Raw genomic sequence first — 234,455 nt, 5'->3', positions numbered from 1 at the left:
CGATGATAGAGTCGCTGCAATGACAGCTAGATATTATTTAACATTTTAGTGTTACCATATAATTAAAAATATCCTGACGGGTTGGAAAAGTATTGTCTGGTATTATCTTTCATTGTAGGTAGGTCGCACATTCTGAACCGAAGTAGGGGAAAAAAGTCTCCTAATACTGGCAATCCTTTCATAATATATCGCAGCGCCATTACAGTTCAAGTTATAATTTTCGCACTCTAGTCCATTTATTATTATCAACTTGTGTTTTTTTCTTGTTATTTGTATTACTTATCTACTACATGAATATCCTCAAGTTTGCCTCTTGACCTGCAGAGCCTAAAACATTTATTATTTGGTCCTTTACAAAAAATTAGGTGATCTAATGATGAAATAAAACATAACGGAGTATGAATAAACCATGAAAAACTTTATTAAGACAAATCTTTATAAATTATTGACGTAGGTAACAAAAGTCCCAAACTAATTCTAAAAGGCCAATCAATGCCATTCAATTTGTTACCAACTAATTATACAAAACCATTCAACAATTGTTATCATTCGCACAAATACAATTTTTTAATAATGATTCAAGCATAGTAATCACTTTAAAATACATAACATTACTGGTTGGTAGGTCTAGGGAATTTTTTTAAAGAAATCGGTAAACTTCTGGTTAATTCAAATTTAAAATTTATTTTGAAATACAATAATTAATAAGTTGATACCAGCTAGTAATCAAAATTCGTATAGGTACAGTGTAACTTTTATATTCTGGTCAATACATTAAGAATATCATGTTTGGATGCAGTATAGATAAATATGGTGAGGTTAATTAGGGGATAAAGATGTAGATAAAACAGTGGGGGATTTTAATTTCTCAGAGGGTTGTGATGATGTGTCAGCCAGATTAAGTCACAAATGTCGACGCCTACTATGATGTCAAATAATAATTATTGGTACTATTTCAGATTTTTGTTATAAAAAAATAACACAAATTTTATTGCACATTCTAAATCGGAAACCAATTTCTAAGCAAATGTTGACACCTTTTGATGTGTGTTAAAATACCAACACTGTGTCGATAGATGGCAAACATTTGCTGACCAACACGTATGTCGCCCTCTTCACAATGGTGAGCACCACTGACATTTGTCAGACTTGTGTCATTTTGAAGGCTAGCATTATAGTCTAAATAAGCTAGAATTATTGCCAGTGTATAAATCAAAAAGTATTTAGGTATACTATATTCCAGTAGCGAAGGGTGGAGGTAGGCTGTTAAGATCTTGTAGTTTTGGTATATTTTGGGTGATATGGCAAAATTCTGCACACTTTTTCATTCATAGCTACTCATTTGTTTTCGTTGGATTAAGAATACGTATTACACATATTGTTGGTTCTTTTTTTTAAATTCATTAAGCCACGCCTAATCCAAACTATAATAGATACAAATAGTATTCTATCTATAAAATATCGAAAGTTATGTATGATTTAATTGCATAATTTTAGATATTAGATAGGATCATAAAAACCTACTTCCAACCTTCGCCACTGCTATATTCTGTATAATAACTATGTTAGAATTCACATACTTTTCAAAGAATCAATTTCAAATATATTTATATAATTTCTGGTCAAATTTTAAATTAGATTATTTTACATTACATAATATGCATAGAATTTATTAAATTTTATGTAATACGCAGAACAAATCAATATCTCGTATATGCTATCATAGACTACAATACCTATGTCAACAATTAATTGGTAGGTATTGCTTGAATCAATAATTATCATTGCCATATATTTCGTTTTCGCGTTGGCGATACAATTCACACAAATAATATTTTCATACTGAATCACTCATACATTATACTAATGAGCGGGCAGATGTCTTCATACATTATTTGAATTGTATGAATTCATTTATTCTCCTAATAAAAACTAGCAATCTAAAAATATTCAACATTGTTATTTCTTATCACAAATACAGTTTTACACAATCAAAATAATATATTTCATTGTCCATTATTATTTATACAGAAAATATCATAAGTATATTTATCACTATTACTTATTTTAATAAAATATTAGCTAATATAAATAATGGAAAATTGAAAAGACAATGGATACAAAGGTTTTAGTAAAATAAAATAAAATAATTTTCTGTTTTTTTTTGTTGTTGTTTTGGAATGTCCTCTATTGTCCAACAAGAAAATTTAGGCACAAGCCGGAAGTCGCTGTAGGAGGAGCATGTTTAGTTCACAGTTTTAACACATGGATAACTCGTCGCTAACCGGAAGGCGCTATAATCAAAAATGGGAGGAGCTTGTTCGTTCGCAGTTTTAACACGTAGCCAAGAAGATCTTGTTGGACAGTATGTAAATTTACTATGATACACTTTGTATGGCAAAATAGTTTTGTACAGGTAGAATTAGAAAACATTGTGTTTTATTTAGATTATAGCGTCTTGTTTATTAGTATAGAAAAAATAATTTATGTTCAAAAAGCTACTAAAAAAACATTCATTAATGTTTGTTTCAAGTAATCATATTTCAACATAGCTTTAACTTGTGAGTGGAATTTTTAGTTATAGAGTTTGAACGTTGAATCCAAAAATATAGGTATGATGTTGGATTATGGCTGAGTAGAATTCTGTTAGCAAAGACTTGGCTGATTTATAAAATGTGGCAATGTCATTTGAAGAGACACCTAAATTACATACATTTGTGATAACTGATGATGATTATTAACATGTATTTTTTTTTTAGAAACGAGATAATGATGTGTTCATTTGTGGCTGTTGAAACAACTAATTAAGAGCATACATCAGTGAAACAGCAAATAATTTTCAACAATAGGTGGGATGAAATTTCGCACTCGTTGCCAATCGGAGAGCGGTAGTCAAGATGAGAGCACGTCAATTTGTTTTGTGATTGCGTCGGAGGAATATATTCTTAAATCGTGTAAAGATGACTAAAAAACATTACGCATGTACTCGAAAAAGAAAACATGTTATTATTACTAATATAATAATAAACATATTAAATGGACGCATGTTGAATTTTTATGACAAATTATGTTTTGTTCGGCACGCTTCGTTTGCACAATATGTGCGTCGCGTAGTCACGATCTTTTTAGACCATGCCTCAGCTGAAGTATAGCTTTAATGCCCTTAATGTTGCAATGATTTGTTTTGTATGATTATTCTAACCTTGAATTTATTTGTATATGGGGTGAACATGTTTTTGAAAAGAATGTGTTCTAATGTGGAAATTGCCATTACAAATAAAATTACAAGTTTTTTGATAATTTAAATACTTTAAAACTATCAACCATATATGGACACTTAATCAATAAAAATACACTACTAAATAATAATAAAATAGTAATCATGTTCTAAAAATGGAGTATTTACAATGAAAATTTTTATGAGTTTTAGATGAAAATGGAAGAATTTTATTTTTATAACCTACATAGCTTCAACCGCGACAATAATAATTATAGTAACACTCGTATTGCCGGTAATTTTCTAATTTAAGATTACAGTAACCCCCTAAATCTGGCCTCCGCTTACATCCTAGGTCAAAATAATGGAATCATAATATGGTCGATACGTTGATTATTTACATTATACCTATTTAAATATTGTAATGATAAAATGAGTGAGCAGCGTAACGCGGAGACTATAAAATAAGGCACTGAAATTACATAATATATTTAAAAATGTCCAACATTTACATTGCGCGATATGATAACATAGCGACTTGTAAACGGGTAATCATACCCAAATTCTCCCTCGAGTCCTTTTATAAACTTCTTAAACAGTTAACAATGTAACATATAGATGAAGAATATCTTCCACAGGGAGGGCGACAGGAAGCTGTGGAGAATTAGTCGGTCAGTCTCAAGGGAACCTCATTTCAGCGACGTATTTGTGCTGAAGGTTGTGGTGGGAAGCGGAGCGTTGTGGGGTGCGCGGAGTCTGCAGGGCGTGGGTGGAGTGGGAGCGGACGGGCCGCTCTTCGGGTGCAGACTTGCGCCCCGCCCTGGACCTATCGTCGTGCTTCCTTCCCCTCTCGTCGTAGGGGTTCCTCTTGGCATCGTCATGGGGCGCTCGGCGGTTACCCTCCTGGCGCTGGCGGTGCCAGGCGCGCTCCGCGTCGTACCCGTACAGGTCCAGCAGCTGGGGAGTGAACTGGCTCTGGGCCGGGATGTGGTGGTGCGAGCGCCTCCATCCTTCTTCATAGCGTCTGCGGGTGCTCTCGTCTTCAGCCGCTCTCCTCCGCTGAGACTGGCTCGAGCTGCTTTCGCTCGAGTCCTCTCCGGACGTTCCGATGCCCAAATCTTTTTCATCACCGTAACCTTTAAAGGCGGTGCCCTTGAAGCCTTTTCCGTTGTACATGGCGTCGTTCATCACGAGTTGGGGATGCGGAATGCAGTAAGGATGAGGGAAAGCCTTTTCCACTTTGGACATTTTTGTGTCCTCGTCTTCTTCGCGGGATGTGCAAGATCCTGGCCCGAATAGAGACAGCAGCACCGGAAGAAGGAACAGGCCGTGCATGGCTCCGAAGAAGATCACCAAGAACACCATTTTGAAGAACACTAGGAAGATGTAGCTGTCAGCAAGAATCAGTGCCACCACGCCGAGGATGGTGCTTGAGGCTCCCTGGATAATAGGTAGCCCTAGAGAGTAGAGGCACTCCCTCACTTTGCCGTCGGGAGTCTTCGCCTTGGATGCCATGTACGCATAGCAGATGTGTGCGGTGAAATCCACCGAAAATCCGATGCACATGATGAGGTTGATCATGGAGATGGAGTCCAGGTTGACATCCCACAGCGCCATGTATCCGACAACGCCCGCCTCAATAGAAATAATGCTGAAGGCCACCCACAGAGAGCAGAGGAAGTTCGGAATGAAAATGAATGATATTATCATCATGATGATTGCTCCGATTACCATATTTTGCAATGACACCGGACGGACGAGCTCAAACTGAAAAAGACAAATCATAAATAAATTGTTTCAGCTCATTTTCAGGTAAGTACCATAATAATTTCATAGACATTGATTAAATTATTTTTTATTCAAGAAATTATGATACCCTTCCTATTGAATATACCATTTTGAAAATCCTCTATTCGAATATAATATGCATTTGAAAAATCATAGAAAAAAATTTGGTCAGAGTGGGATTTGAACATAACATATTTAATGGAGGAAGTATGGGAAAAATAATATCCACTTTTGTAGGCAGGCAGGCGGTCCTCGATTTTTGTACATAATTGGTTCTTGAAAATGTATACGAATGTTGTACGAAAATGCTAAATTATGGCAATATCTTTTTCATTCTTATGGCCCCGAAATTTCCAGACCATGTCCGATCCTAATAGGATCATATGAGTCTCCACAGAGTGGAGGTTTGTATTAACAGATTTTGTTTTTTACAAGAAATGGATGTCAGCCACTTGCTCAACCTATTAGGTGCATACTCTACAAGTACTGTGTACTTGCCAGACCCAGGATTCGAACCTGGGCCCACGACGCTTAAGCCGCGCGGCCATCGTAGGTGTGAACACTATTATCAATTATTATTCCACAAGAATAGGTAGCAAAAGGATCAGTAGGTAGCTTAGTAGTTCAAAAGACGTTTCGAAATCCACTCGAAATCACTCAGTAATAGGAAAAATTATCCATGCAATAAAGAAAGACATTTCCATCAGCGATTCAATCCAATTCTGATAAGTTTTTACAGTCCAAAGTATGTAAATTAAACAAATCTAACCTGATCAAAGAATACAAAATATGGATGGAAGACACTGGCATTTAGAGGCGAGTCATCACAGATTTTTCTTAAAATCTTCACCATGTCCTTTTCACTGTTGGTATCGCTCACGTTCACTGCTTGTATGAGAAATCTTGACGCTATTATTTGAGTCTCATCTTCGTTGAACTTCACATCTAATGAGAATGGATTTGCGGGGTATAACCAAATCTAAAAAATAGTACATATTAATTAAGATATAGTACATTCTATACGACTTAGTATTTATTTAAAGCAATTTTGTGCTTGGACAAAGTCAGTGTTAATTCCATCAAAATCAAATATGGATAATGGTTTAAAAACAAAGCATAAATCCATCGTTATAACGATCCAACCATATATGTGGTTCTGATTATAATAGGTTTATAGCCCAAAGTATTTTTCAACATGAACAACTCTGGATGGTGTTTATTGCCAAGTTAATCCAGATGGTTCTGCATCATGCTCTCTTATGTGTGTTAATCTCTTGGAATATTATGATTTCACCCTTAGGTAATAAGTATCTTATCATATTTATGTCAAAACGTAGTAACAAATTACATTGAGAAAATAATTTATTATGAAATACAATGAAACAGGGATTTTAAAAACTTACTTCTTTTAATGATTCTATAAACGACTGTTCATTGTCTATGGTGTAATTGAGATAGTCGTTGTTTCTCTCAACATAGTTTACAAAAGAACGGAGCCAAGACTCAGTGTAAAGTGGAGATGAGATGTACGATGAGTTTTCCAAGCTTTGTGTCAATTCTTCTACTTGGTCCTGAACTTCTGGATCCGAATAATTGTATGCGCCACTGATTATAACCTGAAACAATTATTTTGATATTGTGTCAAATTCAATATTAGGCATCTATCTCAAAACGACACAGATTTTTTAAACTCTAAGTGAACAAGGGTGTTTGAAGAAAGTTAAATTCATAATATCTCACCTGTATTCTATATGGGAATTCTCTAAAGTAGTAATCCTCTTGATCGAAAAAGACAACCGAATAAGAATCAGCCTTCGACAGTTTCCTTCTTTCTAATCCTTCCTTAATGTTGGTCACTCCGTATCCGGCGCCAGCCAGGTACAGCGCAAAGGTAATCACTACGAAGAACTTCACCCAACCTTTGTTAAGAATTGATGCTACGACATCGCGGAAGAAAGCCATTATCACATGCTCCTTGTTGTCGATAGGATTGTCTGGATCTGCCGGGTCAATACCGCCCGTGCACATTGTGCGATATAGCCAAGATCGTTCTTCTGTAATGCAAAATTAATGAATTTATAATCTTGACAACTAAATAGAAGATTTGTTAAAAAAATCCTGCTTACTGTTTAAAAGAATCAGGAGCACAATTTTTAGGATATCTGTAAGTTAGGTTATTTGCTCAATGTAAAATTATCATGCACCAACGAAGTGACTGATATCTTGTAAGTTGACAGTAAGAGAGAAGGCAGGCAAAAATAAGTAAATAAATAAATAAATAAAAAAAAAGAGTAGCGAAGAGAACTTTTGCATTTTTCTAATGTTTCTAATAAAATAAAAAGTAATAATTTCATTCATATGTAAAATTTTCTACCAACGGTGCACAACCTATTTGACAGAAGGGCCAATTTATCCATTTTCTAATCTGTTCATGTGGGTAAAAGTGTTAAAAAATATTCATATATTACTAGACAAGACATAATATTATATTTTATTATTTTAAATTTAATAGTTGCACAATATCAGAAGTACTCCAGTCACACTGCATTCAAAAAATATTCATATTCAAAATAAAGAAAAAATAGCACTGTATGGTTTTGAAAGTGATTTGGTGATGAATTACTTGTCATCACTGGATTAACAAAGGCAAACAGATTTACATCAGAAAAAGCACACACAATCTCTATCAAAAACATCCATATACTCACACCCACACAGCTGGTATGGTGTTGCGCATAGTCACCACACCTCATAGTTATTTGAGCATATTTGAAACATGTAATCTATTAACATACCCTATCTACTATATTTTGGTAGGTAATATCAAAATGTTTTGATTTTATACCTTTGATAGCTCTGGATACTGGCAGAACTTTGACGCAAACAATTGAATGCAAATTCTTTTGCTCACAATATCCAGATATTGCCATACAAGATGCGAAGAATGTCAAATGCCACAGGAATGTGAAGGCAACTGCAATACCTGTAAAAAAGAAAAAAAGTTTTAATATAATATACCTACTCTATTAACGGGTGTTTTTTTTTTCCTTCAATAAAACTTACGCAAGAGTTAACTGTCAAACCAAGCTGTGATACTGCACGACAAATCATCATGAATAGAGTCAAACTTGAACAACGCTACCAAATTATCTAAATTTACTTTGATCCATACATTCACAAAAATTCACCGCTTGGTTCGGTTTACACGCTGGTGGCATCATCGGACCTTATTTCTTTAAAAATGAGGCTGGAGCTCGCGTTACAGTCAATGGAGATCGTCACCGGACAATGATCGATGATTTTTGTTTAAATATGAACGACATTGATCCAGACAAGATGTGGTTTCAACAGGATGGCGCCGGCGATAAGTTGATTTCAAGAAATGGCTTTTAAGATTGTGTGATTTGACATCTCTGTATTATTTCCTGTGGAGATACATGCAGTGATTGGTTGATGCTGATAAACCAGCAACAATTGACGCATTAGAAGCTAATATTGTCCGTGTTATTCATGATATATGATCAGCAGTACTAGAAAAGTGACCCAAAATTGGACGTTAAGAAGGAGAAAGCGCTTTGTGAAGAACAGCTGCGGTGGCCATATGCCCAAAATCATTTTCAAATGTTAATGTCATATTGTATTGATCTTTCCAATAAAAAAATAGAGATTAAAAGTAAATTTTTTGTGTTATTTTTTACAATTTCAAGTTCTATTGGACTTACAAAAACAACCTTTATAATAATAATAAACATGATAATGAATAGATGTTCAATAATATTGGTAGGTAGGCAGCGCTCCTACTGAACCGGAGCTCACCAGAGCACGGTCCCGGTTCGAGAAATTCTTGAGACAAGTGCTCCGTCTCTTAAAAAAATAAATAAATGGTTCCTGTTTGTGAAAAAAAAAATTGGTAATTATCATGTCGTTTACGAGCAATAATGAGGTTTTTGTGTTATTTTGCTACATTTTTTTTTGTTTCATTGAAATTAGATTTTATTTTCATCAGCATCTGAGAGACGATACCTACTTTAACTTTCTGTAGATATGCATATCAGAAGTATATTTAATTTAGTAGGTTTATAAAAAAACATCAAAAACATTTGAGTATTTTCCAAAAATTATTATCGAGCACTCCAGTTCGTATTTTTTTCCATTTCGAGCGCTGTAGGTGGGTATTCAGCAACACTAATAATTTTAGATCGTGTCGTGGAAAAGCATCTAATATGTTTTTTTGATAAACACTTACTCGAATATGTGCAGAATATCCTGACTGACGGAAACGGACTGATGATACCGATCCAAAAGGAGACCATGTCAGTTACGGACGTGATGGTAATGGAGACTGCTGCTTCAGATAATGTCTGCGCCATCCTCTCGGGGACAGAAAGTTTAACAGAGGTTCTCCTCCAGGCAGCCAACATGACGAATGTGTCATCGATTCCAATACCTGTAAATATGAGAAACTTTTATAAACAAAAACAACCCTAGTGGTGTTAAAATTCACTAAACTTGCCTAATGACTATGTAGAGAACAGTAATATAGCCAGTGAAGTCCAATGGAGGTAGGCAAGTAAAGCACAGGATAAGGGTTGCGCTTTTTGCGGGGTGGCAAATCGAGGCAAGAATGCAAACATAATGATCTTTTGCATTTTTATATGACATTCATTTATTTGCAAATTATTTACATATATTTTTTTTTCTAATAGGTAAAAATCGTAATTTCGAAAATTTTCTAGTACCCACGTAAATTTCTACTATTTGGCACTACAGTACCAGACATATTAATAAATAAAATGACAATGCAGTTACCTCCAGACTATAAACACGTCAAGATGTGCACTTGTTTGATCTTAGTGCTAGAACACAGTGGTCGAGTTGGCGGTAGGGTAGCAGCAGCGTGCGCAACTCAAACGTATAAACTGTGTGTGAAATGTTCGTCGACAGTGTCTTTTTCGGGTATTTTACACGGTTACACGTTTGAATTTTACGCGCCACTGTCGCCCCACTGTCCGCGCGTTCACTCTGGCCAAGCACTTAGCGTTATCACAGAAATAATTCCATAACGAATTATCGGTTCGTCCAATGCCGCATAACGTACCGTAATTCATAAACAATCAAACTCGTTACCCGACCATCTATTGAACAAACTATAAAATGACTCGAGCACATTGTAACCGGGAGAGTGGTAGTACTAGTGAGTGAAAACCAGACCAGGGAGCCAGCCTCATCATCATTAAAGGTCAGTGCCTGGAATCTTTGGTATAACCCCCTCCCCCAGCATCCAAATCATCCCGTCCTATTACAGTCCACTAAAAAGCGCAACCATATTTAATAAAGTTTAATCATTAGTGTCTGGGTACAAGGAACAAGCTTTCGAATTAGTGTACGTAAGTACAATTAGTGTTAATAGACTTTTTTATTGTTTATTTTAAATCATAGGTGTCCAACCTTTTAATTTAGATGGGCCACAGTGAGTGAATAGATTTATTTTTCTTGCCAGACAGAAAATTCGTCTACCCAGTTTTCAAGCAAAATAAGCAGGTTCGAGAGGATTTTTGATCTTTAAAAAAAACGGTCCTCAATGTATCAGCTTTTCCACCGAAAATTAGAAAATCCATCCAGAAAAATGCCATTTTCTTTTATCTTCTTTACTTCCCTAAAATCATTTCTCTCACTTTCTAAAAAAAAAGAATAAAACTGAGGTTTTCAGAATAAAAAAATCTAAAAACATAACACCATTCTCAAGTAAAAGGCTGTCCTCTTAAATTTAAATGAAGGGCGAAGGCTACATATATTTCGCTGCTGACTTTTAGGGCAGGATTACTAGCTTGCTGTCTAAAGAAACATGCGGCCCACGGGCCGTGAGCTGAACACGCCTAATCATACATTGTAAGAAATTTTAGGATCCAAAAATGAAATAAGCACATTAGTTCATCCTCAAATTATGGAATAAGTTCCATTCAAATTTTAATAATTCAAAATAATATAATTACTTATTAACTTGACAGTAGATCTACTCTTTGAAGGTTTCTAATTGTAATGAATTATAATTTTTATTATGTATAATCACTACTACTAATTAATATACAAGAATATGCGGCTCTCGTGGTGGAGTGCGTGGCGCTTGGCTTCCATCCGGGAGCTCTGGGTTCGATCCGGACACAATATATGAGGACACAATATATTTATGTGATTTTCTCAAAGCCTGGGTGTTTGTGATTGTTCAAAATTACTAACAACCACCTTGTACGAAAAAGCAAGGACGTGGTTACTAATAATTAAAAAAAGAGACCAAAAAATGTAATATTTCCCCCTCCCATTTTATTAAAGATGACTTCATAACAATTATTCTTTGTATGTAGAACACAACATAACATTCAAATTCAAGGGTCGAGTCCTAACTATGTAGCTATAATATATTTTGTTTGTACGTGTGTCGGTGGCAACAATGTTTAAATTAGATAAAATAAAAAGTTGACCGCTTGCATTGTTCAAATAAATTAAATAAGTCGCGACTGTCGCCAACATTTTTCCTTTTCATAACTCGACCCAGACGATTTTGTATAGCAATTTGATTGGCGGTAGGTACGGGTCTAGGACAATTTGGCGCCGGGACAACTGGACGTCACGCAATTCGAAAATAAATAGACGTTAAGTACTTATACATACTTAAAAAAAAATATTTACTTAATATTATTATTAAATAGTTGGTGAGAATTTAAATATGCACACGTAAATAATGATTTAATCGTGCATATTTTTAAGTTCCAACGAAAAAAGAGTTTTTTATTTTTATATAAAGCCTTAGGCATGGTAATTCTCAATCCGAAATAAAAAAAAAACATTATGTTAAGAGTAAAATGAATTAAAACTACTAAATTTCTAGTCAACATAAACATTGTTTGAAAGATGAAATATAATAATATATATGATGTACCTATCTATTAAACTTTGTCAACGCAGTAAGAATTCTGTCTGGTAGGTACTCAGGTATAAAGAAAATATAAAAATATGACAAATAAGAGTCAAATTTTCGGTAATATCACATACATCGAAAAAATTAAAGTCATTGTGAAATAGTATTCGAAAAAATAACGCAATATAATAGATTGCCAATAACATAATACCCCGTTTACACGTGCATGGATTTACAGCTGACAGTACGTATTATCGCGGCCATAACAATAAAATGCACGTATAAACATGTGTTATCATGCAAATTGCAAGATTGCATGCATGAATCAAAAAAGCTCGGAAGCTTCTAAATTTCCACGCGACAGTTGGGATTTGTTATAATATAATAACGATAATATAATATATAACGATACTGGTAAAAAAACGAACTACACCGCGAGCTATTATATTTTAATTGGCATACAGTTATTTTTGTTTTTGTTACAATTCGAATATAAATTGAATAAGTATAATATATTCTTACATATCAAATGATAAATAAATAAATAATTTTACAATCACTAATAATACTGAAATAATATCGTTGAAAATTAAACAAAGTGGTATTTATGACGATGTTTTGTATAAAAGTGTGTGGATAAGGATAACGATTGCATTCTTGATTGGACGGTCGCGTGGGCCAAACTATGGACAGCTAAGTAATTCATCTTTCGGTACACCATGTCTAAGTTATGACGTGCCAAGATGATTTGATTTAATCTAATAAATATTGCATGACAGTATAACAAGAATCGTTATACCGTGATGATGGATTAACTAACATGACGATTGACACCGGTGTAGCCTAATAGTAGGTAGTAGGTATTTTTGGACTCCATGCAGCTTGCATAGTCATGTAAAAAGTGTCTTAATCGGAATACATGACGTAGTAGTATTGTTGCGGGTTGTATTGGCACACACACATACACACAGCACTCGAAATAGAAAAGTTTACGAACCGGAGATTTGAGGAATTAATTTTCTGAAAATATTAACATAGTTTTCTAATTTTATTTGTGTTTTTAGCCATTTTCTAGCTTTTCCACGAGACAGGACGACAATATTGCCGATTTTACAACCCAGAACGACGCTCCGGTGCGCTCCAATCCATTTCGAGACCTGCATACACATAATTAATAAAAATAATGAGACAGAACTGAAGCATTTCATTAAAATGATCTCCACTTCGGGTTTTTGATAAAAACACCATTGCTATTTTGGATTACAATACCGAATGAAAATATATCAATACCAGTATTCATCAAAATATATTATAGATATTAAAAAGAAGTTCCTATCAATAAACGTAACTACTAAAATCTATTTAAAACACTATTATTTTATGGCAACCTAAAGTACTTATTTTAATTTAATTTTAATTATTTAATGTTATTTTCTCATGCCAAAACGCAATTATATAACAGTGCTCGAAATGGAAAAGTTTACGAACCGGAGCGCTCGACATTTTTCTGAAGATGTTTACATATTTATCAAATTTTATATGTATTTCATAAAAATAAGTGTGTTTGATTTTCTATTTATATGGATTATCTAGTTCAGACATTCAAATTATTTTGTCCACGAGACGGAGCGATAGTCTTACCGATTTCACGAACAGGAACGGCGCTCCGGTCCATTTCGATTTAAATTCATTTTTGAAAGACATAATAAGTACGTGTTTGCTTTCTTGATACCAAAAATACCGATATTTTGGGTTTTTGAAACCGGTATCGATAAATAATTGAATACATGTTTAGAATTACCGGCATTGCAATCCTTAGTTATCATCAAGGTTTTCTCTAGAGCAATTTTGATGTTATTTCAGGTATCCATAAGGGTATCAAATCCTCGTTTACAAAAGTAGGTTATTGCAAATAACATCAGCATCATTATCGGTTCCCCACGAATTTAAAAACCGTAATCACTTAGCAATGTTTTATTTTTAATTCCAATACCTACACATATTTTTATTTTGATTTGTTATACCTTCATTGAATACTCATTGCCCCCATTGAATTGCATTGGTAAATATTGTTTAAATAATAAAGTTTGCGTTTACCGCATTTGGGATATTAAATACATTTTCAACATTTATTATAATATTATTATGATACTCACGGAAAGTTACTTTCGTGCTATATTACAACGTTTTTATTAGGTCGTATTCTTATTTGTCCGGTGGTTGTTTATCCGGTACAAATCTTGCAATCGATTTTTAACTAACTTCCAGACTAGCTAGACATTTGAAACTTTTAGAATATATCAGAACACGATGCCAATGCATTTTTTTAATACTTTTAGCCATCTTTAAGTAGAATTGAATTCATTTTCAGTTAATTCTGTTTTGTATGAAAAGTTATTTCGACACCATTATTGGTTGCTAGGGGTCTGGGGTCCTAGCAACTAAATTATTAATATATACGTGCGTTACTATGGAAATCAATGTGACATGTCAAGTACAATTTTTTTGATCGTTTAAGCTAGTCAAGTCAAGTTTATATGATTCAACAGAAAATTTAAAAACGTTGTATATAAAAAGTTCTTTTTATCTTGTAATTATTTTATGTTTAAGTATATTGGCTGTAGAACGAAGCTTGAGAAACGCTGTAGTTGAACCATGGGCGTCAGAGCCTCTGTGAGTACCCATATTAGTTATGTCGGCACAACTTTTACGCGACATCTCATTATGTATTGTAGTCAGGAAGACAGTGCTTATTGCGTGTCACATCTCCCCCTAAATGGAAGCGAGCTCGCATAGCCGCATGAGTACCAACCAAGAATTGGGTACCCATCTCTGTGTTCCATGGTAGTGACAGTGGCGTCACCGCACACGCACAAATTGGAGGGTTTTTACTGCCGTAAACTACTGTTGACCCACCTGCATACATTCAAATCCCGGATGTAAACCAAACCCCAATACTAGCAGTGGCTAAAGGTGGAGGTAGGCTGTTAAGATCCGACATAAATACACCACAATAAACTTTGTCAGTCGTAGGTATTTGTTTTCATTGAACTAAGTCTACAATATACAAATAATGTTGGTTAGTTTTTTTTAATTCAATTAAACACTGCGAAAACCAAGCCATAATAGATAATAGTAAAAAAATAGTCGTCTATCTATAAAATATCTAAAATTATGCTATTATTAAACCATACATAGTTTTGGATATTTTATAGCTGATAAAATAATATTTTGTATCTACTATGGTTTGTCTTAGGCCGGGCTTAATGAATTTAAAACAACTAGTCAACAACATGTGTAATATGTATTCGTACTCAGCAAAACAAATAATTATGAATGAAAAAGTGTGCACTATTTTGTCGAATCGCCCATAACATACCAAAACTATTATGGTTTGGTTTAAGCAAAGTTTAATTGATTTTTAAAAACAACCAACACCATCTGTACATTGTAGTCTTAGTTCAATAAAAACAAATACGAATGACTGAAAAAGTTTAATGTGCACTAGTTATGTCTGATCGGAACAGCCTACCTCCACCCTTCGCCACTGTACTATACACAGTATTGCAAAGTATTTGGCAAAAAATTATGATAATTCAGCGTTTCTGAGTAATGTTGACCTGTGAGTCCATGAGGTGCCCGAGAAATCGACAACATCAGTTGTTTCTACTAATAAAATATAGAATTAATTAACCTGTTAAAGTAATAGAGTGGATGCTGCCCCCATACTAGTGGATTTCAATTCCCGGGAGCTATTTCAAAATTTGAATAATTCCAGACACCAGAAATGTGCTGATGCATAGCTAAAATGATAAATTTAATTATTGCACTAATTTGCTACATCCAACTCATGGTATAAAAATTATCCTTGAACAGCACATGTCTTAACTTAGCAACTAGTTTCAAAAATATTGTAAAGAAAATGATAATATAATATATTGACGTTCACATAGATTAAGGTATGAGAGAAATGAAAGTAGCTACAGTGACGTACTACATTGGTAGGTAGATTATGTGTTGTTTAGGGGCGACACACTTTAACTTTTAACAGTATGTAGATTCAATGGAGATGGAAAAATTGTTCGATTATTGTGCTGGTAGAATGTATATTTTTGTAAATGTCTATATAAAAATACATGGAACATTTTGAGACAGCGAAATAATAACAAAAATAAGCAATTAATTTCAAATAAATTTTAAACTAAACATAAAAGCGCGGCATTTTGATTCTGCTTGAAGACACTTTACCTAAATATGGCACTAGTTGGATTTTTTTACATAGTTTGGTACTAATATTTGAGAAACCACGTTGTGAATAATATGCTTGGCATCCCACTGGCTGGCATTTTAGAGCACCGGACATTCCACAAGGACACGCCGTAATACGAAAAAGTTTGAAAACCACTGCTGCAGAGTATCACACTGCCTTTAACCATAGCGATATGTACGAGGCCCGACAAAGATCCTAGCCTGTGCGCCCGCTTCAGGATGTGGGAGCCATGCAGGTGACTGCTCTATCCCTTGAGATACTAACCTGACTATGAGTCATGCGAATTACATCTCATATAAGTATACACGATAACAATTAGTTAGTCTAACTACTTTATATAATTGTAAAACAGTGGTGCACAACCTATTTGAAAGAAGGGCCAATTTATCCATAATTTTTCACGGGCTGCAGTGATAAAGGTTTTGGAAAATAATGATATAATTTATACTAGACGAGATATAAATTTTATTATTTTAAATTTAATAGTTACATATCAACTATTCCAATATCACTCTCCACTCTGCATTACGTACATATGTATTTACACGAGAGAACTTAGTATATAGAAAATTAGAATTTTGTAGTATTCAATGAAAAATTTAGTGATGAAGTAGGTACTTGTTACTTTGCACCGCGGTTTGTGCAACACTGTTCTAAAATACACGCATCAGTTTAGGATCTTTGAATGACCACCATTGATTTATGTCTTGTATTAGTATGTAAAATTCTTTAATTATAATAGGCCCAAATTGTACTGAGTATGTAATGTATTTTATTAATTCTAGCGACGCTATTGTGGAAGTAATGGATCTGTATTTTTGACTGCATTATTTTTTTTATGTTTAGATTGATTTACAATAATGCATAACGCGGTCCAAGTGTTGTTACGCCACTGTTGCCAACTTTTGCCACAGCAACCAACGCCAGACATGGCGGTCGCGGCGGCTGTCAGATATCGTTAAGGGGGGACATGCTCGTCGAAGGTCAAAATTGAGTTTTTATTGTATTTTCAAACCATGATTCTGGACACTCTTTAAGCGTTGTAGATAATCTATTTATATAATTTTGAAGTCTTATTATCCTTTATAGTTATTTTGAACATTTGATGACTGCATAAAGTATTTTTGTTACATAAAATAGTATTCTTTTAAACCTCTCGCTCTAATGTTTTAGAATATAGTCATATTTCGGTACATATCTGTGCAGCGGTGTTAAGATTTTTTACATTTATTAATTTTTAAACGCATTTATGAAACCATTAGTATAATTTATTACGAGATAATTTTTGTAAAATATTCACGATAAAAAATTATATTGATAATCTCTGTGATCCCAAAATTGACAAGAATTAGGCATTTTATTATTCAAAAAATGGGCAAGATTAACACATTTGAAGATGATTTTAAAGATATTTATTATAAGCTATGTTTTTGATCATTCAAGTGTGATAAACATCTTATGAATAATGATTGCTTTCTAATAATTATTGACCTAAGAATAAGGTAGTGTTTTTTTGAAATACGCCATTTCTTTTGTCATTCCCCAGTGGTTAAGCTACAACATACGGCCGTAGCCATAAATTGACAAACTATAATTAAAGTTAAGAGTAAAATTATGTAAACGCGCGTGTTTGAACATGTACCTAACTGATTTTTTTTTTAATTTTTTTTTAAACGGTACATGTTCAAACACGCGCGTCAATATCATTTTACTCCCTACTTCAATTATAGTTTGTCAATTTATGGCTACGGCCGTATGTTGTAGCTTAACCACTAGGGAATGACAAAAGAAATGGCGTATTTCAAAAAAACACTACCTTATTCTTAGGTCAATAATTATTATAAAGCAATCATTATTCATAAGATGTTTATCACACTTGAATGGTCAAAGACATAGCTTATAATAAGTATCTTTAAAATTATCTTCAAATGTGTTAATCTTGCCGATTTTTTGAATAATAAAATGCCTAATTCTTGTCAAATTTGGGATCACAGAGATTATCAATATAATTTTTTATCGTGAATATTTTACAAAAATTATCTCGTAATAAATTATACTAATGGTTTTATAAATGCGTTTAAAAATTAATAAATGTAAAAAATTTTAACACCGCTGCACAGTTATGTACCGAAATATGACTATTTTCTAAAACATTAGAGCGAGAGGTTTAAAAGAATACTATTTTATGTAACAAAAATACTTTATGCAGTCATCAAATGTTCAAAATAACTATAAAGGATAATAAGGCTTCAAAATTATATAAATAGATTATCTACAACGTTTAAGGAGTGTCCAGAGTCATGGTTTGAAAATACAATAAAAACTCAATTTTGACCTTCGACGAGCATGTCCCCCCTTAATGTAATAGAACAAAGCAAATCAATTTTGACGCGAGGTGACTTTATTCAAAGAATATTGAACTCTAAAAGAAGTCAGTTGGACAGAGATGGTTTATCGATAGTTTGAAACTGAACCACGAGAAGAAATAAATATAATGAACCTTTTATATGCTCTTTTTCCCTCTTCTTGCCTTTTGTCTTAGCACTCTCGATTATCATACTTATATTAGTGGCGAAGAGTAGGAGTAGGCTGTTAAGATCCGACATAAATAGTGCACATTAAACTTTTTCAGTCGAACATATTTGTTTTCATTGAACTAAGACCAGCGCACGAAATGGAAAATTTTACGAACCGGAGCGCTCGATAATCGTCCGAAAAAATGAACATATTTATATAATTTTATGTAAGTATATTTTGTAAAAATAAATGTGTTCGATTTTGTGCTATAATATGGCCAAACTAGCTCAGACGGTCAAAATAATTTTTCACGAGACGAAGTGAAGATAATCTAATGAATTTAATCTAAGAATTTAATGAACCGGAACTACGCTCCGGTGCGCTCCGGTCCATTTCGAGCTCTGACTAAGCCTACAATGTGTAGTTTGTTAGTTTTTTAAATTCAATTAAACCCTGCCTAATCCAAATCATAGTAGATAATAGTAAAAAAATATTTGTGTATCTATAGAATATCTAAAATTATTGATTAAATTATGGATAATTTTAGATATTTTATAGATAGAAGATTATTTCGAGTATGGTTTGGTTTGGAGTGGGTTTAACGAATTAAAAAAAACTAACCAATAACATCTGTAATATTATGTGTTCTTAATTCAACGAAAATAAATAAGTATGACTGAAAAAGTGTGCACATGTTCTTACTGTGCACAGTAAATCTATGCATGTGTAAACGTGATATTATATTCGCACATTATGGCACGAAAAATTATCAATTTTGCATGCATCAGAAAAACCATTCGTAGTTTAAATGTGTGCAATATCATACGGAAAAGGCGAATATTATGTATATTTAAAATTTTGTAAAATGGAGTCCCTAATATGTATTGACCCAAGCCCCCTTCAAACGTAAATCAGTCCATGTTCATATTTTAACATGTTGAAAAATATAGCCTTCGGAACTCTTCTAATGCACACTTATTAGCAATTATTGCTATTGTGCCCTAAATCAGTTATCGTTCGGGGCATCTAAGTGTCTTAAGCCACCACTAACTTGAAGTCAATGTCCATCCATATATAGACGAAGAACACCCATAACACGATTTTAATATACAGCTAGGTGGTAGGTACAAAGTGCTTTAGTTTAGCAAGTGAGTTTGTCGTATAGGCTGTCAAATAGAAAACATTAACAATGCTGTAATTATTTATGCAGGTGGTACTTTAAGTGACCCCCATGGTCTAGTTCAGGGGGGGCAAACTTTTTGGATGGAGGGCCAAATTCAAGAATTCAAAATGAGCGGCGGGCCGCAAGTAAAATACCATTTTTAGATATACACTATTTATTATTACGAAAAATAAACATTTCAAAAAAATTAGTGAGAAGAATGAAACTGTTGTACATTTTTTTAAATTCAGGTGTTAATTTTGTAGTTGATATTCTCAAAACTGCTTGTAAATGGCCATCAGAGATATTTGATCGTAAAGAATTTTTATTGAGGTTCATGATCGAAAATGTTTGTTCACATATATAAATTGATCCAAAAATAACGAACATTGTAAAATTTGGAGATTTCTTCACGACGATGCAATTCTCTTAAATCAGTATCACACTGCAGATCAATAATCTCAAGTTGTAGCTCTGTCGGTACACTATCAATATCTATTGAAATCGATGTTCAACGTAGAAAATAGTGGTTACATAGTGTGAGACGAGACGCAAGGAAGACGTACTGAGATAATACATTTACGAAACAACAATTTCTTCAAATTTTAATCTATTGTCAATATTTTTTAAAAAAAGAAAATCAGAAGTACAATTAATGATGGCGGGCCGCAAAAAAATACCCGGCGGGCCACATGCGGCCCGCGGGCCGCAGTTTGCCCTCCTCTGGTCTAGTTGGACTCTGATTCAAATCCCAACGGTACTAATAAAATCACTCTCCTTTTAGTATTTTACCACGTTTGTATTAGCTCGTATTCTTGTTTGTCCGGTACAGATTTTTTCTTGTGCAGAACAATTTTTTTAATTAATTTCCCGACTACCTAGACATTTGAAACTTTTAGAACATATCAGAACACGACGACAATGCATTCTTTTAATACTTATGGCCATCTTTAAGCAGAATTGAATTCATTTCCAGTTAATTCTGTTTTGTATGCTTCGGAAAAAAATTCGTTAAAAGTAATATTTACTACTCACTATTATTGGTTACTAAGTGGGTCCTAGCAACTAAATTATTAATATATACGTACGTTACTATGGAAATCAATATGAAATGTCAAAATGACATTTCTGTATTCTATAATATTTAGTCAGTATTTCTATTAAGTACAATAAAAAGTTTTTATTAATACATAGAATTGTCAAGTTTATATGATTCAACAGAAAACTTAAAAACGTCGTATATAAAAAGTTCTTTTTATATTGTTTATTTGTATCTGCAGACAGACGCGGACTGGTGACTTGATACAGACTCTGGTTTATTTGCTAGTCAATAAATTCAAAATTACATTAAACATACATGTAGATAACGGTAAAAAATATTTAAATAAGACAATGTGTCAAATATGAAAATCAATTAATCCTAATGCCGAATATTAAACGGCTGGAATGGCGATAAAAATATGATAAAAACACAACGATACAGCGCCAGAAATAATCATGACGTATGATCTGATTTAACAGCATCGTAACATAATTTGGATCTGTGATCCGTTTGCTTACGATTTGTAATAAGCATACATATTTAATTTGTTTTTTTTTTTAACATTTGGGACTTATTTGACTTTGACAATTCTCGTGGTGTCTTAAAAGGCTAATTCGCCCATGGTTAACATCATGGCCCCACAATGGGGGGGGGGCTGGGGGCCCGGTGTGGCGGTTCGACAAGATAAATAAGTTCAACGACATCACAAATTTGCTGTAATTGTAAGAAAAAGTTGCCTTTATTTCTTCAAGGTTATTAATGTTATTAAAATATGAGGTTATGCAATGCAATTTTTGATTGTTATGTATTGATGTGTGTGTGTGTGTGTCGACAACTCCATAATACAAGTAGATGATAAAAAATACACCGAATTCCTTTAATTTTCCATCGAACACTATTTGGAAAACACTACTGTTGAGTGTCACAATTTCTGAGCGATAGGTTCGGGGGCCCACCAAAGATTATGGCCTGGGGGCCCGTTTCAGGATGTGGGGGCCATGGTTAACATACTCGTTTGGAATGGTCTACCTTTCCTCCCCTTTATCTATTTCCCTAAGCAATGGATGAGCGAATGTTTATAAACAACATTAGGACAAACTATTTTGATTAACTTCCCGCATTGTTTTATAAGTTTGGGTCTGGAAAATAGTGGTGGAAAAATTACAAATGTTTTTATTGCATTGTTTTTTTAAGAAATTCAAATGACCATGAGATTTAATAATGTAAGTAGCTATAAAATTATTAATGTGCATTAATAATTTTAACAGGCAGTTTGCGTGAAAGCTTAACGGGTTTACAGTAATATTGAAATCACTTTAAATAAATTAGTGTTTAAATTTATTAATTAATTAATGATTCTTTGCAGTGATCGAAACTTTTAGTTTTATCCTTGACCCATTAAAAAGTAACCAGCGGAAGTAAAATTCCGAAAGGTTTCTTAAAACAAGCCTTAAATATTACGAGAGTTGAATTAATATATTATGTACTTTATTTTGCGCGCATGCGCCGGTCAATTATTTACGTTTTTCCTTTTAACCGAGGAAGTTACTCAAGAATCAATTCAACAGACACGAAATAACCAATGCGCGGAAAAATTGAAATACCTGACTAATATTTATTTTATTACCAGTGGCGCATCAAATTTGTTATGTGACTGGTGGTATAATGTAAAAACTTAGTCAATCTTTTAAAAAACTTACTTAAATAATATAAATAGAGATAGCCTAGTTAGGCATTGTAACAAGTCAACAATTTAAGTATCATTAAATCGTATGATGCCATTTTGATGTAGAAAGATTTTTTCTTTAGAAAGTTAAAGATATTATCATAAATTCGAATAACTCTGTCTTGGATAAATTATAGATAATATAGAGAGCTTTAGATTGTTTCCTTATTCAACTATAAACTTTCATTGGCGATTGCTTAAATCTATAATCTATATATTATAACTACGCCCAAAAATCTAATTTATAAGATATCGCTTTTAGAAATCATGACTCACTTAAAATGTCCAAGCTATATCACTCCAGCGATCAAATCTGTAATCTTATACGTTTCGGAACCAGGATATTATCTATGGGAAATAAACGACCATACTAATATTTCCGAATAGAAAAAATACCCTACGCCAATCAGGGATGGTCACAATTATAAGTAAAACTACAATGATGTGTTATATGTACAGTTTGGACGAACATTCCAGGATAGTTTAACTTATTAAGATTGGTGAACTGCGTTGTATAGGTCATAAACCGCCAAAGACAGTAATTTTGAGTAATAAAATAGGGCAGGAGAAGAAGCAGGCCAAAATATAATAAAGATTTTTGTTAGCTAAGTCGAGGTACTGGTGACTGTTGTACATATTTGCTGGAATGAAATGCCAATAGAAATGGCGTATTTCAAAAAAATAATACCACAAGAATAATCTCAGGTCAATAATTATTATGCAACAATCATTATTCGTAGAATGTTTTATCACATTTGAATGGTCAAAGACATAGCTTATAATCGGTATCTTTAGAATTATCTTCAAATGTGTTAATCGTGCCCATTTTTTGAATAATAAAATGCCTAATTCTTGTAAAATTTGGGATCACAGAGATTATAAATATATTTTTTTATCGTAAATATTTCACTATATAATGTTAACAACAATTTTACAAATGGTTTTATAAATGCGTTTAAAAATTAATAAATGTAAAAAATCTTAACACCACTGCACATGGATGTACTGAAATATGACTATATTCTGAAACATTGGATCGAGAGGTTTAAAAGAATACTATGTTATGTAATAAAAATACTTTATGCAGTCATCAAATGTTTAAAATAAATATAAAGGATAATAAGGCTTCAAAATTATATAAATAGATTATCTACAACGTTTAAGGAATGTCCAGGCGTATGCTCTGAAAATACCATAAAAACTCCATTTTGACCTACGTGGCGCATGTGGGCCGCAATCTTAAACAATCAGCGTATTGATTCTAGCGATGAAGAACCGTGTCCGGAAATTTGTAAGTATGCAGTTCGCCGTATCACACAACCGTGAAATGGTGTATCGGAAATATGTGGTCGTATATTAAAGTCTGCCCAACCTCTTTGGGTGGTATAGTACTGAGATAAAATTCATTTCTAAATAAAACACGGTTATTGTTGGTTTACTTACAGGAAACCAGCGGTAAACAAATTTTGAAAATAGCCGATATACTGGATTATTTGTTACGTTAGGTTAGGTTACGTTATGATCTAATAAAATTGGAAAATTATTGTCTGCAATGTTGAACGAACAACGCGTATTTTTTTCGGTTACATATAAATTGTACGTATGCAGTTAATCGTGGGACACTTATTCGTACGCCGCAGTACGTGAAACATGAGTTCGTATAACATTTTATCAAATGACGAGTTCTTCGTTGAACCGTGGAATACATTTCTACGTATCTTACAAAATGCGGCGATAGTTTGCAAATAGTACTGTTCCAATTAGATTAACCTTAACCTAACCCAACCTAACCTAACCTAGTAAAGACATCTCCACATGTTACAGCATATGTACAAATTACTCCACGGTGAAATGTTCAACGAAGAACTCGTCATTTGATTAAATGTTACACGAACTCTTGTTTCACGTACTGCCGCACACGAATAAGTGTCCTGCGGTAAACTGTTTACGTACAAATTTCCGGATACGATTTTTTCATCTCGGTGCTATAGAGATGACCGTATAGTACACTGTTATCACGGCGAACTGTGCTACGATGAAATGTAATACGTACAATTTACATGTAACCATGAATACCTGGCTGGTGGATATTTCACCTATAAGTCGCTGCGACAATAGTCAAAAGAAGTTCCATATTAATATGTTTATTCATTAGGAACTAAGATCAGTATCCACGTACGGAATAAATATAACATTATTATTAAGTGTATGTGTATGTACGCCTCTTAAGATATGATTACCTGGAATTCGCAAACGAATTCATGACATGGTGAGTGCATGCATTTCATTATTTTGTACGCCGGATAGTTGCATAACTTATGATGGGTGATTATTGCAAACCGCAGTGGAACTCACCTGCCCGTGCCGTGTTGCCTGCGCGCTAAATTACGTAAACAAATAATAATAAAGGTACGCCGTAGATAGATTGCAGATAGGTAACACTTACTAGAATAATCGAAATTAGTATTCCGAGACGAACGCGGCACCAATAAACAAGTGACCAATGACATCGTATCGATCGTGGTGTGTTCGATTTATAAAATCTGAAGGTACAATCAGTTCTCTCATATTAAAATTATTCAATCAACTTTATTTGTCCCATGACAATTATTATGCACGTATAACGGCCCTAATTTTTCACATTTTCATCCAGTTTACCGTAGCATTGATTTTTCAAGACTTCTTCACGTTAATATTCAAATCGACGGAAGAATAATTGTCGTGCAACCTGTCGATTGTCTCTTGAATGATCTCAATTAAGCTGTATCAAACACTCATATCACTCAGTTTAAACCAAATACTGCTTGTTCGATGCTTGACGAAAGGTCAGATTAATCGCATATTGAGTTTAAAGAACGGATACTTGCGGAGGATACTTGAGAGTATCAACGTTGGACCTGGCTCGATCACATACAATAGAATATAGATGCCTCAATAGACTGTTAACTTGACCTACCTTGAATCCAACAGAATTGTATTGTCCTGAAATATGAAAAAATATGAAGCTACGTGATGCTGGCATAGTTTGAGAAGAAACAAGAAGACTAACAAGTGACAGAGATTAAACATATGGTTACAGTCCTACAAACGTATCTAAAGAACGGACAAAAATGGAACTACGAACTACCATATGGACGCCATTTTAAAAACGTCATTCAAATGTCAGATTCTGTAGTTGCGAGTCTTGATTAGGTAGTTTTCGACAGTGGCTCCCCCATCCATTTTTTGATAAATAAGTTTGTAGGTTTGTAGGTACTCTAAACCTGCGCGGGCATTAACTCCACCTTTGGTTGAGTTTTTGTGTATGTATGACCATCTATACCCCGCACAGTCATACCATGGCGACTATATTCTACACTTGCTACGGTGGAAGGGTCGTCAGGCGAGCGGGGGGGGGGGGATTAACGCACCGGTGGTTTATGTAGGCGAATACAATAAGAAGCGAACATGGACTAAGCAGGTCAGGTAATTCCAAGATGTTTAAAAAATGTTTAAAGCAGGTCAATATATTTTTTAATATTTTCACTTAAGTACGTAATTTAGATTCTAATAATGATATTTCATTAGCCTATTCCGTAGACGAAGTATATTTAATGATGTTTATGGGGTAAGATCAGAGGGTCGACTTTTTGTACCATTTCCGATCCTATGGGCCTCCACAGAGTGAAGGTTTTTGTATTAACAGATTTTTATTTTTACGAGAAAAGGATGTTAACCACTTACTCAATCTAGTATGTCAGACTTCCAGCACAAATTGAAAAACGATATGTGCATTTTGCCAGACCTAGGATTCGAACCTGGGACCCACGATATTATAAGCTGACGTGTAAACCGCTCGACCATTAAAGGCGTTCGAATATTCGATGTCTACACGAATAGAAATACAAAGATCACGTTAACAAAATGTTAAAAAGGTACATATTTCTTAGCACCTACTTTGTTCTAAAATTAAGTCAAATTCAGTACTAAAGTCGTAAGACTTTCTGTCACTTGTATCATTATTTTTCGTTGTCCAAAAACAACTGGATTGGATGCACAGCAGATATTTTTTTTGAAGTTCAACCTAACATTAAATTTGATGACACCTGACGTTATGACATGTAATTTAGGAGTGACACGTACAGTACAAATACCTGTAGACTTTTGTAAACCAAAATGTTTTGACGGCTACAATCGCGACACACGGAATGTGTTGAAATATAAGCTCCATAATATTACTATCTAAATGGACTGTTGTTAACGTCCTTTGCCCCCAAGTTTAAACATTTTGTTTATGTAATAATTAGTGTATGTACCTCGACAGTTACTTGATGAAAAATAGTGTTACATAAAGGATGAACGTAAGACGTTATGTGAATAGAAAGTTTCACAGGTTGACACCCACGATGGCCGCGCGGCGTGGGTCCCAGGTTCGAATCCTGGGTCTGGCAAGTACACATATTGTTTTTCAATTTGTGTTGGAAGTCTTGATGAACTTTTGAGGGCTTCAGTTAAAATTATCAATATATTCAAATTATTTGTAAAAAATCACTAGTTCTACAATTTTGATTAATACATATCTTTAAAGGTCAACATAATACATGTAAGTATGTAGGTTTTTGCTATAAAATAGTATTTTAAAAATATATTAATAGCTATATTTATTAATAAGCATCTACTTCTGTTTTTTAAATGTTTAAGAAATATCGGTATTAATACCGGTATTCAATAAGAAATACCGAAAAACCGGTATTGACATTTTCATTCGGTATTGCAATCCCTAGTCGTTAGTATGCACCCAAATTTTATGTGGGAGACGGTCCGAATATATCAAATCAAATGAAGATGCAATTGAGAGATAAAATGAAATCCGTTGAATTATCATTTTGATGTATTATTATTCCAATACACGTGTATTCTAATTTGTAATTTATGATGACTGCTGCATTGTTAAATTCAATATTTTCAAAAATATATATAAAATTTATTAAATCATTGGACCAGCTGTCAAGACCATCATCCACGTCTCTGTTTACGCGTCTTGTCGTTAATTAGGTAGGTATCTATTTTTTTTACAACGTGTAGTGGTAACACTAGTTATTTTACATATTATGTTTCATATTATGGGATTCAAGTTCATTATTCATGCTGTTACATGACAAGTTATATCTGCATTTGTGTGCAATCTCGAAAGCCACAATCTTGTCACCAATTAGTGGTAATGGCCCAACACTCATAAACATCACTCACGGGGAAAATAATTACTCCTTTTCACGTCCGATAAATTGTGAGGAAATTATGACAAAAATGGCAGGTGTTTCTCTGATGCGACATTTTATTCCAGGGAAACATTTTGCCGCTCAAAGTTTCCTCACCTTTGTTTTAATTGTATAAAATTTGCCTAAATGTTCAATATAGTTCATTGTTCTTTTCGGTGTTATGACTAAGTATTATTATTTATTCTGAATCAAACCATTTTCTCACAATACTGATGATGACAAGTTATTAGTTACTCTATTGTACATTGTTTATTTTGTCTTCGATTGTTTCACACATATGATAATATGTTATGAAGTTACGATACATAATCGTACGTACAACACGTGCAAAATGAAAGGTGAATTACATTACATTGATAAACTGGTTACCTGGGCATTTTAAATAAAAGCAACTTAATATATTATTATCTATATATGTATTATCCTATTCTTAACTTAGGTACTTACATAGTATTAAAGGATGTACTATTGTTGAAAATGCATACCTAATAATTTTCAAAAAATCTCAGATCATAGATATTATGGACAAAGTGAGATGAAGTGGGAGAAATGGTAGTGCTATGAATTTTTTAAGAATTTTCGTTTATTTATCTGTATAGTGTTCAAACGTTTTTAAAGTCATGTCAAACGAAATAACAATATTTTTAATTAACCATTGTTTGAACATAGATAATTTTGAAAACACTTACTGAGAAAATATATTATAACCTATAGAAAACAATCTTTATGAAAAAAGTAAGACACCCCACCCCGTAGGAGTCGGACCTGCATCTCTCGGGTATCGCGCCCATGCACGTACACCACTATGCTGAAGGCGTCATACTAGGCAATTTTATTAGATTCAGTATGAACATTAATTCAATTTTCATACCTGATTTTAGCAAAATTCATGAATTCAAAAATGAAAATTTAATCTAACCTAACAAATAATCCAGTATATCGGCTATTTTCAAAATTTGTTTGTCGCTGGCTTCCTGTAAACCGACAAGAACCGTATTTTATTTAGACGTGAATTTTATCTCAGTAATATACGCCCCATAGATATTTGATGGTCTTTAATATACGACCATATATTTCACGGTGAAGTGTGATACGGCGGACTGCATACGTACAAATTGCCGGACACGGTTGTGGATAGCCTTAAAGGTGTCCCTTCGATGGACAAGTTGCTTATTTAACACACTATTTCACGCAATACTCTTGTGGTTAAGTAAAAACATATTATTGAAAGCCTTGCAAACGAGTCGTTTTGTAGAAAGTTGATCGAGTATTGGATATGATATCCTGTTTACACAGTTCAACTTTCACTGGACATTTAACAATGTAAATATTATAAAAAGGTATAAATATTTTTAGTTTTTATTCTTCAGGTTCACAGTTTTGATGATTCATCCTTCATTCATATTCATAGAGTATAATATATAAATATCCACTAGGTACAAAGTAAAATTAACATATATATACTGTCATAATATTATCTTGTCGCCATAAGCCAATTTTATTGTTAGTTACGAGAAATCTGGAAAAAATTTCTTCAAATTTTATGATAATTTTCATGTTATAACAAGAAGAGTGACTTCATCATTAGATGAAGAGTGTCGGGGTAGGTTATGGAGATCCGCCATAAATAGTGCATACTAAACTTTGTCAGTCATACTTATTTATTTTCATTGAACTAAGAATATAAATTACAGAGTGTGTTTTACAATTACACCATGCTTAAGCCATCATAATTAGTATCTACTCACAGTGGCGGGTTTAGGGATCAGACGCACTGACTGATTTTGAGCCCTCCCACCAAAAAAAAAAAAAAAAACCATAAATCAGAGCCTTTATCTAAAAATGATTATTATTGAGAATGTAAGTGATGAGTTATGACACATAATATATAGTTAATTTTTTGTATATAATTAATAAGCATATGTTTGAGTGGTTATATTTGAAGGCTATTCGATAATATTAGCAGGAATTTTGTTATGGTTTGGGTAATATTGTATAAGAACTAAATTTCTGAGAAATACCTACGCATGTTTTTTAAGTTTTGCTATATTTTTTCTAAATTATAAGACCAGCTTGAACTCTTTCGAGGTCCTTTTTTAAATCTTCTGACGAATCAATGGAATTATCTGCGTCAAAGAAAATCACCCCTGCCTACCCATGAGATACAATACCTTAGGTAAATATTTTTTTGTGTATTGTCCATCCATACATACATTGACGAAAAAAAAACATATTATTAATGCAAATATGAATAATTCAATCGTTACAATTAATGTTATTGATACGTTATTATAACTGTGACTCAGTGGCGAAGGGTGGAGGTAGGCTGTTAAGATCTGACATAAATAGTGCATACTAAACTTTGTCTGTCAAACGTATTTGTTTTCATTAAACTAAGACTACAATGTGTAAATGGCGATTGTTAGTTTTTAAAATTCAATTAAATCCTGCCCAATCCAAGCCATAGTAAATAATACTAGTCAAAAAATATTCGTTTATTTATAAAATATTTTTTATCGATTATTGTTTGGTTGGGCAGGGCTTTTAATTTTGGGCAATGAATTTAAAAAAAACTAACTATCACCATAATGTAATATGTATTCTTAATTGAACGCAAACAAATAAGTATGATTGAAAAAGTGTGCACTATATTTATGTCGGATTAACCATAGCGTACCTAAACTATTATGGTTTGGTTTAGGCAGGGTTTCATTGAATTTTAAAAACTAACCAACACCATCTGAAAAAACCGATAAGTATGACTGACAATGTTTAGTGTGCACTATTTACGTTGAAACTACACAGCCTACCTCCGCCCCTCGCCACTGCAGTGTGGCTAGTACCTTATGGTATTCGTTCCCAATGAAAACTTTTCATAAAATTGATTAATTGATATTCTATTTTATTTTTTGATTAAAATTGACTTACCTATCATCAAGAACGGTGCAGCAAGGTTGATTCCAATGAATTCAATCCCTAGATAAATGGCAACCCCAAAAGCAGAAGCTGTGGCCATCACTGCTGATATGTTCCCAAGCAATCCCAGCCAGGGCTTCGACCGCACCTTTATTTCATGAATAAATCAAAAGTCATTAGTTTTTCGCTCCAGGATTGTAACGACAAATAAATTTAGCATTAAAGTAGATTTGAAAACTTTCTATTACGGCATGCGTTGAAAGTTTAGAAAATTTACACAGTGTTAGAATAATAATATGATACCTACATTTTAATAAAAATCATTAATCTGTAGTAAGATGGCTAAATACGACATGTCAGTTTTTTTTTCTAAATTGTTCAGGAGAGCAATTTTAAACTTCGAAATAACTTCAAACAATGGACATATCACATACTGACACAGCTTATTTCTCCCAACCTATAAGACATAGACATACCATATTTTGATATCCTGTAGATCTCACTGAGACGAGTTTTATGGTAGGTATACATAACTTAATTTGCCAAAAAAACTGACATAGCATGTTTTGCAATCTTACTCGTACTACAGAAATGAGGTAACTATATGGCGGAGACCAATACTATTAAAAGGCTTTATGACAAGGCGCGCATATTGGGAGGAGTTTCGAGTTCAGACCCCCCCCCCCCCAGGAACGGAAAAAATACAAATTAGTTAGGTGAATGGAATATCACCTTTTTTCTCTTCGTCAGACATCACTATGAAGGTTATACTGTTCGAGTTCGATAACCACTTGTATATGAGACAGTTAAAGCAACATCGTAGATGAGTAAACTTTGGTACACCTGCTGGACATTTTTTATCGTTCCACTTAAAATTCTGAGTGTCTCGGTAAGGAGAATGTACCCGGAATAGGCGAGATAAATGTGGAAGTTTATGGCACCTGATAGATTTTGTTAACCCCGCCCACTCCCGTCATTTTAATATTCAATAATAAATTATTATAGATATTTTTTGAAATTCTCTCTTTCGAAAATCGACTTGTGGATGCGACAGTTAATGCAACATGCACAATAAATCGTAGATGAGCAAACTGTATTACACCTGCTAGACAATTGTTATCGTTACACTTAAAATTCGAAATGTCTGGGTAAAGGGTATGTACCCGGAAACTGCTATGGTTGAAGCGACGGGAAGTCATAACTAGTAGGCCTTGTAGATTTGGTTAACCCCGCTCACTCCCGCCACTTAAATATTCAATAAATTATTGTAGATATTTTTCGAGATGGACCCCCTCCAATTCATTTTTCTATGTGCGCGCCTGTGTCAGAATGTACTATTTTTATTACTTACCCAATCAGACATCATACACGTGAGGATGGAAAAGAGTCCCATGATTACGAAGGTGGACATGAAGTACGGCACTACGGTTCTGGTGTTCCGCTCCAGTTCGTGGTCCAGAGTTCGTGACGCGAATCGTGCTATGGAGATGTGCTTGAACATCCCTGAGTCTTGTACGCGACCAACAGTCTCTAAGAATGTTTCCTCCCATTCTGCTCCCCTAAATAGAAAAAAAAAATATTTTTAGTAAATATTGCCATAGCACAAAAAATAAAAATTAATAGTAAAACCACCAGAATCATTGACTACCGTGGAATATTAAGCGCAGATTATGGTTGCTGCATTAAGTATACAAGAATAGGCAAAAAGAAAAATCTACATAGTTTAATTGGCTGTAAACAAGAGTTATTCAATTCAGCGCTCGAAATGGAAAAGTTTACAAACCGGAGCTGTCGACAATTTTCTGAAGATATTTACATAGTTATTAATGTATATTTTATAAAAAATAAGTGTGTTAGATTTTTTATTTCTATTATATGGCATATCTATCTCAGACAGAACTCCGGTGCGCTCCATTTCGAGCCCTGATACAATTATGTCAATGAGTTATGATTAGGTAATAGGTATTTTAACAAGCTTGTGAATATTGTTTGCGCTGTCTTATCCGGGCTTGGAATGATGTACTTATATAAATATATATTCAATATTTAATGTAGTTGTTTCTTATTTACATCGCAATGTATGATATTTATAACACAATAATTAAAAATGTAACATTCTTAATTCTATTTTTTTAAATTCCAATTTTTTTTCAATTTTAATTTAATATAGGTTGAGATGAAACTTTGAAAAAGGTTGTTAAGGCATTCATTCGAGTAGTAATAAGATATGCTTGGACGAGAAGATGACAATAGTTAGCATAGCTTTATTGTAAAATAAATGACATTATAAAAAATCTTTCGCTTCGACAAAGATAATAGAAAAAGTAGGTTAGTAAAATTAATACATGACTATCCGCGATGGAAGTTTTTGAATTCCCGATCATCTGGCAGATTATTAAATTATATTTTTTTCAATGTGATCGACTGCCCGAATTGTTAGCAGTTATTTCTTGTAAAAATCTTCTCAGAAACCTCTTCGGTAGTCGACTAAGATCTACACCGCATTGACGGATTGTAGAACCAATAATAATGTAGTTATTATTGTCATCATTGTTCTCATTTCACTACATTATATCTCTACAATAACAAGACAAAAACTTTTTATAAACATTGATGTAAACAGATTCGCAATTGTATTATCACTCAGCAGTGATACATTATAAATAATGTGAAATGTAACACACTGTGTGGATTGGTTGTATACATACAAAATAATCTTATCATGAGGAAGCAAAACAATTTACGATTCAACGTTTACGACATACGAAACATTGTTTTATTTGGAAATGTTATGGATGCAATGTGATGTGATATCAGAGCTCATTATTTAACAATACCAGGGGTCGAAATAGACCGGAGCGGACCGGAACGCAGCTCCGGTTTATGACATCCCCGAGACCATCACGACGTTTCGTTTAGTTCTAACTTATGAAGAATATAACTAAATTCATTTCATCTTTTCAGTTATAGCATATGGACATAACCACCGCCATCTTAAGATTAATATAGCCTGAGCATAACTTTTTGCACAAGTAACGAGTGGTCCACTTTTCAGCTGTTAAAATCAGATCCCAGATTGCTTCATATATCGATTCGCCCTTTCTCGTTTCAAATTGAATTATAGAAAATTCTCAAATGAAATATATTAACTATCAGTGTTATTAATAAATAATATACATTCCTGTTATTCATCAGCTGTCAAAGTCAGACTAGTCTTTCAAACAAAAACCGGTGGTTATATCGATTTCCAAAAAAATAGTAGCATTGATCTATGCATTACATTTGTAGAAGGAGTGATAATGCTAGTGTATTATTTATCTTGTAAATTATCTATTCAAATCAAACCATTCCCTGTGTGAACACGACAAACGCGTGAGTATGAGCACTCTATAGAACAATGACAGGCAATGACAGTTCGTACATAGACAACAACGGGAGGGGCGGAAAAAGTAGGACCAGTCGTTGTGAATGTATCGGCTTTCTACTTGTGTTGGCAATGACATAACACATCGCCTCCAGGAATCCCTATCGCTAGCCAGTATTCCTGCATCATTTCAGGTCATACCAGCACCCGTAGCTCCGCTGTATACACTGTATAGATGGTATTTAGCAGCCTTCCAGGACGCCATAATCCACTTGGTTTGAAGAACGGGTATACACTTTTTTAATGTTTTCGGAAAAATATCGATTTGTAAAATATTACACTTTATAAAATGTATCAGACTACTGTCGGACTTGTCGATAACCGGAAGTCGCTGTAGTCGCATATGGAAGACTCCTCAGTGACGTACCTGTCATGGTGGCAACGTGTGTTTAAAGAATGTATCGCCTCTCTTTTCAGATGTGACTACTTTTCTTCTTCGCAATAAACCAAAAGATTACTAATAATAATTTTAATATTACTCCAGAAAGTTTTATATATAATATTTATTATAAAAAGCGTACAATTACGTAAATTGATAGTAATGATAAATTTAGGGACGTTCCTCATTTAAAACGGAAGTGCAAAGAGAGGCTTGTTAGTTCACTGTTTTAACACGTGGACAAGAAGTTCTTGTTCGACAATATTTTATAACGTAGTACCTATTGGCATGAAGTTAGTTAATCATAAAATGAGAAACACATTTTAAATGGGTTTAGTAAGTATTGAAAATATCACATTCAAGAATAATTAATATTTATACAAATTAATTCCCTAATTAGCCATACTAGTAATTAAATAAATAATAAAGGAAAATATGTAAACAATTCGAGAATCAATATTGATTATTTGTATCTATAATGGTGGCAAAAATTCTTTTGCATTGTTATAAATTGGTTTAATGACATATTAAAATCGATACAACAAATTAAACATGCCACTTAAGGCGTTGAAGCTTGCCATTACGAATCAATAAACAATGGATGATTTAACAAGTATGGAGTCTTAATAACCCGTATCAAAATAATCAATTAAGATACATAATAAAGATGCAGTATTAGAGCTTATAGCAGGGTTGGCGAACCTTTTTACGTAGGCGTGCCAAAATTTCCCTAATACTATTTTTCAACTGTCTGACGTGCCGAGCAGTTGTGAGGAAAATTCTATTAAAAAAATGATGATGTTCTTGACAATACTCATAGAACATAACACATAAATGTAGCTTTAACACTTTTTTAATTACGCCATAAATTTCGGTTCACCAATTTTGAAACTGTCAGATTTACTATTACTGGTTTCACCAAGTTTTTGTTTCTTATTTGATGGAGTCATTTTTGTGGGTGGAAATGTTTTTTTTTTGTTATTGTATTAATTAGTTTGGTTATTTTCGCATAAATTGACAGCAGAATTGCTCCGATCAGGTGAGGTATTCTCTCGCTACAGTGGTCTCAACCATTGTAAATTGATCAAAATTAGAGGTTCGCGGCGCGGCATTCCCCGCCGCCTGATGAGGTTAGTGCGATAATATTATATGTGAAGCATAAAGTCTAAGGACCGACCTATCCAATTATATATTTAAATTATACCTAATGCTTATTCTTGAAGAGTATTTTTCTGCTATTTTTTTACAATGTGATCTGTCATTTATTATTATTAGGTATTTTTCTCTTCAAACGCGTGTCATAAGTTTGCCACCACTGGCTTATATGATTGATGATCGAAATGCTTCATTTATACCACTATAAAATGAAAAATTTTTGTTGAAAATAAATCTTTTATTATATTTTTGAGGTTGTTTGCATTATAAAGTTATTTAAAAATATTTATTTATTCAATAAATAATTCACAAGATTTGATAGCACATTCGCACGAATCCAGTGGATACAGGTACGAGTCACATTAGGCGACATATTTTTTTTTCAAAAATAATTATTCTCGAATGTATTTTTCCAAAGGTTATCTAGAGGTTTTTTTTCCAAATTATGTATACAACATAAAATTGTTAAAACAACCACCTAACCTTAACTAAGTACATTAAAAAAAGTTATTCATTCTGAGAGTATAGAAGAGCAACATCAAATAGTTCGACCACATGATTAGAGGTTGTGATCGATAAAATTTTCAAGAAATAATTAGAAAAGGTGAACCTCGAATCTCGAGAAATCATCAATGAGAATCTCGAGAATTTGAGAAATTCTTACATTTTAAAAAAATAACAAAGGGGTAAAATTCGCCATAAAAAGGTAAAACACTCGACTCTGAAACGAAAATTTTCCGGCAAAAAAAAATGGCAAGAAAAGCTAAAGAAAAAATAGCTCTCGGCTTTGAATTGGGACCGATTTTTTAATTCGCCGGTGATAATAATGATAAATACGGTATATATATAATTTTTGGTAAAAAGATCATAAAAAGGGTCTAAAATTTTAACTTAAACAGATTCTGCCTGCAGAATTCTCGAGAGACATCAATACGTAAACCAATCGTAAAAGATTTTTCGGTTGTCACCGCGTATTATTCCTTCTTCTTTCCACGTCGTTTCGGGCTCGTTGCAGAGGTCATTCTTAAGAGATAATGTATTGATGTGCAATCCAAAAATCCACGATAAAAAAAACGGCGAAAAGTTTCAAAAATTATATAAGTACCTACCTAAACCAATTTAATTCTCAAGAAAAACAATCTTGAATCCAAGAATTCTGGAGACGAAAAAAAGTCAAAAAATCACAAGTTCTACACACGACACACAGTAAGCATCACAGATGCACCGAGCAAAATTTGCGTTGATAGGAAGGTAGGAATATTTCAATTTAGTATAGAAATATTGTAAATTTACACGCGAATAAGTAAAAAGGAGAACAAGTATGTTATATTTATAACAATAATATATAATATACAATACAAAGAGCTGTAATTATTCTGACGCATTCATATGGCATTTATAATTGTTTCATTTCATTCCAGCGATGTGTGAAGCATGTACATAAATGAGTTCTGTAATAAATAACTCGGCAAAATTGAAACCTGTTACTTAGGAGAAAGCCACACATTAAAATTGCATCTGCAACCAGCGGCATATAGATAGAACTCAGCTAATCTAGACATTGTGTATGAACATCTACGGTCGGGTGGTTTTAGTCTTAAATAACTTAATACATATAACGTTAGTAAAGTAACAGAACAGTTGTTCTTTTTCAGGTATCGTCATAATCGTAAATCGGTAAAAGAAATCTATTAATGAGCCAGAAAGATTACCGATGCATATTATGTGTTTTAGAAAAGTATGCATAACATATAGATACAATTGAGTATATATGTTATTTCCCCATTTATATGCTAAGGCATACTAGCCTTATTGTCCCGTAAAAAGTTAATTCGATCAAAAGATTTAAATAAATGATTTCCCTGGAACAATCCCAACATACCTTCACCAGGGGAGGTTATCTTTTATTTGTCACGCCACAGAATATGTCAATATAACGGGTATGAAATTCAGACAGGTGGTGAGAGTTAAATATTACTGAAGTAACTGACCGTGGGTCCCAGGTTCGAATCCTAGATCTGGCAAGTACACATATTGTTTTTCAATTTGTTGAGTCAGGGTATGGACCTAATAGGTTGAGCAAGTGGCTGACATCCATTTCTCGTAAAAAACAAAATCTGTTAAGGGGGTACATGCTCAGCGTAAGTGAAAATGCAGCTTTTGTTCTATTTTCAATGCATGATCCTGGACATTCCTTAAACGTTGTAGATAAACTATTTATATAATTTTGAAGCCTTATTATCCTTTATATTTATTTTAAACATTTGATGACTGCATAAAGTATGTGTATTACATAAAATAGTATTCTTTTAAACCTCTCGCTCTAATGTTTTAAAATATAGTCATATTTCAGTACATAAATGTGCAGTGGTATTAAGATTTTTTACATTCATTAATTTTTAAACGCATTTATAAAACCATCAGTATAATTTATGTCGACATTATTATAGTGAAATATTAATGATAAATAATTATATTGATAATCTCTGTTATCCCAAATTTGACAAGAATTAGGCATTTTATTATTCAAAAATTGGGCAAGATTAACACATTTGAAGATAATTCTAAAGACACTAATTATAAGCTATGTCTTTTACCATTCAAGTGTGATAAACATCCTACGAATAATGATTGCTTTATAATAATTATTGACCTAAGAATAAGGTAGTGTTTTTTGAAATACGCCATTTCTTTTGGCATTCCCCAGTGGTTAAGCTACAACGTACGGCCGTAGCCATAAATTGACAAACTATAATTGAAGTAGGGAGTAGAATGATGTTAACGCGCGTGTTTGAACATGTACCGTTTAAAAAAAATCGGTAGGTATTCTTTCTTAAAAATCTCATTTCTAGATTTTTAAAAAATACAACAAAGCTACCATAATTTCGGTATGTCCATACCATAGTTTGGTTCGAAATACTATAAATTCGTAATAGAGGTAAATTTATCGAGCCGAGAAAACAAAAGTTTCTTTAGAAGGAAAAAGTCCCTAGTAAAATATTTTCTCACTCAAAGTCCCCATTACGTTTACGTGACATACAAAAACCTGTAGGTATATACTATAATTTTTGGAACCGTGTAATATATTTCGGTGACAAAAACATGGCAATACTGCCCCTAGCATAGCAATAAGTAACTTCTGTTTTTATGTCTATTTACTTTATACGTATTTTTTGTTACATGTAATTTAATATGACATTTATTATTACAATCAAGGTTATAGTAAAATTATTAATCGAAACTGTGAAGTCTAGCAAAAACTTAACAAATCAATGAATCCATTTTATTTGTCCCGGTGTGTATTAATTTAATAACTGACTAATGCATCTGAAAGCTTGTTTCAACATTAAGTGAGATCATCAGCTAGTTTCTAACTGCAGTTTTTTTTATCCTGCATTCAATTAGTATGTGTTCTCAATTGAAAATCAAGTAGCCTCTAAGACGTAAAAACATATTATAATTATTTAATCGTGTATATATTAGTATATTTTATTATTAATAAGTGAACGGATCTGCACGTCTAATTATTAACACGGTGCATGTCTAAAAAAATAGAAACGTGTATAAATTTGACTAAATTATTAATATGAATGATTCGATATTTTGTAACGGTACTAATGCATGTGCAACGTCTACTGTAAATTCCCGTAAACGTTGTACAGTAGTTGAAAAAGTTTGGCAAGAAAGAACGGCTGGTAATTGATATGATTTATAGCAATCATTGAGTTTAAACAATGTGAATATAACTTTCATTTGTAAAATCCGCTAAATTTATAAATTTATCTATTACACATTTGAAAATGGAACGTGTCCATTTGACAAGGCATTTATCAAGGAAAAGGATCATCTTCAATATACAGGGAAGGAAGAGGATGATTGGGAAAACTAAACTAAGGTGTACCTATGGTATGTGTATACACTATCCTTGAGACGAGGTACCATAGACATTGAAGATGTCAGAAAGCGTATACTGGAATATCAAACGCAAAATCCTATGGCATTCCATAGGATTTTGCGTTTGATATTCAAAAGTACAAAACTATAATTTTATGTATGTTATATTATTAAGAACACAAAACAACACAGGATCGTATCATTGTTTGTAGAAATAATTGTATCCGACATGGTCATGTCACGTGTGTCTTATTAAACTTATTAAAAAATGTTATTTAATATTATGATTTTCATATTAATTCCCGAACTGAAGCGACATTTTTATGTTTTCCAGAAAGCGGTAGTGTCGAATATTTCATGAACCGAAGCAGCGTTCCGTGCGTTCTGGTCCATTTCGAGCGCTGTAAGCAATTATAAACTTCTATAACAATTACTACGTGTTAATTAATGCTTCATAAAAATTACTCTGTCTCTTTCTAATGGAATAAAATATAATAATGTGTCTTTATAAAATGTTAAAAATGAAAACACAACTTTTTTTCACTATTTTACTAGATTTTAAAGATAACTAAATTTTGTTTTTCTCGAATTTTCGTATTCTTTCGCAGTAATTTATGGCGTTTAGTATTTTAATATTGTTAAGCCCTGCTGGCAACTATAGTATATACCAGGCCTGGGCAAACTTTTCGGATGAAGGGCCACATTAGGAATATACAATGAATGTCATACATTATTTATTATCATGAAAAAGGCATCTCAAGATAAAAAAAAAAAAAAATTATCTAATAGCCAACACTTTAATGAGAAGAATGAAACTGTTTTACATTTTTTTTTAAATATAAGGTGTTAATTTTGTAGTTGAGATTCTTAAAACTATTTGTAAATAAATGTTCATCGGTGATGCTTGATCGTAAAGAATTTTTATTGATATGGATAATTAAAAATGTTTATTCACACATTATGTAGGTTGATTCAAAAATAACATTTTTCGAGAAGAATATTTAAGTTGTTTTAATTTGTCCGAATTAAGAGTGTTAGATAAATTTGCAGATTTCTTCTCGACTGTGCAATCCAGGTACTTGTATATTCAAATTTTATTTTTAATAATTACAAGATAAAAAGAACTTTTTATATACCACGTTTTTAAATTGTCTGTTGAATCATATATACTTGACAATTATATGTATTAATAAAAACTTTTTATTGTACTTGATAGAAATACTGAATAAATATTATAGAATATTGAAATGTTATTTTGACATTTCATATTGATTTCCATAGTAAGGCACGTATATATTAATAATTTAGTTGCTAGGACCCCCTTAGCAACCGACAATAATAACTTTCCATACAAAACAGAATTAATTGAAAATGAATTCAATTCTGCTTAAAATGGCTAAAAGTGTTAAAAGAACGCATTGTCGTCGTGTTCTGATATATTATTTTAAAAGTTTTAAATCTCTAGCTAGTCGGGATGTTAGTTAAAAATCTTCAATCGTCCAATACAAATCTTAGACAAACAAGAAAAAAATGTACTGGACACACAAGAAAAAATCTGTACCTACCGGAAAAACAAGAATATGAGCTAATAAAAACGTGGTAAAAAGGCTTTATTCAGAAATATGATTAAAGCTCGCGGCCTCCAGAGAAATACATGCGGTCCGCGGGCAGTAGTTTGCCCATGCCTGGTCTATACCTACATAATATGTGGGTGTCACTTATCTATAGAACGAACGCATTCGTATAAAGTAATATTAATCTAATGCTACCTTTCAGCCGAACGTAGATTTGCTTCGATAGTATACGAGACAAGGTGACTATTCAATTAATTTTGATTCCATTTGGTACAATATGATAGCTGGAGGGTGATTTTGCACTTAGAATCATTTAAAATAATATCTATTAATAATAATTAAAAAATGACAAACTTAATCTTTCACTGTCATTAATTAAACTCAATAATTATTTATTTATATTATTAATACTGTAAGAATTAACATTCAAGCCTAGTTTTCATTGGTCTAATAAACGGTAGAGTACTTACAAACTCGATTGCTCGACTACATTGTATGGAGAAGTCGAGTCATCGAAGGTCGAATTTCTCTTTCTCGCTCGAGTGTAGGGTTATGAGTGCGAGTGAGACGAGTATCGGCCTAATATATGTTTCGATCCCGCCCAGAAATGTAGGGCTGTATAGCATAAAGATAAAAAATACGCGTTATTTGTGGAGCATTTCGTCGTAAAGTAATTTGAAAGTATTTTACAAAAAAAAAAATAGATGATAAACTTGTTTGCAGACAGTACTGTTCAAATTTTATTAGATTCAATAAGAACATTAATTTAAGGCACGGATTGATACTTACGATCACCTATTTGTTAACCTAATTTTGAATTATTCAGAATTCTAAATACACATATAAATATATATACGATATGATTGTATTTCTAATTTACATACCTAGATACCTATTTTCTTTTGACTTTTCCTTGTATCCAGGTGGTTTTTATTAAGTAGGTACATATTTTTTCGTTTCCGATACAGCAACTCACGGTGTACTATGATACGGCGAATTGCATACCTGCGTAGGCACAATTTCCATGACACGTCATAAGATATCTCTAGAGCGTTATGTAGTTATTTGGTTACATAGCCAGAAGGCAATAATATATGTCAATTTCAGCAGAAAGATAGAGGGTTGATGTGAAAAAGGTCGGTGATATACTCGATTTTATTTAATACCTAGTCAGACCATGTATAGGACGATAGGGGGTTTAAATATCTTCAGACATCTAAAAATCAGAATGCACACCCTCGTATAGATATAATGTTGACGGATTTTGGATGGAATAGTTGCCCTCAATAGTGAGGAATACGACAACAACGAAGAATAAGTAATAATTAATATAAGGTAAACGATTTATTATTCTACATATTGTTTCATTATCTATAATTATTTTACTCTATAGTCAAATTAATAGGGTTTTGCCATCAGGAGCAGCTCGTTTTATTATTAATTAATTATTTAATAACAACTAAAAAAACATCGACTAGAATTCCATTCACTCAGCTAATTGATCAAATTATCTATTTTATTACTACAATAATTGATTTTTTCATAAGTTTTATAGAGATACAGCTGATTATAATACTAATCCGCATTTCAATAATTTTATTATCAGTGCAATTTATAAAATTATATTTAATCTCACAGAGAAGTTGTCTAAACGTATCGACACGATTTCTTCTTGACTTTACTATAGAAACACAATTTAATAGTAATTGTATTCCTCAGTAGAGGTCATACAAAATGTCAGTTAATAAACCTCACAAGTGTGATATTATATTATAATTCACGATAATATAGACACCTACTATTGTTTTTTTTTTATATAAAATTGAGCGTTCGTGTCTAAAGGAAGATAATAAAGTAGACCAACAACATTTTTCAGGTTTAATTATTATTATTTATACCTGTAATAAATACATGATTTCGATACTTCATTGTTGATTACGTTTATGTTAGGTAATTATAATAAAAATTGCATTTATTCCAGTCAAATTAGATAATCATAAAAATAATTACATGCAATACGTTCATTATAAAATATATAAGATTGTTTACGTAAAATTGATCTGACGGTGGATTAATATACACAAATGCGCGTGCGCAGAATGTATGCGAGGTTATTTTGATTATGTTTTATGGTTGCTATTGCAGGTTTTGTTAATATCATGCAAGATATCATGCATTTATCTCACCTTGGCACGTCTTCCACTCTCTCGTGTTTCCTGCCCAATTTATCAAACATTACATACTGTTTGGGCGATAAGCATTTAGCGCTGACAACGTGACTGGCGCGTGGCTATTAGATGGCCATTCGATACTATTACCATGATAATTAAATGTGGTAATTAACTGGTTAGCAGTGAATGACAGTGACGTCCCTAGACTAAATGCCGCCCTTTTTAATCAGAAACTTTATTTAAATTCCTTGAAAAACCAATGGTATTACTCTTTCTCAGATATATTAAACGGAAAATGTTTAAATCAATTAGACCAACAAAATATCATTATTACGGTATCGATTGTGAAAAGTTTGTATTATTATTTTTTTATTATATTTTCATGTCCTTCTTAATTTTCGGCTCCTTAGCAACGCACGATCTGCCTTACTCCACGCGACATCACTACTTTATTAAATGACAAAGAAGTTGTTTAAACATACACAATATCTACCGATAAAAAATATTTTGAGAATATATGACATCATTTTCATCCTAGAGCTGGAGTGCAATGTTATGAAGTGGCAACTCTACCCATTGGAGAGAGGATCATATGGAGGGAAATTTAAAGAAAATAGTAAATAACAAAAGCTGTAACAAAATTCCCGAATAATATAAGTAACTCGATGTTGACAGTATGACGCCGCAAATTTTCTAAATGCAACAAAATTGACCTTTGTGGCGACCAAGTTGGACGGTCCGATGAGCCCAATAGCTGATTGAACCGACTTGAGCAGCTCTTCCCTTTCTATATACAATTTAGGACATTACCAGAGGATGTAGTTTGCATTCTGTATTTCTTCTCCACATGGACATGTTAAACGGTATATTAATATAATAATGGAAATAGTATAATCTAGCTATATGGAGTGACATGTATTACGTAGTAGGTTAATACTCACTTGGCGTCTTGTATCTTGGTATCAGCCGTAACGAAATACACCAACTGGACAGAAGGTGCACTGATGATGAGGCCATCTTCACTGACCACTGTTCCGCCGAAGAACACCGGAAACACATGCGTCTCCCATGTCTCTGGGTTGAACATCACTGGAAACGTCAGGTTTAATGCGCCACTTTCCACCTGTATGAAGGGATTTAATTTACCAATTAAAATTGATTGACAATATTTTATTTTCGATCATATTATTATACACATTCATAGGTACTGCAAAAAAACATGTTAAGTTCTGACCAAATTGAGATGCATGTCGCCTACATGTCGCCTACTGTCACGCTATCGCGGCGACAAATCTAGCTATGGTTTCGTTATTTTGCACAATATTTTGAACGATCACCATCTCTGTAAATTCACTGAAGAATGACACTGATGAAGAGTGCTAAGTATAATGTATTAGTAATTTGAATCATTATTAATCATTAAAAAAGTCAATTAATTTTAACAGTTTCTACGTGCGCGTATGTTAAAATTACTTGCGACATGACATCCATAGATAATATTTTGAACAGAACCCAACCTGCAGACAAAAGATAATAGACAACATTCTTATAGAAAATACACAGAGCCAACTGCTAAAAACAAAAAAAACGTGATTTTGACATGACAGTCGAAAAGTGTAGGCATGTAAAAGATGATAAAAACGTTCATTGAGTCATGCATGTGTCGATGCAGTCCAGTTCAACATGAGGTGACCTCATTGTAGTTCTGGTGATTTCGGCAGATTTTTCCAACTGACAATGTTAGTTTAAAAGTTCAAAATCTGCTACGGGATGGGAGCTGAGTCTGATAACATTTTAAACACCAATAAAAACGACGTTACACACTTTTTCCCCGTAGCAGCAGCTTACTGTGACGTCACGTGATAGTAGGCGACATGCACCTCAATTTGATCAGAGCTTTAATGTTAAATAAGACCTATCAATTTATAGACATTACATTTTTTTATAAAAAAAAAAAAAACACTAACTACGACATGAATAGCAAGTGCAGGTTATATTACGAGGATTTATTATTAGTCATTGGGTCCTTGCCCTGGATCATTGAAAAACAACACGTAATTTATGCCAGATGCTGAATTCGAATCTGCACCACGACTTCCGAGACGGGTGCTCCACGAAGTATTCTTCAACGATGTGAATTTGCTTGAAAGCCTCAGGGTCGATGAGTTATACAACATTAAACCAAATATAATATCACGCTCACGACTCATTCCCATTTTGAAAAACTAATGTACACATTATGATTATGTAATATTAAGTAAGATTAAGAAACACATATTATGTATTTTTAATTGAAAGAAAGAATTTTTTTTTAAATGCTATTTCATTTCATTTTATTATTACATTATTATTTTATGACTATTTTTATCAATTACATATAGTTTGATAAGTTCTCTCAGATGTACCGGTGATATTATTAAATAATGTATAATGATATATAAATTAATGTACCTATTGTATCTATCAGTGGCGAAGGGTGAAGGTAGGCTGTTAAGATTAGCCATAAATAGTGCACACTAAACTTTGTCAATCATACGTATTTTTTTTCATTGAAATAAGACTACAATTTACAGATGGTGATAGTAAGTTTATTAAAATCAATTAAACCCTGCGAAACCAAGCCTTAATAAATAATAGTCAAAAAATACTCGTCTATCTATAAAATTTCTTAAATTATGCAATTAAATTATACATAGCTTTGAATATTTTATAGATAAATTAATATTTCTTATCTAGGCAGGGTTTAATGAATTTAAAAAAATTAACCAACAATATGTGTAAAATGTATTCTTAATCCAACTAAAACAAATAAGTATGAATGAAAAAGTGTGCATAATTTTGTTGTATCGCCCAAAGTATACCAAAACTATTATGATTTATTTTAGGCAGAGTTTAATTGTTTTTTAAAAACTAACCAACACCATCTGTAAATTGTAGTCTTAGTTCAATAAAAACAAATACGTATGACTAATCAAGTTTAATGTGCACTATTTATGGCGCATCTTATCAGCTTACCTCCACCCTTCGCTACTGGTATCTATGTAATTATTGCATTTTCCGTATTCCGTCAGTAGATTACCATAGTAGCATTACACCCCGTTTACACTCCATAGATTTACTGCTGACAGTGTATATTATCGCGGCCATTCAAAAAAATGCACGTGTAAACACCTATTATTGTGCAAATTGCAAGATTACATAGATTACAAGCTTCTGAATTTTCACGCGACAATTATTGGACTGTGTGATATCTGCACCTGCGCAGTAAAACGATAGTGGCGAACCTGCCGTTAAAAAAACAAGCTACACCACGCAGACTAATTTTCCGATTTTAACGACCTGTCAAATAGTACCATACAATGATGACATCAATACATACAATACTCTTGAAGAATGAGATTGGCGAGACAGTCAGCACGTTTACGTGTAAATAGTTATTATCGCGATAGTTTAAAATACACACTGTTGGTATAAGTAAATCCATGCATACACAGGCGCTACTATTGCAAGTTACCATACCTATTTAGTCTGCATCATAATATCCTTCCTATTCAAATTTGTACATATTATTGTGGCACTGTGTTTTTATTTATAAATATTTATTAAACATAATGCCTTAAAACGATTATCAAAGCAATAATATTGATCAATGACCATTAATAGTAACTAGCATGAAATAGGTGTTTAATTTACTCAAAATTGTATTAATTACCCCATTAGTAATTATAATTATTATTGTAAGTCAATTGATTTGTAGATTATGCGCATTGATTCTATACAATAACAGATTTTGTTTTTACGAGAAATGGATGTCAGCCACTTACTCAACCTATTGGGCACATACAATGTATGTAGTTTGCCAGACCCAGGATTGGAACCTGGAACCCACGACGCTATAGGCCTACGCTTAAGGCCGTACCTCAGTTGAGGCATGGTCTAAAAAGATCGTGGCTAGGCGATGCGCGGATTGCGGTTCGCGGGTGCAAATGACGCATGCCGAACGAAATATAATTTGTCATATAAATTCAACATGCGTCCATTTAATGTTCTGTTTATTATTCTATTAGTAACAATAATAATATATTCATTAACATGTTTTCTTTTTCAAGTAAATGGGTAACGTTTTTAGTCATCTTATCACGATTTAAGAATTAATACTCCCGTCGCCATCACGAAACAAATTGACGTGGTCACACCTCGACGTTCGCTCTCCGATTGCCAGCGAGTCCAAAATTTTGTCGCTCCTATAGTTAAAAATTATTTGCCGTTTCACTGAAGTATCGTCTTAAGCCGCGCGGCCATCGTGAGTTTAGTGGACGTTGTTTTATGTTCTTAAGGGTAGGCCTATTCAGTTTACCTGTGTACTTCCTTGTACTATTTTTTTTTCGACCATGTCCGATTCTAATATGATCATATGGGCCTCCACAGAGTAGAGGTTTGTATTAACAGATTTTGTTTTTTTACGAGAAATGGATGTCAGCCACTTGCTCAACCTATTAGGTCCATACCCTGACCGACACAAATTGAAAAATAATATGTGTACTTGCCAGACCCAGGATTCGAACCTTCATGATATGTATCATTTCATATGTATACGCAATAATATCTTATTTATTAAAATAAAACGTAATATCAAGAAGCAATCTCTCATAAAATAATTATTGAAGAAAGATCATGAACTGTCTGTTTGCTCCAATAAAACATTCTCTATTGATATTCTATTGAAATGGACAACGCCGTCCCTGAACACTATTAAAATTAGAAAAATAAGTAGTACACATAATATTATTGTGTTTCATTTTATTTAATACAATGTCTTTCCACCAAGAATAAAATTAACACCATTCCAGTTATTATATTATAATTGTGTTTTAATAATCTTACTTATTTTTGTAATGTTCGTTCAAGTTAATAAATTAATAATTTACTCATATTAGAATAATCACCAAACATGCATGCATACATTATATTTAATATATATTATGCAGTCAAGCATTTGCTTAGATAATATTTACCTTTCAACCGGCCATTTTGATTTATTTATCTCTTTATAAAAAATATTTAGTTGGTAACTTGTATCTATATGAAAAAGTGCACCAATATACAAAAACTTATTTATGATACATAAAGATTTAACTTCCTGGATAAAAACACTTGCTCTATTTATTTGTTAAGTATCAAAGGTCAATATAATTTGCGTGAGTGAGTAGGTAATTGGTCATTAATTATTATTTAAGTTCAATAGTTAATGAATAATGGTAAAATATGTATATTATGTTACACCGAATGTGTGAAATTACATATTACACGAAATCGACAATATTATGCATAATTCATGAATAAGGCAACGGGCTTGCATTATTCATGAATTAGGCAATTTATCTGCCGAGTGCGTGCATTTGGCAGGGTGTGGAATTCTTAAACTGTGAACATGACAGTAGAAAAAGTAAATTTAATACGGATGGTTTTATTAGTTATAATTGGACATAATATAATATTATTATTATTAGGTTATGTTAGGTTTGGTTAGGTTTTTTAATTCTGAATTCAACTGAATGTCCATTTTGAGGTTAGCTAACAGGTGTCAAAAAACTATCAAATCATACTATCACAAACAAACAATCGACCATTGCCTGAGACCCAAGCACGAATCAAATCGCGAAAATACCTTTTAATAAAACTCTTCCGTTATCATATTATAGTTCTAGATTTTTTTTTGGCATAGTAAATGGATATAAACGTCATTGTAGTTATTTATTGGTATATTTTTATATATTCAATGACGTTTGACACATTTGGTTAGTTTGATTAGTTGCAAAAAACACCACCGGAGCACGACCATCTGTTTGACCAATGCTTGAGCATTTGACACATTTGGTTTAGTTGCAAAAACACCAGCGTAGCGCTACTATCTAATTTCCCAAATGCATGAACTAGGCAGAAAAATTACTGCCGAATTCACGCACTCGGCAGATATTTTGCCTAATTCATGAATAAGACAACGGGCTTGCATTTTTCATGAAATAGGCAAAATTTTCCCGATTTTATGTAATACGCAATTATACACTTTCGGCGTAACATAATATACAAATACTAATATTATAATAATAACGACTTCATTATAATATCTTCAAAATTTACTTCATGTACTAAGAATAATATATTAATTATCTGCACCATACCCTAGAATCAGTGTTACCGTTACTTGTGGACCGGTGAAAATAAAATAAATATTTCGTGAAGGCTAACGCAGAAATAAAAACAAAAGGAAATAAGTACCCACATAATTAAATTAATTGATAATAACATGTTGTGACTTGTAGGGAATTATTTAAATTACCTGAATTGTTTGAAATGGATTAGAATTAATACAACAATTTGAATGAGTTTCAGTATCAAGCTACTGACAAGTTTTACTTGGTTGAAATTAAGATCAATATTTAACTGAGTATTGTATTTCTTTACTAATTAATTCTGTATTATAGAGACACTGCTACTGGTTTGATTGGCGTCAACTTTTATTTATTTTGATTCTTAATCTAGAATAACTTGGTCAGTTTATTATGGTGCTTTCAAGAATTATTGTAAGGGTGAATTTGCTGTGGTGCCGAAAGGTCATTGTGCCACTTAATTCTGATCGACTTTCAGTTAGGCCGTCTCGATTTCCAACTAATATCAACGACAGATGATTTGTTTATGTTTTAAGAAACTTTCATTGTCACACGAATGTTTCTCGTCTTAGTAACTATGAATCTTGCATGCTTTTATAATTTACATTCTACGACTCTACCAGAACACAACCTTGAAAGGTGATTCTCATCGTCACGCCATGATATAAGTACGGCCAAAAAGGGTACTTAGACAGCAAACGTGGAGGAAAATCATATATCGTCTCTGTTCTGGCAGAACACACTAACTGGAGAATACTAGTTTTGAGTAATTTTACTTTGAAGTTGTTAAAATGTTTGAAATGGTCTATCATGTGAGTTTATTAAGTAATCGTAAAAAGGATGACTTTAAAATAAAGACTATTATTTATTAAGAAGGTTTCCAGACGGTAAAGTTTGAAATAAGGAACATTTTGGTATAACTAACTCAATATGTAATTTTTTCGAATTAGTGTATTCTGCGAGAACAGTGACGATATTATGTATAGGTAAAGAAAAACAAAAATAGATTAAAACCCGACTTACTAATGTCTTTGACTTACTTACTTACTAAATTGACTTACTAATGGAAATATTGGCATGGCATTGATAGCAAGATCGAGCTCCGAATCTCCATCATGCTTAATTCCAGACCAAGATCCATCAGTTCTGTTGAACAATGTACACAAACTATTCGAAATTTGTATAAAATTCACTACTGGGTGTGCTGCAGAGGTGGACACGAGCTTTTATAATTTTTTTTTACGAAAACAGTTTATTCCATGTAGACAATTATAATAAATACCTTTTTCTGTTCCAATAATCGTTAATTGAAAATTTGAAATTTTCATACATTATACACCATTATTACAAACTAAGATTATATGAGGTAATATTAGGTTGGGGTAGGTTAGATTAAGTTAGGTTAGGTTTGGTTTGGTCTAAAAAGAAAGTTATAAAATCTCATGTCCACCTCTGCGGCACATTCACCCACTACAGAAACAAATTAACATGGATATTTGCTTTCCAACGCAGATGGGGAACAATGTTCATATGCAGATGTCCTTGGTCTAACTTAGGTTTAACGCTTAATACATTACTTTCAGAGCCTGTCATTGGCTTATACTATATAGATGTTTTGTTTCAACAAATAATTATATCTTTTTATAACCGCCCCGTGGCGATTTTATATTTTTTACTACTTTTGTTTACCGCGCCAATATGACTTTTTATCAACACTCAGTAAAAAATAGTTATTATTTATTGCATGTGAAGATTTGTTAAGATTGTTTATCTCTTTGACGCCAAATTATAATAAAATTGCTGTTTTTTTATTATTACATTACGGGTTTCGTGAAAAACCTCACTTTCAATAAACTGGATTACTAAACGACCAGTTTATGAGACCCTATAAATATTACACAGGAGTGAAAGGAAGGAAATAAAAATAATGAGAAACTCGTGGCCTCGATAATTTTATTTCTTCGATTCGTGGTACCTACACACTTTTTTGCGAGCCACGATCGAAACAAGACATTTAATTTTGTCAGAATATATTAACACCAAAAAGAGGTAATAAAAAAACGGTAGCTGCGGTAACTAGGGCCGCCATATCGAAAGAAAAACTATTGACGCCAAAGTATTGACAATTTTTATTTTATTTAAAATGCAATATTTTCTTGAAAAACTATAAATCATTATATAATACAAGTTATCTTACAAAATGTAAGGTAAAAAACAATAATTAAGTGCAAAATGTTTTGAAAATAGGATTGGTCTAAACTCATCCCATTTCACAGCACACATTTACTTTGTTATAATCCGTCTACACGTGCATGCATTTACTGCTGACAATACATATTATCGAGGCCATAACGAACACATGCACGCGTAAATTGCATTGTAAATAGGATTGCATCCATATATACAAAAAAGTTCAGAAGCTTCTGAACAATTGGATCGTGCAATATCTGATAGTAACGAACCTGTCGGTAAAAAAACTACACCGCGCAGGCTCATTTTGTGGTTAACCGATATTCACGACTTGTCAAATAGTACCATAAAATGACAACATCGAGTCTCGCTTACTCTTGAAGAATGGGGGGAGACAGTCAGCACTTTTACGTCTAAACGGCTATTATCTCGATAGTTTAAAATACATACTATTGGTGCAAGTAAATCCACACGGCACGTGTACAGGCGCTACTGACATTAAAAAGAGATCGCGTTACTGACTACCCTGCGGGATTTGAATGTTAATCCAAACAACTACTAACTGTCAAATTATTAACTTCAAAACCGTGGAAGTAGATCAATTTATTATTATATATATTATATTGTTATGTATATTTATTGGCCAACAATAAACTAAAAGATATTAAAACAAAATACTTTTTATTTCACTGAAAATAATGGTTATAATATTTCTAATGTTTTAATGTTTTTTAATTGTCAACATTTAAATATTCAACTATGAAAAAAGTATTGAATGATTCGATTGTCAAAGTATTGAAGTATAGGTCAGTTATTTTGAAGATTGGTTACCAGTAAGTTAATATTATTTGCTGATTGCTTCTGCAACTATTGTTCAATAACTAAGATACACTGATCAATAAAAAGCCCTTTTGCATTCCGTAATACTGCAAAAAAAATATTTTAAATTGCACTAATATAAGCACGGTTTCATATTATAATTAATGATAACATTGATAACACATATCTGTAGATATTATGCTGGATAACAAATTGACATTTATTGGTCATAATATAAATATTAAGAAGTCAATATAATTTTATTGTTTTCTGCATGTCTCTATGATTATTTTTTATAGATTTATTAATGTGGTTAATATATTATGACAACAATGAAGAATGTATTACTAGTGGATTATAAAGCGTTGTCCAGATCAACATATAGGTATCGTAGTAGATTTTCGGGTTTCCACCGTGTTTCCTTCTTCCTTCTTTACTCTGTAACACTGGAAACCCAAAAATCCACTACGATAAAAAAACAACCGTGAAAGTCTCAAACATTATATAACATATAGGTACATTCCCGTAAACATCTAAATAGAAATTTAAAATATGTATATAAACTGTTTCCAAAAATTTATAAGTAGGTAGATATTAAAGCATTATTTAGAATATTTTATACAATTTGACCATGTTTTTTTTTAACTCCGACGTGAAAAAAAATGTTTACTATTTCATCGAAAGTAGCGATGCGTAGTCTTGTGTAATATAATTTTAAGTAAAGCATGATAATTTATACGGTGTAGTCAGTCCAAGCTTTATTTCTGTAGTAAGATGACAAAACACGATATATCCGTTTTGTTAGCCAATATTGATATGACAATATGATATGTCTACGTCTTATGGGTTGGAAGAAATAAGCCGTGTCAATATGTGATAATGTTCATTATTTGAATTTCTTCCATATTTGATATTAATATGACAGAAGCGTGATGATTTGATGCAGATGCGTTGAGTTTCAACCGAATGATTGTGCATGTACATTTGTGTGGCGGCAAATGTTTACAAACCATTGTATGACTTATGTGTGTATATGTATATTATTGGTATGAACACTTACCTACTACTGAATCTTATATAATTGATTATTAATCTGGGATAAAACTTTTTTTAAATTTTTATATTGCGCTAGTATAAAATATTAAAAAATAAATTCTTGGTTTAGTACCTACTTACACGACGTAATTATTTATATATGAAGTCATAAAGGAACGAAATTAATGAAAAATAATATATTTTTTTAAATATATTATTATGATCTAAATCAGCGATACTCAACCTGCGGCCCGCGGGCCGCATTCGGCTCTTTAAGCTTTTATATGCGGCCCAAAACACATTTATTTTCAGGAATTTCGTATATCTTGAGATTCGTTTCGACTTTAACGCACAGATAGTGATACCCGAAGAGGATTGTCATTATGGTCCACATCAAATCTGGTATAAGAGTGTTGCTATTGCACACGATTAATTAAAAAAACACGCATAATTTTTAAAATCTCAAAAATGTTTTGTAAAAAAGGGGGGGTTTCATGATTTTTTTCGTCACACCAGTAGTGATGCGGCCCGCGTTACTTTACAAATATATGTATTTGGCCCGAAGAAAAAAAAAGGTTGAGTATCATTGATCTGAATTATGCGCAATTATATACTGTATGGGATAATTCTGACTGGTGGCTGATGGCTGATGAGGTATGACATTATTGTTTCCTATACAAATCGCATATTACACAGGTATCAAAATTCGTCTTCTAGTGTTTACGTTTTTTGTCTATTATAAGTTAATGAATTTTCGCGACAATAATGACGCGAGTCGGATTTTTTAAAACAATTTAAATTGTTATTACTTATTGCCAGTGCTAAAAAGCAGTTCCGGCACGCCGCTTTTTGCTACATTTTTTAAAGTCGATAAAATCTAGCTGGGATTAGTTGTCGAGTACAGTAATAATTGTTATAGTTCTTTTTTATCTTCTTAAATATTAAGAATAATTATGAATAGTATGATACTCAAACACGACTCGAATATAACTTAAAATATACATCAGTAGTCTGATGTTATGTCATTATATCAGAGCTTCCTTTAATACTTAGATTAGGCAAAGTTCGGTAACCTTGATGTATTTGTGCATTACCATTTTTTCTTAAAATTTACAGAAATAATAATTCATAGAGTTGCATCAGAGGTCAAACTTAACAGTGGTAAGTAAGAAGCGGGGAAAAGCATTAGACTGACTCAAAACGGAGTTTTAAAACTTTTTTAAATATAATAAAGGGGTCTCAAATTTGATATCAAACAGATTCTACTGGTAGAAAATTATGGTGGATGAGTTAACAAAAAAGAAATAAAGAATTCTCAAATCTCAAGTCGAGAAATGACATGCCATTATAAATGGAAGTAAGTTATATGAAATGTCGTATTCGACAAGTAAACAATTATAATGATGCTGGACAGTAATAGCCAAAAAAATCTATACAGAATAATTACCGTAATGTCATGTCATTATAATCACTATCAGGTGTCGTCTAATAGAATCGTTAAACCTTTAAAAGAAGTGATTATATTTTTATTATTATGACCACAGCTTTTTTTTATAATTAAGAAAACGTACCCGATAAATGTTGTATATGAAAATTGGCAAAATATATTTATATGTCGGCTCCTTTTTTTAATAAGTTACTCTTTGTCATCAATTAGTCTTAATTTGTGCCATAGATATTACTATATTGTCTATGATTTTTGTAATCTTCATATTATATTTTTTAAATACTGTCAGAAACATACAGGGCTCGAAATGGACCGGAACGCACCGGAGCGCCGTTCCGGTTCGTAAAATCACCAAAATTATCGCTCCGTCTCGTGGACATATTAATCTGACAGTGAGCTAGATTTGACATTTAACGTAAAAATCTAAAAGGGTACTGTTCGGTTATACGGAATACAGCGGAAAACACATTTTGAAAATAGCCAATAAACTGGATTATTTGTTAGGTTAACCTAACCAAACCTAACCTAACCCAACCTAACCTAACCTAAACGAACCCAAACTAACAAATAATCCAGTATATCGGGTATTTTCAAAATGTGTTTTCCGCTGTATTCCGTATAACCGAACAGTACCTCTAAAAGTTTTGTCCACACTGGAATTTTGAAATTTCACGATAATTATCAAAATTTGTTTGACCAAAAATTATTTTAATCGAAATTTAATGAGATTGCCAGCAACTTGTTGCCAATGTGGACACGGCATAACACACTTATTTTTAAAAAATACACAAGCAATTAGATAACTATGTTAACATTTTCATAAAATATTGAGCGCTCCGGTTCGTATAATATTCCATTTCGAGCTCTGGAAACATATAGCAATCATTAACCAGTCAATATTATTTATATAATATATGCATAGGTTGTTTTTAAATGTTAACTCTAACGTTTAGACTAGTATATAGGCTGTATCAGTAGTACCTACGAGAACTTGTATTACAATAACAGTAAGATGATATCGAAAATTAAGTTGTATTGTATAGATACGGGTCAATGGATGGAAGATTATAATATAATTAGAAGTATGAAATTACTGCTTGAGTTTCCTAAAATTTACATAATGTGTTGATTAAAAATAAGTATATAAACATTTTGAACATTATTTTCATGAGAACAAATTTTGAAGAAGAATTTACCAAAAATAAGTCAAATGACTAAGGCTATCGCTACGAAATTTAGTTATCGCTTAAATACCCATAGAATGTCTTTAAATATAAAACATACATAACAAACATCACTTCTGAGAAAATGTATTATAACCAATAGAAAAAATCTTTTTAAAAAAGTAAGACACCCAGCAGGAATCGAGCCTGCCTTTCTTGGGTTTACGCCCCGTGCACATTTTCCACTATTCTACTAGGTGATATACTAATTACGACAAATTTTAACTATTGGCTCTTATAATACCTGCTCATCAGCGCTCTTCCAAATCTAGTTACTATTGGCAATCGATATTTGTTTATTAAATCTAGGTAGGTACCTACTACTTTTAATTACTAACCGCCGTCACGGATCTCTCCAATATTTTATGTTGTAACTTACTTGAACTTGCTAATTATTTTTAATTAACTGATTCTTTTATTCGACGATTTCACAAGATTTAAGAATGTAGATACCATTCTAATAATTATTGAACATACATTTTTCAAAAAGATTTTTTTCTATTGGTTATAATGTATTTATCCATTATGCTACGAGGTGACATACTAATTAATAATTAAAAGGCCAATAGTTAAAATTTGTCACAATTAGTATGTCACAATATGGAATACAAAAATCTTGGCTGTAGCACTGGTGGTACAAGCCATTACTTAGTTACAAATAAATAAATGAAAATTATAATTACATCATCAATAACTCTGTCCAAATTGAGGATGTCGTTGGCGAAGCAGTTGTCCATCCATCTCGCGCAGGCTTCGTGGTATGTGAACGTCCCGTCTTCCCATTTCGTGGTGGCGTTCTGAACTATCTCATCTAGCATGCGTAGCTCTTTCCAGACCGCCGCTCTAAGCATGTTTGAATCACCATCTTTGGAGACGACGATCAGGCGCCCGAATCGACCTGTTGAAAAAAAATTGCATGAAAAATGGGCTCCTGCAAAAGTTCTTAACTGTCACGGTTTGAATCAAATATATTGAAAAAAATTATTTAATGCAAATAAAGAAGATAAAGCTAAAAAATCGGTGTATGTACTTATGTACGCGCGTTAGAAGTTATACTTCTTTGGCGTAACAAAACAAAAAAACTCATCGTCATACAGCGGTTATAATCGATTCAGAAGTGCCCATGATGAATTAATAAAAAATCAAATTTTATGGGCGTGTTATTATGATTATATTCATTTCGGTCTAAATGGTATTTTATCGATATAGGTACCGTCAGCAATAATATTATGTATGGGAATAAATAATATTATTCCAGAATGTACCTACTTTGGAAGAAAAAAATCTCAAACCTTTGTTTCAAAAATTTAGCAAACTGATATTTCGACCATCTTTGGTTAAACAGATGTTGTCCAACTGTTTTCGTTAACAATAATAATCTATTACAAATCAAAAGTAAAACATAATCTATTTAATGGTTTAACCGAAAGTGACTTTGGCTTTTGTGATGAAACATAATAATTATTATTGTCTTCAATTTTTATAAACCTCTATTAAATAAATTGACATGGGATATGCGACAAATATTATCTTAAACTGTATTGTGTATGAAGTATCTAAATATTGTAAATTTATAACATACCATTGTTTGAATTATTTACCAATTCAACATTCACAAAATTTATTTATCTATTGATATATAATTTTACTCATAAATAATACTTACATAAATATAGCCTCAAATCGTAATGAATAAGCATAATAATAAATTGTGTTGCATTGGCGCGCGCAACTTCCGTCACACGCCAAAAAATGCGTTACATCGGCGTCACACGCCAAAAATACACTCTGATCTGTTTTCCCAAACGCGCCAAATGTGAACTTTTGTATACAATCATGAATTTTGGCATGATTTATTTATTTAGGAAACAGTATTATGGCATTACAGCGATTGGCCAATGCGCCATAATATATACAAATATATAGTACAAGTATAAATACAAATTATAAAAATGACTTAATTACAAATAACAACCAATATAACAAGAAAGTATGTGCTTATGTAGATATTAAAGTAAAATGATAAATTATACAATTATAAATTTTGCCTAATTAACACGTCCACAAACATGCTATAGTTAATAAAAAATAAATCAAGCTCTATGGTGCCATCAAATAAGTTAATCGCACGATACACAGCATCATGAAACATCACACCCGTCCTGCGACGAGATATCATGAAGACCGTACGAGTGATATTGGTGGGAACATGAAAATTATTATTTGCCAGTATATACGGATTGTAAATGAACCCACGAAGAAATAAAAAGAAATGTTTGGTAGACATATCCAAAGGGTAATTTTTAACATATTGCTGTTTTAAAATTTACTTAGGAGTTACAAAATGAAAGCAAAATTTCAATTTTCTATTATATAATAACAAAATAAAAATTCTTGAATATGCCAGCATTATTTGGAGTCCTAATAGGTCCGGTCCATCCACACAATTAAGTTGGATCGAGTCCACAATAGATTTCTTAGATTTCTCTACTTAAGAACATGCGGGTTCTTTCCTTATGACAATGATAATAAAATGAATTCCCCGACTCGCTTTCTTCTGGGTATGCTATCAATGCAATCCCTGTCCACCCTTAGAGTGATTGCTCTTTTAAAGCATTTCTTTTTACTTCTTCGTGGGTTCATTTACAATCCGTATATACTGGCAAATATTAATTTTCATGTTCCCACCAATATCACTCGTAACTCTACGGTCTTCAAGATACCTCGTCGCAGGACAAATGTTATGTTTCATGATGCTGTGTATCGTGCGATTAACTTATTTGATGGCACCATAAAGGTTGATTTATTTTTAATTAACTATATAATGTTTGTGGACCTGTTAAATAGGTTAAATTTATAATTGTATATATATATATCATGTTTATTTAATATCTACATAAATACATGCTGTCTTTTCTACTTTCTTGTTATATTAGTTGTTATTTGTAATTAGGATATTTTTATAATTTTGTATTATCTATCAATCGCTGTAATGCCGTAATACTCTTTTTTTCTAAATAAATAAATAAATAACCGTCTTATTGTTAAATTAGCTGTAAGTTATTTTACATTGTATATTCACGATCTTCAGTCATGTGATCTTAGCTCAACGAAGAAGATTTATTTGTAGGAGTACTTACTAGTGTACTCTGAGATTTATTTGTCGGGACATCACTATTATAAAAAAACGCTTTGCAGTATTATAAGTCAAAAAGAAATATTTATGTATATGATAACACCCCAACACTGTTTAAAACACACAAACAATCACGTAAAATAGCAAATTATAAGTAATCAATACAACACAAATAGTAGACCTCGTTTTTCACACTTATATACTAGGTATACAATGCTGCCAATTCACAGTTTTTTATTTTTTATATAGTTACCAATTCAACCGTATTAGAAACGTTTTGGAATCGCTAGCATTTTATTTTTGATTACTCTCGCGTCGCATGGTTTTCAACCCCAATATTCTGATAAAATTCAATTTAATAGACCTTATGCGTATTGTAGCCATAACAACTTCTGGATCTTTCCTCGTGTCAGGCTTTTTAAACATTAATAGTAAGGGATGTTATACTAATTACTACGCTCCCTAACAGGCGAATACATTTTTAAATCCTGTGTCCTTATTTTGTTTTAAAATATTTATTGTTACTTGCTTTATTGTAATGAGCTATTTTTTAATCTAAATATCACGTTTTGATAATTTTAGGTACATATTTTTTTTTTAATAATCATGTAACTGTATTGTAATAAAAGAAGTTCAAATCATTCCATATATTAAAGGTATTTTACAACGTTTTTCTTAGCTCGTATTCTTATTTGTCCGGTGGTTCTTTGTCCGGTACAAATCTTGCAATCGATTTTTAACTAACTTCCCGACTAGTTAGACATTTGAAACTTGTAGAATATATCAGAACACGATGCCAATGCATTTTTTAAAAACTTTTAGCTATCTTTAAGTATAATTGAATTCATTTTCAGTTAATTCTGTTTTGTATGAAAAGTTATTTCGACACCATTATTGGTTGCTAGGGGTCTGGGGTCCTAGCAACTAAATTATTAATATATACGTGCGTTACTATGGAAATCAATATGACATGTCAAGTACATTTTTTTTTTGATCATTTAAGCTAGTCAAGAACTTTTTATATACAACGTTTTTAAATTTTCTGTTGAACCATATAAACTTGACAATTCTATGTATTAATAATTTAGGACAAATAAGGCAATTGTCAACAAATGATTTTTTTGCTATTTTGTAACAAACAAACAAATATAAAATACTGAAATGTCATTTTGATTTCCATAGTAACGCACGTATATAAAAATAATTTAGTTGCTAGGACCACCCCCTTAGCAACCAATAATAACGGATTTCTTCCGAAAGAACTTTTCATACAAAATAGAATACACTGAAAATTAATTCAATTCTACTTAAAGATGGCTAAAAGTATTAAAAGAATGCATTAGCATCGTGTTCTGATAATTATTCTAAAAGTTTCAAATGTCTAGCTAGACGGAAAGTTAGTTAAAAATCGATTGCAAGATTTGTACTGGATAAACAACCACCGGACAAACAAGAATACGAGGTAAAAAAAAAACGTGGTAAAAATAGTTTCTCGTCGAGTAATCAATAATTGATAATGCATATGGGAAAAAATGCACTTACTTATATAATTAATCACACGTAATTTAATGTGCAATACTTGCATCTGCATAATAAATTAATTCGTCATAGGTATGCAATAAGAATTAATAGCCGTGACCGATTTTGACTGCTGACATTGTGAATGAATTTGTTTGTTTAACCTAATATTTCCACCGCAGCTCAAGTTAACATTATTAAACTAATACATAACTTAACCAAATTCAAATAAAAACTCAAATCAAATTATTGTAACTATGAACATTTTTAACGGGGCCCTAAAAATCAAATTAGTGGGATAGATAAGCCTGTGGTTTTCCACATAATTTCTTATATCTTGGTAACAAATTTGACACTGTCCATTCCTCGTTGAGCTAAGCAATCCATTAAACTAATAATTGAGTTGCTTAGGCCCTATAGTTATAACTCACTCATTCCAAAAATCGAGTTGTGAGATAATCGCAAAAAAACACCAGAGCACTGTTTTTTTGTAATTAGAAGAGAAGTATTGAACTCCCATAAATATTAATGAGTGAGTGAGTCGATTTACATTATTTTTTTAAAATATATATGTATAATACTCATAAGGTTGCAGACACACTATGAGAAATACTTGATTGGTTAGAAATGCCTTGATGATAGAACTCACATTATTCACTGAAAATTGTTTTTTGTATTTGTAAATGTTTTAGAATTTAACGTTGTCAATGTTTTTCAGTAACTTTTGATAGCCAACTATTTTTCTTTATATAGATTAATGTCTTTAGAATCACTTAGTGTATTTAACTAAAAAAATGACAAAAATTGCAATGTGACTTATGACGCTAGGTTACTCAATCATTGAAATAATATATTTTTGTCACACACATTGAAAACCGCAAAATAAATGAATTACTCACAATGTATTAAATGTCTAAAAATAATTTTAAGAATGTTATGGGCTAATTTTTATATTGATTGATAACAATTTAGTATCGTTTTGGAATTTTCTTAAAAGTAATTACTTCTATAATATAAGTATGTATTAATTTATTAAATAATGGTAGGAGGAAAGTATATCATATTACTTTTTCTTTGGATATAACTTATTTGAATTTTTGAAAATGTTGTCAAACGTGTAATAAATAATTAAAATTTTATACAATTGTTGTAAATAGTAATAACAAAATATATTTTAATAATAATGTAATCTATTGTCGCTGTTCGTATGGAAAAAATAATAAAGCACCAAGTCAGTTTATATGCGTACCCACGGAAATCAATTGTTGTTAGTTTTTAGTGATTTTATCATCAATTATTTAGACTAAGTTAATAAATAGGTATTCACAATATTTTTATACAGATGATAATCCCGTGACCTTTTGTTATCTTCCACACAATATTCGTGTGACTTTTTGATAAAAAAAAATACTGGTTCACGCGATAACAGTATTCTTGAATGACGAAAATATTCTCATTTATCTTTTGGTTAATTTTATATAGGCCACGAATAAGATTTTGATAATACATCAGTATGGCTAAATTCATTATAAAATACGTCAGTTTTAAGCAGTTTTGGAATATCATCTTTGTATGGGATTATGGTCAAAGTCATGTCTTTATTATAAAAAACAGCATTTGAGCTCAGCCGTATCCAGTATCTTATAGAGAACTAATAAGATTAAATCTGAAAAATCTAGTAATGCATCTGATTGGCAAAAGCCGTTATCTCTAGACTAAACAGAATTTAAAAAAGCATGCAGGTAAATACTTCCCTGCTAATTGGAAAGACAGTGTTTTTTGTTTTAGTGAAATGCTAACATAACGACCGTGTTTAGGAAAAAGGACGTAACCCTCACTGAACAAATTTTACAGGAGAGGCAAAAAACGTTTTTGAACATTTTTAGCTTAGACTATAGATACATTAGGTTTTTAGTTTAATATTTTTTTTAAAAAATAGGCACAGACATTGGGTGTATGATGATTGATGATTTAGTGTAATATATTTTCGATCTAATAATAATTAAAGAAGTTATTACAGAAAAATCATTAAAATTGCGGACAAATGCTTTTTTCCATAAATTAAAAATTAATTAATCTCAATTAAAACCTGAATTTAGATAATAATTGGCATTTGCGGCTTACTTCCTTTTTATAGAACATGTATTTAGTTGTATACATTGTTAATATCTAATAAAAGCACTTTTCGAAAAATCGAGGGTTGCGCCCTCTTTCCTAAACACAGTTGAAAGTTTTAAACTACCCTTTCTCTTATAGTATGTAAAATTATTGGATTGTTTTAACATACTCTAAAATATACAATGTCTATTTAAAGATTATGTCAAATACATCCAATAATTTTACATACTATAAGAGAAAGGGTAGTTTAAAACTTAAGTTCTCATTTCAATAAAACCAAAAACACTGTCTTTTTAATATCAATACTATTGACCGAGGATAATTGATGGAATTTGAATTTAAAATCTAATGGATTTAAGTTTTTTACTATTCCATTTGAGTCGTTTTTTGTGACCCGAGTTTCGACTTTCGGCATCTTCAGGTACTATATGCACTCGCCAAAAGGTAAATACTCACTGACAATAAATACAGTTAGTTCTAACTATTTTACATAAAATAATACAATAAAGTAGGTAAGAACTGTATCACCTACCTAGATGCCAAAAGGCAAAACCCGGGTCGCAAAGACGACTCAAATGGAATAGTACAAAATTTAAATCCATTAGAACTGTCTTTTTACTTAGCAGAATAGATGCGCTAAAATACATTTAGTATGGTTGATAGTCTTATCAATAATAATTGATATGTCTATATAGTGTGGAAGTCATGTACTCTGAATTCAAGATATAGCAAACAGCTAGACGTTTTTGGTGGTGGGTACCTACCGGTATATGATACTCCATAAAACACATTGCAAAAATATAATATCTGTTTGTAATATTATGATTAAAAAATCTAACACAACCTACTGTTTCATACTGGATGAAATTTTAATGCTTCATTGTACTGGGTGTATCCACATTATTTATTGAGTTACACTATGAAGGTAAAGGCTTATTCATTATTGTGAGATTCTGCAGAGATGCCAGGAAATATTATTGACCTACGTAAAGGTCGGCCGAAGGTCTTGGCATCCTTAGGCGGATTCGTTTTCTTATGTTTAAGTATGCCAAATACTTGCATGTTGCAAATATATCAATACTCACTGACCCCAATAATGCAATATTTCTTGTTATCAGGTATAATTTATTTAATATTCCTTCAGTTCAGTTTCATTGAAATATGTAAACTTTATGTAAAGAACACATCTCCAAGCATATATTGATAATAGCCATCTATATAAATTTCGCTATACTTTGTCATCAGCAAAGTATAGATATATATTTTATCAACGGGAGCTTAAAATTAAACGCAAAACATCGCAATACTGTTAGGTATGCCATAAAGTACATGTGTACTGAATAAGCTTATTCTAATAAATTTATTTAAAAGGTTGTTACACTATTATTGTATAAAAATTTGTAGCTCAATTATTCATTCAAATTATGTGTTTTCCAAACACATTTCTAATACCCAAATGCAAAATCAAATGTTAGTGTATGTTATCATAACATACATAACAGAACGTGTTAAAATACTATTTTATTTATTTTCATGAGTAAACATTGTAAATTACTAGTTTACGACGTGCACTAGTGACTAGACGACATGCAATATAATAAGAAAAAATAAATATTAGTGAATACATGTAACTTTGAAAAACCTTAGAAACGTATCTAGTATTAGAAAAAGAAATGAAAAAAGGGGTTGGACCGAATAGGATTCGATCCAAGAAAAAATTAATTATTATTGTAAACATAGCAAAGGACGACGTCGCATTGTGTGGCTTATGAATCTCCGTGATTGGTACGAGTGCAGCTCGACCGAAATGTTTTAATGCATATCGCCCCAATGGTGCCCGATCTCCGTTGCGAGATAGCACGATAAGAAGAAGAATACTAATTTATTAGATTAATTTGGCTACAATTCTAATATAAATGTTTTATAATTACAATTAATAATCGAATCGGTTTCCATCAAATCTTATAAATATTCAGTCTAAACAGGTACTCAATACTTATACAGGTCAGTTTATTATTTTTTATTAACATTTTCAAAAGAATAGTAATATAATCACCGCAAACTTTGCTGGTTTTATATTGTAAAACCACAAAAGATCAAAATGAAAATATTTTCACAATAATCAAGGGCGTTGAAACGAATTGAAATGAGATGTTGTGAAATGATAAAATTATTGATGAACATTAAATAAAACGCATTCAAAAATAACAAACAAAAAAACTGTTTTTTAAAAAAGATATTGAGAAATTTTGTATGTTGATAAATATTACATACAATTGAATTTTCAGATATGTTGAAAAAGATTATAAAAAACTGTCAAGTTAGCAAATAAAACACGGAATTTAACAATGTCAAAAAATATATTTATTTAGGATGTTGGTTTTTTCATTAAATAAATCCACATAATTATAGTATTAACATCTGTGTTATACAAAGTTTTAGTACCAACATAAAGAAATAAATTTAAAAAATATCAAATTTAACGTGGTATTTCATGAAGAAAAATATTTGCACAAACCTATATTATCTTTTCACATATTTACCAAAGGTTGATAAACTGAATAATATTATTGTGTTTAACAAAGTATGTTAAACACTAGACTCTGTGAAAACATCATTTCAATTTTATGATCTGTCTTGGCTTATATTATAATAAATGCTTTTATACCAAAGTTTTCATTATTTTAGTAATATAATTCTCCCTATTATGTCATTTAAAATTAAGATTTTCAATGTCGTAATAACAGTAGTGAAATCCTGATATTTCAGGATCAATTTGCATATTATGATTTTTATCTGAAATAATATTATATTTGTATAATGTGGGAATATCATGATTTAACTCATTGCCATAAATACATTTATTTTATGAATGTTTATGGAATATCAATATCAAAATTTTTATATTTTGGCATTCATAATGAATTTAACGTAAATGGTAGTGTTATCATACTATTTCGTCGACACTCATGGAATGAGTAGAGAAACAAGTTCTCATCTAGACGTTGACATACATGTTTATAATATTTTTATAACTGTTTTACATTAAAAACTATTCTTTAACTTATTACTAGCTGCCTGCCACAACTCTCTATGAGACCAAATATGGAGTGGTGTGAGATTTGCTATTTTTCTGACGAAAAATAACATTGGTACAGTGGAAATTTCATATTTGGTTTTAATGTTACGAAGTAAGATAATAAAATATTATTGTATAGGTGTATTTAAAAATATAATTTGTAAATAAATTTATCACGTTTAGCTTGCCCATTTCACTTGCATTTTTGTTACATAGCAATTCGTAGATATATACTGACAAAAAAAGAGAAAAAAAATTCGGAGGTCACCCAAGTTATTCTGATAAACCATGAATAATACCATCAAATGGTTCTATATCTACAGCACCATTGCTGTAGCGCATTTGAATTTCTTTGAAGCAGCTTATTTAGCTTGCCCATTCTACATTGCAATTATATTACATACGCAATAATTCCAAAATCTAACCTAAAAATTAAATTTTAATGAAAATTTATAATAAGTAGAGAGAGAAATTACATTTTAAAAACTCTCATGACACCCAAGTTGTTCCACCAGGTATAAAATTCGTAGCTATCAATAAATAAAAAGACGTCTGAAAAATGACACTTCAAAAATGATATTAGAGAATAAATTGTAATATAAACGTAGATTGTATGCAAGTGGAAGTATGTTCGATTATTTTTTTCCGGTGAAAGAATAAGTGAAAAGTATGTAGATGACATAAGAAGCGACATTCTTTTGTTTCCTTAACTTGGAATTGTTAGTTACATAATATAAAGAAACATAATAATATATCGGAAAATACCCCATAATTTTAATATATTAGATTAGAACGTAATTATACCTTTAAATTTCAATGAGAAAATACATATCTTTGTATAGAATCTTATGACTTTTTGATTTCTTACTCCCCATATAAAGAAGGTAAGTTTTATTTAATTACTTATTAATTGAATCCAACATTACACAATATTATAATATAATAAAACTAAGTCATTGAAGATGAACATTTTAATCCGCAATATAAATAATATGTACAATCGAATCGTTTACCTATTTATAATCAAATATAACTGGGTCAATAACATAATATTTTTTTGGTAGTATTCAATCTAATTCAAAATTACATTACTGGTATCATTAATTACACAAAACTATTGCCCAACACCGATGCTTCTACGTGTTGATCGTTATACTAAATAAAAAAGCTCTAATAACTCGACACTTACTCAGAGGCGTAGCTGCCCAGTGGTAATGGTACCTATGCAAAGCCATAATGTCCAGTCGGACATGGGCCAACGGGTCCAAGGGACAATATCAATAAAATGTTGTGTTTTATTAATAAAATATTTTTAAAATAATATTGTACCGATAGTATAGGATTGAATAGATTAAAAATAAATCGCATGTAGGTAAATTTAAAACTGTTAACCTAACTAATTGGGCCACTCGATAATAAATTGCATTCAATGCAATTTCTATTTTTTTTTTGTCTTACATTATATTTTATTATTTTAATCATACATATGACATATTAAAACACCTACTAACAATTCCTTGAATGAATTCATTCTGTTTAATTAATGTAGACTGTATGTAATTATAGATGAAAAATTGGTTTTAATTTGATACTATATATACCCGTAAAAGATAATATTTTTATAACAAATCACTTCAGACATCAAAATCGGTAAGTTAATTAAACTCTTATTTCTTTTAAAACTACTGGAATGAATGAATAATTATGTCATCATCAGCCGGGGTCGATTTACTGCTTGTTGAAGAGAGGCCTCTTTGTCTCCACTCTTCTCGGTCCACAGTTGTTCGCTGCCATGTACATCCACCGTAACTTTACGAGCTAGTCTACCCAGATGGTTTTAGTGCTCCTTTGGGTACCACTGTATGTTGTCCATTCAACGAACGACGTGTCCAACCAGTTACAATTTCATCTGCTCAGCGACCTCTATTACGTTGCGTATTCTTGTCTACTTCTTTATCTATTGGTTTATTTTATGGTTTTTCAGCGTTATGCCTAATATGCACCACCTTTCCGTTTCTACTATACAGCACGAGACGTCAGTCACAAGAGGCGATGTTTCAATATAACTCAGATCTTTATAAATCACGGAGTCAAACGAGCCTATTTGCACTTGTTTAAAATATTATCTAACTGACAGTGTCCATGTGACGATGGAAGCGACCTACAGCTACTCCTCGGTTGTCCAATGTACAACCTGAACTTGTTGTCACAGATGGCAGACGCGGGCATTCGAGACCTTCCGGAACCATTGCGAACTATGCCGACCGAGATACACTTTTTAATTTTTGCATTGATGTAATAAAAAGAAGAGAAAAAAGAAAAATGATGCATGCCTGCCAGTGATCGCAGTCATATAAGTTAAAAGCAATGCCTGCACAAAAACGAACTATAAGTGCGAGTGAATAAGCATTTGGCACGCTTATATCTCCGCTCTATGCGTAAGAGTAAGATAGAATTTCTACGGCTGAATTAAATATTTTTTGAAAACGTCGCTGGTAAATATGGATTTGACTGATTAAATTCATTTAAAAACTTCGAGCACGTGTTGCTGAAATTTATTGTTTTTGTGTTAAATATAAAGTTAGTGGTAATTATTTTTATTTATTTTAGTAGAACATAATATGGTTAACTATGTTTTGTTTAAATTTGGTAGGCATACTGAGAAGCAACACGATGATATAACGTTTCAAAGTTAAGTTGATAATAATAAAATCGAGGTTCTACTGTGCGTTATACGCAAGAAACACGGCTTCATTTTGCCAAAAAATAGGCGCTCTCTATATATCATTACTCTGAGGTAAAATTTGAATTCTGCATCATCGTAATATGACCAGAAGTTCAGCCCTATTCGATATTTATTCCACAGGAATGTGATGTAAATGCGGATATAAATTGCAATTTGGAGAAAACAGTTCTCATTTTTTCTCATCCAATGAAAATGACAAAATATTCATCAGAATCATCACCGCTTTGCGCTACAACGAATTTTCTAGGTTTTTTGGCAGCAATGCCGATGCGGGTAGACGAATTGTTTTCAATAAGGTGTTTTTCTCATTCAACACATTTTCTCATTCACTTAGCATCAAGTAGAGTAGTTTGTGTGTCAAAGTCCCAGTATTTATAGGTACGCTACTGTACTTATAACTAAAGCGTTAGAAAAAAATACGTACAGATGATGGCACTTAGTCACCTTGATCTTCTCTCGTTTTTTTGATAACTAGTAATGTTTTTTACTTAATATTCTTTAATTTTCTGAAAGTTAAATACATTTTTCGACTTATACGTGGTGTAATTGAGAAGTCTGCCATTCTTGTGGTATTGACTTATGTGTCCCTGATAACTATTACAGAAATCGGGAGCATCAGTTATTTGTTCTCCCAAGGTAACCTGCCAATTGGGAGGGCAATAACTCTGTTCAACCAAATCGCTTCGGACGTTAATTACGTGAGGACGAGTATAGGTGGGCGTTGTTTTATAAATTCTTAATATAGAGTCCACTTAGCTCATTCGGTGTGCTTCAATGCTTTATGATTTTTGTATGTACCTATTTACTTTTCATACTATTTTTTTGTGATACTGCAATCATATATTTCTTTTTTCTTTACACTGTTTTAATACTATTTATAGTTTTTTTTCAAATGTCATGCTGTGAGCGTCTTAAATTTATAATTTGTAATGTTTACCGTATGTATAAAGTTCATTAAAAGCCTCAAATAGAGATGGGCTGGACACATAGCTCAAAGAAGAGACAATCGTTGGACAAATTTAGTCTTCCAGTGGTATCCAAGAGGCACAAAACATCCGCAAGGTAGACCTAGAGGCCGCTGAGCGCAACGAATGAGCAGAGAACGTAACGCACAGGACCGAGAGAAGTAGAAGCACCTTGAAGAGGCCTTCATCCAGCAGTGGATAGATTCAGGCTGATGATTATGATGATAATGATGATGATATACAATGCAACGAAATATTTTTTTGAACTACTTCCATATATTATTTAATGTGTTTAAAATTATTTCCATCTCTAGTTATATGGAATATGTAAAATTATATGTATAATTTGAATATAGCATCATAATTAAATAAATGTATTTACCTGGTCTTGTGATTCGGCCTACATTAAACCGGTGAGTGTAGTTAACCTTGAAGAACTCCTCAACGATGTTCCTCTCGGTCTTTCCTGCGCCACTAACCGGAGAGAAGAGGTACTCCGGATCGATCTCATAACGGACCTGCTGGTACCCCGTTATGCAGAGGAGCGTCAAAAGTATGGGGACTATTAAGAAGTAGCCGGGATGGCGGCCGACTATCAGCCCCAACTTGTAGAAGGAGCGATTTAGCATGTTGTCCACGCATGTTATGCCATCGCACGTCATCTGGGGAAGAAGAAATGAAATAATGTTAGCTAACCATAACATAATTATTATCTTTATTTAATTTACTACATTAGAACATGTCACGAAATAGCTTGGATGTGTACATAAAAAATGTTGGAAACACCATATGTTCATAATAATATTATTGTGTTTTGTCGACTCATAATTAATTGTTATATGAGTTGAAAGTTAAGTGTTCGTAACTGCAAAACTATAGACTCCACGATCATCATATACCATAGCCAATTTCCTAGTAGTGGCAGTTTTAGGTACATGCTAGAGGCATTGATGGTTTTGGATGTCAATTTGCGAAAATGATAATATTACAATAAACCAGCATGTGATTGTTTTTTAAATACAGCAATAATCAATTTTTCATTAGTTTTCATACTGTAATTGAATATTTTAATGCTTTGATTGATATTTTAACTCATATTCATGGAAATATAATATTATATATTAATATTAATTCTATCGACTAACGGTACTAGATGGAATTTGAATTTAAATTCTAATGGATTTAGGTTTGAACTATTCCATTTGAATCGTTTTTTGCGACCCGGGTTTCGCCTTTCAGCACCTTCATGCACTATGTACACTCACCAAAAGGCAAATATACCTACACTGATAACGAATATAATTTACTCTAAGTTATATAACAAATCAATACAATAATGTCGGTAAAAACTTTATCACCCACCAATTAAGTCAAGGATCATAATAATAAATATATAACAAACAAATTATGAATAGTTGAAAAAACCCATACTTACCTTATCATTTATCAATAATAATATTAATAATACACTCGATAAGCATATAAAAATCTTTAGAGCCTAATACTAGATCATTAGTAATTATAAACAATAAAAATACTACGCTCAAGAGCTAGATTAAAGTCCATTCTGGGAACAATGGTAACGTATTGGGAATTAATGGAGTTAACTAATTAGATGATATGATATCAATCTTTAAAAGTTATTATTAGTTAAACAATTAATATTCAATAATATTCTTACATCATACCTACTTTTTTATAATATCATTTTCTAATATAACAAATCCACAAATAAACCCACCCAATATACCTATATATATATATATACACGCGTATATTATACACCCTCGATGGTCGCGCGGCTTAAGCGTTGGCCTATTGCGTCGTGGGTCTCAGGTTCGAATCCTGGGTCAGACAAGTACACATAATGTTTTTCAATTTGTGTATGAGTCAGAGTATGGACCTAACAGGTTGAGCAAGTGGCAGACATCCATTTCTCGTAAAAACAATATCTGACAATACAAACCTCCACTCTCTGGAGGCCCATATGCTAATATTAGGATCGGACATGGTCGAAAAAAAAATATTATACATATTTTCATAAATTTGCTTACCTAATAGAAAACGGCCATTGATTTTAACAAATAATTATTTTCAAAAACATATAAAAGTCCATAGAAAAATTATCACAATATATACAGATACAATTTTAGTACAATTTGTAAGTAGGGAAGAAGTTACATAATATTATTATAATAAATATATTATATTTTACGCTTGATTCGTTTTTTTTCAACAATTTTCCATCTATAAAATCCTAGCGTTACGATGAAAAATAATGTCTGCTAGATTTCACATAATCAGTATTGGTTATAATTGTCTCATAAGAATATAATCTTTAAATTTAATATTTTCAACGATATTTTGAAACACATTAAACCGTACGAACATCAGTCGTAATTAATATAAATTATATATATTTTTATAATGTTATTTCCTCGAAGTTATGTATGTATTTATCTTAAAAATACACTATTTAAAAAGACTATAAATCTAATTCCAAAATCCCTAAATCACAGCATTTCAAATTCAATCGAGAAATCGAGCAGTATTGTAAGACCTGTTAGCTATTTATATATGTGTCTGTGTCGTGAGCAATTGGGTACTTTCTCAGAAAAATCATAAAACTGGTCTACAGTAATGAATAGCCAAGCATTGAACAAAAGTGAATGCTACTTTTTTGTAATTCTCCTTCGAATAGTCAGATAAATCTATGTGCCGAGCAACGACCTTCTTATAATATTATCCCTTATCACCGCGGTTTGCCTCTTATCAGTGAACTTTGACATTCCTTTCGATTTTATAACACGAGCGCAAGTATATACACATTCGTAAATGTACGAATTATTTTTCGTATCATCTTAACTTAGCCAAGTTTCGGGATATAATAGTAGGTTTTAAACTTATAATATAAGTAGGTATATAATTAATTACTGCTTGTCTACATTCCATACGTAGCCACAGTGAAATACGATTTTTTTTATAATTTCATAAAATACAACAAAAAAATAATGTATAATTTAAAGTAAATATAACATGAACTCTATATTTTCAATTGATTCAACGTTTACTTGCTGGTAAATCATGACAATTTATAAAATCTGTTATCACTTGTTATTTATCACATAAGTATAAAATATTGTTTCTACGACTCGTGTTTTGTTCATCACGTGAGCGAAACACATGTGGTAGAAACTAAATTATTAATTGGTGTTTACGTGATAGAACTCAATTTTAATGGTTTTGAAGCAAAGTTATTTTTGTTAATTCTGTTGTTGCAGGGTAAAGGTTTTTAAAAGTCGCGTTTTTACAAAATTAAGATTTTCATGCCAATGTGTCTAAAGAATTGTGCTCTTTTTGTGTGTCATAGATCTGTCACATGTAAGCAAACTAAATAGATGTTTTAATTTGTAGAAATAGCTCAAATTGAAAAAATCATTTATTCAAAATATTGAATATAATAGCAAAAACCTAATTAATAATGAATAATGTAAAAGAAATAAAAAAAAGATAAGCAAAGTATTTTTAAAATTGTCATTTACTTTAAAACTAAGTATCTCAGCTGCAACCAAACTGAATTAAGCACTTTTACCCCGAAACCGCCGAATTCTACTTTTATTAACAGTTAGTTGTTTCGGGCTATAAACCCATCTTCGGATCGGTCGACTATAATGGTTAAAAATATAAAATTAACTCAATTAAAGTAGAATTAACAAAATAACGCTGTTTCAAAACTATAACAATAATTATATTTGGTAAACACCAAGTAATAAACCATAAATGCAATGAAATTGTTTTTAACGTTCATTTTCGAGAAATGTTACGATTTAAGTTGTTTAACTGGATCACAGAAATACGCATATTATCTGTATCAATGTATGTTAGGATGAAATAGCAATGACGTAAAATGTTTAATAACTATTTTTTACAAAAATAACGCTATACAGAGAACCTCAGGAGGCGGCCAGGATCCCAACCGGATTGTAGAGCGAATGAAAGTAAATCATTAAAGTGTAAACAATTTTCCGTTATAATAATATACAATAATACTGAATTATTCAGTATGAAAATAAAAATTACAGTAAAGATTCTATAACCTAGGCTAGTCCATAGACATGTTATTACTTATTACATAATTAAGTTTCTTGTAACGATTTTCTGCAGGCTCGGCGAATTGTTTGTCACTAGGCTTGAATGTTGTACCCAATATTGGTTGTACCACTCACTCTCCATGCTGTAAACGTGAATGAATGTGAGAAATCAATTAGTATTTATATGCATGCGAAAAGCAATGCTATATTATTCTATTACGTAGGTAATAGATATACCGCAATGGAATTAATAGAGGAGCATTCAACTGTCATTCAAAAATAATGTTTGAATTTAGAATAATTCATAAATGCAACAATTAAGGTGCTGAGTATTTAACGAACCCAAGTGCAACGGTGACCATGTTGTGTAAATCAATTTAAAAGTTAAATATGCGACTGTAAAATTTAATTGTTTTTAACATACTGTAAACGAGGTGTTTATTTTTATTTAAGTTCCGTTATTTATTACTATTCAATTAATTAACTATTTAAAGGTGGACAAGTCAAGCAAAACCATTCAGTTTGTATATGTTGCTATGCAAATTACGAACGATAAAAATAATATCTTAGGATTCGATTATTGACATATCTAAAGAATTCGCACTTTTATAAAAATAATAAACATAGATACTTTTCATATAAATGATTATAGAGATCTGACAAAAATATGTAGGTAAGATGCACTGTTATTCAGTTTTAAATACTTACCTATATACAATATGTATTTATAACAATTCTCTTTTAAATATTCCATATTTTTTTCTTTTATTTTAATTTAAAGAAACAATAAATTGGCATATTATAAAAATTGATGGAATTTGGAAATTTTCCCTTATTACGTTGTAGACAGGGTTAATTTTTCGTCCCTTTTATATTGTATTGATAAATAAACAGATATGTTTATTAGGAAAGAATACAATTTTTATGAAACGATCCTGGAAGACTAAAATTTTACTCATACATTACTTCATCCATACAAAATATTATGTCAATCATGATTCACGTAGAAATAGTGTCACTTGTATTTGTTTAACCCTCAGCACCTAAATTATTAAGTGAAATGCTGTTTTACGATATGTACATTAAATGAAAAATTATATTGTATTTGACTAAAGCTAATTTATTATATTTTGTATTTATAGATCAAGCACATTCTAGCTCTAAAATTGTATTGCCAACAAGAATGTGTATTAGATTTAAGCTTCAATCTAAACTCAATCTAAACAATTAGTTAGTATTTACTTGTTTGTAAAATATGTATAATTTTAAATCAACGAAAACATATTTGTATTAAATAAATTTTATTTATAGGTATAGCATTCAGTTACGAGGTAAATTTGAGTGGATTAAGTTCCTACTTTAAATTATTATTAATTTCACCCCACAAAATAAGGTGCCAAACTTAACTCATTAATTATGTGGTTGTATAAGTAAATTTTTGTCAACCTTTTTTTACCTTAGTGTAAAAGTAAATAAGTCAATTCTAAGGGAGGTACATATATTACATCGATTATTAAATTGTTTGTGTTGTTGTACCTTGTACCTATTTCAATGTATAAATAAGTTGGTGATATCTTTTATGTAGGTATATGTATATATTTAATTTAAGTTTATTTATGTATTATTGCATCTAACAGAAATATCGTATTAAAGTCACTTATTTTAAATAGTATACTGCAAGGGTACCGAACCTTTTTGAGATTGGGTGCTTCTTTTTATTTTTATTTTCATGGCGATCAGCTTATAATAAATTTTGTTGTTGCTTTGTTTACTTCTTCAAAGTTAAAAATAATCATTTTAAAAGTCAATATATCGTTAAAGATCTGCAAATACCAACAAAATAATTTTAACATTTTTGTATTTTTGGTGGATATTGGGGAAGCAAGGAAGATGAAAAAAAATCTTCATGCAGTTTTTGATTAATTCGTGGTGTATATTAAACAGGTAAATACTAGGGAAAATTATTTTGTTTACGTGTTGTACAATAATAGCATAGTAAAAATGGTGTGAAAATAATGAATGTGTATTGCTAAATGGTATAAACCAAATGTGTCAGAAATATCTACCAAATAGGAAATCGGACTGGTGATTCGGGTAAGTATCTAACTTATATTATTATGTATTCGCTTTTTATATCTAAAATTAATTTTGGTAAATGTGCCGCAGAGGTGGCCATGAGATTTTACAACTTTCTTTTTAGACCAAACCAAACCTAACCTAACCTAATCTAACCTACCCCAACCTAATATTACCTCATATAATCTTAGTTTGTGATAATGGTGCATCAAAATCTATGAAAATTTCAACTTTTCAATGAACGATTATTGGATCGAAAAACCGATCCGCCAACAGAAAAAGGTATTTATTGTAATTGTCTACATGGAATAAACTGTTTTCGTAATATATATATATATATATATATAAGCTCATGGTCACCTCTGTGGCACAATTACCATTATTTTTGTACGTTGTATGTTTGTAATGTATCGATACAACACATTTCTTAGATATTATCTTAGATAGGGCAGCATTTTTTCTAGGGACCTCACAGCCGGTTGGAAACCCTTGGTCTATTGTAATGTTGATATTTTCTATTTGATTACTTACCTGAACAACATAGAAATAAAGTGGGTACTAGTATTTTAAATTTCTATCTAGCTCAAATCGAAAAAAATATATTATATATTGAGGTCATATAATATATAATGTCACTGTATTACAAAAGTTTATAAATAAGTGCATTTTAAGATAACCGTATTCTTGAAACCAAATAGATAAATAACTTTTACCGTGGCAACACCGTGTCACCGGCTACGTTGTAATTGACGAGAATCTTGTGAAAACCGGACCGAAAAATAAAATTAATTTATTTGTTTATGGCAACACTGACTGGCAAAGGAAACTCGATTTCGATTTCAGGTCAACCGCTAATCGTTTCTGTGTGCAGCAAAGTTGTCCACTTTGACTCAAATGCAATCTTATATGTATATCTACATTCTGAGCACAAGTCATTTTTTATATAAGTAAACAGTTGATTTTCACGCTAAAATAGTAGAGGTGTGTTTGAATCCCGCGTCTGACAAAACTCACATGTTCTTTGAAAAAATTCTAATAAAAAAAGTTTTCCCTAAAAACAGTGCATTAAGTTATCTGATCTTTTAACGTCCAGGAATTGACTGCGTATATCAGTATAATATATGTAATATATTATCATCTGATCGCCCTCCACCGAGTGTCCATATTGTCATATGTAAAAAAATGTGTTTCCCATTTCAATTCGGATCTTGATCTCATGGTCTGTGACCAACAAAAGAGTGGAGGCTTTCGAGATATTGTTCTAAGGATTTCCTGGGGTGATCGCATTTCTAATGGGAGCTTTTAAGTCGAGCCTATAAGCTAATAAAAACTTATAGCGACTATCAAGCGCAAAAGGTCTGCATACTTCGGCCATATACTCTGAAAATATATGATTTACTCAAATGCTGCAAGGAAAGGTAAAGGCAAGCAGAGGCATGGCAATTGAAAATTATCTTGGCTGCGTTTCGTTCAAAGCATCAGTGATATTACTACTAGTCCAGAATAGGGAGATGTACTGTGAGTTATTTTACTTAGGTGTGTTGACGTTTTTCATAATAATATGTACCCAGTACAAGAATTTAGACTACTAGTTTTTCCTTGGAATGTTGTTTTGATTAAAGCTGGCAAATATTTATTGCACTGTCCAAAAAATATTTAATCTCATAATCTTACAGGGTCGGACATGCAGTTTTAAACAAATGATTGTGCACGTGCATTTGTGTAGCGCAACATTTACAAATCATTGAATAATTTGTTTACGGGCTTGTGTATAATGGTCTCAACTGGACTAGAAAAATGTGGTATTGACATATTCTACGGACATCATCGGTCATTTAGCCGGCTCGCATATCACAACTCGTCTTGTGTGCCTGACGGCCATAAATCAAAATTTCCGAGACCGCCGCCGAATGTTGCATGCTACAACCTCGCACATCTGCCTTGCGGCAAACTTCAAACGCGAAAAAGGAGAAGTCTCTCGTCTGCCATTTTTATTGTGTTGATTGTATGAACAAACGTCAAACGCGGTGACCATCGATGAGCGAGCAATGACAGTGTAGACAGAGACAGAAATGACCGATTGTGAAGCTGTGCGCATGCGCGGAGTCGACATTTTTCGAAATCGACATGCAGGCTCTAGCAAACGCAATTCGTCACATGCAGGACCGTCGCAGCGTCGCAGTTGCATCGGCCAATCTGCGAAGCTCCATTTGATAACGTTTGTGTCTTGGTTTACGATGACGTCACATCGACGAATTCGTCGTAAGACACATGATGTGCGAGCCCTCTTACGGTAGCTTTTGTTTCGACAATCGTTATGTTAAATTGAGATAATAAGTATCATATCATATATGTACAGTATTCCCGCGATCCAATTTGAATGATGCCAATGAATAATGATCGTCCGTGACGATTGAAGTGAGTGTAGAATGGATGTGTTATATGCCCATAACTGGTTTAAGAGATCACACCATGGATTTTTTTTCAATAACTGCTGACATGGTGAAAGTGAATTACTCAACAGAATAAAGTTTTAATTCATATAATATTGATAATAATAATGATACTAAATGCAAATGGACCATTTGCTTGCATTTATAACTTGTGATGTCTCGTCTTTTTCATTTAAAAATATTTGTTTACTTGAGAATTCTCCATATTCATGAAAAATCAAAGTAAGTACGAAACTACCTCTAGGTACTTGCCGAGTTTTTTTTCCTCAATTTTTTAGATTTTCGTCAGTATCAAAGTTGGTGCAATTTTTACTGGTAAATCAAAATTTCTTGAGAAATTCCATTCAGTTTTTTTAAAATAACGGTTGCGATCGGTGACTTTGCCTTGTAATAATTTCACGATTTATCAATAATCTCATTGATTTCTCAAGAAATGATTGTTCTCGAAATTTTGAAAAATTAATTTCTCGAGATTGGCATTTTCTGACTATTTCTCGAGATTACTCGATCACAACCTCTACTTGCATTTAAAGAGGTTTTACATCTGAGAGGAAATACACCTACGAATAAATAAATAGCCTATAAAAGCAATGTACAAACATTTAAAATGTTTTTATACAAATACACATTTTTTCCGCTGCCTGGGAAATTCAGCAAATGTAATGTCGACGCATGGTCTCGTGCAAGCACAATCTTAGGGCAATTGAACTGAACCCCTAATCCCATCTCTCAATCGTTTTTGGAAGAGAAAATAATATTATACCTAAAGACTTTACGCACATACTCCAACGAATCTGACGTCGCACTTGCTAGGAGAAGCGATGATCTTATGGAGTATTGTTTTGTTTAAAGCGTATATTTTATTTACGATATAAACTGTCCAAGCTACATACAATTTTATAGCAATACATTGAGTAACTCCAGAAGTTTACAAGACATATTGTATAATTTGTTGTTTGCGGGAAGGTGTCTGTCGGCTTCCGTTATCTAATATTATTGAGAAAAACAACAATTATAACACGAACAGATGCCGACTAAATATTGAGTTATTATTAGTGTAATTACATTATTATTACAAAACAATTACAAAATTTCTCATCCAAATTGAATTTATAATAATGTTTGTGCGGCTTCCATACTTTCTTTTTTGCTCTCATTGAATAAATTATTTATGGTAACAATTATTATAAAAATATTTAATTGAAACACCTACTTCCCAAACTTTATCAAGTGAGTTATCAAGAATGTGGATAATCTTGCGTGGGTTATTAAAGCTAATTAATACGGAGTTAAAAGCTACTGTTATCAAAATAATTTGTAGTAGGTATTATAATTATTCATTTCCTTAATAAAATAATCGGTGTATGTACTTATGTACGCGCGTTTTAGAAGTTATACTTCTTTGGCGTAACAAAACAAAATAAGCCCTATAGAGTCCATTAATATTACAGTGGATTAGGTTGATGAAAACGTACTCGTCTCATATAGCACTTGATAATTGTAATTTAATTATTGTATTGGACCAAAACTCATCTTTGCCATACAGCGTGCGTCAAAAGTGCCCATGAAGAAATTATTTACCAACTCAACATTCACAAAATGTATTTATTTATTGATACTTATATAATTTTACTCATAAATTATACTTACGTAAATATAGCCTCAAATCTTGATACAATGAAAAATAAATATATACTCCAATATAAATAAAGTTTTATGAATATAAATTTACAGTATAGAATGTTAGTCTCCAGAAATTTGTTTATAAACATATTATATTTATTATGACACAATATTGGTTATGTTTACAACACGTGCTGTTTACTTAGTTGTATTGAACGACTAATTAAATGACACTATGCGCATGCGCATGTACCCTTGAGACCGAAATGAATATAATCATATTATTAAATTGTGTTGCATCGGCGCGCGCAACTTCCGTCACACGCCAAATTTGTTACATCAGCACGCGCAACTTCGTCACACACCAAAAATACACTCTTATCTGTTTTTCCAAACGAGCCAAAAGAAGTATAACTGCGGCATCATTAGAAAAGGGGAAATGGAGTAAGTCTATTCTACCATCACCACGAGAGGTACCCTGGTTTGTAGAGTCTTCTTTGACGAGGAATGAGCTTAAGTTAATACTGAGGCTAAGAACAGGGCACACCATGTGCAAAAGATTTGATGTCCTTATGGGAAGAAGCGAATCGCAGCTCTGCGATGAATGTCATGCTTTAGAGGACATTGTACATATAGCACTACAATGCCCTAAATATGAACTTCACAGAGTACAGCTGCGAATTGCGGATATCTATGAGAATGTCGACGAATTGAAGGGTGTCCTGGCGGTGGGTAAGACGGAAGAGCTAGGCAAAATTGTAAACTTATTTAACAGAAGAGGAGTGAGGACCTGATCGACGGACCCCCTTCTAGAAGAGAAGAGGCGATATGACAGCGATTCGCATTCAAAGCATCGGATAAATCACAAAAAAAAAGTATAACTGCAAAAATGAATTAAATAATACCGTATTAGTTATAATAGTATCAAAAATAGCGATACCAAATACAAGTTTTGTTATTAACAGTGAACCGATTGAGCGTGTGACCCACTATACATATTTAGAAATATGGGTCAATGATAAATGGGAACAGTCTCAGGAAACAAAAACTATAATTTGAGATAGCAAGGAGTGCATTTCTTAAAATTAAATGCCTCCTTAACAATTGAAACATTAGCCTAGATATGAGACTGCATATTATTCGCCGTTATGTTCTACTAAGCCTTTTCTATTGTATGGAGGTGTGGATGCTAAACCAAGAGATGTCACGGAGAGTTTAAGCTTTTAAGGCGTGGATGAAAAGACGTATTCTCACAATTCCTTGAAGTGACAGGGTGATAATTAAATATTAACATCCTCAAACGAATTGAAACACAGTACCATGGCCCCCACAAAGGGGGGGCTGATAGGGCTTTAGCCTGGGGGCCCGGGCTCAGGAAGAGCCCGGCGTGGCGAGTCGACCAGATAAAGTGATATAAATACACATCACAAATCCTCTCTAATAGTAAAAGAAGTCGCCTGCGGCGCTATTTTCCTTCAGTAGTATTAATATTTAAAATTATGTGTTTGTACGATACAATTTTTATTTGTGTATACTTGACAATTCCATATTTCAAATAGATGTATTAAAATATTTAAAAAAAAAAAACACTAAAAATATACACATTAATTTTACCGCGTACATCATTTGGAAAAAGCTACTGTGGAGCGTCACACTGCCTTTATCTTTAGCGATAGGTAGGGGGCTCCGCCAAAGATCCTAGCCTGGGGGCCCGCTTCAGGATGTGGGGGCCATGCACAGTACTTCGGCCACATTATGAGAAGATAAAAAAGGACATTCTACAACTCGTTATTCAATAAAATATCGACAGTTAATGTAGCAGTAGACGACGCCGCGTTTCGTGTCTTAATAACCTCAGTGATTGGTACGAGTGCAACTTCGCCAGACTATTAGACTAAAGATAGGCTAAATACGGACTAAAGATAGCCCTGTGGCCAACCACCGATAGGGAATTCAATGCATCTAAAAATTACTAAATTCCACACAGAAACATTTTCATCTAAAGATCTCGAGATCATTTTTGTATTTAGCTCATCTTTTCAAAATAATATAGGATCTAAAACCAAACCCAAGAGCTTTTCTGTCGAATATAAATATGTAGTGTATTATTTTATCATTATTATTTAACTTTTAATGAATGATTCAGTCATTATTTTCATTTTTTTTTCAGACCATGTCCGATCCTAATAGGATCATATGAGCCTCCACAGAGTAGAGGTTTGTATTAACAGATTTTGTTTTTTTACGAGAAATGGATGTCAGCCACTTGCTCAACTTATTAGGTCCATACCCTGACTCACACACAAATTGAAAAACAATATGTGTACTTGCCAGACCCAGGATTCGAACCAGGGACTCACGGTGTGATAGTCCAACGCTTAAGCCACGCGGCCACCGTGGCTGTCATCAGTCATCATAGATATAGTTTATTTTAATTTAATTGTGTTTTCTTAATTAAAACGAAAAATACCGGTATAACAAAAACCGATATTTCTGTATCCATTAATACCGGTATTGCAATCCCAATTTATAACCAGAAATGAGTATTGGCCTTTGCTATATTTTTTCTCCATTCAAATATACCTAAACTCGCACTATCTTAGAATTTTGTGTTTCAGAGAATCTCCTTATTCAAGATTTCAGTGTCCATTCATCTTACATAAGTGGCCAACAAAATCTTCATTTACCCAAATGTTTTCATGCAAATCTACATTTTTTCCATACATGTAGTACCCATCGGAGTACTGATCTGAGTATTTGTACAATTGAGCTTTTTAAAAAGTTAAATTACGTGCTGACAGTGTAGGTATCGTTATAAAAGAAGAGTGAGGTAGTGCTTTCAATTGAAATGATCTCACCATTATTTCTATATCATTGGTTGTGTATCAGATCTATGAGACGTTATATTTTATAAACATTGATATACTACTAGATGAGGAGTTCCCATACAAGTGTCATTTTAAAAATATACCACAAAAGATATTACGAATATCGTCTTATAATATCTCTTTGAGGTATAATGCGTTAAGACCGTTAACATGGATTCCCGAATTTCACCCGTATTGCATTGGCTGTAAAACTATATTTGCGTTCTTGGAATAGTGACCCTAAGGGTGTCTGCAACCCAAAGCTTGCAAGCTACCAAAAAATCATGTCTGAGCGGACAGAGCAAGTCGTCATGCGCTGACTATTAGTTAGAGTAAGATACAAGCTAGATCGAGCTTACTCATAATTATTGCCAGGTCGTTTTCGAGACAAATATTAAGTGATCTTATATCGAGTTAAGTCCGCTGATATTAAAACAGTAAGTTTTAACACTGGCCGAGTCGCTGAAAATCGGGCGTCATTTTAAGAAGCATATGATTCATCCAGTAGTATATCAATGGTTATAAACAAACTTATACATTTTTTTCAATGTTTTCTAATATATGAAGCACTCGATCAAACATACATTGAAAAACAAAATACTATGCATTTTTTCATCCTCATTTTGAATCATTTTCAGAAATGGCCGCTATACTATAAACTCGGTTACTGAAGGTGAAAATTATACATAGATACTTACTCACCAATGATCATAATAATCAAATCTATTATTTTTTGTATATTTCTCACGATAAAACAAATACATCTATCTTGCAAAATGCTTAATATATAATATGCGATTGTATTACGTTTGCAATCCACGTTATTTTGTACAATAATAATATTCAGTTTAAGAAAATAATGTTAATAAACTTCCGCAAAGATTTAGTAACTCTAATATATCTAATCATTTTGGACAATTCATGACTTTAACGGTCTTTTGTCTATGCAATTTTGCGGAAGTCAACATTATATTATATCACAGCTATGTACAAATGTAATAAAATAATATTAGTGTCACAATAATCTTCTTTACTTCTTCATGTCGCGTTATTAAGATTTTTTGAAACTATTAAACTAATAACTACTATTTCCAGTTCCTAAATGTATACTACCTACGTACCAGTGGCGAAGAGTGGCGGTAGGCTGTTAAAATACGACATAAATATTGCACACTAAACTTTTTCAGTCAAACGTATTTTGCTTTCATTAAACCAAGCCTAGAATGTGTAGATAGAGTTAGTTTTCAAAATTCAATTAAACCTTTGGGTCTATTCTATACTTATCGAACAATAAATGGATAAATAGTATCAAACTTAGGGTAGGTTTGTATCAAAATATTAGCACTTATTGTAACAATTACACGAAGCCGGTTTTTATTGTTGCAATAAGTGCGATATTTTAACAGCAGCAAGATAGGTGCTGTTAAAATATATCACTTATTGCAACAATAAAAACCGGCTTCGTGTAATTGTTACAATAAGTGCTAATATTTTGATACAAACCTACCCTAAGTGTGATAATATTTTTCACTTTATCACTTTAGCGGTCGATAAGCATAGAATAGACCCACTTATCTAATTCAAGCCATAGTAGATAATAATAATAAAAATATCGGCGTGTGTACTTATGTACGCGCATTATAAGTTATACTTCTTTGGCGTAACAAAACAAAAACAAAACTTGTGATAACCTAGATTCTTCGACTAGCTCTTAATTATCTTGTTAAATTACACACGTAAGAAAACGGGCCGCTTATTGAAGCGCCGTTGGTTTATTTCTATACACTTTAAGTTATATTACTAAATTATATAATGGTTTCTCGTTGATTTTATTTTTAAAATACCAAATGTCACTCTGACGTTTAATAGTTTGTTTACGTAAGGAATTGCAAATGGCCGACAATAATAAATTCGCTGCCTAGGCAACGGAAAAATTCTAAACTATAATATTATACTGTATAATCGTGACGATTGCAGTATCATACTGTGGCGTAAAGGTAGTGCGTTCGGCTGATAACCAAACAATCGGTGGTTCGAATCCAATCGAGTGCGTTTTTTCTGTGAAAAAATAAATTATGTGTTACATATCACACGCCAAAAATACACTCTGATCTGATTTTCCAAACGCGCCTAAAAAGTATAACTTCAAAAATATTTGTTTATCTATAAAATATCTAAATATTTCCATTAAACCATTCAAAATTTTAGATATTTTATAGATAGAAATATATTTTTTATCGACTATGGTTTGGGTTAGGCAGGCTTAATCAATTTAAAAAAAAACTAACCGACACCATCTATCTGTAATAATATGCATTTTTAATTCAACGAAATCAAATAAGTATGACTGAAAAAGTGTGTAGGTACTATTTGTGTCGGATCGCCCATATCATACCTTAACGATTATGGTTTGGTTTAGGCAGGTTTTAATTGATTTTTAAAAACTAACCAGCACCATCTGTAAATTGTATTATTAGTTCAATGAAAACAAATATGTATGACTGACGATATTTAGTATGCACTGTTTATGTCGAATCTTAACAGCCTACCTCCACCCTTTGCCACTGCTATCTACTATGTACTAACTAGTTTTAATAAATGAAATTCGTCATCATTTCATGAGATTCGATGTTTATTTACTTTTGATGAGATTTTATGATATTTATCACAGAACAGATTAATAAATAAAATTCCGATAGGCTATATACTAGCTACGAAAATGGACCACGAATTTAAAGACGAGCAAAAGTGTGTGTTGCATCCTTCAATATACCAACATTAAATGAGTGTCAATACATAAACCGAGAGTAGTTGTCAGTATTCGATGTATGACGTATTCTTCCACACTCGAGATCGGTTGCCTGTTTCTCCACACCTGTTAGGTATTTCAGTTCCTATTTTTTCTGAGTTCCCTGATATTTATATAGACTATATTGTTAAATAAAATTGGTACAGTTCGGTTATGAGGAATACAGCGGAAAACACATTTTGAAGATACCCGATATACTGGATTATTTGTTAGTTTGGGTTAGTTTAGGTTAGGTTAGGTTATGTTAGGTTAGGTTACGTTTGGTTAGGTTAACCTAACAAATAATCCAGTATATCGGCTATTTTCAAAATGTATACCTAAACGTATAAACCAATATCTAAAAAATTAATAAATTATAATCAATATACCATATTATATTATAATCCAATTATTAATACAAATGCAAATGTGTATAAAATAATTAATATTGTTATGGTTTGAACGTAAATTACGATAATGTGACAAATCAGATTTTTATTATAAAATAAAGTTGTTTACAGTTCAAAGTTTTCTAAGACAATTCTACAAGCGTTATCGCCTGTATTATAGAGTTTATATACAATATCGATAAAGTGCACTCGCGCTAGCGTTTTTAGATAGGTGAACACTGCACTATGATTGACATTCATTTTTAATCGCAGTGTCGTTGAATATAATTTGTAAAATCACTAAAACTGGCTATATTATAATATAACCAGCGTTCATATAAATAGAAAAATACTTGACTATGGAAACTTGAAGGTGATCTAGATTGGTCTAGTTCTCGTTTGAACTCAAATTAAAATAAATAGTTTTATTTAAATTGGGTCAGCTAGTTTACTTTACAGTACGGCAAATTGTATCAATCGATGGAAAAACAACGAATCCGAACGTATTGATATTGAATACTAAGAATATTGTATATTGTTGGAAGTAAATTAAACTTCAAAATATCAATTATATTATTATCAAATTAAAATTAAAATTAATAATATTAGTATTACATTATAGTATTATAAGTATTCAACTAGACCTCATTCAAAGTACAGTAGAGACTGAGATCCGACCTAAACGGGACTTCCTATAACCGAGAATTGATAGAAATACCTACGAATAATCCGGAATTGTCGGAAACAAGTTTAGTTATATTATAAATAAATAATAGAATAAAATACGTTTATTATATTGACAACGTGTTGCTTAAATCATTTTAATACATACACATACTTAACAGTTTTTGGTTTTAGTAGATTTTGACAATGACACATGTTTTTATAATCGACGTTACACATTTTTTGTTTTATTCTATGGTCTGATAATCCGGAATGTCGAATCATTGTTGATATTCAAACGATTCATAGAACTATCTTTGAGATATACTATATTCTATTAATCACCTTTATATCCATTAAATGTGAATGTTTTGTAAAAAGACAAAATATTAATTAAAAAAATAAATGTATTAGGTACCTACCCGTTGCTTAAGAGGGAGAGGCATGCCAGCAGAGAACCTAGCGGAAAAATACTAAGCTTGCAATTTGAGATTTTTTTTTGTTGATAATTTACAATTTCAGCTGTATTAATTAGTAAATGTTTATTTTAGGTATAGTCCCAATATTGAAGCTCGATTTGATATAAATAAAAAGGATTTCAAGTTATACACATTTATATTTTTATAAAAATCGATGTTTTTTAAAATAAATATAACAAATATTAAAACGATGAATTAGTCAAAAATCTAAACGACGAAAAATTGAAAACAAACTAAATTTTAATAATAAATATGACCGTAAAATATAATGTAATAATAAGATGTGACCCTGCAACGAATTCAAGTTTTATTACATTTTTTACAATTGTAAGTTTATCTCTATATTAAAAAGAAAATCTTTTTAATGTTTTCAGATACATATTAATTAATTAATACAGTTGAAATTGTAAATTATCAACAAAAAATCTCAAATTGCAAGCTTCGAATTTTTTCGCTAGGTTCTTTGCTGGCGTGCCTCTCCCCCTTAATCCACAGAATTGAATAACGATCCGAAAGGGTTTTACACATTTGTTCAGTGCACTATACAAAAAAATAGTTTTAATAACTATTTGCATCAGTCATCAGTATAGTTATGATATATGGGTTTAATTTTCATTTCATATGAATCTTCATAATAATATAATAATATTATATTAGTGAACATACATAATTTTGAAAACACTGAGAAAATGTATTTTAACCAATAGAAAAAAAATCTTTTTGAAAAAGATAAGACACCCCGCAGGAATCTAACCTGCATCTCTTGGGTATCGCGCCCACACACATAGAACACTATGCTAAAGGAGTCATCCTTAATTGCGACAAATTTTAACTAATGGCTTGTAATACTCTCTGAAGCGTTTTCTAAATTGAGCTACTATTGGCGATCGGCTGTTGTATTTGAAATCAAAGTAAGTATTACTTTAATTACTAACCGACGTCACGGATCATTCCATTTTTTTTTGTTGTAACTTTAAAATTGTAAAATTGTGAATCTGCTTGGGCGCGATACCCGAGAGATGCAGGTTCGATTCCTGCTTATCTTACTGTCTTACTTTTTTCAAAAATATTTTTTCTATTGGTTATAATATATTTTCTCAGAAGTGTTTTCAAAATCATGTATGTTCAATACCTAATTAAAATATTACATTCTAAAATTTTGTGAATTATTCGTTGAATAAAAAAAAATAGTTAATTAAAAATAATATGTTAGTACTCAAGTGTACCTAAATAACGAAATAAACGAAACGAAACGTGTATCATAAGTCATAACATTAAAGTAATTTTATAAGTGGTGAAATTGATATGATTTCAAAATATAAATATTACATTATGTTGTTGACTAAATTAGTCTACTTTATGGATACATATTCAAGGATTTATTAACTAATCAGTGTAAAACAGCGTATTATTGATAGGCAATGTATAAATTTTATGAACATTTAATTAATAACGAAATACGATAGATATTTATAGTTAGACGACATGTTATACGTTCAATCGATCGTGAATGTAGAAAATCAAACCGATTCAGTTCATCAATCTGCTCATTACACATTCAATCTGTATCGCGGTCATAGATTAAAACTGACTCAATCGTAATCAAAATTGAACATCTAATGCCTGACCACAGAACAGATAATAAAGAGAATACCGATAGGCTATATTCAATACGCCGCATATTGATGCAGGGTTTTTAATGTGTGAGTGTTCTACGAAAATGAAGCACGCATTATGCACGTGCAATAGTGTGTGTAATACACCAACATTAAATGAGCGTAAATGCATAAGATAGAGAAGTTTTCAGTATTCGACGTAAAACGTATTCTTGACACGTGTGTAAGTTTAATCCGGATTCTTCGTTACTCAAGTCGGTTACCTGCTATCGCCTTACCCGTTATGTATTTCAGTTCCCATTATTTCTGAGTTCCCTGTGCCTGACACATGTTACAAAAATGGTTGAAATATACTGTTTATTAATCTTCCTAAATCGACCTGTTAACAGATACTTTAAATTATTTTACTATGTATTTAACAAGATTGTATATTTATTTCGAATGATTTCATTAGAAGATTTCAGATATGATGTAAATCTATAATTACTTCATTGTATATTTCAAAATTAAGAAAATTAATTCAATGTCCATTTAAATTACAAAATTTATTTGCTTAATTGTATTTTTTTATTGATGAAATTAATGTTTTTATTTTTAGTACGGTGATTGCGAACCTCATGGCTGATGGTCAGTATCGAGATGATTCGGTTATTGACAAACTTTCTCCGCGACTCAACTCCACTCCTTTAACAACATGTGGAACCGATGATAATGGAAAATTAGCCGTACCTATAGTACGTTTGTGACGACATATAGAAAAGGAGAATATATTTTTCTCATTTAGACGCGACCAAAGTAACATTACGAATATTCGAACTAAAAATCATGCATGGCATTCGTAGTCAATGTTTTCAAAATTCCTTTCTACGACACTTCGCAATACAACGCATTTCTCGTTAAGAGCGTATATAAGTGAAACTGAAAATAATTTTCAACACTATGTGGAACGAAGTTTTGCGGCACGTTGCCATTCGGAGAGGGATAGTCGACCTGTTCGCATGTCAATTTCTTTTGTGAGTCGAATGAAAATATTCTTAAATCGTGTAAAGATGACTAAAAAACGTTCCGCATGTACTTGAAAAAGAAAACATGTCAATGGATGTACTATTATTATTACGAATATAATAATAAATATTACATAAAAAGGACGCATGTAGAACTTTTATGACAAATTATATTTCGTTCGGCTTGTGTCATTTGCACCCGCGACCCGCAATTCGCGCATCGCCTAGTCACGATCTTTTTAGACCATGCCTCAGCTGAGATATAGCGTTAATTTATTGTACCACAGAACAGATTAATAAATAGAATTCCGATAGAGTCTACCCCAATACTACATTTTAAAGCAGGGTTTTGAATGTGTGAGTGTCCTACAAAATTGAAACACATATTGTAGACGTGCAATAGTGTGTGTTACAACCTTCAATTACACCAATATTAAATGAGCATCAGTGCACAAACCGAGAGCAGTTCGCGAGTGGAGAACTACAAGGTTCTAAGTGTTTGTCCTTGGAGAAACAAAAGTAACAATGAGGTAGCTTAGAATACTACTTCTTTGTTGGGTTTGTTTTTTCAAGGACGAACACTTAGAACCTTGTAGTATTAGGGTCACGAGTTGTCAGAACGAAGGACAAGCATAGAATAACGTATTATTGATACGTGTTTAAGTTTATCCCATATTCTTCCACACTCGAGATGGTTACCTGTTACTCCACATCCGTTAGGTTAGGTTAGGTATAAATATTATAGATATGCAATAGTGTGTGTTGCAAACTTCAAATACACCAATATTCAATGAGTGTCAGTGCATAAACCGAGAGCAGTTGTCAGAAGAAGGACAAGCTTAGAATAACGTGTTCTTGACACGTGTTTAAGTTTATCCCATATTCTTCCACACTAGAGATCGGTTGTCTATAATTACTCTACACCCGTTAGGTATTTCAGTTCCCATTAATTCTGTGCTCCCTGTATACGTCCGAAAGGATATGGGGATATGGCGGGTGATAAGGGGAAAGCATCTATCAATCTGACAACGTTTTTCCTCATTATCTCTGATCCTCATCTTCATCAAATACCTACTACAATTTTTTCAAGATGTCGTTTTCTTCAATCAAGTAAATACTCATGTAAGTAAACCGAAGTATTCTATAGGGAGAACCTAGCTTGTTTACGATACATTATAATTATTGATTCGTCATCTTTTAGTTTTTTCACGAGACACTTATTTCCCTTTCACTGTCCCAGCTTCGAAGTCATATAGTGCATAACTATCCGAAGCTTGGACTGGTTCTCTGAGGTGGGCCGATAAGGATTTCAAAATTAATTTAGCAACAGTGAAAGCTAAATACGCATTTAAACTAATTTATTATTGAAAACTTTATTATAAAACGATGTCCAATTTTATAATGTTATATTTTTAAAAACCTGTACTTACATTTGGGTCAGTACGAAATTCTGAAAACTCTTTGGGTTTACTCTGAATAAGATTTTGTAATGGTTTTTATTCTGATTTTATTGATCTTACATGATCATATTAAGTATTGCATACCAAATGAGTACAACAGACGGTGTAATAATTTTAAATGAATAATTATGCGAAACTCACACACACACACTGCCGCTTTTCTTTTTAATATGTAGGTGTGTGAAGTTTCCTGATTTGATCAACTAGAACAGCGTTTCTCAATCAGCTAATGGGTGAGTCACGAAAAATTTGAATATCACAACATGTGACGGTAAATAAAATACTACTACATATTTTCAAAACGATTTAAAAGGAAGTGGTAAATTAAATATTTGAAAATATTTAGTTTAGTCGTAATATGGAAATATTGGTTTTTTAGAAACCTCGCTTTTCATTTCTATGATAATTTGTATAGAAAATGTATAGAAAATGTACAGAGATTATTTCTAAACAAATTTATTATTAGCCTATTTGCCAATAACATCTTTAGCTATATTTTTATTGAAAGAATTAACATTTTTTATATAGTTTTTAGAATTTTTAAAATAGGTTTCATTGCATAATAACGCTGTGTCCAAAATATGTAAGCTGCAAATTCCGATTTATTATCTAAATTAAGCTAGCAAATAAAAAAAATAGATGAAAGTGAAGTGGGAAAAACGACTTAACCATCATTTTTGTTGTTTTTTAACTCAATAATTAATATCAGATTGGGAATATAAGAACGAAATTACAAATTATCAAGCACTTTAAGGTTATGTCTATTTTGTATTACAACGTTAACCTAAAACCAGAACAAAAACGTTTTTTTTGCCTCCTGTAAAATTTTATTTGTGTGGATTACGCCCTTTTTCCTTTCCAAAGTCGAATGTATGTGAATATACAATGCCGTAAAGTTCGAGTTCGAGTTTATTACAATTTACCCACAATAATCATACCTTTTTATAACACCACGCAGAAGGTAACGTACTTCCTATTATTTTTGTGTTCCCTGCTTGTCCTCCTTTACTCATCAGTCCCTCGATTAGTTTATAGTTTGATTTGTGAAACCTCGTAACTTATGAAGGCAAACATGACAACGTAAGAATTTTTAACGATTATAATGTAAAGGCCTCAGTCAGTCATAATATGCAAGTGTTTGGCAATAAGACGTTGCATAAATAGTATGACAAAACGCTGGCCCTAATGATGCAAAACAATACATTTGAATTCTTATCATCATAATTATTCGTCATCTCTATTTACTCAGCGTAATTTCTTGTATACAAGCGAGAGATAATTACTGTCTCTTAGTATTTAGTGGTTTAAGACAATGCTTAAATGTTACGTGACTTTTTATCATCTATTTTTTATGAATTTAAGTATGGGTACTTATACATTTTTCATTGACAGTATAAGAAATACCTACTATTGTCAGTGTAATATATACTGAAGACTTAGGGCCGTTTCACACGGGACACCTGTGGCAAGCCACCGAGGTTGTGATATTCCGCATTTACATATAAATTAATGCGACACTGGTGTGTCCCCGTCTGAATGCGCCCATTCAGTTATGTCACGTTATGTGTAAATGCGGCCGCTTGCCACGCCCGTGTCCCGTGTGAAACAGGTCTTAATATGCCTAGTGTAACTCGACTCTCGGTTACAATATAACTTTATAGATAAATCCTAACCTTAGTATGTACTGGTCATATAACCACAGAACAGATTAATAAATAAAATTCAGATAGGCTGTACCCCAATACACAAAATTTGAAGCAGAGTTTTGAATGTCTGAGTGTCATACAAAAATGAAACAATGATTGACGTGCAGTAGTTTGTATTGCAACCTTCAAATACACCAATATTGAACGAGTATCAATGCATAGTTGTCAGAACTAAGGACAAGCTTAGAATGACGTATTCTTGACACTTGTTTAGGTTTATTCCATATTCTTCCACTTTCGAGATCGGTTGCCTGTTACTCCACACCCGTTAGGTATTTAAATTCCCATTAATTCTGTGTTCCTTGGGTATAACGCAAAATATATGTGAAGAGACAACAATGCTATGTTTTTCTTTTATATGAATATGACAGCTGAAATGAGGACTATGCTAATAATTATAATATTACATATATAGCTCCTCCAGGGGAGGCGAAGTAGAGGAAGAGCGTCTGCGCGATGGAGCGATCAAGTGAAAGAGCTGACTGGGGGGGGGGGCACCATCCATTCTGCCCTGAGAGAAGCGGAAGATCGAGAAGGATGGAAAGTCTTGGTCGCTCAAAGGATGGCGAAATTTAAATGTGGTCACGATCCTCAGCCATGAGTGCACGACCAAGAAGAGAAGGTAGCTAAATGAATGATCTATAAGTAGAACAATGTAGGTGGATACTACATATTTTATACATCGAGATTTGTTGTCCATTTCTATATGCTTGGTAAAAAGGACTATGGACTGTTTTACCGGAATTCTAAAAACCGGAATCCCGATATTAATAGATTATGAAAAAGCGGTTATACAATCTAAAATTTAAAATACCATATCTTAAATGATACAATCATACGATAAAAGTAAAATAATAACAAAAACGTCCACCACATATTTTATTTTTGACGGAAAAACTCTGGAGCTAGAAAAATCCTGGCGATTTCGGTTTCTGGATATAATTTTTTTTCAGTTTGTGCAGAAAGTTGACGGCAAGAGAAAAGAATTAGTGTGCCGTGAAAGAATAATGTTTTGAATGCCGGTAATCAATATGTAATAAGTACTGAAAAATCGGTATGTATTGAAATCTCTTTATAGGACATTGCCACTTTTACACACATTAAATTTATTGGCTGTATGCGAGGCAACTAAATATAGTTTGGTATTAATTAAGCCAGTAATTAAATTATATCAAAATCTAAACATAAACTATTGAAGTTCATAATTCTAGTTATAGTGCAGTAATGTAAAGTTATAAGTCGGCCATTGGTGTACTAACGTATATAGAAAATGCAAGATGTTCGTGCGCTATCTATATATTAAATTTATATACGAGTATTATGATAAATTAAATACTATTTAATTTGGTAATGAAATCGGAACCGCGTTCGACTAAAAATGTGTAATAAAAACAGTTAACCTGTTACTATAATAGAAACAAATTAGCAACTGTTGCTACGTGTTTCATCGCGTGCGTAGTCTGACCATTTTTTGTAACAATCAAATTGATATGTGAGCTACTTTTTCGAAAATATGTAGTTTTAATCACTTCATCACCCGAAGATATTGGAGCTATTTCACAAGACAAAAAAGACTCGGAGAATACAGTTTGTGATTTTTATTTGAAAATCGTCCATATTATTATAATTATATTATATATATTATAATATTTTTTTAGTATTATGCACAAAAAAAAGAATGATATTATAAAAAAATCTATTACATTTTTAATCAAAGTGTAGGTACTTAACATTTAAACTAAAAGTGGCATCAGTTAGTGGCAAAGGGTGACTTTTGGAAAAAGATAGGCTGTGGCCATCAGAGAAAAGGAGCACACTTGTCACGTATATTTACTGAAAATAAGAAAATTATACGATATTACACACTAATGACAACAACACACTAAATGGAATTTCAATAACTCACTGACGATATAAAATTGAGCGATAAGTTTAAATTATGTATTTTCCTAAATAATTTATACACATCAAAAATCATTAGATATTTTTTTTTTCATTTTTAAAAACATCCATATTTGTATGTGATTGAATTTCATAGATTTTTTTTTTAATTATCTTATTTTTAATTATTTTGGACAGAGCTGCAGTAATAGGCTTCGCTTTCGCCCGTAGAGTTATTAAAGCTTCGCCTTTTAAGCCTACTGTATTGAATACGTTTTGGTAGACGGGGCTGAGGTCACGTGACTTGACGGTCATACAAAATAAATCTGAAGTCATAACAAAATAATCTTATGGATACAATAGTTGAAGACAGGCGCTATCCTTTATTTTTTTATTTATTCTAAATTCAATACTTGAAGATGATGTTTATGTTTATTTTTTTACTTTAATATGTCATTAGTCTATTTTTCTTAGAAGGTAGGCTTTAAATAATCCCCTAATATGGAGCCTTCGCCACTGGCATCAGTAGTATTTAAAGATATTACATGGCAGGGTAAAAAATTCACCAGTACATATTTGGCAATATTTTTATTCTAATACAATATAAGTTTACCGATCTCTATTTTATTTCTCCGATATGACATATTTCGTCTCTATAGTACATAGTATGTAATCAGTAGTTCAGATAATTTGATGACACTTAGCTATTAATGCTCATAGAAACGTATACGTTTGAATACTTAATGGAAGGAAATAGTGTATAATGTTATTACCACGCAATCAAAATGATTATGTGCCTTACTTACTCACATAAAAAAATGTGCCAGATTTTTTTACTCGCGTGTCTCTTCATAGTGTTAAACCACTCTTTCTTTTTTAGAGCCGAAGAAATTGCACGTTGCTTGTGGGCTAGTATAACCACAACATTAATTAGGACTTGTTACACTTTTGTATGCAATGCAAATTTTTCACAATGGTTTAATTACGCGTTCTTAGAAATATTGTTAACAAACTATTATTGTGCACGCTATAAGAGACGTTTGTGTCAATGTTTAACGATGCTTACTTCACAACCACGTAATTCAGCTTAGATTTAATATCAATTAAGTATCTTTGCTTGATTTTTCTTATTTTACGCGGTTAAAGCACTTTACGCCCCCAGGCGAAAATAGTTTTTAAGCCTAATTCCATTTTTTAAAAATGTTCAATAATATAACAAAGCCGCTGGCGTATTTTTTTCTAGTTTTCAATTTAAGGTTGACAAATCCAAGGAAAATAAGGCGCGCAATTCAAATTTTTGTTGTACGTATTTTCCTACAATATTGTGAGAAAAATTTTCTCGATTTATCTATAACGTATGAGAGAAAAGGTATGTAAAGGTGTAGTAGAGAGCGAGAAAAGGAGAATACGTATTCAATGAGCAAGGAGAATGAAAAACTATATTAAACATAAATTGAAAATTTTGAAAAATAAGTTGACACGAAAATAAAGCAATCGTATATTTTAATCGGGTCGTGAGAATCAAAACAAAAAATAAGATACTCTAATAATAGTTTGACAGATGCTTATATTGCAGTAGTAGCACATCGAGTATATAGAAAATATTAAACAACATAACAATTAATTTGTGATATATCTGTCCAAGAATGATTTTTTTTTCTAGAATACAAATATATAATAGGCTCTACATGTGAATCGTGGCCGTCTCATAAAGAGGTTTCATAATAGATTATTCTTTTGCGATAAAAATGGATGTTAGATAAGTTTTCAACGTATTAGGTCCTAGCACACATTGAAAAGGCAACATGTAATTTTGCCAGACCCGGGATTCAACCCACGACTTTATAATTCGACACGTTACCGCCGGCATCAACCCAACATAGCGTATGTGATTGAAGAAGCCTGTATAAGAATTCATGGTTAAACTATGAGATTCTCCGCAATAATTTATACGAAGTAAAGATCTTTAAAATTATGCCATTGTTACAATTACTGTACTTAAGATTGAATAGTGAAAGATCATTATTTTTTAATATCGTTGGTGAGGGTTCAAATGCCTTGTCTAGCAAAAATCGCAATACGTGTGTTTTATCTATGCGGAATCAGTTAATGTAGTGCAAATAACTAACAACCGTACAATCATAATAAAATTACAAATCTCTAAAAACTACACTGTAGAAGGATATGCATCTTCCCCCCCTCATTATTCATTACGTTTTTTATTTTAGTTATCTCAGAATTTTCATTGATAAACAGTTGGTTTTGTTGTTGTATTTGTTGTCAGTAGTCAACACATTGTCAGTAGCTATTTATTATAATACAATCATCCACGCAATATATTCTACAGAGGCGAGTCCTGGAATATATCGGTGTCAAATGGGAAGCTACTGGATAGGTTCGAAAGGAAGATTCTTTGACTCTTGAATAATGGGAGTGTGGAAACTATGGTTCAATGATAAACTGTATAATGTAAAACTCGGCTATTATATAAAAATACTCAGACTGAGATTGGCGGGGTATCTGTAACATATTCCAAAATCCTAATGAAGAATGTCTAGGCCCAACTTTTTGAGGTTAGGAGCTACTTGAGGAGACATTTTCTTGTTACTTTTTTAGTTCTTCAAAGTTAAAAATATTCACTTTAAAAGGCAACATATCGTTAAATATCTGCAAAAACTAAATAATTATAGATATAAGGAAGCAAGGGAGAATGAAAAAAATCTTCATGCATTTTTCATTAATTCAAATAAGTATAAGTATTTTATTATTATCATGTGAGAAATTTGACATTTTGTATATGATTGGCAATCTTTTAATAATTCGGCTTATAATTACTCAATGCAAAACGCAAACAGTCATCAAGTCATCAAATCCATCAATCGTATTCGATATTTGGATTTAATAAATTTCATGAGAAAATAAAGATTCGTATTGATGAGTATGTTTCTGGATGTATAACTTTCCATATATCGAAGATCATATATTATTTTCAAAAGTCACAATCGTAATAAGGATCGACCAAATTTTGCTTTGCGATCGACCGGTTGGGAACCCTTGGCCTACAACAAGGAAAGAACCTACAAACCCGTCGTAAGAAGATATGCTGGTTTTGCTAGGAAGATAATGTTGTAAGGGATGCCAAATATCTGGTTCTATAGGAAAGCGGCAGATATTCCAGTGATGATTCGCGCATAATATTGAAGAAGTCTGAGTTCCATAGAACGTTACTATTAGCAATTACTAGACACATTTGGCCAACTACTATATACGGTTAGAAAAGAAAGTGTTAATACACTATGTAGTATGTTTAATAACTTAATAGAAATGTCCTTAATGTAGCAATAAACCTTCAGTACGCAAACACATTGGTACTTGTACTCGAAGTAAGAACGGAAGTTGCATATTAAAGAACATTTCGGAAGATGTCTATTTATCAGAGAGACACATTATAAATGAATCAAATTTTGTAATTTTTGGGGAGGGCAAAAAACCAATGCACAATTTTATTGCGTGTGTATCCGATTTTGCTTTTTATGAATTATTATTAAGAATTTCAAAATATATCTACCACAGCCAATAATATGTCAGTTTCACAACACGGTTTAATGCTTAAATTTATTTTTCTCTCTCAAAGAAAATTACTTTCGTTTTTTTTATAATATTTCATTGTCATTCATTGAATTGGTGAATTTATTTTTTTCTAAATGAGTCTTACAATATAATATAGACATTAATATAATGTCTCTTTCATCTTCGTAGTCGTTATACTTACGGCTGAGAGTCACGACCTCTATTGACCGATAGCTTTGTAACTAGACTATCTTCTGCAATTTCTCCCCACACTCCATAGCTCACAGGGTAGAAATAAAGCCATGTCACCCTATAGCTGATCAATTCACGGTCACGGTCAACCTTTCTGGTCACTACTATCTTCTCCAGATTGGTGATGCTCCTGCAAGCAATGCAGATAAAGAAACCGAGCGACAAACACATAAAGCTAAGTCTATTCTGGATGTGCTAGCAGTTCCTTCGTGTTTTGGACGTCCATGTAATTTGGAGCATCTGAAAAGTGCGCAGCCAGTTTCTCTCCTTTGTCTTCAGTATCCATGTTTCTACACGCCAAAAATATAAACATTGACATATTCACCATCGCTGGTAGCCTGTTCGATATATATCTACTACCTATATGGTCATTTATTTGGTCAATATTAGGTTAGCCAATATTTGGTACATATTGGATTAGTAAATAATTACATAGGTGTAAAAGAAACAAATGTGAAAAAAAAATAATATTGAAAAAATTGTGATATTGTGAGTTGTTGAAATTGCGTAGGAGTCCATAGTATGCTTCAACAGTAACAACGTTGGTTCTTATAAAAAATACACCTAAAGTACGTAGTATAGATCGATTGAAAACGATATAACTTTTAGTATCCCATTTGCAGAGTTGTATGACAAATTGTTTAATACGATAAATAACACCATGTCGTGTTTTCATGTTTTTCACCATTTACGATACTCGGAACTTGCGTCAATTTTATGGAAAAATTTGCTATATAACTGTGGCGAAGTTGGGCTAGAGAGTGGGTAGGCTGTTAATTAAGATCCAATGTAAATAGTGCACACTAAATTTGGTCAGCTATACTTATTTGTTTTCATTGAACTAAGAATAAAATTGGTGGTGCTAGTTAGTTTTAAAATTTTAATTAAACCCTGCCTAAACCAAACCGAAATAGTTTAGGTATGATAATAGGCGATCCGAAAAAAATAGTGCGCACCTTTTCAGTCATGCTAATTTGTTTTAGTTGAATTAAGAATATTTATTTTACCTATGGTGTTGGTTAGTTTTTGAAAATTCATTAAGTCTATACCAAACTGAATTTAATTGAATTTTAAAAACTATCTACAGATTGTAAATTTAGTGTGCACTATTTATGTCGGATATTAACAGCATAACTCTACCTTTCGCCACTGCCATAGACGCATTCCATCTGTTTATTGAACTTAATCTGTTAGGATATTTTTTTTAATATTACATCGTTTGGTTTCAACTATATTCTCTCTAATTACGCAAGCTAACATTTAAAAATCACTAACGGTTGTTATGTGTTAGCCATTCGTATGTAAATTCACGCACACATTTATTCGTAAAACACATTATATGTATGTATATAATATATACCTATACATTCGTGAATTTCATACAGTTGTGATGCACGGATTTAGCAGAATCTTCATCTGTTAACCCCCTACGGATATTATAATTTATTACTTACTAATACTACGTCAATATGGCTTTGTAACCGACTATACGAAATCCAATATAGTCGTGATTTCAGTCGAATGAATATCAGTGAAAGTACAACTATAATGTACCCATGTAATGCTCAGTAGGTAGTTAAAAGTAAAAAAAAACCTTGCATTAATAAATTCATCAAGCGTTTATCATTAATTCATTCACAATATGTTTGATGAAAAATAGAAAGCACCGATAGAGTGCAATGTTCATATCATTCTTGCATTACATATTTTAACAAACCTATATAGAATACTGGTCGGTAGGTGTACGATAGTATTCTAAGAAAATTGTTTTATTCTTTTAACCACTAAGTGGTCTGCGGAGGCACATTTCGAAATTAAGTGTGGCCATTTTAGATTCAGTGATGGTTTTTTTTTTTATTACTACTTATTGATTTTATCGATTTCTATTCATTCGCAAGAAAGAGAATAATAATCTTCGAGAGAGTATGCAAATATCGATTGTCATTCAGAAAAAGTACCTAGTTAATTGTAATGTATCGCCTCTATAAAACTACACTACACAATCTCATGCGTCATCTTTTCAATAAATTTAATAAATATATTGACACACTTTACTTAACAAGTAAAGATGTAATAAAAATAATTAAACATGCTTAACAAAAGTATTTAATTACCTCAAACACCTATTCAGTATCAAGTTGTATTATCATGCACCAATATCGCAGGCTGCAAGACTGATCAATGCGCTGGCTAATGTGCTGTATTTTTGTTTTTCAAATTGTATTTTATTACTTTTCTTTGTTTTGTATTAATATAAGTAGGTAAATGAATTATATAATAATATGTTATTATTGTTATTTTAGTATGTCAAATAAATGATAGCTTTTATGATATTGGTATGTAATAGTCAAATTTTTATATCATGTCACTTTCTGAAACGAATGGTTTATCTCTCATTCACGATAAGAGCATCTAAATATAAGTAGTAATAAAATAATATAGTTTCTTTCAAACAATATAGTAAGTACTTATCCTATTTTTACGTCGATAAATGTGTAATTCGTTTATTTATTTATTTATTTAAAAAAGACACATTGAGCATACAACAAATTATTAATTCAAGACGTTCACAACATGACATTGAGTATAAAATATACAGGAAAATCAAATTAGTAGAGAAAAAAACAAACCAACGTCGACTCAAAATGAGCCCAATTTTTGCAAAATCAGGGTATTTTGTATCTCAGAAGCGTACGTGATTGTCAGTCGCAGCGATTGACAGTCTGTGTTTTTTGAAATCCTATTTTAATAAGTAATGTTTGAATTATTTTTGTTTCCCTACTTCTATTTTGTTTGTCTTCTTAGATAAAAAAAAATCATATTTTTTTTGGAATTTGTCTGTTTTTACACTGATTTTAGAATTTTTACAGTTTTTTTTTAAATTTCCCGATATCTCGAGGATTCTCGAGAATTCTTTTCTGGAAATCCCGAATCTCGAGAATTCAAAATTTCATCATTTCGGGAAATCCCGAATCTCGAGATTGAGATTTTCTCGGGAAATACCCAACTCTAGTCGTATGCACTATAGTAAATGAAGAAATTCCACCCTATTGCTATATAATAAATACAAATTTAAGTCATACCACTTACTGTAATGGAAGAAATGTGATCTCAAATTAATCATTATTATCATCAACCGGAGTCGAATAGTCGTAAGGAGTCCACTAGCATGAACCAGATAATGTGAATTGAACTACACTGCAAAAATTTAATCAAGTGATATATGTATTCTTTCGTCACTTATTTGATGAACGATCAATATAATTATAATACTTGTGTAGAAAAGAAGAACACATAGTGTACAATAATAGTTTATTAAATGTATTGCATTTCAGTTACGATTTGTTACTAAACATTTTCAGATAATATTAATGCAATAACGAATTAAATCAATCGCCACAATAGGTCAAAGAAGATTAAATTTAGTTCCCACGGATAGCACCGGATATCCGTAATCTTATCGCAAAATATGCGTGATTGTTGATTCACAAATAAACAATGTCCACAAGACCTAAATTGGTTAATCTCCCAAGTACCCACCATTTTATGGGACGAGGTTGTACAAGATTGCGAAGAAAATAAAAGTTCTCATCGAAAAAATCATTAGATAAACAATTTTACTAAACGTCTGTTGTCGGTTGATTATAGGCCATTTGTTTTTTGTGTGTTTTATTTATATAAGTAAGTTAATGGTTTTGTACAAATATCTAATCTCATGGTTTAAAAAATCTGCAAATTCTCCTTTCGGTATTATAAACGCAAGGTCATTTAGAATGTCAACACTTATCAGACTAATTATAGTATTCGGTTATATACGTTTATCCTGGATACAGCGGCAAACACATTTTAAAAATAGCCGATATACAGGATTATTTGTTAGTTTGGGTTAGTTTAGGTTAGGTTATCCTAACAAATAATCCAGTATATCGGCTATTTTGAAAATGTGTTTGCCGCTGTATCCAGGATAACCGACTTGTACCTAATATTCTGTTGAAAAAATCTTTAAAAATATATCAGTGGTTTCCAAAGTAAGCGTTCTCTCTCCATTGACGTCGCTAGGCACTGAATTTCAAGGAGGCTACAGATTGCTCAAAAGAGGAATATTAAAAAAAAATCAATACTTGTCACGTTCTACTGTATGAATCATTTTACATATTTTGGAGTCATGAGCTTTACGCATATAAAATAAAATACTGAATTAAAAAAGTTTTTCATAAATAATTGTCTTTAACTAAAGGGGGTATTCATCAAGCAGTGAATCAATATTCCGGTGATATGTTCTCTGTCAATTCAAATTAATTTTCTCATCACATTGAAAGTGAAAATACAACGTTGGACCTAGCTCGGCTCAAGAGAGTCTCAACCTTGCTTGCTGGATTCCTCAAGCCAACCGGATTATGAAGGTAGCTAAATACCATACACATGGTATATATGGTGGAGCTACAGGATGCCTTGGAATCTTGGAGGTGCTATGAACTGTACCCTGGTGTATTTTGGTCCATTTAGAGCCCTGTCTCTCAGAAAATAATTTAATAACAATCCCACTGGAAGAAAGCGAATTTGCTTTCAACATTCAAATGTTAGTAGGTACATATTACGAGTATTATAATGAACATACAATATAATATATTTTCAAAATTCGATTCATATAAAAATGTAGAAATGCAATGAGATCGATGAGATGTTTATTTCTGGTAAATAAGGTGCAGGTAGAAGAAAAACATGGCTGTTTTGTGCCCAATACTCTATACTCAATGCTCTAGAGCAGCAGAACACATAAAAAGTCATAGCCGTCTTCCGGTGGCGGATATGGTACAAAAAGAAGGAGAATCCATCAATCATAGTTGACATTATTTAATATTGGACGGTTATATAAATAAAAGCACCTATATTAACTAAACTAATTACGTGACAAATATAACTAGGGTGCCACCAATTAGAATAAATGTTCGTCAACTAGCTGCGCTTTTGATTTAGGGTCAACAATCTGATAGCGCGCTTAATAATACAATGTAATAGCAAATACATAATTATATTTTAGATTATTAAATTGCTCGCAGAACAAAGCTGGGATGGAGTGCTTTCGGGCGTCTGAATAGTATCTTCAAGAATGACCTACCATTATGTCTTAAGCGTAGGGTGTTCAACCAATGTGTGGCTCACGTATGGCTGCGAGACGTGGACCATCAACACGAGAGATGTCCAAAGGCTAAAAGTCGCACAGCGAAGCATGGAGAGGTGTATGTTGGGCATCACGTGAAAGGACCGTAAGAGAAACGAATGGGTTAGTAAGCAGACGGGAGTACGCGATGTAATAGACGTTGCCAAACAGCTGAAATGGAGATGGGCGGGGCACATTGCTCGCCGAAAGGACGGCCGCTGGACAAATGCCGTCATCCAATGGTACCCAAGCCACAGGGTCGCCCCAAAAGCCGCTGGATCGACGAACTAATAAAGTTCGGCGGAAATACGTGGCATCGAACGACACAGAACCGAGAGAGTTGGAAGACGCTTGGGGAGGCCTTCATCCAGCAGTGGATTGACCTCGGATGATGATGAAATCGGCTCGATTACCACCAAACTCCAAGTTAAAAAAATATACTTGATAATATAGAACAATAAATCATAAAGTTTTATGTTTATGTTTTGTTAGTGGTGTTAACTGTGATTTTCGTGGAAAGTTATGATATTAATTAAAATAAAATACAATGTGTAGTATTTATCAACGTAGTCCACGTTATTTAATAAACATTAGAACCGATTACTTCCGCTTAAAGCGGATATTGTCAATTGTCAGTTAGGAGATTTTTTGCACATTAAATTGATAGGTGCGCGATCAGAATAAGTGAAATCAAAAATATAATAGGTCCATTTAAAATATAAAACAATGATAAACACATCGTAAATACGTCATAGTCTAAAATCTAGATAAACACTTTGATCATTGCTTTAGTCACTCTTGACTGAGTGTGATATAAAGTTGAGCAATAATTATATTAAATTCTCACTCTGATAACTTGGGTATTAATAACAGAAAAATGTATCAATTGTGGATAATTTTAGATTGATAGAATCATTATCAAAAAGTCAACACGACAAATTGTCACATATTTACTGAATCTTAAGTCCGATTCCATTGATTATTTTATTTATGCTTTGATTGATCTTTACACATATATTGGGTAATTATACATTTTTTTAAGATGTCCCAACTTTCTGATGAAGCAACCGCCTAAGATAATTCATTTAAAACCACCTGTGCTTACTTTTAGTGTAGTCTATCGAGTAAACACACAACATGCTAAATGAACCAACAATTGTGTGCAATAAATATAACACAGTTTGTTAACATAATATATCCTAAAAGGTAGAATACGTCCAAAACGTAGACCTAGAGATTTTTTTTTTTAAATTTTTGTATATATTGTTGACATTACAAATTATAAGTTTAAGACGTTCACAACATGACATTAAGAAACAAAGCAATATTATTAAAACAGTATTAGGTACATAAAAAAGAGATAGATCAGTATTAAGTTATTCAACAGTAGACATGTGTAAATACAAAAAATATTAAGTATATAGGTACAAGGAACTACACCGGATGAGTTAAGAAGACCCTATTTTAACTACTATTAAAGCAACGTCCACCTATACTCATCCTCACGTAGATGGAATTTATCAACATCCGAAGCGATTTGGTTGAACAGAGTTATTGCCCTCCCAATTGGCATCACCAATGGCAGGTTAGTTCTGCTCCTCGAAAGAGCAAACAACTGATGCTTCCGATTTCTAAGATAGTTATCAGGGACACACAAGTCAATACTACCAAGAATGGCAGAGTTCTCATTTACACCACGTATAAATCGAAAAAAATAAGTGGCCAAATATTGATATCTTCTATCACTTAAACTATAATATGTAAGCATACATAAGAGCTCGAGCGCAATGGAATCAGCTTAATAAGACTTTCACCTAGCAATAGACTGATCCAGGCTGATGATACAAAATTATACCCAACTTAATCATAGTAAAATATTCATTAACTGTATTTTTCATAATGTAGGTACACAAAAGACGATTGACACAGTTCTTAAAAATACGAAATTCTAATTCTGGTGGCATTTTAGTGCAAATATTGAATTTGTTTAAAATACATTGACTGTTTACGTATTTACCTGTAATATGATAATATCTTAAAATGCATAAAAGGATTTATAGACATGGGCATTAAAAAATAATATACTTAATTTTATTTGAAAACAGGTCTCCACTTTTTAAAAATCGAATTTAGTAATCGAGATAATTACAATGGAAGAAATATATTGAAATTTATTTATTTGTCAAAATTTGGCATGCTTATCGAATATTTTTTTTCTTATAACGGTATATTTTTTATTACGTTTAATTTGTCAATATATTAAAATATATTATATATATGTACTCCATGATGCATGTTGAATATTCTTTTTACCAATGTGAAAGTGTAAACGCATTTGTTTCAAAATTTCTATTGCCCCCTTTGCTAACCCAATTGAAACGTTTACATAAGCATAGTACGCAAAATAATAAAACATACCATACCGTAATAGGCGTAATGCTACAATTATTACTCATTACTGTCACCAGTGGCCAGTTAGTAATAATTACTATTTGTCATCTAAAATAGTACACTTTTAGAAGTTCACGTTATTATTATTTATTATTATTATTATTATTTTTTTTTTTTTTTTATTTTATTTGGGAAACCTCACAGTCGACATTGCAAGTACATTTTAACATTTTACATAATATACAAGAACCAATAATGGGGTTTAGCCAGTCGGGAAGTTGGTTAAAAATCGATTGCGAGATTTGTACCGGACAAAGAACCACCGGACAAATAAGAATACGAGCGAAGAAAAACGTTGTAAAAATAGTACACTCAGGAGCTATAAAATCGTCCATTCTGGGAACAATGGTAACTTATTGGGAAATTGGCTTGGTCGCAAAAACTCAAATGGAATAGTACAAAACTAAAATGTCTTGTGTGTATAAGTATTATTTCCACAAATACATTAATTATTAATGCAGTGAATATTTTAATATAGAATAACCACCACACTGCATAATACGCACGTATAATTTAATTAGTAAGATAAAACTGTTTTTTCAGTGCGTAATGACAGCAACACTATTTTCATTTATCGACTTCGAAATAATGTTTTTTTAAATTATAACTGTGCAGAGGACTTAAATCTAACATTTTTAGAAATTACAACATTTTAATATAATATTTTTTAAATCATACTCTAAGCCAGTGGTTCCCAAAGTTGACTGGGCTCCGACCCATCTAACAAAAATTTCCAATCTTGGGACCCACCTATTAGCTGTCTTAGAGAAAAGAAGGCATAAATATTGGTAATCCTCAGATTCCCTAGTGGCGAGTCGTGGAATTACTTAATGCTGTCTTATTTGTTCTAATTGAAATGAAAAAATATTTTTTATAAGTGTTACCAATATGAATGAAAAACTGTTGAAATAAGAAACACAACTTAAATAAAAAAAATATTACTTAAATACCTACACCTGAAAGGTTTTTTTACAAAGTTATTTCAATGGGAAGGATGTATTTGTTTCCCTTTTTTCTTCATTACAGTTTTAGCATCAACTTCAACTTTGGTTACTTTTAATCGCAGTAAGTTTGATATATCCAATTTATTTCGGTATTTAGTTTTAATGTTAACCATAGCCGAAAATCCGACCTCACATAGATTTGAGGTAGTAAAGCGGAGGAGGACTTTCATAGCTTCATCGAACAGGCAAGGATAATTTTATCAGCAACTGAGAGCCAGAATTTCGTTAACTATTGAAATTATTTTTCAGTTTTCATCTTCTGATAAATCAATGAGTTCTTCACTCGCTTTTGTTGACATACTAGTTGGTAAGTCGTCTTGAAATGGGTTACAAAACCAACGCAACGAATCAAACTTTTTCATCTCTTCCCCAAAATAGTCGTCAAAGTTATTTATTAACAGTGATAAATGACTGGAAATTTCAGACAGTACGTTCATCTTAGGCTGCACTTGGTTTTCAATAATAAAAGTTTCAAGTGTTTCAAAACAATCATACTTGCCATTCTCAATACAACTTTTCCACAACATAAGCTTTTTCATGAACGCTCGAATTTTATCGTGAACTGCAAAAATGTCTGATCCTTGCAAATACAAATTAAGGCGTTGTATGGCGGCTACCCATTTCTTCACATAGTTTTTTAAATAGGCGGGCTTGTAAGGGTTTTGTTTTAATATAATTTACAATTTTTATCTAGCTAGCTGGCGATATTCCGCGACTGTACTGCCATCTGTAGTGCATTGGCAATTCAAATTATTATTATTTTATCACAATATTTTCCGTAACTTAAGTTTATTTCAATTTTTAGGAATTATAAATAGCTGAATGAAATATCAAATTTATCACTTCCTATTTTTTTTAATTCATATATACAGTGGCGAGGACCCACTCAATATTCGCTCGCAACCCACTGGTGGGTCGCGACCCATAGTTTGGGAAACAATGCTCTAAGCATTTATAAGGCAAAACATATCAATACTAAACTTATTGTTGACTCAAACATGATAGTATACAATTAACAAAAATACAATATATCCTCATGAAATATAATAGCTTAATATTGAATTCATTTACCTGTTTCTAGATTGATTGTGCAAGTATATTGTATAAGATTTTTCTGGATCATGTTACTGCAAGTAATGCTATACTATAATTATTTAAATATAAATAATGAATATGCCTTTTGCATGCAAGAATAACTGTGTTATGTAAAAATCTTATTCCACGACTTTTCTGTGGGCATCCTCTACGCAAAATTCTTAGGAACGCCACTTTCCAAAACCCAGTTTTGCTTAATACCTACCTCTTATGCGTTTGAATCATGCAAACTTTTGTTTTTTATTTTTATTTTACCGAGTGATAGTGACCTCTGGGAAGAAATCATAACATTACAAACGAGTTTTAGGCTACTTTAAAACAATTAACTTGCATAAATACGGATCTATGAACTACGGTATAAATAATCCTGATATTCATATTTTAAATATGTTATTGATAATTTACTAACGTTTATTTTTTAATTGGCATTAAAATCCTTGTATACCCAGATCTTTGATGTTCCTGAAGAAGTCCCTTATCAGATTTTTACTATAAATGCGTTGGAATAATCTCAGTAACATACCTAATATTGTACCAAAAAATGGAACTTAGAAACTGCATCCGTAGCAATCCGGGCGGTTGAGTTTTACATATTAAGCTATATATAAAATTTCTAATTTCAAAATTTTTCTTATCATCATCTATCTATACATTCTATAATATGTTATTTAAAATTCCTATAATATTTTTTTTTTTTTCGACCATGTCCGATCCTGATAGGATCATATGGGCCTCCACAGAGTGGAGGTTTTGTATTGACAGATTTTGTTTTTTTACGAAAAATCGATGTCAGCCACTTGCTCAACCTATTAGGTCCATACCCTGACACACACAAATTGAAAAACAATTTTTTTTTTTTTTTTTGTACTTGCCAGACCCAGGATTCGAACCTGGGACCCACGGCTTTGTAGTCCAACGCTTATGCCGCGCGGCCACCGTGGGCTATATTACCAACTATATAATGTTTAAGGCTTTCACGGTTGTTTTTTATCGTAGTAGATATTTGGGTTTCCACCGTGTGTCCTTCCTTCTTTACTCGACGTTTCGGGCTCGTTGCAGAGGACATTTACAAGAGATGATATCGTCTCTGTTCTGGCAGAACACCACTGGAGAATACTAATTTTGAGTAATTTGACTTTGAAGTTGTTAACATGTTTGAAATGGTCTATCATGTGAGTTTATTAAGTAATCGTAAAAAGGGTGACTTTAAAATAAAGACTGTTTATTTATTAAGAAGGTTTCAAGACGGTAAAGTTTGAAATAAGGAACATTTTGGTATTACTAACTCAATATGTAATTTTTTCGAATTAGTGTCTTCTGCCAGAACAGTGACGATATGTTTTATGATGAAAATGTAGTGTAGGTATGTAAATGTAAACATTGCTCTAAGAATGTCAAAAGGAACCCGATAAACGAAGAGCAAACGTTGCTCAGAGTAATCGGCATACCGACAAACATTACACGATGTCAGCAATTGCCGAGCACGCGATGGATACAGGACACAAATTTAACTTTGAAACCAAGATATTTGGTCGAAATAAAGGATATTTCGCACGATTCGTAAAGAAGGCCATTGAAATCCATAGAAACCCTAAAACTATTAATAGGGATGATGGATTACGGTTAAAAACGTCATGGCTTCCGGCACTATCAGCAATATCCAATATTCGAGCCGGTATCCCTGGTCGTAACGATTGACACATTTACTCTGAGCAACGTTTGCTTTTAGCTAATCGGATTCCTTTTGACATTATTAGAGCAATATTTACATTCACATTCACATACCTATACTACATTTTCATCATAAAACATATTATCATCTATTGATAATGGCCTCTGCAACGAGCCCAAAACGTCGAGTAAAGAAGGAAAAACACACGGTGGAAACCCAAAAATCTACTACGATAATATTACCAACTGTACTTTTAAATCAAGGTTTTGACAATACTAACCTTGTTTCCTCGACGGGTGTATTCATAGTTATGTTTTTGTATATTTTCCCGTCCGTGTACCACATTAGTGGGAAGTTCAATAGTTTTGACAGAAAACAGGACATACTCGGAGTGGCGCCAAACGAGAAAAATTGATTTAATAAACGTGACGTAAGTGAAGTAGTAAAACAGCAATCGTAACAATAGTCACAATCACCCTGCGTAATTCCTGCGCACTAGAAGAAATCGCATCAGCGCATGTTCAATGTTAAATTGTTCCACTATAGGTTCGTTCACTGGATTTAAATACATAATTATAAATAAGACTGTCATATCGAAAGAAAAATATCGACATCTAGAATCGGTATTATTTCGAAAGAAATGTATTTAAGTATCGGTCAAAAAGTATAAAAAGTAAAAGTATGTCAATACTCTACAATATTTTCCAGATACCTAGATACCTACGTGATTCAAATCTGCTACCCATAAATTTAGAACCGGATAATAGACGACGGTGAGTGCAAAGTAGCTATATACATGTGGTATGGAAAAATAACTGGAATTCTTAGTTGCTCTTGTTATGACTTTCTTTTAAATTCTTGTTAGCAATTATTTTTAGTTATGTCATAAAACTGTTGATGCTTTTAGACCGATATTTCGATACAGATATATTCATAATCTCACTTCTTTTCGATACTTTTGTAGCGGGAAACGACTTCGGGCCTTGTCAGCATTATTACGACGACAAGAATCAGCGAGTAATTTAACTATCGAACAATCTTCGCATCTATAGTCAGTATATTCTACAGGTGTGACATACTTCGATGGGGTTCGACTACCTCGGGCTCAGTCATCGAAATGCCTCGAGGTTGCAACAATGCAATGGTTTGCAGATTTACCAATTTTAAACTGCATCAATAACGACTCTCGCAAATTACCGAACATTCATGCATATAAATATCCTCAGTTAGTCAAATGTTAGTCTCAGTATCATGCCGCACAGTACTCACTTCCACCGAGTCTCGGACCGTGAACATAACTCCTATATCATTTTATTTTGTACCAATTGTATACCGTTACACAGTAATAAACTCTCGTTCCTCCATTTATCTGAGCAATCTCCAATTCGACTTTCATCTCTACACCTGTCACCCCTGCCGAAACCTACCAAACTTTTCTATACGTATACGGTATAAATGCACGTGTACATATTATTATACGTTCATCAGATACGACACGGATACAATGTACTGAAGCTCTCGTATTCAATATCTTTGGAAACAATTCTTGCAAATTGCCATTTTTCTTCAGTTTGGATATCGTCACTACGATCGACATTAATACTTTTATTACTTTCCAAATTATTATCAATATTATGAGAACTACAAGATCTCAATTATTTTTAATAATGTTATTGCATGAGAAAATATCTTAAAAATTCTCATAGGTACTTAATGACACAAATAAATCACTAATATCACATAGGTATGATAAGCAGATAGTGGTATTTTCATCGGCGTTATAACGTTAATGTTATCGAGGGCTACCAAACTGTGCGCCGCGGAATATTCTAATATTTTCACTGACAGAAATCAACAGTCGTCTTCGGATTAGGGTGGAAAAAATTATATATCGGGAAATATAAAAGGGAAGAATATATTGGCTAAGACATCGAAACATAACTAGTTAACTTCATATTAGGTATTTAGGTTATCAACGAGTGTTCTTAAACGTTCTTTTCTCGACTTTCGGCTACGTTGCAAGCCCAATTCTCAAGAGAAAATATAGAAGCAAAAATGACACGCAATGACAAATTGACAAGCCAAAAATTTAATACCATAACAATCAGTGACGTCTCGTGAATGTAGGCAGGTCATGCGTTGCATAGAGGCGGCACGTTATAAAAGGTGGCAAATGAATTAATGAATATAAATATTACAACTTATGTGTGCAGGGGCAGTTTTCCATGAAGCAAACGATGCGGTCGCGTGTATAGAAAATATTGACATCTTAGTTGTACCCATTATAATACATGTTGTTATGGAAATTTATCGCACAGCCAAAATTTCCACATGGTTACATTTAAACCTGTCAGCGCCACAGATTTCCTCGTACCTAAAACCACCATTGCTTGATATTCGTGGAAATACTCCGATTTTTAGTAGATTGTGTGTATGTCAATTATAAATTGCAATGCCTAACATGCATAATAAAATATGGAAGTAGATAGATGCCTCACAAATTCGCAGACAATTTGACAACAATCATCCGTGAAATTCTAAAAATATATTAGTTGACTTCGGTGTATTGCGCCGTGGCAAAATCCTTAGAGCAAGAGCGTTTTGAGCTGAAAAAGTTTGGGAACCCCTGCATTATAGAATATAAGATTTGCTAAACGCCTGAAGCAATTATTAAATGATAATATCGAATACCTACATAATAATTTTGTGTAATAATATAAAAGATAGTTCCGTAAGGTTTTTTCAATGTTATCATGACGTAACGTTATTAAAATTCTAACGGAACACTTTTGCATTAGGACGTGTTGGTTCAAATGTTTAGTGGGACATAGAGTAACCATCAATTACAATTAATATTACAAGTGTATTATAGTTGAGATTAGATTAGTTTAGTTAAGATTAATAACGGAATACTTACAACGTCTAAATATTTTTCAGTAAAACTTAATCTTACTTAGAACTGTTATAAGACAAATCGTTAGTTTGGCATGCGAAACGATTTTTTCATTCTGGTTGCCAGAAGTAGATTTTATAATACATGAAACTGATAATATCGCAACGGGAATAGGACAATTGGATGCCAGGACAATTGGGCGCCGCACTGTCGAATGAACGTGAACGTGAAAATAGACGTGCGTTACGATTTTATAAAGAAAGTAGACGACGAACTTTAATCAGATTCTATTTAGATACTACTTGGTAGTTTTAATTAATTTTTCTCTCGACATAATGTTTTTTTTACTGCGATTTGAGAATTATCATGCCTGAGACTTTATATAAAAATAAAAGAACTCTGTTCTCGTTGTAAGTTAAACATAATGCACAATTAAATCATTATTTACGTGTGCATATTTAAATTTTCACCAAGTACTAAATAATAATATAATAATTTATTAAGGCGAAGTCTTCACTGAGCCTTTTTTAAAGAGTTGCAAGCTTCGTATTTTTCCGCTAGGTGCCTCTTTAAAAAAGGCTCATTGAAGACTTCGCCTTAAATATATATTTTAAAAGTCCCTATAATTCACAAACGTCCATTTATTTTCGAATTTCATTCGATTGCGTGACGCCCAGTTGTCCCGGCGCCGAATCGTCCTAGACGGCCTATCCCAACTTACCTTCGATATGTATGTATAAAACCATACCCAACATGTGTATAATATATATAATAATATATGAAAATGCTCCGTTTGTTGATCGGCACGCACCTGTTTTATCAGTCAAATTATAACATACAATTAGTATAAAATAATAACCTATGACATCTGAGCTTTTTTTTAACGAAAATAGAAGTTTTATAATCAGCTCGAACTTTAAATAGTTCTTGGTACAAGACCGTTCATTATTTTCAATTAATATTCGAATTAGAACCTCAGATAATAATGACAATGTCGATTACATTATATCGTTTTAATAATCATTTAAAATTATCTAAAATTAAAAAAGTACAAAACTTGATTAAAAATGTACCATTTTTCTAGCGCAAATCAAAATCGATTACAGCGATAAGTTGATATAACAAGTTGTAGGTACCCACACGAATTGTGCGAAGATGTGCGAACAGTTTCTTTGACCCCCAGACCTACCAAAACACAAACCCGATTCAAGAGTAATATATTATTTTATTAATACAACAACTTGTCTCATAGCGGTTTTATGGCCTTTACCCGCTAAACATAACTGGCACATGCAAAGAATGTATTAATTAATTAATATCATCTCGAAATATAACATTTTAAAAATAAATTATGCATCCATTTTTTTAACTAATTAAGAGTATTTTTTTTTAATTAAACTGACCCTCCTGCAATAGAAGTGATATACTCACTATAATCAACAAATAGTTTTGTTGATTTAATTCATAGATTAGAGAATTACAAATATGTGTCATTTAATTGTGTAATGTGGTACTTAGGTATAGCATAATATTCTTAGTCTGACATCGTTGTGAAGTTACGCATACATAGATATCGCAGTAGGGTTTTTGTTGATAGTATTGTAGTGCGAAATAATATTAAAGCTTAAATCTTAAATTTAAAAAAAATATATTGTCACTATTCAAACAAATATTTTGGCTATATACGAATACCAATATGTTAGACAGCTTATATCGAATTTTTATGACACATCTATAACATAATAATATATAAGTTTCTGAAGATGTTTTAATGCCTTCATATTATTATTTTAAATAGGGATAATGAGCTGCTAAATCATAAATACTACCATGCCAACATTTTTAATCTCGTATATTACTCTTAAACAAATCGAAATTCTATCTAGAATTCAAATAACGAAGTAAAAAAAATGTTCGTACACACGGTGTAAAAAAGAGAGAGAACAACTACACACATTCAGTTGATTGATTTTTTTTAAAGTCGTATTTACTCTAAGTATATATATAAATTTAACAAAATACGCTAAAAATGTGTTGACAAATTACGGGAAAATCATATTTTTTTTTTTATTTTTTTATGATTGTTTAAACCAGTGATGTAAAGCAGTATTTCACGGCTGCTTGATAACTCGAGAAATGAAGGTGCTATTGAGCAAAATTTCATGCAATGTTCTCACAATCTTAACTGTCCTGACGCGCATTTTTGTTCAGTTTTGGTTAAAATAACATTATCATATTTTCACAATGCTTTTTTTTCAATTTTTTAGTTTTTTAATATTCAAAGGGAAAGATATAGTGTGCGTAAATATAGTGGCACGAAAAGGGTTTTCAAATAGCTAACAAAGCCTTCTGCTCCTAAAAATTTGAACATCACTGGTCTAGACTCTGTCCCAGTGATTTCTACGACCAAATTAAATACCAAAAACTTATTAGGGTACCACATTTATGAACATATATTATATTTCTCGCATAATTTTTATCTTAAAAAACAATTAAATATTATTTAAAAAAAATCGTTTTTTGGTTGCAGAAAATCATCCACGGCCACGAGGTGCTCATCATTAGTCTAGATTATTTTGTATAAAGATGTATTAGTATGCTGCCTTGCAAAATTAAAAGAGTGTTTTTGGTCTTAGTGAAATGAGAACCCAAGTTTTAAACTACCATTTCTCTTATATTATGTAAAATTAGTGGATTGTTTTGACATATTAATCTAGGGCAGTATGCTGAGATACATTTTTTACGTGGGTCAGAAATAGTACTATAATACATGCCCAGACAATATTTCAAATTATATAAGAAAATAACATTTTCATACACAAGTTAAACTAATATAAAACTGAGAACATTAGTTACATTATTAATAAAAAGAATTAACTGGAGATATTTCATCGTTAAATTTAATAGTTATATCGTTACATTTTTATTAAAAGTTTCTTCGGAAACAGTGTCGACAAAAATAATAAAAGCGATTGATAGGAGCAGAGCACAATAAATATCAGGTATATTAATAAATTGGAATTTAGATCACCAAAAACAGATTTATTTTGTGATGAGTAGTTTTATGCTTTGATTATTACGTATCAGTGCCCGCGGTGGTGTAGTGATAGAGTATCCGCATTTAAAACAATGAGTCACATCCCTCGTTTTACATATTAACATGTTATGTTTACAACGTTTGTATTAATCCAGAATCCAAACTAATGGACCAATGGAGTTGAGCGAATGACCAACAATAATTTCTTGTAAAAAAATACTATTACGATCACCTCCACAAATGGTAACTTACGTTATAGGTGTCCAATAGTTGATTACAATTAATTCAAAATGGGAAATATATTTTCTAAATCATATTTTTAATTTAACTAAGGGGCATTTTTTCTGTTACTGATTTTGATTTTGTATAAGATCAATTTCTTGTTGGTAAATTTATTTTACTCACCGTAGAATAAAAATCTTCTAGAAAAGACAATGACCATTATCAATGTCTGAAAAATAAATAAAACATATTGTTCAAGAATAAAATTGCATTAGAAAACAAAATCACAAAACTAGTCAAGTAAGTAAGTAAGAGGTCTCAGTGAAAACGGCAAAGCATTAATCCATCCAATAGCTTGCAGTTTGTCTTGGCTCGGGGAAAGTCTACGTGTAACATGAATCCGCACTGTGCTCAGCGGATTGAATCTTAACTTATGCATAATATAAGCACATCTGAAGGCCTATTCTAACATATCACTTAACATCCAAAAAGAGCTAATTGTGATCAATATATCACATTTATCGCTTTGCGTATGCAGGCGGTTAATCATGAAAATAAGTTATCCGCCTGAACTGTCAAAAAGTGCTATATTTAACAGCCCCTATCTTGGCTGTGTTAACTTGTAGAGCAAGACATAGTACGTCAACTTTACATATTAAAAATTGAGATGCAAGATCCGGCTGTTTTGAAATATGATTACGTCACGGCTACCGTCTTAATTAATTTATAGATCCCGCGAGCTGTCAAATATCGATTGGCTAGTAACAGCTAGTAGTAACATAATATTTGTTTTACTGCAATTACATTTTGTGCTGCAATTGCATTGGCATGACTAATAAAATTGTAGGTTATGTTGATATGTCTCACGTTTCAATATAAATTTATTAGGTTCAGGTGTATCTGTCAACACGAACATACCCGAATTCGACTGACATGTCTACCAACCTAAATTTTCGCCGTTTTCATATTTACCAACTATTGGAGGTAGCCGCCGATAACTGTTTTGTTTATAAAATGCCTTCCGTGAACCAATTATAATAACGGAAACGTACTAAAGTAAGCACTGTTAAGAATAAACCCGCTGGAATGGCTATACTGGGTTCGGTATTAAGTTATAACTATGTATCTAAGCTTATTATCATCTTATTTACATACTATATAATTCCACATCTATTAATGCGTTACAGCAAACATGCGAACTGGTCCAGTGTTTCAAATACATACAATATTTCACTTAATAATAGATTTATAAACCGATTTTGAAAAAAAAAACTACTTCCAAAAATATATTAAGTTAATTTCAGTGATCACCTCACGTCATATTTCCACCTGATGTGTGTATAATAAAATAATATTATTATTTTATAACTGTGAACCCACAGATCTTCCGGTTAGTAGGTGAAACGGTGGGATCACTGTTCGAAGAACGAGTCGAGTGTAATAAGAATGCTCAAACAAGATGTTTGGCAAGTGGGTACCAAACTTGAATCACAATAACATGTAGACACCGTTTCATGTAAGGATTCGTATCACTAGAGTTACCATAATTGTACTGAGTCGAGTTTGAACACTCAACCGGCATGAAAAGTAGCTCTTTAGAAATAAAAAGTCCATCTTTATGAATTATCACTACCTAAACCATAAGCAGCAATATGTGTTCCAATCCTGAATACAAGAATAACATCTTGATTGTCAATAGTTTCAGATACTTCACTTGTATTATTAGTCCAGTCAATAAATATTAGTTAGGGACTTTTAGTATGTTTACCTACTAACTACTCCTAACAAAGTCCTTAAGTCAAAAATTGTGACATATTCCATGCAATCTACACCCATCTTTTGAGCACTCATTGACTGGACTATATTAACTTACATATAAAACGTAATACCATAATCTTGCATTTTAACATAACGCAGTTAAACATCTTTTCTACTAAATTAACTAAAAATATAGACCACTAACTTTATGTTCGCACAAAAACTATATATTTTTTAACAACACGTAGGTACGATCAGTGTTTGCCCCTAAACTAATAGATATTTAACGGCTTCACGTTCTAACACCTAACTCATTTATTACGAGTATATGTCTTATATTTTACTCTGAAGCATGCGTGCTGAATGCTTTCTCACTCGCACTTATGGTTACTATATTCTGATATAGCCGGAGCAGTACGTAGCCCAATTTGGCCTGGGATTCTTAGTTTATACTTGATCTGAATCAAATGTCACACGTTGAATGCTTGCATTCTGACGGCGATATTTTACAATGCCATGACAATGTTGCATTATTGCATGCTTACCTTCGGAATCAGATGGATATTAGGTGTGCGGTAGGTAATGACATTATTAAAAGAAAAGAAAGTCTATAATGCAGAATTTTATCTTAACATCAAGTGTGAAAATTCGACCTTGAGTCTGGCTCGACTACGTACTATGGACGCTTTAAAGCATGCCTTCTCTGTCAACCCCGTTCTGATGGGGCATCAGACCTTAAAAGTTTTATTACATTATCATCACGTTATGTGCTGACACAGTAAGCTGCCGCTACGGGAAAAATAATATATAATGTCGTTTTTGTTGGTATTTAAAATGTTATCAGACTGATGCTCCCAACCCGTAGCAGATTTTGTAAACGAACATTGTCAATTAACAAAATCTGCCTAAATTAATAGAACAACAATGAAGTCACCTCACGCGTACCGCGCTACGTCGACATCCGCATGACTTAATGAACGTTTTTTTATCATTTTCTACATGCCTAAACATTTTCGACTCATTTTACTCATTTTACTCATTTTAGTGGTTTTCACTATGTGTTTTATATAAGAATTTTGTCTATTATATATGGTCTGCAGGTTGGATTCTGTTCAAAATATTATCTACGGATGCAACATTGCAAGTAATTTTAACGTACGCACACGTAGAAACGGTTAAAATTGATTGAAATTAGCTTGAATAATAATTCAAAATACTAATACATTAGAGTTGGCACTCTCCATCATTGAATTTATAGTGATGGTGATCGTTCAAAATATCCTGCGGAATGATGAAACTGTTGATTAAATTTGTCGCCGTAACAGCGTGACAGTACGCGACGTGCATCATAATGTATTAGAACCTTAAATATCATCCAGCTAACGAGCTACAGGATGCTGACATGACCTAGAAAGAGTGTCAATTCTTTCACACTAATAAAGGTACGGAATCAGCACCTTATTTTATAATGGAAAAAGCCAATATAATTTATTTAATTATCTTCTTTTTTTCTTTCAACCATATCCGATCCTAATAGGAATAGAGGGTGGAGGTTTGTATTAACAGATTTTGGTTTTACGAGAAATGGATGTCAGCCACTTGATCAACCTATTAGATCGATACTCTGACTCATACACAAATTGAAAAACAATATGTGTACTTGGTAGATCCAGGATTTGAACCTGGGACCCACGACGCTATATAGGCCGACGCTCAAGCCGAGCGGCCATCGTGGGACTGTTTAGTTATAGTCCTAACTTTTTGTAGATTATGTAATTAGATAATATCTGATTACATAATCCACAAAAAAATACGAGCCAAGTACACTTATTTAGATATTGTATCACTCTATTTTTTTATATAAATACTTTGTCCCTTTGGCACCAACGTCTCAACATACGAAGGTGAGCACTACGTATTATAATATTTGCAGCACAGGTAATAAGGTATACCTATACCAAAAGAAAAATTGTAGGTCAGGCGGTCACCGCGTGGTAAAGATACCTCTGCTCGCAGTCTTGACACAAAAGCGATTGAGTCCCAACGAGGCGAAGATCTGACAAAAAATGCGCCATTTTCGCGGCCACAACAATACGCCACGAGCATCAAAGAAATCGAATTACATTACAATACAAAAAAATACTTTTCTTGCACTTAGCACATTCCACTGTATTGAAATCACTGAATATTAAATTTCTAACAATTTGTTTCTTTACCTAAGTACCTATATAATATTTTCAACACAATCAGCAAACCCAATAATACATTTTATTTAAATATTTAATCCTAATAAAATAAACTGTCAGTGTATGTAACTCATATGACGACAGTCTGTTAAAGAAAAAAATCGGAAACATGATCAAATCAATGACACAACATCACATGCAAGTCAAACTTGATAATATTTGATTTTATTATATTGACACAGAAAATATTTGTATGTGTACGCCATTTGTGATAATTTTATAGAAAATACATAATTTCTTAATTAGTTAATGATGATCCTACGATAAAAATTGAAACAATTGTGATTCAACTTCACATCTTCCACTGTTCTAGTGAGTGCTGTTATCCATTTAGCCACCGACTTATCTATTACTTATGCGAATTAATTCAAATAACTATATTATCCAAAGTACGAAACACATTCGACTTGTACCAGAGCTAAATCATTCACTTTACAATCCACATGCGCCTTATTAACATTGAAAGGACAACTCTTGTTAATTATTGTACATAGACATGCATCCTAACCAACAAAACAAACCCAACCATCATTATTTAGAATATTTAAATGAAAACTCGTGTAAAAACCGGATGAATAATATGTCAAACGTATATAATAATGGTATGGAGAGGTGCGTGCTGGACATAACGCTAAAAGACAAAAAGAGGAATGAGTGGATAAGGAAACAGACAAGGATTTCCAATGTAATAGAGTTCGGTAAAAACCACAAATGGAAATGGGCTGACACATAGCTCAAAAAAGGGGCAATCGTTGGACAAATCTCGTCATCCAGTGGTATCCAAGAGGTTCAAAACGTCCGCAAGGTAGATCTAGAGGCCGCTGGATCGATGAAATGATTAAGTTCTGCGGAATTACGTGGCAATGCAACGCACAGGACCGAGAGAAATGGAATAAGCTTGGAGAGGCCTTCATCCAGTATTGGCTAGATTAAGGCTGATGATGATAATGATAATATTATAATAATATCGAAACGGCAACATATACAATAGTTTATTTAAGCGCCATGTGCAACTTACAGAATATAGGACAACTACATTTTAATATAAACACATTTATAATAATATGTAGTATGTGAAATCCTAGTATACTATTATTAAATTATATCTAACTCGGCGAGCGATAAATGTATTGGCATATCTCACAATGGGCTCGCAATTTTCTCATCGTCTCACCAAACTTTGCTCGTCGAGACCTTTCTCTCGGTCCCTTTGGATAATGCACGCTTTGGTTCACACGCGACCACTCAAAGACGTGCGCCAATAATAAATATTTTCATTTTTTGTTAAACTTTTCTTGTATCACTTAACACAAATTGGTTCCATTTTGTCTGTGATCACATTATTATGAATTTCTTTCACTCTAATGTAGTGGCGAGGGATGGAGGTAGGCTGTTCAGATTCGATATACATCGTGCACACTAAACTTTGTCAGTCATACGTAATTGTTTTCATTGAACTAATAATACAATTTCAGACGGCGCTGGTTGGTTTTTAAATTTCAATTAAACCTTGCCTACACCAAATCATAATAGTTTAAGTGTACTATGGGCGATCCGACAAAATAGTGCACACGTTTTCTGTCATACTTATTGTTTTTTTTTTTTAATTAAGAATACATATTACAGATGGTGTTGATTAGTTTTTTTATTCATTATTATGCCCTGTATAATATACCAAACCATAATCGATAAAAAATATTCTTCTATCTAGAAAATATCTTAAACTATACATGGTTAAATGGCATATTTTTAAATATTTTAAGTAAACGAATATTTTTTACTATTATCTGTTATGGCTTGAATTAGGCAGGGTTTAATATAATTTTAAATACTAACAAAACTATCTACGCATTGTAGTCTTAATTCAATGAAAACAAATACGTTTGACTGACAATGTTTAGAATTCACTATTTATGTCGAATCTTAACAGTCTACATCCACCCTTCGCTACTGCTCTAATAGTAAACTAAAAAAAGGCTCGGCGTTTCAACTGTTTCGGCGCAAACTGGGCTTGCGAAACGGCAAGAGAAAATTTATTTTATTCATAAGTAATGACCTGGAGTATGATGAGCTTTTTACATCTAATAATGTGGCCACTGTACGAGAGTTTTCTAATTTTGATGTTACATATTATAGAACTTATCGGTTCTTTCTAATTCGTTTAAGGACTTCAACATAATTCACGTTATTATCCCAAGGAATTTTGACGATACGTCAACAGTCTGCGTCGATACAACCAATTATCAAAGTCCTAACCCTCTGTTATGAATTATCATCATCATCATTAGCCTGAATTTATCCACTGCTGTATGAAGGCCTCTTCAAACTGCTTCTACTGCTTTCGGTCCTGTGCGTTGCGTTGTCACGTACTTCCGCAGAGCTTTATCATTATATCGATCCAGCGGCCTCTAGGTCTACCTTGCGGACGTTTTGTACCTCTTGGATACCACTGCATGACTAAATTTGTCCAACGATTGTCTTTCATCAAGCTATGTGTCCAGACCCTTGTCAGCTTGTTATATCATTACACAATTTTAAAAAATATACAAAATAATTAGGAAAATAATTTTCTTAGTTGTATTAATCTAGTGTAGATATTAATTTGATGATTGTTTTGTAGGGGCGCCACTGTGCGCACACATTCATTGCTACTTGATCCATTTCCTACGAGCACGCACTCGCGTCGGTGATGATGTAGGACACCGCACTGTGGCATCCGCCGCCGACCTTACGCGACTCTCGGACCGGAACTCACAAATTCTCCAAACGAATAATTTTAATCAATTATTTACGGACTTTCTATGGAAATCGACAACGGAATAAAGTAAAATTTTATTCAGATGTTCTGCATTCATTCGATTTGTTTTTTTAATAAGAAAACTGTTGCGCAAGATTTAGTTTGTTAAATAACCAGCGATCGGGTGATTGACATTTTGACTATTCTAATCTTTTTTATTTGCATTACTAATTCGACAGTTAATTTAATGGTTCTTTAGAACACTAATAAATTAAAAGGAAATCCATTTTCGTGGCGGACTTGAATCGTAGAACGAAATATTTATATACAATAGCATTGTCAAAAACACTCGCCGTAGACAGGTGGCAAATTAAAGTCGTAGGTCATGAGATCAGGCATTGCGCCTGCCAAGAATACGTGTTGATTTTTCAATTAAGTTTTTGGATCCAGAGCGTGGGCCAAATTGGTGAAAAGAATATCTAATAAACATAGCTGATCAAAAAAATGTTTGCATAAGGGTTAGTGACATAATACGAAACCTGGAATTTAATACAATGTATACGCCGGTCTCGCATTTTTTGATGTCACAGACAAATCTACAATTTTTACATATTATTTTATGGTTATGTGTATCATTAAAGGCTGATAAGTTTTTTGTAAAGTATCGATTTTTTTAAATAGTTTATATTTAGCTATAAATTAAAACATTTTGATTACTTATTCTAAAAAATTAAAATGCTTATAAGAGTCCACACGACGGTTCAACTCGACGTTACGGCTGATGGGTGAACATTAATTAAGACACACTGTCCACGTCGATTGTGTACAGTCTGGGTATAAAGAGTGATGAAGCGGGGTAAGGTACGCACAGGGGTAGAGTATATGCTTCATAACTTTGCTCTCCGGCTCTAAGATGAAAATGATGTAATATATTCTAAAAATATTTTTTTACTTCAGTATATAATTTATCTATTACTATATACTACATATAATAATACAAGTGAACATCATTTGATTTAATTTTATGCTAGGTAATCAGACAAAGAGGCAAATCAGTATAGTAAAGAGTGCAAAGAGTACAGTTATAAAACGCATACTCTAAACGGGAATCACTGTGCGTCAAAAACGTTGCATCGAGTTGCACCGGCTGGTCGTCATAATAGACGGAGGCTCTAACATGCAATCCTTTTTATTTATGTAAAATCCAGCTTTAATATTTTGACCCTATCGAAACAAGATTCGTATATACTCGTATATGGTTTCGAGTCCCCCTTGGTACAATATTCAAAAATATTTTTTATTCAGGGATATTTCAGAAATATTCCAAATTATGTATATTTTTAAGTGAAATTAATTACTTCATTTAATAGTTTTATTATTTAGTGTAGACTGTAGAGTCTTCGTAACTGAAGTTTACTATTCATAGATATAAAAAATTATATGCATTGATTTTATTGGATGAAGTGTATGTACAAATTTACTGTTAACCGTGTAAGAAATCGAGAGTAGGAAATTGTTTGAAAATGGGAACACCGTAACAGTTTCGCATACCGCTTCCTATAACATTAATTCATTAAGAATAAACTTAAGTGAATTAATAAAGGTACAACTATAACATATGGTTAACTTACAATAAAATGCCAATTATCATACTTTTACATGCCAATTTAGAGTAGATATAACTAAAATAATTATATATTCAAAGGAATGTAAAATTGATACTATCAGTCAAATATAGATATAATAATATGTGATCAAAAGAATACGAAAGAATATAAAGAAAGTACTCTCGTAACCAAGTTGAGAAAATTGATTTCGATTGTAAATTGTACATTAACTATTTTCAATATTCTGTAAATGAGATCTTATTCTCAGTCAATCCATTGTTTTTATTCCAATATAAAATATTGATAATTCGTTATGTTTGTTAATATGTTAAGTGTTTAAATTAGAACAAGATGTGATGTTATAAAAATATTAAAATTCTATATACCATGTATATGGGATAATATTATTATAATCCCAATTAAGTTAAAATGTTTGAACCCTGTTTCAAACGTAAATATGTTTGTAATGTCAATGACTAATGACTGATGACTGTTCCTAATTCATTTTAATTATATCGAATAATCGGAGTATAATTGTCTCAGTTGCTAGAGCGCCCACGTATAGTGACAGGAATGCAAGATCGATTCCACATTTGGCAAAAATTACATGTTATTTTTTTCGATTTATATTTAGAGCAATGAGCTAATACGTTATGCGAATGGTTAACAATCAATCTGCGTAAAAAAATCTGTTAATATAATGCCGGGTCCACACTGGCAACATGTCGCCGGTAACCTCGTTAAATTTTACAAGGTTGCCGGCGACATGTTGCCAATGTGGACCCGGCATAAAATCCATGCTACGAGGCTCAATGCTCCACATAAATGCAAAAATGATAACTTTTGTTCATTTTTAACGAAGTATAATTTATACTTTACTATGAATATCAGTTTGACAAAATGAGGCTTTATCGTTCCTAAGGTAGTAGGGACAAACAAAACCCGGGTTGCTTAGCCCAATAATAATGAGACAGTTATAAGAGTTTAAAAAAATTAATTTGAATTTAATTTTCATCAATTTAAACGGCATACCAATTACTTATAATATTTTATATTACATATATGTAAATTGGTGGTTTCTGGTGCCAATCGGGCAAATTCACATGTTGTTTTTGGACCAAGAGCATAGACTTCATAAGTTGAGCAAGTGGCTAACATACATATATCATAAAACATAAATCTATTAAGAAACTTCTTCATGAGGTGACCCAAGATCCACAGCTCATAGACCCAATTAAAAAAAAGCGAACGTGTTCATAGACAACTGGCTCATAAGATTTTCATTCTTTCATAAACAGATAAATAAAGATGAATATGGTTTAACTTTACATACATTGCGATAAGATTGATTATTTCAACACCGCATTTATTTTATTACAGATTTTTCCCCGTTCTGCTAACGTGGCTACAGATATTCTGCCCTGTTTTAAACCCAGGTTTTAAGCTATATTTTCTCTTATAGTACGTAATATTATTAGATTATTTTGATATAATCTCTAAATATACACTGTCTATTTAGAGATTATGTCAAAACAATCCAATAATTTCACATAATATAAGAAGAAGGGTGGTTTAAAACGTGGGCTCTCATTTCACTAAAACCAAAAACACCGTCTTTTTACTTAGCAGGGCGGTATGTAAGTACTCGTAGGTAGAAGATCAAAAAATGAACAAATTGACCTATTTTTTTAACATGTCCATTTTTAAATTGAGGCTTTTTTCATGTGAGAAAGGCTCCTGTATAGGGTATTAATGTTATCATAATTTTGCATTGCTTGTAAAATATTTTTCAAATTATAAAAAAAACATCGTAAGTATACATATTATTAAATACAACAGGTGATGGAATTTTATTATGTTGATAATGATCTGAAAGTTGATTCGATTACCATTTAAATTAAAAATATATTTTTACCATTCTCAGGTACCGGACTAATACGTCAATTACATTGAGCTACTTTACGAGCTGTTTGTTGGCGAATTTAATAGCGGGCGATTCAGCTACTGCGATTATGATGATGACACATAAAACTTTCCATTCGCTGAAAAGCCACAAGCCAGCGACTATTTTGACAGAACGTAGTTCGTTTTTTTACCGGGAGGTTGCTACTGCGCTCTACTGCGCAGTAGGCCGCAGTAGACCCACACGCCAGCGTGTAGCGTGTAAAGTTGACCGGCTTTCAACTTTTCTCGGTAGAGTGTGTACAATCTGCTAGTTAGCTTATTCGATGATTACACTGGGCGACTTACAGGCACATTGTAAATTCACCAACAAACAGCTCGTAAAGTAGCTCAATGTAATTGACGCTTAACCGACAATTATTGATGTTTGTGTTTTTAATATTCATTAAATGTTATTAGCGGCAATGTATATAAAATTCTTGTAATACCTACCAATAATAAAAATATTTAAATTTCACACAGTTATCGCTATCTGATCACTGTCAAGATCTACTCAATGACAGCACGATTCTCGACACTAAAATATAAATTTAATCTATTTATTACGCTTAAATACTTATATATTATTATTTTTCACTATTGTATTTCAGTACTTAGCTCATTCACACGGTTCGAATCACGGAAAGTAGGCACGGCACAATCGTAATGAATTTATATAACTATAATTTATTCTGGTATGTTATTTTCCATAGCACAATCATACTTAAGAGCGGCATGCACAATCTAAGATTTCGATCCTAAGGATAAGTCGCCGAAAAGCATAACTTAACTATATACAATCCTGAGTATAGAGTTAAGGAATCCTTAACCATAGACTACTTTCGTTAGGAACACGCCCCCTCCTGTATTACCATTTACCACTGACAGCTGCTGTCAAAATAAATTCGCATGTCTATAAAACAGTCCATACACTCAAATTCATTTAACAATGTATCTCAATATGGATATTGATAGTTTTAATTCATTTGGCATGTACTTGCAGAATATTATTTTACTTTTATACGCCAGGCCGCAGAAATACAAGATGCCAGGTGATAGAATGACACTTGACGCTAGTGTTACCATGTTAAAAAAATATCTTGCGGTGCCTGTGGAATCACGTATAATGACTTATAACGGAAACATAAGAGTATTATAATTAAATATTAATATGTATTTATAGTTATTGCATTTATAAAATGCAGTTGTCATATTTTTGTCATCGTTTAACAATTATAAAATAATTTACCTAAACTATGGGAAAGAGAATTTTTAAATATGGTTTTTATTTTCAATAGAAGTGATCTTAACTAAGGACTATGTTTCCGCATAGTGTTTTCTGCTAAGGAAATTTTAGTTATGACAAATGTTTCTGCATTCCGCTCTAAGATTTTAACTTTTTAGATGTATCTTACTCAAGTAAGCACTCAAAAATATATGCCAAATAATTAAATTAAAATACATAGTACCTACATACTTACAAATTTACATACGTCTTCGGATGGTATTCTTTGGGGTTGTACTCATTAAATGAAGGTAATTACCTGAAAAAAGGAAAAAAATCATCGTTAATATTCATTGATTTTATAATTGTGGTATTCGCAAGAAGATTACAGCAAAGCTGGAACACTTAGAATGATGATAGCTCCTGGTATCGACACTTATGGATGTAGGCTTTTTCATAGTTAGTAAGTAGTTTGGTTTAGTTTAGGCTTAAACGTCGGCCTATAGCGTCGTAGGTCTCAGGTTCGAATCCTGGGTCTGGCAAATACATATATTTTTTTTCAATTTGTGTGTGAGTCAGAGTATGGACCTAATAGGTTGAGCAAGTAGCTGATATCCATTTATCGTAAAAACAAAATCTGTTAATACAAAATCTCTGCTCTGTGGAGGCCCATATGCTCCTATTAGGATCGGACATGGTTGGAAAAAGTAATTTTAGAATTTGTTTAATACATTCACTGCTGACCAGTTAATTATTTTGTAATTACCACATTTTAATATCATATTAATTATATCTAATGGCCAACTACTGCAAACGCGCTAGTCGCGTTGTAAACACTACATGAGTTAATTCCTCTATCGTAAAATATAGAAAAAGGCTGCACTTCTTACCCAAATTAATATTAGTATTACTAGTAGTAGTTACAAATATTTGACATATAATATTATATGAAATACGCATTCCTAACGATTTTTATCATTTAATAAATATGTATTTAAACACGAAATGTTTTAAATTCTAATGGATTTAATTTTTGTACTATTGCATTCAGTCGTTTTTTTGCGACCCGGATTTCGTCTTTCAGCATGTGCGCACTCACCAATGGTAAATACACACTGAGAACGAAGACAGTTAATTCTAACTTATAATATAAGTTAGAATTAACTAATACAATAATATTATAATAAATTAATACAATAGTGTATGTAAAAAAGACCTTTTCTAATTACTAGGTGTATAAATCGTCAAAATCCTAAATAATAGATCATTAGATAACTACTCACTAATAACACAATCAATAAGCGTAAAATCTTAATTACTGTGTCACGTATTGGGATTTTAATTTAGTTTACTAATGAGGAATAACAATAATGTAAGTACCTACTAATAATAAATTACAATATTGGTATTAACAATTCATAATTGGTAAGATTGCCAGGGTTTAAAAAAGTTATATTAGTCAGTTGTTCGAAGGGCGGCAAATCGAGGAGAATCATTAAGTATATGTGGAAATAGCTACCTAAACTTAGTATGTAATAACGTAAATATCTTTCCATGAAAAAATCAGCTCAGTGGTTGGAAACAAAATGTATTAATTAACATAAAAGGTTTAACAGGACTGTAACTTCATTCGGGTTTGCGATGTTAGCTTACTTCCGTTACTTTACTTTATCCAATATTTCTCCTTATATATATATATATATACCCACGGTGGCCGCGCGGCATAAGCGTTGGACTATCACGCCGTGGGTCTCAGGTTCGAATCCTGGGTCTGGTAAGTACACATATTGTTTTTCAATTTGTGTCTGTCAGGGTATGGACCTAATAGGTTGAGCAAGTGGCTGACATCCATTTCTCGTAAAAAACAAAATCTGTTAATACAAACCTCTACTCTGTGGAGGCCCATATGATCCTATTAGGATCGGACATGGTCGGAAAATATATATATATATATTTATATAAATCCTTTATTTTTATCCAAAAATATTTTTGCCAGTCACTCGCGAGTTTTGAAAGTGAATGTGTATTTTTAAATGCATCTGAAACCGTGGACTCACAATATTGTCTATTGAAGCAGAGATGGCATTTAAATAAAAATAAATGTAGTGGTAATTATATTTTGTTAGTAATGTATCCATACAGCACATTTCTTAGATATTGGTGTCATGAAAGAATGATATAAAACACTATATAAAAAATGGGGTGGATTTTGGCACTGCCTGGGGGCGGCATTTTGTCTAGGGACGTCACTGATATTAGCTACCAACAAGTAAAGCAACCATTTAAAAAAATAAGTTACCTTCCACAGTTAAACACTTTTATTTTAAATGCAAAATAATCGATCCAGTGGGTCTATTCTATACTTATCGAACACTAAAGTAATAAATAGTATCAAACTTAGGGTAGGTTTGTATCAAAATATTAGCACTTATTGTAACAATTACACGAAGCTGGTTTTTATTGTTGCAATAAGTGCGATATTTTAACAGCAGCAAGATAGGTGCTGTTAAAATATAGCACTTATTGCAACAATAAAAACCAGCTTCGTGTAATTGTTACAATAAGTGCTAATATTTTGATACAAACCTACCCTAAGTTTGATAATATTTATCACTTTATCACTTTAGCGGTCGATAAGTATAGAATAGACCCCCAGGAGGGTACTGTCAAAATTTATGGGAATGTATTAGAATACAGATGCAATCTTTCGATTGACTTCGAATAGAAAACAAGTTTATCAATGTTATTGCGTAGCATACTAATTCTAGTAATTATTACGTGGCTAATTTAACGGTATAATGTTAAATTATTTGCTCTTCTTTCTGTGAAAGTCCCAAGACGTTTGTTGCATAAAAGGCGTTCGGAGTAAATTGTGAGATGACGTCACCGGCAGATCTCGACGCGCCGTGGCCGGAAGTGCGGCGAATACTCGAACCTTGCGTAACATGGCCGGTTAGTACGAATGGATCCAACCAAAGGACATAAATAATTATAAACTGACTAACTAAATAATTATATTATCTTAATATGCAAAGATATATAATTATTATATAATTAATATATTATGTCTAAACTATTTGTTTTCGTGAATAATTAAACTTACTGTCTTTGATTTATAACAAAATCTTATTAATCATTATTGGGAGGAACTTAAACAAACAATAAGGGTAATCAAAAACCGATTTATTGAATGGACATCGGCCATCGAACTGAACAAATAGTATATTGTCTGATCCTGAAGCTGTCTGTTTGCTGGTTAAAATCCCACGTTTGGGGATTAATTAAGCTATTATATTGATTTCCATTGTGTATATGGATTCAGACCATGGTTATAATAGATTTTACAAAGGGTTTATAATAATTTCTCGTTAAAATATGTTAAGAAATACCTTTCATAATGAGGCAGTCAAGAAGATTGTAGTCCACCGAATTAAAAAAGAAAAAAACACTCGTCGTTCACTATTACCAAGAAATACTCAATTTCCTATTGATTGTGATTTCTTTTTATGATTTTAACTATGCGAAGGTAAGGAGAATCTATAAAGCGCGAGGATTCCCACCTTCTCTTTCTCTCATACCTGCGATCCGCTGTGAGTGATGCAATATGAATCAAGTGATACGACCAGATCACGCAGGTTTCATCATGATTAATTTAAATTTGCACGAGTGAATTCTTACGGATCTGTACGTTCAACCAAAATCTATCGCACGATCGACAGGTTGATCGCGATTATTGATGTACTACATATAACATCATATATCTCACGATGTATAACATCATTTATCGCGATAGACGCGTTGGGTATTCTTATTTTAACGTATTATCGTAACGTAAAATCAATAACACAATAAAAATAATTTGCGGAAAATACTTACTAATTATTATTTGTCTAATAGCAGTATTTATGAAAACAAATATAATTTATATTAAAACTATGTACTTATGAATCTACTTTATTATTTGACATTTTTTATTACACCTTATCAACATTAATTATTGACATAATGTTTCCTTTGGTTTTTATATACTTAAGTAAACATCTCAATGCGTGATATATTTCAATTAGTAAGTATAAAAATGTTCAATTATTGTCAAATCACCAAATCATATAAACTATGCTATCAACCTTAATATTGGTTAAATACAAAAAAAAACATTATTTTCGTATGATAGGGCGCCTTTATAAATTATATAGTTTATGAGAAAAAATAATATAGCATGTTAAAAATAATTGTACTATGTACTTATTATTATATTTTAACGAGTTATTATTAAGTTAGTTTTTACGTGTTTACAAGAAGTGTTCCTAATATAAGATAAAATGCAGGTATGTATTTATTGGACAACTACATTATTGATTTCGGTAATTTGATGTTATTTTGCATCGTTTTAACAGTTTATATAAAAATATATAGACATGTGTATCGACATGAATCATAAATAACTATCATGAAATATCAATAGCAATCTGATAAAAAAATATAAATGAGATCCACACTGAAATCCATCATTCATTGTGCTAATAATTCTTCATGTTTTATTATTAAAATTAAGTGTTACCACTTTCTATAATCAAGGCTATGGAGTTACAGCAATATTACTGATTAAATTTAATCATTACAAATATTATAAAGTACAAATTATTGTACAATAATTATTCTAATAATTAGTTGCTTAAAAAAGAAAAAAAATCGAACGTAGCTAGAAATCTTAAAGAGTTATATTTCAATGCATTATGAGCACAACTGTTTGTCGCGTAATACGCAATGTTAATTATATATTTATTAGTTGCTTATTACACTTATTGATGTATCGAATGATAATTTTTATTCTCAATAAGGTTGTGCAGATACTTTGTGTATTTCTTATTAAGGAAACGCATTTGCTGAAATCCTCCATTACAAAATGACGTCACTTCCGTATACAATTATTTAGATCGATATTATAAGGACGACAATTCTACACAGTAAGAACATTGAACTGGAATATGATTTTATAGAGACTCGATCGAATATGTCATACGATCTACTCACAATAATTTTGTTACCTCGTGTCAGTCTCTCTCTCGACTCAAAATGCGGATTTATTTTGAAAACTTTATTTTTTTAATCCTCCTAGGAACACGGAAACAAAGAAATCAATGTCTGACAAAATATTTAAAAAGGTAATTAGAGGTAAAAAGTAATAGGGGAACAGTGGTAAGAAGGGAACACTTTTATTCAAACTGTAAAAAAAAATTAAGAAGTTTTCTTGTTGATATTAAATTAAGTTTTTATAAAGACATTTATTAATTGATTTACTAGGCATATAAACATAGTTGTATTTTCCTCTTTCATAACCAACTTGTTGTGAAGATGATAGGGTCAGTAAATTCACCTATATTATTATTAGCCGAATACATCTAAATTAGGTAGTATTTTTCTGAAGAACATTTATTTCTGTACACTTTGAGTGCATGTAATATTAATATTTGTTTACGAGAAATGGTTGTCAGATGTTCTTTCAAATAATTTTATCCATGATATTAAATATATAAATGTTGAGACGGCCGCGGGATTTGAAGTTATTTGAACTGGTGACCCGCGAATTTAAGGCCCGTTTCAGACGGAACACCGGTGTCGCGCTCGTATATAATAAGGCGCTATTTGTATTCGAATAAAGGGGCCTTTGGTATTATGTTTATGAACGCCCCAGAGCTAATGAGTCAACGCGTGTCCGGTACACTTTTCCGTCGGCCGCTACATTCTCAAGTCCCGCAGTCAGTTTTATGTTTAATTTATAACGCGAAATTATGCGTTGACTCTTTAGCTCTGGGGCGTTCATAAATATAATATAAAGGCCCCTTTATTCAAAGACAAATGCCTCCTATATTATATCGAGCACGACAACGGTGTTCCGTCTGAAACGGGCCTAAAAGGAGGCGCTCTGCCACTTGTCCGTCGTGGAACTTCGCACGTAGGTTATTAATAAATCTGTAATTATTATTAATCAAAACACTCTTCATAAAAATAAATAATCCTCAAGACGTGTCTCTTTCATACCACTTTCCTCTATGTATAAGAATCACTCTAAAGTGACACAGTGGGTACGGCAAAAGTTACACACAGTAGTTATATTCGTAATACACACGAAAATCACCCATGGTACCACTATAGAATGATTTACTTATACTTATCTAGACAAGCTCATATATTTTTCGAAAATTTAACATAGATATTCTACAATATGATACGTAATTTAAAATTCTTAAATGACACAGCAATTTATACGGTAAACAACATTACAATTTAAAGCTTTACAGTAATTAAACAAAAAAACTTAATATCCCAACGGCGATTAAAATTTATTTGTGAAGCTAACGATAATAGTACATTAAATTGAAGTATCTAAGTACCTGCATTATAAGGAGGATATATTTTATTACAAAAAGTGTATCGAAAAAAGTCGAATTGCCTATCGCCTTGAGGCTTACAATTCGTGAACCTCACGAAGCAAGGTCTGGGAATAGATTAATTCTTATGTGCTTAATTTTGAGTGATTAAACTGAGGTTTTTATAGTATCATGTTTCAATCATGAACGCATTCATTTCTGTTTTTAGCGGTACTAGCATGCAACGATAAAAATCGATGAAAATTTTGAAAAGTTTATTCAAATTTTTTATATTAGGTACTTCATGGATAGAACCTAAATAAAAATATCAAACCGTAAATACCAGAGCTAAAAGGAGGTTTATTATCATGGTGACGATTTTTTTAATATTTTTACTATGGTCGAATTCGTAGCGTATACAAGAAAATTAATATCATAATATAGTCGATGCATTGAAAATGTCGGATTTAAACAAAAGTTTTTCCACAGCCTTTTTAAAACTACACTTTTATAATATATTCAGGCTATTCGACATCGTTAGCTTAACGGCCCACATGCCCAACGTAGGTCAAAATGGAGATTTTATGCTATTTTCAAAGCATTCGCCTGAACATTCCTTAAACGTTGTAGATAATCTATTTATATAATTTTGAAGCCTTATTTTCCTTTATATTTATTTTAAACATTTGATGACTGCATAAAGTATTTTTACTCCTACATAAAATTGTATTTTTTAAACCACTCGATCTAATGTTTTAGTCATATTTCAGTACATCCATGCGCAGTGGTGTTAAGATTTTTTGGATTTATTAATTTTTAAACGCATTTATAAAACCATTGGTAAAATTTATGTTGACATTATTATAATGAAATATTTACGATAAAAATTATATTTATAATCTCTTTGATGTCAAATTTGACAAGAATTAGGCATTTTATTATTCAAAAATGGGCAAGATTACCACATTTGAAGATAATTCTAAAGATACTGATTATAAGTTATGTCTTCGACCATTCAAATGTGATAAAACATCCTACGAATAATGATTGTTTTATAATAATTATTGACCTAAGGATAAGGTAGTATTTTTTTTGAAATACGCCATTTCTATTGGCATTTCCCAGTGGCCAACGATTTTTTTTCCGGTTCGGTACACGCGCGTTAACATGATCTTACTCCCTACTTCAGTTATAGTTTATCAATTTATTGCTACGGCCGTATGTTGTAGCCTAACCACTATACTATGTTGTATAGATTTTTAGTAACATAGGTTTTAAATACGCCGTAAAAATCAAATTATATTATTTCTACATTCCTAATCACTGGAAAGCCTTAATTAAACGGGATTCAATCCGGTGTTGCCGTAAGCTAAGTGTTCTGTATGATTATCAAAATCAAGCAAATAAATTGAGGTTTTTACGTAGAATGGCCAACATGCAGTGATTATATAATATATGATATATTAAATATTTATATAATATATTTAATTAATAAATAGATACGACAAAAATTAATGTTTTATTTTTCCACTGGCTGTTCTGTTTTGTCATTGTTTTGTTTTGTCCAGTTACTACTTATAAGCAGGGAATACAAAATGAATTATTAATCTTTTCTGTGTTTACAAGTTTTGATCTAATGCCAATAAAATCATGACAAAAAATAACCCAATTAAATCCCTCAGTAAAAACTAAAAGCCTACTAACTAAATAGTGAGTGTAGAAACCAGTAAGTAATTCATCAAAATCTCTACTAAAACTAAGTATAAAAACAAATAAAACTCATATCAAGAGTTCGATGCCTTGCCAAACTATTTGCGATATTGAATTGAATAAAAATACTAACTTCGTGCACGAAAGACTTCCTAAAATTCATTTTTTACCGGTAAGCTGTCGATCTCTAAAAAAACTTGGTAGATCAATTTTATTTTAACAGTATCTGTCATTAAAGTAATTGCCGATCTGCTTGGAATTTATTTCGCGTCTGTATCAAGTATCTACTTAATATTATAACTAAATATTTTTGTTTAGAAAAACCATTCATGTCAAAAAATGCTGAAAACAACCGTATCTAAAATACTGCTATGCATTGTAATAAAATGGGTAGTGGTTTTACAATTACCTTTTTCAATTACTATTATTTTATTTGGCGTCTAAATAAGTAGATGGATTTTATGATATCATAATACAAAATTCATATTGAAAAACATTTAATGTCTTCAGTTTTAAAAGGTATAAAAACATGCTTAAAACCTAATATAACTTCTGTAATACTTCATTTACATAGTAACATTTTTAAGGTACGGTACGGTTTTTATAAATCAATTACTTACTTGATTATATTGGGTGATTTAAATTTGGGAATTTCATAAATATTTAACTAGAGTATAGATTCACATACAAAATGTTACTTACACATTGAGGTATGAGCATAATGACACATTTTTGATGGTGCTTTAGATATTATATTATTATAAAATTTATTATATTATGGCATGTAAATGTGCATATTTGACATAACTCGTTAATATCACAAAATAAACCAAGGGATAAGGAAGGAGACAAGTGTTATAGAGATCACTAAGCAGATGAAATGGCAATGGGCTGGACATGTCGTCATACAGTGGTAGCCAAGGGGCAATAAACATCCACAGGGATACTCTAAAACTCGCCGAATAGACGAACTCATAAACTTCTGTGGATGTACGTGGTAGCAAAAAAACTAGGGAGAGAGAAGAGTGGGGGAGCATGGTGAGGCCTTCACCCAGCAGTGGATCGACCCCGTCTGATGATGACGATTATATTATCGTAAAACAGTATAATAAGCTACTTTGACCATTGTTTATTCGCTGCTGACTATATAATGAGATTTTAATTAGCACCTTTAAAATGCACGTTAATTCCATCGATCGGCCGCCTGGTCATTACGCGCATGTGCGTCTTCAGCGTCCAAAGTATTATATTAAAATTTTAACGTTGTTTTGTCTGATTTTTATTTTTTAAATGTTGTGTTTTTCAAAAATGGAGAGAGCCTTTTTCATTCTAACTTACTCATTAATGAAATACAGATGATTCTGCTTAATTGGGACAGCCATTTATTTGGATTACTTACGGTACTTACAATAATATCCAGACTTTTTTTATTTAGACTTATATGCTATGCAATATAAATACTGTAAAAAATACAATACAAATAATTAAGGTAACAACAACACAGTATAAAGAAAACTATCGCCTATTACAAAAACGACGAGAGAAAAATATCACTTTGGCATAGAATAGTAAGTTAATGGAATCTGTATCTTCTAGCTAGAGGTTTTGTATAAAACCCTACAACTGTCATGTTGTTGACTATGATGGTTATTTATAGACCATAGACAACGACGGAAACGGAAATGCAACAGTTGTCTTTCGGCCTTCATATAATGTAGTCGACACGCGCCACTATTCCGCGTCTCACTGTATCAAAATTCTAAAGTATAATGTAAACCTTTCAACTCAAACTAAAATCGATGTGATAGTCATTTCTTAGTGCCGTGATTATTCCGAAATTTATTACTATAAAATAAAACCAAGAAAATACCAACTCTGTGTATTATTGATCACTGCCCGAACATACCATGTCACACACACACAAGCAACCTTCAGAACATAATCTTAACAAGGGGGTAAGAATAACACTACGTTCATCCCCCGATAATCTCGACTGACATTGTTTCAACTTGTAACTCATGGGTATCAATCACTGTATGAATTTCAACATACACATTCAAATACACTGATCATGCAATCGTGCAAAAATTGATATATTGAATAAAACCAAGGCATCGTTACAAAATATGAATACATACGTATTACAATAGTTATAACGATGTTATTCCTTTTTTTGCTTTTGATTTCGTGTGATAAGAACACAGAAACTATTGTACAAACATCCGATGTAAAAAAAAAGCAAGGCTTGCAGTCGTTTCCGATAATGGTTAGCTGGCAAGCTAACAACAATTATTTTATTTTTAATTGCGACTTAAAAATACAAAATGTTTACATTAAATTAGAAATATGTGCACATGCACGCGTATTTGCGAAGTATTTGAATAATTAAAAAACAATATTAAGTAATTCACTTCCATCTACAATTACAAAATGCAGAGGCCAGACACATATTATCACCGATAAGCCTCAAAACCTTGATACGTACTAAATAAGATTCATCATCATCATCATTATCTCAGACTTCACAAGAAAGTTTCTCAGCTTACCATAATATTAAGTAAAATCCCTGGTGAAAAACCAACCTTCTTAGCCCGGTGGCATATTATTAATTTATTTATTATTAATTATTAAGAGTGACTGTTACCAGGGTGCCAGACCAAACTAACTGCCCCCTCAAAAATAAAAATATGTCTTTAGTGGAAAATAGAAAAAAAAATGATTATATACTATGACACTGGCCCATCCTATTGAGATTTTGAAGAAATGCTTATCAACATTTTTATGTTATATAACTGTGGTGCATTAAGCACGTATCGAATATTTAAATATCATATATATATATATATAAGTAATAATATTGCATAATTCTCTCTTACTCCTCGATTTACCACCCTTCAGCAGTATGCAACGTGCGTGGGTACTTCACACAATTCATCATAAGATGGAGTTTATGTTATAACGTATATTTTTTTAAATGAAATCATTAAAAATGATTTTTCCGCCCCCTCAATCCTGCTGTTCAACACCCCCGCTTTGCGCGTCCCTATCGTGCCATATAATGTTTCGCCGCTGTTTCCTATTATATACGTCGCAGGAACAATGGCCGCATGGTAATATTCGGAGCGGGGAAATTACCTAAGTCGACGAACAGTCACCGAGCGACTTTGTATCGCGCGATTATATTCGCTGCGTGTGAAAAGGGTGTCAGTGTATTCATAGGTATAACTGCGAAATAGTCAATCACTCCGTAATCAGAAGAAATATCGATTTTCCGTAAAGGAGAATAAAATTACAATACAACGCAGGAAAAAGTAAACCTAAGTAAGTTTTAATCACATGCCTTTAATATTAAACATTTGTTGATTGATTTAATAACAACTGTTTCTTGTTTAAAATTGTATTCAAATAATAAAATTGAAGATACATTACTATGTCTGTTGAATTAAATAAATTGAAAATATCAATGATTTCCAAGATTGAGAACCTACGACAACTTGATAGATCAAACACGGATTGCGTGAACCTCATTGGATTTCCAAACAGTGGTGCGTGGCAACTTTACGTTTGCCTACAGTCGGCGCATACTGATTTTATTTATTGCAAGTCAATGCGTGACCTTCGTTTTAATTCGATCCAGTTCGAGCCACAGCACTCAACTGTTTAAAAATAATATATGTATTACATTTATAAAAAAGCAAATAGATAAAAATTATCATGATAAGTATATGTTCTATCTTGATACCACATACTTTACATCAATCGAATGTAAAGTATATTATGATGTACTTATATAAGAATTGATACACATACAATGTAATAATACCATGACTTAAGTTTTTTAATCATATACCTACATTATTTTCAATCACTTCTTTTGTGTATAGTGTTTAGACTTATATTTAGATACAATAACATTTAGCATAACATATAGGTAGTACCTATCTACTGAATAACAAAAAAATACAAAATGACATGTATACTTATAACATATTAATGAAAATTATTGTTGTAACTATGACCGATTCATATAAAGCATAAAAACATCCAAACCGATATGAATTTTAATCGATTACCTCTTTATCAATACAGAATATGATCATAAGTCATGAATTAATTACGTTATATTATATTTGTCTTGATTTATCTGTCTGTAACGCGAAGAACACATTGCTGCACAGCAATGTCTCTCTCTTTCTCTCTCTCTGCCAAAAGTATTATTAACAGTGCCTATTCTACGTATTTATGCTATAATATGACCAGATACCTAACTACACATCCGCCTACGTAATAGTATTACAATATAAGATTTTCAAAAAAAAAGAAAACCTATAATCACGTTCAAAATGTGATCATATAATATACATACTGAACTGGATTAAAAGCGCCTAATAAGGGTAAATATGTCAATCAAACGAATACGTATATTTGATTATATATATTTAATTCAACCCAGATAAATATAAAAAAATATGTCTATTGTTATTCAGGCCATTTTTTGATTACACAACTTAACAAACTTAACTTTACAACATTATACTGAAAACAGCCGCCTACAATAAAAATAGAGTATGAGAAAAATATTATCCAGTATAAAATTGTAGGTACAATCGTTATACTCGGTATATATACATACCCCATACGTACCCCTGAAGCTCAACACAATATTATTACAATATTTCAATTTCAAAAATACCCACTATGGCTTTACAACCAAACATATTACTGTCAAACAAGAACATCTTATTCACTTGTTAAAACTGTGAACAGCTAACAATCCCCTCCAGTGCAGGTAATCACACTTCTGTTTTTAAATGAGGAACGCCCCCAAATTTATCATTTCAATTCATACTCCCGTGGTGTACGGATCTGTCAATTTACGTAATTTGAAGCTTTTTATGGAAAAATATGTCTAAAAAGATCGAAACTGATGTTAGAATTATTATCAGTAAACGTTTGGTTTATTGTGAAGAAAATGATTAGTATCTAAATCTCTCACTAGATGTCTTCTATGTGCGATTACAGCAACTTTCTGTTATCGCCGATTTTTTGTTGTTGGACAATAGTATTTTTTTTCGACCATGTCCGATCCTATTAGGATCATATGGGCCTCCACAGAGTAGAGGTTTGTATTAACAGATTTTGTTTTTACGAGAAATGGATGTCAGCCACTTGCTCAACCTATTAGATCCATACCCTGACTCACACACAAAATTGAAAAACAATACGTGTACTTGCCAGACCCAGGATTCGGACCTAAGACCCACGGTGTGATAGTCCAACGCTTAAGCCGCGCAGCCACCGTGAGTGTAAGTACAATAGTATAATTATCAGTAATACGAAGTTTCTTAAATACCATTCACTGCTTTAATTGTGTTGCTTATTTTTGTTTTGGTGTTTATTGTGACATTTTGAGAGCTTGAACGTAAAAAATGATAATGTCCATACAAGTAAATAAATGAATTTGAAAGCGATTTCATATGAGACGTTTTCAGTTTTGATGAATTTGATAACTATAAAGAAAATATTGTCTTTTTAACTAGTAACATTATAAATAAAGTGGCAACATGCTATTAATGTCTTAGCTAGCTATTTAGGCACTTATATACTGTTTTTGAAATCAAAAATTTGATGATTTATTCAATATAAAAATTGTTTTGGCTTGTAACAATAATGCAAAATATTTTTCATCTTATAAACGGTCTAGTAAAAAATATATTACATCACCATGTTCAATCTTAAGAGGATCATAATATGGGCCTCCACCGAATGAAGGGAATATTAACAGACTTTTGTTTTTACGAGTCGAAACAACATATTGTGAATTTTCTCAGACCCGAGACCCACGATACCATAAGTCGACGTGTTACCGCTCGGCTAAAGTATGCGACATAAAATGTAGAGTTTGGCACAAATTAGTATGTGATGTAGACAATTTTAATTAATAGCTTTAGTAAGCTTGACTTTCATCTGTAAAAGCTCCTCACAGCAGTCACACTCCTCATACATGGCGTATATCTTGACATACCACCGTTATTCGTGTTTCAATTTGTTTTTTTTTTTAATATCTTCTAACTAATTTACTAATAATATATGTAATACATTACTGCCTAAAAATGAAAAAAAATTGATTAAATGAGTTAAAATTTCATTGACCTGTAAGTAACGGTTGAATATACGTGGTTGAGTGGTGTTTTTAAATACGTGTAGGCTTAGGCATTGATATGTTTGATGAACCTCTTGTCATATATGTCTAAAATACACCAATTAATAGTTAGTTATGTCACGATGATTTTTACAACGTTTTTCTTAGCACTTATTCTTATTTGTCCGGTGGTTCTTTGTCCGGTACAAATCTTGCAATCGATTTTTAACTAACTTCCCGACTAGCTAGACATTTGAAACTTTTAGAATATATCATAACACGATGACAACGCATTTTTTTAATACTTTTAGCCATCTTTAGTTAGAATTGAATTCATTTTTAGTTAATTCTGTTTTGTATGAAAAGTTATTTTGAAACCATTATTGGTTGCTAGGGCTTTGGGGTCCTAGCAACTAAATTATTAATATATACGTGCGTTACTATGAAAATCAATATGACATGTCAAGTACATTTTTTTTTTGATCGTTTAAGCCAGTCAAGTCAAGTTTATATGGTTCAACAGAAAATTTAAAAACGTTTTAGGTATGTAAAAAGTCTTTTTATCTTGTAATTTTGTGGTTTTATTGATGTTTTACAGAATATTGTAAAAACACTCATTTTTTTAGGGTTTCAGTACTTTATGATAAAAAAAACCTCCTCACCTGATTCATGAAAATCCACCACAGCTATTATTATTTTCACCAATTTAATACAGATGTTTTATTAATTAAGCCTAATATGAATTAATATTAACAGTAATTTAACACCCAATATTTCCTAAAGTAGATTGCCACATTGACAATCTAATTAGGTATCTATCACTATCACAAAAATACCAATATACTGTGACTGCATTTTCTTAGCAAAAAAAGGGTAACTAAATACTTATACTAAGCCACATTCACAAAAAAAAAATGCTATACATTACTTCCTTGAAGTCAAATAAACGGCGGTGGAATTATTGATCCAAACGATTTGTAAAAAGAACGTAAAAAAAAATTGAACATAACGAAAGAGCAATTAATACAGATATACTCGTAGATGTGAAACATGGTTGACATTTGGAATAATTTATAAATGTGTTCATTTTAATTTAAACTAATAATTTTGGAAAATGTAGAAACCTATATGACATGACCAACATCTGCATTATGCAGTCAGAAATCAGGGGACTGGGACAACTGCACGCCAGAACAATTGGGCGCCGCATTATCGAATAAAATAAATATACATTCGTTACGATTTTATACAAAAAGTAGGTGAGGAATGTTAATCAGTTTCTATCGAATATTTAGTAGTTTTAATTCATTTTGCTCTTAACATAATGTTTTTTGTTGGATTGAAAATTATCGTGCTTGAGGCTTTATATAACAATAAAAGAACTCTGTTAAACAAATGCGCAATTAAATCATTTTTACGTCTGTATATTTAAATTCTCACCAAGTATTCAATAATAATTTAAATATATATTTTAAAAGTACTCATGATTCACGCACGTCTATTTATTTTCGAATTGCATGCGATTGCGTGGCGCCCATTTGTCCCGGCGTCGAATCGTCCTAGACCCGAAATCAGGTCTTTGAGATAATTGAGGTAGCTCCACATGACCAATGTAGTTATATTAATATTAAGACCTGTGGTTTTGTTTCTGTCGCCCCGTCGCCATATTAGTAAAAGAATGAATAGATACGTAGTTATACGGAACAATTATGATAATTCTCGAATTTATTTACTAGCTAATGTACATTACGATTATTGACGGTTAGAAAATAGCATTGTATTTATGATGTATATGTTTATAATTTCTACTAAATATTAGCAAGGTCGTATGAAGAAAACCACAGGAATCCAATACTTATAGAAATGTGTAATGTCCACTGAACTGTAAAAAACGGTGTAGATGTCTTGTAATCAAATAAATGCAATGTCAGAGAAAAAAGTAACGTTAAATTTGTACGGTATTACAGTATTTGATTTTTTCAATATATCTACTTGTATGTTTCTAAACAAAAGTTATATACGAAATATCTATAAAAAATGCCTAAAATATTAAAATGTTTTTGCGTTGATTATTATTCACTATTTTACCATGTACCAACAACGCGACAGAAACCGTGTTATATGAAAACTATCGTACGTATTTGAGCTGTAGTATGATTTCACTAGAATATTGTTATTATTTGTGTGAGTATGGTATAATGCCATGATAAATATCCACCTTACACCTGTAGAAAAAAAATCTACCTGCATTAGTATACGATAAGATAACAAATGAAAAAATCTTACAATTATTACGGAAACCTTTTAACAAAAGACAATATGGTGGTTGTGTCAATAGTTTATTGCTTAGATATATTTCAAATCACAAAACCTTTTACAAAAAAAGAGAGAAAAAAATCAATAGGGGAGTGGGATTTGAAAATAGGCATTGTGATAACAGGTTGAAAAGAAGCGTACCTGCGAAGCTATCTTGTATACAAAAACGCAGGTGATGGAACCAATTGGTGAACTATAGAAAGATATATGGCTGCAGAGAATATTACATTATATTTTAATAATATGAGTACGTCGAACAAAGCTTTCTTATAGCTTGTATAATCAGTGAATTTCGTGAAAAAATAAAATATTATTGTCTGTTCAATTTTACTTCAAAAATTATATTAGTTTTAATGGCAGTTTTCTGTAAATTCGAGTACTACACTTTAGTAGGGTTTGCAACTCAAAAAATGGTTTAAAAATGACTAAGCTTTCATATTATGTAAGTATATTATTATTATATAATATATAAGAATATAATATAGAGGCTCGCAAATAACTGGGAATCTTACACACCTCAATGCACACTATTCACAAATTCACAACCAGGGTCTTGCAAAGTTTTTTTCTGATATTACCCCAGCACAATGTTGAAGGGCATTCATCATTTTGTTACGATTTGCGGCAAAATAATGCGGATAAGTAACGGAGGGTAGGCGGAAAGCATAATTATATATCAGTATAATATACATTTTTTTAATTAATCTGGTGTATATTAAATATTTATAACTTCCTCATAATAAATTCAATAACTGAATAAAAATCGCATTAAATTTATATACCTACATATTTACGAATCATCGTTGAATAAATTACTAATTAATTTATTTAAGTTATTTGTGTATGTATATAATATATTTATTTTTAAAATACTGATAAAACTGCCATTTGTATTCCATTTCTTTGCAGATAAATAATTCTTGATTGTTTACGTGTTTTTGGGACATTTTCTGTAAATTGATTACACGGTTATTAATATCATAATAATATAATATAATATTAGAATAAATACGATGTACTCAATATAATATAGCAATATAGCAATGCATGTATGAAGATACTGTTATCTGCCAACATACGTGACAAGTATATAATTAATAATTCGTTAAATTGCAAAAATATCAATGCAAAATTCAATATCGAGTAACGCATTTTTATCGTATTTATTATTTGTTTTGTGAAAAAGACAGTTGTGATTTTATATAGGTAGGCTTTAAATTGAGTCATGTATATAATTAGTATTTAGCTAAGTATTTATTGCGAGACCTAACGCATCTTCGAGTATAGGTACTTAAGAAGGTACTTCAGTGAAACGGCAAATAATTTTCAACAATAGGTACGACTAAATTTTGCGCTGGCAATCGGAGAGCGAACGTCGAGCTATGAACATGTCAATTTGTTTCGTGATGGCGACGGGGGTATTAATTCTTAATTCGTGTAAAGATGATTAAAAAACGTTTCCCATTTACTTGGAAAAGAAAACATGTCAATGACAAATTATATTTCGTTCGGCGTCATTTGTATAATCCGCGCATCGCCTAGCCACGATCTTTTTAGACCATGCCTCAACTGAGGTATAGCCTTAAATTAGCATTTTATTAAGTTTTTCGACAAATGAATAATAATAGTTTTATTTTTAAATTTTACATTAATTTTTTTGTAATTAACGAAATCCGTTAAACCATTGTTTCAGATTAAAATATCAGTAATTTTATGTCATTAACTTACGTACCTACTTGTTTATTTATTAATTTAATATTAAAAAAACACATTGGAATAAGTATAATACACAGGCGTATTTGTTGTTACTAAATAATGTACTAACAAATAACTGAGACTGGCTATAAGTATGTAGGTATATGAAACAGCTATTGTGAAAAGCTCGCAGTGAACGAGTCTCGGAAGTCATAAGTCTTCGAGTTGAAATCCTTCAATGTGTGTTTAACCTAGATCTATCGTTTGGAGGAATGTCTAATAGTCATATTCTTAAAAATTTGGAAAGAAAGAAAAAATAATGCATTCAACATATAAGAATATCAAAAGAAATTAAAATATAATTAATATTAAATTCTACAGGTTTTTAGAAGGTTTGTCGATAGCTATTTTGATTTATTATTATTATTAATGTCAAGAAATAACCATAGCACTCGAACACTGTACTTTCGATAAATTTTGTAAATTTTGTTATCCATTAAAAACCCACTTAGGGTTTTAAAAGTATTAATAATATTACAATTAATAATAAGTATACAAAGTCATAATATTAGTATATTCTTGGGTTTTCACCGTGTCTCCTTCTTCCTTCTTTACTAGACATTTCGGGCTCGTTGCAGAGGCCATTATCAAGAGATATGTTTTATGATGAAATATGTTTTATGATGAATATATATATACATATCTCTTACATATCTCTTGATAATGGCCTCTGCAACGAGCCCGAAACGTCGAGTAAAGAAGGAAGAAGGAGACACGGTGAAAACCCAAGAATATACTACGATAAAAAACAGCCGTGAAAGCCTCAAACATTATATAGTCATAATATTGTTTGAACGAATAAGAAAATGTATTCTGTCTCTATCTATGCGTATAGTATTTAAGCAAAGGCAAACGGCCTATCTGAATAGTCTTGATAATGGTGTTACAACCGAAATAGCTATCGACAAACCTTCTAAAAAACCTGCAGAATTTAATATTAATTATATTTTCATTTCTTTTAAAATGGAATTCTACCAAGTAAATGCTAACTCAATTAATACGTATATCACATTTGACATTTTTTTAATGCCCATTGATTTATACCATGATATACACTTACTCGTACATAGATAATCTCAATATTAAAATGGACGTTTAGCGAGATATATCAAAGATAATATACACGAAAATTGTAAATATTCACACTAATTGGAATCCAGGTACAGTCAATTCTTCAATTACACACAATATGCAACGTACAGAATAATATAGAACAGACAAACGAATTACACTGGTTATATGACAAAGATAATATATAGACATGAATGACCGTTCGTTTTCAATAATTACCCTTATCATTATGTAAGTACTGTTTTATTTTCCATCACATTCATAGATTTATGAAATGAAAGTTGTATGATAAGATCCAAAATCAAAAATAGATACGACAAAAATGAATGTTTTATTTTTCTCCAGTCTGTTCTGTTTTGTCACCGTTCTGTGTCTTCGTGTTCTGTTATATCATGTTCTGTTTTGTAAGCTTACCATGTGATCAGGGTTGTTTACGAGGACCCTTATATTCTTCCCACTCTCCTTCATTTAGTTAGTGACTAGGAGTTTTTTTTTTTTTTTTTTGTGATTTTACCGAGGCTTTGACTGCGACTCGCTGTCATATCGCCTCTTCTCTTCTAGAAGGGGATCCTTCGATCAGGTCCTCACTCCTATTCTGTTAAATGGCTTTATAATTATTTTGTCTAGCTCTTCCGTCTTCATTCTTTCTTCTTTAGACGCCAGTGTTTTATGCACCAGAATCGCTCTCCTCCGTATCCATCCCTTCTGTATTTTCGATACATCGTGTAATCATTGAATTTCAGATAGTCTAATTCAGACCTCAGCCAAGTCTCTGAGATTAATGCTATTGAAATTTTTTGTCTTATTAAGTAGAGTTCTATATCATCCTTTTTTTGCTTCATACTTCTGGCATTCCATTGTAAAATCTTAATTTGTTTTTTATTATCCATTTTGCTCCAGAACCTCCCCTAGAATTTCCTTTAAGTGTCCTTCTTTGAATTGTTTGCATACCCAGTCCACTGCTTTAATTATTAGTTGTTTAATGATCTGCTGCCAGTCTCCCCCTTTCAGCAAGACTTTCATAATTTCTCCCATCGCGTTAACCTCTGTCTTTCCCTTTGAATTTTTCTTATTTTTTGTAGGCTTTACGCTACTACCTGTAGATATTATTGTTGAGCCTGAAGCTTCTACCACCGCTTCTTCTTTCTTTTTGTTTTCCTTAGTTTTTTGAATTGTTTCGCTTTCATCTCTTCCTACGATTTTTTTTTGTTTTAATATGTCAGCATAGCTATTATTTAACATATTTTTTTTTGCTTCCTTGAAAGGTATGTTCATTTTTTTCATTGCTTCTTTGCAATTCTTTTCCTCTTGCCACTTTTGGCATTTTTGGCTGTTTGCCGCGTGGTTACCTTTGCAATTGATGCACGTAATTTCCTCATTTTTTTCGCAGGTTTTGTGGTTTTCACCACACTTAGGGCACGTTTCTACTGTACGTCCGCAATTGTTCGCGATATGCCCATATCGCCAGCATTTGTAGCATTGCATAACCCTGAATACATACGGTTCTACAGCAAAAGAGACTCCATATATGTAAATTGTTCTCGGCAATATTTTCTCCCCAAATTTAATACTGACTGACGAGGTCTTTGTCAGCTCTCCTGTATCACCTTTTCTTGTCAACCTCTTAAGGTTGATTACTTTTGCATCACTTTTGATTTCCATTTGCAGTTCTTGGAGGTCCATATCAATATCGACTTTTCTTATTACTCCATAAGAGCAGGAGTCATTCTCTTTGGTCACAAAACCGAGATCTTTGAGTTCTCCAGCTTGTTTCACTTTATCTGCTTCTTTTTCGTCTTCTACTTGGATGTACGTCTTTAAATTTTTATTGTAAATTTTCTGTACTTTTACTCCTGCCTTATGCAGCATCTGCGCTATTTTCAATTTTAATGGAATTTTACTTCCCGTCGCTATCATGACGATGTTTTGGTTTCCCTTTGGAGTGACCCCAGAGTCTCTTCTGGGTTTTTTTCCAGAGGTCACCGTCTGCCATTCTTCTTCTTTTTCTCCAACCACTTCCTCTTCATCATCGTTTCTTTTCTTCTTCGTTTTTTTGGTTTCATTCACTTCCATCGTGGTGTTTTCCATTTTATTGCTTTTGCCGTTCACGCGGTCTTGGAATTCGCGCAACAGTGTGAACAAAAAACAGTGTGGACAACCCCTCGCTTCACAGCGTTTGACGCACTCCCCGCACAAAGTGCACTATCCGTGCAACAATAAATATTTTTCACTTTTTCTCAAGCACTGGCACTGATTGTCAAAATCACATGGGACCACACATGTTGAGTTTATTGTCAAATTCATTTACAAACAATATTATTTTTGTTGTATCCCGTATTTATAACCATTCGCGAGTAACCAGGCGAATAGCGTCCCGAATACGCAAGCGAAGTTGTACAACCTCACTCCACCGCTGTTGGCTTCCGACTGTGACTAGGAGTTAAAATGTTTTTTTTACCAGGTAATACCTACGTAGTTTAGGCGAATAAGCGTCTTAAAATTTGAATACATAATTCAGTATTTATTAAACATTCCGTTCGTGATTTATACATTATTTAAACGGTCACTTAAGCCAGTTCAAAAACAATTTATTTCGCATCATGATCGATAAGAAAATAATTGTTAATGTTTGATAATTGGATTAGGTACCTTATAATAGTGGATCGAGCATGCCAAAAATCGTGATTGAAATATGAAACTCTTTACAGATTCGTCTTAAATTCAGTGAAGAGAATTTCATTTAGATGATATCTCCATCATCATCAGCCTTAATCTATCCACTGCTGGATGAAGGCTTCTTCAAGCTGCTTCCACTTCTCTCAGTCATGTGCGTTGCGTTGCCACGTACGTACTTCCGCAGAACTTTATCATTTCATCGATCCAGCGGCCTCTAGGTCTACCTTGCAGACGTTTTGTACCTCTTGGATACCACTGGATGACTAAATTTGTCCAGCGATTGTCTCTTCTTCGAGCTATGTGTCCAGCCCATTTCCATTTAAGGCTTTTAATGAACTATATTACATCACATTCCCTTGTCTGCTTCCTTATCCACTCATTCCTCTTTTTGTCCTTTCGCATTATGCCCAGCATGCACCTCTCCATACCTCGTTGTGCTATTCTAAGTTTCTGGATATCTCTTTTTTTCTTAGGGTCCATGTTTCACACGCATATGTGATTACGGGACGCACACACTGATTGAACATTTTGCGCTTTAGGCACAGTGGAAGCTCACTCATCATCATCATATGTTATCAATATTGCATTTTTATGCACAATTGTAATCGGTGCTTATTCTAAAATCACAGTACGATATCTAGTAATGCTCTATCTGTATAGTTTTAAACGCTTTTATTGTGAATAGTTAAGTGGTTAACTAATTTTCCATATACACCACATGCGACAGCTTGTCACAAGCCGATCTTGACACCGTTTGAGTGAACTCATATTCCGCTGACTTCGTCAACTGCAGCATTCCAGCAGCGGAATTAGGCATTTTTAGATCGAATGCATTTTCACAAATAGTATAATAAATATTGGTATACTATTGTACAGTTTTCTAAGCTCGAAACGTATAGATGACAGAATATAAATATTTTTTACAGATTGATAGACCTTCGAGATAAAATTTTTGATTGATAATAAGTTTTGTTGTGAGAAAGAAAAGAAAGACGAAATACACGATACGATGACAGTCCAAAAACAAAATAATCTGATTAAAAATGATAGCCGAACTTAACCACTATAGTAATAAAAATTGTTTAAAAATTTAATAATAATAATACGAGAAAATGAATAAATTTAAATAAAAGTACATGGGTAAAATTGTTTGTTTAATAGACGAAATGTCATTTTATATGGCTAATTTCTAAAATATTTTAAGGTAAAAAAAATTTTAATCTGAAAATAATTAAAAGCGTATTTTTCAAGATAAATAATTTAAAAAGATATCTTTATCATACCATGTTTTATTAATATGATATACTTAAATATTTCAAATACAGTACTGCCTAAATTTACTCGCATAATAAACAACTCCCACCTTTGCTTCATGCAAAATCTTTAATGAAACAATAATTAAGCTCAACTTTTTCTGCGCAAAAATCTATTGTCATGCCAATTATTTTAAGTGAGTGTTCTTGAATTTTAAGTTCTGCACTTATAAATTATATACTAATTCACACAGATCATTTAAAGACATAGAGACGTATTCACCATAGTTGAAAGAGAGAGAAAAATATTTGTGTTTTCATTAATTTTGAATAAAGAACTGAAGAATTAAATACTGATATTTTTCATAAGCGAAATATATATTGTATAATATATCATATCTATAAGTCAAAACTGTCAAACAAAATGATATTTACTATCGATTGGACCGATCATAATAACTACTAAACAGCTGTCACCACCATATAAACATAAATTGGTGGACTTAATGAATCGTATACATCCATTCATAAGATGGTTAGACCATATCAAGTGTTGGAAAAGCAAAAAGAGTGGAGAAGAACGAGAACATAAAATATTATATTATTTTAACAGCAGTAAGATGGTCTTCTTCTTCTTCTAACTTTCACCCTGTCACGACCCAACGTTGGGGCATAGGGCAAGCACAAGTTCGCGCTACTTCCCTCGGTCCATCGCCAACTCTTGCGCCTACCGCCATGCTAGACCTGCAGCGGGTAGATCGCTTTTGTAGAACCACTGCAGAGTGAGGGAGTGCCTTGAGGCTATGCCACAAGGGTACGAAGTATCGCACTCTTTAGCGGCATCCGGAACACATGTTCCAGCCACGTAAAGCGTCTGAAGGCTGCTGTGTTCGCTCACGAACTCGGGTGTTTGTAACGCGGTCGTATCAATGTACCACTAAGATTTAGATAAAATTTCCCGAGTAAAATTGTATTGTTATGAAATAAATTTAATAGATAAAGTTTTCTTAGTGACACTATTGTTACCATGGTTAACAAATCTTGTTTTAGTCACTTATAAGTACCTATGTATCGGAAATAAGTGCTGTTAATTGAAATATCATATAATATTAACATGTAGTTATATAGACTTGAATATTTATGTCTAATAATTATAAATACACCAATGTTTTCTATAGGAGATATTCATGAATATGTAAGAAGATTATTAAAAATGACATTGGTACAATACTAGCTGCGATGCAGTTAGGATAATTTCAATGTCAAATTTTCAATCTTCATGCAGAACAGTATCATTGCCGGCATGTCATAATTCTCTTGTTTATTTTAGATTCTTTTGTTTCAGTCATGTTATATTTTTTAGACCAATGATAAGCGTGCATATTCACGTGTTTAGAACGAATTACAACTAAACACCATTTTTGGGTATCGATATTCACAACTCGTTTCCGAACATTATTTTTTGTTTTTAAATTAGCTGGGAAATTACTAAATCGTAGAATCTTGCAAAAATGTCTTTGGTCCTGTCGCCATAATCATAATCTCTACAAGTTCATTGATGAGCTTGACATCGTCAGATTTATCTAAACCCACGTCTGTTATGAACTAGCTACATGGAGTCATACGTATAGATGAACAAGCACCAAAAAACGCCTCGCTTTTAATGTTCCTAGAGTAAAACGGAGTGTTAGAAAATGGCGACGTCTGAGTTTTGGTGACCTACAAAGACACTTATTAATGCTATGAATGATCGACCGGAGACAAAGAGCGGAGGACCTGGCTAAGTGGAGGAGTATGTTTAAGGCGGCCCACGCTGACCAGATAAAAGAAATTGCGAACTAGTTACGAGTATATCCCGAACACTTATACAACAACAGAAGATTAATTTGTTTATCACAATATCTGTAGTATTGTTATTGATCACCCACTACAATAAAAAATAAACTATTAATTCTATTAAGCTATGCGAAAGGTAAAAACACAGAATTTATACTAAAAATATATATATTTATAGTGTCAACTAGACTTGTGGAGAATATAGGCATATTGCCCTTTTCTCGTTCCAATAGCTAATAAAATTTTGTCAAACTAAAACGGCTGATAGAAAGACTAGCTTTAACCTCATTTTTTAAAACAATTCATGATACTTCTTTCTTCTTCTTCTTTGGCCATATCTGCCCCTTAATCTTCACGACCGGAGTCAGACAGGGTTGTGTCCTTGCGCCGTTTCTCTTCATCATTCTCTTTGACTTCATACCACGGAAGTCAATACCACCCGACCGATGCATACCTCTGTGACTTGGAATACGCCGATGACGCTGTCCTATTCGACAACTCAATCGAGGGAATTCATGAGACAATCGAAAGGTTGCATAACAACTCATCTCGCGTAGGTTTGAAAATCAACGCAAAGAAAACCAACGTTTTGTGTTAGAGCACCTGTCCTGATCCAGATTTCCCTCTGATTAGCGACGGACAAAAGATCGAGAGCGTTGACAGCTTCAAGTATCTGGGGATATACAATATCACGGGAGATGGCATTTTGCAGAAAGAGCTCGCTATCCGAATGGGAATGGCTGGATCAACATTCAACTCGATTCGTAATACACGATATACAAACACTTGTAAGGTGTTTTTATCGATAAATTACCGATTTTTATAAAATTTAATGAACACATCAACAAATTTTAATTTTTGTATTGTCTTACATATAATTTTTTCATCAATAGTTAATTTTCAAACTTAACCATGAAAATACATTCCAAATTCAATTTTGAAACAAAAGACACGCCTATTTAATGGAAATTAATGCATAATATAATAAGCGGATCTTGCACACTTGTTAGTATATTATTAGTTTGTTTCCATATACCATATAATATTTGACAATGAATACAATCCATATTTGCTTTTGTTCGTTTTTTAAACAACTGTATCCGGTTTTTCCGAGAAGAAAATACGAAATTAATATTCCATCCTATCAGCATTTGTGATGTCTGACAAACATATCTGTAATAATTAATATCAATTTATTATTATTTTTTATTAAGTTGTTTATGATAATATATGATATTTTAATCATATAAATCGTAAAATAGTTAAATTAAATTTGATAGTAACATCAATATGATTAATGTTAATATTAGTAAAATTTTGAATCAATTTTCTCAATTTATTATAAGGCAATTAAATTAAATCTACCGTGAACTAATGATTTTTTTTCTCAGTATAAATCTTACGATCAAGTTAATAAATTTAATAATCACTCAGCTAAGTATATAGTAACATGATTGTATAGATAGAATTGTATTGCAAAAATTTGAACGCTTCGTAAATTAATTAATTTAAACATTAAATAATTAATTATTGTAATTGAAAAAAGAAAGTTTCAACAGCATGCATTATTGTAGGATGCAGTAACATTTGTGCCTTTATAAAAGAGTATAATGGGTTATTATCATTAATGATTTTACATAAATATGAACATTGTGTAAGATAAATAAACGATGTCATATTATATTATTATCATTAATTTTATTTAACCATGATATGTAGTAACCACATAATTCATTTTCGATTAATAAGCTTTTCTGGCTTTTAACTTAGACCGTTTAATGCAATTTAGTATAACGATGGGTTGAAATAATTACTACTGTACCAATTTCGATGATAAGCTGATAAATTATTATAGGTTTATATGAAGTGAATGTTATATCAGTCGATTTTTTACAATTGATGATTGTTAGGCATTCGCCTATTCCAATAGGCCATTGCTCTGGATTAAACACGCATTGAAAATACAAAATGATTTTTTACACTGTGAGATTCGATCCACATCTGCAGCTTCATAGATGGACACTATTCCGACTACGTCACAATGGGCTTGTATTACTATATAAGGAGTCAAAAAAAATTTCAGTATCTAAAATCTATATACCAAAATTTCTTCAATTTATGTATTTATGTTTATTTAACACAGACAAATATGACGCTTGGGAAACTGACAATCGATTTTTTCTTCTTAAAATGATCATACATAATTATTAGGTCCCTTATATATTTATCTTAAATTATCTGTAACGCATGAGAGAAAACATATGAAAACGTTTGAAAGAGAGCGAGACAGAAGGAAAACGTATACACGCAAATTCTAAATTTGAAAAATCTGAGGAATAGTTTATTTTAATCGGGTTGTAAAAGAAAACAAATGACACTTTCATAATATTTTGAAAGATACTTTTAGTTTGGTTATAGCATATTTAGTGACTAAGGTATCGAACAATAATTATAATATGGATAGGGTACTGTAACCTACTGTAACGTTAGACTACAAACACAATAAGTAAAAATATTATGGATGGGTAAGAACCATCAGTTTCGTTGCTTGACAAATGAACGAGTTCAGTGATAATGTACTTGGCAAAGTCAGAAGACCATAAAGACTCGACAAAGCTGATGCAGCAGATCACATACTCAAACACCAGAAACAGACAGTAAGACAGAACATACACATAAACGTATGAGATAGGTAAATACAGGCAGACGTATGAGAATATTCATATTGGCAGGTGGTACTATCACCTGGTAATATTTGCTAGTTAAATTATTATTGCTATAACATGGAATACTAATTTAATGGAAGTAAATATTATTTCAATTCGAAATTATTATTATTATTTATTATATTCCATGTAGGTCTGCAAAGACTTCAATAATAAAATTTTTAAGTATACCAATGAACTTTTTTTTAATTTGAAGAAACTTCCAAATAACATTCTGTGGTTTGAAAATACGATATTACTCTAAGTAGCCTAACTACAAAGAATTTAAAAAAAAAATGGTTTTATTATGCAAGTAAATAGCAAAGTATGCTAAGCACGTCTTGCGTGATACAGAGTAAAACAATATTTCAAGATCCATCATGTAGGTATATTACCATCAACATTTATAATAGTCGGTAATTACAATTTGGCGGCAATTTCATGTGGCCAAAGTATCAAACCGTTCAGAGTGACAACTTTCACAATTGATGCAATCACTATCCATGACGAAATTGACAAAGAAACATTATAAACCAAACAAAAGCGAGCTACGATTTCGGACGTGACCGATACGTTTATGAATAAATTTATTCAATTTAGCTGTAAATTACGCGAAAAAGATGGCGTCAAACAAAAGTAACGGCTTGATGTTCAAAGACCGCATTAAAATGCATAAATTCAACATTATATTGTACATCGAATAATAAACCTTTTTTAAGGGCTCAAATAAGTCATATTGGCAGTGAAGGTTTAAGGTACGTGGAGGCTTGGGGTGCTAACAGTTTTGGAAAACTTTTTAGCTATGAAAGTTATCCTCTATTGTGACTTATTGACCGTTACAATATTGGATATGTTGCCAGGATTTGTTTTTACACTTACATCGATTATTTTATTTTGTGACTTATTGTCTGAGAATTTAATCGTGATTCCTCTACAAAAATTGATAAAAGACAAATTTCGATTACTGAAAAACAATTTTTCGAGAAAAACCGGCAAAAAAATGGTCAATAAAATGTTAAAAAAACGTTGACGAAAAAACGACTTAAATGTGAAAATGAAAAGCAAATTTGAACGCGAAAATTTTTTGGAGGAAATCGTTGCGAGACATTTCTCGAGAATTCTCGAGATCTCGAGAAATCAATAGGTAAAGTAAGTGGATTATTTTCTGAATCATAATTATATATTGTTACTCCGTGAGTATCGATTGCATTTATTATTATCTAGTCTGTAAATACATTTTTAATGCGATAGTTTCTAATATATAATAAATAATCTTTGACCTCAGCTGTGGAAGAATATAAAACTCTTCTCCGACACTTACGGTTTGTCCTCAAGAATCTAAATATGAATTGGAAAAACTATTTCGCATCGAGATTGCTACGCTTCGTTGTGTAAAACATATAAAATTGGGAATCGCTGGTGTAAAGTAAGTCCCTTTACACTATATAATATTAGTGTATTTGTATGTATCTTAAATATCACGATATTATTCAAGGTTACTGAGTCAAAAGATATCACGTTACATAAAATCTCCCTCACTTGACTGGCTCATTATAAAACTGGTGAAGTGTGTAATGAGTGAATGAAAGAGGATTGAGTCGAGAAGTATCAAGAAATTTTTATGATCGCAGTTGATCAAAGTAGAAAAGAAATTGTGATGTTGAAATTTACAGTGTCTTGAAGGATTACGTTGATAGTCATATACGTAGGTATATGATAATAGCTGTACCTAGTGCTCAATTTATTTCAAGTAAAAGCAAAGAACCTAAATTTTACAATAAATTTCATATTGATTGATGCGTGTAAGTAATAGAAAATTTAAATTACTATGCTGTTTTTATACTTCATCTGTTTACTTTCACTGTTTAAAAATTATTATGCTATTTGATGACCGTGCGTTAATCATAATTTTATGGATTTTTTTGTAGTGTGTTTACGTAATATTTAATTGTTTATGATATAGATATAGATTGATTGATATGATATAGATTCTCACATTCATCACTAATAATTTTCAATCAATATAAATTTACTTATACAATGATTAAGGAAGTAGTGTCCACTAACTACAACAGTCACATGTAGAGGTTTTGCCCAACTCTACTAACTAACTAAACATTACGAGACACGCGTCCTTTACTAAAGTGTCAAGTTAAAAGTATTATTATGAACCTGTACGGGTACAATATAGATTAATATACTTTTTTGTATCCTGCCATGTACATAAAATCACCAGAAATGTAATAATTGTGCTTTATATTAAATACAAAACGATATAAATGCTCACAAGAGTTTCTTTTTGTAAAAATACCCATAATATATCACATCTACGCATCTAAATGCAACCTGTCTGAACATAGCGGGGTAGTTGACACCACACTACAACTACACCTCCAATACACCCTATTAAGGTGATTCGCTCGCTTTTGTACCATGTTTTGACGAAAACTTGTATGTTACATGCTTAATCATATAAAACGAACTGACATCTATCAGTCACTTGTATATTCTTTACATCCCTAAAATATTTTTGCCTCTAAATATATTTTGGTTTGTCAATACAATGAACTTTTTTAATACTGAATTCCAAAAAAAATATAATAAATTAAATAATAATAATAAACATCTTCCTTGTGAGAAAGTTCAAGCCAATAATTATGAATAAAATGTAAATGTGAGTTTAGTGGTATAATGGTATATTTTTTACATAAAAGAAAAAACGAAATTTTTCATGAAATACATCATAAATGGACATTAAATCTATTGTTTAAAATTGACAGTACCTAAGTATATAATTATAAATTATATAAGATCATCCTGATAATTTAAAATAATGATCACTGTGTGATGGGCACTAGGTATATTATATTTTGTTTTATAAAACGGCTATCCACTAAGAATATTATTGATAGTAAATAATAAACCACATTATTATAGAATATTTATGAATATATTAACCGGATCAAGGATTAACAACGCGGTATCCATAGATGATATTGAATATCTTTTCGCCAGTGCTGCTAACTCTCGACGACATTTTTTTGCAAAACGAGATAAGAAAATAAATTATTGGCATAAAAATGCTAGATTTTAATTAAAGTAATTTTCTTATAAATTTATTATAAAAATACAGTAGGTACACGGACCGTAAAATATTATGTAGAAAATAAACATCGAACAATTTTGTTTGGCATCAATATAAATTTATAGTAAGTATTTGCGATATGCTACTAAATACGTTTAGAAGTTTTTAATCTGTCAAAAATCTATTTGCGATTTTCAATTTTTCTCTGATTATTATAATAAATATATGGTAAATATGGGTATTTGTATTTTAAATATGTATGTATGTATTATAAAATCTACCATTATAATAATATTAAATAGGACAAACGGTACTTGCTATTAAAATAAGAGACGCAATATCATTTAAATTATTGATGATGTTATGAGATTATCATCGTACGCACGCACACTGCGAGATTTTATTAATAATATCTAATGCCGATTAAAGTAATATGTTATTAAAATTTTATCTCAATGCACTTAGATATTGCCAGAAATGATGTATTGTAAACAGATTGTCCTACTCCCATTTTATTTAAAAGTATTCCAAAACTTCAATAGCGTGGTGATTGGTAAACTGCTGATACAAAGTCGTGCACGCCTGAGATTTTTTAGTAAATTCAGATTAAAACAACTTATAGACGCGTATATTACATTCATTAATTCAACCTAATATGAAACTCGGCATACTTGCTAAATTTAATTCCGGCATTAAACAATAAATAATACAACGACTAGCAAGCTAAATTAAGATTTCTTTTAATAATTACTGACTAAAAATATTAAAGTTTATAATAAATATGTGCATATTGCTTTAAAATATTTCGTGCATGTTTCACTTAGTTAAATGTAAATGGGACATACGAATTCTTGGTTAACGAATTGCAGCAAGTGAAGAAAATATGCAACTGCATGCGATGCAACGGAGTTAACGGCCTTGCACAATAAATAAGTTGCATTATAGCTTAATCCACCAAATGCGATTGACTATGATACGGTATAATACTATGAAGCAATATTGCGTCAATGATTCTAAAATATTATTTTTCAGCCCATAGGATATTATTTTGAAAACAAATGATTCATTCTTAATAATATTATTTTTTACATTCACTTATAAAATTATTCATTTTATACGAAATATTATCATGACTACCAAAAATCTATGTTTGCAAATACCAAGTGAGAAAACAATATGCAAATCATATTACTCTCAATTTTTTCTACCAAATTTACGCTTGATTGCTATGGAAAGGCCAACTGTATTGATTGAGCCTAGGTAGGTAATATTTATTGGGTTGCAATCCATTTTATAACTTATATTTACTACCCACCTGTTAATTATGGCTCTTACAGATACAATGGAATATTTTACCACGTTTTTATTAGCTCGTATTCTTGTTTGTCCGGTACAGATTTTCTCTTGTGTGTCCAGTATAATTTTTTTCTTGTTTGTCCAATCTTGCAATCGATTTTTAACTAACTTCCCGACTAGCTAGACATTTGAAACTTTTAGAATATATGTACAATTATATGAACAATGCATTGAACAATTTAGCCATCTTTAAACATAATTGAATTCATTTTCAGTTAATTCTGTTGACTCGTTGCTAAGGGGGTCCTAGCAACTAAATTATTAATATATACGTGCGTTACTATGGAAATCGATATGAAATGTCAAAATGACATTTCAGTATTTTATATTTATTAAAACATAGAATTGTCAAGTTTATATGATTCAACAGAAAATTTTAAAACGTGGTACTTATATAAAAAGTTCTTTTTATCTTGTAATAATTATTTCTAATGATTTTAGTACAATACTATAAATAATAATAAAGCTTTCCAACAAAAATTTACAGATAATGTACATGTTTAAACTCTTATGGATATTGTAGAAATGTAGGTAGTTACCTACCAATAATATATTCTAATAATATAATGTTTTCGCAGATCACATACAGAGGAATAGAAAATTACGACAATAAAAAAACACATAATTAATAGGCTGCAATATGATACATGATTAATTTGCACTGGACTAACACGACCTTGGAGTCAGTCTAATCGTCCAATGATTCGTTCAATACCAGGTGTATTTTGGTCGATTAAAGCCACTGATACTCAATACTGACACGATATATAAATCAAGGCGTTGAATTTCAAGGTGCAAACATACTTTTTCTAATAATTTATCTGACAATATTTTTTTCACTTTAGGATGAAACTTTATACAAACTTTCATCCAAAATATTGTATTGCTCATGCATTACACATACTTAGATACTTATATTTAAATCTAGAAAAAATTAAAGAGTAACTAAATGCAATTTAATTCTAGTAATTTACACATATTATCAATATCACAGTTATCTTTAAAAAATCCTTATATGCTGATTCGTAAATATAAGCACGTAATTTGCTGTTGAATTGACATATAGAAAATGCTCCGATGAGTGAAAATTCTTCACGCAAATAGTAGTGCAACAATACCTATATCTTTGTGTTACATAAAAAGTATCTAAATGTCTAAATATTTGCATTATATACTACGATATGCCAGTAGCGAACGGTGGAGATAGGCTGTTAAGATTCGACATAAATAGTGCACACTAAACTTTGTTAGTCAAACGTGTTTGTTTTTATTGAACTAAGACTACAATATTTTGTAGATAGTGTTGCAAACCCTGCATAATCCAAGCCAAAATAGATAATATTAAAAAAATATGTTATAGATAGAATATTTTGTATGTTTTGTTTAGGCAGGGCTTAATTAACTCAAAAAACTCTATCCAACACCATATGTAATATGTATTCTTAATTCAACGAAAAAAAATAATTATGACTAAAAGTATGCACTTTTTTTTCGGATCGCCATGGCATACCTAAACTATTATGGTTTGGTTAGAGGCAGGGTTTAATTAAATTTTAAAAACTAACCAGCACCATCTGCGAATTGTATTCTTAGTTTAATAAAAACAAATAATTATGAATGATAAAGTTTAGTATGCACTATTTATGTCGAATCTAAACAGCCTACCTCCACTTCTCGCTACTATATTACCTACATAATATATTTTTATTCATTCAAAATATTGATTCATTGTTAAGTATCTAAATGTCTAAATATTTACATTATATACTACGGTTTTAGATTTATACCTAATCGTTTTTTTATAGATATTATATAAATTATACGTAAACGGTCTGACTTATTATTTCCATGGTTATAATAATTCGAGCGACCATGCCACAAACAAACAAACGGCTTGCAAATATTAAATCGACTGATGCTCTGGACTTGATTTTCAAATTTGGATTAACAATAATATATTTACGTGATATGAAAATAAATATCAGTGGGTTACCTCCTTGCTGTCTGTATTAACTAACATTCTTTGGCTTGGTAACTTTTGCAAGAATATTTAGCATGCACCTCCTGCGTTTAAATCAAACATCCGTCGGTGTAATTAACAATCAAATGTAATTGCATCATTATTGATATTGCATAACCTCGTATGTAATATATTTCATTTACACTGTAATTTAGTGCTCACAGCGTTGTAATCGATATTCACATTTGTCATTATAATAATTGTATAACATGAATATTATCAAAAAACATGAATTGTAAATTTGTTCCGTTTACGATTTTTATAGTGGATATGTAACGGCCTAAATTATAAGACAATATAAGCAAACTTTGTAAAAAATATTACGTGCTTACATTTGTGTAACTCTAACCATAAATGTAAGCACGTAATATTCTTTAAAACTGTATCTAACAATATTGTTTTTTCCCGCTTCAGACAATGAAAGAATGCGTTCAGCATCCATATTTATTTTTCCAAGTTTAATTATAATTATATGTACGTAGTTTGTAAACAGTTTTTTTACGGGTAACGGTTGTTAGCTATCCACTCAAACTATCAAGCCCAAAATAATAATGACATCCCTAGACAAAATTCCACCCCTAGGCAGACATTACTAACAATATCACTAATTCATCTAATTCAAATGCCATTTCTGCTTCAATAGACAATAATATTGCGAATTACGATTTCAGATAGGTACATTTAAAAATACGCCTGTCAACTTCCAAAACGAGTAACTAGCAAACATATGTGTATAATTTTTAAATTAATCCTACCTACAATTCAAATATTATTTGCAAATCTACACGTGTCATTGCTGCTCTTCACTAAAGACGTGACATCCAAAGACAACGGAAGTAAACAAGACATCGCGAAACCGACAAAAAAATAAAGTCCTTTTAAAACTTTTATAGTAATAATTAATACATTTCGTTTCCAACCAGTGAGCTGAATTTTTTAATGGAAATATATTTCCGTTATTACTAAGTTTAGGTAGCTATTTCTTTATATAAATAATGATTCTTCTCGATTTTTCGCCCTTCGGGTAAGTGCCGCCTCCAAGCGACGCTCAATCTGCCTACCCCCACAGGACGTCACTGCAAAATAACATGTGAAATTGTCAGACACGGGAATCGCACGCGAGACCAATGACTTCCCTGACGTCCAGTATCTAGTATGCCGAAACACTCACACACAACATAATATTATCAATATCAAAGTAAACACAGCAGAATATTAGAATGGACACTAGCACCAGTTTTCTATATCACACTTATTGCAATGTAGGTTTGGTTAATTTTTCGACTGCTTACAATAATATGTTTTTTACAATGTAATACGCGGACTATCAATAGTAATATTTATAGCAATTTAGGTAGAGTTCATGTTTAAACCACATTTATGTTCTTTTATCTATTTACGAAAGAATAAAAAATTTATGAGGTAATTTTATAAGGTAATTTACGGTAGCACTTTGTATGCTAAGTTCGTTAGTAAGTAAATATTCTTCACTTAAATATGATATGTATGTGATGGGAAGTATTGATCCACGGTACATAGGTATTTTCAGAGTAACATGAATTGACTGCCATTGGAAGGATAACATTTTACTTTAGGAACAGAAAAAGCTTTGAAATTAATCACAGGTTGGTAAATGACTCAAATCTAACGTTCAAGCGTACCCATTATAATAGTTTAGAGAATCAGTTTTTAGTCTGAAGTAGCTAGGTATCGACATTTGAAAAAAAAATAAACAAAAACTTTGTTTGCCAAGAACACTTTCAATTCAATTCAATCAATTAATCAGTTCACATTTTTTTAAACTATAGTCATAAGTTTTTAATTATAGAATCAACAATTAGTATTTGAATGGCTATTATTAACACCGTATGCAAAAATAAATAACACAACCCTTATTTGCAACTCTGTGAAAATGCGATAAACAAAATGTACTTAATGATTTCAACGATTGGTCGTTCACGAAACGTCCGCGAATCTATTTTTCTAGTCGAAAACAAAATGTCGCGAAGGCTCTAGAAGTGTCAGATTGGTATATTAATTATTATTATTATTAATTAGTATTATAAAATAGTATTAATCGGTGTTAATTTCTAATAATATTTGTTATGAAAGTGATTGTGGAATAAATAAATGCTTAAACAAAAACGCTATCGATTTTTATGTTTAAAGAATGCAACTTATTAAACATTTTTGTTTTTAATTTATGAGATTGTATAATATTATAAGCATAATAATAGTATTAAAATCATTATAATTCAAAATATAGTGCTTATCAATAATTGGTGCATACTTCATGACACGCTAGACAACGTTTTTTACCTCTTACACCAATAGTGCGTATTTTAAAATATCGTGACAATAACTGTTTACACGTAAAAGTACTGACAGTATCTCCAATCTCATTCTTCAAGAGTAAGCAAGACGCGATGTTGTCATTTTATGGTACTATTTGACAGGTAGTGAAAATTGGTTAACTTTAAAATGAGTATAGTTCGTTTTTTTGCCGGCAGGTTCACCACTATCGTTCTACTCTAGGCGCAGATCGAAATAATCCCTACTGTCGCATGAAAATTCAGAAGCTTCCAAACTTTTTTGATTCATGCATGCAAGCTTGCATCTGCAGGATAATACATGTTTACCCATACATTTTCTTGTTAAGGCCGCGGTAATACTTACTGTCAACAGTAAATCCGTGCACGTGTACACGGGGTTTTACGTCAGGGCACCAAACCGTCATTACATTACAACAGGATATATTATCGCTAATAAAATAAATATTAGTAAAAGAAAATTGAGGTACAGTAGGAATAGATGTAATTTTTTAGTATGTTCTATCCTAAGAAGATTATATAGACCTCCACTCTACAAAGTGGATATTGTATTAAAATATGTTTGCCATGTCATAGTGGATGCCACTTGATCAACCTATTATGCCCATACTCTGCGTCTACACATTAAAAAACAACATGTTAATTTGCCTGACCCGAGACTCGAACCCAGGATCCACAACATTTTAATCGTGACGCGTAATCGCTCTCGTGGTGGGCGTTAATATTATTAATTTCACCTTTCTTTCAAAATGTTTCTAAGTCGTTAAACAAAGGTCAACATAAAACACATTAAAATTTTATTTCAAATAAAAGGTTATATTATTTCTTTAATTACGATTTTATTCTCTAAAAAGACTGCTATTTATTTTCTCATGATAATAAAAGTAAAATGTCACTTAAATATGAAATAATGATTAGAAAATAAATAAATAAAGGAAAAAACCGAATTGTTATTATTGTGTTGCGTAAATTACATTAATTATATTAGAGAAACTTGTTTTGTTATGAGAATATAATATACAAATCAATGTATTCTAGTTGTACACCACTTCAGACAGTAACATTTTATGATAATCCTGTTTGTAATTACACATTATTACAATGTTGAGTAAATAATTTGATCGCCTATCTACGACTTCGTGAAATAATGAATTCTTTAATGTCCAATAATAATTTATCTTTTCATTTTTACGTATGTATATTTTAGCCGATTTAAGAATATTTAATGGCGTCATTCGTATTCAAAATTAAGTATCGGAACAGAACGATGTATTAACCATCGAAGTCGAAGAAAGTCACGAAGTGATTTTGGCGATTGGCGATTTCTACGAAATTCCTCTAGAAAAAATGCATATTCATTTGTCAGTTCCGTTATCTTTACCAGGCGGCCAAATTGCAAAAAAATACAAAATAGGAAAGTAACTAACTAACAAGTACACGCATTAATATCGTATAATGTACGTTAATTTTTTCTAATGAATAAATATCTTTACTTATGAGAAATCTAAAGAAATTAACGATCTCGATTAAGAGTAATGATCGTCTTTATTAAAATTTATTTTAGGCTATGTTATAGATCAGTGAGTTTTTATGTTAACTATTAGGTATATAAAATTGTACAGCAATAATAATAATTATTAGTTTGTGAAATATAATTGATACGTGATCCACACGTCCTTACCAAACGGAGCTCCTGCGAGGCTATTCTAACATATCACATCCAAAAAGAGTTACATGTGATAAATATATCACATTTATTACTACTTTGTGTATTCAGCCATTTAATTATTACAATAAGTTAGTTAATAATAAAAACTCTAAGCTGTCAAAAAGTGCTAACAGCTCCTCTCTTGGCCGTGTTAACTTTTATAGCGAAATCTAGTACGTCAATTTTATTTTTGAGAATTGAGACGCAAGATCCGACTATTTTGAAATATAATTACGACACGGCTGCCATCTTAATTTATAGTTCCCCGCGAGCTTTCAAATATCGAGTGGCTAGTAGCAGCTAGTAGTAGCATAATAGTTGTTTTACTGCAATTACATTTGTGCTGCAATAGCAATGACGTGACTAATAAAATTGTAGGTTAAATTTATGTGTCTGACAAAAGAAAATTCTTGGGTTCGGGCGTATTCGCCAGCACGAACATATCCGAATTTGACCGACATGTCTACCAACCTAAATTTTCGTCGTATTACAAATTTACCGATTATTCTAGATAACCAATGAAAATAAGGGAAACGTGCTAAAGTGATAACTGTTACGAATAGCCGCACTGAAGCCATTGATAATATGTGAAAAAAATATTTTTTTCTTTCTAATAAACTGATAATATGACTAACTAGTAACTAATTATAGAAAATGTCACTCTAATGACAAATACTATAAAATTATAACAGTATACACTATACAGTATATATCCATGTTACACATCCACCTATGCAAAAATGACCAGAATGCAAAAGATTAATAAGGGCTACTTGTCTATTTATCAACACGTACGAATTGCCGAATATATTTATAAATGGCGTATGCACATATAAAATAAAATGCAATAGTAAAACAAAACAATATATTACATTCAGGTACTTACAATTTATTCAACAACAAAATACAATATCGTTAAATTTTAATAAAATGAAAAAAAGTACAATAATATAAAAACAGCATAACAAATTATGAAAATAATTTGAGTAGATGACATTTAATGCAGTGCTTGAGTGCCGGAGTAACGGAGGCATTTTCAAAATCTTTTTCTTTTTTTTTTTTTTTTTACATAAAGTGAAAATTACAAATTATTAATTTAAGACGTTCACACATGACATTTAGAAACGAATAAATATTATTAAAACAGTATTACATAAAAAAGAGAGAGATAGATCAGTATTAAGTTATTAAATAGTTGGAAAGTGTAAATACAAAAAATATTAATTAGATAGTACAAGGAAGTACATCGGATGAGTTAAGCAGACCCTATTTGAAGAATTTATAAAACAACGTCCACCTATACTCATCCTCACGTAGGTGGAATATATCAATATCCGAAGCGATTTTGACATGTCAATAGAATAACTATTAGAAAGAGTACGAATACTTGGTAATCTTGGTATTGAAGAATAAACAGAGAAGTTGCTTCAAAAAATCAACGTGAAAATGGTCGTAATGGTTTGTCAATAAATTATAGTCATGACAGTTTTACCAACTTACTAGATGTATTTTTTACTAGTCATCTAACTTATATAGGGTTTATATTTTAGCGGAAATACAGGGTTTTATTTCATAGTACGACTAACTTAATTTGTTTTTAAAGCTAGCTAGATTTTTGTCATAAATAAACTCACTGCCATCTACGAGGTACGATAGGTAGCATATTTTTTTTCAACTAGAGTGAGAATGCATAATATAGAGTATAGACCAGGGGTAGTCAACCTGGTCCCTACCACCCACTAGTGGGCGTTCCAGCGTTTATGGTGGGCGGTAGGGGTTTTAAAACATTTTCATTATGTTTCCATAAAATTGAGCCAGATATCTAGTATTTAGTTTCACAGCATCAGCCTCAGGGATATCATTAATAATTTAATTAGTTAAATGTAATTTCATCAGACTTTATGGTTCAAAGTATAAATCAAAAGATAGATTTAACTACAGTAAGTTGTTTTATAAAGATTTATTCTTACAAACTTAGCGAAAGTCTGAGATAAAGTATTTGGTAAGTAATTATTATTATATGCTTTAACTTACTGTAACTCTGCTTTATAAATTTTATGAAGTAAAGTTATTCCCTACTGTATATATCATCATGACTGTGGAACCGGTGGGTGGTTAGAAAATTTTACTATTAACAGATACACAAGTGGGCGGTAGATATAAAAATGTTGACTACTGTATAGACCCTTGTCGTAGACTATACAATCCAATTAGTGTGGAAAGCGGAAATAAAATAAATCGTAGCTCCGAGCGAATTTGTCATTTTCGAAAGTAAGAAACAATAATTCAGAGTGGTTAGAATAAATACGCACATCGCGCATTGTAGACATTGCAAAATACTTTGCTTTAGATTGCCAATAGCCAGTTAAAATTCATACGGTACCTACTTACTTACATACGCGAGTATGATGGTATCATTCCAGTAACGTTGATATTGCAAAATAGATAGTAGGTACGCTATATTTTTTTTAAATAAATTTAATAGAAAATTGGGAGCTGTACCACGAACCTGTGTCATTACTTTAAAGAGATTAAGCAGCCTATAATCAATCTAAAAAAATATTTAAAAAATATAATATTGTTATAATTATTTGCTCACACAATATGTCATTATGTTTTGTGGTAAATTATACCAACACATTGTACTCAGGTGTTTTGTACATACACCGTAATGACTAGGGAATCCAATCCCGAGCCAAAATTCTGATCCCGGGATTTCGGGACTGGTCCCGGGATTGGCATTTTTTTCCATTGTTTATATAATTTTTTTATATTTTCAAATAACATTGATAAAATCGGTCAAAAATAAATCTAGTATAATTTATACTATTTAAGACATTTATTGTTAATATTGCATACGTTCAATCTTGGAAATACATAAGTTTAACGGAATAAATAATATTGTAATATAAATAATAATGTGAATTGAATATGAGATTGCTGTTTCTGATAGTTAAGACTTAATGAATGGGTTAGCGAGATTTAAAATAGTAAAGCAAATCATGGTGTACTTATGGCCTTTCCGTTTCATAAATTTAATTAGTCAGCAAAGTATGAAACTGCCGTAAAACGTATGAGATCATGGTGGAATTACTTTGTTATTTTCCAATCTTTCTCATTTTTATTAATTCATGTGAAAAAATAAAATGAATCCGCAACTTGCACATGGGTATAAATCAAACTTCATTCAAACTCAGTTTATTTTTAATGTAGTTATTTGTTATTAAAAAGTATTTTTTCTGTTATATTTTCGTTTTTATTTTATTGTCCATAAAAATTGATAAAAAAAATCAATCCCGAAAGCTTCGGGATTATGTTTATCAATCCCGGGATTCATAGGTATCGAAAATAGCTCGGGATCCCGGGATTGGAATCCCTAGTAATGACGTAACGTAACGAACGATACACACTTTTCAAAGTTGTATCAAGAAAAACCATCCTGTACAACACTGTGTGTATATGCGTATATCGAGTTTAGTTTATCATATGTTTGCATTGAGGTATTATAATTTTTACAATAAGTTGGCCGTCTAAACAGTAAAAACTGTCTATCTCTAAAAGTTAGCACAGGCAAGAGAGGTGCTGTTAAAATGTATCACTTATTGTAACTACAACTAACTTATTGTAAAAATTATAATACCTACTTCAACATAAAAATATGAAAAACTTCCCTCGATAACAGTCTTTTGTATAGTATAGATGCGCTGAAGTGTCAAAAAGTACTATGTTTTAACCGCACATCTGTGTTAACTTTTAGAGCGAAATAGACAGTTTTTACAGTTTAACCGACTAACTTATTGTAACAATTATAATACGTCAATATATAAATATGATAAACTACCCTCTATAGCCACCGATGGCAGTCTGGTGTATAGAATAGATTAGCAGGTTGCATTACCAATATTTTCCATAACACTAAAAGACATCAATTCAAAGATGAATATCAGACTAGTAAAATCGATTTTTATGAAATGTACAAATTTATAATTAATTTTAATTTACTATCTGATCAAATAGCCTCAGTGATTTTATAGTAAGGCGACCACTAGCTGATTGTGTTGTAATGTAGTTAATTGTAATCGAAAGTTATGACAACAGCCAAGAGTGACATTTATTCAGCATTTAATGTCACTGGCTGAGTGAAATTACTCCCAGTCAATAATTAGATTTCATATTATTTTATTGTTTTTATTATATTTTATTAAGTATAAGTATTACTGTGATATTTTCCTTTAAATCTCAGACCTTTTGAAGTTTTGAGGTCCGTGAACTATGCATGAAGCGATTATGATAATAATGAAACTAGAATAAAATATTTAACTGTCGGTAGGTATGTGATAATAATATCAAACGTCAGAATATATTAAAACTGTGTTTATTTAATACACAAACATAATTTGAAAAAATCTCATGCATATACACACTAGAAAAAATCATTTTATAGGAAGAAAAAAAATACGACACCCAACGGGACTTGAACTGTATCTGCTGGTTTCGCGCCAGTATGCTTTTCCAATGAACCTACCGGCATCTTAGTTAACTACGACGGTTTTCACTAGTAGTTGTTACATGAAATGCTTATCGAATTGCGTTAAAATGTTGGTTATAGGCTTTAGTATATTAAATTAAAGTAGGTATCAATTAATTCCTTAATTACTAACCGACGTCGCGGATTAGTCCTCGTCTATTATTAGTATATACTAGTATTCGTCGAATAAGATACAGGATTTCAGAATGTAACATTCTATATATTGAATATAAGTACATAATTTGAAAATATCCCATGCACATAAAAATCATTTTGTAGAAAAAATATGACACCCGACGGGACTTGAACCTGTATCTGCTGGAATATGCTATATAGAATGTTACATTCTTGTGTCTTAGTCGCTAAATAAAAAAAATAGTTTAATGAAAATGAATGATGATTTAATTTTCTATTTATATTCTGAATTAGTTTAAAATAAATACTAACCTCATTTATGTTAGATTTTTTTCTGTTCAAATTATTATAAGTAATAATATTATGTACCCGTCTTTACTTCTATGGTATCTAGAGCAAGTCGTCCTGATACCTTTGTAACGATATAAATAAGAAACGGTACATCTTTAATTGAACAATACAACATAGTTAATACGTTTTTAATCAATCGATCTCTCGATGTGTATTATAATTATTCTTTAAATCGAGCGGCATCATGACAGCTGTCGGAGTCACGTGATGTGTGATTATTCAAATTTGGAACAAATTGATTCTCTGCCATGTTTTATGGTTGCATAGCCTTGCTCATACGGGACCATAAGCAAATATTATGTAAGATACAAGATGCGACCACAAAAAAATACAATACTAGTAATAGTAGCAATATTTTGAACAGTCATAATTTAGTAAGTAGGCACACTATGAATCCACTTTAAGAAATTTTACAGAGTTTCTCAGAAATTTCAATTATCTGTTTCACCGAATACCAATTTAATGACTTTTATATATCTCCCAGATATATTTAGCAAGATATTGCATAAGTATTTTAGACTAGGAAATAATGTTATATTTAACATTATTCCCACTATATAGCAAAATTTATCATGTAAAAATATATATTCTAATGGATTTAAGTTTTGTATTATTCCATTCGAGTCGTTTTTTGTAACCCGAGTTTCGCCTTTTGGCATCTTCATGCACTATGTGCACTCACCAAAAGGCAAATACACACTGACAACGAATACAATTAACTCTAACTTGTATAACAAGTTAATACAATACGGTGGATAATAACTTTTGCCTCACCTCACCTCACACTTATGGATCACCATAAAAATATAACATACAAATTATGAATAGTTGAAGTGTCAGTAAAAAACCTAATTAGTAAAAACCTTATCTTATTAATAACAATACATTCGATAGCATATTATAATAAATCGTCAAAGCCTAATAATAGATCATTAATTATTATAATCAAAAAAATACTACACTCAATAGGTGTAAAATCGTCCATTCTGGAAACAATGGTAACGTATTAGGAATTTAATGGCGTTAACTAATGAGATATATCTATGATATCAGTCTTTAAAAAGTTATTAGTTAAACAAATTAATATTCAATAATATTCTTACATGATACCTACCTATTTTTTGTTTTATAATATATTTTTTTAATATTACCAATCCACAAAAAAGTATTCAAATGAAATAGAACAAAACTTAAATCCATTATAAATTAAATTAAAATTCCATCAAGTACCTTCGGTCGATAGTATTAATATTACAAATACGCAATATGATTAAAGCTTTTATTTCTTTGCAAATCAAGGTCAATTATAACTAAATCAAAATTGGACCCATATTTGTATATAGGTATTACAATCCTATTCTAGGGAACATTTCAATGTTTAAAAAGATTCATATTTATATGATATTAGTAGAAATAAGAAGTTTGCTATCTTGTCTTGAATCGCTGCGATTTGGTTTGTTCCACTGATGTTGCTCATTAATCGATGGTTATTCGCATCGATGGTACATTTCCGCGCAATATTGTGCGGCATCTGGAATGCCCATAAAGATGGCAGAAATAATGCTCGACGATGTCCGCACACACCGGAACAAGTTGGCGAGCCGGAGGCAAAGAAAAAAGCGCGGCATATTTACAACGGTACTCCTCACCTACATTTACGAGAGGCGCGCGCGTTCGCCGTAAGATATCGGTCACAGAATATCATTATTGTTGTTATTTTGCATTTTTTTTGTCTTCCGCGCAGCTCCCTTTGACAGGGCTCTCACTGAAAGCGGACGTTTTCTTAATTCAAAATGGCTACTATATGGGTCACCCGTTTATAGTCCTTGAGTATTCCTTTTTTGAAAATTCGAATACGAAATTTGTACCTCGGAAATAACCACGATTACTTAGATAAATTTTATTTTGTTATTGCATATCATGACGTAAGATAATGTATTCTTTTCAATTTCACATGGTACTTAATCTAAACTAACATAACCAAACCCACCTGAGTAATATGCGTTTGTCTTTAAGGAGATTACTGGAAGATTTCTCATATTCATAGCGTCCTTATAATATATTATATATTCATTTTCTATATTGTCAGTAGCATGAAGACAGAATTAATGGGAACTGAAATACCTAACGGGTGTGGAGTAACAGGCGACCGATCTCGCGTATGGAAGAATACGGGATTAACTTAAACACGTGTCAAGAATACGTCATTGTAAGCTTGTCCTTCGTTCTGACAACTGTTCTCGATTTATATACTGACGCTCATTGAATATTGGTGTCGTCACGTCAAACACGTCTAAAATGTTTGGTTCATTTTCGTAGGACATTCACACATTCAAAACCCTGCTTCAAAATGTAGTGTATTGGGGTATAGCCTATCTGAATTCTATTAATTAATTTGTTCTTTGCATGCACAGTAGTGTGCAATCATCCCCTACCGAATTCTTATGCGCCATTTCTGTCTAAACTCAAATTATTATTTTTATTATCATATTATCTACAGCGAAAATGACCACGTGAATCTTATTTATAGATCCACTAGTATAAGTTTGACCGCTGAGTGAGGGCGCCACATGCTAACATTTGGCATATCAATCAATGCTTTTCTATACTGTGTTGAGCTTAGTTCTAAATTCGAACACCAGAAAATTTATGATGATAACTATCTATGGTAAAAACAAGATATAGAAATCCGCTCATCTATGTCACATATTCAGTAACAAATACCTAAAAAAGACCGTTTCGTTGCTTGCTTTTATGAATTTGTGATATACTTATAATAAGATGATGGCTGTAAATTAACTCTTGCTGAGTTTTAGAAAAACTATTCACTGTCCTTCTGGACTTTGAAATCCCGCCGAAACTAGTCAGGCTTGTTAGAATCACACTGCAGAATACACACTCCCAGGTGAAAGTGAATGGCCAACTGACGGAGGGCTTTGAAGTATCTCGGGAATCGGGATCTAAAGCAAGGAGACGGTTGGCTCCCATGCTGTTCAACTTAGCCCTCGAATCCGCTATCAGAAAGTCTCAAGTGAACAGGAGCGGCACTATATTAAGCAGACCGGGCCAACTGATTGGCTACGCAGACGATCTCAACATGATGGGCAGATCCATACAGATTATGAAGAAAGAATTTGACCACCTCCAAAGGGCCGCACTGGAGATTGGCTCAAATGAAAACAAAACTAAAATCAAGGTACAAAGCCGACAAAATCAGAGTAGGCTGGGCCAAAGTTCCTGTTTTGGAAACCATCAATTTGAGGTTGTCAATCGGTTCACATACCTGGGTTCCAATATTACAAAAGAGAACGAGGAACTGGAAGAAATAAAAGCCCGAATAATCGCTGCAAATAAATCGTACTTCTTACTGCGGCCCATATTCAAATCCAGAAATGTGCACAGAAAAACTAAGACCCGGCTTTATAAAACCGTCATATGCACAGTCGTTGCATACGGGTGCAAGTCATGGACGCTAAATTTGAAAGCAGCTAAAATGGTGGATTGCTTTGAGAGAAAGATCCTGAGGCGGATATACGGACCCATGAATGATGGTGGGAAGTGGAGAATTATGTACAACACGGAACTATACCGCTTATAACAAGATTCAAAACTCTCCACCTTCATAAAACTTCAGACGCTGAACTGGGCAGGCCATGTCCAGCGCATGCCTGAGTCACGGATACCGAAGAAGATCCTCGAAGGAAATCCAGGGGGAACGCCAAGCACACGATGGGGTGACAACATTACAAAAGATGCCAACCAGCTGCTAAAAATCATGATTTGGAAAAGACGTGCGGAGGACCGTTCCGGCTGGAGGACGGCGGTGGAGGAGAAAAGGGATCGACTTGAGCTGTAGCGCCATCGAAGAAGAAGAAGAGTTTTAGATTTACATTGAAAAAATAATATTGATAATTTTTTTTAAAATGAATGAATTTTAAAATGAAATGAATTCGGTTAAATCTCTATGTTGAGTATCTTAAAAAATAACTGTCATGTTTGTATATTATTTATTGTTATTCTATGGCACATTTTTATATGTATAAGGAAATTATATTATACCTATTGTTCAATTAATACAAGAATATAACTTGTGATTTAAATGTATCGATTTGATCGCCCGAAAATCCAATGCACGCCACTGTATATTAGATAGTATTAAGTAGGTACCTAGTACGAATTTACAAAACACCTCAAATTCAAAAATCAAATACACCTATTACTTTACAACAAAATAACCACTAACCAATCGAAATATCACGGTCAATATGTACACAAATTTATTATCTTACTAGTATTTATGTTATATAAAATATTTGCTCATTTTACTACCTGGTTTGAGATGCATTAATAACTTCACAGTTGTATCACGTATGATTTTTTAAATAAAAAAAGTTTATTACCAGATAAATAAATAAATAAACAGCTTTGTTTTTGGCGACCACATCATTTATTTAGGTTGCATATTTCTAGCGTTGAACATGTCGACATTAATTGAAACAGATCGGGCAGTAATAATTGATTCGAAATATACTTTTCAATGTTATCGTAATACTTACTTGAAAAGTTTTTAAGGCCATTTTTTTGGAATGGAAATCTTACTCTGTAATCACATATTTGTAAATAAGCGATTATGAAAATCTATATGTAAATTATTGTAAAAAAATATATTGCATCAATTATTATAATATTATAAAGCAAAGCGTTGGAGCGGAGCTCGGAGCAGGAGCACGGAGCACTGGAGCAATAGGATTTTACCCGGAGTACCGAAAAATTTTAGTGCTCCACTTAAATTTTCGTCCTAAAATTCATTGAAAATAGTATCTACATTTTGACACTTTACAACACTGGAATTATTTGAAATATGGCAACACTGCCGAGTGATAAATAACCTCACTTTTTTGACAGAAGAGGTAAATAATGAGAGACGATTTGCTGTCGGTTTTGTTTAATAGAATTAATAATGAAAATGACGATTATTTCAAAACTACTTACTTATTTTTTATTTGTTTTTTACATTTTGTATTCATATAATACTTTATTTCATTTTAAAAAAAATACCCGGAATGGAGCAGACCATGGAGTGGAGCCAGATGATGTATTAGGTCCCGGAGCGGAGTTGGAGCGGAGCAACTCAACAAAAGGGTCCGCTCCAACGCTCGAAAACAATGCAACAACGAGTATATTAAAATCAAAGTGGAAGAAAACTCACTTTTATAGAGACATAGACTAAATATGTGTATGTGAATCTATAGAAATGTTACTATGGTTAATGATTAAATTACCTGCAAACTATTTCATTCAAACTTTTATTCACATCACAGGTTCATTTATAATAATGGTGCACGATGTTGTGCTCTGAGATTCATTCATTATTCAGGTCTGCACTAAGATAAAAACATAATATTGTATTCGCAGGCAGAGGTGAGATAGGTAAGTTTATTTATATAATCGGCTATTAATATTCGAAAATTTAGATAAACAAAATCGAAACATAACTTGACGGTTAGCAAATTTAAGCACTAATACTAGTAACTTTCAATCTTCGGCAATACTCTTTATATCATGACACGACCACTTGGTTTTTTTAAAGCTTTCGCGATGTATATAATTTATTTATATATTTATACAATATTACGTATTGTACATATTATTATGTCATGCGTATATTATAAATCGCCAGCGATGGCTTCTATAGACAAGAGATTATAGTCGCCCTCTTTATCACACTAATCGCCATCAATTTTAAATTAAAAGATTAGATGAATTTCTCTGGTTAGGCCGTCATATCGAAAGAAAAAATATTGATACCTGCTGTCGGTATCGTATCGAAATAAAGTATCGATCTGTCATTCAAAAATAATCGTTATGCTGCGATTACATTATGATCACGTCACGTGCTGTTACATGCTGGCACGGTGATAAATTTAATATATGGTTTTGTCATTCCACTGAATATTTTGAATGATCAATATCTCTATAAATTCAATTAGAGAAAGTCCCAACTCTAATGTATTAGTATTTTGAATTATTATTCATGGCAATTTTAATTAATTTTAACAGTTTCTATTGCATCCATAAATAATAGATATTTTAAACATAACCCAACCAGCATACCATAGATAATAGACGTAAACACCAGACATAGATAATAATTTAATAGAAATTCCACAGAGAAAACCACTAAAATCAACGCAATTTTTACGTGAGTCGGAAATGTGTAGGCCTGCTGAAAATGGAAAAAACGTTCACTGACTAGTGCGGTTCATGATGTAGCGCGATACGCATGAGGTGCCCTCATTGTTTTTATGGTGATTTCAACAGATTTTGATAACTGACAATGTTCGTTTAAATTAAAGGTTCAAAATGTGCCACGGGATGGGAGCATCAGTATGATGATAACATTTTAAATACCAAGCAAGGAAAACGACTTTACACATGTTTTCTCGTAGCAGCAGCTTACTGTGACAGCACGTAACGTGATGATAATGTATTTGAGCATTAGCGTTATCTTTCTTTTCGTTTCTTATAAGCGAATATGATGAGAAATTAAATCTGTTACCAAAACAACTAAATCTTACAGACATACGTAAGCTCTTTGTAAAATAATATATGCATCGGTATGCGACAAAGTATAATTCCATTAAAAATTTAATGACTATCCAAGATCGATACACATTTGTATGTAATGTTATAATATGTATGCTACTCAGTTACTATTATATAACTTGCATATTTCAGTCCAATTCATCATTATTTATTTTTGTTACCTATATAATTGAACCACACCTGCGAAAAATCATTAGGTCAAATCAAATTTGACGGATTTTTTCATATGGAAATTTTGGCCCTGCCCAAACCAGTTCAGTGGATAGGTAGCAACTAAATCGCTAATACCCGTTGCTAACATATTAATTTAATAGATATCAGTTTTCACCGATAACATATAACTGTTACAGATATTTCCTTATATAAAGGACTATTAAAATATTACGTATATTATGTAAAAAAGAAATTACACTATTACAGCATGAATTTTGTTTATCGACATACCTAAGTAATAACATAGTCGATTCATATAATATTAATTATAATAACTGTTCCATAACTATGTTAAACCACTGCGATCAACTTTCTTTCTGTAAGTGGAAGGTGGGAGTGAAACTTTGGAAGCTAACCTAAATATGAAAATACTATTTTATTTACTACATTAGATAGATAGATGCCCAAAAGAAAATATAACTTACTATTGTTTTATTATAGTAGACAGATCAGATTTATCCAGTGAAGCGTAACAATGTCAAGTACCGTTGTATTATATCTGGTTCAAAAGATCAGATTCTATCACTGACTTTGAAAATACGTCATATAGTTATATATAATATACATCGTTCCAGAAAAATCAAAAATAATAAAAAATATTAAGACACGTAGTATCTGAGCCCTGAGGTAATCATTAAATTTTATTCAGCGCTCGAAATGAACTGGAACGCACCGGAGCCCAGCTTCGGTTCGTGGAAAAATTAAAAATGGCGCTCCGGTTTGTAAAATTCTTATGACAATCATTACATTAATTTTCATTTGTTAATAAAGTTTAATAAGTTACTTGACATGTCGTACACATATATTTTTACAAATAATAATAAGATTTTGTGTTGTTTTGTTTCAAAGTGTTTTTTCAAAGAGTTTTGTACCATTGCATTGTATTTCATGATTTGCCTTCCGGCATTCTCAACATCTGTGGATATTTTATGATATTACTAATTAAATTATCGGAAATAATACATTATTACGGGCCCTTTTAATTAATTTTGTAATTAACGTGTTAATTTGCATTTGAAAAATAATTAGCAAAAACACAATTTTGTGCGGCCCGTAAGCTATGGGTTAAGAGTGTTTGCTCAGTGTTTTGCGGTGGTATAATAATTGTAACATTCATTACCATCATTATCGATCACTACAACTCAATGTGGATCTTGTCCACCTGCAGGAAATGTCTCCACTTCCCTCTGTCTGTCGCAAGCGTACCCCATACTTTCTTCTTCTTTGACCATGTCCGATCGAATAAGATCATATGGGCCTCCAACAAAGTAGAGGTTTGTATTGACAGATTTAGTTTCTACGATAAATGGATGTCAGCCATTTGCTCAACCTATTAGGTCCATACTCTGACTCATACACAAATTGAAAAACAATAAATGATGAGGTAGATGAACCACACACTGCTTATACGTGGTACATAAAGTAAGGAAAAATAATAATACTAATTTTGACAGCACATTTCGTAAAAAAATATTTTTCTCGCCTGTGGTGCTAAAAACGTTCCTTGCCTAAAACTTAGTAATGCGCATCGGATGTCTTAAGACAGTTGTTGCATTTGTCCGTCTAAGGTAATTAGGTAGGTATGGAAGGTACTTAACTTAACTCTTACACTAATATTTTCGAAAAATTGTCGAACGCTCCGGTTCATAAGCTTGTGTATTTCGAGCGCTGTATTTATTTATTTAAAATTAAAACTTTGTAAACAAAACAAATCATAATTTAGGACGTTTACAATGTGGTAATTAAAATATTACCCTCAGAAGAGAGAAGCAGCAAAAATAAAAAACATAAATATACCTACTTACTTATATTTTATTTAAACGATAAACAGTTGATTCAAAAGAGGTAATGACTGCTAGAGTATCCTCCACGTAACTTTGCAATTATTGTGATAAGATTTGTGTGTAATACGCACTGCGTATCAGTGCTAATATTAGTAAATGCCAGGCGCCTGATTGGCTGATTTCATCAAATAATTCAAAAAAATCTATTCCAAATTGCAAGGTTACATGGAGGGTAGTATACCTGTAGTATACCAGTATGTGGTTAACGGGATCATATAAATTTAATTTGATATTCTTTATGACATAAGCATTGGAAAACATCCCTCGTGAGAGTAATCAAAATTTAGAAGCAACCTACGAGCTTCACGAGACTTAAAAGAGAGTATGCCTTGAAGAAAAGCAGTTGGAAAATAATCGTTTGATAAATAAATTATCGAAAGGAAGGGAAAATTATACACGCTGTAAGATAAGTTTGTAGGAAACTTCATAAGGACTCATATTCAAAAATACTACCACTAACGAGACGTAAAGTGTACGTCTGTCATTTAGATTATACAATGGTTTAGCATTTCACTTTTCGCATAATGAATCCTAGATATATTATAATATAATAGTATATTTTAGTATTGATCCAGTACATATATACCATTTCTGCTTCAAGAAAAAGTATATAAACAAACATCCACATAATATTGAAACTATGTTAACAGATTTGATAATAAGTTGTTACGTTATTGGTATTCTTGAAAAAATGTCAAACAACTGTTTTTTTCGTAAATAATTGGTAAGAAAACCGTGTCAAGATACGACCAAGATTCCCACCAAACTGTATAATCAACAAAAAAATCTTTAAAAAGTTTAACTCAGTCACGGAAATCGAACGCACTACCCTAAGGACAAGAGATGAACATTATGCTAATCTAGCATATGCTGCTGCTAAATAAAGGTATTCAAGTCACCGAAAAACCGTATTGATACTTAAAACACCTCAAAAACATACATAATAAAAAAATGTTTATTTAAAAAATACGTGTAGCAATTGGGACTAAAATCTACATCCATCAATTTGTATAATATTATTTATCATATATTCCAAATAACGTACGTTACATTCTTAAATCTGTTATATTATTCATTGAATAATATATACGTAGTTTAATTATAAATACTACACTTAACGTTACACTTATATATATACAATTGAATCTAACAATAAGTGATATTGTGTAGTTTTTCGCTGGAGCAAGGAAATATCATTGGTTCTAACATGTGTAAAATCTAAACTTTCAATCAAAAAGTCCTCATGCTGTCTATATATTAGTATTACGTATATCAGAATTATTTAATCGTCTAACTTTAGCAAGTATATAGTTTCTCTCTATTAATAATACGATGTCATATTTGTAATAAATAAATAATTATATAAAATCACTGCCACCAAATTTATTCACTATATTCGAGATCTTTTAAATTTTACTGTTTAGGTAAATTTTACTGTTTATGTGAAATTTATATAATGATACTGCTGTATTGTTTATTTAATTCTTAATCAATTTTGCTCTCTAATATTTCATAATATTTTAATGGAGAATTCCGGCAATTACATTTTTTTTTAAATCTACAGAGTTTATCTTTAAAACTAACTCTCATAATATAATTTAAAACTATCATTACGGTGAACCGATTTAGTGCGTGCGTTTAACACAAAAGATTTTACCTGTGTTTTTGTAAAGGTGGTTTTATAAAGAGTTTTTCTACCTGTGCGTGTGCCATTTTTGGCAATTCCCTGGATTTTTTACACGAAATCCAGGTAAACGAAAAGAAAAAAAGGTTTTCTAACAAGTTTTATACAGCTACTATAAAATTAATATTCCAAGTAGGTACTAACTATTGTATATTTACCTACTTACATAATATACTAGGTAACTAATCCACCAGGAGTACCTAATACGTATTAAACACAATAATACGTATTAGGTACTTATTCCAGGAATAATTACTATATATTTTATTGAATTTTAATAACAAATTTAACTTGAAATTTGATTTTTATTCATTTATGCATTTACAGTCACATTAACTACAGACACATTCCAGTGGCAAAGGATGGAGGTAGGCTGTTAAGATTCGTCATAAATAGTGCACACTAAACTTTGTCAGTCGTAAGTATTCGTTTATCTATAAAATATCAAAATTTACGCTATTAAAATCATACTTAACTTTATAGTTTGAATTAGGCAGATAAGTACGAATGAAAAAGTGTGCAAAATTTTGTCTTTCGCTCAAAATATACCAAAACTATTATGGTTTGGTTTAGGCAGGGCTTAATTGATTTTTAAAAACTACTATATGTAAACTGTAGTCTTATTTCAATAAAAAACAAATAAGTGTGACTAACATAGTTTAATTTGCACTATTTATGTCTACCTCCACTTCTCGCCACTATATTACTTACATAATATACTTGTATTCATTCGAAATCTTCGTTAAAAAAATTCTTAATTCGGAATCTTAAAAGCCTACCTCCACCCTTTGTTACAGACATATTCAACTGTGTTTATTATTCAAAAGTAAAGAAAATTCTTGATCGCAATACCATTATAAAATGTACAGATAGGCATATATTTTATACGAGTATTAAATTGATAATTTTAATTTATTTCCTTTTTCATAATATTGTATGATAAAAACTTTAGGCGAAATGTCTATTCACATACTTCTACGTCTAATTTTGCTCATTCGTACAGGTAAATAGTTTTACCTGAGGTAAATAGTAAACCTTTTTTTATGTTAGTAGTTTAAATTTAAAAAATATACTCATTTTTTCCCATAAAAACTCCGGATTGGGAGAAACAATAAATTAATAATCTTCACCCTCCCATCCCTCAAGAAGAAATCGAATAATATTTGATAAGAGAGTAAACACTATAATAATCTATATGTGATAAGGTAATCCTGGTGGAAAATCATTTATACTTATATAATATGTACCAGTGGCGAAGGATGGAGGTAGGATGTTAATATCTGACATAGATAGTGCATACTAAACTTTGTCAGTCAAACGTGTTTGTTTTCATTTAACTAGGACTACAATGTGTAAATAGTGTTTACTAGATTTAAAAATTAAATTAAGCCCTGCCAAATCTAAGCCACAGTAGATAATTGTCAGAAAATATTTGTTTATTTATAAAATATCTAAAATTATGCTATTAAGTCATACATAATTTTAGATATTTTATAGATAGAAGAATATTAATAGAAGTTAATTAATTAAAAAAAAACTAACTAACACCATCTGTAATAATTATATATTCTGAATTCAACGAAAACAAAATAAGAATGATCGAAAAAGTTTAGTGTGCACTATTTATGTCGAATCTTAACAGCCTACCTCTACCCTTGCTACTGATATATCTACACGATTTAATCATTACCAGAAATGATTTTATCCACTTAGATAGACACTGTCAACTGTAGTAGGCATACTTTAAATACAGTAACTCGAAAATGTATGAATTTTATAAATAAAACTGGTAAATTTTGGGGGATTTTTTAATACTTACTATTATTATTATAATTTGAGTTTAATAATGAAATTAATATCGTATATAGGTACCTAGTTAGTAGTACAATATACGATTAAGCATTTTTATCACACAATATATTGCGTTTATCACTAGGCAAAATATAAGACATCTCTCGAGCTTTGAACTTTACAATGTAAACATTTACAAATGTCTTATCGCGCTCGTAAACCAATAGAAGACCCCGAGAGATATAATAATAATTTATTAATTTAAATTCAAATACAAGGGAAATAGAGTTTCACTTTCTTGTATCAAAAGTCACGTGAAACGCATTCAGACGTCACCGTTCAACATAACATCAGAAATTTCTTTTGTATTAATTACGTATAAATATGAATTATCAATATGTCAGAATTAAACCATTGTTTAATTAACGTGGTCAGTGTCATTTTCTTTTACACGCAATTCATTAAAGCTTACGTAGTTTACACGTTTTACTTTATAGAATAATTATATACCTACTAGATTGATTACGCGGAACTTAATTCTTACATATTATTATGTATTAACTTAATTCTGAAACTCGGTTAAACTCACTAAACATTTTGATTGTCTGTGATAATTTTATGAAATTCGAATAACTATCGACTTAATGTTAACTTAAAATGTGTGAAACTAACTGATTCAAATAGGTATAATAGGTACCTATGTAGTTTAAAATTAAGCAAGGTAGATTTCTAATTTGAAAATGATAGCACTAGTGACTAGACTGTCATTAGAATGTTATTTCATTTATTGCTGATGACAATCTATAATAATTTTCAATACCTTATAAAATGTGTAACTCTCCAGAGCTAAGAAGATAGTTTAAGTTTAGAGTTTAAAATATAGAGATTAATTTTCTGCTCACAGCATGGAATATTTTTTGAACACTTTTCCATTACAATAGATTAAAATATCAATAAACATTCCTATGGAAGTACAGGAAGATATTATTATTATTTGGTTTTATTTGATTTTTGTCGTCATGAGATTCATTTCATAGTTATAATATATTTAAAGTCATAAACTAATTAACCTTTTCTTTAATAAACACCTTATCCTGCCACCCTGATGTTGACAATAATTATCTCTGAGTCTTTTTAAGTTTTGGATATTTTTTATTTAAAAATAATATTTTCCATAAAGTAAGTAGGTACATAATATAGACCAGATATTATGGATTGAATATTCTTTGCTGTATCGTATTAGTCTGATTACCATTAAATAAAAATATTTAATTTTATCGAAGGCAGTTTGATTCCACGTTTTATCACTATATTAAGAAGATCCAACGGATGGGTAATGAAAATTGACTTCTCTTTCAATTTTATCACATTCTTTAATACGAAGGTATTTCTGAAATATTCAATACTATATAGATACTCAGTTTTTAAACAATAAAAGCACTATCAAGTTTTAAAATATTGTAAAACTTCGGTCTTAATAATCATACTTTATCCTGGAACGTTTTAATGTGTTTAGTATATTAAATTTTTAAAAATATTCGTGGTATTCCAACGACAACTTTCTCGTTTCGATTTTAAAATATATTCGCAAATGCTTTCACTGTAAATCAGATTGGCTCTAAGAACTACATTGTTTGTAAGTTTTGAAAACTACTTAATACAAAGCAGTCCATCAGATATAAAAAAAATACATATTATTATTATAATATAATATTTAAATGCTTATAAGGTTCAATAAACTTATTATTGATAAATTATTTAGATCTAAAATGGTCCAGAATGCATTCATCGGCGTCGTGAAAGTATTTAAGTAAAAATGACAATAAAGTAATACGTAATAAATGTTATTGTCATTCATTACTTATCGACAATTTATCGCCATGTTCTTAATTTCTTAACAAAGCGAGCAAAGCTCAAGAATACAAACAAGATAAACATACTGACAGATACAGTATAATAACCAATAACGTTATTAATATAAAATATAGTCGCATACCTTGTTTTTTTCTCTTTCTAACGCGTTAGAAAATTTCTCCTTTGCCTGAACTTCTGATGATGTAAATCCTCCACTAGCAAAGTTTTCACCAACACATTTATACGGAAACTAATGAGTATGTAATAGAATCATTTCTAATGCTTTCATAATTATAACTGTTAATAATTAACACTCAAAATGATTAAATATGTACGTATTATTAATCCTTTAAGTAATTAGTTAGTATTAGATTATTAATAGGGGAGAGTTCAAACTGACACAATTATTGTATTATTTTTCTTGTAGAATTAAATATAATATCAATAATTAACACTAGAAATATAATATCGATCACTGTATTTTATTATAGACGTATTTCATTGCACTAATATATACAACTAATAGTAGAGCGGATCTTGCATTTATAAAATGCAACTCGTAGTGAATAAAATAAGATACCTACGTCACATATTTATTCACAATATCTAACGTTGATTTCATTTTAAAACGAATTTATACAGAGATGAAATATTTAATAATTATTTATAGTAATTAATAATAGTAGTATTACACGGCTGTTAAACATTGCAGCGGACTGCCATAAAATTATAAAAAAAATAGCCACGAGAGTTTGAATTTAAAAGAACACAATATAAAAAAGAAAAACAAGTTCGTTCGTTCGAAATTTTAAAAGTACGCGGTAAAAGTTTGTCGGAGAGAAAGGCGGGAGATTAGCCAAGGCGCGCTATGTGCAACGCGAACGACGGTCACTGTTCGACTGCCGAGAAGAAAAGGCAATTCCCTACGCCTCCCCACTCAAACACAGCGCCCTGTCGGCGGTAATCTTAACTCTGGGAGAGTTCTCGAAAAACTATTACCTACCTGATTACCACGAGACTAGGTAAGTACCAGGACTCCAGAACCACTCGTCTAGGTTTATCTTCGAAACAAATGCTCATTAAGGGAGGCAGCGATGGAATACTGAGTGTGCTTCTGCAAGAAAAACGATACCGATTTTCTTACATAAGTACATAACACCAATATTAAAAATAAATCTTTTCAATAATCAAAATTGGAAACGAATTGATTTAATTGAAATATTTTCCGATTTCTTTTTTCATTTCTCCGAAATTACTTAAAAATAAAAAGAAACTTTCGCTAGCACCTAGCATGGTATTTACCTTCATAGAGATTATATTAACACACGTTTTATAAGGAATACACTTGAACTATTTTCCCAACCCTTTGGGTCCTTGAAAAACGATCATGCAAGTTTGAATAAATTATTAAAAAAACTGTCAACGCCGCACACGGAAAAATTCCACACAATCTACTCTCGAACGTTATCATGTCTACAATTCCTTCCTTAACTTGCCACACATGGACAACGCGTGCCCATCTTACTCTCCCGAGATGCCAGTAACTTAATTTTATTGGTACTAGAAAAAATCCCGGTGGCAGTGCCACTTGTCATCATTATTTTCGATGCGCTCAATAATTCTATTTTTATATCATAAGCAAAGCAATATACGGAAACAATATTCATAGCTGAAGAACGCGTCGATTTAAATACCAATATAAATTGGTAGGTATATATTTCGATAAAACCGGTATATTTTACGTGAGTTTCATTGGTATTGTCATAAAAAAGTTTTTTTTTTATTTAAGTATATTTTAAAATAATAACTCTAATAAAATTCTGTGAATGGGTTAAGAAACGTGTGAGCAAAATACATATACATACATAGCTAAACGATTAAGTGCAGCGAGCATGAGAGGGATGCAACGTGGGTTGAAGCGAAGACGCAATCTCTTTCGGATGCAAATTTATCGAGATCATCATCGATAGACATATTATTGTTAGCTGTTTATACCTTTGGCAGGCCAAAAGAGAGATCGTGATGTACTATATCGCGCTGCGCTGAGTTACAGACAGACAGATAAAGCTAGATAAATATAGGTATAATGTATTTAAAAATAAACGGAGCTGATTTTTTAAGTAGGTATATCTTAAGATGGTATAAAATATACCATATAATGTTTGAAACATTCACGGTTGTTTATTATCGTAATGGATTTTTTGACACCCCAAAAATCTATGTACTTACATAAAATGTACCATTTTAATATTTGCAGAAAAATACAGAAACACACGCGAGCCCGTAAATACAGAGCCTTATAAACACTATTAATAATTACTAAGCTAATAAAAAACTTTTTTTAAAATGCCTCTACAATCCTATGGGGATTTGGGCCGCCTCACAAAGAGGATTCTTCTTTTTGTTTTACGAGAAATGGATGTTAGTCACTAGCTCAACCTATTAAGTACATACTCTGGGTCCAAATACACATGTAAATTTTTGCCAGATCCGGATTTAAACCCGGGATTTATTATAAGCCTGGCGCGTAACCGCTCGGAAATCGTGGGCATTTATCGCCATTATATTGCATTTTTTACTAAACACAAAAGAAATAATTTAAAAAAATCGTTTAAAAGGTTTGATATCACTGCAGCTTATCGTTCACAAAAGGTAAGTCCTTTACAAAACAGCAGGTCGCTCGTTCTCATTACTCCTAGTAGTCCTAGTATAGAAAGACTAAGCAATTAGTGGTGCATGAGCTTCGACTATTAGAGACTACAAGAGATTTTTTTATCAATATTAAATGAACTTTTAATGCAAAGTATCCATTAAGTACTTATACAAAAATCATTTGAAAGTATATTCAGATGTTTTCCCTTCCATTATCTTATCCATACTAATATAGACCACATACGATGGTTGATAATAGTGGTATTATTATTTACAAATTATTGTATTGTGTTCATAAGATTTTACATAACGTCTTTAATATCAAGAAAACAAATAAATCATCATGTTATCAAATCAATTTAAGTATACTTACCATAGTCTAGTTGCATGACTTAGTTAAATTATAAATAAATACGAACTTATTATTATATTATCAAGTAAAATTTACATTTAGATATAATAATTGTATTATTTATAATCACAATAACCAATATCTTAATCATATACATATTCAATGGCAAATTACCTATTGTTGCTAATGTACATATGGAAGGGGCTACTTATAATATGAAAGTATGGTATGTAAGCATTGTAATATTTATTTACTGAAGTCTAAGCCCTTAAGGTATGGTATTTGAATATTAAGATCAGTACACCCTCCCTACAATATATTATTATATTTGACGCGAATTTGAATAGCCTTATTCTTTGATTGCGACATGAGTAGAAAACTACTGAATGGTGGGAGACGAAATAGTTCTGCGAAAATAGTGGTAACGGAACATACAGAGCTGAAGGGAATGAAATCAGTATGGAGAGGCCTTCGACAAGCAGCGGATAGATACAGCGCGTCTATTCTATACACAAGACTGCTTTTCGGCCTCTACGGCAGCTATCTAGGGTAGGTTTATATCGAATTATTAGCACTTATTGTATCAATTTATTACAATAAATTACTTGTAATTATTACAATATGTGCTATGTTTTAACAGCACATCTCTTGACTGTGTTAACTTTAGAGCGACAGTTTTGACTGTTTAGACGGCTAACTTATTATAACAATTATAATACCTCAATACATAAATATGATAAAGTGATATTATTTATCACTTTAGCGGTCGATAATAATCCTTGTGTATAGAATAGACCTACCGGTAGACATCATGATGATGTTCATAACTTTTTAACCCTTTACTTTTTTCTCTGTTGATAAAATAGATTAACAGTTATTTTTTTATATTTTATTGTCTCAATATTCAAGATGTTATTTATGATTTTTTTACTGTCTTATTTTGGAAATCGACTATTTTTGCATTATTTTCAAACATCAAACGAGCAAATTTGCGGTTATCCGCCTTTCACCGTAACGCATAGTCATTTTTGTTTTGCACCGGTGACAAAATTAAAAATAATAATTCATTTCCCATGGCTAACTCCTTCGATTTCCATAATAATTACTCTACTAAATTTAATTACGTATCATATCCGAATATTTGAAGGTCGCATAAATTTTTTTGTGCGAGTACGCGTGCACTGTCCGAGTAAAATTTAAACAGCTGTAAACAGCGATATAACTTCTGATTATAAAAGAGTAAAAAACTAGACACTAAATACAAGAAATGAAAATATAATTAATATTAAATTCTACAGGTTTTTTTAAAAAGGTTTTTCGATAGCTATTTCGGTTGTAACACCATTATCAAGACTATTCAGATAGGCCGTTTGCCTTTGCTTAAATACTATACGTGTATAGATAGAGACAGAATACATTTTCTTATTCGTCCCAGCAATATTATGAATTTTTTTACATTATTATTAATTGTAATATTATTAATACTTTGAAAACCCTAAGTGGGTTTTTTAAATTGGATATCGAAATTTTCAAAATTTATCAAAATTACAGTGTTCGATGGTTATTTATTGACATTATTAATCAATTAAAATATTATTAGTATAATTGTCTTAATCGTGTGTTTAGATTATATTTAATAGTGGCGACGAATACATTACCAAATTTTCATTAATTATGTGATTACTTTTGGATAATTCGCGATTAAAAAACCTGTAGAATTTAATATTAATTATATTTTCATTTCTTGTAAAATGGAATTCTACCAAGTAAATGCTAACTCAATTAATATACACTAAATACAATCTCTTTAACAATCCCCGACATAATATTTTTTTTTATCAGTCAGCTCAGGTTTAGTTTTAAGTTATTACATTGGCGAAGGATGGAGGTAGGTTGTTAACATCCGCCATAAATGGTGCACACTAACTTTGTCAGGCATGCGTATTTGTTTTCATTGAAATAAGACTACGATTTACAGATGGTGTTGATTAGTTTTTAAAATTCAATTAAACCCTGCGATAACCAAGTCATAATAGATAATAGTAAAAAAAATACTCTTCTATCTATAAAATATTCAAAATTATGCAATTAATTTATATATAACTTTGAATATTTTATAGACAGGATAATATTTTTATCTATTATAGTTGGTTTTAGATAGGCTTTTGAATATAAAAAAATGAACCAACAATATGTGTAATATATATTCTTAATCCAATAAAAACAAATAAGTATGAATTAAAAATTAACAATTTTGTCGTAACTAACCAATACCATCCGTAAATTGTAGTATTAGTTCAATAAAAACAAATACGTATGACTAACAAAATGTAATGTGCACTATTTATGGCGGATCTTAACAGGCTACCTCCACCCTTCGTTACTGAGTTACAATGGTAGTGCACGATGAAGGCGTACGGAGAGTCCAGCGCAATGATAAAATGTATATTCTATAAAAATTATGAGGACCAGCGACTCTCCGAAAAGCTTCTACTAAGAAGGGAGGGACACCTACTGATGGGCTACTTCCGCATTCCAAAGTAGAGGCTCGATAGATTCCCAGGGAAGAGAAGAATTCGTTAGAGAGACAATATGGGGAGAGACGCCAGTAAGTGTTTAGGTAGACTCTAGCGCCGTCAAAGAAGAAGGTGATTTTTTTATACTTAATATAAATACTATAATATTATATTCCCATGTGTAACCATTCAAGCCATATCAAGTCATTATTATACACATAATAAATATGCCACTGACAATTAAACATTTTCAACTAGCAACAATTACTGTAAACAGGACACATTCTTGGAAAACTTTTCCACTTGAAAAACGTAATTTTCCATATAGGTTGTTTAAATTATCAAGAAGTAACATCTTACAATTAATATTTTTATCGATAGTGACTTTTGATTTGACGAAAATGATGTCCTCCCAAAAAGAGATCCTCGTCAATGGCACTCAGCTCGAACAGGTGAAAAGCTACATCAATCTGGGACAAGTGTCTATAGATGGATGTATATTTGATGAAATTGTTCGCAGAGTAAAGCTAGCCTGGAGTGCTTTTGGCTGCCTGAATAATGTCTTCAAAAGTGACCTTCCACTGTGCCTAAAGCGCAAAGTGTTCAACCAGTGTGTGCTTCCTGTGATCACATATGCGTGTGAAACATGGACCCTAAGTAAAAGAGAGATCCAGAAACTTAGAGTAGCCCAACGTGGTATGGAGAGGTGCATGCTGGGCATAACGCGAAAGGACAAGAAGAGGAATAAGTGGATAAGGAAGCAGACAAGGGTTTGCGATGTAAGTGTATAGTATATATAATATATACTCTAGAATCTAGATAGATATATTATATTTTACAATATTTAAATTTCTTCATATGCTTCGTGCAGTTTAAAGTAATGCCCCATACTAAAATATTTCCGAATATTGGTGATATTATGAAATCGACGCTGTAAACAAAGTTTCAAAATATGCCATGTTTTCATCACAAGCTTTCCTTCCACTATTCAGCACGTTTACACGCCCTTTCGTGCGGAGTGTAGGGTAACTATCGAAAAGTGTCATTTAAAGTTGTACTATCAGTCAAAAACCTGGTTATTTGAGGACATTTTAAATTAATAATAAATCTTAGCTACCCGGAACTGCTCCCTGTGGAAGCAAATGTGGTGTGGTTTGCTATTTGACATTTTGTTTATCATATAAACGTAAATTATTTACAAGTGATATTCTTTTGTTTTTTTGGTTGCTAAGGCGAAATCACAAAATTAATATTACTTAATACTAAATCAATATAGACCACAAATATATACTTATAATTTTATTTTCTCATCAAATTTACTGACATAAATCGGTGCTGATTTGTCATGTTATTTATAACAAAGGAGCTTAAATAAATCTCAAATGTTTATCAATCAATAATAATGCATAATATATTATTAAACGCGAACGACAAATTCCCTTATTAAAACGTGTCGGTTAAAACCCATTCGCTGAGGACCTTTTAATTAATATTTAATTACCACATTTAAATAACATGCTAATTATATCTAATGGGCACCTGATGAGCATCGCAACTGGTGCGAACCCATTCTCTGCGTCCAACGCAACTGGTGTGTTGCTCATCAGATGGCCATTAGATATAATTAGCATGTTATTTAAATGTGGTAATTAAATATTAATTTTAAGATGGTTCCACAATGTGGAGTCCTGTTCATAGAACTTCTATAAATATTATTTATTAATACTAAGGAATTAATAATACTTCATTAAATTACATATTATATCGATCACAATTATACATATTAATAATAATAATATTAAAAACAATTATTAATACTTGACGAAATTAGAATTTATAGTAAAATACTAGAAGTAGGTGCCTAGTGCCTACATATTTAATGACTACAAACAATAATTGACACCAAAAATAATATGGTACGACAGTATTTGGCCTAGGTAGGTATGTCACTGGATAGTTGTGACTAATTTGAAAAACAACATGGATAAGAGCAGGCTCACCCACCCCACTTACTATTTATAGGGTGCCAAGAAAAAATCTTTAGGCACAAAGGGCGCCGCGAGACTAAAAAGTTTAAAAATCACTGGAGTATTGTAACAATCTTATTACATTGTAAAAACTAGGCTAACAAAATCGTTTGTCGGTTTAATTTTATTTTTTAATGCATTCATACGACTATAGTGTCATGGTCACTCAAGGCTTCGGTCAGAGAGATAAAAAATACTCTAAAAATAAATTACGTAATAAACTTTTGTAGCAGATTTTGGTCTTATTCCATTGCTGATAGATATCTAATGAAATTTTCCATGAATGAACATAATGTATGGATGGAATATTTGTTTTTGATTTCTAACAAGGCTCAAGTTTCCTGAGGCAATAATTAGAATCAAGCTGTTTTATTTATATTTTTAGTTGTAACTTTAACTATCTAGGTAACTAAATAGACAAAACATGCATTTTTCAGTAAGTTAGTACATAATATAATATTTAACAGGGTAGTTAACCTTCGTTGTGATGTACAATAAATAGCATTAGTAATATATAATATAACAACGGGAAAAAAATTATAAAAATTCTGATCTAAGATACATAGCGTCAACCTTTTGAATGCTAGACAACTGTATATCGTTTTTCATAATACCAGCAACCAATGCTAACCATGATCGTTGTTGACATCGAGTACTTAAAATAGTAAACTATTTTGGTAACTTCGTACATCATCATTACCAAACCGGTTTTATTATGTTGGCTTTATACGTTTAATTTTAAACTTTTATAACAATTATTTTATGAGTTAGATGATTTATTTATTGGACATTAAAATTATTTATATAAGAAGAAATCTATTTATATGCAAATGTCATGTTATAACTTTTAATTGATATTAAAATGGTACAATTAATTACGTGTACTTAGTGTTATCAATTTTACGACTTACCAATTATTATTATTCTGTTTTATTCTGAATATAATACAAGCAAAACATAAGTAAATAATCTGAAATTATTGGAAATTATCTAATCACTTATAACGGTCTGAATTTGTTTTCAAATTCATTTGGTTCCGCTGATATAACTATTGAATGATCTTCGAAAAAACTTTCGAAGTCAAGCAAATAAAAAATAAGTGTGTGACAAATTATAAAAAAATAGCATATGTGTAAATGGAGAATATAGATTTATCTACCGTCAATTGGTAAGTTTTGGGCTATCCACTATTGGGTGTAACTTCTATTCAAGTCAACCTAGCGTGAGTTGTTGTTATTAGTCTCCCACACGCTCGGTGTAATAATAGTCTAATATCGCAAAACCATTAAGGAAGGTGTTTAAAAATGCGATTGATGTGATTTAAAGCTGGGATTTTGAAAAACACTACAGCATCCAAAGGGTAAAGGAAATAAATTTAATTACTTTGTAATAAGGATGCTTTATTTAATTTTAGTGATAATAATATTATTCATTTACCTTGGATTATAATTATCGTCTTCCACTACTCCGGACCTATACTCCACTACTATAAAAGAAGTATTTCATCCGTTTAGACGTTAGAAAGATATTGTTAACAGTTGATAATGTTCTTATTATTGTATGAAAAAGATCCTGATTGTTAGTAAATTATACATATTGTATATATATATGTAGTAATATTGTACTTACAAAATGTGTATTAGAATGCTAGGATATAATAATGGCCCCCACATCCTGAAGCGGGCCCCCGGGGTATGATTTTTGGTGGCCCCCCTTACCTATATCTAAGGTTTAAGCCAGTATGACAATCTAGAGTAGAGTTTTCCAAATGGTATTCGAGGTAATGATAAGAGTGAGTTTTCACGTGTATTTTTGAATACCTACATCCACTCTAATTGTGGAGTTATCGAATAACGATAAATTCTAAAATTACATCGTCTGTTTTAAAATGTAATATTTTCGAAGTAAAATAGCGCTGCAGGTAACTTTATTTACATATTAGAGTAAATATTTGGTGTGTGTTAATATCACTTATCTGGTCAATCCACGACGCTAGGCCTTCCCTGAGCGTGGGCCTCTAAGCTTGAGCCAGTATATAATATACTGATAGAAATGTTTGAAAGCGGTTATAAAAGGCTCTCGATTATAAAACATACTCCAAATTCAGAGACACCAAAATAAGAAAAAAAACATAAGTCTTATTTATTGTTGTTTAATTTAATAAAACGCATTTTTATAGTACTTATTCCACTTACTACAAAAACATTACATTACTACAAAAAAAATGCGTTTTATTAAATTAAACAACAATACAATGCAGTTCCACCATGAACAGTTAACACAATAAAATAAATCATAAGACTTATAATCGGTGCAATACGGATTTGTACTTTTAATGAATGATAAATATTCGAATTTACTAGCAATATGTTATTTTATTTGTACAAATATCTTATATGCATAACATTTTTTTATGTAATAAAATGAAAATAAAAATACATTTTCCAGAGTCCGTTTCGATTATTATAAGTATTATCGTTATAGACATATCAGAAGTAGGCTAATACAACACTATTACAGGTACTACGTAATCTGCATAACATTATTTACCAGTATGGCGGAAGTCAACGGTGAGTTATGTCACGTAGTTGACGCTAAGGTACCAATTTTTCTTCAATATAATTCAAATTCAAAAATACAGATATGCCACGTTATTTTCCTATTACAAGTTTATTCAATCATATCAACTCTCATATGGACTGCATAGCTTGATAATACACAGTTCTCACAGACTTTTATTTTATTGCTTTATTTTTTTAAACCATTGACTCAATTACTCTTCGAGGATGCCTGTGAAGAAAGAAACTAAAAGGATTAAAAACAGATATTCTCTGGACTCGAAACTTGTAACACGTTAACGAATCCTTATTGTGGGAAGGAAAAGAAGCTATACGGGCATTGTTGAATTTGAAACATTATTAATTCAATGTCTGAAATATTAAATACATTTAAAAAACGCATTTCCAATATATAAATAACTTTCTAATGATGAATTTACAATCCGAAACAACTATTAACATAAATAAGTAAAATATTGTAACATTTATAAAAAAACTATATTTCAAAATTACCAGTGTTATATTGACTTAATTTGTATCTATGAATAGTTCTGTGATTTTGTTTTGTAATTCTTTTTTCTTGTTGAACAAAATATTTTATTTTTACTTTTTTACTGTTGCCATAATAATATGGCGATATCGAGCTTAGGACGATTCGGCGCCGAGACAACTCTGGGCGCTACGCTACTTTTAAAATATAATTTTTATTCATAGGTATACATATATTATATTATTTAATACTTAGTGAGAATTTAAAACGTAAATAATAATGATTTTATTGTGCATATGTTTAAGTTTCAACGAGGAGAAAGTTCATTAATTTTTATATGAAGCGTCAGGCATAATAATTTTCAATTCGTAATAAAAAAACATTATGCTAAGAGCAAAATCAATTAAAATTACTAAGTAGTAGATAGAAACTTATAAATCTTCCTCTTCTTCTTTCTGTATTAAATTGTAATGAATATATATTTATGTCAATCGACAGTGCGGCGCCCATTTGTCCTGGCGTCCAGTTGTCCCAGTGCTGAATTATATTACGATTATTTATACATATATTATGACTCTCCATTAAATGCATTTAAATCCAATTATTATGATGAATATTAGTTATTTATTTACCATCTGTTTTACACCCACTGCTAAATGTATATGAATCAAACCTTTTGCAATTCATTTAGATCGTTCGCCAAATCCTAATATCTCATCTTTCAGATTACCATCAAAGCAGATATTAGCGAAGATCTCCTATTACGTATCCAGTAATTTGTACGTAAACCGTTCACCGCAGGACACTTATTAGTGCGTCGCAGTATGTGAAACACGAGTTTGTCTAACATTTAATCAAAAATGACGAGATCTTCGTTGAACATTTCACCGTGGAGTATATTTGTATGTATGCTACAACATGTGGAGATGTCTTTAATAGGTTAGGGTTAATCTAATTGGAATAGTACTATTTGCAAACTATCGCCTCATGTTGTAAGATACGTACAAATGTATTCCACGGTGAAATGTTCAACGAAGAACTCGTCATTTGATAAAATGTTACACCAACTCATGTTTCCCGTACTGCGGCGCACGAATAAGTGTCCCACGATGAACTGCATACGTACAACTTACATGTAACCTTCCTATTATACCAAAATTATAGTATGCCCATCTTTATCTCTGCTTCAGCATTCGACGTAGTCTATGATATCCACTACACTAGTTTGTTTCCTTACCTTTGTAATTAATTATAGCTCAGGTGTGTTATTCCCAACATTCAGTTTTATAAACTGCATTGCTCTTAATCTCTGAACGCTATGTATTACCTGTCTACTTTTCTCAGTTATGCTTTACATTAGTGAAAATACAGAATTTTAAAATAGTGGCATAATTCCATAATTAAGTTCAAATCCCACTAGGCCTATAGTTTTTTTGTTATATGTATCTTTCCGTGGATGTATGTTTCCGATACTTTTCAAAATTATGTACATATTTTCATTAATGATAATCTAATATTATTACTCATAAATTAATAAATTAATAAAGTCATATTTTAATAGTATTAACTCTTATAAGGTTATACTTCAGCTGGGACACGGTCTCAAACGATCGTGACTACGCCACGCGAAGTTTGTGTAAACGACGCGTGCAGAACAAAACATAATTTGTCATAAAACATCAACATTCGTCCATTTAATGTTATGTGTATTGTTATATTAGTAATAATAGTAATATATTGATTGACATGTTTTCTTTTTCATGTAAATGGGGTAACGTTTTTTAGTCATCTTTACACGATTTAAGAATTAATTCCCCCGACGCCATCACAAAATATATTGACGTGTTCACAGCTCGACTTTCGCTCTCCGATTGGCAGCGGTCCGAAATTTCGTCGCACCTATAGTTGAAAATTATTTACCGTTTCACTGAAGTATGCTCTTAATACAGTAATACAATTAGTTTGTTTTCAATACCTACATCTCCTTGCTCTGTTCCACTAGCATGATTTTTTTAATATCTTGAATGTTGGTATAACGTATGACGTTTTACAACTCTTAGTAAAAAATATAATTTTACCGCAGCTTTTACAAACTTTGTATTTTTAATACTCTATCCCTGCATTATGACTCCCAAAAAATAATACAAATTTCATAGGGAGGTATAGGTAAATCATTCTTCAGTGGCACCATAGGCGTTTCGCATATGTATTGGAATTGTTTGCCGCAATGCCTGATTTAATGCTAACAAACAATACCACTTCAACTGCAAGTCGCTTTTTTCATACCCATGGTGCCACTGTAGAATGATTTACCTCTACACCTTTCTTTGTGTTGATTCTAACAATTGCATGGTATGTGTTACCGTACCTTACCTGCTTCGTATACATAATAATATAGCTACTGAATATTGTATTAGTACGGTAGTATTCTTTAAAAAAAAAACTTGCGTGTTCATATATTACAAAAATGCATGATTCAACAATAACATAAATTACGTAGCAACTGCTAAAAAACGACAGATAACACCAAAAATGCGTCAAAGAATCCTAATGGGTTTTAGTTTTTAAGCCATCACGGTACTTCAATATCTACATAATAAATGCGTTTCCTTGTCATAATAACAAAACCAATACACATTCCTATGTTGAGGTAAGTGTAAAAACCCATTTGTAGCATGTATAAAATACTTGAGTCACACTCTTTCTGAGAAAAATCTACCCATATCATAGGGATGAATAATTTAAAAGGTGGGTAGTGATAAAATATAAGAAAATACTTACAGGCTTTTCAGTGCCTGTCACTAATTTGTTAGTCCTACTGTCCTACTAAACCTTTCTTAGAAAAGAAATAATATTCCATAGATTTTAATTGATTCTGTTTTAAGAATTAATTTAAGGTTTTTTTTACCCCAACAACATTTTCAAATAAACCAATAAAATCATTAACTTAACTGTATTATGTTTTGGGAGACAATTAATTAGTTGATTGAAGCTATATATTATGTGTATCATCAAAGTCTAATAGTTATTACAATATTGAATAAAGAAAATACAATATTTTTTAAAACGATAAACAAAAATTTAGGAAAGACTGTTTTCTATGATTTTAACCGTTATAAAATTAAAAAATAATAACTAGTAGACTGCGGCAAGTTCAACGTGAAGCGTGGCCGTTTGAAGTACTACAATACTGACAATCCTTTCATAATATATCGCAGCGCCACGACGGCAATCACGACACTTCAACTTATAATTTTCGCACTCTATTTATTTACATTGTTAATGTATTAATTACACTAACATTTTTTGATTCATTTTAGTTGTTTATTAAAAATGAATAGATATGCATTTTCTTTTTTACGCTTTACACATTAAAAAACTAATTCTAGCTGGGTATAGTCAACCTGGTTACTAGTAAAAACTTCACCTTGAATAAAATAAATAATTAATATAACTACCTAATAAAATTAACATAATCTTACAGTCTAGTTGTCACAGATTAGAAAAAAATATGTTCGCTCCTAATCGGATCATATGGGCGAATTTAAAACCATAAGCGACAAGTCGGCAGATTTTTTGTTATGTAGAATAGCTAACAACTAACCATTCGCAAAATCCATTTGTGGAATATACATTAAAAATAACATGTATTGTAGCAAAAACAATCCATAACTCACATTTTTGTATTATACAGAGATGAATTAAGACGAAATAAAGTTAAATTACGATGAAAATTTTTTAACTATCTTTAATATTATAATTATAAATATACGAAAAAATCATCTTGCCTAGAAATATATAACTCCTACACCAGAATTTATAATTTTTCATTTTGCTCGTTATCCTTGATAAATATGCTACCCAAACAATCTTTGTATTCTACAATTCTTTAAAAAGACTTCTGGAAATAATACTGTGTTGGAAATAGATCTTGAAATAGAACCAGAGCCGAACCCTGAGAACCTTTAATTATGTTAGAAACGGCACTGGTCCCCTTAATTTTTAAAATGAGAACTCCGAACCAGAACTGGAAACCTTTACAAACTATAGCATTCTGGCGCCAGTTATTTAAAAAAATGTAATGTATAAACATGTTATTATACTCGTACATTCCGACGTACAACAAAAGTATTTTTTACTAACATGCTGTAAGTGTAATACCTACAAACTGTAATAATCTCTATATGCTCCCCTGCGAAGATATTCTATACACGAGGCGGTTATATATGGCTATCGACAGTAGTTTATCATATTAATGTATTGAGGTGGTTAATTGTTACAATAAGTAAACCGTCCAAACAAACTGTCAAAAGACCGAGACGTCTTAGCTGTTCGACACTACCCACAGTCCGATTCGGTGACACGAGAGTGAAAGTGTCGAAGATCGTCACTTATCTAGGCGTCAAAATGGACACAATGTTAAATTTCCTACACCATGCAGAAACCCAAGTCCACAAGGCTGGGGTGGCCTTCCAGAGGATCGGCCGCATGGCTGGTGAAGGATGGGGCTTAAAAGTAAGGGCGCTCAAGATCGCCTTCGGCGCCATTTTTATGGGAATCGCGGCTTATGCCGCCAGTGCTTGGTGCCCGCGCATTCCCAAAAGTGTCAAACTTAGAATCTCTCTTTTAAAAGGACAGCGCATCGCGCTCCTGTCCATTACCAAGGCCTACCGTACTACCTCAACTGACGCGCTCCCGGTCCTGGCCGGCATTCTTCCACTTGACCTGCACATTCAGGTCAGCGGCGCTTCAATATTGCTCCTCAAGGGCGAGGAGGCCGACGTTGGTGATTTTCACCTCGTCCCCCCCCCCTCGGCTAGCTGGCGAAGGAGTAGCATTATTGAGGCGCAGAATTAGACGCATTTCGCTCGATGCGGCCTTTAAGACCTGGCAGTGAAAGTGGAACGAATCGACCAAGGGCCGGCACACATACACGTTTTTTCCAGACATACAGTGGCGAATGGAGATAACCAAATACCTGACTCCAGACCATTACACCAGTCAATTTGTGACTGGTCATGGTGGATTCGCTGGCAAGCTCTTCGAGCTTGGACTTGCAAGCCGTCCGACATGTCCATGCGGAGGGGAAATACAGGATGCCAACCACATCCTATGGGAGTGTCTGAGTATGTGCTCCGAACGAGAGGAAATGCTCAGGTCGGTCCAACCAGCTGTTGGACCCATCGGCCCGTCCGACCTGGTTGCTACTAAGGCCAATTATCTTGCTTTCAAAAAAATTGCGGCGTCTTACTACGGGCGTGAAGATCTCTTCACATAAATTTTGCTGCCTGTATGATTAGCTTCGTTCTTTAATTTAATAAACAAGTAGGTTCATTTTCTTTTTAGTAATTTCCATGTGCTTTTTCTCTCCCTGGCACTTTGCATTAGAGTAAACTCAGTCAGAGCTCACTTTGAGCGTAGCAATCTAAATCTTGGGCATCTTCTCCCAGGACACTCCCAGGCCAATTCTTAGATGCTTCACATCACCAATTGATGGGTCCTGTGATACTCTCGATTAAGACCGAGGGTGGTACGGGGCGGGTTTGGTGGAGGGACTTTAACTTCTCTGTCAAAAAATGCAATGTTTTAACAGCTCCTCTTTTGGGTATGTAAACTTTTAGACTTTTAGAGCGAAATAGACAGCTTTGACAGTTTGGACGGCTAAATTATTGCAACAATTATAATACCTCAATACACAAATTTAATAAACTACCATTGATAGCCGCCTTGTGTGTAGAATATACCCACTGGGTAGAATCAGTGGCGGCTCGATGACTTTCTATGTGGTGGGGCTTAGCCATTAATTATTAAATATACATACATACCTACCTAGTTTCTCATATTATACAAATGATACTTATAATAATATGATGTTATTAATGAGGAAATGAGTAATTTTTCAGAATAAATAATATGATTATCTAAGTCACTTAATCACATCTAAAAAGCGTGCTTAAAAACATTAAATTAATTAACACCTATTAATAATTATTATAGATTTACCATTATCAGTTTTGAACAACGACGTACAGCGATCGTTTTTACTCACCATGGGGTCATTTGATTTTCTCGCCAGTATGATAAAATAAATTAAATAGTTAATTTAATCATGTAAATAAGTATTTATATTGTACAGTGATAAAAATATCGATCTTGAATTTTTGACATAACGATGTGGGGATGGTCCGTACGAAACCTTAAGGTAGAGCTGCTCCTGGTTAGAAGAATATATGTAAAAAATAGTACTTATAAGGTAAAAAGTATGAAAAACGAAAAATGGTATTCTTAAATGAGTTAATGTCGATTTAATATGAACTTAACTGTAAAAGTTATGGTTTTTATTCATGACAGTTAATCTTTTTGAATCCTGAATTAATTACACGTGTTCCTCTTTGATTCTTATCATACTTTTACGTGTCTTCATTATTTTGCGCTTACTCTACAAAAGCACATTACCTACTTGATTATTACAAATACCCAAGTACATGCATATTAATGGAAATTTAATTATTTTATATAAGTACCTTAATAGCAAATGGCCTTGCTACAAAAATGTTTTGAAACATAATTAATTATAAAAAATAAGCTTAAGAAATCACAAACTACTTATGTTACTTTTTTCGTAATGTTATAAAATCAAATGCGAAAAAATCATAATGACAATATTTTATTATTTAATTAATATAAAAAATATATTATGACATTAGTCAATATGATATAAACTTTATTCCAATGAGATGTATTTTTTCTCATTTGGCTTGTTGATCGTTTTTAACACAGTGAAGCGTAAAAACTACATTATATCTTATATATTCAGCAGTACGTGCGACTAGATAATATATTAATTACCAAAAAATGTAATTTCATTGTTTTTCTCTTATCTCCGGTCGAGCAGAAATATCTGGATACATATTTATAATATTTTTTTCACTACCTCTACAATCCAATACAGTTCGTGGCCGCTCGCGACGCAGTGAGTTTTTTAATGAGAAACATTGAAATATTCGTTTAACCTATATTATTGGGTTCATTTACTGGATTCAAAAACATGATGTAACACCATTATCAATACTAGTTATTATGGTGGAATTCTTGCAAGTAAATGATAATTCAATTAATACGTTGCAATTGTAAACAGTTGTTTAAAAATAATATGTATTTATAATTTTATTATCGGACACTGACTGACATCGGATTTTTCTTATCTTAACCTAATACATATTTCAATATATATATACATATATAGTTTAACACTAAAACAGGTTATGTGGCCCAATAACAGTGGTGTATTTAGTAATTTAAGAGACATAATAATTATTTCTTTTGTAATTATTACAAACACCCAGGCTTTGGGAAAATCAAATATTTAAATATATTGTGATCTCACCAAGTCGAACTCGGGCCCCCCGAATGGAAGGTCAGCACCTTAAGTGGTGGACTATGAGAGTCGCCTACATCATCACCATAGTCATCATCAGTCGGCAGCGACATCCCTAGACAAAATGCCACCCCTAGGCAGCGCCAAAACACCACCCCATTTTTATACAGTATTTTTTTATCATCCTTTCATGACTCCAATATCTAAGAAATGTGTTGTATGGATACATTACTAACAAAATATATACCACAAAATCTAATTTAAATGCCATCTCTACTTCAATAGACAGTTTCAGATACATTTAAAAATACACCTGACAACTTTCAAAACTCGCGAATCACTTGCAAAAATAATTGGATAAATTAATGAGGTATCTAAGTATGTCCCTACCTATAATTCAAATATAATTCGCAAATCTGCACGTCGTGTCATTGCTTGTTATCAAGTGCGTGACGTCCAAGAACAACGAAAGTAAACTAGACATCGCGAACCCGACAAAAAAATTACAGTCCTGTTAAACCTTTTATGTTAATTAATACATTTTGTTTCTTCATTTTATGGAAAGATATTTCCGTTATTACTAAGTTTGGTTACCTATTCCTATATTTATTTGATTCTCCTCGACTTGCCGCCCTTCGAGTAACTGCCGCCCCCAAGCGACGCTCAATCTGCCTACCCCCACTGGACGTCACTGTCAGTCGGGGATGGTTTTAAACGCTTTCTCTCCCATCAAACCTTAGCTTTTCGCTGAAATATATTTATTTATATTACCGCTGGATAAAACCATCATATAGTGGTACCCAAGTGGCACTAAAACCTGCTGGATAGACAATTAGCTCATAAAATTCGGTGGATATACATGGTGGTGACAAGACCTTCATCAAGCAATGGATCAACTAATAATGATGATATTTATATGAAACTATTTAGTGCTTCGTGGGTATCTTTACCACTGTAATAATAGTAGCGGCATTTGTCGCCGAGCGATATATTCCGCCAATAGCGTCATGAAGAATTCCGTACAATCTACCACATTTTTCTAATCCTGTCTCCTTTCTTATCTAATGGCTTATATTGTGGTTTTATTCAAGTTATGCCCAAAGCCCAGCCTTCCATATTACGTATGTAAGTATATTAAATTGAATATATATGACAAAATGAATATCCAGTTGATTTCTAAAAATTTCACTTTCAAGAATATTTTTAGATATTGTGTGTAGGTTTAACTTCAAGATAATACTAATTCATAAATCACAATATAACCTTAATTATAAATGCTCCATGAATTAAAATAATTACTTATTACCAATGTTACTATTAGTCATAATGTAATTACGATTATGTTGTGACACCAGTTTAAATTAATTTGAAAGTAAGTAGTACTTGCCTATACGTAATTAGTAATTACAAAAAATACTTCATTTTGCACGCACCCTGTCATTATTTTACTATTTGAAATTTAGAAACGCGATTCTATGTATGTAATAAATGATGACTTTAATATGATTTAAGGTAACGCAATATTTTTTATTAATAAATAAAAATAGCGCAAAATAGTTAACAATCGCAATAAGCCATTGTGTAATTATTTTCTATCTTAATAACTGGAATCAATTGAATAATATCCAAGAAAATAGTAATGGATATCAATAGGGTGTAAGGCTATACTTCAGTTGGGGCACGGTCTAAAACGATCGTGACTACGGGACGCGAAGGTTGTGCAAATGACACGTGCAGAACAAAACATAATTTTTCATAAAAAATCAACATGCGTCCATTTAATGTTATGTTTATTGTTCTATTACTAATAATAATAATACATTCATTGACATGTTTTCTTTTTCAAGTAAATGGGTAACGTTTTTTAGTCATCTTTACACGATTTAAGAATTAATTCTCCCGTCGCCATCATAAAACAAATTTACGTGTTCACAGCTCGACTTTCGCTCTCCGATTGTCAGCCAGTCCGAAATTTCGTCGCACCTATAGTTGAAAATTATTTGCCGTTTCACTGAAGTACCGTCTTAATAAAGGGATATTCAAATTATGTTTGGCGCTGGAACTTTGTAAGTAGTTATGTTATGAGTTTTCAAGCGGTAAATTTCTAAATAAAAATCATTACCTTACAAATATTATCTACATAAGAAACCATAGACAACCACTACGAGTATATTATTATAAGGACATAATAATATGCAATGCAAAATATTTTCCGATGTTCGCAATTTTTTTGAGGTACCAAATATCTAAAAAAAACTTAACTTAACCAGATCTAGATTTGGCGAAAAACAAAACTAATCATTGATATTAAAAATAATTCCGCCGTGTGAACGCGCTATGTGGGAAAATGAAATTAACTCAATGTGCTACATTGGATTCAACTGACTTATAAAATGAGAAAGATTTATTTAATTTTAAATCATAAAACCTGATGCTGTGTTACACATGAAATTCTAGGTCACTGCTTAATCGTTGAACTAATAATATTATTTAATATTATTGATTCGCTCATCATACAGTTAACTAAACACTCTGTAATGCGTATCATGATATTATTATAAAAGACCCGATTGCAAAGCTGTTGAAGAAAATCTTTTTCAATTTACACTATTCATACATTCACTAATAGTTCAAATTATTTACCCATTACAATAAATTAACATAACAATATCTTAGATTATCAAATAAATTGTATATGAGTTATCGATATTGTGCTGTTCATTTCATTTCTAACCGTTTTTGTAGTGTGTTTTTTCTCTCAACAACAGATAAAATCTTCTTTTTTGTCAGATTTTCTTTATTAAATTAAGTAAAAGTAGGATTGGTTAAAATCTACTGCATTTGATATCCGGTCTTTATGTTTTATATTATAGGAAGAAAACTACTGTCTACATCCGATGGTGATAATCTGCAATTTTGCTACGAATTTTATGCTCGAATACCCCATTTAGGAAAAGCTCTTCTATGCAAATAGATCTTTAAAATACGAAAGTGAACAACTGTGTAGATGTCCATATTATGTCCAGGTTACAATAAAAATGGCAATTGAAATTGACTGTGCTTATCACAATCATCAGCCACAGTTTCATAGCTTCTTCCACTGTTCTAGGTCCGTAGTCCTTCACTGCTAGATACGTTCACTGAACTCAATTAGCTATTCGATGCAACCATTCGAAATGTGTCCATCTGGTCATTTACTGCCCGTTTAGTACCCATTGTATATGATGGTTATCCACTTGCAAGCCTATTTTTTCCAGCCAATTACCATTTCATCAAATTGACGTCATATATCACATTGCATACTGCCTTGTTTGCCTCCTTGTCTATATTTATTTAATTTGTGATCTTTCACCATTATGACAAACATGCACTTTTTCAAGACACGTTAGCACTGGTATAGGTAAATCATTCTACAGTAGCACCATAGGCGTTTCGCGTATGTATTGGAATTGTTTACTCCAATGCCTGATTTAATGCTAACAAACAATACCACCACAACTTACTGCAAGTCGCTTTTTCCACTGTATAAAGATTTACCTATAACATAAATTTAATGAATACGTTAGGCTAAGGCCAGATAGGCAGGTGCCTTGCTTGGTTGCTACGTGCTAGGTGACATATCCTAGTGAACGAACGCACACTATTCTATCGCAATGGCCACACTGCACGCTTCGCGCCTCGCTACGTGATTATGAGTCACCTCGTGAGTCTCCCGGCGAACAAACGTGTTGGTTATTTTTATTGTGTCACCTGGTGATTTTGCCATTGTCTATGGATTTTTCAAGATGGCGGATATTTCTTCAGTATGACAAACGTCAAACACCGTATATTTTGAGGTTATGAATAACGACGCATGGGATGAATGCATCCATCAAGTTCTAATTTGAGACTTTCGAAATTTTAAACTTAAATTCTCTGTGAGAAGTAGCTTTCTGGTTAGTTTTGAGAGTGACATATCGTTTTTGACTTGAGCGCTCCCAAATTTCAAATGAATTTGTACCAAAGCACGTAGCCTGCAATGTGGCAGAATTTAGAAGAAATCTTTATTTGGGTACGTATTTTTTTCGACTTATACGAGGTATAAATGAGAACTCTGCAATTCTGGGCAGTGTTGACCTGTGTGTCCCTGATAACTATCTTAGAAATAGAGAACATCAGTTGTTTATTCTCCCAAGGTGCAGAACCAACCTGCCACTGGTAATACTAATTGGGAGGGCGATAACTATGTTCAACGAAATTGCTTCGGGTGTTGATATATTCCACCTACGTGAGGATGAGTATAGGTGGACGTTGTTTTATAAATTCTTAAAATAGGGTCTGCTTAACTCATCCGGTGTACTTCCTTGTACATATCTAATTAATATTTTTGTATGTACATATTTCTACTGTTTAATAACATACTATGTATCTCTTGTTTTATGTAACACTTACTGTTTTAAGTATACTTCTTTTTTTCTATGTCATGTTGTGAACGTCTTAAATTTAGAATTTGTAATGTCCACAATATGTTAAAAAATAAATTGAAATTGAAAATTGAAATTGAAATAGTGTTTTTAGTAGACAAGCATAGCATCTAGCTCAGGACTAGCGAAGCACCTGCCTATGTGGCCGAAGCCTTACGCCTTAGACACAATGGTAGATGACTTTTGAATATACTTTTCAGGCTCCCCGATGTGTTCCACTAGGTACACTTAATGTGTTCTACTTTTTTTAAAGATGAAAAAATAAAATTATTATAAATTAAACAATAACATGTTTTTTTATAAAATGATACAGTACATCTTCCGTTCTTCACACGGTTCAGCTAAAAATCACAGAATCTCGTTGACATTGTGCCGCGGGCTGAGATTGTGCCGTTGGCGGGAGTTTAATGTCAATGGCACTTTCAATTATTGTCATCGCGACTAGTGACGTCACGTCGTCCCACGTGGACCGGCGCGGCGACAGGCGGTTGATGATGATGATAGTTGCGGGAAGCGTTGCAGTAGCGAATCACGAATAGGTACGAGCGTCATCCTGTGACACGAATCATCAAAGTTTATATGCTGATATGTCCATAGGAATCAAACCAAAGCAATGCAATGTCATTAGAATAATTTAGGCACAGAGCTTACAAAGATCTAAAGTGCAATAAAATTTGTATAATAATACTATAGCCTTATTTTAATCAATTAACTCCAATCAGAAATCAATAATTGCCAGTTCCATTGTTTCATTGTTCTATTTAACTTATCAATACATAATATGATGGGGTTGCTGCCAAAAGTTGGTAAGTCGATAACTTGGGTATTTAGAGTTAACATCGGAGTATGTGTTTATATAAAAATATGTATGCTAGAAAAAAAATCAAGGTCATCTGTAGAGGTGAGTTGGAAATACTATCACCAGTTTGTGTACTCAAGTCTCGGATGAAACTATCCATACTCAGTATGTGTGGCCCAATAAACTTATTCGAAAAAACTTGTGATGATATCATCGCGAGTTGCTGTTCTGTGGGCTCGCCAGTTGGTAGACTTTCAACACTATTGACAGTAAATGCGCGCGAACGAGATAGCACTTGAATATAGGTATATTTTAATTTATTAGCCTATTGCATTCGAATGTATAAACAATAGGTCGTAAATTATGTGTCGCAGCACAGTGGTGAGATGACGCATAGGCTTAGGCTCGTTATAATTATGACCGCTCAAAACATGTTTAAAATTAAAAAAAAATTACTGTTATTCATTTTTGTTAACGAAAATATTATAACCTAACAGAAAAACAACTCATAAATTTAAAATGTGCTTAAAATTTTATAATAAATGGAACATTTCGAAAAGCGGAGCTCGGCGTATTTTTAGCGATTCTATTGAAGCCGATACACAGTCTGAGTTCCCTGAGCCGATACGTATTTCAAAATCACTAATAATTATGGAGTTGGTTTTAGTTCCAGTTGAGTATGAAACTTTTGTCGCACACGCACGCCAAACGCTTTATATAGTATTGCAAATACTAGTAAGTATTTTGAAACAAGTTTCGATACTAAGTATTTTTTTATACTGGTAGTAAGTATAATTAGTCTTCAAAATCGACCAGTTTTCCCACCTCTAGTCATCTGACATATCGAACACGCACATAAAGCACAAAAAGAAATGGAAATATGCCTGATTTTAGCAGAAATGTCAAACTTTCATATTGCAATTACTCCATAACATAATTTTGAGACTTACAAACTTTTGGCAGTACCTCATATATTGTTTTTAATACTAAAACAGTGCTAGAGCGTCAATGACTGTAGTGTAGTTTAACAATAGTGTAACAATAGAACAATCAAGTGGAACAATCACAAACACTCAGTCTTTGAGAAAATCACATAAATATATTGTGTCCCGCTGCTCCCGGATGAAAGGCCAATGCCTTACACACTGCACCACAAGTCGTGATTGCGAGGTATGATCGATTTGTAGTCATAGCCGATAGTGTTCGTGTCTATTTTTAAGGGAAGTTTTGGGAACCAACATTTCCTAAAAGAACAAGATGAACCTCGAACTTGCCAGCATACTTAAGAGTGAAAATGCAGTGTTATCGCATTGAAGAGTCTATTCATGGCCAAGCGACTGTCAAAAAAGACAAAATTCTGTAAGTATATAAAATGTAACTGTGAAATCAGCAGCTCTGTATGAGTGTGAAACCTGGAGCCGAACGGAAACATAAGATAATGCTATCCAAGTATATGAAAATAAAATTCTTATACCGGTTAAATAAAACTAAATGTGGCGTACCTATCCATTAGAATGCTGAGCTATGCGAACAATTTAAGTCCAAATATTCAATTTCTTTAGGGCGCGAAGGCTCAGATGGACGAGTCACTGTGCGGTATATACGTGGTAGAAGTAACCCTTTTAGGCATATAGCACGAGCATGAGAGTATAACGACAAGAGGCGCGCAGAAAGGCTGAGTGTGACAGACTGGAGAAAGAGAGCTCGGGATAGAGAACTGGAGAGCTTTTGTGTAACTGGCAAATTCAACCTAGATTGCACCATACATCTGCTTTATTTAAAGCTATTTACTAGCCGTGAAATTATCCATAATGCATCGGTCATCCAAATAAATGGACGACTGTAAAATTATCGATATTCAATGATTTATTACATTATTTATACTATTCCTCTAATAAAGTGAAGCTCATTATACCTACTTGTTTATCATTATTTTAGAGCGGAGAGTTATTATTCAGTGGAATGTTTTTTTCCAGTGCAAGCATAGACTTTCTAAGTAGTAATCTAAGTCATGCAAGAAACAATGTGTGACGTGGAGTTAACGTTATGCTAGATTGTAGACCATAGATTAATAACCTACTATGTCGAGCCCGTCTGACGATTTTGACTTCTTGCGAAGTACGAGTATTTTTAACACAGATAGTGTAATAGTGATAACAAAAATAGTCCCAGAAATTTACAGTAATTTATCTATTGACATTCAAATTTCTAAGTAAATCAATGAACAGAGTAGACACTAATAGAATTCTCCAATATTTTGACGTAAACTTTTGATATGGCGTTTAAAAATAACTTTTGAAAGCAAAACGGAACATATTTAAAATTACTCATCACGATACGATTATTATTTTGTTTTATTCACTAGTGATGCCGATTTTTTACGTTTTACTTATACATTTTTGCTTATTGCCGTTTGTATATTCCAGGACTCATTTTTCGATCTAGATACTTAGAGTTATTTTCATTAATTATTAGCTTCTTCGATATTTCAAGGCCGGATGTACAATTTGTACACTTCTGAATAATCGTTATATTTTCATGGTTATACATACCGTATGTGCCTTAAAACATAATAAAACTACTTTATTCATTTGAGGCTCCTTCCAATACATTAGTCTGATTATTATACTGCTGCATATTATCGATGTCTTTGAATAATAATTAAATCAAAATAGAATCATAAATTAACATTTAACATTGGAATGAAATAAAGTAGGTATCATTCTATTTAATCATTTGGCTTCATATAAATGTCTATATAAAAACTCAATTTCGTACCCCAACAATATCATCAATCGGCAGACACACAAGCTTATTTCAAAAAATATTATCTAGTCACTCTAATATTGAAGTAAATTAATAATCACTATGACGTCATAATGAAGGTTTCCTACAAGACGACACAATTCGGTGTTTAGGCAAAATATTACATTTACAGGAAAGCAATTTTAAACTTTGAATTGTCCCTATAAATCTCGATTCAATTTTTTTTTATCTTATATTGAAAATACATTTTTAAATATATAAATAAATAACAAATTTGCAGAAGATTTTAAACTAAAAATTAAAGAGGGTGGCATTCTAAGTCTGTTTAAGGGGGACACTTTGCCTAGGGACGTCACTGCTTTCAGAGGATAGGAAAAAAAATGAATAAAACCGATCCAGTATTTGGCAGTACCAACGAATTCCAGAATGATTATTAGTTATGAAGGTGACAACTTGAAAGACAAATGTATAAACTAAACGAAGGTTTTTTTAATACATAATTTTTAAAAAAATATCGGGTTCACATGTTTGGAAGGAAAATTATAATAGGTTATTGCATATTATGCAAGCAAGTTGGAGTGGTCAGAAATATAATCAGTAAATCAAAGAACTGGACTGATAATAATATTGCACAATTTATTAAATAATGTCGCTTGAATTAATATTTCCGGTAGCTTTAATGGCAACGCAATCACCCGTCAACTAAAAGCAGTGGGTTTTATTTTATCTTAAAACGAGACTGGGTTTATTTTTTATCCTTGAAGATTTAAATAAAACTGGTGTACTTGGTATATAATTATTATACAGCATATCATTGAATACAAGTTTATTAAATAGTTCACTCCATCGATATCATAATTGAAATCAAGTACTTTAGTCATTAAATGCATAATTGCATGGTTCAAAATTATTATGAACGATGTATCGATGGATTACCTACGTGAAATTAAAACATAACATAATATTGATGATCCATTTAAAATCGATTACCCATTATCAATGTAATACGTTTTATTATTTATAAATTTAAAATATTGAAAATATGTGCAAAAACTGGTTAAATTTTTTTTTAATTACGTTAAGTAAAATAATTGTCAAATATGAATTTACGTCACAATCTTAAGGGAGGACGTGCTCAGCGTGGGTCAAATGGAGCTTTTGTTCTATTTTCAAAGCATGATCCTGGACATACCTTAAACGTTGTTGATAGTCTATTTATATAATTTTAAAACCTTATTATCCTTTATATTTATTTTAAACATTTTATGACTGCATAAAGTATTTTTATTACATAAAATAGTATTCTTTTAAACCTCTCGCTCTAATGTTTTAGAATATAGTCATATTTCAGTACATAAATGTGCAGTGGTGTTAAACGCATTTATGAAACCATCAGTATAATTTATATCGACATTATTAGAGTGAAATATTTACGATAAAAAAATATATTGATAATCTCTGTGATCCCAAATTTGACAATAATTAGGCATTTTATTATTCAAAAAATGGGCAAGATTAACACATTTGAAGATAATTCTAAAGATACTCATTATAATCTATGTCTTTGACCATTCAAGTGTGATAAACATCCTACGAATAATGATTGCTTTATAATAATTATTGACCTAAGAATAATGTAGTGTTTTTTGAAATAGGCCATTTCTTTTAGCATTCCCCAGTGGTTAAGCTACAACATACGGCCGTAGCCTTAAATTTACAAACTATAATTGAAGTAGGGAGTAATATGATGTTAACGCGCGTTGACCTACGTTGAGCATGTACCCCCTTAACCCATAAGAAATTAAAAATAAATGACTGATATTATTTTGAAATAAAAAAAAATCTTCTTTAAAAAAAATCTTCTTCCCCTGTCGCTTCAACCCTATGACCTCATCCAGGATATGCCTTCATCCAGGTCTGCCCAAAGCCACTAGACTAAACACTGTCGACCATGGCCATCACATCGTGAAGCGAGCACCCAGGCTATGATATTTACCCCCCCCCCCCCACCCACCAACCTATCGCTAAGGGCAGTGTAATGTTCTACAGTAGTTTTCCCCAAATGGTATTTCGTGAAACTCCAGGGTTCTGTGTAAAATAAAGGGTATTTTGTGTATTTTTAGTGATTTTTGTCATTTTAAAATAACTCAACTTGAATTCACCACTTGACATCATAATATTATGTATGTAGCACTGATCGCGACCCCCTTTTGTGATTACCAAGTAACATGCGACCATTCGCTATATTGGATAAATAGTTATTTTATGTGTCAGGAAACACTAAAAATAATTATAAAATAAAATTCTTTTTGTGAAATAGCGTTTTAATATATAAATATAAATGTAATATATAATATTTCTAATCCCTTGGAAAGAATTGATCACAATATAAATAAATTTAAATGTTTTAATATTGTATATATTTATAATCTACATAATTTTAATACCGGCGGGAAGCGTTGTTAATTGATTTATTTTGGTAGATAAACTTTCAGTTAGTATATCACTCACAAAAATCAGTACCTATACAAAATATAAACTAACAAAATAGCGGCTGAGATATATTGTTATTTACTTTAAATTACACTCAATTATATTGGTACAGCAAGTGCGTGAACTGATTGCTGGGGATTTAATTCTAGAGTCAACCCAACAATAAACATTGATAGATTTATTATAACACTCAACTTTATAACTGAGCATTATAAATTTTGCGGCACTCTTTCGTTGGCTCAATAACCCGGTTTGCAAAATTGGTCGTCCGTTCCATTTTTATATCGATAGTTGAAGAAAACAAGTTATCTCTTAAAATGGCGATCAACACGTCATTATTTGTACGCAATTGCGTGGGCTTCTTTAGAAATATTTTACAATGCGGCTGATGGCTAATAAAATCATTAATCGCAATAGAAAGTAGATTTTTACATCAACGGTAATATTATCTTAAAGCTATGTTTAATATTATATTACAAAATAACACATAAGTAGTATTTTTTATAATTATTGTAATATGTACGCTACGCCCACGATGGCCGGCTCCCAGGTTCGAATCTCGGGTTTGGCAAACACACATATTGTTTTTCAATTTGTGTTTGGAGTCAGAGTATGGACCCAATAGGTTGAACAAATAAATGGCTAACATCCATTTCTCGTAATGAAAAAAAAACAAAAATCTGTTAATACAACCTCCACTCTGTGCAGGCCCATATGATCCTCTAAGGATTGAACAAGCTGAAGTAGTAGTCTTACTGTCTTTGTGCTGGTGTTTCAGACTCAATTATTTGTCTGTGCACCCTGGCGGAGTTGTTATAGAGTCATCTGACTTTGCCAAGCATTTCATCACCGAACTCATTCATTTGTCAAACGGCAACGTACAACTGATGGTTCTTCCTCATCCATAATGTCTCTTTATTGATGAGTAAAGAGAATAGAGATAAGAGAGATAAGATAGAGAGTAAGAGAGAGTAATAATAGAGATAAGATAGAGAGTAAAGAGATAAATTTTTTATTGATTTTTAGTGTGTGTTGCTTAAAGTTTTAGTAGATTATAGCAACATATCTCTATTATAATAATTACCTTTAAATAAATGTCTTGGATAACACACTAATGTCTTCCAGGAAATACAAGAAGTACATTGGGTTGCAATTAGGGATTGGAAAATACCAATACCGGTATTTCGGTATTTCCAATTGAATACCGGTATTCGGAAAAATATAAAAAACATAAACCAATACAAAAATCGCTGATGTTTATAAATTACCTATAAATTAGTGTAGTATGTAGTTGAACTATTGGCGCTTTCTTCTTTGAATAATCTTTCAATAAATTTATTTTATGAAGTGTTCTTGGATGTGTATGTGTCCCACTGGTAATTCCACCTAACGTTTTATTGCACTTTTTACATTTAGCAACTTCTTTACTTATATCGTAAGAAGTAAAACCAAATATAGCTCACTTTAACTCACTTCACTCATTAATTAATACATGTTATGTCCATTTTTAATACCGAAAATATCGGTATTGTCTGATTTTTAACACCGGTATTTCGGTATCGAAAAATACTGGGATACCTGTTTTGAAATACCGGTATTGCAATCTCTTGTTGTAATGTTATATATTATACTTGTCTTGAATTAGATGTAAGGCACGAGGGAAAATATATTTTTAAAAAATGTACGAGAGAGCGAAACAGAGAGAAGATGTATTAATCATACATGCATAAATGCAAATTCTAGTTTTTAAAAATCTGAGAAATCGTTTATTTTAATTGGATCGTGAAAGAAACCAAATGATACTCTTATTTTAGTTTGCATTTCGTTTTGCATTATAGCATATCGAGTGATTAGAGTATCTAGAAATTTGTATGTTATGTAGAGTTTTAAGTATAATTATAGCAAGGATAGGGCACTGTAACCTACTGTAACCTTAGACACAGGAAACACAGAATTAATGGGAACTGAAATATTTAACGGGTGTGAAGTAACAGGCAACCGATCTCGAGTGTGGAAGAATATGGGATAAACTTAAACACGTGGCAAGAATACGTAATTCTAAGCTTGTCCTTCGTTCTGACAACTGCTCTCGGTTTATGCACTGAATCTCACTCAATGTTGGTGTATTTGAAGGTTGCAACACACACTATTGCACGTATATAATATGTGTTTCATTTTCGTAGGACACTCACACATTCAAAACCCTCCTTCAAAATGTAGTGTATTGGGGTATAGCCTATCTGAATACTATTTATTAATCTGTTCTGGGCTTAGACAATATACACAATCAATCAAAAATACCTAGTAATATTATGGATAAGAAAGAACTATCAAGCGTTTCTGTTTGTCAAATGAGCGAATTCAGTGACGGAGTGCTCGGCAAAGTCAGGACAAGAGTGGAGAGACAAAGACTCCGCCAAGCTGAGACAGCAGCTTACGGATACATAATCAAGTCTGAAACAGCAGAATAATGACAGTAAGATAGAACATACGCGTAATTATATGAGACATATAGGAAGACAGGGATAATGTTAATATGTGGTACTGCCATCTGGTAATATTTACTAATTAGTATATATTTGTGTATGCATACGTCAATGTGTCTAAACAAATATAAATTCCATATGTAATGTTATTAATAAAACGCTTAATTAACTTCCGAATAGTTTAATAATGCAACCACAGTTAACTATTTGAAAATTAATAATATTATGGTTAACCGAATTTATCGATTATTTACTAAATACCCATGTCGGTATTGCAGTTCTCATTGACCTGAAAGAAAATCGAAAAAGTGCACTTCGATAGCAGGTTTATGCAAGCAAAAATTGCGCAATCAATGCACCTTAATGGGCCAGTGTGAGATCACCTTATCGGCAATATTAACAAAGTAGATAGGCACTGAAATAATAATTATCATATGGTTTGAAAAGATAATAATAAATAATCCTTTTTATCGAAATATTGTTAAAAATACAAAATAGTCTACAAGTCGATTCCGTAACTGGACACAACAAATGCATTTAAATTTTTTCAATATGTTTGATCCAGTGCATTTACCCAATGGATTAGGCGCAGGGAACTCAGAATTATTGGGAACTGAAAAACCTAACGGGTGTGGAGAAATAGACAACCGATCTCGAGTGTGTAAGTATATGGGATAAACTTAAACGCGTGTTAAGAATACGCTTGTATTTCGTTCTGACAACTGCTCTCGCTTTATGCACTGACGCTCATTCTTTATTGGTGTATTTGAAAGTTGCAACACACACTATTGCACGTCTATAATATGTGATTCATTTTCGTGGGACACTCACATATTCAAAACCCTGCGTCAAATTGTAGTGTATTGAGTTTTAGTCTATCGGAATTATATTTATTTATCTGGTCTGTGGTTAGAGCTTGTCCACGTGACGCGTGTGTCGTTGCGATACGTCGCAAGTGTATGTGGACGGCTCAATGAGGTCACCTGCACGTCGACCACGCGCGAGAAATGACACGCGGCGATTACATATGGACGGCTCAATGAGGTCACATGTAGGTACCTGGAACGCACACGAGTTTTTACACGCAAGTCAAATCGGGCCATCTGGACAAGGCCTTAGGCATCACTGAAGTCCATATGCTCGGCTTTATAATAATAAATTAACTGTATGAATATGTATGTTTTAAGTTAAATAGATTATTACAATACAATAGAGTAATGCACCTACACCAAAAATGTATAAATAATATATTCAAAGGAATGTTGGAAATATAAATATTTTTGTACGATTTACCGCAAAAAGATATTGATAAAACGACAAGTGAAGAGAACGGCTCATTTTTTATGATTGTATTATTATTGAGAAACATTATTATTCGTAGCACTTTGGACTTCTCTATTACACCAATAAGTAGTAATACAAATTAAAATTGTTTCATAAAACATTATTGAGATATTACCTTATTTCGCCAACGATTGTAATAATAATTATTATCGAATTATATCTAATCAGTTTCTTTTCCGTTAAATTATTCAGTTTTCTGTTGTCATATTTTTTTTCTTGTTCTACGTTAGCGCTGCGATGCATCTAATAACTCATTTTCCTTAAAATGTCCTTAACTTTTTTGGGGCTTAGTAACCTCAATATAGTATTTGAATAATTTTGTAATTTTAACGATCTAGACTGGTTTCATCCCCCCTTTTTGGAATTATTAATAAACCCATGTCCTCGCTTTTTCGTACAAGGTGGTTGGTTGTTGGTACTTTTTAACAATCACAAACACCAAAGCTTTGAGAAAAACACATAAATATTGTGTCCTCACCGGGAATCGAACCCAGAACACTCGGGTGGAGGACCAGCGCCTTACCCACCGCACCACGAGAGCCGCCGGCATTGTTATATTATTAGTAGGTCGCTATCGATATTAACATAAATCACAATTTAATTTTAGTGTGTAATTTGAAAAGGTGAAAATAGTGGACCTACAACCAGATTAAATTTTGTAGTAAAATTGACGCCGATTGTCCAGAACCACTTGGTCAATAGCGGCGTCAAATTGGCGCCGATTGTCTCCAATTGGTTAATAATAATATAAATATTATAATTGTTACACGCCGAATCTGGAAGATCTTTTCCACGTCATCCTTGCTCCGGCTTTGTCAGCGTTAGTTAGCTTTTATGTATTATATAAATCATGTAGCATAATAAATAATCATGTTGTTTATAGCTCATGAGTTCATGTTTATAATTACTACCACGCCTACTGCTACAGTTATATGGACGTATAAACTGATCCACAATTACTAAATACTATGAAAATAAATTATGGGTATTTATAACATTGATAAAAAAATAAGACAAATTCTAATTCTATCAAGTACCCTCGGTCGATATTAATAAAATAAGATACAGTATTAACATAATAATTAATGAATTCCATTATCGAATATTTGATGGCTCAAAAGACGATAAAAATGTAATAAACATAGACCGACACGGAGCATTTTCAGCGTATTACTGGCCAAAACCACCTGCCTAGTCAATGTTTAGCAGCACTCCAAAATTAAAATTCAATTAACCTGAAACTTTATTTACATAGCTGTGTAAAAAAAAATTGGATGATAAAAATATATAAACACCTTGTTTATTGAATTTTAGTGTAGTGGCAGTAACGTTACTACCATCATTTATTTTAGCGGTAGTCTTCAAACACTCCGGTGGATCTGTATTGGTATGGTATATGTCTACGACCACTAAAAGACACCTGTCAAATCGTGACAGGTTGCCTAAAACATCCATCTGGGCAAGGTCGAAACAATATTGGGAAACTGAAGTTCTCTGTGCCGCAAAATGTAAATTGTAAAACACCTTTTTTGTGCAACAGGTGCAATTCCCACTACAATGTCATTTTATCGAAATTATACAAACTGAGGAATATAATGTTGTTTTCTCTAACATCTGAAGCGTTATCATAAATATCCATTTAAACCCCGATACGATGAAGAAGAAAACTATACATCAATGCAATGAATAAAAATATTGTCTATAATTATTATATTCTTCTCGTAGAGAAGCGTACTTTTAAGACCACTGCTATAGAGCAAAGAACTCACAAAATATCATATTTCAAGTGCAGGTAATTTCAAGGTGGTTTCAGATCTATAAAAATAATTGGTGCACGCTAGCGACAGAGCACAGTACACCGAAGGCAAGACTCTATTACGAAACAGTTATCAAGCGATGGGTGCACAGATAACAGACCAAACGAAAGTGAAAAGGTGAAATTTCTGTTTTCAAGGTAAACCATGCCCTGACAGCTATAATAAGTAGAAGCTAATACACATGATGCAATATTCTGAGTGCAACTGCGCTCAGGGAGATTTCTCTTTGCTTTATTTTCGACTTTGTTTTGAGCACCGGGATGGAGTAATAACGGAAATTAATTTTAGAAACGGAAAATTTCAAATTAATATATTTTTTAAACATTATTACTTAATTCAAGGTTTTCACAAAAATATTATTTAAATTTAAATGTGTTGTAAATTCCTAATTATCGAAGTAAATAATATAATACTTGCCACACACGATATTGCTACCAGATCTAGCATTTTTCGATAGGCATCTATCTAGCTTGCAAAAAATGCATCTAGCTTATGGCGTTTTTATTAGTGCTTTTTGATACCTTCAACAGCTTTAAATATTGCTGAAAATAAGCTAGATATTTATTCAAATATTTAATGAAGGTAGGTCAGTACTTGAGAAATAAATCAACACAATGAAATAATAGGAGCATTCTTGGCATCATATTATAATTTAATTGTGTGCTAAGGCAATGTTTCTTAATTTTTTTACATCCGCGGACCACAAAAAAATCAAAATTTTTTTTGCGGACCATCAACATTGGAATAAAGTAATAAATATTTATATAATTGATTTTTTATTTAAAACAATTAATTTTGCAACACAGTATGCTGATATAACAAATTTAAGTATAGGTAATACAACCCCACTTCAAATGTTGGGTTTCTAGGTAAACCACGCCCCCTTCTATGAAACGATTTATGACTATATACAATAGTGTCATTCAGTCCGGAAATGACTTATTAATTCATTGTGAACCCTTGTAAGTGCACGAGTTCTGAAAGATATTTATTACTTGAAATTTAATATTAGCTTTTAAAAATGGATACTAACTATTTTTGAACTGCAGAAAATTTTTGCAGTCCACCCAAAAATCTTCGCGGACCACCGGTTAAGAAACTATATAGCTAATGTATGTGGCATCGGATTGACGATTATCGGAGACTCCACTATCTAGTATTACCTAATTATTACTTATCGTAGGTTGTTAGATGAATTAATTATTTTTTGTCGATTTTGTTTCTGGTAAAATGTGGTGTGATTTTTTTGCACTCTTTTTCGATAGACAAAAAAAGGTATTGAAATTTTATTTTCACAAAATCTAGCGTTTTTTCCTGCCAAATGGCTTGTTTTCGTACCCCATCTGGCATGTTTTTGTCAACAACAGTTGGCAACACTGATTGCTACGGATCCTGGGCCATTGTAGAGTTGGTTTAAACATGGGGATTTGTTGCGGGACAAGCTACCACACACACAATAAAATAATATGTTAATAAAAAGAATATTTCGTTGATTCGTGGATACTTAAAAATAAGAATATAGCATAATATTGTGAAAATACAACATTTAGTTATATTATTTAAAACTTTATAAATTTCAATATAAACTGTTAAAGCTATTGAAAACAAAATAATACTAAGAAAGCAGTCATTGTTCTATTGTTAACATCTTGAACGTAATACAAATGATATGTAAACAAAAATATTAGACTCGTTTCATAAATAAAGCGATAAAAAAAACTTTCCAATATAATCGTTATCACCTACGTTATATCACGTTTTTTTATTCACTTAACCAAGAATCTAGAATCTAGGAGCGGAATGCAGAATCCAATATTTCGATCTGAAGGATAAGTTGCCGAAAAGGATGACTTAACTGACTATACTGACTATATAGTTAAGGAATCCTTAACCGTATACTACTTTTGTTATGAACACGCCCCCTTCTATATTACCATTTACCACTGACAGCTGCAGTCAAAATAAATTCGCATGTCTATAAAACAGTGCATACACTCAAATTCATTTAACAATTTATCTCAATGTGGATATTGATAGTGTTAATTCGTTTAACATGTACATGCAGAATATTATTTTACTTATTATACGCCAGTCCGCAGAAATTCAAGATGCCACACAGAATGACACTTGACGCTAGTGTTACCATGTTAAAAATAATATCTTGCGGTGCCTGTGAAATCACGTATAATGACTTATAACGGAAAATAAGAGTATTAAAATTAAATTTTAATTAGGTATTTATAGTTATTCCATTTATAAAATGTAGTTGCCATATTTTTGTCATCGTTTAACAATTACAAAATAATTTACATAAACTATAGGAAAGAGAATTTTTAAATATGGTATTATTTTCAATAGAAAAAACGAACGAAGCTTTTAAGACGAGGTGAACCATAGACAACATGATCTTAACTAAGGATGTGTTTCTGCATAGTGTTTTTTGCTAAGGAAATTTTGGTTATAACAAATGTTTCTGCATTCCGCTCTAGATGAAATACATCGGCAGTGCTTTTTAGTGGACTGTAAGAAGTGTATGATTAGGATGTTGGAGGGGGGTAATTGTTCAACCACTCGTACTATTTCTCTCATGGTTACACTGTTTTTTATTGAATATATGGTTGGTAATTGAGTTTATGATTGTTTATGAATGACGGTGATTGATGTGGCACTGGGCGAACCGTAAATGGTAATTGAATTACTTTTTTGATGCCGCTAGGGTCAAATTACGACACGTCCCGGTTTGGAAGTAACTGGCTTGTTTATAACATTCTCGGATACACTACAATCATTGCGTGGGTAGGTTAGGAATTTTGTCAGCGATTAGCGCTACCATAATTGACCCAAACATACATTTTTTTCCTGGTTTCCGGATATTTTCGGCAATCTTCGACTTTGGTTTACGAACAGGGTGTGAAAGAAAATATTCATATCAATTTGTCTTTTTCTTTTTGAAAACATACATCATCTACTTATTTTATTCACTCCCTATCCCGAGTATTCTTAAGAGAATGGACGCTGAGAGACAAGTAGGGGAGGGTAGTTAGACGGAGAAAATAAATTAATTTTTTTTAATATTATCAATTTATAATTTTTTTTTAATAAATTGGTATCAACATAATGTAATAATATTGTAAAAAATAAACTGTTGTAGAGGCGCATACTAAAGTTTCAGATATCGTATCTAAGCGGTGTAATTTCAGGGCATTAGAATAGTAAGTATTATAAATTAACAGTGGCACCTATTAATAAAACCTATAACTATTGTATAGGCATACGCTGTCCATTACAGAGAACTGCAAATTTTTAAATAAATTTTCATTCGCACAAAAAATATGAGTATTATAATGTGCTGTCGAAACTACCATGCATTTTAGAGTATATTATGAAAACGAATATGATGAAATATTATCATGTTAGTACTCCACCCCAGTCCAACGACCATCGTGTCTTATTTGGTATTGCAATAGGTTTATACGTAATCATATAAATGTATGAAAAGCTCATTGACCCTTAAAATATAATAAATATTTCAGAACTGCTTTGTAATTTATTTTTTACGGCAGCGAAAGGTTAAGCTATCATAAATCTGGAAGTAAATTTAGATGCCGTGGGATATCAATAATAGTACATTTTATTTTCCTTCTTTTTTTTAGTTGACTGTCAACTATTTAAACCATCAATTCCTGGTGGTAAGCCAAGATTGAAGCATTACATATATGGTATATTGTATAACATTAGATTACCATGGACCTCATAGGTTGAGCAAGTGGCTAACATATATTTCTCGTGAAAACAAAAATCCATTAACACAACCTCCACTCTTATCGTGGTGATACTAATATCAATTTATATTCAATTCTGAATTGATCAAAACATATTCACTGAAAATCAGTAAAACAGTAATTATATTATATGAAAACTATCTTTCGTTAAAATATTGAGTGATTATTATAACATCAGAAAAAATCGATCCCAGTTATAATATTTATTCATTCGAATAATTTTCGCGTCAACCTTGCCTTAGCCACACAAGTGTATAAAAAAAATGATTATATATTTTATTTCATCAATATTTTGACACCAACTTATGCTATTTTGTCCTACATTTAAATAATATCTGTACATTTAATAAACAAAAATTAGAATAAATATTTAGTAACCATTCACGAAAATACGTGTAAGTATAGTATTTTTTAAATGTCCCTATGTCCTTTTAACAATTAGATGTTTATTAATGAAAAATGACGATTTGTGTATTTAAACTCGTGCTTCCACTAAACTAAGCAGGTACATAATACTATTTTATACCAAAATATAATATTTTAAATAGAATTACAAATGTAGTACAGTTTATGTGGTTATTATTCTTCTATTTCTGTGTATGCTTTCTGTCTGATCTGCATCTGACCTTGCAATATTACAATATGTCATTTAAAAGTAAGCACCTGTTAAATTACTATCATTATTTTAGAGGTAAACCTCTTGTCAATTCTTTACTGTTATTTCACTTTAATACGTGTATTACTCTATTCACAGTGATCACTAAATTAACTGGAGTAACAACAATCGTTCATTACCATAAATTTAATATTTTACACTATGTAAATCACTGCAAAGCCATTTAAAACGTATTCTATGTACAGTAAACTCTCGATTGTCCGTGCATAAACTGAGATGTGTTTAGGTGTAGAACATGGTTCATGTGATCTGAGGTTTTTAAATAATTAGTGGTGCGATATCAGTCATCCTGTGGAGGAAGAGGGTAAATATAATATAAGGGATGAACGATGATGGCACTGACTTACTACATCAATCGATAGGAATTCGGATTGTTAAAAAGGTTAACACACCGTAATTATCTACCAAACTAACACCGATCTTCGATTGAGTCGCGAGCAAAAAATAAGAATTATTCTACTTTGACCACATTTCATAATCGGTGGCGATCGGTGCAGTCGATCGTGGCAGACGATCGGCGCGAAAATCAGCAAGTGTAATTTAACCTTGAAATAATAGTTTGCATTAGGAACGTGTAATAGTAGTTTAAAACAACAAAAGTAAAAAATAATAGTTCGCATTATCCGTGTCCCCTTCTTATCAGTAGTCAATATAATAGGGAATTTATAGTAATTATTCAAAATGACAATAATATTGTACTCTTATAATTTTTATAATATATTCTTTTTAATGGCAGTAGTGTAGTGAAACAACCAAACACTCAAAAACAAAACAGGCTTCATGAAACTCACATAAATATATTACGATCTCACGGAGATTTGAGTTTCCCCATCTCCACCCGCCATGTATATGCAGCCGCCGCTTGTGCACGACCGCCTTCCATGACGCTATAAACGTGTCAGAATGAAAATATTTTAGTGCCACACTTCCTTGTCCCAAAGCGATGCTGCGCGGGACTGATGTACCAACCATGCACCTTAGTGCTTAAAGAAAGAGTTTTAGAAAATAAAAAGAATCTTGACTTGCTCTGCCGTCATTTATCTTGACATGAAGTGTCCTCTGTACCCGTGTACTGAAACTCTGCCGAAACAGAGGAGTCATAAGTCGAAAGTAAGATCACACGGAGAATCGAACTTCCTGGATCCACCTTGTATGAAAAAGCAAAGGTATGGTTTGTAATAAATTAATTAAAAAGAAAACTTCTGGAGCCCCGGCCTATGCCGATACACGATAGACATGCAACGGGTTGGTGTTGCTGTTTGGTGTTACTTATTTTAACATGATTTGTTGTTCCAAAGCTGTCAAAGAACCTATCTTGATTATTATTTATATCAAAAATATATATGCATAGATATTTAGGTATATATTAAATAGTGTAATAATTTTAACGAATGCAACAAGGCGGTTACATAACAAACTGCATTATAGTTGTTCTTCGCAAAGGTGATCGGATGTAACAAAATATCAATTTAATACTATCGACCGAAGGCACTTGATGGAATTTGAATTTAAACCCATTAGAATTTAAATATCAATTTATTAAAAATCGATGGTGTCAATAATACAAAATCTACGCAATGTCACTTTACATTTAATATCATATTATAGTTTCATGAAGGCTTAGATGGCTGGACCATTTACCCGATCAAACTGACATTCTAGAAGCCGGAAGCCAAAATTAGAGGTGGTCTACCTCATACATGACAGACAGAAAATGTCAAGTTGAATGTATCTAGACTTTGGGTATTCAATCATGAAAGTGGCCTTTGAGAGACCTAAAAGGAGGCGGATTCTGGAGAAAGCCAAGATCAACATTGGGTTGTAACGCCTGAATGAAAAAGAAAAACTGAAAACTAATACATAACTATAAACACCATGATAAATTAATTGGACTAATTTATCAATATTTCACCATGTATCCATCTCCAAAGCATCCAAAAAACTTACTAGTAGCGTTATCTTATTACGATAAAATTTACTGAATAGTTGAGTTTATTATTACAACGTTTTTCTTAGCTCGTTTTCTTATTTGTCCGGTGGTTGTTTGTCCAGTAAAAATCTTGCAATAGATTTTTAACTAACTTCCCGACTAGCTAGACATTTTAAACTTTTAGAATATATCAGAACACGGTGCCAATGCACTTTTTTAATACGTTTAGCCATCTTTAAGTAGAATTGATTTCATTTTCAGTTAATTCTGTTTTGTATGAAAAGTTATTTCGGAAGAAATCCGTAAAAAGTAAAACTATTATTGGTTGCCAAGTGGGTCCTAGCAACTAAATTACTAATATTAATATATACGTGTGTTACTATGGAAATCAATATGACATTTCAGTATTATTTCTATCAAGTACAAATTTTTTTGATCGTTTAAGCTAGTCAAGTCAAGTTTATATTATTCAACAGAAAATTTAAAAACGTGGAATATAAAAAGTTCTTTTTATCTTGTAATTATTTTAAATATTATTTTAGTTTAAAAGCTTTTGAATCTTTCATATTTGTCCAAAGCGCGCCACTACCTATTTTCACATAAATATTAGTTATGTAGCTATAGATCCACCAGTATAACTTGTCCGCTGAGTGAGAGCGCCACATGCTAACATTTGTAATATATTTTCATACTTTTTATACTGAGATGAGCTTAATTCTAAATTCGAACACGGACGATTTATGATGGTATGGTATTAACACCAACATAAAATACCGTTTAAATATCTATGATAATATAATATATATTTGATGGCCCAAACATTGTCACCTAATCTTTACCCCGGCGGCTTTATAAAACTCGTAATTAAAATCCCTTGGAAAATCGTCAATCTATCTTTCTATTTCAGTTTAAGTCCTCGCCCTGTGTATGCACTGGTGTACACTAGGTGGGAAGAATTTGGTAAATTGAAACAAGTATGCGAGGTGACGAATGGAGTCAATAGATTAAGTAAATATTTAAATTGTTTAATTATGTTTTCAAATAATATGGTATGTACATAGCACGTAAGTTTTAAATAAAGAAATATCTTATTAATAATTATGTATACTCGTATGTGAGGAAGATGTAAAATTGAAATACTATAAAGGAGATGAATGCCGGAGAGAATGAGAACTACGATAAATAAATATATGCATTCATTAAAAATGTAATAACATGTATAGCAAAATTACCGAAGAGGGTTACTATTAAACTCAGTAGTTTTGTTTTGTATAATTAAATTCAGTAGCTGCATTTTATAATTTAAAATAAATAACGTGTTTAAATAAAATCTGTAAATTTAAAATAATACACGCACTGCACTGCGTATTCTGTCAATCACTCGATATGCGTGAATCGGGACTATTTTGATAGTGTGTGTGCACCGCTCACACCGATTCGAAACAAAGAAAGAAAAATTTTCGGCGGGAGATCCCTATATAAATTTTTTCTTCGCAATGTTTTTATAATTTGGAAATTGAAATAACTTCTTAAATACTTAACTTCCTGCGTAGCTTTCTTCCGTAATTATGTTTTAAATAATTTTACCTAGTTGTTTATAGATTAGAATAAGAGTTTATAACAAATTAGATGTTAAGGAATAATACGCGCGATCGCACTGCTACTTAGGTGGTGCCTCTGAAGGGGGACAGGCTTTAAAAAATAGGTCCTCTCCCGAAATAGAAGTAGTGTGATCAGTTCGATTTCGCTCTTCTAACAAGATAGTTGAGTTCGATATTCGGCTCCTATAGGATTATAGTATAAAACCCACGCTCCTTTATGGCGTGCAAGTTAATAACTAAATAAATAAAAATATTATCAATTGAATATCAAAAAAATAAATTCCTAAATAAATAACCCGTTTTATATAGAGTTAATAAAAAAATTAAATGTAATAACCCTGTAATGTCTGAAATGATAAAAAGACCGTGTTTATAACAAAATAAATAAATAAACAGATTTTAATATTTTCTTTAAGACTTTAATTCACATTGTATACATTTCCAAAAAAAACTATAAACATTTAATAACCACCCTATGGTACGTGCACTAACAAGTGAGCTAGCCAGATTTGTGTCGTGCTATTGAGGGTGTGTTAGTATGTAATAAAATAAACAATACTGTAATGTTTACTGTGCATAGTAAATATTTAATTATTATCGAGTTTGCATATTATACTTAGCTGACAACTTACTACTAATTATTTTAAATATTATTTTAGTTTGTTGTATCGATCGTGTTTCTGAAAACCTTTATATTTATTGTCTTGTTGACCGAGACATTGCGACATACACATACGTTTTAAGAATTGACCGGTCTTTAATAAAAATGCATGGACACTAATTGTTAATTCGTTTTGGTGGAGTTATTTTGTTAAGAAACCTGTCATAATAGCCAGTCGATGTCCGTTCAATATTATTTTAATGAGACATCTCTGCAGAGTGTTAATTCTAGAAACGTGATCTTTTTAATTAACCGAGGAAGTAATATATCTTAATATATTATTATGTAAAAAAAAAACACACACTATAATCAAAGAAAGCTTAATTGAATCATAAAACTCTCTGAAGGTATTTAATTCTTCAGAAATGAAACTATAGGTACCTGGCTGGCCGATGGAACCAAATCTCTTTACTCTGCATGTAGGTATCCAAGAGAGGCTCAGTTTTCTTGACCATAAGAATATGCTCTGTATTTTGATTGGTGGAAAGCTTGGACAGCTCCGACCGAGCGGAGCTGTTTGCCAGGGTCCGTCCACACACGGGCCCAATTGGCCACGCCGACTTAATATCAACCAAGGCCAATTTTGAGGCATTCGAAAAATTTGCTGCGTCATATGGATGACGGAATAATTCCGATCCCTCCTTAGATTCATCACTTTCAACTCCTGACTCCTCTGCTTCGGCAGAGTTTCAGTACACGGGTACAGAGGACACTTCATGTCATTAAAGATAAATATCGGCAGAGCAAGTCAAGATTCTTTTTATTTTCTAAAATTCTTTCTTTAAGCACTAAGGTGCACGGTTGCAACATCAGTCCCGTGCCAAGGAAGTGTGGCACTAAAATCTTTTCATTTTGACACGTTTATTGCGTCATGGAAGGCAGCCGTGCACAAACCACGGCTGCATATACGTGGCGGGTGAAGATCGGGAAACTAAAATCATTGGTGGAAAGCTTGGGTAGGGTGGAAATTTTTGGTTTAAAACTAACTTGTCATTAAGCCCACCATGAGCAGTGATGAATGGCGATGTCCAGTAGTGATAGAATAATTCTTGACACATTTTTTTATACAAAAAAGTTGGAATATTATAACTATACATATGTTTGCCTTAATATTATTGATTTTGTGCTAATATCTTTGATCTTGGCTGCCTCCAGGATATTTCTCCACGCTTGCCTGTCGTATGTTGTGATTCTCCAGTTTTTAGTGTCATCTCTATTAACTCAGTCATGCCCTCTCAACTTCGGTCATCCATTTTTTTTTCTTCCGGGTTTATTGTCATTAGTATGTTTAGTAACGCTACTTCATATTTTATTTATACCTATTATGGTATTTCCAACTCTTGCGATATAGCATAACATCGCCACCTAATAATTATATACTACAAACATGTATAATCATGGCACCCACATCCTGAAGTGGGCCCCCAGGCTAGGATATTTGGCGGGCCCCCCTACCTATCGCTAAATATAAAGACACAATGTGACAAAATAGCGTTTTCCAAATGGTGTTCGCGGTAAAATTAACGTGTAGGTATATTTAGTGTTTTTTTTTTGCATTCTAATACATCCATTTGAATTATGGAGTTGCCGAGTATCAATACACAATTAAAATTTGTATCGTACAACCACATAATTTTAAATAATAACATTATTGAAGAAAAATACCGCCACAGGCGACTTTTTTTTACTATTAAAGAGAATTTGTGATGTGTGTTTATATCACTTGTCTGGTCGACTCGCCACGCCGGGCCCTTCCTGAGCTCGTGCCCCCAGGCTAGAGCCCTGTCAGCCCCCCCCCCCCTTTGTGGGGGCCATGTGTATAATATTTCAAACTCGATGGTAATCTATCTACTTAACGTAATGAATAACGTCGAAACCTCTATAACCCTCACTTCCTAAATTCAATCATTCGATATATCATACACACACTTACCTTCGAATATTAACGCTAATCTTTTAAGATACTTCGTAGATGCTTACTTGTTTGTTATTTAAAACAAAAGGCGTGTCCTTTTAAAAGTGTCACACATGCCGAATTTCCTACCACATTCATTTAGATGTGACACAAAAGTACTTGACGAAAAAGTGACGCCACTTTTCGAGGTTCACTAATATGCCAAAATTTGTGTGGGCGTTCATGGCACTTCTAAAAAATTGCAATGGGTAAGAAGGCTCATGTGGCCCAATTCTCAAAGCACTGACTTCTCATATACATAATGGATTTCCAAATGTACACAATTAGAATCAAGTAAAACCTGCGTTGACGCAGCGCCGTCCGCGTTACCACATGTATTGGCCCTTATAGGGGGTCCTATATACTGTTATGATTTGTAACGAAGAGGATTAGGGGGGTAGAAAATAACACGTCAAAAAATAATAAAATGCATACATAATTCTGAAAACACTCATGAGAAAATATAGCCAATAGAAAAAATCTTTTTTAAGAATAGTAAGACACCCGGCAGGAATCGAACCTGCATCTCTTGAGTATCGCGCCCTGTGCATTACCACTATGCTACGACTGCAATGCTTAATTGCGACAAATTTTAACTATTGGTTTTTTGGTAATGTTCGGTTATCAGGAATACAGCGGAAAACACATTTTGAAAATACCCGATATGCTGGATTATTTGTTAGTTTGGGTTAGTTTAGGTTGGGTTAGGTTTTTTTTTTTTTTATATGGGAGTTGCATTTATTATTGACCTTGCTTATTATGTACAAGGTTTGTAGATCTTCAATTGGAGTTTTCTTTATTTATATGCCTTTATTTTTTAACTATATAGTGTTGGGATCAGGAGGGATATTCTACTGTGGGTCTTAACAGGAACTTCTCCGCATTTGCTCTTGTGAAGAGGAAACCACAGAAAACTCTTCAGGAGAAGACGGACTGTTGACAGAAATCACCAGGCCTTCCGTTTCACTTGAAGAGTGTTCGGCATTTTGTGTCCTGGCTTCGTTTATTTTGCCAATATCCTGCACTATTTTAATCATGTATGATACTACCTTTCGTGATAGTTCCTTGTGAACTATCACGGATCCGATGTCGCATAGATCCTCATCTAGACTCCTGCATCGCGCCTCCAGCTGCTGTCTTTGGAAGCTGAAAATGGGGCAATGCATAAAAAGATGAGGGACATCTTGAGGGGTCATATCATCACACGGGCAGCTGTCGATCTCGGAGAGCTTAAATCGATGCAGGTAGCTCATGAACCCACCGTGACCCGTGAGGAATTGTGTGAGTTCATAGCCAACTTCCTGCATTCCCCTGAAATCAAAGGCATGGAAAATTGTTGGGAAAAACATTTTAGTAATATTTCCTGTCGTTTCTTTCAAATATCGATCATTCCAGAGTTGAAGGGTCCTGCTTTTTATTTTCCTCTTGGCAAAACTGAGCGGAAATTTGGCAAAATCTGGGGCCGTCTTTTTAAGAGTAGCCTCTCGAGCCTTTTCGTCCGCTTTTTCATTTCCTAGGATTCCGCAGTGACCCCTTATCCAGCCGATGTGCACGTTCTGTTTTCTGCATCGTAGTTCCTGGATATCAGTTTTAATGTCCATGACAATAGGATTGACCGAATTTCGGTCCGTTATTGCATGGACGCCTGATTTGCAGTCTGTCAAGATCGTTATTTGTTTCCATCTGTTTGGTGATTTCTTTAGAACGTAGCTCAAAGCTTCTCGGATCGCCAGGAGTTCCGCCTGAAACACTGAGCAGACGTCGTCGAGTTTGATCTTTCTCGACGGCAACTCTCTCACGCCATCGTAAGGTACAAATGCTGCACCCACTTTGCCGTTCAAGAGACTGCCATCAGTGAAGATTCTCAGCTCATTCTGCGTTGCCTCAGGCAGAGTCTGATCATAGTATCCATGGTCAATGCGGTTGCGTTCCGAGGGATGAGGGAGTGAGAAAAAGTCTCCGGTTCCCTGGTAGACTCTGTCTTGCGGCAAGTCCTGCAGGGTGAGAGTCTTCTTTACCTCATATGCTTCTGCAAGCTGCTTGATCCTCAGGTCAAGTGGCATGAAGCCGCTCAAGACCTGAGCAGAAACTAGAGAGATCGTTCTGTATCCTTTGCAAGATCTAATGGCAATTTGTCTTTGAATGGAGTTCAGTTTCTTACGGTTGACTTTTTTCTTTACCGCGTCCGCCCACACGCTGGAAGCGTACGTTATCAGAGGCTCGACAGCACCTAAATATATTTGCTGCATAACCCCCGGCGACGCACCCCATGTGGGTTTGGCGGCTCTGATCAATTTGTTCGTGATGCTTGCGGCCTTTTTACAAATGTTGTCGACGTGTTTGGACCAGTTAAGGTGGCGATCTATGGTGAGACCGAGAACTTTAAAGTGATCCACGTATTTAAGTTGAACTCCGTTCATGTAAATTTTTGGCTGTCGGTCCTTTTTTCTGGTAATATACATCGCGTTGGTTTTGTCTTCTGCAAAGTGTAGTTTGGCTTTAGAGCCCCATGATGTGATGAATTTCAACGCCTTGTCAGTCATATTTTCAAGCTCTGTCGTATTGTTGGCTGTAGCAATCAATAGCAGGTCATCCGCAAATGCTCTCAGTTCAGCTCCAGGGCCCAAGTCCTCCTGAAGTACATCATCTAAGATGTAATTCCAAAAGCTCGGTCCGCAAGATGATCCCTGAGGTTGGGTTAGGTTTTTTTTTTTTTTTTTTTATATGGGAGTTGCATTTATTATTGACCTTGCTTATTATGTACAAGGTTTGTAGATCTTCAATTGGAGTTTTCTTTATTTATTAGTCTATAGTGTTAACTATATAGTGTTGGGATCAGGAGGGATATACTACTGTGGGTCTTAACAGGAACTTCTCCGCATTTGCTCTTGTGAAGAGGAAACCACAGAAAACTCTTCAGGAGAAGACGGACTGTTGACAGAAATCACCAGGCCTTCCGTTTCACTTGAAGAGTGTTCGGCATTTTGTGTCCTGGCTTCGTTTATTTTGCCAATATCCTGCACTATTTTAATCATGTATGATACTACCTTTCGTGATAGTTCCTTGTGAACTATCACGGATCCGATGTCGCATAGGTCCTCATCTAGACTCCTGCATCGCGCCTCCAGCTGCTGTCTTTGGAAGCTGAAAATGGGGCAATGCATAAAAAGATGAGGGACATCTTGAGGGGTCATGTCATCACACGGGCAGCTGTCGATCTCGGAGAGCTTAAATCGATGCAGGTAGCTCATGAACCCACCGTGACCCGTGAGGAATTGTGTGAGTTCAAAGCTAACTTCCTGCATTCTCCTGAAATCAAAGGCATGGAAAATTGTTGGGAAAAACATTTTAGTAATATTTCCTGTCGTTTCTTTCAAATATCGATCATTCCAGAGTTGAAGGGTCCTGCTTTTTATTTTCCTCTTGGCAAAACTGAGCGGAAATTTGGCAAAATCTGGGGCCGTCTTTTTAAGAGTAGCCTCTCGAGCCTTTTCGTCCGCTTTTTCATTTCCTAGGATTCCGCAGTGACCCCTTATCCAGCCGATATGCACGTTCTGTTTTCTGCATCGTAGTTCCTGGATATCAGTTTTAATGTCCATGACAATAGGATTGACCGAATTTCGGTCCGTTATTGCATGGACGCCTGATTTGCAGTCTGTCAAGATCGTTATTTGTTTCCATCTGTTTGGTGCTTTCTTCAGAACGTAGCTCAAAGCTTCTCGGATCGCCAGGAGTTCCGCCTGAAACACTGAGCAGACGTCGTCGAGTTTGATCTTTCTCGACGGCAACTCTCTCACGCCATCGTAAGGTACAAATGCTGCACCCACTTTGCCGTTCAAGAGACTGCCATCAGTGAAGATTCTCAGCTCATTCTGCGTTGCCTCAGGCAGAGTCTGATCATAGTATCCATGGTCAATGCGGTTGCGTTCCGAGGGATGAGGGAGTGAGAAAAAGTCTCCGGTTCCCTGGTAGACTCTGTCTTGCGGCAAGTCCTGCAGGGTGAGAGTCTTCTTTACCTCATATGCTTCTGCAAGTTGCTTGATCCTCAGGTCAAGTGGCATGAAGCCGCTCAAGACCTGAGCAGAAACTAGAGAGATCGTTCTGTATCCTTTGCAAGATCTAATGGCAATTTGTCTTTGAATGGAGTTCAGTTTCTTACGGTTGACTTTTTTCTTTACCGCGTCCGCCCACACGCTGGAAGCGTACGTTATCAGAGGCTCGACAGCACCTAAATATATTTGCTGCATAACCCCCGGCGACGCACCCCATGTGGGTTTGGCGGCTCTGATCAATTTGTTCGTGATGCTTGCGGCCTTTTTACAAATGTTGTCGACGTGTTTGGACCAGTTAAGGTGGCGATCTATGGTGAGACCGAGAACTTTAAAGTGATCCACGTATTTAAGTTGAACTCCGTTCATGTAAATGTTTGGCTGTCGGTCCTTTTTTCTGGTAATATACATCGCGTTGGTTTTGTCTTCTGCAAAGTGTAGTTTGGCTTTAGAGCCCCATGATGTGATGAATTTCAACGCCTTGTCAGTCATATTTTCA

At 32.2% G+C, this 234,455-nt stretch overlaps 2 protein-coding genes across 2 annotated transcripts; both read right to left on the bottom strand.

The window, feature by feature from the left end:
* Positions 1-2,177: 2,177 nt before the first annotated feature.
* On the bottom strand, positions 2,178-186,066 carry Ptr (patched domain-containing protein). The gene is made up of 12 exons (XM_085957600.1): positions 185,305-186,066; positions 70,238-70,517; positions 56,977-57,191; positions 44,351-44,532; positions 32,164-32,371; positions 30,825-30,960; positions 9,252-9,452; positions 7,851-7,988; positions 6,746-7,059; positions 6,409-6,621; positions 5,775-5,984; positions 2,178-4,984 (listed from the first exon to the last, which is right to left on the bottom strand). Exons 2-12 carry the CDS (start codon positions 70,515-70,517, stop codon positions 3,896-3,898), a joined length of 3,186 nt encoding a protein of 1,061 aa, XP_085813726.1. The 5' UTR covers positions 185,305-186,066; the 3' UTR covers positions 2,178-3,895.
* A 44,704-nt stretch (positions 186,067-230,770) lies between these two features.
* On the bottom strand, positions 230,771-232,450 carry LOC147064462 (uncharacterized). The gene has a single exon (XM_085957663.1). It carries the CDS (start codon positions 232,448-232,450, stop codon positions 230,771-230,773), a length of 1,680 nt encoding a protein of 559 aa, XP_085813789.1.
* Between the last annotated feature and the right edge of the window lie 2,005 nt (positions 232,451-234,455).

Source organism: Rhyacophila brunnea, unplaced genomic scaffold, assembly GCF_057557595.1.
Source record: "Rhyacophila brunnea isolate RB1 unplaced genomic scaffold, BYU_Rbru_1.0 scaffold_7, whole genome shotgun sequence".
In the NCBI taxonomy this organism is placed as follows: Eukaryota; Metazoa; Arthropoda; class Insecta; order Trichoptera; family Rhyacophilidae; genus Rhyacophila; species Rhyacophila brunnea.
This window is presented reverse-complemented; position numbering and strand designations above follow the sequence as displayed.

Excerpts from the sequence above, each read along its gene's own strand:
- LOC147064462 (XM_085957663.1), bottom strand. The coding sequence starts at position 232,450 with ATGACTGACAAGGCGTTGAAATTCATCACATCATGGGGCTCTAAAGCC.
- Ptr (XM_085957600.1), bottom strand. The coding sequence starts at position 70,517 with ATGACGTGCGATGGCATAACATGCGTGGACAACATGCTAAATCGCTCC. Across the intron at positions 7,060-7,850 it reads AGTATCCAGAGCTATCAAAG|AAGAACGATCTTGGCTATAT; the intron begins GTATAAAATCAA and ends TTTGCATTACAG. Across the intron at positions 5,985-6,408 it reads TTATAGAATCATTAAAAGAA|ATTTGGTTATACCCCGCAAA; the intron begins GTAAGTTTTTAA and ends ACTATTTTTTAG.